General features: G+C 45.7%; 8 protein-coding genes across 9 annotated transcripts; 2 read left to right on the top strand and 6 right to left on the bottom strand.

The window, feature by feature from the left end:
- Positions 1-3,915: 3,915 nt before the first annotated feature.
- KLHL40 (kelch like family member 40) lies at positions 3,916-14,813 on the bottom strand. The gene is made up of 6 exons (XM_038128308.1): positions 13,422-14,813; positions 9,393-9,553; positions 7,891-7,998; positions 6,608-6,793; positions 5,893-6,039; positions 3,916-5,151 (listed from the first exon to the last, which is right to left on the bottom strand). Exons 1-6 carry the CDS (start codon positions 14,565-14,567, stop codon positions 5,040-5,042), a joined length of 1,860 nt encoding a protein of 619 aa, XP_037984236.1. The 5' UTR covers positions 14,568-14,813; the 3' UTR covers positions 3,916-5,039.
- A 3,931-nt stretch (positions 14,814-18,744) lies between these two features.
- Positions 18,745-35,730, bottom strand: HHATL (hedgehog acyltransferase like). Of its 2 annotated transcripts, XM_038129535.1 has the most exons (12): positions 35,501-35,730; positions 33,558-33,708; positions 32,802-32,869; positions 31,906-32,019; positions 31,584-31,778; positions 30,315-30,524; positions 26,877-27,048; positions 25,431-25,575; positions 25,062-25,097; positions 24,185-24,386; positions 21,192-21,333; positions 18,745-19,903 (listed from the first exon to the last, which is right to left on the bottom strand). In XM_038129535.1, the coding sequence occupies exons 2-12, from the start codon at positions 33,661-33,663 to the stop codon at positions 19,779-19,781; spliced, it is 1,515 nt and encodes a 504-aa protein (XP_037985463.1). In that variant the 5' UTR covers positions 33,664-33,708; positions 35,501-35,730; the 3' UTR covers positions 18,745-19,778. The 2 variants fall into 2 exon arrangements, with proteins under 2 accessions (XP_037985463.1, XP_037985464.1); XM_038129536.1 differs by lacking the exon at positions 35,501-35,730 and having other exon boundaries at positions 32,802-32,865; positions 33,558-33,686.
- An 8,299-nt stretch (positions 35,731-44,029) lies between these two features.
- Positions 44,030-70,910, bottom strand: CCDC13 (coiled-coil domain containing 13). Its single transcript, XM_038129132.1, is given in 16 exon segments — positions 44,030-44,302; positions 44,304-44,330; positions 44,519-44,618; positions 48,144-48,298; positions 51,458-51,532; positions 53,924-54,000; positions 54,816-55,022; positions 56,431-56,607; positions 57,137-57,301; positions 58,441-58,545; positions 59,352-59,468; positions 59,701-59,790; positions 62,075-62,217; positions 64,126-64,274; positions 68,290-68,510; positions 70,650-70,910. Coding segments are annotated over 15 exon segments (1,932 nt in total). The 5' UTR covers positions 68,505-68,510; positions 70,650-70,910; the 3' UTR covers positions 44,030-44,172.
- Positions 70,911-71,040: 130 nt separating this feature from the next.
- On the bottom strand, positions 71,041-77,217 carry HIGD1A (HIG1 hypoxia inducible domain family member 1A). The gene is made up of 4 exons (XM_038129133.1): positions 77,167-77,217; positions 75,230-75,337; positions 72,723-72,857; positions 71,041-71,939 (listed from the first exon to the last, which is right to left on the bottom strand). Exons 2-4 carry the CDS (start codon positions 75,330-75,332, stop codon positions 71,890-71,892), a joined length of 288 nt encoding a protein of 95 aa, XP_037985061.1. The 5' UTR covers positions 75,333-75,337; positions 77,167-77,217; the 3' UTR covers positions 71,041-71,889.
- A 3,584-nt stretch (positions 77,218-80,801) lies between these two features.
- On the top strand, positions 80,802-85,513 carry ACKR2 (atypical chemokine receptor 2). Its single transcript, XM_038129839.1, has 3 exons — positions 80,802-80,984; positions 81,562-81,619; positions 83,392-85,513. The coding sequence occupies exons 1-3, from the start codon at positions 80,961-80,963 to the stop codon at positions 84,507-84,509; spliced, it is 1,200 nt and encodes a 399-aa protein (XP_037985767.1). The 5' UTR covers positions 80,802-80,960; the 3' UTR covers positions 84,510-85,513.
- On the top strand, positions 84,559-89,844 carry LOC119698192 (7-alpha-hydroxycholest-4-en-3-one 12-alpha-hydroxylase). The gene has a single exon (XM_038129836.1). The coding sequence runs from the start codon at positions 86,702-86,704 to the stop codon at positions 88,229-88,231; it is 1,530 nt and encodes a 509-aa protein (XP_037985764.1). The 5' UTR covers positions 84,559-86,701; the 3' UTR covers positions 88,232-89,844.
- Positions 89,845-89,953: 109 nt separating this feature from the next.
- OBSCN (obscurin, cytoskeletal calmodulin and titin-interacting RhoGEF) lies at positions 89,954-275,628 on the bottom strand. The gene is made up of 117 exons (XM_038129840.1): positions 275,347-275,628; positions 266,048-267,177; positions 259,850-260,119; positions 256,044-256,304; positions 252,906-253,208; positions 251,591-251,857; positions 249,995-250,270; positions 246,489-246,761; positions 243,236-243,511; positions 242,083-242,358; positions 241,168-241,443; positions 236,441-236,716; positions 235,094-235,369; positions 233,726-234,001; positions 232,585-232,860; positions 231,384-231,659; positions 230,600-230,866; positions 229,808-230,077; positions 229,234-229,497; positions 227,628-227,894; positions 227,222-227,334; positions 226,132-226,285; positions 224,647-224,808; positions 223,821-223,925; positions 222,874-223,140; positions 222,016-222,285; positions 220,963-221,229; positions 218,611-218,877; positions 217,276-217,542; positions 216,052-216,321; positions 215,110-215,376; positions 214,124-214,390; positions 212,302-212,574; positions 207,300-207,566; positions 206,135-206,401; positions 205,200-205,463; positions 203,967-204,233; positions 202,776-203,039; positions 201,565-201,831; positions 200,251-200,517; positions 198,733-198,996; positions 197,584-197,850; positions 196,459-196,722; positions 193,225-193,488; positions 192,201-192,464; positions 191,641-191,904; positions 190,484-190,747; positions 189,225-189,488; positions 187,582-187,848; positions 186,965-187,228; positions 186,043-186,309; positions 184,726-184,992; positions 183,767-184,033; positions 182,262-182,528; positions 180,011-180,283; positions 176,992-177,258; positions 175,866-176,135; positions 175,017-175,283; positions 173,340-173,606; positions 170,897-171,163; positions 169,962-170,234; positions 166,326-166,592; positions 163,842-164,114; positions 162,411-162,683; positions 159,936-160,223; positions 158,214-158,486; positions 155,854-157,209; positions 155,014-155,292; positions 154,122-154,200; positions 153,643-153,761; positions 152,553-152,750; positions 152,123-152,155; positions 151,936-152,034; positions 151,244-151,462; positions 150,423-150,489; positions 150,299-150,318; positions 149,864-149,992; positions 148,983-149,122; positions 148,406-148,606; positions 147,979-148,061; positions 146,966-147,139; positions 145,219-145,378; positions 144,633-144,749; positions 142,587-142,751; positions 140,687-140,845; positions 139,498-139,675; positions 137,536-137,649; positions 136,524-136,691; positions 135,605-135,707; positions 134,913-135,042; positions 133,775-133,880; positions 117,236-117,490; positions 114,484-114,598; positions 114,031-114,164; positions 113,542-113,654; positions 111,704-111,872; positions 110,779-110,860; positions 110,100-110,300; positions 109,515-109,575; positions 108,842-108,919; positions 108,527-108,699; positions 107,941-107,967; positions 107,500-107,652; positions 106,729-106,774; positions 106,230-106,307; positions 101,776-105,358; positions 101,080-101,202; positions 100,025-100,135; positions 99,740-99,907; positions 99,208-99,330; positions 96,678-96,848; positions 95,149-95,269; positions 94,063-94,302; positions 92,725-92,948; positions 92,190-92,265; positions 91,536-91,685; positions 89,954-91,404 (listed from the first exon to the last, which is right to left on the bottom strand). Exons 2-117 carry the CDS (start codon positions 267,162-267,164, stop codon positions 91,227-91,229), a joined length of 29,376 nt encoding a protein of 9,791 aa, XP_037985768.1. The 5' UTR covers positions 267,165-267,177; positions 275,347-275,628; the 3' UTR covers positions 89,954-91,226.
- Positions 119,659-133,722, bottom strand: LOC119698193. The gene is made up of 2 exons (XM_038129838.1): positions 127,409-133,722; positions 119,659-123,923 (listed from the first exon to the last, which is right to left on the bottom strand). The coding sequence occupies exon 2, from the start codon at positions 123,698-123,700 to the stop codon at positions 122,468-122,470; it is 1,233 nt and encodes a 410-aa protein (XP_037985766.1). The 5' UTR covers positions 123,701-123,923; positions 127,409-133,722; the 3' UTR covers positions 119,659-122,467.
- Positions 275,629-281,597: the final 5,969 nt, after the last annotated feature.

The raw sequence follows: 281,597 nt of genomic DNA, 5'->3' as shown, positions 1-281,597 counted from the left end.
TTTTTTAATTCTTTTTTTTTTTTTTAACTCTTGCACCTTAATCTCTCACATCCCTTCTTTGACAGACCGCGAGGGTGGAGAGGGGCTCGATTCCCATGACGCAGTTCCTGAATGCGCCGTAGCGCAACGTTCAGCTGACAGCTCTTCCCACACACCTAAACCCCCAACCCGTCTGGGTCAGAATTCTTTTTTCCCCCCCACTCCACCCTTCATTTGAACTTTGGGGAGGGAGGGAATCATGTGGGGAAGGTCACTTTTGGTTTATATATCCCAGGAGCCTGGTAGCACAGACCAGTTCGCCTCACGTATCCATGAGGCACAGCTGGCCCTTCGGACCACAGCCATAACCCTGGCGCGGTGGGAAGGTGATGGATGGATGGACGGATGGGTGGGAATGGCTGTGACAGTGCAATAGAGACGAGCATCCGCTGCTAGACAACTCCTCTGAGGTGACTCTTGGTTTGCCCGAAGTCAGGAGGGAAGGACAGACGGACAGACGCCCTTTGTTCACATGGACGGCGAGAGCTTCCCCACACACAGCCCTGCCTAGAGACACGGAACCACGACGGGAGTTGGGTTGAACTTACAAAGGAAGAAAATAATAATTTTAAGAAAAGGAGAAAAAAAAAAATAGGAATAAGAACAACCTCTGTAGCATGGAACTTGAAGGAAATGAATGAAACCCCCAAGCACTTGCCTCAAAACTAGTTTCTCATGCCTGGTGTTTGGCTCTGAATTATTTTACGGCATACAGTATCGGTTGCCCAAACATGCCAAGCTAAGAGTGTATTGGTGGCTCTACAAGTGTGAACAAACTAAACGAAGCACTTTATTCTGTATAGATTAAGGGAAGGCGGGGAGGGGAGGGGATGCTTTTCGGAAGCGTCTTAAGTAATGTTCTAGGAAATGTATTATTATTATTATTATTACCTTTTTTTTTATGACCATGTGTAATCAATATATGTTTATCTTTAACTCCAAGTACAGCAGTTACTCTCTTTGGGATGGTGTGAGGAGGGGGAGGCTAAGATGGTTGGATTAGTCCATCCCCGTGGGGCCAACTGAGGCGAGTCGTTGTCTACCGCAGGAACGGGCGAGTCTTGCTTCGTCGATGGTCCCGTTGGCCAATGTCCAGGAGGTCCCAAGAGGTTCATCAAAGCCACCTCCCAGGGCACAACTCCCAGTCAGACATCCCCATCCCGAGCCATCTTCTGCCTGGGGGTGCTGGGGCTGCTCTCTGTGCTGCCCACAAGCACAGCAAGTCACGGTAGGGAGGCTGGTTTGGGTTGTCCCTCGAGGCCAGGTCCTTGGCCATGCTTTGAAATCTGCTTTTGGCCTCTCACCAAGGCACGTTGGGGCTCGCTGAGCTCTGAAATTGGTGAGAGGTCAGAACCGGGCCTTTCCACTGCGTTCTCCCAGTCTGGAAGTGTTATGACTGTTACCAAAGAGGTTGCAAGTGGAAGGACTGAATCAATAAACGATTTGTCTTTTATAAAAGAAAAATGAAAGCTCCACCACTTTCTTTTGTTACCTTAATTTTGCTTTATCTTTTTCTTCCCCCCATTTTTTTTTTTTTTTTTTACTTTTCTTTTAAAAGGGCTTTTTTCAGGCAACTGTGTGAGCAGTCAGAGGTGGGGAGGATGAGGAATCCTGTGGAATGTTGACTGCTGCCACTGCTTCGCATGTACAGGCTCTGTTGGGTTTGGTGGGAGGTGTGTGTGTGTGTGTGTGTGTGTGTGTGTGTGAAACAACTTGACTGCTGTGGGGCCAACAAAAAACACCTTTCAGCTTTTCAGGGAAGGGTGATGAGTGAATAGAAGCAGGAATTCCGTGCTTACAGCCCTGGGGTAAGGACTGAGCACCTGGTCCTACTGGCTCCATCAGTGTGAACTCTTGAGTAGGGGCTCTCTGATCTCTACTGGCAGAGGAGAAACCAAGGAGCACATCCAAAAACACCCAGTGCCTTTATTAATTTATAATGGAGCAGGGGGAACCTCATCAGCAATATCAGCGTGGATATTGGGAAGGTAATGGAAGAAGAGATGGTTTTTCCTCACCTTTTGGATGTAGTCTTTGCCACTGTCATCTGTAGGGGAACCTGTGCCACTGAAGCTGTTGCATCTGAGCCAGGAAAACACCAGGCAGCAGGGAAGAGCCATGTCTCTCTGAGCATTCCTGGTCGCATTTCTTATCTGTGATGGCCTTTAAACTGACACAGCCTCTTGGAGATGTGGAGGAACATCCCCAGGCCACACCTTCACTTGGTGATGTCCAGCTCTGCCTGCTTCCTCGGACCAGCATGTGCTGAGGTTTGCCTCTTGTTGCTCAAGCAGTGGGATATTTCAAGTTCTTCTGGGTCTTTCTATACAACAGCTATTTTTCCTTTTGTAGTTTCCTGATCTGTGCCAGTGGCAGCTTCTCCACAGCTTTATGATGGATGTGAACCACACGTGAGTAGTGAACTCCAGTTTATTTGAAACATCTTGAGCCTTTATCAGGAGCCACATCACAACAACTCGTGGAAATTCAGCAACATTCTCCTGCTGGCTTCAAAATGCCCAGAATTCCTCCAGGAGAGCCAAAAAATGTGGCAGGAGGCGAATGGGGATTAAACCTCTATTAGGATCATCAACAATTTCCTAGCCTGCATTCAGCAAGAAGAGCTGAAGCAAAGGTCACAGAATCAAAAAATAATTAAGGCTGAAAAATACCTTCAAGAACACTGAGTCAGCCTTTGACCAATCACCACCTTGTCAGACAGACCAGAGCACTGAGTGCAACTTCCACTCATTCCTTGAACAATTCCAGGGTTGGTGCTGCTGGAGGCAGGAGGTGGGATCCTGACACTGTAATAAATGACTTTTTAAAATGGTTGTTCTATGCAGGAGATTTTAAAATTTTTTTTCAATTTTTTTTTTCTGCCAGAAGCTATTTGGAAGAGTCATCTGTAATTAGCTTGGGAATTGTCTGCATGAATTTCTGCAGAACTAGGCAGAAGGTGTTTATTTCTTTTCCGTGCATTTTTCACACATTTGATTGTTTCAAAGATTTTTGTTCCTTTTTTTTTTTTTTAAAGCTACTTTGTGACAGCCAGTCACCTTGGATTTCTTTTTCTTTTGAAATATTTTATTACTGTTCTGATGTGATTGTCCTCTAAGGAGCTTATCCCGTAACTTTCTAAATCCTTCAAATGAAACCAGGACAAGATTGGTTCCTTTACTTCCCTTGAATTCTTTTTCCTTCCAAACATATTTCAGTTTCTCCGCAACTGCATTTTGACCTAGATTTTTGATACCAGAATTTTCATACCACTTTGAGGCAATTGTTTTGCAAGGTTTGTTTTTGTTCTTTCTTTGAATTATTATTGATTATCGACCCTGTTACTGGTACTATGACATCACAGAATCATAGAATTGTTAAGGTTGGAAAAGACCTTTAATCTCTTTGAGTCCAGCCACCAACCCAGCACCACCACCTTGTTCACCACTAAACCATGTCCCTAAGTGCCACATCCACGTGGTTTTTGAACACTTCCAGGGATGGTGACTCCATCACTGGAACTCCACTGCCTTTTCCAATGCTTTACGATCCTTTCCATGAAAAAACTCATCCTGATATCCAATGTAAACCTCCCCTGGCACAGCTTGAGGCTGTTTCCTCTCACCCTGTCAGTGTAGGCATCCAGCTTCCTTCTAGGTCTGGGTAAACTCCTAGGTGTGATATCCATAGGGAAGGGCTGCAAGGATACAGATCCTAAAATTTCAGCTCTCAAATGGGGGAAAATAACAAGAAAAAAATGGGGCTCTCCATGGGGCTTGTTTTGCTGCATGTGTCCAGCACAGCTTGTGCTCAGTCCTTGTTTTCGGTTGCTGTGAAGGATCAGTTTCAGCTCCATCAATATGCAGACACAGGGGATTTTTTTTGGAATAGTCACATTTATTTTTAAATAAACCACTGGTCAGATGGTGTGGGCATCAGGAGATTTTTGCTGCTTTTTTCCTGCTGCCAGTACAGTCATGTCTCTATCAAAACTTCATTATTGACAACTTCAAAATAAATATGCATTTTTTCCTCAGTCAGAAGCTCTCCTTGAGCCAAAAACATCCGAGATCTTAGCAAAGTAAAATACTCTTAAAAAAAAAAATCTGAACATGAAAAATAAGAAAAACAGCAAAAAATATAAAACCTTTCCCTAAAAACCAGCATTTGTCAGTCCATAGGTGAGGACATTGCGATCTGTGATTGAAGATGAGGAGCCCAAAAGGCTGGAGGTGACCCCACGTGGTATCCTCTGTCCATCCCTCCTCCCTTCCCACCCTACAGCTTCCATGACTCCTCCCTTCCTGAGACTCAGCTCCCGGCCTCTCATCACTCCGAAGTCCAGCTGGAGGCAAAGAACTAAGATTATTTGCTTTCCTTCACAACTTCCAAAGTGCTTCTGCTGCTCACATGATCTTCTCTTTTAACTGTCTCATCCTAACATCCCTCTTCACTCAGGAGTTCATCAAATTCAGGTACTCCTGCACCACTCCACTCAGGTCTCTCCTGAACCACTTGACTTTAACCCTTCCTTCTCCTCTCCAAGGAACACTGTGCTCACAGACACCTTAGTCTGGGAAATACTTTGTGGACACCTTTCCCCGGAGAATGTCATCTTAGTCCCCACTTTCTGCGTCTGCTGTTTGTTGGAGGGCTCCAACAGCAGTTGAAAAGATTGGGAAAAACATGGAGAAAGAAGTTAAAAAAATGTATAATCTATTTGTCCCATCCCCTGAGACTGGAATAGCTAATTATTTCTGTGCTTCTCAGTCTTCCCCAGCTCCTTGCAGGCTCCAGATCCCCTCTCTAGTTACCTTGTGAGCACCTTCGATTTCCTGGGAGGTTTTCCAGATGCCCTCCCCTCTTTCCCACTTCTCCAAAAAAAGTACCAATCACAGATGCAATGTCCTGGGCAGTGTCCAGATGCCACATCTCTGAGAAGCATCTCCCCATCCCTCCTTGCCCCAGCACCCCGTGGAAAGAGGACCAATCCCTCCTGGCTACATCTTGGTTAGGCGCAGGACGTTGAGGCGCACGGGCAGGAAGGTGGCACCGGAGGCGTACTGGATCTCCCGGAGAACCCCTTCCCACTTCTTCTGCTCCTCGTCATACCTGGGGGGAGGCAGACAGACAATGGTGAGGAATGGTCTCCTCTCCCTCCCTCCAGCTGCTCTCCACAGGGGTGGGAGCCCACAGGAGTTATTTGGCCACAAGAATCTACGTGGGGACTTTCAGCCGTGGCGTGCTCTGCTTTGGGGGACATGGATGTCAGCACGTGGTCCTGCAGGGGAGGGGATATTTTGCTTCTGGGAATTGGGTTGATGGCACCAAGGTGGAACATCCATGGTGAAGGACAGCGGGATCCTGCTGAGGGTGCCAGAGCACTGAATTGAGGGACAGGAGCAGCCAGTGCTGCACTAGCAGCTGTCACTAAGTGCTTTCTGCCCACTCCCCTTGCATGTAAGACTATCTGCTTCCCAGCCCAGACTCTCTGCTTCCCAGCCTGAGCACTGGCTGTTCCCAGGGAGAGGAAGCATCGCACAGATGCTGCTCCACACCAAAGGAGAGGCTTGAACCTGCTCCAGGCAAAATGTCAGCACGCAACAAAGCCAAAGGAGCAAGTTTTCCCTGGTCTGTTGCTGTGTGAGGCTGGGAGAGATCACTGAAGCACCAATGTGCCCTCCAGCACAGCACAGGGCACACTTCCCAGACACCGAGTGCTGAGCCTGCAGCCTGGTGCTGGGGTGACAACCTCCATCTCACACTGACGGCATAAAAACAGACAGAAATTATCAATTTCATGACTAACATCCCTCCCGTGTTCCCTTGGACAGCCCTGGGGAAGGTTGTCACCTCCAAACGTCGTTCAGCTCCGTTGGCACCAGCTCCCCCGACTCGGTCTCCACGGTGGCGAAGCCCCCGAGCAGGTAGAGCACCCCGGACAGGCTGACCAGGCTGACAGAGCTGCGCTCCTGGGGGAACTCAGGGAAGGTGTCCCACCTGCCACATGAGAGGGGGGACAAGTTACAGCATCCTGGCCATGCTGAGGGTGGCCTCAAATCAGGATTCAACAACTGAGCTCACTGGGGACAGATCCAGTTGTGCAGGTCCAGGTGGGATGGGACCATATCCTGGCTGGTTTTAGGGAAATTGCTCCCATCATCATTGTTCAACTTTGTTTTGCTTTGAGTGCATGGACCAGTTTATCCCAGTCCTGGGCCTGCAGCTGTAAGAGCCGCCCAAACTCAGAGGATTTATTGTGTTGGGTGAAGCTCCAGGGAACCCAAGGACGGCACAGTGGGTGAAACCACTTTGAGGGCGAGCCTGAGATGATGCCCAGCCCAACCACAGTGTCTTTGGCCATCCCCAGCTCTGTGAGGAACCACAGAACCCTAGAATGGCTTGGGTTGGAAGGGACCTTAAAGATTATCCAGCTCCAACTCCCCTACCATGGGCGTATAAACTGGAGGAGCTGACATCAGGAGCCACAAACAAGTTCCAGGATGGTTGGAAGTTGCTGAGCCTACACCTGCACCTACTCCTTGTGTCACCACAACTCAGGACATACTTGTTGGTGGCGATGTCGTAGACCTCCACTGAGTTGGTCAAACCAGAGTCAGTGACACCAGCTGCCACGTAGATTTTGTCCTTGTGCACGGTGGCTCCGAACAGGGAGCGGGCGGTTTTCATGGGAGCCATTTCCTTCCACTCAAACTTGGCTGGGTTGTAGACACACATCTTCTTCAGGCACTTCCTGGAGAAAAATGAGAGGGGAAAGGAACCTCGATCACCTGCCAAGGGGTGGTTGGCAGGGGAGGTTTTGGGGTGTCTGCTGGGAAGAAGGTGGGATCTCTAGGGTGGATTTTGCTCCTTCACATCAGCATGAGTTTGTTGGGTGTGCACCCAAGGATGTCCATGCCTGGAGTCACCACTTGTGTGTGTAACACATTCCCTCCTGCTGTGCCCGCTTTGGATAGGAGTCCTGAGAGCTCAGCTTGGTGCTCACACAGCTGGATACAGGTCCAGGCAGCCTGGATACAGGTCCAGGCAGCCTCTTAGGACCTCTCACAGCCATCAAGGCATTGTTTTATTGCTCCTGATCCACCGTGATGCTGCAAAATATCCTCAGTGGTGTTCCTGTCGCCAGGTGGGCAGTGTGAGGATGCTCACACCTTTCAGACCATAACCTTTCCTGAGCAGGGCCAATCCTTGCTGGACTGTGGAATGTTTGCTCTGCAAACAGACACATCTGTGCCCTGCAAGGCAGCCACTGTGATGCTCCTGAGAGAGGCTTTTCCTGCTGAGCTCATCTCCTGCAGGAGGGTGGGATGGGGTCAGGGTGGATGAGGTTTTTCCCTCCTGTTGCAAATACACATCTGGATTTGACTATAGTGGCCACTCTGCTCCACAAGCCCAAGACAGGACACCCTAAAGGTGAAGGGGCTTCTTTCTCTTCAATGCCTCTCCCAATCTGAGTGACATTTATCTTTTTGTGAGCAAAGGGGATCAGAGAATGGTTTGTTTTGGAAGGATCTTTGAAGAGCATCTCATTCCAACCCCCATGGACAGGGCCACCTTCCACTGGACCAGTTTCCCTCAAAGCTCTCTCCAGCCTGCTTCCAGGGATGGGGCAACACATTCTCCTGTAAGGACACTGCCATCTTCGTGATGTCCCCGTTGGCCTCCTAAGGTTTTGGAAAGGGCTGCAGGCACAAAGGTGAGCAGAGAGGGAAGGATCCACATCTCCCATCCCATCCAGCCCTCCTTAAACCAGGCTGAGGAGCTACCAACTCTGCACTCCCACTGGTTTGGGGGATTGCCTCCTTTATTTTCTCTTGCTTTTTGACTTACTTGTCACTTCCTTTGCCCCCGATGACATAGACAAGATCCTTGTGTGATACCACTGCGTGGCCGTAGACTGCGTAGGGAAGGGGGTCGGCCTCACCCCACTTGAAGGACCTGGAAAAGATGGGAAAGAAAAAGATGGGAAAGAAAGAGATGGGTCAGAAAAAGATGGGAAGCAAAAGCATTTGTAGCTTGCTGGATGGCACCTAGAGGACATGGCATTTCCCAAACCCAGAGGTGAGCACGGGTTTGGACACAATCTCAGAATCACGAGGTCTGCAATGGGGCAGGCTCAGACAATAAATGTGATCCTAAAAAAAGATGACAGTAAAATAAGCAGAGTATTTATGCTAATACTCATTATTTTCTTGAGGTCTTCAGGTAGGGATAGGGAGCAGTAATGACTCCTTGAACCTCTTTTACTCCAAGCTGAGCCCCCCCAGTTCTTTCAGTTGCTCCTGGCGCTCCAGACCCTTCCCCAGCTCTGTTCCCTTCTCAGGGTTCACTCCAGCCCCTCAATGTCCTTCTTGTCATGAGAGGCCCAAAACTGGATGCAGGATTTGAGGCACAGACTGACAGTGCCCAGCACAAAGGAAGAAACATTTCCCTGGTCCTGCTGATACATCCAGGGTGCCACTGGCCCTCTTGGCCACCCGGGCACACAGCTGGCTTATGTTCAATCAGAATAATATCAAACAAATAAAACCAGAGATAAAGTGGTGCTGATCACACCTCTACCAGCTTCAAACTGATACTCAAACCACCCCTGAGCACTTAGTGGGGGCAGACGAATTCTTTCCCAGAGTCTGCAGGGGCAGATAAATGCCCTGCTCTGTGGGAAGGGAGCTGGTTTCAAATCTCTGCCTGTAAAACAGACTTGGAAGCACACACATCTAAATATAGACTAAGCAAAGGCTTGTTGATGCCTGCTGCTCTGTCTCTTTGGGGCAGAGAGCAGCAGGCTTTGGACGTTTCTGTCTCCTGAGAGAAGAACAGGATGGTGCCTTTTAATAAAGCTCATGAGCTAGCATGGGTCAGAGCCCATTGTCCAAAAATAATTGGATATTAAGCCTGATATCAATCAGGACGAGCCATTCTGTGACACATCTGAAAAATTTAAAAACATGCTTTTCTGTTCAAACCTCTTTTGGTGAGACCACAGTGAATGTCACTGATCCTTTAATCAATGGGCAAGAGCAGAAGATTTAGCAGAAGAAAAAAACACCCCTGTACATGTCTCATGTGACCATTACTAACACCAGTGCCAGATAACAAAATATCCCCATAAAGGCTTCCCTCTCCAGGAGGCTCAATAAAGGGAGCAGCTGGAGTGAGACAGCTCAGAGCCCCAGGGCACAGCTCGAGGACAGTCCCAGCATCCTCATACAGAGCTCAAGCTCTTCTCCCAAACCTTTTGACCCCTGGAGAGCTGGAGTCACTTTGCATGGTAGCTGCTCCACCTTCTCCTCCAAGCCCCCTCCCTCCCCACACTCACAGGGGACACTCACAGCCGGTCGTAGCACAGGACTGAATCCAAGGTCTTCTCTCCCTCCTTCAGTTCCTTCCCTCCAACCACAAAAATCGAGTTTTCTGCCTCCCCCAGGCCGAAGAGGCAGCGAGGGGAGGGCAGGGGGGGCATCCCCAGCCAGTCTGCGTCCAGATGGTCGTACTGGAAGGGAACATATGGCCATTAGTGTGTGCCCATTTGCTTAGCAAAAGTCAGGGTCCAGAGGTGGAGGACAAAGCCTGTTGCCATGTGCAGCTTGGTCACCCCAGCAGCACTCTCTGCAATGCTCCTGTGGCTGTGCCTTTGTCAGCTGGAGCAGGATGGGGGATCTGAGAGCAAACCCAAGTCACAACTTGTATGACAGACCTTCTATGACAAGGCATAAGAGCAGAGATGGGTCTGCAGCAACACATTCTGCTCTGTTCATCAAAGCCTGGACCTTACAGAATCACATCAAAGTTGGGAAATGCCTCTGAGATCATTGGGTCCAACCTTTGACCCGTCACCTCCTTGTCAATTCCATGGCACTGGGTGCCACATCAAGTCCTTTCTTGAGCACCTCCATGCATGGTGACTCCACCACTTCCCTGGACAGCCCATCTCAATGCCTGACCACCCTTTTCAGTAACAAAATTCTCCATGGTGTCCAACCTGAGCCTCCCTTGGTGAAGCCTGAGGCCTTGACCTCTCATCCTGTCACTGGTTGGGTGGGAGAAGAGGCCAACCCCACCAACCCCACCTGGCTCCAGCCTCCTTTCAAGGAGTTGTGGAGTGATAAGATCTCTCCTGACTAACCTGGAACAAGCTTGGTCATCTTGGGGTGAAAGACTTCTTGCTGTACTTAAAATGGACTGCTCCTGGCACTGGAGGAATGGAAGCATTTCAATCCTAGAAATTTTCCTGAACCTTTTCATGCATAGAACACCTCACAGTATTTCATCCTGGCATTTTCCATCTCTGCCAGGCAACAGGGTGCTGCCAGCAATGTTGGCTACACAGATAAAGTGAGCCAGTCCCATCTGACAGATGAGCAGGCTGCTGGATCAGGTCACCAAATCCTTGGGCATCTGTAGATCAAGGCATTGCCTCATCTCCCACCCGGAAAAAAAAAAATTTCAAAAAAGAAGAAAAATTCTAAGACTGAAGACTCTGAGCACTGTGGCTTAATGGGAACTGGGAAAAAGAATAATATAGCTTGATAGAGGAGGGAGGGATGTCTTGCAGCCAATTTTGTGGGACTGCAGGATGGAGCTGTGACGCAGCACTGCCTGGAGCATTGTTTGCCATGGGCTCAGGCCAAGGAGCTTCAGCCTGATGGGTTGGCTCCAAAGACTCACCCTCAGCTGGGTGCCTGTGGTTTTTGTCCCTTTGTAAGCTGTGGTCCACACATGTGTTATTTATAGTGCAACCCTGAGCAGTTCAGTCGTCGGGATAGTTCCTGCTTCTTGATGGACTCGGCATTGTTTTCGAGTCTTGCACTTGCAAATAAATCTTGCAAGTGACAAAGAAAGGATACCCTTTTCCATCTGAAATGTCAATGGAATCATTTTGCTCCTGCCAAAATCTGCAAGGCCCCTGGGATTTATCAGCATTTTTATATTTTAGTGCCTGTCCTTAAATCTAAATTATCCCTGACCTAATGCACCGGCTTCAGCAGGGGGAACGTGAAATTTGGGGGGATAGAAAGAGTCAGAAGGTATAGGGAGCTGTGGCACAGTGGCTTGTCATACAGCTAAATGTGTAGTCTGAGTTTAAAAAAAGGGCTCAAAACGTCTCTTGCTCATACAGCAACTGTGAGCTACATGACACTGACGTATTAAATTAAACATTTGCAAACTGATGGCACTCTCCAGTCCCAGGCCTGTCTGATTCTCCCAAGCACAAGTGATATGGTGATGTGTGAGGAGATCCTTTTGGGAAAGAGCTGAAACTTGTTTCCACCATGCTCAAGGCATTTGCCACTGAGTCAATGGCAAACAGGGAGCTGGATAGAGAAATCTTGCTGTTTGCAGCTTAGAACCACAGAGTACTTTGGGGGGAAGTGTAGTTATGATATTTTACGAAAATCCTTTTGTCAGGATTTTCTTCTCCTGAGACACTGAGAGGGTCTCAGGAACAAATGTAAACAAATTACTATCTGCTAGTGTAAAGTGCAACAGGGGCTTCCTTGATTGGTCAATGTGAGGTGTTTCTACTGAATGACCAATCAAGGAGGCAGCTAGTTCAGACTCTTTGAGAGTCACAAGCCTTTGTTATTCATTCCTTTCTATTCCTGTCTCATCTTCTGATGCATCTTTCTCTCTGTTCTTTTACTACAGTTTTAGTGTGTTTTTTTTAATATAATATATATCATAATATAATAAACCAGCCTTCTGAAACATGGAGTCAATATTTCTCCATCTCTCACCCCTTGTCCTAGCTACCCTGAAAACCACAGGGAAGGACCACTAAAGGTTTTTCATCCAGCCCACGTGTTCAAAGGGACACAGATTTGGAGTCAGAGCAGTTTCCCAGGGCTTTGTGCAGCCAAATATTAAATGCTTCCAAGGATGCTGCCCCACCCCTGGAAGTATTCAAGGCCAAGTTGGATGGAGCTCTGAGCAGCCTGGTCTAGTGGAAGGTGTCCCTGCTCATGGCAGGGGCTTGGAAGTAGGAGATCTTCAAGGTCCCTCTCAAGATTCCACAGGATAGCCTCCCAGGCCGTTCTGTAATTCTGTGGAGGTTCTGTGACCTCTCTGGACCCTGCTCCACCTCTGCTGGGAAGATTGATCTTTAGGCACAGGTTTGGCTGAATGCATCAACCTGCTCTTCACAGGTAACTGATGGGGTTGCCCCCACCTCTGTCATCATGGACTGCCCAGTGTGAAAGGCTGTATCTCAAACAGGACACCCCCAGCACTTCCTCAGCTTTCCCACTCCCTCCTGCTACATAGGGCTGGGGTTTCTTCCTCCTGGCTTCTCATTCCCTCGACTTCACCTGGCCTGCACAACCCCCTGCCCCTTTCCAGGTGAGGACAAGCATGGTCCCTGCATGGTGTGCAGCCCTGCTGATGAGGGCAATGAGTCAAGGCAGGGATCAGGGCTCTCAGCTTGGCAACCACCCTCATTTTATCCTTTCTGCCTGGAGATGTTATTGTTTTTTCCCAGAAGAAGCGAGCCTGAGACACGTTATTGTTTCGTCCCAGAAGATTTGAGGCATAGAGAGGAACAAAAAAAGGATTTCTGGGTATGGGAGGAAGAATAGAGGATTTACTGGATTCCTTGGGGTCAGCAGGAAGGGCAGGCGCCTTGTGTTAGCTGTCTACAGGGAAAGAAATCTGGGCTGCAGCCCAGGCTGGGGCTCAGATTGCCTGCACAGCTCAATCCAGCCACAGTTGGGTCACTGCTGAGTTAGAACAGCCACTTTCCCTGAGGGGTATCCCCAAAGACAGCTCATGGTGGTCTCCCCCTCTCAGGATGGAAATGGCTGAGGCAGAGGCTCTGAGCTGGACCAAGCCCATCTCCAGGGGCAGGAGCAGCACTGGGAATGGGGCACGTGTTGGGAGGCAGGGACATGCCCTGTGTCCTTGGGGTGTTTGTTCTGTGGCTGCAGCTGCTGCTGCTCCTTTTTCATCACCTGGCAGCATCACCCTTGGGTTTTCCTGGGGTTCATAACCAGGGAAGGCAGGGATGCAAAGCAGAACCTGGGTCCAATGCCACAAACCTCCCAGTTTGTGAACTTTGGCTGCCAGGGCTGGGCCAAATTCACTGCTCTAAACAATCCTCTCCTCAGGATTTGGATCAGGAAGGCTCACTCCTATTTCCTACTCCTTCAAACCTTCCTCACTACCACAACTGCCCCTCAGTGGCATCTGCCTTAAAAATAAAGGGAGAGGAATCTCCATTAAAGCAACCCCCAGATCATTCTCCTTCGTTTACAACTTTCAATTTAACATCACATGACACCAAATACTGTGGGCTTTGCATGGAAGCTAAAGCTTAGTGGCACTCCCAAGCGGTCAAAGAAACAAAAGAAAGACAAAGGTAGTACCTGTAGGAAGTAGGAGCTCATGGGGTCCTCTTTGTTGTCCTCGTTGTAGTACAGTCCTCCAGCAATGAAGATCTGATTCTCTTTGGTCACCAGACTGACGTGGTTCTTTGGGATTTGAGTAGACAGGGAGGCAAAATAGCACTCGTTGGCATTGGGATCATAGGCCACTGCTCCACTGTCGCTCACCATGAAAATAAGGTCCTGGAGGAACATCCCAAAGCGCATCGTGTCATTCAAGATCCCAGGCAGAGCATCCTCCTCTGTGTCTTCCCCTTCATCTACTGCTCCATTGACAGCGTTCTCCTTTGCTTGATTCTCGCTGTTCTTCTTCACTTTCTTCTTCTTCACCACGGTGAACTTGCCTTTCTGGGCGTCCTTCACCATCTGCAGCTTCTTGAGCAGCTCCGGGCTGGACTTGACCATGGCGTGCTTCTCCACGTGGTCCCTGATGTAGTCGTTGGGCATGAGGCGGAAGCGGATGCTCTCGAAGATGACAGGCAAGGCCTTCTGCCGGCTCTCACGCTCCTTGGTCCCCACCCACTTCATCACCACCTCAAAGACGCTCTCCTCCTTCTCGACGTTGAGCGAGTCGCTGGAGATGATGGCAATCAGCTCGTCGGGGGACAGCTGGTAGAACTCCTCGTCGCGGGAGACCAGCGCGAAGCGGTCACAGATGAAATCCCGGGCGGCCACGGCCAGCCGGGCGCAGTCCAGCATCAACCCCAGCCGGAAGATGGCCAGGCAGTTGCTGAGGCACAGCCTCTTCTGCAGGAAGGACACGCAAACGGTGAAGATGGAGGGGATCTGGAACATGTTGGCCACGGAGAAGATGTCCTGCACGTTCTGCTCGGTGATCTCCAGCTCGGAGGTGTAGATGTAATGGAGGATCTTGCCCATGACATCGGGGTCGACGTCTTCCAAGCTGACCTCCCTCTTCTTGCTCTCTTCCATGTCTGAGAGGAACATGGCCCGGAAATACGGGCTGCAGGCTGCCAGCACCAGCCGATGGCAGGGAAACTCCTTCCCTTTCACTTTTAAAACGCAGTCCAGAAACTTATTGTGGTCCAACATGTCTTTGAGTCCGTCCTGGAGAAGAGTTTGCTGGTAGAGACGCAATTCCTCCACTTGATCAAGAGGCAAACCCATGGTGACGATTAACCGCTCGTTCTTTGCCCCAATCCTTCTTTTGTGGGTAAATATTGGTGGCTGTACCTAAACCTGAGTAAAGAAACTTGCTCAAAGCAGAGCTCACAGCCTCACGGGCTTCCAGACCGCTGGCACACCGGGAATGTGAAACGCTCGCTACGCTCCCAGCTGTCTGTGCACTTCAGCTTCCAGCTCGGGGCTTTATATATAGACACAGCCCTGCAGAGCTTAAGGAATCCATACTGCAGCATGTGTAAGCCGATCACCCTTTAATATGACACACTGGACAAGGAGGAAGGGAGGGGGGCCGGGGGAACAGCTGTAATTCCAGCCTCAGTAATTCAGGAAGGGTCTGTCAGCTCGTGAGTCACCGCAGGGAGAGCAGGAGGTTTGGCTGCTGTGACACCACGGGGGACACGTGCGACCCATGGGTTTGGGAAGAGGACTCCGGGTGAAGCCAACAGCCCAATTTGCTGTTTGGGTCATGGGTGGCGAGGCTGGGACTTCCTCCTGAGGATGCTAAATGGGCTGCTCTGAAAGTGCTGGACCTTTAGCTGTGCTAAAAATAGGCCATGAAGTCAAAGCTGGAAGGATGTGCTAAGAGAGGGTCTTGTGTGGGCTTTGTGGCATCCCCAGCTCCCGCCAGCTCCCACCCAGGCCTGCTTTGCTGCCCAGGTTTGTCCTTTATTCTCCTCTGGAGTCACTTTTCAGGAGTCTGGAAAGGGGTGGGAAATGGAGATAGATCTGTTTATTAACAGCCCTGTATGGGACACAAGACCTGTGCTGGAAGTTCCTTTAAAATCCTCCCTAAAGCAGGAGATTTGAGGACTGTGGGAGAGGAATGGCTCTTTTTCCCTGCAGTAGGTGATGGAGTCACCATCCCTGGAGATGTTAAGGAAAGACTGGACTCAGCACTCAGGGCCGTGGTCTGGTTCAACCACAGGTTGGAGTCAACCCCAGAGCTCTTCTCCAGCCTCACTGATTCTGTGACTCTGTCATGCATGCAAACGGGCCCCAGTGGCACAGTCTCTGGGCACATTGGCACCAATAAATCCATCCTTTCCAGATCCTGGTGACAGAGAGAGCGTCTGAGGCAGAATAGAAATAAAGGAAATGCAGTGGTGGGCTTCAACTCACAGATTAAGACATCTAAACGCAAATACCTTCCAAAGGCCAACTGAGGGTCTCCTGATCAGGCCTTCTGGTTCATCACTCCCCTCTGGATGAAGACTAGAGGCACAGCAGGACAACTTGCCTGGCCTGGAGCTGATGCTCCAGAGTGGCTGAGCTCTCCAGCAGCTCTTGTGTCCTGCTTGCTTACCCATGGATGTCCAGGAAGTCCCCTGGGCCCTGAAATGGCCACTCCAGGTCCAGCTATTCCCACAGAGCTCACAAAGAAGCAAATTAGTTTTGACAGACATGGGCGAGCAGAGTAGCTATAATTATTTATACCCATAGTAAAACTTGCACATGAATCTGTTTTATCTCTTGCTGCGGACCCTCTGGGCTGTCTGACACTCAGTGATGGCACAGATTTAATTAACGATTTAATTAAGTCTATGAAAAAATATTAGCCATTATTCCTGGTGTATTTAAAGCCACACAACCCCTTACCCTGGCAGGGATGTGTTTATCAAAAATTGCCATGGTGGCTGTCTCTAGAAGAGGCAAGAGGGAGGGAGCTATACCAGTATGAAGCTCTTCTGGACTGGTGTGGTTCCAGCAGCATCTGGGAGGTACCAATCTAGCAGGGAAATAATCACAAGCTGTTTTCAGAGCTCACATCATCATCAGCTCTTCTGTGCTGCTCCTCTGTGCTGGGATCAAGCTGCGAGTGCTGATCTTTGAACTGGGTCGAACTTCAGGAATCTTTGCTCCCTGACATCTGGGGCTGGACACCCCCACCCTCCCCTCTCTGCCCCCTCTGCATCAGCCCTGTGCCATGCCAAGTTTAATCCTGTGCTGTTGTGCCACCAGCTGGGATTCCCCCCCTCCCTCTGCCTTTAATCTCCCTTGAGCCCTGCCTTGTTTTCCTTTTCGTTGTGCTGCCATCTGAGTTTTGCTTCCTTATCCCCCACCCCACGAGGTGCCGCTGCTAAAATTCAGCTAGAGCCCTTCCCAGAGGAGCTCTGGGACCTGGTGGGTCTCTGGCATCTCCCAGGTTGGTGGCTCACCCAGGGAAAGGGCACTGTGCTGGTCCCAAACCTGCCCTGGGGACTCCCAGGGCTTCAGTGGCTCTGCCCAGCAGCTGGAGGAGCTCCAAAGCTTGGGAAAGCAGCCCTGGTTTTCCAGGAGCCTGGGTGCACTGTCCCCCAGATCTGACAGGGCCACAGCCAGGGATTTCCAATAGCCAGAGGACTCCCACAAGTCATTAAATGTGTCCACAAGTGGACAACAGTCCCCCAGGACATGGGAGTGGGTGGAGGTCCTGGTTTCATCTGGGAGAGGTAATTTTCCTCCTACAGCACTGTGGTTTTCCTGATTTAGGATGAGGATAATGCTGATAACTCACCGGTATTTTGGCTCCTGCTGTCATTCTCACCCCAAGTCAAGGATTTTCCACGTCTCACACTCTGCCAGTGAGGAGCTGCACCAAAAGCTGGGAAGCAGCGTGGCCAGGAGAGCTGACCCGAGCTGGCCAGAGGGATATTCCATACCACAGAACATCATTTCCAGGCTATAAACTGTGGAAATTACCCAGAAAGGAGCCAGTTTGCTGTTTGGGGACAGGCTGGGGCATCATCCAGTGGGTGATGAGTAATTGTGTTGTGCAGCACTTGATCCTCTTGGGTTCTGTTCTTTCTTCTCTCTTTGTCATTATTATTATCATCACTACATTTTGTTTTGAATGTTAAACTGTTCTTATCTCCACAGATTTACCTGTTTACCTTTTCTTTCTGATTCTCCTCCTTATGGGATGAGGGGGAGTGAGTGAGTGAGAAACTGTGTGGGATTAAACCACAGCAGTGAGGATACACAGATACATCCTAAAGGGATGCAGGATCACTCCCACCCCTACAAAATGTTACAATTAAAAGGATGGATGAAGGAATTTCAGCCATGTCAGGCTGAACAAGAAAGCGCCCAGTGTAAGGCTATTAAGTGGGATTTGTAATTACAATAAAAAATTGCTTTTCTTGCTAGAGTTTTATGAAGGGGCAGGCAATAATCAGAGCAGATGAGATGAGAGATGAGCAGAGGATAAATCCCATCCTACAGAGGCATTTCAGTGAGGCTGAGGGTGTCCTGTGCAAGGCTGAGCTGGTTGAGACAGCACCAGGGGGCTCAGACCTCCTGGGCTTGCCCGAGCAGCAAAAGCTGAAGGGATAGCTGCTGGAAAAGGAGGGCAAAGCCCAAATTCTCCCGTGAACTGTCTCTAACAGATCAGTGGCTGGGTTGGTGTCTAAGATTAGCTCCTTCTGGCAGCTTCAGCAGATGCAGCTGCTGGGTAAATATAGACTCTTAGTGAATGGGCTATTTTCTGTCCTGAAGTATCCAAGTCAGGAGGGCAGTGCAGAGTCACTGGGCTTTGCCATGTGAGTCACCCACTTGGACACTGGGAGGTGACTCTGCCCTCCCAGGCAGCCACAGACCCGAGCTGAGCCACCACAGTGACAGAGCCCTTGGTGCCAGCACCTCAGGGAGGTGCCACCTGTGCAAGGACACCCCTACGGAGGGCAAGAGATGAATCCAACCCTGCACAAAGCACACGGTGGCAGAGCTGGTTTGATGGGAAAAGTAAATCTGAAATAATGGAGACGCCAGGAAACACCTATGAAAAGTCCAGCAGTGACAGATGTGCCAAAAAGGGATGTGACAAGATGCCACCAAGGCACAATACCTGCCCCTTACTCCCAGCACTGTTGGCCAGGCTCCCAAAAGTAAAACCAACCTGGCTTCTGACCCAAAACCCACATGGGTGACAGTTTGCTGGCCATAGGCTCAAGATGTGTACAAAAGCAGAGTCAAATCAAAGGTGAGTATGAATCCAGCTGCAGCCCAGCCTTCAGTCTGGTGATGACAAATGGGTTTGTGCTGAACTCACAAATGTCTTGTGTCGCTTTTTGGGGGACAGGCGAGGACCTGCAAACAGACCCTTGTCCTCTCAGCTCTGGTGGCCAGGTGTTTCCAGGGGTGTCACCTGCAGCCAGCAGCATTGACAGGGATGAGCAGCAGGTGCCAGAGTTATCCAACATTTATTGGCTACATAAATAAGAGACATTTACCAGGGACTTCACAAATTACTTTGGCAGAGCTGAAAGCTGGCGAGGAACCCATCCTGCTTCCCCCACAGGGATGCACCAAGGTCTCAACCCCACTGCAGAGGGGTGTGGATCCTGCCCCAAACAGACAGAACTCAGACATAAGGCCACTGAGAGTTACTCTAAAGTGCAAGAGAGCCAGAGCTATTTCTGTGTCACAAACCCACCTTTTCCCCAAGGCACTGTGTTTCACACACTCCCAAAGTCTAATTCTCCAAGGAGTCTCCCATGGGCTTTCCCTCCACCACCCAGCCCCAATCCCTGCCCTTCACCTGGGGTTTTTCTCCTTTGATTGTGTTCAGCTGTGTGCTCTCCCAGCCCTCCAGCTGGGCTGTGCACACCAAAGGCAGCTGAGGAAAGGGATGGAGATGAGCAAGGGGTGGCTGCAGCACCTTCTGTCCCTCAGCCATGGGCAGGAATGTGAGCTTAGACCTTTGTCCATGGCATGTAAAAAAACGGAGGTGGGGGTTTGGCTTGAGTCCCAGGACACGTGTCACAGCAGGGTGGTCGTGGTGGCCACAGCAGTCTCAGATCCAGCAGTGCAGGGCCCTAAAACCTCCAGCCGTGGGGCCTGGAGAGTCTCCTCTGGGAGACATGGGCTGAGGGGGAGCCCAGTGCTGGTGCACCAAGCCTTGTGGGTGAAATCTCTGGGCCTGCACACTGTCAGAGGGTCAGGAAAACAAGGGCGATGGCTCTGGCACGGAAGGAACATCCTGGGAGCTGCCTCGGCATCCTGCCACGCCTGGGGAGACTGTGAAACACCTGCTGTGCCTGATGGAAAATCTTCCCTGCAGCAAGGGGGTGACCTGTGCCTTCCAGGTGACTTCTACGTGGATGAGCTACAGCAGTCCGATTGTCAGGAGGGCTTGGAGAGCCCGGGCCAGTGCCTGGCCTGGCAGCAGTGGCTGGAAGGGACACGAGGCTTCAGGACAAGCCCGTGGTACCTCCTCTACTCCACCTTTGCCTTGTCCCCCTTCTCCTCCTCCTGGATGGCCAGGATGCGCTCGCGCTCCTTGATCAGCTGCACGCCGCAGTAGGTGATGAACCAGATGGACAGGGTGCTCACGGGGAAACCTAGGGCAGGGAGGGAGAGTGGTCATCCAGCTGTGCCTGCCTAACAAGGCCAAATCTTCACGAGGACATCTGCCTCTCAGGTGGGTTTGGGAGGTCCCACAAGATCATGGTGGCCGGTGACATTTCTCGTCACCAATCCAGCCCTGCAGCTTCACCAAGAAGCTTCAGGTCCCACAAGATCATGGTGGCCAGTGACATTTTTCATCATTAATCCAGCCCTGCAGCTTCACCAAGAGGGAAATCCTCAGGATTGGATTGGGGTGAAGCTGTGCCTGAGCTCACCAAGGCACAGTGGACAGCAGCTAAGTGGGGACATGCTGGAGGGGTTTTGAGCCCCTCTTACCCCCAAAAATCCCTCTGCTCCCCAAGTTCAGAAATCGTGGTTGACTTTCTGCCCATTGAACCTGCCCATGTCCATCGTTGCTCAACACTGTGACCTTCTGGAAGCTTGGGGCCCCACTGATGCTGAGATCAACCCCAGCTTTGTCCTGCACTTCGTGGGGACACAGTGTCCACCCAGGAAAAGACGTATTTTTGTCACCTACGTCAGCACCAGAGCCCAGAGCTCTCCCTCCTCTTTGGAAGGGTCTGACGGTGTTTGCAATCACAAATCTGGTCTCCACAGCAGAGGGGCGGACCCAGGGTTTGCTCCTGCTAAAACAGGAGCTGTGCAATGAATAATGCAACCAGCAAAAGCCAGCGAGCTCAGCGGGCAGGCACTCCTGGCACACCCCATGTGACATTATCCATCCCCATCCCAGAGAGGGCTGCTGGCTCCTGATGGCTATTTATACCCTGGGCAGCTCGAGGGGGCGTCAAAACAGTGCCACAGTGCACTGATCAGAAATGCACAGACTGCAGGATGAGGATTTGTACCTGACACCTTTCGGATGGTGCAGGATGTCCGCTGGAGCACAGGGAATGAGGCAGGAGGGGTCAATCCCTTTCTCCAGCAAGGGGACCACTTCACAGGCAGGGACTCAGCCCTGCTTGGGGAGGTGAACGTGACCTCTGCAGTGCTCCAGGGAGGCTAAACCAGGCTCAGGCTGTGCCAGGAGCTGTACGAGCACACCTGGCAGGCAGCTGGTACCCCAGAACACTCAGCGAGGAGCTGGGGAGGCTAAGAAACCCCTGCCTGCACTTTTTTGCATGAGAATTAAGGATATTTGGAGCAGCCAGTTCACAAGCCAGGGCACTTTGGACCCAAAAGGATCCAAAATCCCAGTCCTCAGCTGCCATACCAGTTCGGACAGGGGCGTCTCAGTGGGGAAGGCTGGCAGCACCTTACCCATCACGAGGAGTCTCTTGGTCACCAGCAGGGCAAACTCCAGGCTGTTGAGGGCCAGGATGTTGTAGAGGACGATGGCCCAGAAGTTCACAGCCCCAAAAGCTGCCCTGATCCGCCGAGACATGGCTCCTGACAGCTTGGCCTGTGGAGGAGAGTGGAGCAGAGGGAAAAGGGTCTGTAAGGGAAAGGGGATCCCTGGGGCAACCCCAGCTGGGATCCCAGAGAGGAGGCAAAAATCAGAGCAGTTTCAGTGCCTCTGTAATGAAGAAATAAAAGGACAAGGAAAAGATGAAAATGCTCTGCTGCTTTAGGGACAAGATGTTAGACACAGCTTCATGGGAATTGTAGGATCACAGACACATGGAAGGGTTTGGGTTGGAAGGGATCTTAAGGATCATCCATTCCACCCCCTGCCTTGTGCAGGGACACCTCCCACTGTCCCAGAGTGATCCAAGCCCCATCCAGCCTGGCCTTGGGCACTTCCAGGGATCCAGGGGCAGCCACAGCTTTGCTGTGCCAGGGCCTGCCCACCCTCACAGGGAAGAATTCTTTCCCATGATCCCATCTAACCCTGCCCTCTGTCAGTTTAAACCCATTTCTCCTTGTCCTGTCCCTCCACATCCTTGTCACAAGTCCTTCTCCAGCTCTCTCAGAGCCTCTTTGAAATGAAATGGTTGAGCCCTGCTTTCCCCACCTCTTGCCCCTCCTCAAGGCAGAAGAATCTGTTGTATCTCAGGATTATTATTAGCGCTACATGCAAATCACTCCTGGCTCCTGGTAAAAATAGTTTTTTAGGAATTAAAAGAAAAAAAAAAAAAAAACGCTGAAAACCAATGACAGCAGCAGAGTGGAATTGTCAGTGGCACATAATCTCCAGGATCAGCTGCTGGGAGAGGAGCAGGGAAGGAGTCACAGCAGCCTTCAAAGAGCACGGTGAGCCCCCAGGCTACTTAGGGCTGGGAATTGTGGGGCTGCAGGGAAGGGATTTCACCGCCTTGAGAGCCCTAATCTGATTAGGAGTTCAACCAGCAGAGCAAACGGGAGGATTGCTCTCCACGGTTTTTATTCAAAAGAGATCTTTAACTAATTTAGGATTCCAGGATTTGAATTGTGGAAAAAGAAATAAGGAACATGTGATGATTTATTTGCGAGGGGTTGTGGAAGGAATTTGAGATGGGATTTTTGAATTGGTTTTGATGATGTGCTTTATTTTTTTTAATATAAGCTGTATAATTTATATATTTATTTATATTTTTATAGATTTCTATTTATTTTTATTTTATTTTGATGATATGTTTTTTAAAATATATTTTTTATTTTTATATTGATGTGGTTTATATATTTTATATCAATATTTAATTTTTTATAGGTAGGAAGAGTAACTTTGGTTTACATTGTTATAATATGGTTTGAAAGGTTATAAGATTTTTAATTATAAAATTTAGGGAGTTATTGATTGACAAAATATTGTTAATAAGGATATTTATGGTCTTGATTTAATTTTTAAATATTTTGTTGTGTGGCTTTGTGTTATAGTGGTTTTTTAGTTAATTGATACATATAATGATATATAAATTATAAATAATTATAAATTATACATTATGCATTTATATAATATAAAAAATTATATAATGATATATAAATTATAATTTTATATAATTATATAAATATATATTGAATATATATGATTTTATATAAATTTGTAGCATTGAATTTAATTTTTGTAGCTATTTTACTTTTTTATATTTTAAATTTTAAAGCTTTGATTTTTTTAAATTTAGTTTAACACAGTTTTATTTTAAATTTTAAATTTATATTTTTGGTTTTAGTATTTAAGGTTTCAGATTAAATCTTGGGTTTAATTCTAACCTTGGGTTTACAGGTTTAAAGTTCTGAGAGTTTCTTGTACTTTGGGTTCCAACAGGAAGATAACTGTTTCCAGGGTGGAAGTTTTAAAGATTTTTTTTCCAGTATGTCCCTGAGACACCTTGGTCCCAAACAAAGACAGGGCTCAAAGCTTTGGACTGTTTTAAAAATAATTTGTTCTAGCATCCAAACACTTGATTTTAAAAGAAATGAGATCAAAACCACTGAGAACGCCAAGATGCTCTGTGGAACAAGAAGAACAAATTAATCCCATATGGAAATATATGAACATTTCCCCATAGAATCCGGATATTCCCCACAGAATATCCCCCATATGCACAGACGTATTCCCAAGGACAGATATTGACAGATATCTCATATTTTGTGTCCATCTTTGGCACTTTGATGCCTCATTGGAGATGCATTCCTGCTTCTCTTGCACCTCTGTTTTCCCTCTGGAATTTCCACCCCAATCTGAATTCCCTGTGAAGCAGCACAGGGGCAGGAGTTTGTTTGCTCTGGGTGGGTGACAAAGTGCATGGAATGAAGGGACACAGAGCACCAGGACTGTGCCTCCCTTGCACAGCTCAGTAGCTGATCCCAAGGATTATCCAGGGACGTCACCATCCCTGGAAATGTTCCAAAAATCCCCACGGATACAGCACTTAAGGATGTGGTTTAGTGGTGGACATGGTGGTGATGGTGCTGGGGCCCTGGGTGGGTCCCCTGGGTAGGGACAAGATGTTAGACACAGCTTCATGGGAATTGTAGGATCACAGACACATGGAAGGGTTTGGGTTGGAAGGGATCTTAAGGATCATCCATTCCACCCCCTGCCATGGGCAGGGACACCTTCCACTGTCCCAGAGTGATCCCAGAGAGGAGGCAAAAGGGCAAAAGACAGCTGGACGTGCTGGTCTTTTCCAGCCTTAATGATTCCATGATTTTGAAGGCCGCAGGAAAGACCTCCAGGTGTCCAGGCAGGAGGCCAGGCCATGGAGCCCCATGGCATCCTCGGGGATTCTGCTCTTCCTCCTCAGCCAAAAACCTGACCCCTACAACCCACTGTCAGCTCCCTCCAGGCACAGATATTTCCCAGCCCCCTGGAGCTCTCCCCATCACCTCACCTCCAGCTTGGCAAAGGGCCCCAGCTGGAAGAACTTCTGCACCCAGAGCTCGAAGTTGAGGCCGAAGCAGTTGACGAGGGACCAGATGTAAACGACCTCGCAGGGCCCCAGCCACAGCGTGGTGATGGCAAAGGTGGTGATGCTGGCCACCAGCTCCTTCAGGATGTTGTCGTGGTTCTCTCCAATGTGGTCATACACGTACCTAAAAGCCAGGGAAGGTACGTGTATGATCTCCTGTAGTCCAGGAGATCCCTCTGGGGTTTTATTTTCCCAAGCTCCTCACAGACAGGTCAGTCCAGAACATCCCAGTAAAACAGGAGGGATGTTCTGGCAATAAACTGATTTTTGTTGGGCCTCAGCTGCTTGGGACTTGTGTTCCTACAAACCTGTAAATACTCAAGGACAAAATATCCACCTTCCCCGCTCTGGCAGGTAAAACTTGGGGTCTCTCAGACTTGCTGGTGCTCAGGATTTTACCACAAAGCAGCCACCACTCCCCTCAGTAGATGTTTGCTGGTGTGAACTCATGGATGAAGGGAGCTGAAGGGCTGAGGAAGATGCAGATGGAGCTACGGTACTCAGTTTCCCTTTCCTCCTGGAGAAATGTGGAGCTGGCTCTTCCTCCTCTGAGGGAGCCCTAAACCCACCAGACTTAAAGGGATTTTGGGACAGCGCTCCTTTATTCCCAACTTTGGAGGAGGGGGCTGTTCTTTGTGCAATTAATTCAGTGGGTTTGGGGCTAAACAGAGCAAATAGTGGGATTTATCCAGAAGAGAGGACACCCCAGCTTTGGGATGCACAGCGTGTGATACTTCATTGCTCTGGGATGGAAGGGAAGACCCTGAACCAGACTAGAGGTGGTTGGTTGGACACTTACTTGCACAGCCAGTCATTAATCCCTCTGTCAAAATGCCTAAAAATAAGATTATAAGAACATGTTACAACACACAGTGACAATAAAAACCTGTTGAAACACAGAAAACACCCAATCCCCTGGCAAGGCACATCTTGGACCTTGCTCACAGAAATCCTCCAGGCTCCTTTCTTGGACAGATGCCACTAGAGACGTGGTTTAACTTTTCTCCTTATCTCCCCACCTAAGAATATTTCCCTGGGTTCTGGCCAGGTCTAGGCTATGGTTTCAGGTGGTCTCCAGCTCTCAGACCAGCTGCCCAGAACAGCCCCGGTGTCCTCCCCTCCACACAGGTCCTGTCCTGCTCAAACACTCTTCATTCAGGGCACTCACGTTTCAGCAAAGATGTAGAGCATGGTGATGCATTTTGGAGGCTGGGGTGGGTCCAGGTGGTCCAGTCTGGCGATGGTGTTGATGACCCCAAACATGACAGCAGCTTTCACCCAGTCATACACCAAATTGGAGTAGGCCAGGCCAGCTGGAGTAAAAAATGGGAGTCAAACGGGGAAAAGCAACGCGGAATGTATCAGGATTTCTGCAGAGCAAATATTTTAAAACTAAGCTTTTTAAGAGGCTTGAACCAAAGGACAATTTCTTCTTGGGGTATGAGGGAGCAAACTGCTTATTGTTCTTAGTAGTCCAAGAAATTCTGTTTATACAGTCATTTATTCCATCATTGTGCCTTCCCTCTGAGGCTTGCTAAGCAGTTCTTAGGTCTGCCCTCTGAGCTTTTATTGGCATCTCCATCAAAATTCCCCCCAACCCCTGCTCCCTCTGATCATGGACGTCCATGCTACAGCAGAGCCAGGGTCAGAACCTCTGACTTAGAGAGGTGTCTGGCACTGGGAAGCAAGCCCTGCAGGGACAGCTACTAAAGATTTCAAATGCCTCTGCAAAGAGCTGCTAAAATGCCCCTGTGTTGGTGGGATCCCACTCCCAGATTAAGGGATGCTCCCACCATGGTCAGTACAGCCAGATGAGCTCTTCTCCTTCTGGAATAACATGGGATCCATCTAGCCAGGGCTCTTGGGACACCCTAAATCCACGTTAGTGCCACTCCAGCTGCATTAGGATTTTATCCTGGCCTCGAGCTGCCACTCTGGAGAGACAGGAGTCTCCTCCAGCACCTGCTTGGCCTCTGCTGTGTGGTAGTGCCTGAAACGCTGCCATCAGACATGGATTTGATAATCTGGAGCCCTCCATGCAGCTGCCAGCTGAAGGCCAGTGCTGCCCCCATCACTTATCCTGGGCATTTGTCTTCTGGAGGTCTCTAGCCCAGCCATGCTTGGAGAACTCCCATCTTTAGGTAGAGATTACCTTGCCCTGGAGTTGTCCATGTAAGTGTTGAATACTCTTTTGGGACAATCCATAACCTCTCTGGGCACCTCTCCCAGTGTTTGACCACTCTATGGACAACTTTCCTTACATGCAAGCAGGCTTTGCATTGCTGCACGTGGTTTGCTGTGTCCTGCTGATTATTTTAGAGGTGCTGAGCTCCCTCACAGTCCAAAGGTAACAAAAATACCTTGGTGCTCAGCTTCCTAAACCCCAAACTAAACAATTTACACTGTGAAAAGGCCAGACCAGCACCATGTGCCTTCCAGGTCCGCCCAACCCAGCTCTGTGTGTGGCCAGCATGAGGATGAGGGGTTTTTTATGCAAACCTGTCCAACACAGGCATTCCCAAAGCCTCTCAAGGGGGTGGATGGAGATCTGGATCCCTCCCCACTGCCTTGGAGCTGAGAACAGGGGTGGAGGTGCCCAAGCACAGCCACTCACCCAAGGACCAGTCCGAGAGGCGGTTCACGAACTTCAGGTCAGAAGGGAGGGTGAGGATGTAGAAGAAGTGGAAGAAGATGTCCACAGCCACGATGGCCCCCACGTGGAGCAGGGCATTGACACGGATGCTCTTCATCTCGTCGTCCTTGCGCCTCAGCTCCCGGGTGCTCACCTGCAGGGAGGGACAAACGGGGACAGGGCTGAGCCCAGGGACAGGATGGGCATTGTTCCTTCATCCAGAAGGATGGTCAAGGTCCAAACAGGGATTGATTCATCATTCTCCTTTAGAGGTCACACCGTGGACCATCCTTTAGAGTCTCCTTTAGAGGTCACACTGTGGACCATCCTTTAGAGTCTCCTTTAGAGGTCACACCATGGACTACGTGGCCCAAATTTCCACTGACTGAGGAACACCCAAGGGCTGGCTCAGGTGAGCACATCCACAAGGAACAGGACATGTCCCACCCACAGCAGGGCTCAGGACAGCAGGGATGTCCCTACTGCATCACCCTGCTCTTCCCAGGGCTTTCCCAGCAGAGCAGGCATGTGGTCACACGAAGGCCTGGCTGTCCTCAGGGACGCCAGGTGGGGTGAAATCCACTCTGACCAGGGAGCTCCCAGGGTTTCGTGCTCTTTCTGCAGCGATGTGCTCAGGAAATCAACTTTGCTTAAGGACAACCCCTTCCAAAAGACACTAAGAGGGAGCAAATGCTTGCACCCATCACATCTCCTGGATGGATTCCAGGGTTGGAATCCCAACCTGACAGCTCTGCCAGGGCCTGCTGTATTTTTGTCCAGGGTCATTTGGGAGGAGGAGAACTGATGATGGCTGAGGCTTCTGCTGCAGACTCCTGCTGTAAATGAGAGGGAGATTTGCCCGAGGGGCTGTCCTGAATTGGTGGGACCTGATTGATGGGGATTTCATCTCTGCTGTGTCTTGCACAAACAGGGTCCGGGGTTTGCCTCCAGGAGCTGTCACATCTCTGCTAGTTGTCACATAAACATCACCAGAGAGCTCTCAGGATTACACGGGGCAGAGCCCTGTCCTTGCTTCCCCGCATCGCCGTAAAATCGCTGCTGTATCCAAAATCCTCTTATGTTTATTACTTCCCCTTTATTCCCTGCAAGAGGTGGGAGCTCTCCCTGCATAATCCACAGGCTGCTGCACCAGCCCAGTTGTCAAATCCAGATGATTCCTGAGAATTAAAGCCTTTGCCAGCTTTTTCTTTGTGCCTGTTAAGTACCAGGTGCTTTGAGGATACAAAGAGGTCGCTGGACCCTGAGCTGAGGGAGGACAGGGTCTGGCATGGGGATGTGGGGGAGGACACAGAACCCTCCTTCCAAGGAATCACAGAATGGCTTAGGCTGGAAAAATCCATCAAGATCATTGAGTCCAACCATTAACCCAGCACTAAACCCTGTCCCCAAGTGCCACATCTACACATCTTTGAAATACCTCCAGGGATGGTGGCTCTAGCACTGCTCTGGAGAGCCTGTTCCAATGCTTAACAATCTTTTCCTTGAAGAAATTATTCCTGTTATCCTGTCTAAACCTGCCCTGGTGCAACTTGAGGTGGTTTCCTCTCATCCTCACATGTGTGTGTGGTGCCAGCACTTGGTCACCACCCCCTTGGGATCAGGGCTGTGTCACTGACACTGCCACCCCTAGAAAGGGAGATTTGCTCCCTTGATCTCAGTAAGGAAGATGCTTCTCCACCCAAGTTTGGCTGGCCAAGCCCTGGTACAGATGAGTTCCCATCTCACACAGGGATGCAAGAGCTCCACCAGGATGTAGGACCAGTAGGATCCAAAGGGAAAGATCCAATCTCTAGCGGGGCCATACGCCCCACCCTGGGGAAGGGTTCCATCTGCCTCCTGCCCTAATTGCTCCTGGGCAAGCAAGAATTCACCTCTGCAGCCAGCCACAGCTCCAGCAGTGCAGGGGGGATGTAGCCAGGAGATGGCAGTGGTGGCCAGGCCAAGCCAGGACCCCTGGCCGGGGCAGGGGAAAGGGCTTGGGGACTTAATCCTTGTGCCTTTGGGGTTTGAGGCAGCAGAGAGGAGAGCTGCTCATTAAGTGGCTTTAGATAGCCTGGTTTGGGGTTGTGCAAAGGAGCAGGAAATAAAACTGCCCCTGGATGCAGCTCTGCAGGAGCAGTGGGAGTTCAGGTGTTGGAGACACGAGGAGCTTCATGTCCCCATTTGTAGGTACCTGGCTGCACCCCTGATGGGGACACCAGAGCTGACCTTTTGATCTTCAGGGTCCAATGCTCTAAAAATCATTTTTAACATGTCCAGTAAGACTGAGGGCTCTTGTTCCTTTTAAGAGGCACCATGAAGTTGTTAATTCCACAGGTGAAGAGCAGGCAAGGAGCAGGACTGGGATCATAGCTCATCCTGGAGGAAACATCCCAGTGCAAAGCCTTTCTTAGGCAACCAAAGCCAGCTCCACGTGTGAGAGAAGGTGCTGTGCTGGTGGGTCTTCAGCCTTCTCCTCACCGTGAGGCTCTGGCTGCTCTCCCTTGCTCTGGGCTGGTTTTTCTTCTGAATCCACAAATGTTTTTCCAAAACATTCTTGTACCCAGGCATCAGTTTGGGTCCATAAACTCAGTGTAGCTGTTCTTCTGCAGAAGGAACCAGAGGTGGTGGTGGGAATCCTCCACAGCATCACTGCTGACCGAACACCTCCCTTTGCCAGCATCTCCCCACTGCTTTGGTGGCCAAGGCTGATCCTTGGTGCAGAAGGAGGTTGAGGTGGGAAGAGTAAGGGGGGACACAGCACTGCTGGTTTCCTTGATCTTGGACTGTAGAACAGCTCCAGAGGTCCCAGCCCAGGCTTCTGCTGGTGTTTTCCTGTTCTGATTGGAGTCTGCTTATCCAAAATCTCCCTTGGTTGTGTGGAACAGGCAAAGATTTGGGGCATCGGGGAACTTCATCATTTTGCTGGAGCTCAGCCTTCCACCCAGTCTTATTTATTTCCTGAGAAATAACTTGCTCTAAAGACACACAAGCCATCCCTGGAAGCTCCTGCTCCCTGGGTGAAGCAGCAGGATAGAAATGGGAGACAGAAATGTCCTTGTTGTCACAGCATGCAGAGGCCCCATGTGTGGCCCTCACCATGAAGGCACTGGGGTTACAGCACAAGGAAACTGAGGCATAGAGCAGTGCAGATGCCCAGGGAGCAAGGACATCACAGCAAGATCTTCCATTGTGAACTGGTCAGTGAAAAAGGCCAAAAAAACCCCAAAAAAGAAGCTTAAAAATCCATCAGTTTATGCTCTTCCCCACAAAAATGCACAGCCACAGAGGTGACCACAAGAAGTTCTACAGCCACTTGCATCTTCACTGTGGACAAGTTAGGGTTTTGGAAAACATTGATCCCAAGCAAATAAATTCTGGAGAGAAATCCTGCTCCAGCCTGGCCTCAGGATCACTCACCTGGGCGTGGAACTGGTCAAACGTCATGACAGGCCCGAAGAAGAAGAAGGGGAGGTAGAAGTTGTACTTGAGGAGGTCGAAGATGGAGTAGATGCCCTCTTCCTTCTCGGAGCTCTCCAGGGCGAAGCTCATGCAGCGCATGATGGTGAAGGTGCACCCTCCGTAGAAAAGGACATCTTGGAGATCAAAAGCTCCCGTCACAAACCCACTCTGGGCAAGAAACAGAGAGTTACCCCCAGGAACCTGGTGTCCCTTCTGTGCTGCCTCGCTTTGGGGGGGACACCACTCCTGGGGCAGCAGGCAATTGTGTGGCTGGGGGGGACACTCAAGCCCATCCAGTGCCACCCCTGCCATGGCAGGGACACCTCCCGCTGTCCCAGGCTGCTCCAAACCCCATCCAGCCTGGCCTTGGGCACTTCCAGGGATCCAGGGATCAGCCACAGCTTCTCTGGGCACCCTGTGCCAGGGCCCCTTTTCCACCCTCACAGTGAGGAGTTTTTTCCTAACATCTCCTCTAACCCTGACCTCTGCCAGTTGAGTTTTCAGTTCAAGGAAAACCTCTAATTATGCTGTGACACCAATTGTCTCTGAAGTTAATGAGCTGGAAAGAGAAAACTGGGGCTCGATTTCCCAGCTGGCTCCTGCAGCTCAGAGCAGTCAGGAAGTGGTAGATCCTCTTGGCCGTGTCACCAAGCAGCTGTTGGTCACACAGCTTTGGTCTGGGTGGCAATGTCACCCTGTCACAGGTGTCCCCACAGAGTAGAGCAGAGCCAGCACGGGGTTGATGGAGAGGGAGGGAACCCATCTTTGGAGGCAGGGAGAGAGAGCAATGTCCTGAAGAGGGACTGAATATTTTTATAAAGTCCTTCCTGGGCTTCTCTCCATCCACCAGTGAGATAAAATCTTAGCTAGGCTGTGACCTAAGAGTTGGGCATCACTGAATCCATCTCAGCTCTGTGTTACAGCTGGGGAAACTGAGGCACGGGGCAGCCACAGGCAACAGGCTGACAAATTGCTGCCTGGACAGCAAGAAGGACTCAGATGTCCTTTGTTCTGGAACAGCATGAAGCCACCAAAACATGACATGGACACTGTGGGATTGCTCCCAAGCTCACACCTCAACAGTCCCTTCCCTCTAAAAGGCTGTGAGAGCTCTGCTGCAGGCCAGGGCCTGGGGCTGCCCCAGGAGCCCTCCCGGGGGATGACCCCGAGGAGATGGACACCAGAGGGCTGGAAAGGAGGCAGACACACGGCCGGGACAGCACCCACCTGCCACGAGCCAAAGGGCTCCACCTTGAAGGAGGCGAGGCAGCAGAGCCCGGCCACGTAGCAGAGCCACTTCTGCTTGGCCAGGGCCACCGAGTAGAGGAGCAGGCAGTGGGACAGGATGATCATCAGGTAGAGCAGCCCCATGCTGCCCAGCACAGCCAGGACCCCGTAGATCATGTACATCACGGCCCGGTGCTGGGGAGAGAGCGGCTGTGGTCAGCATGGTGAAAGCCCTGAGCCCAGAACATCCCCCAAAACACCTTCCACAGATCCCAGGCCACCCCTGGTGCTCTCAGATCCACGCCACCGCAGCCCTGCTCACCTGTGGCACGGTCATGGAGCAGATCTTGCCGAAGAGGACGTGTCCCGAGAGGGCGAAGATGATGATGTTCCTGAACGAGGTGAACCACATCACCCACTCAAAATCAGCCACGTCCTGCAGGAGCAGCACCAGGCACTTTACTGCCCCCAGCTCCACAACTTTTAGAGATTTTTCTTCCCATTTTCCACCCAAGGGCTCCCGAGCACTTTAGCTCAGACATAAAGCCCCAGGAGGGACGTGCAGAGGTCGCTTGTCCCGGCACACACAAAGTGGAGCATCCACAGCCCTGCAGTGATGCCTCAGGTTTTAGCTTTTATATTTTTCAGTTTCTGTGCTGCTTTAGTGTGTGGGGCTGGGTTCACATCAGGGGATGCTGAGCTCTCTGCACAGAGCAGGAAGACAAAACAATTCCTGCTCCAGCTGGGCACCAAGGACAAATGATCCAAAGCTCAGCCCAGGAGCACAAACAGCGTGGGCTGCAGAGAGAAAAACAAGCAGGGTGGGAGTGCCTGGGCTAAAGCTGGAACGGGACAATGAACTACAAGGTGCAAATGGAGCAGAGCTGAGCCAAGGGAGAGACCCCGGGAGCGCTCGTGCATTTTGGGGCCATTTGGGTTCATCTTGGGTGCAGCCCTGGCTGGGCTCTTGTGCTGCCCAAGGTGCATCCATGGAGGCCTTGGAATAAATCCCTGCTTTATTCTTTAGCTCTGTCCAGCCTCGGCTCTAGGTCAGCCTTCACAAAGCTTCAGCAGGGCTGGTATTTTCCCCACTGCTTTAGGGAGAAAAATACAGGTCAGGGGGACTTCACAGAAGAGTGCCTGTAGCAGAAAAACCAGCTGTTTCTCCACTGACCAGGCTGTCTCTAGCTAGGAAAGCCCAAGCCCTTCCTCACTCACCATCTTCCTGCCAAAGTAGTGCCAGCCTGGCTTTATGCCATCCCGAAAGGCTTTTCTGTTCATGCTGTCTACAAAAGAACCAGAGTTAAAGGGAGAGAAACAGCTCTGGGAAACAGGATCCGGGTTCAAGGCAGGCCCAGGACCTCCATCGTTGTGATAATGAGCCGTCAGGGCTCCAACACCCCACCCCAAAAGTGCCTGATTGCCACAGACAACCGAAAGAGTGAACGACAGCAGCTTTCTGCAGGAATTTTCAGCAAAGCCTTTTTCTCATTACACATTGCCTGGCTGATCCCATAAAGTTTTCAGGTTTGTGGGCTTCCAAACAAAAAAAAAAAAAAAAAAAAAAATCAAACAAACACAAAAAAGCCAAAACCAAAGAAAAAACCCAACAAACCAACTAAAAAAAAAAAAAAAAACAAAAACAAAAACAAAAACCCAAAACAAAACAAAATAAAGCAAACAAAAACAAAACAAAAAAACCAAAACAAAACAAAAAACCAAAAATATTAGCCTTGTGTAGGCAGGGTGGTGGTGGTTGCCTGGTGTGGCACTACCTGGAGACCTGTGACACCCCACAGCCTCTTACCCTGAGCAGTGGAAACAGGGACAAAGAGACAAAAATCCCTTTAAAAAGGATTTCCAAGCTGTTTTCTGTAACAGCAAAGCCAGGGATCTGCCGGTGGAATCAGCAGCTGTAAAAGCAGGCGCCTGACACCCAATGCCCCCTCTCCCGGGATGCGGGGGCAGCGTTACCTCGGGACGCCTCGAAGATGCCGCTGCCGCTGTAGAGCACGGCACAGGTCACCACGAGGGCGTAAAAGCCCAGCTCGTAGCTGGGCAGCATCGCCTTAACCCCCATGGGGGCAGGTCACAGCCCCGGCCGGCACCAGGGAGGGATCCACACCTGGGGAAGGGAGAGAGGAGAGGGATGAAAAATGGGGATGAGAGCTCACCTGCCCTCCTGTCCCTCCAACGCCCTAAATTCCTGCTGCTCACCCCCAACTCTGCCTTGTGGGCTCCCCTGAAGGCTGAAGGGGAGGAGGAGAGGCTCACACCTGGGGCACAACTCAGGTGCAAAGAGGTTCCTGCAAACCCCACCCGGGAGCCGGGATTTGGGGCCAGGTGTTCCTGATGAGGGGTTCTTCCCATTATCCTGATGTTCAGAGCCGCTCCAGGATGGGTTTCCTCCGGCGTGTCTCGGATGTCCCCAGCTCTAATTCCTGCTTGGATCCGTGGAGGGGATCCAGGACGGAGCACAGAGACACCCCCGATGGAGGGGACGCGATGGGTTCCCCCCCTCCCCGCTCACCTTGCCCAACCTCCGGCTCTCGGGGGGCTCCCAAAGCCCCGTGATCCCAAATTTCCCCTGCCTGGAGCCTTTAGGACCCCGCAGACACGGCTGAGCCCCCCGGCGGCATCAGCAGCAATTAGCCCTAGGGCTAATTACTCCTCCGAGGTTAATTAACCTCGGCGCGACGTGCCTTGCAGCTCCGCAGCCTCCCCGGCTGAGTGGCCGGCAGCTGCCGAACGGGAGCAGGCGGGATGCGGGGGACGGGGACAGGGGACAGGGACACCCCCGGTGCTGGCACCCCCTCCCCGCCACCACCGCTGAGAGCGCTGAAGGGATTAAGGCGCAAAAGGCGCCCGGTCACCCTCTGCTCCGGCATCTGCTCCGCAAAAGCTTCTGCGGTTATTAAATGTATAAAAATTAAAATATTATTAAAATTATCCCTTTCATTTTAAGCGTTTATTTTTTTCTTTGGTCGCCGAGGTTTTTAAGCGGGGGGTGGGGGAGGTACTTGGCAGCGATGCGGGGTGACCCCGTCTCGCCCCGGCGTGGACCAAACGCGTTTCCCGGGGGGAATTTCGGGTTCACCCCTGGCAGGATTTCGGGTACATCCCGGGTGGAATTTCAGGTTCCTCCGGGTGGAATTTCGGGTTCATCCCGGCAGGATTTCGGGTTCATCCCGGGTGGAATTTTGGGTTCCTCCGGGAGGAATTTCGGGTTCATCCCTGGCAGGATTTCGGGTTCATCCCGGGTGGAATTTTGGGTTCATCCCGGCAGGATTTCGGGTTCATCCCGGGTGGAATTTCGGGTTCCTCCCGGGCGGAATTTCGAGCTCATCCCGGGCGGAATTTCGGGTTCCTCCGGGCGGAATTTCGGGTTTATCCGGGTGGAATTTCGGGTTCCTCCGGGTGGAATGTCGGGGCTGGCCCCGCGGCCAGTGCCGGTGCGGGGCCGCTGCGGGCAGGCGCTGCCCCCGCGCTGCGGTGCCCTTGCGGCGGGAGGGCGCGCACGGAGGTGCCTGCGAAAAGCTTTTCCCCCCTCCTCTCCAAAGCTTCCAAAGCTTCTTTTTATTTTATTTTATTTTTTTTTTCCTTCTTTGGCGAGGAGCGGTGACCAACCTCGGGGGCTGGCGGGGGACCCCTGAGATGATTTTAACTCCTGATCTCTCCCGGGGTGCCCGGGAAGGTTTGGGGGGTGCCAGCAGAGCCCCCCGCAGCTCCGAGCGGCCGCAGGGCAGCATCATCCTCATCATCCTCACCATCACCATCCTCACCACCCCGCTCCCTCCCCGGCCCCCGGCCGGGAGCTGGGGACACGCAGCGGGGACAGCCAGCCCCGAGGTGCGGGAGCAGAGTGTCACCAGCCGCAGCGTGGCCCCCCCAGCCCCGCATCGCTCCCCGCTACTGACCTTGAGCCCCGGGGGGAGCGGGCGAGGGTCGGGGATCCAGCGTCCGGCAGCGCGATGGGGACAGGAGGGGGACAAGGGAGAGGGGACAACTTCCGAGGGTTTGGGGGCGGCTGATCTGCCCTACAGCATCTCTCAGCCCGCCTCGGGGAGGGGGGCAGGGGTGTTTTTGGGCTGCCGTCCCCCACCTTGCCCCTGGAGGAAGTTTGGCTGGGAGTGGAGCGGAGCAGGCGGGAGGTATTTTTATTTTAGAGCAGCACTGCAGAGGGGGGTGGCTCGGGAGCTGTCTGTCACGGCAGCTGCTGAGAGGACCCGTGCTGGCTGCCAAAGCTCACCCCGAGCCAGGGGAGCCGGCCCTGCGAGCCCCGGGGCACGGCAGCACCAGGCAGGGACCGGCTCCCTTCAGGGGGGGGTTGGATCCCCACTTCTAGCCCTGCAAGGGAGGGGTTGCCCCCATCACCTTGTTCCAAAAAAGATATCACTGCGTGGGGATGGGGAAACTGAGGCACGGAGCCAAAAGGAAGTGTCATTCCTACTCGGCTTGGGCAGTGTTTAAATCTAAGCGAGGCTCGGAGGCTGCAGCATCTCCTGCTGCCAGGTGAGAAGCATCAGGACAAGAGGAAACGGCCTCGAGATGTGCCAGAGGAGATTTAAGTTGGATATTACTGAAAATCTCCGCACTGAAAGTGTTGTCGGGCACTGGAACAGGCTGTGCAGGGAAGTGGTGGAATCACCATCCCTGAAGTGTTCCAAAAGTCCCCTAGATGTGGCACTCTGGGGACACGGTTTAGTGCTGGGTTAGCACTGGGATTCGATGATCTCAGAGCTCTTTTCCAACCTCAGCCATCCTGGGGTCTCTACAAAACACCTTTGGGGTCTTCCAGCAGGGGATAGGAAGGGGCAGGGGTGTGTTGTGGCCTCTGTTCTCTCAGGGTGGGCAAACACAGCTCAGCCAAGACGAGAAGCCAGCACAGCCTCAGGGCCAGGCCTGTGCCCTGTGCACACAGCTGTCACCAAGCCCCTGTGACATCTGGGCACAGCTCACCCTGGGGCTGGCTCCCTGAGCATCCCTGGGATGCCGGAGGGGTCAGCGCAGAGAAACAAGGAAGAGATTTTATAAAAATGTTATATTTTAGCAATTTTATATTGTATAAATTTGGATTTTATAAATCCCTCGGTGGTTTGTTAGTTTTGGGGTGAGGTGCAGTGCTCTGGGAGGGAGGATCTGCAGCCCTGGGATCAGCCCAGCTCTGCTGTTGCACTGCCTGGGAACAAAAAGGCTTTTTAGCATGGTTTTGTTTTTCACCTGGCGCACACAGAGAGGCTCTCCCCAGCCAGGGCAGTGTGCTGACTCTTCCAGCACCTAACGAGGTGCTTTAATCTTGTGAAAAACAAGGTTCACTCTCCTGTAAAAAATCTAAAAGTTTAATAAAGGACAAGAGGAGAAAAAGACAATGAAGCAAAGATTTATGGCTGGGTGCTTGGCATTCAGCCAAGAGCACACCTGCTATTTTGGAAACACCCTTTAGGTACCACCTCTGTTGCATCAGCCTCTTACATATTCACAATTATGCACATTAAACTTTCCCCCAAACTAGTTTTCATGTTCTGAGAACTGTTTAGCAGGGCTCCTCCTCAGCTCTGCCTTTTCAGAGCCTGTGGATTCCTTGGCTGTGGGTTTAGTCCGTTCTTGTTATCACCTTTAGTCTGGGCTTTGGTCTATGCTTTCTGCTGATGGTAAGTTTGATAGCTGGCATATCAGTAGTAAGGGTCCTTCTTCATCTGTTCACTGAATGTTATCTCAACCAAGCAGGAATTTTAACACAAATATACTTCTATCAGTTCTTTCACTGCTATGTCTGACAAAATAAAAACTTTATAGCAAAGTTTCTTTAAAATTATCCATGTGGCAGCCATTTTAATATTTGTGAAAGGCCGCTGTTATAATATTTATTTATAACAGTCTGGATGCAGCCTCTCGGATGCCCCAGCCCTGATCCTGCTGCTGCAGCTCCATCCCTGCCCGGGGACTCCCAGACCTGCCCTAATTGACTGGCTAATTGAGAGATCGGTGCAGATAAGCACGGGACACGATTCCTCAGAATTCCTCACGATTCCTCCATTTCCCGGTGCCTGTGGCAGGCAGCAAGGAGCCAGCAAGGAGCCTCAGCAGGAGGGAAAAGAAGTCTGGACACAGATGGACATGGGTGTGGTGGTGGGGAGGTGCAGGGGGGCAACGAGGAAAGGCAGATCAATGTCACCCCCTTGGCTCCCAAATCCAGTCCTCTCTCCCCATCCCAATCCATGCAGAAAGCAAAGGCAGCCCTCAAATCCATTATTTTTCCTATTATTTTTATGTTTTTGTTTTGTTTTTTGTTTGTTTGTCTTTTGGGGTTTTGGGTTTTTTTGTTTGGTTTTTTTTTTTTTTTTTTTTTTGTTTTTTTGTTTTTTTTGGTTTTTTTTTGTCAGAGTCCCATCGTGCTGCTCCCCCTGGGCACTGGCATCCAGAGAGTTTCAGGCAGATGGCAGATTTTCACCTTCTTTATAATTTTTTTCTCAATCCTGAGAAATCTGTGATCCTGCTGAATTCAAAGTGCAACACAGGTGAAGGGCCAAGCAGTGGGTTTTCATGAGGCTCTGGGGACTGTGGTGATAAAAATAATTGAGCTTTCATTTATAGATATTTTAAAAAATTAAACCCCCCCTCGCTCATGATTTCTACTCTAATAAGATTTATTTTTAATGTGACCAGGGTGTCTTCCTCAGCACTGGGGACATTTCTGTGTTTTATGGCCCCAGGGTTTATGGCTTTATGGAGCTTCTTCAAGTGATATTTTTTCAAATATTTGGGGGCTTGCTGGAAGTTGTGGCACAGGATTTGAGGCCAGGCCCCTCTGTAGAGCCTGAGAAAGGTGGTGGGGTTCCAGGAAAGGTGCTTGGCTCTGTCTCAGGGAGGCTTGGGACAAAATGGGGACATTAATGGGGACACCAAACAAAGTCCCTGGCTGCTGGGCTCCTGCTGCTGGAGCAGAAATTTGAATGGGAAGCAGAGACAGTTTTAATCATAGAATCCTAGCATGGTTTGGGATGGGAGGGACAGTAAAGTTCCTCTAATCCCACCCCTGCCACGGGCAGGGACACATTACACTGCCCCAGGGTGCTCCAAGCCCTGTCCAGCCTGGTCTTGGACACTTTCAGGGATCCAGGGGCAGCCACAGCTGCTCTGGGCACCCTGTGCCAGGCCTCACCACTCTCACAGCCAGGAATTTTTTCCCAATATCCCTTCTAAACCTACTCCCTTCTGTCAGTTTAAAGCCATTCCCCCTTTTCCTACGCTCCATGTCCTTGTCCAGAGTCCCTCTGCTGTTCTCACAGGCCTCACATGGATTATTTTTACTGCCTGGGGTTGTCCCATTGGGTTCCTCATGCAAACATCACTGGGAACATGCCAATCCCACCAGGATGGCTCAGGAGAGAGGGATGTGTCATCCATCCATCCATCCATCCATCCATCCCTCCATCTTTCCATCCATCCCTCCATCCATTCGTCCATCACCCATCCATCTCTCCCTCCATCCGTCCGTTCATCCCTCCATCATCCATCTCTCCATCCATTCTTGTATCCATCCGTCCATCCATCCATCCATCCATCCATCCACCCATCCCTCCACCATCCATCTCTCCATCCATCTTTGTATCCATTCATCCATCCATCCATCAACCATCCATCCATCCATCTCTCCATCCATCCTTGTATCCATCCATCCATCCATCATCCATCCATCCATCCTTGTATCCATCCATCCTTGTATCCATCCATCCATCCATCCATCCATCCATCCATCCATCCATCCATCATCCATCCTCCATCTATCTGTCCATCCATCCATCCATCCATCCATCCATCCATCCATCCATCATCCATCCATCCATCATCCATCCTCCATCTATCTGTCCATCCATCCATCCATCCATCCATCCATCCATCCATCCATCATCCATCCTCCATCTATCTGTCCATCCATCCATCCATCCATCCATCCATCCGTCCATCCATCCATCCCCACCTCCAGCACCCCTCTCAGCACCCCCAGAATGCTCTGCCCATCCCCCATGGCACCCACTGACCCCATCAAAGCTCCCAATCCTCCAGGGAAAGGCTCTGAAGGAGGCTCCCATCACCTCCTCTCACCCAGATCAGGTCAGACCCCCCCCTGCCTCCAGCTCCTCCCCTCACAATCCCCTCCCATTCCCCAAAAATTCCCCAAACAGGTCAGTGACAGGCTGGAATAACCCCTCTGCTCCTTGCTGCCTTCCCAGATCCCTCTTCTCCCTGACCAACAAGCTGCTCCGAGCCCAGGGTCTCTGCCTGGGATGGTTTTGGAGCTGTAAGTGGAGATCCCAGGGATTTAGGTGGCATTTGTGGAGTGAGGCCAGCCTGTCCCATGGGAGCAGCCAGCTCAGGAGCTGGGCCCGGAGGGGAGAGGATGAAGGGAGAAACGAGAAACCCAATACCCCTCTTGGCTCTGTCGTGGCTTAATTTAGAGCACAGGGGCTCTGCCAGAGTGTTTTTCCATTTAAAGCTGAACCTCTTCCCTTTTGTCCTGCGCTGTGCCTTGCAGGGCAGTGGCAGCTGACGGCTGGGGCTGCTGGGGAGGGTCAGCAAAGCAGTTTCCAACTCAGTTCCCCTGTGCCACCAGCTTCTTCCCCATTTCTCCCACATCAAGGACTGAAATCCATCTCCTCCGGCCATCCCTGTCTTGCTTTGGAGTCTCAGGGAGGGCAGGAGCCACCCACAGCCCCAATCCACAGCTCTGAGTTCCCTGGGATGGGCTTTGACCCCCCCAGCTTATCCTGTGCCCCTTGTCCAAGCAGATCCCAGGGCAGGGAGAGCTCTCCTGTGTCAATACTGTCAATGTTTAACCACCCTAATGCAACTCAATTCATGTTTCAGCCACTTTGGAAAGCTCTTTGCAGGTAAACTCCTGGCAAACGGCCCAAAGGAAAGGAGGACAATTCATCAAAGATCATTTCTTCCCAGCAGTTCAGGTGTACTTTGAAATGGGATGCATCCATCAGGCACTTGATGGCTGCTCCATGGAAGAGCTCTGCCCAGCTCCAGGGCAGGAGACAGATTTTGGCTCAGCCCAAGTGTTTGGAGAACTCATATTTGGAGTTAAGAACTGCCCAAATCCTAACAAGGAGTGCCCATGACTAAATACTGGCAGTAAAATTAACCTTAACTGTACCCACCAGCCTGTGCCAGAGATGTCACCTTTAGCCTGTCACCACCATCAGCTGCAGTGAGAGGCTGAAAAAACTCAGAGCTTATCAGAAAGCTGCCTGGGACATGACTTCTCACTGGATGAGGGCTGTCCCAGTGAGGAAATGCTGGGGACTCACAGTGCTTTTATCTGAGACAGGCAAAAGGATGGCTGGCTCCAAGCTGGAGCCAGAGAAATTCAAATTTGAACTGAAACACAGGATTTTAACAGGCTGGTGTTTATCCATGAGGGAAAAATAAACCTCACCTAAAGTTCCAAGGGAGCAGGTGGTTGCAGTGATTTCATATCAGCTGTGTCCCTGGAAGAAAAGTGTGCTGGAGAGATCCTGGGGCTGAGGATCTCCAGGCAGAGAGAAAAATATTGCCATTGATTTTGTTCTCTGAGTGATGAGCAGGGGGCTGCTGCTCCCAAGGTCTGCCAGGGTTTCTTATATTTAGCAAAAGGCTGCAGGAAATTTGCTCTCATCCTTTGAAAACTGGAAACTAGCAAGAGCCAGAGAGGCAAAACGATAGCTGGCTGCAAACTGGAGCCGGAGAAATTCAAATTTGAACTGAAACACAGGATTTTAACAGGCTGATGTTTATCCATGAGGGAAAAAAAAACCCCACTGAAAGTTCCAAGCGAAGCAGGGGGTTGTGGTGATTTCATATCAGCTGTATCCCTGGAAGAAATGCACAAGTGTGCTGGAGAGATCCTGGGGCTGAGGATCTCCAGGCAGAGAGAAAAATATTGCCATTGATTTTGTTCTCTGAGTGATGAGCAGGGGGCTGCTGCTCCCAAGGTCTGCCAGGGTTTCTTATATTTAGCAAAAGGCTGCAGGAAATTCGGTCTCATCCTTTGAAAACTGGAAACCAGCAAGAGCCAGAGAGGCAAAACGATAGCTGGCTGCAAACTGGAGCTGGAGAAATTCAAATTTGAACTGAAACACAGGATTTTAACAGGCTGGTGTTTATCCATGAGGGAAAAAAAACCCCACTGAAAGTTCCAAGCGAAGCAGGGGGTTGTGGTGATTTCATATCAGCTGTATCCCTGGAAGAAATGCACAAGTGTGCTGGAGAGATCCTGGGGCTGAGGATCTCCTGTGAGGGGATTTTTCAGGCAGAGAGAAAAATATTGCCATTGATTTTGTTCTCTGAATGATGAGCAGGGGGCTGCTGCTCCCAAGGTCTGCCAGGGTTTCTTATATTTAGCAAAATGCTGCAGGAAAGTTGGTCTCATCCTTTGAAAAGTGGGAACCAGCAAGAGCCAGCACAGGGAGAATTCAAGCCAGGTCACTCTGGGGAAGTGTATTTCAAAATCCTGAGAAGCCCTGGACATTCTGCACTCCCCACTCTGACAGAAGACAGATTGCATATTTCCATGAGCAGCAGCTGCTTACAGGTACAGGCTGCCTAAATAAACTGCTTTATAGTGGTTGGATTCTTTCTTTGGTAAGCATCTGGTGGTGCAAAAACAAAAGGAAAAAATGCTTCTGTGCAAGCACCAAACAAGCACAAGGTTAAAGAAATGAGTGTTGCAGCACTTGAGAAGAGGTTTGCAGGAGAGCCATGTGTGTTCTGTGAGATCCCAGTTTCCTCCCTGTGCCTCAGGGGTTGACTCAGAGCCCTTTTCCTGGAGAGAGGTTTCACAGCTTCCTTGGGACAGGCCACAGGGAAGGGCAGCAGATGCCTCTGCTCTGCTCCTGGGAAAATATTATTGATCCACACTCCTGTGTAAGTGAAATCAGAACCTGCAGCTCCCAGTTACAGCCTGAATTTAGCAGGCACTGCACAGCACAGCTCCCACAGCCCTGCTCCTGCTCAGGCAGCTTTTCCAAGGGATCTGCTCACTCCTGCAGGTCCTTAAAATCCCTACCAGAGGATCCCTCCCCTCTACAGAGGCATCAGCATGGAGCTGAAACCAAAGCTGTGGCTCCTCTCAACCCAGGATTTACTCCTCAAGTTGTCCAGAGATGATTGAGGGTTGCAAGGTGCTTTTTCCTCTGATGCTACTGGCAGGGAAAATATTGCAATGGATGGTCCTGCTTTTTGTGAGAGAGGCCCTTGAGAGCTGAGCTGAACTCCAGGGGAGTGGAGCAGCCTCATGAGCACAGGGAGGGTTAATTTAACTCCCTGCTAACTCCCATGTGCTGAGCTTATCCCCAGCTCCCTGGTTTCCTCCATCAGGGACTCCAGGAACTGTTTGAAAAGAGACAATTCTTGAAGAGAGACATTTGTGAACCTAAGCAGGAAAAAAAGACAGGGCCAACACATCTGGAGTGACTCCTGCTCTGCTTTTTTCCACTCTGCACAGGGGAATCAGGATGAAATCCCTGTGCTGGGGAAGCGAGCAGTGGTGTTCATGCCCAAAAATCCACTTTGCATTGGTGGTGCTGGCTGGGGTTAAAGCCTGACAAACTTCAGACTTGTAAAAAGAGACTGACAAAGCAAAGGAAAAAAAAAAAAAAAGCTTTCAAGACTCTCAAGTGAGAAACAAAGCAGCACTGTACAAAAATGCCTGGCTTTCCATTTGCCTGGAATCCCCAAGGCTGCTCTGCACTGGCAGGCTGCATGGCAATGCCTGATTAGCTTGCACTCTGTGTCCTCACTGTGCTGCAGGAGAGAAGGACAGGGCTGGCAGGGTTTGCAGCAGCTCCAAAAGTCCCAGCACTGCTGCAGTGAAGACCTGCCTGTATTTTGTAACATTTCTTCCCAGGGAGAACAAGCCCTGCCTGATGGATGAATGCAGAGACCCAGAAACAAGGAATTCATAACCTGGATGGCAAGTTTTTTATGGAATGAGCTGAATTCAAGGTAAGTTGACTCATTGCAGGGGTAATCTGCACAGCTTTTCAGTGGAAACTCACTGGAGCTTCAGAAAACTGCTGCCAGTATGTTCAAGCAAAGAAAGAGGTTGGAATGATGAGAGGAGCCCACCCAAAGCTGATTTGCAGATAGTCCCAGGTCAGGCTAATCCTGTGCCTCAGCACTGAAGTGCTACAGAAAGCCTGAGACAGGCAGGTAGCAGTGTGGGATAAAAACAGAGCTTGTTTTGTTCTAAGGAAGGGGGCTGGCCTTACTTTTGTACAGCAAATTCCTTCCTGAGCTGATAAAGGCAGCAGCAGATTGAATATCGAGCCTTCCCAGGGAGCACTGTGCTGAAACCTGGAAGGTTTTGTCCAAAATCCCCCTGCAGAATTGCAGCTTCCCAAACTACACCCACCAGCCCTGCCTGCCAAGCCTCAGAGACAGAAACTGCTGACACTTAAAACCCTCACTTTTTGTATTTCATCTCTGTTTCTCATCCTCTCCTGCAAATGCTGTAGAAATGACACGATCTGAGGCTGCAAAATGACACTGGTGCCTGGGCTCTGTCCCTGCTCTGCAGCCCAAAGGACTGGCAATATCTGGATTAACTCTTCTCTGGTGTATGGTGCTGAACAGCCTCTGCAAACCCATCCCTCACTTCCTCCATTATGACTTGATGCAGTTTAAAATCATCCTCTTTGGCTCTCACAGTCTCCTTCAGAGCAGCCTTCAGACTTGTTCTCATCCATCTGGAAGTCAAGCCTGCAAGGAAACAAAAGGAAAAAAAAACCTCCCTGTGAGCTGGGGAGCTTCAAAGCAAATTGAGAACAGTCACCTCTGTTCTGGGGAAGAAACACTGAAAGCCAGAGCCCTGAGAAAGAGCAGCACTTGCTCCTCCTCTCCTTGAGGCAGGACAGAGTAATCTCAGCATGGAGAAAGGGAGAACATACCTCCTGCTCAGCTCCTCCACCTGAGATTCCAGGGGCAGCTCAGACAGGGATGCAGAGAGCTCCTCTCTGTCACTCACACGCAAGGGGAGGCTGGGCTGGGCTGTAGATTCAATCACAGAATGGAGTTTTAGTGAAACAGCAAATCAGTTTTGGCAGCATGCTGAGTCAGTGTCAAAAAGCACTGAATTTATTCTCTCAAATAATGTACTTAATCTCTTAAATAAATATTTAATCTCCTAAATTCTATGTTACATCCATAATATATCATAAATACATGACAGAATTATTTTAATTTTCTTCCAGCAAAATGAAAGCATGATGAATTTGCATTTCAGGGCTAAATATGTGCCTACATATGTAAGGAGGAAAACAATTAATTCAAAATATTGAAGTGACCAAAACAAGAGGTTACAAACAGCTGAAAAGGATTAATTTGATGTTAATCTTGCAGTTGTGTTTCAGATTATGACAGCTGTGGCTTCCTGAATGTCCGGGACAAAGTTTGCACGTGGCACCCATTGAAACAACTTTTGTAAAGCACTTTGATCCTCAGCATAAACAAAATATAGGTTAAATGTACTTCAAGGTGTACTTCAAACCAAGGTTCTCACTCAGGAATGCTTCCCTAAATAAAGGTCTTCCCAAAACATGCAGCTCTACTCATCCCCCCCAAAAAAATCAGGAAGTTTTTTCAGGGTGATAGAGAACATATAATTCAAATTTATAGGTGGTACTGGAGAAGCAAAACCTGTGAGCAGCGAATCCCTCCAGTGGAAGGAGGAGCAGAGGAGTGCTCAGGGAGCTCAGAAAGGAGTGCAGGAAGGGAGCACAGCTATTGCAGAGGATGCTGAACTCATCCCGGCCCTGAGGGACTGCAGGGTGAGCTCTGCTGTAGACAGAAGGCTGAATAATTTTAGTAAATGTAAATAAATGGCTTTCTCTAAAATCATCAATAGCCAGCACTACCTACCCGGAGCCAGGTAACACAAGGGAAGGATTTGTGTGGTTCAGCTCCAAATAAATTATAAAAATCAAGAAAGCAGCTAAATGAAGAGAACAACAGGCTGGAGCTGGCTGCAGTCCTTATAATGGGAATAGAGCACCAGGACAGGGAACAGCCAGGCTGGAATCTGTGCTGTGCTCCTACTGAACTCTGCAATTGCTGGTTTGTGCTTGTGTTGTCATGTTGGCACATTTCTGTATCTCTTTTCCCAATTCATATCCCTCATAACATCAAATATCTTCAAATTTGGTATTAAAACACGAAATCCTCCTCGTGTGGAATCATCTGAAAGAACCTGGTTGGAGAGTACTGAACTCTGACAAAAACAAATGAGAAGAAAAGGCTGCATTGTACAGCTAAAAATGCTTTTGATCTTGAGGCTGTGCTTTACAGGGCTGAGGAAAACCTGCTGTTACTTACCTATCCCTCCTCTGGGATTATTCTTTGATAATTTGGAATTTGGAAAAAACACAGAAAATGAAAAGCCTGAATGATTTTAAAACACAACTGGGTTGTTTTCAGTTCCTTAGCTTCATTATCTACTTCCCTTGAATTGAAGAGACCAGAAACATTAGACTAGCAATTAGATCAGCTCTCTACAATTTTGTACCTTCAGGAAGAAAGGAAAATATTATGTTAATTAGCAGGTTCTCTAGTCTCTATTTTGCATTCAAGCTTTTCATTTTTTCTTATTTACCCAACCACTGGCATGAAAGCATTGAGATAACCTCCATGCTCTGCTGAAGAGGTGTACCACAGACTTGGAGGCTTGGTTCTTGTACAAACTCCAATTTGGGCACATTACAAAGCTCTCATCAAAGCAGGGGAGTGAAATAGATTGTTACCTACTCATCTCGTGGATTTAAAGAGGATTTCTCCTTATTAGCCTTACTGCCAATCCTTTTCTACTTTTACTTTTAGTCCTTAAGCAGAGGAGATTAATGAACTAAATATTTAGTGAGAAGGGATCTGTCACTGGTGAAAACAGCTTCTTCCTCTGGCTCTGAAATGCCAGCTACCAGAGGGGAGTTACTAAAACTTTACTACAGCACAACAGAACTTGACCAAAAAGCCTCAGGACCTGGAGAGTTTGTCTCTCTTGGAGCTTGCAAGGGGAAGATTTGATAACAGAACACATCAACACTTCACCAGGTTGTGTAAAAGTCTGAGCACTCAGAAACTCAGTTAAATTCTGTCCAAAACAGCACCAAAAAGCTCCCACACTTCTGGGATCTAATTTTTTTCTGCTCTCAGCTAACACAGGTGAGACAACTCTAAGAATCATTGCTCACAAAAACCCACATGAGAATGAGCCAGTGTGGGCTGGAGCCCCTTCCAAGGACACAGCATTCCTGCTCTAAGGAACAAATCCATGTTTTACAGAGAGAAGCAGGTTTGAAGCACCCATTCAGTCCCCATTCAGTATAAAGGCTCCTCTGAAGGGCTCATCCAAGGTTTCTGATGAGCCCTGTGCTCACCCTAACTCAGCCTGACACCACCCCAACATTTGCCAAATTGAAATTCCCCTCCCTGCTGTTCATCTTCTGGCATTTGAAGTCTTTTTACTTCATGAAAATGCACATAAAAAGGGAAACCACTGGAAAATTTTCCTTAAGAATATGTGCCATTTTATTGGTTTAGACACTTTACAGAATCAGAGTCCTTAAGCAATAAAAGGATCTGATCAGGGAAATAAAAATTTAACATCCACCATGAATTCCTCTTCTTTAACTATGCCAGGGAGGCTTTCATATTTATAGCAGGAGATTATCACGTTCATGGGATAATAAATTACAACAGATCTAATTACTTCATCACCAGCAATAGTTTTTCATAGGCACTGACAGGCCTTAAATTGGGATATGTCCTTTAATTCTGCTCTTAACCTTCAGCTGAATCCCTCAGGCACGAGTGCAAAGGGAGCTCTGGGCCTGGGGGCAGCACAGAGCAGGGAAAGCTTTTTTTCCCTGGAATTATCCCATGGAAACACGCTGCAAAAATCCTGGTCCCACTCAGATATGTGGGAAAACCCTCTTCAGTGAAGAAGGGCCAGGATTTTGCCTCCTGCCTTGCTGCTGGCTCTGAGCAGGTCCCACCACCACGTGCAAGGTCGAGCACTGGGCTGGGTTTGGCAGGTGGAGCCCAAATGTTGTTGCTGTCTATAAAGCCCAGAGGTGAAATAGGGGACGTGGCTGTGGCTGAGTGTGGCAGTCATGTTTTCCAGAAAAAAATTCCTCTGCCCAGGATTGTTCTCCTGGGAGGCTGAGAAGCCTCAGAGAAAAGGGAAAACAACAATTATCTGATTTGCTTCTCCTGTGTTTTGCTGCTTTGGAATGTGTTTGGAGATTGTTTCATTGGTTTCATGTGAATTGTTTTGACTCTGACCAATCAGGGCCAAGCTGTGTCAGGCTCTGGAAAGAGTCAGGAGTTTTCATTATTATCTTTTTAGCCTTCTGTAAGTATTCTTTCTGTATTCTCTAGTATAGTTTAATTCAGTATTCTTTAATATAATATCATATCATAAAATAATAAATTAGCCTTCTGAGAACATGGAGTCAGATTCATCATTCCTCCCTGCCACAGAGCACCCCATAAATACAATAGCTGAGGGCTCCCCTTCACCTTTTCTGCTCCTCAGGGCAGGCTCCTGGGCAGTGGTGCTGCTCCATGAATCCACCTGCAGCTTTTCAAGCTGCTGTTCCAAGCTGCCACTCCGCCACTGCTCCTCCTGGAGCTTCTTCTCAGCTTCCAAGACTTCGTCGCTGCTTCCCTCCACCCTGACAGGCAAAAAAAAAAAAAAAAAGAATTAAAAAAAAAAAAAGTGTATGCAAAATCTGTCTTGGTATTGGATCCTGCTTCTTCTTGCAGAGCTCCCAACAGAAGAGAAAGAACTTTCCATGTATCCAAAGGCAGAAATCCCAGTGAAATTGTATCAGGTGACATCTTCTGAATATGCAAAAGAGAATTAACTAATGAGTACAGTTGGAAACAATGGGTTTGTTTGCTCAGATCCCTTAATTCAAGCTCCCTGTGTGAATTCACCCCTCAGCTGAGCAGGAAAGCTGCAGATTGCTGAGGAGAGATTTTTTATTACAGGAATAATAAACCGAATTTTTTAGCCACCCTGGGAAAGCTTGGAAGGCAAATAGTTTATAAAAACACGGTCTAACATTTGCGTCAGTTATCTGAGAGGAAGAAAAGAATCTTCTGCTTTTAATAAACTTGGCAATTAGACACGACCATGGATGGGAGAGGGTGGAAAAGAAACTGGTGGTTACATCACAAAAAAGCAAATTGCCTCTCTCCATCCTGAATAAAATTAAATGCAAAAAATCTGATGTGCACCCACAGATGCTGCCAGTGGGGCAGCGACTGACACCAAGTGATTCCAAGGAGTTTAAAGCTGAAAAGAAACACAGATTGACTCACTGGATTGGACTGAATAAGAGCATTTCCCTCCTGACCCCATGGGTGGGAGCTGGTTACTCTGTGAATCAAGAGACTTGATTAGTTTATTTCCCTCCTAGCTGGTATAACTGAAAAAATTATTACAACTCTAATAAAATTAAATCACTGGTTTAAAAATGTAGCTACAGGCAAGACTCGACCTCCTGTGGCAGTGAATTCCCAGGCTGGTGATGGGCTCTGAGACATTTTATTCCTCCCAGTGGTTCTGCATTCACTAAATTTTCATTTGACCCTGGTGTTCCTCTGGCATCCGCTTTACACAAAAACTGGAGGAAAAATGGCAAGATCTGTGGGAGTTTTTAATGGAAGCATCTGCCAATAGGAATAATTTAAACTAAAATGCTGCAGAAAAATCCCACTTATAACAATTCCCAGGGCTCTTCTCTTGATTTAAGCATTATCTGTGTTACCTGGACTTTGCTACACCTCAGCACTGGAGGGAAGAGGAGGAAAACCTGATTTTTAAAAATATATTCACATTGAAATCTGACTGGTGCTATATTACCCTGAGGTCTTCCAAGAGTTATTGCACACAGTCTCAGAAAATTTATGTTACCTGCTTGATAAATGTGTGATAACTGTGGAGCTGCTGAATCATCAGTTCATGGCACATTTTACAAGCAACTGTGCATTTCATTGACTCTGTTTTTCATTATCCCTTACTGGTGGTGGCCACACTTCAGTTACCACTCACAGCCCCATCCTCATCTGCCTGCACAGCTCTATTAAAGTCACTGGGCTTACAAACATGAAAAAGATTTTCCCCAGCATGTATTTCCAGAATTTAGCTTTAAAAGCACCTTTTCCACAGTTCTGAAAGAAAAAAAAAAATCTATTTTTTTTTCTGACTGTGATTAATCATGCAGGAGAAAAGTTATACAAGTGAGAATGATAACTGTGGTAAATTAAAGCAAGTAAGGAAACAGTGCTTATTGTATTGACAAGCACACAGACAGGAATACATTTCCAATCCCAGATTTGGGAATCAAATAACACATACTGGGAAAAAAAAAACCAGTAGCTGAAAGGTGTCCAAAAAAATTACTTTGCTTTCCCTTCTCTTCTAAAACATGGCTGGCTTTTAACATCATGTTACATTGAATTGAACCAGAGAAAATAAAATTAAAAAAAAATCACTGCTGTGCCTCTCTTAAACCAGAATAAATTCATTTAGAAAAGGATACAATGGAACTTAAAAAAGAATGTGAAAGGCTTTGGAAGAGAATATTATAACAATAATTACAGTATTTACTACTGATGAATAATATTGCTGCCTCAATAAGGCCATGCATATATAAATACAGCAATTCTGGCTTTATCTAGGTGCAGCAAGCTGGAAGATGGCTCCATTTTTTTCTGCCCTTTGTTCTAAAAGAATAATAAAAAGAATGAATCATCAGCCAGGCAGGGAAATTGAGCAGAAAAAATTGAAACTCCCCAATTTAAGGCAAGGATGGCAGCGTGTGATGTGCTGTAGTGCCATGTCCCAGACTCTGCAGTGCTCCCTGATCCCACAAAGGATGCTGCTGGCATGAGGCTGTACTTTTCCTGCAGCACAGCCACCAGCTCCAGGAGCTTCTCCCTCTCCACTCCAGCAGCCTGGCACGGAGCCCTCTGTGTTGTGATCTCTCCCGGCAGTGCTTCCCAGCTCAAGCTGTCCGTGCCAGCAGACCTGAGCAAAGCACAAGCACAGAGAGTCTGCTTCCCACTTCTGGAATGAAAGGAATGAAACAAAGGCAGGATTTGAGCACTGTCTCCAATACACTTGTCTGAAGGTGAAGGCAGAAGGCAGAGCCAGGCTCACTACCTCCCCCCAGCACCCAGCTCTAGACTGCAATAAATAGAACAGAAATATTTGGCTATAAAGTCACAGGGAGTGTCATTAGAAAGCTGCTTCCAGGATGCTTCCCCTCCCCGTCACCCCTGAAAACAAACTTCCACCTCTGATCAATTCATTATCCCTGACTCTCCTCCCACTGCTACTGCCAAAGTAAAGGAGATTCTATCTCCCAAGTGCTACACTAAACTATTAAATGCCCTGCTATTGATTTTCTCCCTCTGAAAGGCTTCAGGCAGCACTTGCACAATGGCTGTTCTTGTGTCCAAAATGTGCTGAAAGGAAGGGGCAGTTTTCCCATGCATCCTATTATTATGTAGTTCATTACTCCTCTGACCTTTCTGCTTTCAGGAAGACCTTTTCAGAACAAAAAAAAAATTAAAAAAAATAAATAAAGCAAGAGAAATCTTGGTGGTTGGGAGTAAAAATGGAAAAGATTGATGTCAAACAAGCAGTCAATTACAGAATTAAGAGAGAAATCAGATGTTAGAGCTCTCGGACAGCTTCAGGTAGGAGATATGGGGCAAAAAGCTTACATTACAGAAACAAGGCAGGCAAGACAAGGACTTCCAGCAGCTTGCCGAGCATGGCAGAGCACTTTCCTTACTGATAATGAAGTTTATATACCCACCTTTCAGGTGGGAAGAGGAAGAAATTCTCTGTGGGTGCTGACTCGACGAGCATGTGGCCCATCACGGACACTGCGCTGAGGGGAGGAAAGCTGTGTTAGGGCTTCACACAGGGCAGTCTTCCCAGAATTCCAGCCCTTCCCCAATGTCTGTGTTTTGCAGGGAAGAGCTCCCTCACCTCACACCTTCACCCAGCACTGGGAGAGGCAATCCCAGCTCGGTGCAGTTTGATGGTGTTTGCCTGTCACAGATTTTCCTAACAAAGTGACCCCTGCTCTGCAAGGCAGGGCACAACCTGGATTTCCCAATGCCCTTAAAAACGTATTTCACACAGCTTGATGAGATCTGCTTTGTGAAAACCCTCAGGAAGATCTGTCAGGTTCACTGTTGTAAGAGGAGCAGCCAGCTGATAACACCAGAGTGTCACTGCCAGCCTGGATGAGTTTTGTGTATCATGACGTGTGCTTGTTTGGGATATCCCATTTCAGTGAGTGCTTGTTTGGGACACCAGATTTTGGTGTGCGTGTGTTTGGGACATCCCATTTCAGTGAGTGCTTGTTTGGGACACCAGATTTTGGTGTGCGTGTGTTTGGGACATCCCATTTCAGAGAGTGCTTGTTTGGGACACCAGATTTTGGTGGGTTTGTGTGTGTGTTTGGGACATCCCATTTCAATGTGTGCTTGTTTGGGACACCCCTTTTCGGTGTGTCCTTGTTTGGGACATCCCATTGAGGTGTGTGTTCATTTGGGACATCCCACTGAGGTGTGTGCTTGTTTGGGACATCCCATTGTGTTTGTTTGGGACATCCCATTGAGGTGTGTGCTTGTTTGGGACATCCCATTGAGGTGTGTGCTTGTTTGGGACATCAGATTTTGGTGTGTATGTGTTTGGGACACCCCATTTCAATGGGTATTTGTTTCAGACATCCCATTTCAGGGGGTGTTCATTTCCTCAACACAAATTCAGCTGCCCAAAGCCAATTCCCTGCAGACTTACCCCACGTTTCCTTTACTTTGGCTGTAGCTAACAAGAGGATAAAGCCTTAGAATTGTGGAAGTGACAGATGTGCCTTCTGGGCTAGGAGAGGTTAATCCTAATATCAAGTTAAGGCTCATACTGACAGCCTTGGCCCATCCAAAAATGCAGATTTTCACTCTGCCATCTCCAAAAGGTTTGGCATCTATAAATAGAGTTTTTCACTTCACCTTTTCTGATAGGAAAAGATGATTCACTACAGCCAAACAGAACTGAGAGTTCATCAGCATATTAAAGTTAATGGAAGGAATGAGCCTTGCTGACCAAGTTATTAACAGCTCTCAGAGTTTTTCAGGATCATTCATTGCCCACCTGACACATCAGCTCTTTCCACGACAGAGCCCTTGGCCCTGTACACTAGCAATAATTTATGCATTGCACTTAGTGCTTTCCACAAAGCCATTACCCAGCCTTGGTTCCTGCTTACCATCAGCAGACATGTGAGGTAAAAAAAAGGGGATAAAATATAGATTTGCTCCAGGAGAGCACAACAACTTCTGCAGAGTTAGAAGGGGGAGAATGAAAACAGTCAGAAGGGTGCAGAAACTTTCAAATTAAGGATGTTTTAACTCCATCTCAAAACTACAGAATTCTTCCTAAATTTTATAGTAATGCTCTACTTAGGGATACTCAGCTGATTTTAAAGCCAAATTGGGTGTCTAAAGTAATGAGGTAGGAAATGACACAGAAGAGATCAGTTGTAACTTTATCTTGATGAAAAATTTCCCCCATCCCCATCAGACCAGTCTCAAATCCTCACTATCAATTAGACCATTAACTCCTTAGCAACAAACTCAGCAGCAATTTAACAGGAAAGGATTTAACTTGCTGTGGTACCATGGTCCCTTTACACAACCAGAGTGACCCAGAGCCACATCAGTGTAAACAGAAATCAGATTTATTGCTGCACTAAGATTAGTGTAATTTACACAGTCCTCAGCGAGCCTTTAAAGAGGGTGTTTGGTAAGAACAAATGATGTGGTATGTTTTCAACATTTCTGCATGTAAATCCTACTCAAAGAGCATTTATTGATTTAAATAATGCACCAGTGATTTAGTGCTTACCTAAAATGGCACTTTGCATTCATTCCCCACCCTGCTCACAGAAATCTGCTCGTTAGAAGCCCCATGTCTCATAAGGGAAAAGATTCCCAGGCACTTAAGCTGACCACATAAACATTATCTGAGCTGCAGGAGGAGAAATAGCTGCACCACCACCATGCCAAATCTAGTCATGTCTGCAAGTCTGTACATCCTTCTCAGTTCCAGGACAAAAGTCCAAGAGATAATGTGATTAGAGATTCCCATATATTGCAAACAGGCTGCCACAGCTGTTGGCACAAAGCACTTGTGGTTTGATGAAACTCCCTGGGAAAACCAAGCTCCTGGATTACTCAAACAACTTAAAATATTGGCTTTCTGATCTTCTTACCAGGCAGATTCTGTCCTTCCAGCCTCAGGTGATCCTGAGTGCTCAAAGCGTGGTGGATGAGCAGCTCCTGACTTGTCCTATGGATGGGCAGATTTCTTCTGTTAATGGTGCAGCATGTTATAAAAGCAATTACATAGCTCAGAGGAAAACAGCTGCACCAATGCCAAGCAGCAGCTTTTGATTATTGCTACAAGCAAGCCAGCACTTTTGATTTACAGGACCTCCTCAGAAGCTTTGCTTTAATTCCCATCTATTGCAGGATGAAAACAAAGCAGAAGTCAGTAAAAAGGGCAGTTTCATATGAACACAGAGTGCACTAATAAACCAACTGTGCTGGCAGTGATGCCGCTGCACTGTGGGTTGTGTCCCTAACCCAGGTTTGATCCTGGGTTCAATGCTCCAGCCCCCATTCCTGAGGTATTTGGGAGATCCACAACCTCACCATAACCCCTGGAGGGTTTTGGATCAATGAGAATGGGATGCCTAAATACTCTTCACAAATCCTGACTGTGAGACAGCAGCAGCTGCTGATGTGACACATTTGTTTGCTTCCTGCTTCCAGCAGCCATGGGTGCTGAGCACTGAGGAGTCCCCAGTGCAGCCCCAAGTCCTGCTGCCAGTCAGTGGCAGTCCTGACGTGGCCCATGCGTGGATGTGATTGGTATTTCTGTGTTTGCTGCTGCTGCTGAAACAGCCCCAAGTTATGCACAAAGGAACTGAGGAGTTACAAAAGAGAATTCCTGCTTTATCATTCCATCAGGAAAGACTGTCAGCAGGACAGGAATCACTGTCTAGAGGCAGCAACCATCTCAGATAACAAGGGACAAGGAAGTGGAAGAGCAGATCTGAAGCGATTACCAAGTGTGCTCCTCTCATTAATTTGTTTGCCTACCCGATGTGTGAGCTGCCCAGTCTCCTTCTCCAGAGTTTTAACCTTTGCTTCTCTGTCAGTCGCCAACCCCCTGAGCTCATTTATCAGGGTGCTTTGTTGCTGAATCTCAGTGTTGAAGTGATGCCCCATCATCTGCTGAGGCTCCTTGTTCTTATCCTCCTTCTGGCTCAGACCCTTTAGGATCTCCTGCATTTGCTGCTGCTGGCTCTGGTAAAATAGAAACAGGTGAGATCTTTATTTTGTACACAATGATTATTTTAAACCCCCCCAAAACAAATATCCATTTAGGAATGGCAGGGCAAACCCCTGCCCCGCCAAGCCCATTCCTTGGTGGGAGCACACTGGTGTCACTGGTGCCACTTTGACAATTTGATTTATGTTGACCTGAGCAATGGTCAGATTCAATTTGCTGCCAGCTCTGCTGCTCAGTGTAGCAGAAAACAGAGCAAGAAAGGCTGCCCTTTGATAAAGAAGTGACTTTTTCCATAAACTGAATGAAACTCAAGATTTCAATGTGCTTTTTGTGGAATTAGAACATGATCAGATCATGTGATGGTGGTATTAAAAGCTGAGGGAACTGTGGGGTGACAGATATGAGGCCAGGCTGCTTCACCAGTAGTTTTGGAGGTTTTTTCCCACACTGACAAATCTAATATCTGTCAGGCATTTTGTTCTGTCAGGCCAACAACCTGCAAGTAAAGTGCTTTTGTGATAGAAGGGATAAAAGAGATTAACCACCCCTTCCCAAATAAACTTGCATCCTTCTGTACCAATTTTAGTGGGAACACTCCGAAAAAGTGACAAGTGTTCTTCGGCACCCCTGATCTGCTGGTCAGCACCCACAGGGCCTGGTGGGAGAAGGGTGAATGCCACCTGAGCTAAAACCTACCCACAGCAGCAGGGAAATCTGAGTGGTTTGAAACTAGTGAGGAGTTGGATCAGGAAACATAGAATTAACCCTGCTAGGAGGTGGCATATTCTCGACTCTATTTGCTATTTTAATTGAGGAAGGCTGTGTAAAACCATGGCAGGACCACGACAGCAGCCATTTGTTTCTTTCTCAGCATCTTTGAGCCTTTGTTAAAACTCTTGGTTTTTGAAGAGGCCAAATCCTCTCAGCTCCTGCATGTGAGTGTGCATGTGGTTTAGTGCTCATGGTTCAGCTTGTGTGTTGTGGGCTGTGTAACAAAATAAATGGAAGTCTTGTTACAAACAAAAAAATTCCTGCAGGACTGCAGGCATTCTAAGGAAAAAAAAAAAAACCAAAAAAAAATCAACTCAAAAATCTACCAGTGGAGCTGAAAGCAAAACAAAGAACACAGGCCTTGGGTCAGGATTGAAGCCCTTCCTCTACCTACTTCAATCCTGCTGCAGAATGTTTCTGCCAGTCCCTGCAGCTCAGGGCCACTTGGCTGTAACTGTCCCACCTGGTGCTGTCTCACAGCCCTTACATGACCTGATCCAAAATGCAGGAGGACTTCAGCTGCCAGGGAAACCTCTGGCTGTCACAGTTGCATCCATCAGGCTCTTGTACACCCTAAGGCTGCGTGTGCCATGAAAGGACATCATGTTTTATCACCTATAGGAACAGGGCTGGGACCAACACAGACTGTACCAGCAAGGCATTTACGAGCTCATCATCGTGTTTCCCTTTCTCCAGCAAGGTTCCAATCTGTCCCTTCAGCATCTTCACTTCTCCACACAGCATTTGGTTCCTGGCTCTTGAGGCATCAAGTTTTTTTTTCAATTCCTCATGGTTTTTTTGGAGAGTGTTGTGTTGCTCAGAGAGTTTCTGCAGTGATGCAAAAGGAAATGAAAGTTATAACTTATCATCAAGCCCCAGGTGCTGTGGTGAGCAAAAAGAATCACAGATTACCTGGTAGAATCTGAAAAATGGGACTGGAATACTGAATTATTCCTAAGGAAGTAGAAATTATAAATGCTACTGGCTGCCTGCTTGCCAGCATCCAAGAAGGGTCTGTCTGCTCAGGAATCCAGGTGGTCTGGGTAGATTCTCCATTATTCTGGATTCTGATTCTCCATTATTCTATTCAAATGGAGAAGCCCAGAGCCCTACAGATGCAGGAGGTGTGAGGGGATGAATGTATTTGGGATGAAGAATGCACACCTGGCCAAGGGGCAAGAGGGTGCTAAGGAGTTTGGGTGCAGCTGTAGCAGGGCTTGGCTGTGAAGTGGGGCAGAGCTTCCTCCAGCAGATAGGTGGGTTTGTGAAATGGTTTTAGGCAGGGTGTGACACACCCTGAAGGCAGGACAAGTTATTACACACCCAAACAGGACTCTGTCAGCTCACAGGATTCTACCTCCAAAGATTCCTTCTTTTCTTTTTCCAAGCTGCGAATCTTCAGCAAGTTCTTCTCTTGGACTGACAATTTCCTTGGATCAGGATATGCCAGCAGTCCCTCATCCATCTCAAGCAGTGAAGTTCTGATCTTTTGATGATTCAGTTTATGCTCCAGCTCGTGAACCTATGGCACAATAATGACAATTCACCCAGAGCCTTCCCGGGGCACGGGGCAAAGAGGACACAGCCAAAGGCAGCTCAGATTATTTCTTGATATTTTCATGGTTAACTAACTCTAGCAGTGGTCTTTCAAATTGAAATTTAGCTGCTAATAAACACGCAGATTTTAGGGCATCTGTGCAGGATGGAGATCTGGGGCACATGGGACATCTGTGGCTCTGTGGAGCCACCTTTGGAGGCCAGACAGGCACTCCAGAGGTGCTGTGTGAATCCAAGGGAACTCAGCTTCTCAACTTTCAGAGTCAGTGGAAGGAACTGGGCACTTCCACAGCTCAGTTCCTTTGCCCTGCTTTGGAGGAACCTGCCTCACTTTTGATCCAGTGACTGGATTTACAAGATCCCCACTGACTACAGAAGGGACCTGAGGAGTCTGGATCAGAAAGAAATCTGCACATTAGAGCAGAGAACAGAAGGAACAGTAGTCAGGTGAACCCCGGGCAAGGATATAACAGGGGGAAATGCAGTTTGCTCAAGGGAAAGCAGAGGTTAAAAATCTCAGAATGCAAAAAAAAATCACAGTTTGATGGCATATAATTGAATAGCAGGAAAATAGGAAAATTATATATCAAATTGCCTGAGAGAAGTTTTATTTAGATGCAGACAAAACTGCCTCCCTGCCTCCTGCTGACATTTCAGCTAAACTCTGCCCTTCAGAAGACTCAAGAGTTAAAGATTTTACTGAAGCTCCTGAGGGAACAACTTGAAAACCTGATCTGGCCTCAATTCTTCCCATCTGACTCCAAGCACTGAACAAAGGTGTCTAAGTCAGAGCACAGACGCTGACAGGGCTCCTTCTGTTCTCAGTGGAGAGAGGCACCTTCAAAACACCCTGGGACTTGAACTGGGCTGCCACAGCTCTCCAAGGCCACTGAACTCCTTCCTTTGACACAGATGTGAAGGATTCCCAGCTGGAATACCAAAGCTTGCAGGGCTGCAGAGTCATTAACATGGTGTGCACACATCAACACAGAGATGTTAAGAATTAATGAAGAGCTAACAGCACTTTTACCTTAATTTGAGGTGATATCTCTACTTAGAAAGAGAATTCCAGCTGAAATGGCACCGTGCAGGGCTGTAACTCACCTTGCTTTGGAGAAGGAGAATTTGCTGAGCTCGTCCACGCCAGCTGCCAGAATTGGTCAAGAGACTCTGGATATTCACATCTTCCCCAACTTCTTTGGCTAAAATCTGGGAAAAGGGATTGACATCAACAATAAAGCTTAAAAGGATGTGCTGGGGAGAGGGAAGGAAAAGCAGCTCTCTCTAACAGGGAACACAAGCAGTTTTCAATATACACAATTATTTTTGATAGGATGAATATTTACCCATAATTAACCAGGAGCAGAGCAGAGGTATTGTCTTCATACACACCAGGAATTGAACCAATCTCCCTTGCAAAATTCTGACACAGCTAAACTTAGTATGAAGAGCATTTAAATTATTTATAAAAAGGTCAGCAGAGTTCTATTTTTAGGACCATATTCTCTACTCTGATCTGCATTGCAGGTCTCCTACACAAAGTAGGGAAACCAAAGAGAATCAGAGCACATAATAACACTTAAATCCATCATGAGTCAGAGGAAAAGGTTATTCTGGATGTCATTCCAACAAACTCTTAAACACATGCTTTAGTTCAAGCAAGACCTTTAATCCCATCGATTCCCATGGCACTGAAGCCTACATTAAAAGTAAATACATAATTATATGTATGTGAAGGGAGGAATGAACCTGGATGTATGTCACAAACAGTTCTGCTGATCTGGGACTTTAAAACTCGGAAGGATTTGTGTCCAGTGTACAGTGGGAGGCAAAACATGAGATCCCTTTGTCCAGGAGCACAATTTCAATTCCAACCCCTACCCTTGTGTCTTCCTCACCTCCCTGCTCCACTGGAACAGCTCACGGGAGCCCACCAAAGGCCAAAAACCTCCCAGTTTCCCAAGACTGAACCTCCCGCAGGGGTCCCAGCCCCAGACTGCTCCCTGCAGTGGTACCTTTTGGGTCAGCTTCAGTTCCTGTTTCAGATTCTGGAGCTGGTTCCGATATTCTGTCACTTTTACGTTGGCTGTGCTCAATTTTTCTTGCAGTGCTTTCACCTCTGGGTTTTCGGCCTTTGAGGAAAGGAATGTACTTGGTGAGAACAGAACCCTCAGGGGAAATGTGAAGTGATTGACATCCATGGAGCCATCAGGATCACTGAATTATTTTTCCAGACCTAATTTCTGGGGCATAGAGGGGGTACAGGGGAATTTGGTCCCAAAATGGGTGACAGGGATACATCTTTGTTCTACAAAGGAGCTGAGTATCAGCTGCTGATTTCCTCATGTCAACTACAATTCCTACCAAGTTTCCTTCCAGCTTTTTCAGAGCTGATTCCTTGATTCCTGCAGCATCACCACCAAGGGAATGGATTTTTTCTGCAGCTGCCTGTAGCTGGAAAAGAACCCCATTGTTAGTGTAGAATGGATGAAGAGAAGAGCATCACTCCATGGAGTAATAATTAGCAAAAACGTATAACTTGGATGTTTATGTACTCTAAAAAAACCTTAATTTTCCCTTTTTTTTTTTTTTATAACACAATCAGTAGAAAAGCTTTTTTTTTTTTTTATTTTCCTGAAATGGTTCCCAAAGAATCATGTTATATTTTACTGAGGAATAACTTCAGAAGATGTCTCTGACTTGCTGAGATAGGATCAAATTTCAAGTATGGACACTTCTGAGGTATTTTATCACCAAAAGCACCTCAAATTAATGTTTATATACATAAATCCAAATCCTGTCCAGCCCAGAATATTTCATAAAAAGCAAATAGTTCTACTCAATAGAGGAATATAAAAGGAGAAATCTACCTGACACCCTATAACTGAGATTTAATGGCATTAAGACTCTTTTTTTTTTTTTCAGATGGGAGCTCTAAAGCAGAATTTTTAAACTGCTTTAAATAACTTAATTTATTATTTAAGAATAAAGACTCTGTCTCCTCTTGCTTGCCACAGCAAAGGAAAACAGACACACAACCCTCCTGCCCCAAATCATGCCCCGTGTTGCTGTTGCAAAGATTTCTCAATGGATGAGAGTGCAGGAATTTGGAGCTGGAAAGGCCAGGAAGTGTTGCTTTAAAAGTTTGGGACTTCATTCTTTGAGGTGGGTGGAAAATGTTAATTATTTGTCTGAAGTAAAGAAGGCTATAAGGAAGAACTCCTTCATTAAAGGGACAGCTGGGGAAAAAACTCAGAGGCAGCTCTAATTTCACCCTTTTTCATGGGTTAGGGTCACTCTTTCTATCCAGTTCATGAAGTTTTGTATGAACTGATAATGAGGAATTTCAGCTGGAGCTGGCAGCTGCTGGCTCCAGTTCTGAGGGAATGTTCTGCAAACATCCCTTTGCTTACATGGCCCACTCCTTGCCAAGTGATTGTTCAGTGGCCACACCTTCCATTCTGTCTGGGGGAACATAACCATGGTAAAATACTTATGATTTACAGATTTCTCAGTTTTCAAGCAGGGAAAGAGCTAAAAATAGGTAAAGTAACAGTGTTTTCCACATTTTGATAAAGATACCTCCTAGTGCCAAACCTTGATTTTGTTTTACATATCATTTACATCCTCATCTTCCTGAAATGTTTGTGCTCCTTTCTTTTTGGGCCAAAATTTGAGAATATTTATGGTTTTGTTCGAATAATGGTCATTCCACTTCTGCAGTAGGGGAGAGGAACCAAGTTGTTTTTTCCTTAAATTATTCATGAATTGCTCCACTACTTGTGTGATTTTGTAGGTCCCAAACTCCACCTGATACTTGTTTGCCAACCTGCCAACTGTTTGACAAGACCCCTGTGACCAGAACACTCTGGATTTATGCAGGAGTTCTCCAAAATTTAATTTAATCTACGACTTCTTGATCTTTCAGGTAGCTGGGGTGCAATTCAGGTAGATGCATGACTCATGACAATAAGTGATGGTGAAAGACTGAGCCAAAATGCATCTGTCAGCATTATTGATTCATTTAACTGATGTCTTCTAAGAAAGCAAAGTTCAGAAAAAAAATAAAAATAATAAAAAAAATCACCAATACTGTATAAGGAAGAGGAGCAGTAGCCAAAGGACAAAGCAAATATTGACATCAGGACATCTCATTTTCAATTCAGCAGCCACCTGAGTAAAATTACTTCTGTGAAAGGTTGGCAAAAAGTCACAGTAAAGTAGAAAATTTAATCTGCCTGAGTGAAGATTTGCTGTCTTGTATGATATAGTTTGGTGTTGTCTCAGCTCTGTAAGTACTTATTCCAGAAAACAGCTTTCATTACAGGGATAACAAAAGCTTAGAAGAATAAAGAACTAATTAGTGACTGGTCTTAACGAGGTGGGAATGTAAGACATAAAGGTGTGAAATTTGCTTCTCCTCACAAAAAATAAACAATAACAGAAATAGCATTGCCCAAATGGTAGAAAAGTCTCTGTGCTTCTACAAGTGAACATTCCTGACTGCTGTTTAATAAATCCTTGGCTCATTGTAACTTGGGGATATCCCTTCCTAGTTCCTCCATCTGCAGAGGTGAAACAGCTGAGGGAACACATCATGGACAGAAATGACCACAACCCAAAGCAAACACAGATTTAAGAGCAAATTCAACATGGCAACATGAACCAAACCCATTTTCTATCCAGAGGCTGGATTTCCATGTTTAATTATGCAAACAGAACAAGAAAAACGCCTCACTTCTCTCTCCAGCTCCTTGACTCTGTGATTCAGCTGCTTCACTCTGGCTCTCTCACTCTCAAACTCAGCAGTCACCTCCCGGTTCCTTTTGGCCAGCTCAACTATTTTAGTGGCAGCCACATCTCCAGCAAAACCAGACACCCCTGAAAGAACACATCAAAGCAGAGGGGCAGCATTCAGAACAGACCATGCCTTTGTCCTCGGTCACAATGAACTTCTATTGTCCCATCCCTTCTTCTCTGAGCTGTGCCAGGCACTCAAATGAACAAGTGAGGGAAGAGATGGCAGAGGTGCCAGCTGGATGGGTTGGTCCTTTGATTCAGCAGCACACCACGGCCACATTTCACACTGTGGCAACAGCCACATGTCACAAGGCCACAGCAGTGGTCGTAGCAACATTTTTACCTAGAGAGGGCAGTGGTGTTTCCTGCTCGCTGCTGGGAAGGACAGCTGGGAGCAGGAGATTTTGGCATTATCACGGAAAAAGGCACCACGCTGCTTTGCCTGGTTGTTTACTACTGGAGGAGTAGCTGGAACAGAGGTGTGAACGTTTCTAGACACCAGTCCTCAAAGGTCAGGCACAATATTACAGCTGGGTCCTGGACAAGGTCCAGGAAATTTCATTGTGCCTATTTATAACTCCCTCGGGTTTACACAGGGAGCTTTACTGGATGACTCTTTTTAATTGCTCTTTTAATTAGCCATGTCACTGGCTCCCTCATCAGGGAGGGTTTGATTAGTGCCACAATCAAAGCAAACCCCAGGCCTGGCTCTGGTTAACCCCACACAGGTGAAGCAAAGCTCTTGTACAAGTACGAAATCAATGTCATGGCAAATAACGTCCACAGAAACTTCCAGCTCAGCAAGGAACATGAGCCTGCAACAACAAACCCTGGGTGGGGGGAGTGAAGACTGAACTTGGCTGCTGTCATTGCTCTTAACACTTTCATCCTCCTTCAGAGCTCTGCAGTAATCACTTTCCTCTGATATTCATGAACTGGGGTGGGATGAGAGGGGAGAGATCACTCCCAAGCGAATGCTGAGGCCCGTACAGCCCCAGAGACATTAATGGGGTCACACAGAATACAGCTGGGAACTGAATTTGTTCCTATACCACTATTTAAAAAACAAACTTGTAAAGAACATAATTTATTGTTTTAAAGGAATTTCTTTTAAAAGCATTTAAAATGCTTTTTAAAAAGCACTTAAAATCAATTCATTATTTTTAAAAGCACTGTTTTCACTCCTTTGTGTGATGTGTGTTACCCCTCCCACCTAGGAGCTACTTTTACCTCACTTTTCAGGCTAAATAATGGCTGCTGAGAGTCAGAGTAAATACTAAATTAACCAAAGCCAGGTTGCTGCTTCCATGTGAAATTGCTGGTCTTCAAATGCATTGCACACACTCACCCAAGGCTTTTCATTCCCAAGCAATGTGGGGATTGCCACAGTGCAGACAGGAAAACAGAGGCAAGGGCTTGGCATCAGCCAGAGAAGCTGCAACAGCACATCTGCCTCCTGGTCCTGACCAGGAAGAGATTATCACCTCTCCTAAACACAAACTACAGCTGCTTTTCAAGGATTAAGGTGGAATTTAATGTTATTTAGTTCTCTTCGTTGCTGGTTTCCCCCTTCTCTTCAAGCCTGGTCATCACTGCTGTCCTGACCAACAGTGGCACCCAGTGGAGGAGGTGCAGCCTGCACAGTTTAGTTGTCAAAAAACACCAAAATCACTTTAGAGGTTGAATTTTGCATTCATCCAGCATCCTGCCTGTGCCCCGTTCAGGCAGAAAAAAAAAAGGAGCCTGAATAAGAAATTTAACCCTACAGAGCAGAGAAACCTGAAGTACAGCTCTTTGACACTAACAGGAAGTTTTCCAAAATAATATTTATTTGGAACATCATTATATTTGTGCCAATAATAGCAAGTTTACAGTTTTATAAGGAAATCACTGTGTACCCTAACAGAGCACTATTCTTTTCAGGGACATTTTTCTGTCACCAGCATCAAGCAAACCAACATGGGGAGAACACAAAGTTGCTGTGTTTACCTGACAGAGCCAACCTCTCCTCCCTTACTCTTTTCTGGAGCTCCTTTATTTCAAAATCTTTCTCTGCCATCAGTCTGAAGAGCCTGCAGTTCTCATCCCGGAGCTCTCGGAGCTGATCCTGCAGCTGCTCATTCTCAGCCTCAAGCAAACTGGGAAAAAAAGAAACCATAATGGCAAATAATGCACAAATAGGTGCTCCTAGAGATAAAATAATGAAACAACTGCATAATAGATGGGCTGAGCTTATCAGGAGTGAGTTTATTGAATTAGGCAGAATGTCCTAAACCTCAGATAAGAACACAAGCTGATTATCTGATCTATTCAGATAACATCTTCTTAAAAAAAATAAATTGCACTTTCTTGAGCTGTCTGGGACAAAACATCACAGAACAGGTGTATTGAGGTTACCAAATGGTGTCATCTCAGTGTTACTTACCTGCTTCTTCAGAGGAAATCAGGCAGCATTCAGCATGTGGGACATTCAGGCTTTCTTTTCTATACTTGACAAAGCCAAGAGAAGCCAACAGAGCATTGACTACAAAGCTGCCCCTGGGATCCTTTAAAAATCAATATTTTAGAGCAATTCATAAAAGACCAATTTCCCATGTCCTCAGCTGAGTCTCTTGGAACCCTGTGAGCATCAGTTTGTATTGTTAATGGTGCCTTTTGGAATTCATTTAGGAACACAGAATACCAAAAAAAAGCCCTCTGAATGGAAAGAAACAGCCCTGCTTCTCCTATTCTTCAGGACATTTAGCAACATTTAAAGGTTTCTTCTCTCTAAGACATCCAGAGAATTAATAACTTTAATCTCTTTACTGCCCTGATGTGATGGGTCCTTCAAATATAAAATCCAGGAGCTGTGGCCTCAGGGGCTCTATTCAATTGTGGGAGTTCAGAACTATCTGAGCTCCCTGACACGGGGTCCTTGAGAAAAGCTGGGATTTAATACAATTACCCACTCGCAGGTGACATTTGGGCTGCCAACCTGACCCCAGCTGCTGCTGGTGGAAGATGCATGTCACCCTGATTTTTTAAGACTTTGCTAAGCCTTCTGATGTTTGCATTCTTGTAACAAACTTTCTCACACACAGTTCTGTAAACAACTTATGTTTTGCATTCTTTCATGGAGGAGGAGAGAATTGATGGACTCTTGGTCTGTCCAGTGTCATTGGAGAGGTGGCACTGTCACCCTCCAATCAACTGTCACTTGGAAAACTATAAATGCTGGAGTCAGAAAATAAAGGCCTCTCTTTTTTGTTCACCTGGAGAGCAGCAGTGTCCGTGTCGTCTTTTCGTATCGTATTACAACAGATGCAGGTCTCCAGTGCCCTGTGATTCCCATGTGGAAGTTCCTGATCATCTACAGCATCTCAGTTATCCAGACACCTAAATCAGCTGGATGAATTGATTCCTAGATTCTCATTTAACCCTAAATGTTTTCACTTTGGACATGTGGTTTGGACAAAGCCCAGTAGTTACAGTACATACCTGTAGACACAGCCAAGACAGATGTCTCAATAATCATCTCAATTTTTTATTCCAAAGTTTTAGCACCCATTGGACCTGAGAGCTCTTAAATGCACCCTCCATCTGCCCATGGCAGAAAAAATGACCCCTTAAGGCACTGCCATAAACAGCACAGCCAGTTTAGGAAAGGATTGACGATGCATAATTAAAAAATGCACTTGTGTTTCAAAGCTGCAAATCAAAGGGAGATCAAAGGCAGCTGTTCACAAAGGAGAAGAAAGCAAGGAGCAATGTGAGCAGAGAAGAGCCACAACTGAGTTATTCCCACATGAACCACTCAGAGGAGTGAGCAATGAAACTCAGATCCAATTAGAGACACCTGAACCAAAATATTTTGAACTGTTGGGGGATTAACATGGAAAAAAGGTTCTAAGCTCTTAACGCACCTGAGCAGTGAAGTCTTCTCAGAGCTGGAGTCCAAATCTTGAGGAAAAGCACTTAGAGGAGGATGGACAGAAATCCCAACTGCCCAGAGCTGGAGTCTTCTCTGAGGAACTTCCCACCCCATCCCAGAGTGACTCTCCCTGTTACAGAGGCTATAAATGAGCCAAGAGAAATGGGTTGCCAAAGGTGCCCCTTTTTCACTCTCCTACAAGGAATCAAAGCCAGGTGGGATTGAGCAGGGCTCCGCCTGGAATTCAGGTGGTTTCCCAAATTGTATGCCCTGTTCAGGCCAAAAAAAGCAAGGAATTCAACTTCTGTCAAATTGTGTCTTTCCCAACTCTTGTTAGAGATTTTCCACGTGATGGGGAGAGTCACTTAGATACATTCAAGTACACCAAACAGAGAAGGGAGGGTAAAGTTACAGAGAGAACATACCAGAGAGGCAGAAATATCAGCTAAACACTTGTCTAAACAAGATTGGGGGAGTAGGATGGGAGGAAGGAAAAAAGAATTCCCAAGGCTCAGAGGAAGGGAGACTTCTGAGAGGAGAATGTTTTCTGATTGCTGCTATAAACAACAGTGACAAGCTCAAATCACTGCCACTGCAGGCCATGTGGAGTCCTGGGATCCTGGAACAGCCCTCTGATGTGTTGTCATGGGAATACTGCAGAGAACATCCTGGTGAATCCCTTCCAAAAACAAATCCTGCCTGGATTTGATCGCTCACAACCACTCCTCTGCTGAATGTACACGAGCAAAGGACAACCCAGATCTATCTGCCACACCTGCCATGTCAAATGGGGACTTTTGACAGTGACACAGCAACAGAGGTAAATAAAAAATCTGGGATTACTCAGGCCTAAAGTACTGAACTCTAAATAGCAGAGAACTACTGGGCTTTCCTGTACTCTGCACACTGCCCAGGCTGTGCCATGGGAGCACCTAAATCCCTTTCCTCTGCCAAACATCTGAACTATTGGAATCAGCCTCACAGGAAGTTTTTAAAAATCAAATTTCCATCATAATCTTCTACAGATTATCAGAAAACAATGTTGAAGGGAAGAGGACAGCTGGTAGAGGTCAGGTTGGGGGCTTAACTTGGCAAATCACACCAGTGCATGAAGGAATTTCTTCATCTGGCTTCACCACTGCCACAGAGCAAAGCCCTCAACAGCTGATGTTGCAGTAAGGTAGAAAAATTATAAAGAAAGGCTTCATAAAATCAAGCCTGCTCTGTCAAAATCAATGGCTGGCCTTGTCAAAGCTAATACTTGCAAGTTTCCATGTGAAAGCAATCCTGGTGTGAGCAGTTCATTAACACAACAATCTATTCCTGGCTGAAAAACAACTGGCACCTGTAGAAAGTGTTTTTATACAGTTAGAAAAATGAAAGCCATCTCTCACAAACAACTTTTCCTGCACATACACAGTGAGGGTTTGAGTGACCAATCAATACAGAATAACAACCTATTGCTAACCAATAAATAATTGGCAAGAAAGCTACTGACCAACTGGAGTCCCATATGAGGTCCTAAAAATTGGATAAAAAGTAGTTATGTGAATAAAGAAGGAGCTTTTTCCACCATGAAGAAATGAAGTCTGTGTGATTTATGACCATAGCAGCAGTGCAGACACTTTTGGGTGTGTCCAGCCCCAGACCTGTTCTAGTCAGGAGAAGAAGTATTCATTGGGTCAGAGGGGAAGGCTGACTATATCCTGGAAGGAAATGATCTGAGCTGGGGCTTTAAATCTCTACTTCAGTACTCAGCTCAAAAGAAAACACAAGATTGAAGAGATCCATACCAAAATGCCCAATGTGCTGGTAATCTTATGATCCACCAAATCAGGATATGCTGCTAAGAAATCCCAGGGAACACTCTTCTGCACTGCAGGCCTGTGCATTAGCTCCTTTGCCTCTGTCCATCTTTGGAAATTATTCTGTAGAGAACCTATTGGTTTAAAGCTAGGCAGGAACTAACCGGCAGTTCAGAGGGTGCCAGTGACCCCAAAAGCCTGGATTTTCTCAGGTAGTACCTGGCTGCCCCTTCATTTGTAAAATAGTGACATTAAAGAGCACAGCACAATGCCCTGAGGATAATTATGGACGAGGAGAATCTCCTCAGGATAATGAAAGCCCAGTGTGTGAAGACAAAAAGTGTCCTGTCAGCTCAATAATACTGAGTTTCATGAGATCAAAAGCAAAATATACTCCAGTGACTTCCTGAAGGAATGGTGCTGCCAGACCTTTACCTTTTGCTGGCATCTTCCTTTACAGGAGGTCCTTTTTTAAACAGGTTTAGATCACTCAGGGCTCTTACAGTCTCCTTTGTGCTGCCAGTGTTCTTCTGCCTGTCCTGCTTCTCCTTCTTGGCCTCCATCAAGTTTTGCAGCCGCCTTTGCTGTTGCTCCTGATAAGCCTTGAACTGGCTTTTGAAATCTTCATTCACTTTTACCTCTGGCTCCATTGTTTACTAAAAGCATAAGGAGAGGAAAATAGAAAGTGACAGAGAGCAGAGATCAGCACTGCTCTGAAAAACATCTCCCTCTGGCAGCTGCTCTGCAGCTTTTCCTCCCCAGCCTCTGCCCAGTCTCCCACCTCCTCCTCCTCCTCTCCAGCCCTGCTTCAAGTGCCTTTTTCCATAAATGGCTTTTAAACAACCCTTTAAAACAAAAAGTTGTCGGGTCTTTTTCACTCCAGAATTCAAAAAGCAACGTTTCCAAACGTTCCTAAACAGATCTGTTTAAATAAACATTTTAACAGAGGAGCAGGTTGGAGGCAAATCCAAGCCAATGTGGCAGCCAGGTCACACTGGATGTTTGGGACCATCCAGCCACCCTGCCCACACCCAGGAAAGGTCTAAATCCCCCCAGTTTTGGGTTCATGAGCGAGAAAGAAAAGTATTTTTTTCCTTATGCTCCCTTTGGACAAGATGAAAGTGTGGCTTACACCTTTCCTGCAAATTTCTAATCACTGAAAATAACTAAACATGACTAAAATAACATTAAATACCTAAATAATAATATATTAATTATTAAGTATATTTAATTATAACAATATATTATGAATATATATTTTAAATAATTATATTGCTACTCAAACATTTTCTTAGGATGACTAAAGACAGTTTTCTGATAAACTGCAGCCCTTTTCTCCTCCTGTGTGACATTTATTGTGGGCAAAAAAAAACCTTATTGCACCTTTGGTCTAGGAAAACCAACACATAAATACCTCCAAAGGCACGCCCTGCATTAATTAACACAGGGCCTTTCCCACACTGAGGGAAATCCAATTATCCTGATTAATGCACCAAAAGGCAGAGTGTCCCTTTGTGTATTTTATGGGCAGAGAGTCACCTGGACAAGGTGCAAAGAGCAGAGTCTGGTGCCTGTGTGCAGCCCACAGGGCTCTGGGCATCAGGGATCAAAGAATCACTGAGCCAGTGAGGTTGGAAAATTAATTTTAATTGATTAAAGCCAACTCTGAGATCTGGAAAAAGCCTACAGAGATAAGGGGTCCATTCCATTTACTAAAGCAAACTGGATATAAAATTTAGACAGCGTTTCTGGTTTCAGTAACCTTTGGGTTGATAATTAAATTTATAATTAGATTGGCCCTCTTGATAGGTTTAGCTACTGACCTTAAAGATAGCAAAGATAAGCAAGAACATCTTCAAACAGTAGTTGTCTCTGTTCTGAAAATATCCCAGAATTCCTAGTAGAGTAACTATTTTAGGCTTCATGATTTTTCTCAGAATTTTCTTTACTTAGATCACATTGCTGATTAATTTATTATTTTATAACTTCTTGAGTTATTTACTTATCTATAGGCCAGAAATGTGCACGGCACTCGAGGAGCAGCTCCAATCCCACAATGTTTCAATGGAAAAGGCCTCTCAGACCCTCGAGTCCAACCATGAACCCAGTGCCACCACCAAACCTTGTCCCCAAGTGCCACCTCCACGCGGGATTTGAACACTTCCAGCGATGAAGCGTTCCACACTGAGGGGTTCAACACTTCCAGTGAAATATTCCAGAATATCTCCTCTAAACCATCCCTGGCTCCGGCCAGGAGGGCTCCAAGGCGGGGTCACCTGGAGCGGGTGGCACAGGTGGCTTTGGGATGTCCCCAGAGAAGGAGACTCCACACCCTCCCTGCCCAGCCCTTTCCAGCGCTCTGCCTCCCTCAGCAGAAAGAATTTCTCACCCATTTTGAGGCGGGACTTCTCGTGTTTACTTTCTATATTTTAATTACAAACCTGTAGCTGGAATTATCACCCTCCCGCTCGCCCCGTGACCTGCCAGGACCTGCTAGGTCCCGGCAGCGCCGCGCTGTTCCCCCACCGCGGGAACTCCTGCCCGCGCTTGCCGCACCTCCCCCGGCCTACCCCAGCCGCGTTCCCGAGGGCACCGGGAGGGTGTCCCCGGCTGTCCCCGTTCCCTGCCGGGCAGCGGCGGGAGCGGAGATACGGCCCCGGCTCCCTGTCGGCGCTGAGGGCCCGATGCGGTGCCCATGGCAACGGGAGCGCGCGCGCGCCCTTCCCCTCAGCGCCGCCGCCATGATGGCCGCCCCTCACACCCCGCTCCCTGTCGCCATTCCCGAATTCCCGCACCGATCCCGGCCCCTCGGCGCCACCGGAGCGGCTCCTTCTCCACCCGTAGCGGTGGTAGGAAGAGGAAAAGGCGTCGGCGCCCGTCTCATCTGTGTGGGAGCAGCCCATGGCAGCTGGGAGTCAAGGAGAGCACCGGCTGGGAATTCCCTTTCCAGGAGCGCTGCACCCTCCTCAGGGGATTTTTATTCTGCTGACGCCATCCCTCTGCTGCGGGATGGGAGCCTCCCGCCAACAAATCCATAGGCGAACAATTATTACCTCCACTGCTCTTTTATTCGTGTTTAATCTCGCCCTGCTCTGTACAACAGGTCACAGAGAGGTAGGTGCAGTTTGTACCTTGTAACATCTGAGACTGTCACCGTGGAATGTCAGCTGACAGGAAAATATGTGCTTTTTTAGAAATTGGCTTTTATTTTCGCGACTGCTGTTGGAAGTACAAGGAGTTTGAGTGTAAAATAATTTACAGACAAGGATTTTAATACCTCAAAGGTGATGGAGAGCTTTTCAGATCTAAATGTTTTAGAATTTTCTGTGGGGAACAGGACTGCAGAAATCAGCTAGATTGTACACTTTAAAAGCATCAAACCACCAAATTAGTTTTCACAATCTGTATTTTAAATGTTACATTTAGATGTTACTCAGAAGAACACCCTAAATAAAGTTACAAAATATCATAATCCAAGGGTCTGATATAGCAAAAATAGGGAGCATGTGTCTTCGTTAACAATGAATAAATATAACATTTAAATAGCTGTGACATACTTATCTCTATACCTTAAATAAAAAATATATATGTTTATATAGCTCTCAATATTTTAGATGTCATTTAGTGCTACAGGAAGCTTCTAAATTACAAAGTTGGGAGGCAGAGGATAGAAAATGACAGCAAGGCTTTCCTGCCATTCCCTGACAGAAACCAGTTCAGACATCATTGTTTTGGGCAACAACAGCAAAAGAAATCACCAGTTTTAGGACTGAGCTGAAGGGGAAGATAGAGGGATTGCACTCCACGATATCCCTTAAAAACTGGGATGTGGTGGTGTCAATCAGAGAGACCCAGACCCCAATAGCCACAGGTCACATTCTGAGGCTGCCAGGTTCAGCACAGTGTACCATACACAAAATAGAACAATTCTCTAATGCCATGTATTATTTGTTTTCCTCAAGAACCCCTCAGTAGGAGGTTTGGAGCTGCAGTACACAGGCCACCACCAGGACAGGGATTGCAGACAGCTTCCCACTATTCCTTGGGCTTCACCACGTACTCCCGGAACATGGAATACAGCACTCCTGCAAGACAGAAAGAAAAAAAAAAAACACAATGAAAAACTGTGTTAAATGAGAAATGATGGGTTTCAAAATGTGAACAGTTCTCAGCAAGACAGAATTTCCCTTCCTCCTCAGCTGCATGTTTTTAATAAACACTACAAAATCCTTCACATACAGAGAAACTGGGTATGAAAATATACAATTTATGAAAATGCAGATCCCGAGCTAATTCCGGTTGATTTTGTGGCCGAAGTCAAGCTTTTCTGATGTTCCTGCTGGGAATGCAGTACAAACAGCATTTCATGGATGTACATTCACACACAGATCAGACCTGGGATGTACAAACCAGGGGCACAGTGTCTCTGTACATTCAGAGCCACAAGTCCAGTCCTGGAAAAATATATATACATATAAATATATATATATAAATATGTAATACCATGGTCTACACACGCTGTAGATCTTCCAATGCATTAAATTCAGAAACAGCAACATATTTACAAGGGAAAATAATAATGTCAGATGGATGTTTTCTTTTTTTGGCCTGTAAGAGGCAGAGATGCAGAACCTCACAATCCACATCTAGACACAATCAAAACTGCTACTCTGAAATGAAATACTTAAAAACATAAAATCAGATTACTCCAGAAAGGCTGATTGAGCACCAGTAAAGAGCACAAACATCCTGAAATAAACGTTCTGGATGCTTCCACCCAGCCATGCCAGCTGTGTGATCCACGGCAGAGATCCAGGAGGGTCTCCATGGTTTGCCACTGCCAAGGACAGCTCCCATTCCATACGTACCACACGTCAGGGCTCCCACGGCGAAGCCCTGGGCTGCCACACGCATGTGGATCAGGTGAAGGGACAGTTTCATGTCACCTCTGTGCTTCAGCTTGTACAGCCCGTAGGCAACCACGGCAGTGAAACCAGCCATCCCTGCAAGGCAACGAGAGCATCCTTCTGAGTGGAGATCCGGGGCACGAGGAGGAGTGAAGGGACCCACCTAAACAAAACAGCCTGTGAACCACTGAGCTGTTCGGGTTGGAAAAGACCCTAAAGATCACTGAGTCCAACCATTGCTGTCGCCGGCCGGGGGCTGTGCACAAATCACCAACGGGATGGGACTGCTGAGGAACAGGCCTTGAGCTGTTTGATTTTCCAGCATCAGTCTCATTACATGGCTATGACAATGGGAAGATGCCAGCAGCTCACATCCCCGGCAGCAGACCAAGAACTTCATGTTGTAACTTACTTTAAAAGTTTTTGACCAATCCCACAAAGCAAAAGCCCACTGACAGTAGTTCCATCCAACCACTATAAGCACAGGTACCTTTGGTTAAAGCAGTGCTTGCTTATTTTGAATGCAATACCTGCTTGTGAGCCTTCAAACACAATGCACAGAGCTCCATTATAAAGAGTAGAACTTCCCAATATCTCTCCAGAAACACTTTTCTGCAGCTTAGGGAGTTATTCTAGACAAGCGTTAATACACAGACCATTGTTCTGTTTGTCCTCACTTTTCTATTTCTTACATAATTTTTCTGCTGACCAATCTCATGGCTCCTGCTTAGCTCCAATCACAGTTCTGCTGTCTCTGAGGCCTGCCTTGTGCAGCTTTCCCAAAACCCTCTGGTTTTATGGATTCCCACAATTGCCAAGGCTACTGCTAAACCATGTCCCCAAGTGTCACATCTACACAGTTTTTCAATCCCTGCATAGATGGTGATTCTACCACTGCCCTGGGCAGCCCTTTCCTTGAAATTTTTCCTGATATCCAGTCTAACCCTCCCCTGGCACAACTTGAGGCCATTCTGTCTCATCCTAAAATAAGCCTGTTTTGGTCCAATCATGCTGGTTTTGTGGAGTGGTAAATCCTAGCCCTGCTTTCACTCCAGTGCCACCTCATTCAATGCATACATCAGTGCAGGGAAAAGATTTCCACCACCATTAAAATGCCAAAGGATTCTGGCATTATAGCTCAGGGTGTGAGAATTCCCTGGATATTGTTTCAGACAGAACCAGGGCTCCTCACACCTCCTTTCCTGCAGGGACACTCACAGCCACCCAGCTGATGCTCAGACTCTCAGTGTGTGGACGCTCCCTGATGTATCCACTGGCCTGCTGCAGTTGCTATTTTGGGTGTTGTCACGTTTGGCTAGGTGCCACCAGGACAGGACAAGTCACATGTTATTGTCCCCAAGCTGTGAGGGGGGAGGCTCCACCAGGTCTCTTTCCCAGGGCCAGGATTCAGTGGTAGTCCTTCAGCAGAGCAAACAGCCCCTGCTTTGCCAGCTCCAACACGGATGCTTTCACAGAATACACAGAGAAATGCACAACCTTTTCCAATTCCTTCTATTTCATTCCATTTTCAGGATTATTTGCACAGTTCATAGGTGCATGCCAAGTTTTAAGTGCTATGTATATTTTACTGAGCAGAGCACGGGCAGTTTGTCTTCCCTGAGCCGGAGCATTACCAGTACCATCAGAAAGCTGTAAACACTTAATTCACTCATTAAATACCAATTAACAGTTCTAGAGCCTTCAGCCCAGCTCTGACACAAGTCAAAGGTGAGTTCTGGCAATCTGCTTCGGGGAACTGGAGCTCCTGGAGTTCACGGTACAGCCCAGCAAGGTGGAGACAAAGTGCAGTGAGCACGGAAGCAGTGACGGAAATGTGCTGGCAAAGGCTTGGAACAGTTCACCCCGAGTGACCCCGCTGCTCTCCATTTAAGGTGGCTGGACATCAAAACGTGTCTTGTGTCACACAAAAGCTGATCCCCGCTCTCCTCAGAAGCTTTTTGGGAGCCTCAACAGAGAGGCTGAGAACTGAACAACATCCTCAAGCCAGGTGTAAAATAAAAATTACTCAAAAAATGCATTTTGAACTAAGTGATGGCAGCAGAGGGCTGAAACATTTACCACACAGGCTGTAATTTAAATCCTTCCAGTTTGTATTTTTAGAGCTTTTAAGTCACTTTGTAGTGGTCACATAATTCCCAGGAACTGTGCTCCAGAACAGCTGCACAACACACTCCTTAACCACTTGACAGCATCACCTTCACATGTTTTCTAGCCTCACCTAAAAAACCTTTCAGGGTTTGTTAGTTTGGGGTTTTTTCTTACACCTGTAGGTTCTGAGTTTTTTTTTTAAGGTAATAGACCTCATTAATTTCCCTCTTTCTTTTAGGACAACTATTATGGGGTGGTAATTTCTAAGTAATTTCCTGTTTACACAAAAAAGGTGAACAGTGATGGTGTTTCCCGCATCAATTGTGCAAACACATTTATTTCTCCATTTTTGAACTCACCAATGGGCACAAATGGTGTCTCCTTAAATTTTTTTATCAGCTTCGAGGTTTGGCTGGTCTCTGTCTCATAGTCAGGGTAAACGGATTCCTGGCTGGGTGACATTGTGGCTGTGAAGACAAAGAACCTCCCTTCAGGTTTTGGAAACCCCAAATAAAGAGAATCTTTAAGGAAAGAAAGTCAGAAAATCCCTTGTGTATTCCATCAGTCACGAATATCCAGGCAGTGAGATATAAGAACAGGCACCATGGACAGATGGTTTAATTCCAGTGAAGCCTTGGGAAGCAGGACTGTGCTCACCAGGAGAGGTAAGAACGAAACAAAACCAAAGAAAAAGCAGGAGAGCAACAAACTTCTGCTATCCAGAGATGGCAGTGACCCCTCCATAGTCACAGGCAGCCACAGAAAGCTTTGGTCACTGCCTGCCTTTCCTTTTAGGAATTCCATGCCTCACCACTCTGCTTGGCTTTCGCAGGCTGGTCCTTTACGGCAGCTCTGACCTCAGCAAAGTTCACTTCTGCCCCTCATTCCCTGCCAAGAGCAGCAGCCACAGCAGCCGGGCTGGGAAGCACGAGCTGCTGCACAAGGTCAGCCCTGCCTCAGTCACCACAGCCTATCCCACATCAACATAACTCCAAATTCCTGACGGAGAACACAGGGATGGGAAACGGCCACCACCGAGGAGTTGAGCAAGTGCTGAAACCCTCAATGGGTGCAGACTCCTGTGAGGTCGCAGCAGGAGAATCCACAGGTGATTTCTCACCTTCCCCCAAGGAAAATAAAAAACAGCAACAGCTTGAGAAGGGCTCCACTCACAGAACCATCATCACCAAAGTGAGACCATCCTCCAGAAGTTCCCAGCTTTTTCTGTTGGGAATCACAAGGATTACACCAAGACCTGTTCCCTCCTCAGTGCTCTGCAAAAGCATCACTCACTTAATGACAATTTCTGCCAGTGACACCACAGAGGGCTCTGCTAGAAAAATCCCTACTGCTATTGTTCAGCTCTGCCACCAACGGCAAAACACAGCTCAGGGGCACTTAGAAAGGCTCCAAGCTCTCGGAATAAACCAAGAGGAATTTCATTAAGCAGGCGCCAGTAACCTTAGGCAGAAGAGACATTTCCAAGGTGGCCATGCTCCCTGGTTACACAGCATTTCGAGCACACCCATGTGAGCAGACTGACTGGTCCTCAAACCATTTCCTCTGCAAGGCCAAAGGATTTGGCCTCTCTATCTCTCTAGGATTTGGCCCGTGCTATAACCACTCTTATTTGCTGAGTGTAAACTGTAATTTTAGCCTGACTCATTCAGAGAAGGTAACAGGAGTTCTCCGTCACTCAGCAGAGGAGGAGACAGCCAGATGTGAGATTTACACAAGAAAATTATATTAAAACTGAAACAATTCATCCACCACGAGAAGTTTCTGTGACCTTCAGCTCAGACCAAGATGGGCACGGGGCAGAAGAACCTGGTTGAAACACACGGCCCGGCTGCCCTGACCTTGCCGACACCGAACAGGGAGGTCAGGGCACCTGTGTGACCGGTGTCACCCGCGGGGGAGGGACACTGAGGGAGGCCCATGGGTGGGAAGGTGACAGGTCCCAGCATCCCTCCCGGCAAGGGGGAGGCCCTGGGTACCCCCAGGCTGCCTTCCGCCTGGCCAGCTCCACGTGGGGATCCTTCCCCACTCCAGCCCCAGGCCGCCGCACCCCACATGGGGACCCTTCCCCACTGCGGCCCCAGGCAGCCTCAGCGCACTCCGGCCTTCTGCCCCACATCCCCACACGGGGCCTCTGCTCCACTCCCGCCCCAGCCACTTTCACCCCACATGGGAGCCCTTCCTCGCTCCAGCCCCAGGCACCTGCGCCGCCCTGCAGGACTCGAGCTGTGTCCCCGGCGGTGCCGCGGCTCCCACCCGCCCCAGACCCGGCTCTCACCGCGCTCATCCGACACCGGCCGGCGTCTGCCGCGCCGGGCCCCGCCCCTCCCTCTTATTGGCGGCTTCCGCCCCGCCCCTCCGCCGGGACCACAACTCCCAGCGTGCCCCGCGCCCGCGCGCCCGCCGACAGCCAATCCGAAGCGTGGCCGCGACCACCGCTTCCTTATTCGGGCGCGGGGGCGGGCGGGCGGTGACGTCATCACGCGGCGCTCCGCATTGCGGCGGGGAGGCGGTGGCGCGGGGCGGCCGGCAGGGGGCGCTGCGGGGCCCGGCCTCAGCCCTGGCCTCAGCCCTGGCCTGAATCCTGTCCTCAGTCCCGGCCACAGTCCCTGCCTCAGCCCCGGCCTCAGTCCTTGTCTCAGCCCTTGCCTCAGGTCCGGCCTCAGCCCTGGCCTGAATCCTGTCCTCAGTCCCGGCCACAGTCCCTGCCTCAGCCCCGGCCTCAATCCTTGCCTCAGCCCTTGCCTCAGGTCCGACCTCAGCCCTGGCCTGAATCCTGTCCTCAGTCCCGGCCTTAGTCTCTGCCTCAGCCCCGGCCTCAATCCTTGCCTCAGCCCTTGCCTCAGGTCCGGCCTCAGTCCCGGCCTCATTCCCGGCCTTAGTCTCTGCCTCAGCCCCGGCCTCAGCCCCAGCCTGCGCGTTCGTGGTGCCGGGAGCCAGGCGGGGGCTCCGAGTCTGGGTTAGCTCCAAAAAACAGCAAAACAGCGGGTCCGGCATCACCTGCAGGGCGGAAAAACGCCTACTGGTGGTTCTGCAGCTTGTCTGCTTTTTGCTCCTAAAATGTCCCGTATTGTCACATTGTGACGTGGAGAGATGGAGAGAGACTGTTGGCAACACCACGGAGTGACAGGACAAGGGCGAGCAGTTTTAAATTAAAAGGGAACAGCTTTAGATTAGATATTGGAGAGAAATTGTTCCCTGGAAGTTGATGAGGCCCTGGCACAGGGTGCCCAGAGAAGCTGTGGCTGCCCCTGGATCCCTGGCAGTGCCCAAGGCCAGACTGGACAGGGTTTGGAGCGCCCTGGGACATTGGAAGGTGTCCCTGCCTGTGTTGGGGATGGGATTGTATGGGAAATCCCACTGGGAAAAGGCAGTGTCCATTCAGGAGCCAGAGGATCCTGCAGCTGCACTGGGGTAAAGGCACAGAGGCCCCTGGGGCTCATCCCCGCGTGGTTTTCTCTCTCGAGGTTCCGGAGGGCGCAGCCTCCTTTCATCCCAAACTCCGGCCGCTCCTCTTCCTTCCCCCGCTGCCCAAGGTACCAGGAAGGTGCAGCCTTCCTGAATATTCCTGCCACATATCCCCCCCTTGAAGCTGTCATTCTACCCCAAAGTTTAGAAACGCAGGGCTGTGCAGCCCCATTTGGCTGTTTCAGGAGTCAAACTGCCCGGGCTCTGTAACAAACCCGCGGTTGAAGTTGGTAGAGACATTAAGCCCCATCTCAAAGCCATTGACAGCCGTCCCCTCACCTGTGGAATTGTTTGTAAAGACATCAGCACACACATCTTCCCTATTAGATGAGAGGATCTTTAGGTCCCTTCCCACCTAAACACTGTGGGAATCCATAAAACCAGAGGGTTTTGGGAAAGCTGCAAAAGGCAGGCCTTAGAGACAGCAAAGCTGCGATTAGAGCTGAACAGTAGCCATGAGATTGGTCAGCAGAAAAAAATATATAAGAAGTAGAAAATAAAGACAAATAGAACTGTGTATTAACACTCATCTGAAATAACTCCCTAAGCTACAAAAAAGTATATCTAGTGATATTATAGTATATCTAGAGATATAAAGTATCTACTATAATAGTATATCTAGAGATATTAAGAAGTTCTAAGCTTAATGATAGAGCTCTGTGCTTTGTGTCTCAAAGCTTACAAGCAGGTATTGTATTCGAAATAAGCAAGCCTTGTTTTAACCAAAGGTACATGTCCTTATAGTAGTTAGAACTACTATCAATATGCTTTTACTTTGTGTAATTTGTCAAAAAACTTTTAAAGTAAGTTACAACATTAAGTTTTTTGTCTGCTGCCGGGGATGTGAGCTGCTGGCATCTTCCCATTGTCGTAGCCATGTAATGAGACTGGTGCTGGAAAATCAAACAGCTCAAGGCACGTTCCTCAGCAGTCCCGTCCCGTTTGTGATTTGTACAGAAACCCCCAAGCAGCAACAAACACTCCTGAGATTCTGTGAAATTTGGGCTCTTACTTAGTCCTTTGCTGAAGAGCTTCCACCTGATGTCAGAACCAGGGAATGATTTGGGTTGGAAGGGACCTTAAAGTTCATCCCGTTCCACCCCTCCCACAGGCAGGGACACCTTCCACCAGATCAGGTTGCTCCAAGCCCCGTCCAACTTGGAACACTTCCAGGAATGGGACAGCCACAGCTTCTCCGGCTTTCCCTCAGTCTGATTTTCTTGCTGCTGAATTATGTCGCTGACTGTGTTTTCCCATATTTCAGCTTTCAAGCAGACCTCGTTTTATGCCCACTCTATGCCAGGATTTTGATGGCCAAAGACAGCCTAGAAATTGCTCCTGACTTAAACTGTGTTCTGGAAGAGGAAGAAGAATCCACTGGGATCCCAAAGACACCTAAAACCTTCTCCTAAATCTGACAACAGCTTGTCAGAGAGAACCAGCAAAAATAAATCCTTTTGTCCCCAAGCCCAGTGCTCCTTTGTGCTGTTTGTACCTCCCCATCTCCGAGCTGGGGGAAGGCAGAGCTGCTGCTCCTGCAGGGTCACTCTGCCACCGACAAGTGGCATTTTGGGCATCACAAAATAAAGTGGCTCAGACAAGCCTGCATCTCTCTAAATGTGCTGCCCATTACCCCTAATCTGGTTACCTTAATTGCCAAAGCCATTAGGGCCCTGCAGTCTGAAAGGAAACAAAAAATCGATGCAATTACCAGCCCTGAAATTGAGTTAATATCTTATAATAAATTACAGTGAAGGCCACTTTCTCCATGACTCTCAGAGGCACGTTTAATTCTCTGCTTCAGGGCAGAAACTCAATTAAAAACAAAAACTTATTTCATTTTAATTGCTGGCCTAATGAAACCTCTGTCACCTGCAGCTTCCTTGTGTGTGTGCCCAGTGTCTCAGCTCTGCGAGTGGCTTCTTGCTTTTTTCTAACGTGTGTGCTGCACACATATGATAGTAATATATATTTATTAGAGGGTATATTTTAAGTGCAGCAGCAGCTGCTGGTGGCAAACATGGAAATGGGTAAAAATAACAAATTTCTCTTTGTGAATGCTCTGTGAATCTCTGTGGATGTGGAGCTGTGGCCATCAGTGCTGCTCTGCTCTCCTGTTTTTACCAGGCTGGTTTGGGGTGAATAAAATGCGCTGGGATTTGGCACAGGGGAAGCCTTGGCACAGCCGGGGTGTTCCCATGGCCCTGTTTGTTGGTGAGATGAGGAAACGAGCAGGACTGTGACCACTCACCCATGCTGATGCCCAGAAACTCCTCCAGTAAACCACCTGGCTTGGGCAGAGGCCATTTCTGGTCTGACAGGGGATGAGGATCCTTCAGATCCTCAGATTTATTGGAAAAATAAATCCATCCAGATTTATTGGAAAACATGAGGATTTTTACAGCTGGGGCTTAGCTCTGGGAGCTGTTGCAGATGTTGTGCTCAAATACAGGGTGGAGATCATACTTTCAGGGCTGCCAGGGAATGATAAAAAACAGGAAAACATAACAAAACCAGGGAGGTTATGCTGAGCTCACATTTCCTGACTGTCCTCTTATACCAACGAAAGAAGTTCCTAAAAGCCTGGTTCAAGCCTCTGGCAGGATGAAAAGAGGAGAAGAAGCTCCTGTAAGTGCCTTTTCTGCTTCTTGCTTGTAGACACAGCCACACAAGAAACTGGGCAAGGCTCTCTTGTGGTTTTGAAGGGTAGCCAGCTTGGGGCTGGGAATAATTCCTGAGCTCAGCCCTCTGTTCCACTCTGAGGTACGGGGTAGGGATGTAGATGCCATTGCTGGGCTGATGTGGAGGGAGGAGGATGTGGCAGAGGGAGGAAAGGCATCTCGGTGGGCTGGAAGAAACCCCAGATGCAAATTTTGGGAATGATTTGTCCTGGTGTGGGCAGAGGGGGTGGGAGGGGGAAGGTGTTTATGAGTCTCGGGTGTTGTTGCTGTGATCAGCAGGGTGTGCAGTTTGGTTTCCTCTCAAAGGCCTGAAGTCACAGCTGAGGGTGAGTTTCCTCCAAAATATGATACAGAAAAGAAATTTTAAAAAGCTTATTCCCAGACAAATCTTTTTGTGGCACTTTCCCATGGCAGATCCCTGCTCTCCCACTGCTCTGAAGCGCTCTGCAGCACTTGCCAAAGAACTGTGAGACGGCACAAAAACATTTCAATCCAGCTCAAACCCATTTTTCTTTTCTTTTCAGCTGCCCAGAAGTGCCTGGAATGGGTATTTAAGCAATTTCAGTCATGGGACCACAGCAGGTACGTCCAGAGCTTTACCCCTTACAGCTGTACACCCACTCTGAGCCTGTGGGGTGGAGAGGCACCCCTTTCCCTGGGTGTTTGTGGGGAGGAAACCATCCCTAAACCCTGCAGATCTCTGCAGGGACAAACTGATCCTCGAGGAGAGACTGCAGCTACACAGCCAGGCCTGTTTGGGAATACTGGAAAATGAGCCCCAGGGAAAAGATGGATAGCTTTGGCCATGGCTGAAAAAATGTCTGTTTTAGGGGTAGAGGGGTGTTTACACATTTTTTTTCAAAATTGTTTTTTGTTTTGCTGCCAAAAGATTAACCTTGATTTATAAACTCCTCATTAACCTTCAAAGTGCCAACAGCACCAGGCAAATCTCATCTCCTACTGTGTGAAATGGGCTCCTCAGTGACAGCTTTTTTTCTTGAAAATCAGATCACAAAAGTAGGAGGCTCCCAATCACTCACCATTTCCTGAAATCTGGGCTGCAACCATCTAAACAAACTGTGTCTGACGCCCACAGTTTCAGGGAGTGACCACGGCAGGGGTTGTCTCATGCCTTGTCTCATGCAGAAGTGATTCCAGCAATGTTCTTCCAGCTGAATCTCTCCCTCTCACCATAATTCAGGACTGGATTCTGGTGCCTACATGTCCTTCCCTTGGATGAGTCTTTGAGCAGCCTGGGATAATGGAAGGTGTCCCTGCCCAGGGCAGGAGGGCTGGAACAAGATGTTCTTCAAGGTCTCTTCCAACCCAAACCATTCTGGGATCCTATGAATGCTATATTTTCCACTTACTAATGCCTTTTACATGACATTTACATTATATTACACCAGAATCCATGTCTTGTTGTCCTAGAGTTGGCATGGAGAGGGGTCTGTGTCCTCCAAGGAGCAGGGAGATGTTCAGCTTTTCCCCTCTGGGAACAGCCCCACTGACATAAAGGTGCTGGTGGCAGGTTCTTCTTTACCAGGAATTGAGATGTTGCTTTCTCAGTAGTGACTCTGGTGAATATAAGCAGCTCACAGGGAGCTGTGGTGATGGATTTCCTGTAATTTGGAGCAGATACTTCACTAACAGCTTGTGGTGGTGCCAGGAGGAAGTAGTGACTTATGTCAGAGGAAACTAAGCTCATTCATTTTTAAGTTTTATGTGTCTGAGAAAGGAAAGCAGAATTCATTTTGGGTTTTGGTTTTGTTTGTTTGTTTTTTTTATATGTATATGTGGACAGCTATCCCCATGCTTAGGCAAAGGCCAAGTTGTTCAGGACACAAAATACTCACCAGACAGTGGCAGAAAATTTAAACCCATGAAATTCCAATACCTTAATGGAGCCTACAAGAAAGAGGAAGAGGGGCTTTAGGAGGGAATAAGGGAATAGGGGAAAGGGGAATAGGAGCATGGAGTGACAGGACAAGGGGAAATGGGTCTTTCAGTTGAAAGAGGATAGGTTTGGACCAAATATTAGGAGGAAGTTCTTTGCTGTAAGACCCTGGCACAGGTTGGCCAGAGAAGCTGTGGCTGTCCCTGGATCCCTGGAAGTGTCCAAGGCCAGGTGGGATGGGGCTTGGAGCAACCTGGGATAGTGGAAGGTGTCCCTGCCCATGGCAGGGGGTGGAACGAGATGATCTTGAAGGTATCTTCCAACCCAAACCATTCTGTGATTCTATGAACTAAACATCTCTGTGTTTCAGAGATGTCTTTCACTTTCACTCCATGATGTGCTGTTTGCTTCCTGTGTGTATTGGAACAACACTTTGATTCCTTTTTCTTGCTCCTAGGCAGCCACTGGTCAAACACATCCTCAGGAGAGACAACAACAACTACAGACACATGGCTGGCTGCTGCCAATTCGAGTGAGTACCCGTACGACTACCTGGATGAGGAGGATTATGGGCTCTATGGCCTCTGCACCAAAGAGGAGGTGCTCTCCTTCAGCAGGGTGTTCTTGCCATCATTTTACACCGTGATCTTCCTGGTTGGAGTGGCTGGGAATGCTCTCCTGTTTACTGTCCTCCTCATGTACATCAAGAACAAAAAGAAGATGACTGAGCTGTATCTGCTGAACCTGGTGGTTTCAGACTTCTTCCTGTTACTGACCCTTCCTTTCTGGGCTCTGTACATTTCTCAGTGGGTCACCTGGGACATCTTGTGCCCATTCTTAAATGCCATGTACACTCTGAACTTCTACAGTGGCATCTTCTTTGTGAGCTGCATGAGCCTGGACATGTATTTGCAGATAGTTCATGCTTGGTCTCCTCACAACTCCACGGTGTGGAGGAATTCCATCCTCGTCTTGTTGGTGATGTGGGTCCTTTCCATAGCTCTCTCCATTCCTGATGGCCTTTTCACCAGCACAAGGCAACTTCACAACAAAACCATCATGTGCACCCAGGATTATGGCCAGGAACATTTATTTTGGAAAGTTGTCTTTCGGGTGATTCAAAACATCCTGGGATTCCTTTTCCCCTTCCTCTTCATGACCTTCTGCTACTCCCGCATCGCCTGTGTGCTCAACACCTCCCAGATACCTGGCTCCAGGAGAGCTCTCTGCTTAGTCTTTACTCTGGTGGGGGTCTTCTTTGTGCTGTGGTGTCCTTACAACGTTGTGCTCATCCTTCACTCCCTGCAAGATGTCGGTGTGATCAGGAGCTGTGAAAGCAGTAGGAAACTGGACTATGCCCTGCAGATCACGGAGAGCTTGTCCTTTGTCCACTGCTGTCTCAACCCCTTGCTCTATGCTTTTGTGAAGAAACGGTTCAGGGCATATTTGTGGAAGATCCCTCAGGCCATTTTCAGGAGAGGCGCTTTCTTTTCCATCCAGGACTCCCAGACGAGCCTGTCTTGCAGCAGATACGCAGCTGAGATAGAAATGCTGAGCATCACAAATGCCTCATAAATATTTACATTATGTGTGAGCCCTCTGTCCTGCCCATGATGGAGTTGGTGTGAGCCCACAGCCCCGTGTAACCAGATAGTTCATCCTAGCAACAGCCTTGAGATGAGGACTTTCCATACTGGGATTGGAAAAGTACATGTGGGAGCTTTTTCTGTTGCAAGAGGAATTATTACGAAAGAATCGTCCTGGATTTACACAAGTGGAAGAAATCCAATTCCCATCTGGAGTATGTGAGGCAGGAGCAAATAAAGGATCAGATTTCTCAATGTTGTGCCTTAAAAAATGCAAACTAAAACTTGAAAACTTGAGGATAGAGTCTCCTCCTCCCTGGTGCGGGCTGAGGAATGGATTTCCACGCTCATTCCTCAGGCCAGAAAGACTGCCAAGGGATGGCTTTGCTTCTCCTGGCTCTTACCATCTGCCAGATGATTTAACCAGGATAATCTTGTTTTCTACCAGGTGATACAACAGGAAGGACTGGACACCTTTAAGCTGAGTTGTTCTCTGTCATGATGAGCTGTGCCACACAGACCTGCTGAGCAGGGAACTGTGGCTCTCCAAGGGGCAGAGCCTTGGTTAGACATCAGTTTGATCATCAGCTGATTTGAGACAGTTTGAGCAGAACAAAGTCCAGACCAGTAACAACCAGTGAGAAAGAGATAAAAAGGGCGCTCAGCAGATCAGTGGTGGAGATATTTGCCTTCCAAGCTCTTGTTTGACAAGATTAAAAAGATCCATGGGTACCACCTATAACATAAATACTGGCTTTGAAACACAACAGAGTGAGAGCATGGCCTGAACAGAAGAGCACAGAGAGTGATGGTCAATCCTTATTATCCAGTGCAGCTTTGAAGTTCAAGGTTCTGAGTTTGCTGACTTTTATTTGAAGGCATTATTCACCCCAAATGCTCCTGAACCTTAAATGGTCCCTTCCTATCCTGAAAATCTATTAAGTCTGGAAATTGCCTAGAATTCTACAAATAAAATTATTAATTTAAGAGAAAGCACTCATCACATTTATTTTATTACTACGTAAGGTTACAGGAGTGAGAAGGGCTTTGAGTTGATCACTGCTGTTATTTTTCTTCTCAACATTGCTACAGTGTTTTTCCAAAATGGTAAGGTTGGGAGCTTTCCTTAAAAAAACAAAGCCAGAATAAATATTTAGCTGATGCTATGATGTGGCCTTCACTCCTCGGGTCAGGTCACTGGAGGGAACATGGAAAGGGACAGCAGCTGGGAAGCTAAAAAGATGAAGATTGTGATCCCAGACAGGGAAAGGCTCTTGGGACTGTGGAAAACTTATGATGGAATGCTGTAGGGGAGAGCAAAGGTGAGGAATAGAGGGGAGTTAATGTCACTCTCCATTCTGCATGAGAAGAGGTCCAAGCACCAGCCAAACCCCATTTGGAGAGAGGTAACAGGGGAGTTTGAGAAGCAGAAGGGAGAGTGGGTAAAGCAGAAGTGCTGTGGTCCCTATGGGCACTGCTCCCCAGCCAGGGGCTGGATGGAGCATCTGGATACTCTGGACTCCTCTGGTGCCAAGCAAATGCAGTGGCTCCAGCTCTCCTCACTCATGGGGTAGCTCAGCTGCTTTGCTTTGCACTCAGACAGAGCAGTAGCACTTGCACTGTTCATTGGCAAAGCGGTCCTGGGGCACCATGTGCTGTGGAGATCACCAAAATGTCAGAGATTTTTCCTTCTCTTGGCTTTTGAGACCAAATCAGCTCAGCTGAGACCCCCTTCCCTCGGTCCTGTGCTCATTTCCAGTAGCATATCCAACATCCACTCTTGGCTTCATTTTTTCAGTGAGTGTCCATAGCCTGGTCTTAAAGGCAGAAATCACAGAGTGGGATTCTCTGGACATTTTCTTTACAAAATCTGGGCTCCATGCAGCCTAGAGAAGGGAATTTGCCTCATGCCAAAACCCATCTCCCTAACAAAGCATGGATACTCCAACAGGATTCCAACATACCTTATAAACACAACACACCTTAAAAAATCTCTGTTCATCCAGGGACGAGTTCACCTCAAAGCAGAGCACTCCTCAGGGGCAAGGCAAACACTCACAGCCAATGAGGACCGAGGCTGTCAGCTCTGCATCTGCATATCAGCTGCTGGGTGGGGATAAAATGCACATTCCCAACCCAACCTGCCTCTAGTCTCAGCTCCCAGACGGGCACAGAGCTCTCATGGTGCTCTGGGTGGCTCTCCTCTGTACCTTGGTGTCATCGCTGCTCGGTGGGCTCTATGTCCTGGGTGTGTTTCGGAGACAGAGACCCAATGAGCCTCCCCTGGACAAAGGTACCATTCCCTGGCTGGGCTATCTGCTGGAATTCAGAAAGGACTGCTCAGAGTTTCTCAAAAGGATGCAGAGCAAACACGGGGATGTTTTCACGGTGCTGATTGGTGGCTATTACTTCACCTTTGTGATGGATCCCTTCTCCTTTGGCACCATTGTGAAGGAATCGCGATCTAAACTGGACTTCAGGACTAATGCAGCTCAGCTGGTTGTGAAGGTTTTTGGCTACAAGCCCACCGAAGCCACTCCTAACATAGTTCATACATCGAGCACCAAGCACCTGATGGGAGATGGCCTCACTGTCCTCATACAAGCCACCATGGAGAGCTTTCGGAAGCTGCTGCTTTTCAACCTGAGCTCAGGAGAGAAGAGAGTGTGGCAGGAGGAAAACCTCTTCCACTACTGCTACAACATTGTCTTCAGAGCTGGGTATCTGGCTCTGTATGGCACCGAGCCACCCCGAGGGGCGGGGAACAAGGAAAAAGCTGAAGAGCAGGATCGCCTCCACTCCAACCAGCTCTTCCAGGAGTTTCGTAAGTACGACCGCCTCTTCCCTCGCCTGGCCTTTGCTCTGCTGCCTCCCAAGGATAAAAGAGAGGCTGAGCGGCTGAAGAGACACTTCTGGAACGTGCTGTCTGTGAAGAAGGTCTGGCAGAAGGACAATATCAGTGGCTGGATAAGTGATCAAGAGAAACTTCTGGCAGAAAACGGTGTCCCCGAGTACATGCGGGAGCGTTTCATGTTTATGCTCCTCTGGGCATCCCAAGGCAACACGGGCCCAACTGCCTTCTGGCTCCTCTTGTATCTGCTGAAGCATCCAGAGGCTCTGAAGGCTGTGAGAGATGAGGTGGATAAAGTCTCGAGGGAGAGTGGGCAGGAAGTAAAGGCAGGGAGCCCCCCAGTTACTGTCACTAGGGACATGCTGAACCAGACTCCTCTGCTGGACAGTGCTCTGGAGGAGACCCTGAGGCTAATGGCAGCCCCAATGCTGGTCAGAGCTGTCCTCGAGGACACCTCCCTGAGGACAAGCAGTGGGACAGAGTTCACCCTCCGCAGAGGGGACAGGGTGGCTCTGTTCCCACACATTTCTGTGCAGATGAACCCAGAAATCCACGAGGAGCCTCACAAATTTAAGTACGACCGTTTTGTAAACCCAGATGGCACCAGGAAAGATTTCTACAGAAATGGGAAGAAGCTGAAATTTGTCAGCATGCCTTGGGGGGCAGGAGTTTCCACCTGTCCAGGGCGCTTCTTTGCTACTGCTGAAATGAAATTGTTTGTGTTCTTGATGCTGAGTCACTTTGACCTGGAGCTGGTGAATGAGGAGGAGGAGATCCCAGCCATAGACATCAGCCGCTGGGGATTCGGGACGATGCAGCCTGTCCGTGATGTTCGGTTCAGATACCGGCCACGCTTCTAACCTGGGGAGTCCTGTGCTGTTGTTTGTCCTGGTGTCACCTCTGGGACAAATTGTCTGATCCCGTGGTTATCAGATCTGTGCAGTGTCAGCACCGATATGATCTTGTTTGCTTAATGTTTATCATGGCTTTTGTTGTTACCTCCTCCTCGTGTGCTGCTGCTGCTGCGTGTTGTGCTGGTTATGGGATAGAGGGTAATCTGCACAGAGAGACAAAATGTGTCCTGCCAGGCTACTCCCAGCCCCCTCCCAGGGGCCATCAGCCCACTGAAAGCCAGGAGGAGCACAGGGTCGGATTGGCAGGTGGGAACTCAAATTCAGGGCTTCCAAGGAACGAGGGTTTTGTCCAGGTTCCTCCCAGGGCTGCCCCAGCAGAGCATCTGGGACCCATGGTGCCAGAATGACTCCCATGGAGATGTGTCATCAGGAACAGCTCTCTGGATCACCACCTGGGATTAGTGGGATTGTGTCGAGGCAGGGGAGACATCCTATGCTGTGTAGGGGAAGAGCATTTTGGGGCTGCACAGGACTTTATATAATAGAGTGTTTGGGGGAGGAACCAAAGGGGGGTAAAAGAGAGATTTAGGTGATTTAGGGAGCAAAATTGAGATGTAAAGGGATGAAAAGGGTTGGTTGGGTGCAAATAGGTGACTGACTGAGTCCCTAGACTTGTCTGGTCACACCCTGCACCTGATAATTTCTTTTCCACATGAAGTATCATTGGCAGGATGGCATCAGCTTGTGGTGAACCCCTGAAAGGTCAGAGAGCAGCAAATACCCTCTCCAGAGATATAAAAATTTCCTTGGGGAAATTTTGTCGTGTTTATGGCTCCCTTCTTATATCTGATGAGGCCTCCAAAGAGAGCAACCTCAGTCTCTTATGGGCTACAGCCACTGTGATCTTACAGCCCTCAAATATTTTTTTTTTACCTGCTGAATCAGTGCAGGATAAAACTTTGCTCTACAAGCTCTGCTTTGCTTTATCACCCTTCAACAATTAGGACTCTCACCACTTCCTTACAGAAGTTAAACCCAAGCCTCTCCTGCATGGAGAACAGTGGATTGATTTTAATGCTGACACTAACCTTGAACTTTGGAGATTATTTGTGGTTGAGGAATGAAACTCAAACATTTTCACACACGTCCAAACGTCAGATCCAGATTCTGCTTTGTCCTGTGAAGGGCAGGGTGATGTTGTAACTGCATGTTAAGGGCAAACTATCCCAGCCTGCCAGACTGGTCATTAGCCCTGACCTCATGGTGGTGGTGGGAATTCAGGCAGAAGCTACCAAGCAGTTGTGGCAGGACCAAAGAAAACCAAAACTACCTGTAAGGCTTGACTGCAACAGCTGATATTTCCATTAACATTTCCAGCACCTTTTCACTCCTTCCATGCTCCATCTACAGCTCTCACCTATTTTTTTTGTCATCCATCTGAAGCCCTTCTCACATTCTGGTCAATGCAAGGTCCAAACCATGCCCAAGACTGCTGCCTTGGGGTAGCCAGGCAGCTCAGAGCCATCATCACATCCTGACCAGGTGATGTCCTCCTTCCAAAGCTCTAGGAAAAGGATTTTTCCTGTGGATGTCCTGCATGGAAGTGGTTCCCAGCTAGTAGACAGTGTATACAGGTTATCACAAAAAGCCCAGGTCAGAGTTGAGGGGTGAAGGACTTGTGCTGCACAAATGTGGATTGGGACTGGGATGTAAAAGTAATAACAATGATTCAGCAGAAAAATCTGGCTTTATTTGCTCATCAGAATGGTATTTTTAACCAAACAGTGTTGAGTCTATAAAAGAGCTCAGACATGCTCAAATGCATGCAATTGTGAGAAGCAAAAGAGAAAAGTCATATATGGAAGAGCATGAAAGCTCCAAATGAGTTAATTTATAATTGTGCTTTTTATGTTTAGGTAGGTTTTTCCCTGGCACTAACCTTTCCATCCCAAAGTGCACCAGCAAGAGCAAAGAACCAGCCTGTGCCAACAAAAACCTGACTGGATTTTTGAAAGAAGTTGGATTGGATGGGATCCAGAACCTTGAAAGGTTTCTGGGGGGGCAGCCCTCATTGCAGTGTCTGTCTTGTATAGCTCTCCTCTCCTCCCAGAGAACTGAGCATGGAGTCTGGCCCTAAGCCCTTGGGTTTCTCTCCTCTAGCACACTTCAGCATTCCAAATTTTACAATCTATTGAGTTCTTTCCTCTAGCACACTTCAGCATTCCAAATTTTACAATCTATTGAGTTGGTGCCTGCTCTCCACAGCACAGGGAAAGCTCCTGTGCTCTCAGTCACAATTCCTGCTCTGCATGCTCAGCAAGAGAAGGAGTCATGATGTTCCATCTTTCAGGTTTGGAACAATATGGGTTAAACTTGTTGGGAAAGAGCATCCCTGGATAAACAGCCTCACTTTTATTATTGAACTGTAATGTGTTAGGAACTGTTTTCTTGTTCACCTTCATCTAAACACAGCCAGACACAGCTCTGAGAAAGCTCCCTCTTACTGCTGCTGATATGAGAAATTGAGGGATACTTCAATCACTGCAGAGAAACTCCAAGGAACACTGAAGTTATGAGTACAAAGCAATGACACAGCCAACACCATCCTTTGCAGAGGAAAGCAGGGTGTGAAGGTCAAAGAGGAACGTGACATTTCAGGATTATGAAAAAAGAATTAAAACATTCAGCCTTTGCCTGGGACACTGCTGCCACATGTCCAGGTAGATGTGTCCCTGCTCCCCAGGGAAGAGCAGCTTGGCTTCAAAGTCTCTTAGTGGTACAAAATCTGCACATTACAAGGTCACTGTTGGGTTTGCTGCCTTCACTGTCCAGTGTCCCCATTCCCCCCACGAGTCATACACAGAAACAGCCCGTGGCAGGCAGGACACACGGACAGAACACAGTGGGGTCTCCAGAGAGCAGCTTGGCAGGAGGGTTTGGTACCAAACACCCGATGCAGGAGGGCACAGGGAGGAGATTCCCATCTGTCACCACATCCACATCACTGTGCAATCATGAGGCCGTACTTGGAGCACAGCAGGCCTCTCTTCTTTTCCCGTTCCATGAGGAAATTCCTCAGTTTGGTGGTGGGGAAGGTGACCAGTGCCTGCTGCCTGTTGTCCAGACCTGTCTCCTGGAGCCACGGGCTCTGGAGGCACTCGGAGGCTGAGGGCCTTCCCCTAGGACAGACAAAGGTGAGGGGTCAGTCAGGGATCCATGCTGCATGAGGAGGCTCCTTGCAAATGGAGGGAAGGGGCAACACGCAGGATGTGCCCCAGCTGTGCTGCTGGGAGGACAGGCAGCCTCTTACCAAGGGTTTGCACACAGAGTGCTCTGGAGGAAGGACACTGCTCCCCCAGAGAGACCCGCGTAGCACCGCGTCAGCTTCAGCTTCCCCTTCCTGGCTGTCCTCAGGAACTCACAGGGCACGTCTGAGCTGATGGGGTAGTTGGCACTCAACCTGCCCCAGGAGGAGAGAATTGAAAACATGAAACTGCCTCCAGCTCTGGGGCTCCAAGCATGAGGAGGATGTGGAGGTGTTGGAGTGAGTCCAGGGGAAGCCACTGGGGTTAGGAGAGGGATGGAGCACCTCTCCTTTGGGGAAAAACTGAGAGAATTGGGATTGTTCATCCTGGAGAAGGCTTCAGGGAGACCCTAGAGCCCATTCCAGTGCCCAAAGGGGCTCCAAGAGAGCTGGAGGGGGACTTTGGATAAGGGCTTGTAGTGGCAACCCCTCCACTAAGGACTGAACAGTTTTAAATTAAAAGAGAAGAACTTTAGATTAGATATTGGGAAGAAATTCTTCCCTATGAGGGCATTGAAGTCCTGGCACAGGTTGCCCATGCATCCCTTCCATCCCCCAGCTTTCCATGGCATTGCCAAAGGAGGGGCACAGCTGAGATTAACTCTCTGAAACTGTGATTTTAAAGCCAGTAACAGCACAGGGAGCAATCAACTGACTCACATGATGAAGGCTGTGATTCCAATGGACCAAATATCAGTCTGGGGAAGGGCTCCTTGCTCTGTCAGCAGTTCTGGAGCTGGAAAAGTAAACTTGTGTGAGGCAAGCTCCTCTCCAACACACCGAGAGCAGCACAAAGGCAATGAATACTTTTATGCTTTGCTGCCTTCCCAAGAGGGAAGAAGAGGCAGCTCCCAGGACAGGGAGCTAGTGAAGGAGCTTCCCCATGGATGCTGATTGCAGTGAAACCATAAGAACCTCTGGGCAGATGGCAGCAATGCTTCATCCCTGGTTAAATGGACACATGGGTGCCAGCCAGAGTGGCATTGCTGTGAGCTCTGTCCCCTGTGGTCTGCAGTGGGACAGCTGTCACCACCCACTGCTCCCACAAACTCACTCCGGCACTGGAGAGCAGCACCTGGAAGGCTGGGAGGCTTTTCTTGCTGGGACCACCTGCTGCCCTGACCAATGTTTGTGTCCTTCTGTTTATCACAGATTGCAGATAAGCCCCAAGTCACTGTGACTGAGCTCTACTCACCCATGGTCTCCACATAGTCCGAGCATTTGTCCATGGTAATAAATCTGTCTGGTGTGTAGAACTGTGCGTTCCCAAAATCCAGGAGTTTCAGCAGGTTGGGCTCGGTGATGATCATGTTCTCAGACCTGAGGTCCAGGTGCAGGATGTTGTGTGCATGGAGGTACTCAGTGGCACTGAGGATCTGCCACAGGTAGTCTCGGACCTCCACCTCTGAGTATGATGTCCTGGTGAGAGAAAGGGGATAGAAAACACAAGTGTCCTCTCTACATGCCCAGAAATGTCTTTCTACACCCACTATCATCCTCCCCTGGGTGTCTGATCCCACCAGACCCTTGAGAGTCAAGAAGAAACAACTCTAGTTTATCAAATCAGCTCTGTGTGGAGAGGCTGGTCCATCCTGTGAGTCAGGTTTACAGATGCAACAACAGGATGTTGTAGAGCTGAAAGAGAGAAAGCAGATTTGATGCCCACAATTCTCTCTTTTTTTTCTCACAGGATTTCAGATCGATTTTGTGCCACTGTGAGAAACAATGAATCTTCCTGACCCTCAGTAACCTCCATGTCATGGTGTTGGGATTAACAGGTATTGGTGTAAGGAAACCCTTCATGTATCACATTATGAGAGACAGTGATGCCTCAGGTTTTAGCTTTTATATTTTCAGGTTCTGTGCTGCTTTAGTGTGTGGGGCTGGGTTCACATCAGGGGATGCTGAGCTCTCTGCACAGAGCAGGGAGACAAAACAATTCCTGCTCCAGCTGGGCACCAAGGACAAATGATCCAAAGCTCAGCCCAGGAGCACAAACAGCGTGGGCTGCAGAGAGAAAAACAAGCAGGGTGGGAGTGCCTGGGCTAAAGCTGGAACGGGACAATGAACTGCAAGGTGCAAATGGAGCAGAACTGATCCAAGGGAGAGACCCCGGGAGCGCTCGTGCATTTTGGGACCATTTGGGTTGATCTTGGGTGCAGCCCTGGCTGGGCTCTTGTGCTGCCCAAGGTGCATCCATGGAGGAGATCTTTTTAATAAATCCCTGCTTTATTCTGTGACTCTGTCCAGCCTCTGCTCTAGGTCAGCCTGCACAAGGTATCAACAGAGTTTCATATCAACCACTGTAAACTGCTTTCATCATCTGAGCTGGGTGGCCCTGAGTTGTCCTGCTGTACTCAAGTAATTTTTTATCTCACAAGAAGATGCAAAACAAACACTTTACAGATCCTGTGTGCAATGGCAGCACAGTGAAAGAGATGGAGAGGGATGATCCAGTTTGTCAGGAGAAACCAACAGGTATCTTCCTCCCAACAGCAGCCCTGACTGGAAAACTCTTCCCTCGTGTTCTTACCGTAACGCCAAGGAGTGGAGCAGCTCTGGCCCCACACACATCTCCTGGATCAGCACCAGGTGCCGGGGGCTGACATAGGCACCCTTCAGCTGGGCTATGTTGGTGTGGTGGAGCTTCCTCAGCACCTGGTACTCCAGCAGCACGGCCTGCTTGTCCTCTTGCCAGTAAGGGATGATTTTAGCAGCCAAAGTCTTGCCGCTCACCTTCTCGCGGCACTGCCGGACAATGCTGAATCGGCCCCTGGTGCAAAGGAACACAAAGGCACGTTAAGCTTCTCTCCTGTTCTTTAAAACCTCCAGGATCCCATGCTGCGTTTTTCATCTGTGCCTGGTGGGGAGTTATTGCATCTACTGTCGCAGTTTGCACATCCCCCTGTGTCTTTTAACTGTACAGTCACTTTAAATTACAGGAGTGAGAGCTTAAACTCCTCTGGAGAGAGAGGAGAGAGCAAGAGAACTACCCCTGTTGGCAACAGAAATCACTGTCTTTCTTCTAGGCAGAGAAAGTTGAATCCCAGCACCCTGACTGCAGGGGTGTCTGCAGAGGTTGATGCAGCAAGGACGAGAAACTTTGTTAGCCCTGGGCTCCTTTAATGATAAATCAAGTGGCTGCCCCCCTGCCCAGCACATTTGTTGTGACAGGACAAGGGGGGATGGTATTAAACTAAAAGAGGGTTGATTTAGACCAGATATGAGGAAGAAGTTTTTTTTACAGTAAGGGTGGTAAAACAACCTGGCCTTCAGCACTTCCAGGGATGAGGCAGCCACAGCTTCTCTGGAGAGCCTGTGCCAGGGCCTCCCCACCCTCACAGGGAATAAATTTTTCCTAATATCTAATCTAAACCTACTCTCTTTCACTTTGAAGCCATTGCCTTGTTCTGTCCCTAAATCCCCTTATAGAAAGTCCCTCTCCATCTTTCTTGTAGGCTCCCTTCAGGTTCTGGAAGGTGCAGTTAGGTCACCCTGAAGTTTCTCTTCTCCAGGCTGAACAACCTTGATTTTTTTTCAGCCTTTCTTTGTAGGAGAGCTGCTCCATCACATGTGGGATTTCCCTCTGGGTCATTAAGAACTCAGCTGGGTTCTCTACCTTTTGATCTCAGTTTGGAAGGCGTAGGTCTGGTAGGTTGGGAAGGGCTCAGGAGGGGAGATCATTTCACTCTCTTCTTCAGGGGCAGCTGATGGGAACTCCTGCGTGGCAGCACGGAGCTCTGCAGGGAGAAAGGGACAGGCTTTACATGGGAAAACAGCTCTGGGTGGAAACTGGAGCCTCTTTGAGTCACCCCTGCTATCTGTGAACAACAGATAGGCTTCTCCAGGTGACTCTGTGTTCCAGCTGTGGCACCCACTGCTACTGGAATGCAGCAGATTCTGCTCTGTCCACCCCAAAATTCCCTGATATGGCACTGCAGACAGAATGAGATGGATTCTATGTTGTGTGCTGTGGCATCAAACCTCTTAGCCACTGTTTCTTATTTTCTCTCACAGCAAGTCCTCAGGATATGATAATAACTGTCAAGAAATTAGAGACTCTAATTAGAAATTAGAAACAATTAGAAAAATTGTGGTTGGACATTTCAGAGCAGCAGCTGGAACTTGTTGCTCTGGTTCTGGTGTGTGGTTGTGTCCAACTCCCTGCAATACTAAAGCATCCCTTTAAAGTATCTGGTTGGGAAAGCTGAGATATGATAAGAAATCCTGAGAAAAAGGAAAGCAGAGGACTTGGGGTGAGTTAAAAATATCTCTGTGAACCGATTTTTACAGACCAGTCCTCTCCATTGGGAGGAAATTCTAGCTAGAGCATCCTTCTGTTTCTTTACAGAAAGGACATTTCCTTTGCTGTGAGGATACGTTTGCTGTGGGGCCGTGGATCTCTTGATTTTAAAAACATGTGGGCAGCACAAAGTAGTCAAACAGGTGGCAAAAATAATAAATCAAGATTTCTATACTTCAGAGACAAAATACAGCTGGAAAATTCACCACAGGAGGACAATAATTCCCAATGGAAAACTCCAGAATAGACAAGTTAACTACTGAATTTCAGATTTAGTCTGTAATGTAAGCAAGAACAGTTTTCACCAGTGCAAGATCTATAGCAGTAGATAAATGCCTCCAGTAAAACAGTTGTTTTATTTATTTTAAAACAAGACTTATTTCCTCATAATCTCCAATCAAAACTGTGTCTTCAACAGGTAATCTACAGCTCCCAGGTTGTTATTTTGTTATTAAATTTAATAGATGTTATTTTAATAAATAATATATTTATTATTTTTATATTAAATTTTATATTTTGTCATATTAAATTTTATATTTTGTCATATTAAATTTTATAGTTACACGTTATTTATAGTTACACATTTTATAGTTACACATTGTTTATATTTACATAATGTTGTTATCTTATTGGGGTTTTTAATGTGTTTATACCTATTCCCCTGTGTCCAGAACCAGAAAATAATTAGAAAATAATTTAATTTTAGATGCAAAAGCCCTGAACAACCCTGAGCCAAGTGGAATTGGCCTTGATTCACTTGCTCTTGACTTCTGGGTCCACAACCAAAAAGATGCAGAGGGTTTGATGCAGGAAAATCCCAAAGTTTTCTTGGTGTTTGGTCTTACCCGTCTGATCCTTGCCAGTGATTGTCACTTTGGCAGAGGGGTCGCTGTAGGGGCCCATCCCTGCCTTGCTGGTGCAGGCTGTCCTGAAGTGGTAGGTGAAGCCCTGGGGGAGATTTCTGGCATAGTAGCAGCAGTCAGTGATGTCAGAAGCAAGAGTTGTCCACTCCCCATCTGAACCAAGGGCAGAGAGAAAAAAAATCAGGACTCATTTTAAGGTGGTCACAATGGCTTGGAAGTTTTTTGAGATTTGGTGTTTTATTTTGGTGTTTTTTTGTTTTGTTTTTTTTTGTTTTGTTTTGGTTTGGTTTGGTTTTTTGTTTTTTTTTTTTGTTTTTTTTGTTTGTTTGTTTTTGCTTGGTTGTTTTTTTTTTCTTTTTCTTTTTTTCCCCACCAATTTTATTTACGTGCTGGGAATGTGGAGAAACCAACTCACCATGGCCAACTCTGGGGCTCTACCTGTGTCATTCTTCTCTAAAATCAGCTGGTTCATATATGATAATTCCAAATTGTGCCAATATTGTTCCAGAGGAGTGGTGAAATTTTCCTGTATTTTTTTCTCTTTATTTAATTCATGCCACCAAACTCTACTGGAAATATACATCGAGAACTCCAAATAAAAGATAAATAATTTTTTTTTACTGTTGGCCCTGTCTTGAATCCAGTTGAGACCATGAGGTGCAGGATTCCTGGACAGAGCCATCCACTAACACCATCCCAGCAAACCTAGTGTTTGAAACATGAGGGTTTTACTCAGCTTTTATGAAACTCAGATGATTTCTCATGGAACTGGAATTGTAGGTACATTCTGGGCTCATTATTCACGGGACTAAGTTAGGAAGCAGAAAATGCTCAGCAAACATTTAATCAGCATTCCTCCCACACGATGCTGTGCCCCCTGTTTTGCTGTGCTCAAGGCTGAACCCAACTCCCTGCAACTGCCTGAGATTAATCCCATCCTTCCATTCAAATAAAATCTGGCAAAGAGCCTCAAACCATTGGATAAGCAGCAATTCCCCACCCAAACCCAAGGTATCAATGATTTTACAGGGTGATGGTTGAATTGGGGGCTGTTTGTGCAAGAAGGAGCAGATACAGCTTAGAAATAGAGAAAAATATGTGCAGAAGCAGCACAGAAAAGTCAGTTTTCAAATAATGGATAAAACAAGGCATTTATTCCTGATTATCTTAATCTTCCTGTGTTCAGGAGAGCAGGATTTTGGAAGTTCCTGCCAAATACACAGAACACAGTGGAAAATTGTAGATGCTGTTCCCCATTTATCTTCCTAATTGGAAGAACTTGTGTTTGTATCCTCCCCAAAATCTCTCCTACAGTTGTGTCAAAATGAGTAATGACAAAGAAAAGTGGTGTTGGAGGGAATGTGACTCACACCAGCTCCAGAGGGAAAGGGCAGAAATCTGCTGCCCAAGCTCATCCAGAAGGGAGGGTTTGTGTTTTTGTTTGTTTGGAGAATTAAATGAAGGAACACGGAGCTGCTGAATCCAGGCTGTGTTTGTGCGGCTGCAGCAGGAATTGCTATCAGACATCCCACTCATAATAACAACAGCAAATCCATCCCGAGAGAGGCAGAACAGCCTTGGGGATTTGATACAAAGCTTTTGTAACTAAACAGGAAAAAATCCACTTTTGACAAGGGCAGATAGTGACAGGATGAGTGGGAAGGGCTTTAAACAGTGGGAGATTTAGATGAGATGTCAGGGAGAATTTATTATTCAGAAAGTGTTGAAGTCCTGGCACAGGGTGCCCAGAGAAGCTGTGGCTGCCCCTGGATCCCTGGCAGTGCCCAAAGCCAGGTTGGACAGGGCTTGGAGCACCCTGGGACAGTGGAAGGTGTCCCTGCCATGGCAGGAGGGCTAGAATTAGATCCTTTTTAAGGTGCCTTCCAACCCAAACCATTCCATGATTAAATGTCCACTAACTTTCATCAGCCTCTGGACCAAGCCTCAAAAGAAAGTATCAAAGGGGTGATGCAGTTTTGTCAAACTTTGGTTATCTTGTCCTGGCTCTTTGCCCTAAGCTTCCTCCACAGTCAATAGGAAAAGAAAACACAGCTGTTCAGCTGAGGATAAATTGCCTGTTTGATAAATCATCTTTTTTCTAAGACTGTACAGAAAGCCTGAGCCTGGGATGATGTTGTTTCATTACTGTCTAATTTTGTCAGATTGCTCAGAGTTTATATCAGATTACTCAGAGTTTATATCAGATTACATCAGATTATATCAGACCAGGCATTTTCTCCTGTAGCTGCTCCCTCTTTGGTTGTAGCTTCCATGCAGCCTTGTTTGATTCACACTTTAGCAAACCCTTGGTATGAATATGCAAATTCCAGGTTGATTTAACCAGCCCAACTCCCAACTTTTAGAGTGTTAAATGATAGCTGTATGAATCCCATTCCTAACTCTAAACTGGGGAGTTAAATCAGGCTGTTTCTGAATAACAGTGAAATATCTAGCTGGTGAAGACATCATACAAACCAAGATCTCCTTGCAAAGCACGAGGACAGCACTTTACCTTCAGTCCTGCACTGGACAGTGTAGTGGACAGGGGTGTTGGTTTCCACAGGTTTCCAAACCACCTGCACTCCATCCTTGTAGACCTCCACGATGTCAGGGGGTGCAGGGCTGGGGGGAACCTCTGTGGAGAGGAGGCACAAACCCCATGAGTGTTAACAGCAGCACTGCTGTGATACACAACTCTACACCCAGCATGTCTCAGCTGCAGATATTATTTTTATATATATATAAAACATGTATATGATTTTTATGTATATCTATATATAAACACAGGTGGTGGAACAGCAATTTTGCCATCCCTAATTTAAACTCAATACGAAGATTTTGTCTTGGAGTGGCTTTTTATCCAGGAGAGAAAATAAAGAGTGAAGAAGAGGGAATGAATCCTGCAGAGGCTGTGGACCACAGCAAGGGAGAGATCTTCTGCACCCATGTGCAGGAATCTCACCTCAAAGGTATTGAAAGGTTACATTTTTGGGGACAAAATTACTTAAATACCTATTTCTGTAACTACTCCTTCCTTCTCTCACCTGCTTTTCTTATGACACAAGAGGTGGATGCTGAGCCCAGAGAGTTTGTGGCCACACAGGTGTAAATACCAAAATCCTCAGCACTAACAGAGAGAATTGTTAACAGCTGGAAGTGTTTGAGCGTGGATGAGATGAGGATCCGGCCGCTGCTCTGGACAGGTATCCCATCTGGAAAGCAGGAGATGGGAGAGATAAGTACCCTAAAAATGATACCAAGGGGTTTAAATCTCTCCCTGCAGGCCTGTCCCGAGGGTCAGGCACTCTCTGGAGGGATGGCAGTGTCACCTCTGAACCAGCTGATGTGCAGGGAGGAGTGAGCTGCGGTCCGGCACGAGAGCGTCACGCACTGTCCGGCGGCCGCAGCCTGGTCCGTGAGCTCCTCAACGAACGATGGGGCTGCAGAGGGGAGGGAAAGTGGGGATTCAGCATGGCCTGGAGAGCTTTGTGGGAAACAAATCCCTGCAGGACATCAGAAAGCATTTTTAAGGGGGTCAAGAAGCTTTCTGGTTCTTTGACTCCCATTTGGAGAGTCCCCCGGGCACAGAGCACACGGGTGAAGGAACCCTGTTCAGCCATGGGTGTAGTGTGACAGATCCAGATGGATCTTGGAAAATCCATGGGGAATATCTGCATTGCCCAGCCCTGGTACAGCTAAAGCAGCAGAACAGCTCAGAGCAGAGAGAGACCCTGTCACAGCCAAGGTTTTCCTCTGGTCAAACCTAATTGTGGGAGCAAAACTGAATTATGGAACTTCAAGGACGAGGGGATCAAATAGGACAAGAGGAAATGGTCTCCAGTTCCCCCAAGGGAGGTTTAACTTGGATATTAGGGAAAATATCTTCATGGAAAGTGTTGTCAAGGACTGGAGGAGGATGCCCAGGGAGTCACCATCCCTGGAGGGATTTAACAGATGTGTGACACTTGGGGACATGGTTTAGTGCTGGGTTAATGGTCGGACTCAGTAAACTTAGAGGTCTTTGCCAACTAAATGGTTCTATGATTGAAACAACACAAGAGAAAAGGAGACATGAAAGATGGATATTGAAGAAGAAAAAACCCCGTAGAGCATTAAATCTGCTCCTATCTCCATGGGAAAGGGGGAACTCAGGTTTTCTTCTGTGTTTCTCCAGGGGTTTTCTCCACAGTGGCCAGGGCCTGCCAGCCTCCCACAGCGGCCCTTCCCAGTGTTTGTCTGGGCTCTGCTGAATGCTGGGACAGTAACATGACCTCAGAAAATGTTCCTGATGGAGCCAAGGGGAAACTTGCCAGGGATAGAGCAATTCTTTCCTGAATCACCCTCTGAGGGTAAAACAAACCAAAGACTCCTGCCACAGCAATACCTTTCTCCTTTGGGATGAGGCTTGGTAGCTTGAATGAAGGGAGTGCTGATTTCCTCTTCAGAGATCCTTCAGCCCCTATTAACAGCTCCTTTTCTGCTGCCTCACTTCCCAGCTCACCAAACTCTGCTGTGAGAAAGGATGAGAAGTCATTCAAGGCCATCCTTCTCCCCGTGGCATCCATTTGCAGTGACAGTTCTGCCTTCACACATAAATAGTCACAGGTTCCCTTATTAACCAGCCTTTGATTAACAGGGAAGTCTGTGACAGCTGCTGCAAACACAACAGTGTCCTGGAAGAACAGGGACTGTCCAAGGATGGCAGAGAATAAAGGACAGATCCCCATGTCCAGTCACCAGGGTGACTTCAGCTTCTCCCAGTCACTTTAACCTGAGAGATTTGCCACGGTCAGATGACAACTGCAGCAAGGAAAGCATCACCCAGCCCTGATCTGCTTCTGTGCAACCTCAAACAGGGAATTTGAGCCCCTTCCATCAGTGGATTCACCCAGCTGACTCTGCACTAAAGCCAGCCAGTAACAGAGACCTGATGGTGGAGACTACTGAGTTCAGAACCTGCCACAGCCAGATTTACAACTCCAGTCTGACCACAGCTTCAGACAGGCTGGGGAAAAAGGGTGGCTGTAGCAGAGACCAGTTATGGCAGCAAATTTGTAAAGGAACAGAGGGAACTAATTACCTTCCTCTGGTTCAGGAGATGTCTTTCCTTTTAGGATTCTTGAAATATGGGCAACAGAGGCTTTTACTTTCTTCTTCAGACTCTGCTCCACTGACTGCTCCACTGAATGAGACCTTGCATATGGCTTAAAGAGTCCAGGCTTGGTGTGGAAGGAGCTTTTCTGCTTCCCACTGGAGTCCTTTTGGGAGCTGTACATTTCTTTATGGCTCTCTGCCCCTTTCCCCATGGCTAATAAGTTAGCTGCCTTTGAATCCTCGGATGTTTCCAAACGGTTCTTCCTGTTCTTGTCTTCCTGCTCCCTGATGCACAGTCTTTTATCTTTATGGAGATGTCCTGCAGGAGGGGACCTTGCCCTTTCACCAAGAAACATAAACCGTCTAGGAACGGGTTTGGGTGAAGGCTTCTTATAGCTCAGAAACTCAAATGGGAAATAGACAATGTCGTACAAATCCGAGAAATTCAAATAGGCAGGCTCCACTTCCGAGATGTCAAATTTTTGGGGGCCGCTGCCATGACTGGGTGTTTCATCTGACAGGTCTTTGATTTTCACCAAAGAAACTTCTGGGTGTTTGCCAGTGTCCTTGATCACTGGCACGTGGATGGGTCTTCTTGCAGTGTCCAAGCTCTCTGTGGAGGAAACGCTCTCTGGGCTGGAAGGGGAGGTCTCAAATGCCAAGTCCTCCAGGTGCTCACATTCATGAGGAACTGTCTGTGCTCCCTGCTCTTCCAGGACTCCTGGCTCCTCACTCACAGCAAGGTAGGGCTCTGCAAGGTCATCCTGCTCAGCGACTTCTCCTCTTCCACCCTGTTGGACAGTAGGGAAGGAGGTGCCCATGTGTGCTTGGCTGCCTTTGTAGGACATCTCTCTGTGAGGAGAAACGTGCCTCCTGCTTCCCTTTTCTCCAGAAACTGACTCTGCCCAAACATTCATCTCCTCAGAGAGGGAAACCATCTCATCCACCAAGCCCTCCAGCACAGCAGACTCCTCGTCACTGTAAAAAGAAGATCTGTGGTGCGACAGCTCCTGACCACGATGATCCCTGCGGAGCAGTGGTGGGGCAGCTTTTCCACCATCACATCTTCCACTTTCTAAGGCAATGCCTCCATCCTCACCATAAACCTCTGGATATTCCTCATATTCCAGTTCATAGGCTGAAGCTGGAGCAACTTCTGGTTGTGAAGCAGTTAATGCACCTGGGCTGCCACTCTCCAGACCATCCGAAATCCCAGCCCTGTGCTGCTCAAGCACCCCATGTCCAGCCTTGGGGAAAGGAGCAGCCACAGCTTGTCCAGCTGCTCGGCTTCCACTCGCTGTCACAACAGATCTCGTCTCCCTGTGAACTGACACCTCTGGATATTCTTGATTTTCACCCTCCCAGACCTGAGGGAGGACAGTGCTTTGGGAGGATGCAGCTCTGGCTGGGTGTCTGCTCTCCAGAGCAGCAGGCTCTGAGCCATGGCCTTCAGGAGCCTTCTGGGGTTCAGCTCCTTCATGGGCCAAACTGGAAACAACCCCTGTGGCAGCTGAGCTTTTACTCCTCAGAGCAGCAAGTTTCTCCTTGCTGAGAGCCTGCTGTGCTCCATCGGAGACCAGAGCTGGCACTGATCCTGGCGGTGGGATTTTGGGAGCAGCGAGCTGCTCTCCCTTCAGGACAGCTGTTGCTGTGTCCAAGTGAACAGGAGCCTTCTTGTGTGCTTGGCTTTCATCACCGTGGGCTGATGGTGGAGTGATTCCTGTAACAGCTGCTTCTGCATCTTCCAGGACAGCAGATCTCACATCTTTGTGGGTCTTCAGCTTCTGAGGAACACCTTTATCAGCTGTGAGGGTACCTGGCTCTTTGCCCAGCATGACAGTAGCTGCTGGAACACTTTTCCCGGGAATTTCCTCACTTTTGTCTTTACATACTGGCAGTGAAGCAGTTTCTGTTTGTGCTGTTGGAGCAGCAGAGCTTTCATGCTCCATGACTTCAGATTCAGCAGTGCCATGAGCAGAAGTCTTTTCATCTGAATGTTTCTGCCTTTTGTCTTTCCAAGGTGGGGCTGGGGCTGTCCTTTTGACAAGCAAGCTTCCACCTGTTAGATCTGGGTGGGTGTCGGAGGGAGCAGACTCCTGGGGCAGACACACGCTTCTCTTACTCGGAGGAGATGACTTTGAGGCAGTCTCTGACTGTGTGAGGGTTGAAATGGACTCTTTGCCCTCCTGAAAAGCAGAGTCAGAGGCACGGCCAGAGGCAGATTTACCCTCTGTGCTCTCATGTTTTGGAGCTGATGGTGCCGTTACATCTGAGCACTGGGCAGTTGGAATGGGGCTTTTGCCTTCCAAACATTCAACGTCCTCCTCAATCTCAGTGGCTTTTGACTTCTTCAGTAAGCGCTTCCTATTCTCACTCCTGTGAGGTGACACTGGAAGTCCCTCTACCTGCTGTAGTAGAGCAGGTGGGCACCCATTCCCCTCACAGTGTGTGGAGGGAGAGGGTTTCTCTCCTGAGCAATCCTTGCTGGCTCTCCTGACGTCCCCTTGCTCTGCTGTGCCCGCAGAACATCCTTTGCCAGGCCCTGCAGAAACCTCGCAGTGATCACTGCCCTCAGGGCAGCTTTCCTGGGACAACACATCACAGTCCTCCTCCAAAATATCTTGTTCCCTCAGGGATCTGGAGGCTCTCAGCCTGTAGTCATCCAGGGAGCGGCTGCGGCTGGCGCCAGCGATGGCAGGGTGTGGGGGCTTCCTGGCAGTGTCAAACGACGCGGATTTGGTCAAGGAGCCCAGCAGACCTTCTTTGCGATCATCTCCTTCTTCTTCTTCTTCTTCTTCCAGTTCAAACTGCTCAAGGAGGGGTTCACGGAGGCCACTGAGGGGCACCTTTGAATACCCAGCCTTCCGGAAAGTCCTCCTGGCTCTGTCCAGGTGCCTTCTGAACTCCCTGCCTGGTGACGAGGGCGGCCTCGCAGGCAGCTCTGTTGCTTGGCTGTAGAAGGTGCTTTTAATGACACTCTGCCTAGGAACAAAAGCAGATGGCTTCTCTGTCCCGTCCCCTGCCTCTTCACCTCTGTCCTTTTCAGGTAAAGGTGTGTCTGGTTTTTCTTTCTGGTGCACAAGTGATGTGCTTTCTCTGGAAGCCCTCAGGGATGAAGGCTCAGCAGCATCGCTTTTTTGGGACGGCTCTCCCCGAAGGCTGGGAGGAAGCCCCTCCTCTTTCTCCTGTAAGATACTTGCCATGAGCTCTTTGCTTTCTGTGGGTGATATTTCCCCCACCTCAGCCTTCATCGAAGCATATTTCCTCCTCATGGGTTTTACGGGAGGGATGGAGCTTTTGGAGTGCTCCCGTTCACTCGCACGTTTCAGAGGCTCGGGGTGGCTCGGGGCATCAAACACGGGCAAGTGCAGTTCTGGGGTGGAGCCAAAGTGCTTCTTTTGGGGGAAATTGGAGTTCTCGTTGTCTGAAGAGGAGCCGCTGGTGCTGGATGAAGTGCTTTCCTCAATGAGGTGTCGGGAGATGGCCAGGGAGCTGTTGTCATGGGTCCTTTCCAGGATTTCTGGGATGGACCTCATCACCAGGATGGATTTGTAGCACATCAGGGAGCGCTGAGAAGGAAACACGACACAGCACAAGGAGATGGGAACATGGTGGGAGTACGGAGAGCAAACACACCAAAATGAGCTCCTGCACCCCTAAATACCACACCCATGAGTCTGATTAGACACTGCCACCCTCTGCACGTGTCACCAATTCAAGCCTCATTTTCTCTCCAAATCTTCCTCTTCACTTGACATGGCATTAAATTACCTTTAGGGAACACACTTGCTTTGGTGACTGGGAGGAAACAGGACTCTGTTTGAGATTTCCAAAGTCAATCTGGCCACTCGAAACAGAGTGTTTGATGGAAAACATCAGATGAGAGACTCATTGGAGTAAATGGCTTTAAATCCTTTGACTTCAATACAACCTACAGTGACTTAGGCCAGCAGAAGACCTACCAAGTGTAGGAGATGGGATTCCTCTGCTCTAAATTCTGCCATGTGGGGCATCTCAGTTGAAGCTGGGCCTCTCCTTGCAGCCAGCAGAGAGAAACTGGCATGTCCAGAAGGCAATCGATCCAATTATTTGAGACAACTTCAGGAAAAGAGGCATTTTCTTGGCACCTGTCTGTAATTCAGCTCCAACTGCAAAGGCAGCTGAGGGCACCTAACTTAGGCACAACCTTGTGTCTCACAGGCACCTGCATGGGTTTCCAGGCAGTAAAAAGCCTAGATAACTAATTCCTGACACATCCATCTCTCCTGGGCTTTTTCCCAACTCCCAGCCATGCTCAGATCTCTGCTGAGCTCGTTGTCCCAGCCCAGAAAGTTTTCAAAGATTCAGACATTAAATCATCAGTTATAATAATAATAAATTATTCAGCAATTTAAAATAGATATAACTAAACAGAATCAACACAGATTAGGGGCAACTCACCTGCCACTTGCTCCGAGCCACAATGAATTTGAGCTGTTTGGTGTTAATGAAATGAGCTGCTTCAAGAGGGACATTGTGCTGCCAGGTGGAATGAGAGAAAAACCATTGGTTAAAAAAAATCCTGATTTCATTTCTTGAGGTGTTTTTGTGGTTTTTTTTTTTTAAAGAATTCTCTCTTTACACAATTGTTTAATTTAGGAAAGTTACAGTAGATCAAATGCTGCAGTACTTTCATAGTTAAATTGCAGACAAAATCAGCTTTTCAATGATTAAATCAAAACCTGTTCAGTACCTGTCATTAAATCCTTTTTGCTCTTGGCAATTTTTGACTCTTTTCCTTAGTGATTTAAGGCTTTGGAATATAAACTTTGGTCTGCAAGGCCAGTTCCCTTTCTGTACTGATGTGACAGAGCAAGAGGGAATGGCCTCAGGTTGCACCAGGGAGGTTTAGATTGGATATTAGGGAAAATTGACTAATAAAGGACCAGGACAAACTTACCATGAACCATTTGTGGGAAAGACAGTCCAAAGCACTCGGCCTGGACCTGGTAAGAGAACAGATTGACATTTGAGCAGGAAATCCCCTCCAACAGCAATCGCTGGTCTTCCTGAAGGTGCTGCTGCATGCAGACACCCATGTACACTCAGGGCTGTGTCCTTGGGATGCTGATTTGGAGCACAGGAGCCAAAAAGACACACAGCAGCTTCCAACTCAAGGCTTCCTTCCCCTGAGGGGAAAACATCCTCCTTTCTCAGTCTGACACTCCCCACAGATGCTCAGGAAGAGCTCATGGCTCTTTGCAGGGACCCAAGGGTGTCCGGAGCAGCTCTGAGAGGGACTTTGCCTCTTTAGGTGGCCAGAGTGAAAATAGTTTTGGCAAAAGGCAGAAAGAGTAGGAATGAAATTAAAATCACATGCCTGTAAATATGCCTTCAAGCCAACTTTTGTACTTGAAGTTGCTTAATGAATGTGGCCAATGTTATCTAATTCCCTCCGTACCAGTCCGTGCTCTTCCCACTCGTCTGTGTCATTCCAGAAACTCCTCAGCCTGGAGGAGGCAGGGAGCAAAGACATCACCACACCAGGGAGAGGCCGATTTGGCAAATATCCGAGTTGTGGCTTGGGTAATGGGGAATAATGAGGAAGAATTAGGGGAAAATGCAGCACATCTCACTCAGCTTTCTACTTTTCAAACCAGAGGATGAGCTGGGGTGTGCCTGCTGAGACACCAACAGCTCTGCACAGAGGGAGGCACAGGAGGGCACTCACTTGGGCTGCTGCTGCAGGATCCCTTTCATGAAGTCCTTTGCATCTTCACTCAAGTGAACAACATCAGGAATGGTCCATGAAATTTCCCCGTTCTGGATATTTAGGAGAGTTTTCCTGTCGTTCTCCCCAGCAAATGGAGACTTGCACGTGAGGCTTGTTTATTGAGCACCATAAAATGAAAGGAGACAGGTTTTAGGTTTCTGTTTTTCTGTTCAAATGACAGAAGCACAAATGCTTACGTGGGGTTTTTAAATACTTGAGGGGCTTCGTGCCTTTGACCCGCAATGTTCATGAGGAGCAACCAGGAAAGGAGGAAACCACAAAATAAATTGTCCTTATTATGGAAGGACTGAATGCTCCACTCAGATCCCTCACTTGAAAGAACTGGAGGGCTCTGATGGACAAAGGGTCATTGAGGGAGTGTTTCCAAGATTTATTTACCTTAAATACGTGATGACTCCAACAGCCCTGAGGAGAGAGGGAACACAAATGTCATTTTTGTCACTATTTTTCCATCCTTCTCAAGCCCCTCTTCCTGCCTCTAGACACCCTGGAACAGCAAGATCACCTTCTCCTCACCTTTCAATAATAATAAATCCCAAAAGCTATTTATTGATTTTTTCCATTTCCACTCATTTTTCCCCTTCAATATTTTTTTAATTGCTCTCAAGCAATTCCTTTATTTTTAAACCACAGATGGAGGAAAGGACTCAAAATAATTATTTTTTTAAACTTTTTTTGCCTTTTCTAGAAAGCCCTTTAGGATCATTCCCTCTGGTTGCTGCCTGGAATAGAGATCATCTCCTCCAAGATGCTCCTTTGCATTAATTAGCAGTCAGAGTTCAATTATGGCTGAAAAAAAATTAGACAGGAGGAGCTTTAAAGAGCCTTGATGGCTTTTGGCTTGTCTGAGTTCACTTTCAGTTTCCTGTGTTATTATCACTGCTCCATTTACTAATTAACAGCTAATGGAAATTCAGCCCTCATTGAGGGCCTGGAAAAGCTTTTTGGGAAAATGAGAGATTACCAGATATCAGTTGCTTTTGACACTGGTGACAGGGAAACAATTTCTGGGGCGACAAACTCTGGAGAGCCGTATTTGCTGTACTGAGGCTGCACGGGTGTGATCCTCTGGGCAAATCCAAAGTCACAGATCTTCAGGTCTTCCCTCTCAGGATAAACCATGAGGATATTCAGTGGCTGTTGAATGAAAAATAAATAAAGGGGGATTTTTTTTTTCTTGAGAGTAGGGAGTATTTTCAGTTGTAGGAATAATTCAGAGAACACCCAATCCCTGGCCAGCACGAGGCTGGGAAAAGCCAGACTGGTCATTGCTCATTACCTTGATGTCCAAATGAAGGATGTTGTTGTCATGAAGATATTTGATTCCTTCCAAAATTTGCTTGATGTACAGTTTGACCTGAGAATTGAGTCCATTATCAAACAATTAATAAATTAACAGTTATTAAATAGGAGAGTTCCTGATTTCACCAAGATTTGCTCTTTAAAGGTCCCTCCCAATCCAAACCACTCTATGATGTTTCCCTCTGAGAATTCCTAATAAAAATAATTCATTTTACCAATAAATGCTGGACACCTAGCTACTAGATGGGATATATGAAACATTTTGAACTTTTAGCACCAAGGATGTAAAAAAAACCCCTTAGAAACCATAATTTCAGCTTTCCTTTTAAAGACAGAAAGGGAGTAGACAGAATGCAGTTACAGGGGGATAAAGTGGTACTAAGTAAGTGGAGATAGGAGCTCCAGATGACAGATAGCAAAGAAGTTATGACAAGAAAGCAAATATAATCTTTTTTTTTAGGTTGAATGCAATCCTGGTGGTCAACCCCCCCCGGCTGTTTGTAGTTATTCCCCAAAAAAACTCAACCAGCAATGCAAGTTGTAAAGGCTGATTCTGCTTTGATAGATGATCACTGGTTCAAAGACATTTCTCATATTCCAAAAGGAAAATGCAGAAAGAATCAATTCTGTGCTTTCACATGAGAAATTACCTCAGCTTCAGTGACCACGCTCTTCTTGAATAAACGGTCCAGGAGCTCTTCATTGGAGCATCTGACAGTGGCATTAAGGGACAACAGAACCACACAGAAAAGCTTATTTTGACTCTGGAACCTCCTCCATCCAGCCAACAGCAGAATTCACGAGGTGATCCCAGGCTATGGGATCATCATGAAAATCATTGCTGCAGCAAAGACTGGGCTGGTCTAAACCTGGAGTCACTTCTGCTAAAATCTGCCTGTTGATTTTGGGGTTTCTGTTCTGCATTTACCTTATGCTCACATGGATTGGATCTCTTGGAAACAGAGCTCATAACTTCCAGATGTCTCAGGAAATAATTTTGATGTTTAATGAGTCATTCACACTTGTATATACAAGTCTGATTTTCCTCACCCAGCAGAAGCTGAGGATTGCAGTGGAGCTCTCACAGAGCTGTGCTGTCCTGCAGTGCAGAGAAGAATTGTGTGTGCCCTTTTCTCTCAGGAAAAAACAAAAACAAAAACAAATAATTAATTACTTAGATATCTCATAGAGGAGCTCTACCCAGCCTCTTCAGACAACTGCACAGAAAAGGATACAACTCCAGAATCAAAATCAGTGTTTTTCGTGTTTCAAACTCATCCAGGAGCCTGGTAATTCTGTCGTGGGACAGAGAGGCAAGAATATCCCTCTCCTGATGAGCTCTAGACTTGGTTTTGCTCCGCAGAGGGATGAATTTGGCAGCACAGGACACTCTGTTCCCTTTGTGCACCACCCGTTTCACGAAGCTGAAGCAGCCCCTGTGCAGGAACCAAAGGACAAGCCCTGATCAGACCTGGGCAGAGATTTTCCCCCACCCTGGCCTTTGACAGCTCCCTGCTGCTCCGTGCTTCAGTTCTCCAGCACGAGAAGCTCGTTTTGCTGTGTGTGAGGTGCTGTTGCCCTCTCCTGGCTGTCTCCAAAGGGAAGCAATGTGTTCCCATCAAGGGAAAAGCTGCTGCAGTTGATGCAGGCTCGTGCTGGTGCTCCTGCATCCCTTGGACAGACCAGATGTGATGGGCTTGGGATGCTCCTGTTGCCAAGAAGCCACATCCAGGCACTAATCCGTGAGCTTTTGGATGTTTTTTTCTGGTTGGAGCTGCCCCAGCACACCTTGGAGTGACATCCCACTTCTGCCTTTATTTCCAGCTTCTCAGGACCCACCTCTGCCTCAGCAGCTCAGATGGGCAATGAGATATTCCCTGGCAGTGATGCTGTAGAGCTGGAAAATTCATTTACCTTCCAATCTCCTGCTTGACCTCATAATGGGAGTGGAGCTTTCTCCTGGTGGCCACTTTCTTTCCTTCTTGGTCTTTCTTAGCTTTGGAAATGAAGGAAAACAAAAGGGTAAATATTCAGACAACAATGCCTTGCTAATAGTGTGCAAAGTTATTACAGGACAATTTAAGGCAGGAAAAATTAGAGGGGTGTCACCATAGGACACGAAATGACAATATTCACACTGTTGTTTTTAAGGTGAAGAAAAAAAGGGAAGTTTATTTTTCTGACTTTAACATTTATAGTTTTCTAAAAGTGACAGTGGATTGGAGGGTGACAGTGCCACCTCTCCAATGGACAAATTAACAGTTTATCAAATTTCTCTTCTTTTACGTAAGAATGTAAAACAGTAAGATATTTATAGAATTGCGTGAGAAAGTGTGTTACAAAAATGCAAACATCAAAAAACTTAACAAAATCTTAAAAAATCAGAACAACAGAGGGGTCTTCTAAACTTCTAAGGGGAATTAAGTGAGGAATTAAGTGGAGGGGAATTAAATGTTCTGTTTGATAACAGAACATGTCAAAAGGAACTTTGGGGTTACCCAGAGAAGTGGCTGCCCCATCCCTGGAAGTGTTCAGGGCCAGGTTGGATGGGGTTTGGAGCAACCTGGGATAGTAGAAGGTGTCCCTGCCCATGGCAGGGGGTGGAAAGAGATGATCTTGAAGGTCTCTTCCGACCCAAACCATTTTGGGATTTTATGATTGGATTTTATCCTGGATCCTGCCATACTGGCCATATATAAATGTTACACAGGAATACAGAACAGATTCCATACAGGTACCAGAACATGACTGCAACAAATTACACACTGCCATGGCTGGGGAGGCAACTCCTGCAGCTGAGAGGGTGGCATTGCCCTCACAGGTGAGAGGGTGGCATTACCTTCACGTACGACGAGCTCTGCTTTGCACAAAACCTCTCCTCCTGCATTTCTGGCAACACAGGTATAAACACCACCATCTTCCAAGACAGCATTGTCCACAACTAAGAAGTACGTTGTTCCTTCCTTCCCCTGATGGATCCTGTTGCTGTCTGCCAGCAGTGAAGTGCCCTGGGGGAAGGAAATGACATTTTGGCACTGGAAAAGCCAAGATGGAAGCAGATGTTCCTGCTTTTCTGATGCCTCAGGTTTTAACTTTTATATTTTTCAGGTTCTGTGCTGCTTTAGTGTGTGGGGCTGGGTTCACATCAGGGGATGCTGAGCTCTCTGCACAGAGCAGGGAGACAAAACAATTCCTGCTCCAGCTGGGCACCAAGGACAAATGATCCAAAGCTCAGCCCAGGAGCACAAACAGCGTGGGCTGCAGAGAGAAAAACAAGCAGGGTGGGAGTGCCTGGGCTAAAGCTGGAACAGGACAATGAACTGCAAGGTGCAAATGGAGCAGAACTGATCCAAGGGAGAGACCCTGGGAGCGCTCGTGCATTTTGGGACCATTTGGGTTGATCTTGGGTGCAGCCCTGGCTGGGCTCTTGTGCTGCCCAAGGTGCATCCATGGAGGCCTTGGAATAAATCCCTGCTTTATTCTTTAGCTCTGTCCAGCCTCTGTTCTAGGTCAGCCTTCTCAAGGCATCACTTCAAAAGCAAGATATGGGAGCAGAGCTACAGGACAGACTACTTATGTGAGCAAACCTCACAGAGAAAATGCTGCCCAGGGGAGTGGTGGAGTCACCATCCCTGGAAGTGTTTAAGAAACAACTGGATGTGGGTCTGGTTGACAAGGGGGTGTTCTGTCAGAGGTTGGACTCAGTGATCTTGGAGTTCTTTCCAGCCTTAATGATTCTGTGATTCTGTTTTTTCATAAATGCCATGAAGAAAGAGGCAGGATGGAGTGTGAGTGACACAGAGCTGATTGTGAGCATTTGCAAAAGGTCCCTATGACAGTAAAATGCAAGATAAAAATATAAAATACAATAGGTACATATATAATAGCACAAATATGAAGTGATGCAATCCTGTTTTCCCACATAAAATCTCTGTTTCTGAGCTTTTCCTTATTAAACTGTAACAAAAATTTAAGTTAGAGTAAATCACTCCACAGCAGCGCCAGCTCAGTGTTTGGTGGGAGCTAAAAGGTACCAGATACTAGAAATTATTAGGGAAGAAATGAAGGATAAGACACAAAACATCATTTGATAAATGCTTGGTTTGCCCATGGTGTGGCACTATTTGGTGCATCATCATCAGTGTCCTCTGTAAGAGCTTCCAGATGAGAGCTGACAGCAGACTGGGGCTCTTCAGGATGGAAGGGAGGGTCTAGCAAGATATGACAGCAATATTCCAAGGAATAATAAATAATTTCTCTCCTTTCTATGGAATATTCATTGTCCTTAGTCACATTGATTTTACTAAGTAGTCGCAGGAAAGATACAGAGCCTGGAAGTCACACTGACAGCTAGGATAAAACACTCAATCCCATTCTGTCCCCAGACTGCAGCACACGTCTCACTGGCACTCAGGTAGAAACAATTTCTATTCCTGCTCTTTTTGGTCCCCAAAACCATCCTGGTTGCCCTCTCTGCAGGGTGACACGGTGACAACACAGGGTGGGATGCACAGGTGGTGGCTCAGGGGGAAGAGCTGGTTCCACAAACTCTGCAGACACAATCCAGAGTCCGTGTGAGAGGTGTGGGAGGAAAGAGCAGATGAAATTCCCCATGGAATTGTGCACTAAGTCCCTCCCATAGTCCTCACTCTCAGCCAGAGAAGAGTCTGCACTCACCTTGAACCACAAAACTGTGGGCTGGGGGGTTCCTTCAATGACTGCCTGGAATTTGGCACGTTCCCCAGAGTTCACCTGCACGTCCTCTATTGTCACTTGCATGTAGGGAGGACCTGGTGAGAAAAGAGCATTTGCTGCATGCAAATGGAAGTGAAACTTCTTTCCCAGCGTGCTGACAGGTTGGAGTCACTCAATGGGATTTATAGGACAGGCCATTTAGGATGTAACAGTAGTTTAAAGTAAAATCAAGAGATACAGCAATATATTTGGGGTTCTTCATGCTGACATTACTTTTAGGCTTCTTATCTCAACACTTACCTATTACTTTTTGTTTAATAAACAGTTACCACTCAAAAATTATTAAAAAAAATAAATTAAAGTTAATTTAAAAATTAAATTAAAAAACCCGAAAACAGTCAGGAGTTGTTACCAAAAGAGAGGACAGTGAGAATCATGGGACTGGGAAAGGGAAACAGGGTTTGGTCTTACTTGTTGGAGTCTTCTCCTCAGTCTTATACACACGAGTTCGTTCTGTGGTCTCGATGTAAACTTCACTGTGCACGTCCCAGACCACGTCACCTTCTCTCCTGTACCAGCCTCCTGCCCCTGCTCCTGGGGATGTTCTTTCAAGAAACCCAAGAGAAAAGATCATGGCATAGCCACACACAAGAGGTGCAGCATCACACCCTGCCATTGATCTGTTCAACCAGCAGACAATGAGTTATTTGCTTGAAATTTATACAGGAAGAATTTTGGTTGGGGGGAATTAATTTCTCTCCAACTGTTTTTTGCCCTTCTTTGACAAAGCATTGTCACCAGCATTCTGAAAATAATGACAAACCTACAAGAAGCTGTTTGAGTCCACCACAGAGGACTTCCTTTTCTTGCACCCAAGTCAGAAATCCACCTGGATATCCTGAATACATGGAGGTGGGTATTTACCTGTCAATGGGAACAGTGCGTTCCTGAGCTCTTTCCCCTCCAGCAGCCTCCTCTTCCCTGGAAGGAGCAGGGCTGGGCTTTGCTTCTTCAGCTGGAACCTCTCTCTGTGCTTTGGCTGGCAGCAGAAATTGGGCAAGTTAGACATGCCACCCCATGAGACCACACCCAAAACCCAGAGCCGACCTCTGGAGCCATCTCTGGTGTGCCTCGTGCCAGAACTGAGCCCACCTGAGCTCAGCTGGGTGCAGCCACTGAAGGTTAGAGGAGAATTTGGCACTTTTGCAAAGAGCGCACGAAGCAAAGGGGTTGGACAGCACCAGAGTGGTGGCACTTGGCTGACTGGGCTAAACTGGCTGTTCTGTAAGGAAATACACACAGACAAAGGTGGGAGAGGCAGCTGGTAGGGAAATAGAGGTCAGGGGGAAGGATAGTGTGGGTTCACACAGCCGTTGTAGGAGATAATTTAACCATGTTTGAGTTCTGGCTCATGGCTGTGAGGAAGTCGTGGAATCACAGAAGCATCCAGGTTGAAAAAGACCTTTAAAAACAAGTCCAGCCATCAACCCAGCACTGCCCAGTCCGCCCCTGAAATGCATTCCAGGGAATAACCCAGTGTTAGCTTTGTCCACATGAATTCTTCCATTCAGCTTTGTGTTAGAACAGTTCCTGACTCACTGCTGTGATCACAGACAGCACCAGGGACACGAGTGAGCTCACATCCATGTGAGCTGGTGGTCAAAGCAGGTCCTGGCTGAGGATATTCACAGAATTCCCAGAATGACCAGGTTGGAAGAGACCTTCAAGGTCATCGAGTCCAGCCCAGCCCCAACAGCTCAACTCAACCCTGGCACCCAGTGCCACATCCAGGCTGTGTTAAACACACCCAGGGATGGTGACTCCACCACCTCCCCGGGCAGCCATTCCAGAACTTTATCACTCTTTCTGGGAAAAGCTTTTTCCTGCTCTCCAGCCTGTATTTGCCTTGGTGCAGCTCGAGGCTGTGTGCTCTGGTTGTGTCAGTGCTGCCTGGAGAAAGAGCCCAATATCAATATGATTGATATGGAGGTAATATGGGCTCTTACAGAGGACCTGGTGATGTTTTAGCACCAGCATTGCTGCACCTCCACTGGAAAATGTCCTGGTACAGCTCTGAGTTACACCAGAACAAGGTCTGGCACGTGGGGCTTGATGAAACCAAAAAATGGTGCAGCTTGATGGTTGTTTCAGTTTTTTTTCTTCTTTTATTATTAATTATTTTATCAGATATAGATTCAGAACCTGGTTTGATCTCACATTCCAGAAGTACCTGATTGTCTTTTGATATTGACCATTGGAATTACACCATAGGATAAAGTGCATCATCTCCTTTTTCATTTAAGGAGAAAAGGTTAAATCCAGAGGAGTCTTCTACCCAGCAGGTAGGAATATTTTAGGGAGCACTCTAGGGATGTTTGGTGCTGGCTGGTTTTAGAAAAGAGCAGCCGTTTCTAGAAATCACATAAAATAGCTCCATTGGGGTGGAAAACATTGTTATTCAAGGAATTACTGGATCAGAGATCCCAGGTTGTGGGATTGTGCTTTCCTTGCGTTCCTATCACCAGCACTATTGAAATATTTGCCTCCTTTTTATTTAAGAAATGTGATCATAGAGAGGTGTCAAGTCTCCATCTGATTAAAATAATTCCCATAACATGTTTAGTTTTGCACAGCTGAAAGACCTGACAAACCATCTCATTCATTATTGTATTTTCTCTCTAGCTGTGACTGAGGAAATAATCTCCTAGGTGACATTTTACTTAGGATTTTTGAATCATCTCACTCCACCAGAGGATTATTTCCAAAGATCATTTGTGACTAGAAAGGAAATAAGGTTTTAAAGCCCTGACATTTTTATGCTATTTTGAGTCTGATTCCTTGAACAGCTTTTATTCTTACTAAGTTTTGAGTGAGAATATTTATTTTTAAGGAATTATCTGGAGTTTGAGGGCTGAAGGTCACTTGGCATTGCCCTTTGAGTTAACAGTGGTGGAGAACAGTTATTCTGACTTGACACAGAGACAGCTTAGACAAGTTGTTATGGCAGAAGCAGAGGAAGAGTGGAAGGGTTGTCGCTCATCCATGATTTTTTAAAAACAACAGAAAGGCAAAGGAATTGTTCTCCTGGCAAGACACAGCCACATACACAGCTGGGTTTAGTCACACAGAAGCTGCAAGGAGTCTGTCCAGGCTCCAGGGTCAGTGAAATGCAGGTGAACTTGAGGCACCCAACCCTCTGGAAGTCTCTGACAGTTGGTTTAGGATATTAAAGACATTTCCAGCTTGTTTACAGCAAACAATAAAAGAAAGAAACCTCCCTTACCCACCCCACCAAATCAAAACCCAAATGATTCTCTGAATGTAAAGGAGGGATCTCACCCTGCCTTCTCCCCCAAGAAGTACTTGAAGCAAGACCAGGGAAAAAGCCCAAAGGTGGGAAAAAAAACCCCTATTCCTTAATTTTTGGCAGGTGATGAACCAAACTCTATTTCAGACATGGTTTTCAAACACCTCCTGATTCCAGAAAGATCTGCCCCAAGCTCAGATCCAACCTAACCCCAGCCCACCCTCCATGGTCTGAATGCCCTCTCTCAATCTTCATCTGCTCAAAACACGACACAGAAAAATGAGGTTAAAAACATCATTACTGCCATGCTCAATATTTTTCTTTTTCTCAACTCCCAAGGGACATCTCCCACCTTCACACCAAACCTACCATGGCCTCCAGCAGTCTGGGTTTGGGTGCTGGCTTCATGAAGCACCACAGAGGGCCTGGCTGCTGCCCCTGAGGGCTCTGAAGGAGCAGAGCCAGCAGGGACAAGGCCACCATCTGCTCTCATGCCCGGGGGAAGAGTCACCAGCATTGATGCTGAGTCCAGGAGCTTTTTCAGGGCTGTCTTGATCTCCTTATCAGCGCGCTGCAGCGAGGCCTGCACAGAAGTCTCCGTCTCTGGCTGGGGGGAAGTCATTCCTACAGACAACAACAACAACCTTTCTCTCTTCAGGGCAAAAAAAAATATCCAGCAACCAAGCCATGGAAATTCCTACAGACAACAACAACAACCTTTCTCTCTCCAGGGCAAAAAAACCCACCCAGCATCCAAGCCATGTGAATTCCTACAGACAAGAACAACAACTTTTCTCTCTTCAGGGCAAAAAAGAAAACAGCAGCACCATCCAACCCATGGAAATATCTGCCACCGTATCATTTTCCTCTCTTAGAGAAGGGAGTTGGTGGAGAAATGCTTGTTCCAGCAACAGGGAGTGTAGCTGAGAGTTAAAATAAGAAGGCTGGCACAAAATGCTTTGGAAAGTTGTATCTCAGCAGGCTGGGGACAATGTGCCACCTATGTGAACACCTGGCCTGTTCCCAGACAGTGGAACAAAGGATCCATCTCCCAGCTCAACCTGACGTTGGCTGGTCTGTCAAAAATACCTTTAATAATCATAGAATCACAGAATGTCCTCAATGGGAAGGGATCCACAAGGATAATCCAGTCCATCTCCTGGCCCTGCACAGTCACCCCAACAATCCCACCCTGCCTCTGGGAGTGCTATCCAAACCCTCCTGGAGCTCTGGCAGCTTTGGGGCTGTGCCCATTCCCTGGGGAGCCTCGGCAGTGCCCAGCACCCTCTGGGGAAGAGCCAAGCACTGGCTAAGACCAATGAAATGAATCCATTGCACTGATACAGACCCTACATGAAGGAAGATGTTATCTCACAGAGAAGGAAAAAGAGTGAACAGGAGTCAGCCCTCAGTGACTCTGGAGAAGGGCAGGGGAATGAAGGGAAGGCTGTTCTTTTTCATCAAAGTCTGGCAGAAAAGCCACTCCTTGCTCCAGGGTGATGTGTTTGTCCTGCTTCACAATATCTGAATATTTCTGATGGGTTGGGGTGTAGAGGGCTGGGATGGGATCACAGACTGCAGGAGCTCATCTCACCCAACCTCCTGCCTGATAAACCTCCCACAAATCCTGAAAAGGCACAACAAAGAGATGGATATACCTAGGGAAGCCCCCACGTAATCATGAAGACAGAGAAAATGCAGGTCAGGTTAAGACAATGATCACATTCCTGATGCAGATGCTCACCAATCAAGAGAGAAGACTCAAATCATCACATGGTTTGAGAGAAAAAAAAAAAAAAATGAGCATTTGGAATAAACAGCTCTGACTTGTTTAATGTCATTGACATTAACAAGCATGCCCCATAGGGGTTTTGATTCTGTTCTTTTCCTTGCTTCAAGAAAGTCAATTCCTATTATAGACTTGAGAAAATACAGTCGAAGGCTATGTGTGGATGAAGACCTGTCACTTGATTTTTGTTTTCAACGATCATGATGGTGACAAAATATTTATTTCCTGAATCTGTTGATGGAAAAAAGCAAGATTTGCTCCCATGATGTCCCATACTGCCCATCAGTGTTCATCAGCACTGGGCTGGTTGGAAGACATTAAATATTTTCCCTGAGAAATTCCTGGATTCTCTGGTGTTTCTGCTGTGATTTCTGCTAACTGGTGCTGTCCTGTGAACTGGGCAGCTGCCATCTGTGCCATCTGTGAGTGAAATGATTGGAAAGGCATGAAACATTCAATTAGGAAATATATTCATGGGTGTATAGATATAAATCTAGAGGTTATCTGTAATCACTGGTCTCTCCCATGCTATAACACCACCACTTTCCTCCCTGCCCAAGGGACATTACACCACTTCCTTCTTTTGGACACTGATTCAGGCTGAGGAACTTTAATATCCCTCAAGATACACAGACCTAACAAACACCACAGTGATGACACCCTGTGATGGACAACCTCTTTCCCAGCCCTAAAATCTCAGCCTTGAGCCTTTCCACCCCACGGCTTCAGCCCATCCCCAAGAACTCAAGCTTGACACATCTTTTGGAGCTCCAGTTCAGTCTCCAAGAGGATGTGAATCGTTCAAGATTCCTGAGTTGTAAATATCCCTAAAACTGTTTTTTTTTCACTTCAACACTTCTGAAACTGTCCATAAAAAGGAACCAGAGCCCCACTGCATTAATATTCTTGGACTGCAACCCAGGTCCTGCTGAAGGCAGTGGGAGAGGAGGATGAGCTGATGGAATATCAAGTGCTGTAACAAAGAACACAGAAACCCAACAAGTCCAGTGGCAGCTGATGCAAGACATTTATTGATTTAAACCCAGCATCTAACAGCATATCTTGCACTTGACTTTTTTTTTGTGTGTGGTTTTTTTTTTTCTTTTTTTTATCTTAAGCAAACTGAAGTTTCCACTTTATTAGTACCCATTTACCTCCAGGAATTTCAGTAAAACATTCACTGTATTAAAATCTTTCATACAGCTGTATCTTTTCATCTACAGGAAATAAATCCCCACACATCTCATTAGTTATCTACACAGTTTAATCACTTACAAGCATAATTTTTAACCTCTAGGAAAATATTTTGAAAGTATATGTAATGAACTTCTCATAAACCTTTCACTTTTTGAACAGAGCCCTGCATAGGATTTTAAAAATTCCCTTCAATTTATTCTCTTTTGCTTAAATATCAAAAGAAAATGTAAACAGATGTTAATTGCTTTGAGCTAATGAATCAAAGTATAATTATTTCTTCTATGACCATCTGAAGAGCAGCCTTAGAGATTCTTTACAAAAACCTGAGTGTTGACCACACCAGGAGGAAACCTCCACGTTCCTTTACACATCCTCATTACCTTTTGTTTGAATATTACATTTTTGGAAGACAATCACAGGGCAAAATCTTTTCTCAGCAGTATCTTCATAAATCTGAATAAAATCCACTTCCTTCTGTGGAATTATTCAAGATTGATACTGGAATAACTGTGATCAGAATCAGGCTCAAAATAAAAGAAATATTTTTAGCTTTGAAAGCATTTCCCTGTTGTGTGCCTGTTACTTTCCAATGTACAGTGCAATATATGAAAAAAGCACTAATATATATATCCATCGTATTGCTTCATTATAAAACAAACAGTATAAACCAAGGAGATGTTATAAAAAATGGGATAGTACCATAAAGGAAGCTTGATTTCCTTCACCACTGGAAAAGCATCCTATATCATGAAGGTAGTGCACACGACATCCTGAGTGGATGTTGAAAGTGAAAGGCTGTGAAATCAATATGTTCATTTTAGTCAGCACAAGGTGCAGCTGCAGAAGGAAGAAAAATAACTTTTCTACAAGCACCTTCTGTGAATTCATTCCCTGTTGGCAGGAATCTTGCCTCCAGAACAAGCTTTTCAAAATCACCTGGCTGGGAAACCCTGAGCCAACAACAACCATTCCTTCCCAAGGCAGAAACTCACTCCTCCCTCTCTCCTCATGGTGCTTAGAAATTCAGCTGTGCCTGAGCATTTGTGGTTTCCCTAAACCACAAATGAAACCACAAATGAACACTTCGACAGAGCTGGGACAGGGTGAGGGGACTTTTCACCCCACATCTCTGTCACCAGAGAGGGCCAGTACAGAGTCCTGCTGAGACAATGAGCTCCATCTGACTCCAACTGGCACCACTATTTGGGCCTGGGAGCTCATCTCTTTTCAGAGCAGCTTGTTGGAGGTCTGGGCTACGCCCATTTTTGGTGAAGCCAACAGGGATGGGCTGTGCTCAGCGCACCTCAGCCTCCCCCTCATGCAGCATTCGTGCTGGAAAGCTCCAGAGGAACCCCACAGTCAGTCCCTCTCCAAGGCATCTCGACCTTCCTGGTTACAGTAATCTGATGCAATTGCAACTGGCAGCCCAATAGGTTTGGAACAGATCTATGTTTCAACTGAATATTTATGGTACAGCTCTTTTTTCTCTTTGGCTCCTGCTACTTTGCCACAGCTCAGTGGTGAATTCCTCTTATCACATATAAGGGACATCATGGATTAATCTGTTAGCAGGAATGTTTCACCACTGGCGCATTCAGGAGAACAAATACTCATCCAGTCATATTTATTGACAAAAGACTACATTTGTGGTCCTTTGAAGACCACACTTGTGGCTCTTTGTACTTGTTAATGTTTGACTGCAGATGCAGAAATTATTTTGTGCAGCTCATTAATCTTTCAGTGCATGTTAACTGACTTATCTTTCAAAAGGTATGGTTTATAAATCCACCACACTAGAATGCAGAATAATGAAACCTACATTATCCATCAACTAGGAAGTGGATTTGAAAATATCAGTCATTTAGAAAAGATAGTATTTTTCACCTAAAGCAGAAGAGAACAACAGAATTCTTGCTTCCTCATGACAGTGGGACTCTCTCCACTGGCTAGAGTCAAACTGGGATTTCAACCAAGAAAATGCCTGAGCAGCCCTTTGAATCCCTGGTATATGTAATATCTACAATATATCTCATTATTTGGCAGAAGGTTAAAAAAATGCAATTAGACTGTGCATTTTGAAAGGTTTATGAAGAAATTTTGGTAGAGCTAATTGGTGTCACAAGAGTTGAGCAGAGTCAAAGCCCAGTGAAGCTTCATGACCTTGGGGCCCACACGGTGACAGGAGACACTCCCTGTCCTGGGCTACTGAATGAAGAATGCTGAAAAGCTTGGATACTTTCACCTCCTTGTCACACCAAAAACTGGCACATGAAAAAATTATTAAGTTCCTGGACAAAAAAAACCACACTTCTTCATCTATATTTCTGTCATAGGTAGAAGAATCAGGCTTTTCCTAAACCTCCCATCACTGCTCCACTATGGAATGATACATGTTCACCTAGATCAAAGCTTTTAAAGTTACAAACTGTTCTGACAGACTGTTCCCTTTAAGACTGGAAAAGCTTGACACATCATATTTAAATACACTTCCCTCTAAGGTATTCCCTTGTAATCTTTGCCACCAATTCCCCTCGCCTACAACAATTCTGATATTTTTTTTTTTTTTTTTACATAAAGCTGCTTTCTTTGCTGTTAAAAATCACGCTTGCGTCTGCTCAGCTCTGGGAGAGGTCTTCTGTGCTGATGTGCAAGGTGACAGGCTCGCCAACAGTCCCGTAGCTGAGGGTTCTGGTGGAAACCTCAGTTTTAAAGCTGGACTGCCCGTTGTCCGCTGAGCGCTGTACCTCGGTGCAGAACGAGGGCTTCACGGAGAAGGAGGGGCCGGGAGGAGCCGCGCGGGCGTCGCTCACGCGGAAGGAGATGTTGGAGGAGCCCGTGGACTGCACGCCAGCCACCCGAGAGGCTGACAGGAACACGGCCCCGGGGACATGCTCCTCGTACTGGCTGAAGAACCTCTGCCTGGGCTCGTGCACCACGGGCCTGAGCAGGTTCAGCAGCACCGGCTTGCCGATGGTCAGCTCGTTGATCTCCGTCTGCAGCACGGAGATCTCGCAGGGCTTCTCCGCCGTGGGCTTCTGATCCTCACACCTGTAGGTCTCGCCTTCTTGAGGGACGTAATCCTCCAGGTCCTCCAGAGTTAAGAGTTTGCCGTTGTGGGTTAAAATCTTGCGATCCCGGGTGCTGATGTCGTCGGTGTGTGGCTCCTCTGGCTCGTCCACTATGACGGTGTCCTCTTCAGGAAGGATGTCCTGTATTACTTCAGGTCCCTCCTCTCCAACAGGCCAAGACACATCCACTTCATCGAGCCCTTCCTTATCCTCTGGACTCACCGGGGAGAACAGAACTTCGTGTTGGTCTCCAGCAGCTGTCCCAAAACTGAAGACCAAAGGCTCGCCGCCGCAGGCAAGCAGAGGGGAGGCGGCACCTGACCTGCAATCAGCACACGGTTCCTGAGGGCAGCTCTTTCCTTCAGTCCCATAATCCATAAATGAATCACTTCCTAACTGTTCGGACCCACATGGGGAGTTTCTCTCTTCACTGCTGACTTGAGGTCCTTCCTGCTCGGTCGTATACACCAGAGGCTGGATGTCACCTTCAGAGAGACCCTCATTTGGCAGAGATTTTGACTGTTCCACCAATTTATTGTTGGAGTTGTTTGTGTTTGGATCATCTTCTGGGGAGCGCTTCGGCCTTGAGCTGGGAAAAGTGAACGTTAACACCCCTGAGTCATCTTTTTCTTGTTTTGCTGGGGAAGAGCCTCTTTTCCTTGTGGGCTTTGGTGACTTTTTCACCTTGAATTCAATGATTTCTTCCACTTCGACCCACTTGGGCTTTTTCTCTTCCACTGTGCTCTCCGCAACGATGTCTCTCGCCACTGCCCCTCGCATGTCCTTGTGTTCTGTGACATACAGCCTGGGAACAGCAGCAGACTTGGGTGCTACCTCCTGGTCATGTCTGTGGACAGGCTGCCTGATCTTGGACACATAAACCGGCTCTGGAGCCGGCTCCGCCCGCGGGGAGCGGGAAGGAGAATGACCTGAAGGAGAACGTGCAGGAGAAACCCTTCCCCTTTGTCTTGGGCTCTTCACCACCGTGGTAATGGTCTCCTCTCTGGTGGCAGAAAGGGGTGGAGTTGGCGGGAAGACGAGACTTTTTGGGGAGCCCCACTCCACCAGCACATGCCGCGGTCGGCCGAGGCGCCGCGTGGGGTTAGTTGGGGTGAGCATTCCAGCTTTTGGGGAAGCGGTCATTTTGGGAGGGACACACACGCAGAGCACACACCCGCATGCCTGTCTCCGCTTCTTGATCCAGGGTAAACCCCTGATCCAGTGCCCTTCTCCCCAGGGAAAACCCCAGCTCCGTGAACCTCCTTGGTGTGAGCACACAGCGAGCACGTCCAGCTGAGAGATGCTCTGCAGGGTGCTGCTGTATTTCATGTGCTTGGGTTGATCACCTACTCTGCTACTTTGGACCCCCCCAAAAATTTTAAACACTCAAAGACTTTAACCTTTTCCTGAGTATCTTTGGTTAAAATCCTAATTCTGTCCACTTCAATGACTAAATGCCCTTTAATTAAATGTTATAAAGAAGACACTGACCCTACTGCAATAATGTAACATATCTCTCTTATTTTATTTAAATTACAGCCTCTTTTGAGCCCAGAGATCTGCATTTCCACATGCAGAACAGTTACATTGAAAGGGATTAACCCTTTAAATGTGGAGATGACCAGGAAAAGAAAGTTAGAGCAGCTCCTGCACAAGTCATCTATGCCAAAATGAATTTGTTTTTACTCTTCACAATACCATTAGTGCAGACACAGCCTGATCCTACTGCCTACAACAGACACAGGAATACCAAGCCAATTTTGGATGCACAATTATGATTTCTCAGCATATTTCTGCTGGCTTTACTTTAGACTTTTTGACTGAAGTTGGGCTGGTGGTAGATGCCTCATGCCTGGAAACATTCAACGTTAGGCTGGACGGGGCTCTGAGTAGCCTGATCAAGGTGGAATTGTCCCTGCTCACAGCAAGAGGTTGGACTAGATTATCTTTAAAAGTCCCTTCTAACCTAAGGCCTAAACCCACGCTCCAGTGCTCCTAATTTATCTACTTAGCATGTAGTTTTTCCTGCTGGTTTTTCCTGTGGTGTTTCTTATCTTTATTTTAGGTAAATACATTTCTGCCAGTGTTTTTCTGGCAAACACAAGGAAGCCAATGCTTCACATCTGCTCCAGTGGAAATCACACCAAATCTCATTTCATTTCTGTGTTGAGATTCTGTCCCTACCTCCAAGGAAGGGGATTAAAAACAAAGAATTAACTGAAGGGTCAAACAGTGGCCTGAACTGAAATGAAGAATAGAGACAGCAGCTTTTTAATTCCTCTCTTCCTCCTCACCATTCTCCAGTCACAGCCACGTGGAGCTGAAGGTCACCCCCTCGGCTCCTCAGACATCTCTGCTCTGACTTTTGCCCTTGAGAATGGAGAACCTGCTTATAGCCATCATGGAAGACTCATCCTCTTGGGTTTATTGCAGCCTTTCTCATCTTCTGGTCTTATTTTTGAAAACTTGTGCTTCCTTCTCCTTTGGAGATCAGGTTTGTTTCCTCCATCAGTCTCTCCCTTTGAGGACATGGTGGAGTCCAGGACTGGATCAGCTACAGGGAGATTCATTTCCTGGCAGAGCACCCTCTTTTCTGCTCATTTCCACTGCTTTACTCTTTTCCCTAAGTTTTCTGCAGTTTTTCCAGAGACCTTTAGGGTCTGTGCAGAGCCTTCCTACCGGCCACGGTGCCTTTCTGAATTACACAGAATTAAATCATTTCAGATGAGAGTGAATCCTTGGGTGCTTGCAGCAGACCATGACCTATGTTGCAAAGTTAAAATGGGGTTTTTTGGGGTCTGGGATTTGCATATATAGACATGGTTCAATCCCATCTCTCAATTATCTATTATTTTCTGACAGTAGTTTTAAAGCTCTTTCAGTTCATCAACTTGCTACAGATTGAGAGTTGGAATTATCCCTTTCAGAATTATTCCCAAACTTTCCCCCATCACTATCCCAATTTCAGTTGAGGTCCACTCTAATTTAAAGTTCAGGACCACAAAAGGAGGGGAATTTCTGCCTGAGATTCCACTCCTCACTTTACCAAACTCCTTTGAGGCTGCAGCCTTTGATTTGGGAAGCCCTCCTGGAGCTGTCCTGAAGAACAGCCTATGGAACTGAGATCTCAGAAATTTAGAAATCAGCCTAACTGATGGTATTTTGTATTCATGAATATTATTTGATCCAGCAGTATTAATGCTGCTGCTACAGATACAGGCACAGAGATGTGGTTAAATGAGATTTACCAAGTTTTAGGTGTGGACTGGCTCTGAGATTCCCTCCTGCTCATGACTTTCTCACAATATTTCTAAATGTGATATAAAAAAAATAACTCCCTGTTCAGTTGCCCTAGACTGAATCCTGGTCCTTGAGGTAATACAGGTAAAACCACTTTATTTTCTGGTTTTTGCAGGGTGAAAAAGATCTAATGGCTGGAAATTTAACTGAGCTTATCTGCAACTTCTGGGAGGGGAGATAGCTTATAAACCACTGCCTCCAAAAGGGCCAAGTGCATGGGTCTAAAGGAATAATCCTCACAGAAAACAATAAAAGGGATAGAAGGTAAGCAACTCTTAACTGTCTTTCAGTTGCAATTTTATGTCTAACAAAAATAAAATACATCCACTTAAGCCTCATGTCCAAGTCAAGGGCTGATTTTAGAATAGTGCAGCTATTGAGGGAAGGCATTCCCCCAAAATGTCCATTGCATAACTCCTTCCTGCCCTCAGGACATGGTTGGAGTGGCTTGGAGCTGCTCTGAAATCCTGTCCCAGGTCAGGGTCCCCCTTCCAGCACATGAAACAATTTTATTATGTATTTCTCTATGGTACTTAAGAAGATAAATTAAGATTTTAATGGCTGCTTGGCTTCTAGGCTGTGTATGACTGAGAAAATCTGCTTTTTATAGTAATTAATCCTTGTATTTTACAGGCAAATAGTATAAACCAGGCTCAAAGTATCTAAAAAGACCATGTAATCAGGACAATTATTTATATTAGAAATATAGAGATAGAAGGGGATATAAATATTCATCTTCCTTCTGCTCCATCATACAAGCCTTTCCTGAAAAGTTTAAAATAAAGCCAGAAGAAATCACTCTAAGCTCTGAGATATTTCTTAAGTTGGTAGGTATTTTCAGGTACACCTTTTTTAGTTTGTTTTTTTTTTTTTTCATTCAACACTGAAAGTCAGACTCTACCTTCCCAAGCTCTTGTTAAACTCTACCAGCATTAGGAGGAAGATTTTTCCTGTGTAATATCAAAAAATAACTGTCCCAGGCTGTGTCTAACACCAGTTAAAGAACAAAAGGATTTTTTTTTTGAGGTGGTCACTTGACATGGCACAGAATTCCGTGGGATCTGGTGGGCTGGGAATGAACACACTTGCATGGCCAATGAACGCAAGCTTGTTATTGGATCATGCAGAGGCAGCAAGGCAAAAAAACCCCCACAAATGTTACAAAAAAAAAAAAAAATCAGCACTTACATGATGATGGTTTTCTTGGGCACTTTAGTCTCCTGTTCGGTGACTACAAAGAGAACAGTATGAACAGCATGGGGTTAAAGAAAGGCAAAAGCTGAAATGATTAAATTATCTTTGCTCAGTTCATCAACATAAACTGGAGTGAAAAATAACCAACTGTACCATCCCATCCATGCTTTCTGTGGTTATTTCCAGCATCGTCTTTAGTGTTGCTGACCAGGAATGAGAATCCAGAATGCTTTCTGAACATTTGGCTTTGAAATTAAATATTTTGTGGAGAACGATTTGGCAAAAACTGTTTATTCTACCATTTTTGTTTGGTAGGCCAAAGCTAGAAAACAAGGTCCTTATTTAATTTTTCTTTCTCCTATGATAAGGTAGTGATGGTGTCAGAAACCTGAAAATGCCTCAATCTGGAAAATCCTGGAGAGCTGAAATTCTTTAAGCTGTGATTTCACTTCCTAGAAAAAGGAGTTCCCCAAACACTGGATTGTGGCCAAGCTTTTGTGGACTGGATGCAAAAATCCAACTGATAAATATAAAAACTAATATCATTATCATCAGTAGAGAAAATCAGCATAAAAAAACCGCAAACCCCATATCCTAGGAAACCCAGGAGAGCCCTGTGTCTGCTCCATCTCTTTTTTTTCTGCTCTAATTTGCAATTTTTCCTGACCCTTCTCCCATAACCAACTGGCAGCTGTTGATGCGTATCAAGATCAAAAGGTAAGATTTCATGGTGTTGCAAATACTCCTTAAAACTGACATTTCTAAAAAGTAGAAGGGTCCTGTTTGAAGAACTAACTGAGCTTTTCAGTAGGTTTCCCATCCTCTCCACTGGAATAAAATTAAGATACTCTTTGAATAACACTGCTTTGAGCACACTCTGAACTGCTGAACCTACTGGAGATCTAGGAAAAAAACCCCATCAGCAAGCCCCACTTTTTATTTAATAAACTAGCAAAATAGCTAAAAAAAACCCATAATTTAATCTCCAGCAATTGGTTTTCAGTTTTCCAGCCAGCCTATAATAAATAAGCTCTGGTAATTTTCAGTCAGTGCAATTTAAGTGAACTGCTACTTAAAAATATGTATAAAATCACAAACAGCTCTTGCCCAGGGAATTTGGTGTCTGTATTATTTGTTTAATAACTGGTGATTAGTGCTGATGGTTTCAATGGTGCCCCCAAACCTGCATTGACTGAAAATTAAAAATACATTTACAATATTAAATGGAATACTTTAACCTAATTTTCCTTCCACTTCACTTCCAAGGGCTCTTCCCTGCCTCAGGTAAAACTACAAATTTGACCATAATGAAAAAGAATTTTGTGCAAATATTGATGGTAATTTTTGACCTAGAGCTCATGGGTTTTTTGCAGAGCCTTGTCTTGTGTATGCCTGTAAAAATCTGGAATCATTTCCCAGAGATTCAAAGGAGTTACTGCAGAACTGGGCGAGTTTAAACAAAATCTGTTTGGAGATTTGAATTTACACTAACTGGGCAAGTAAAGAGCAGAACTATTTTCAAATATTTATCCCTGTTCACAATTACAATGGACCCATTTACCTATCCTTAAATAATATTTTTTTTAAATAACTCAAACCTTATTTTAAATGGTGGAATTATAATAATACAGTGATGGCAGATGAACTGAGTGCTCTAACAATTTACCACACTCAGGTTAGAGATTTTCACTGAATTTTTAAATCACTATTCTGCAATTTTCAAAAAAGTTTGAGAAATCTCATTAAATAATATTATGAGATTAATCCAAATGCACTGAGTATATGAGTAAAAATACTGAAGTTCTGATGGAAATGTTTTAATTAATTGGATTATACACCTGATAATAGGTGTTTTCTACAATTATTTATGCATATTTAGACAATTGATTTAATGTATTTAGATGAGAATCAAGTAATATAAACTAAATAGTTGAATAAATTTAGTGAAATCTCACAATATCTGTAAGAAATTCTCTTTATTGGTTGCTCTATGAATGTCTGCTCTTGAAGTCCTCCCAAATGACACCAACTGTGATATTTCTGTTTGTAGTGGATGCCAAAGAGATTCAATATTCAAAAATTCAGCAGGCCTGGGATGAGAAAGCTGAAAATGGCATTTAATAAATTGTATATGTGCTGTCCGAGGTGTGAGGGAGGATTGGAGCAATCCTATATTGAAGGATAGAACCACATGAAAGTAGGATGAGAGAATTTGGCTTTCTTTTCTTTCTTTTTGGTTTTCTTTTCTTTTTTCTTTTTTTTTTTTTTGTTTTGGTTTGGTTTTGGGTTTTTTGTTGTTTTTTTCTCCTGTTGTTTTCCCCCGAGAGGAAAATATTCTGCATCCATTTTTAGCACCGGATTTATCATTTCAACTTTTCAAGAGCATTTTAGGCAAACAGCTTTGCAAAGCAGGAGCCCCTGATCAGCAGGTTAAAAGCTGCAAGCATTAGGGACAGCCCGTGCTTTTATAGGACCAGACATCTCTTTGGTTAATAGATTAAAACATTGGTTTACAAGTGATGGAACACTGAGGATAAGTGAGTTCTCCTTGCTCTGGATGGATGGAAGGTTATTTGTGGCCTTTATTACAATTTTTAAGTTTCTTTTCTCCACTCACAGAGGGTTAAACCTATTTTTGCTGCTCAGTTCATGCTGCTGACATGAACCAGTGCTCTGTTTTCACCTCCTTCTGCTACACTTGGAGGTTAAACTTCAAAACCTGACTAATCCTAAAATGAGCAATTCTTGCAATCACTGAGGTTGGAAAAGACCCCTGAGATCACTGAACCCAACTGCTAAGCCAGCACTGCCACCTCAAACCCTGTCCCAAGTGCCACATCCACGGGTCTCTGAAATCCCTCCAGGGCTGGTGGCTCAACTCCTGAATGTAAGAGTTTTTAAAATTACATAAATGGGATCTCTCTCAAAAATACCCCACCAAAACCTGTACAAACAAACAAAAAAAAAACCCAAACCCAAACAACCAAAAGGCTCCACTCCTGCAGTGACTGCCATGGCAGATGGGGCTCTCCTGAATTTGCACTGGAAACCCTGTGGGCCTGGCCAAAAATGAGACTGAACGATGGTGATACGAGAATAAAAATAACGAGGTAAATACCCTAATCATCACCCTAATCAGGGAACATCCAGATGGTCAGGGGGCAAACTCCTGTGCCCTGTTTCTTCAATAACACTGAGAGAGCTGACGCTCCTCTGTGTTTTAAATCTTCCTTGTAAGAATTTGATTTTTGGATTGCTTGTTTTTAACAAGGCGGCTGCCACGAGACAACTGAAGAACCTGCCCAAGGCTCTGCATGAAGTCTAAGGCAAATCTGTGAAGGAATTATTGTTGCTGCTGTAGCTGCTTTGGAAATGTTTATTTATGGCTTTGTCTTCACTCCTCTACCTGACTCCTCCCCTTGTATTGTCTCGTTCTAGGTCCTGACCTGCCCATCCATATGGAAATGCAACACCTTTCCAAGGAAACACCTTTCCAAGGCACTGGGCTTTGCTTTTCTTGACAAATAATCAAGTTAGTGAGCCTGGATGGATAAATCACACCAGAACATGCCAGAGCACATCAGCCCAGGTGTGCCGTGTGCAGGTTAAGCAGCAAGGTGCAAAGCAGACACAGTCAACTGGAAGTCAAAGAGAAGGATCTTCTTTCAGCTACACTTTTTTTAAAGTGTCTCAAATTCTTCCAATATCCACAGAAAGAGGATTTTTTTTAAGCAACCCTCCATTGACTTCAGTGCAGCGACCAGGTGTGGCTGAAGGCAGATCTCAGCTCACACAGGATCCCTTAGTCCAGTGGTTTCCATCCTTTTTGGATTTGGTCCATCCAAGGGACCTGCAAACTCCCATAATGTGAATTTAAACCAAAGAAGTTTGGTTTTGATACCCATGGTCTTGGACTGTGGACCATCACCAGCTGCAGGTCAGGGGCTCATAAACCACTGGACTAACGGTATCCCAAACCACGGCTTTGTTCAGCAGAATAAACAGTACAGAAAGGCAGGAGGATAAAAACTAAAATAGTTGCCCCTTGGGTGCCTCATGAGACCCAGACAGTGGTCACTTCACAGGAACAGACATAAATCAGGTAAAACTCAGACCCAGGGTGCAGTGAGCCAGGAAGCAGACACGGTATCTATTTCCTGTTGTGAGAGCAGTAATGTTGTCCTCTTGGTGAAGTTACAAGCAATCCCATTTTCACAACTAGGAAGGATTGTGAGGATGGAAAGAGCCTTCATGAGATCCACCTGTCCTCCAGGTCTTTGCCAGATGAACCTGATTTTTCCCCAGGCAGATCAAGGCCGGTTACTTATTCTCAAGAAAGCAACGAGTTCCCTCCTCGGTCAAGTGCATTATGCCAAATTCATCCCTGGTGCCATTCTGCTCACAACAATCCTCTTGCTCCATGGATGAGCCTATTTTCTCCACTGGCCTGAAGCAGCTCTCCCTCTGTTTCTCCCTGGAGATGACTCAAGGATCTATTTTCTTCCCTATTACAGAGTTCAAGCAATTGCGCATCACAGAACAAATTTAGTTCATGACATTTCTGAAGCTTCCAGGCAAACTCCAATTATATTTCTGTAACCAAGCTCACAATTTTGTTGTTGTTGTTGTTTATGATTACAGGAATAACAGCAGATGAGAAATTTGGGGCTGAACATAGACATTTGCAACTCCCAGAGCTGAAAACACTCCTAAAATTTTATACAATCCTTGTTTGCTTTTGCTGCCTGAAAGGAACTTAATCAAGAAACACCACCCTAACAGAGATTTATTTGTGTTCCTCTACATCCTGCACACAACTTACTTTCCTCTCTTTGGGGCATGAAAAAGACAAAGAATTCAAGTACTTGAAGGTTTATTTGGCTGAAAAAATTCTAGTGTTTCTACTCTTACACCATCCTCCCTGTAATGCTTTTTGATGGGACTCTGGGCAAGAACTAAAAGGAAAACATGTTTAAAATGAAGCCAAGAAAGTTCATAGATCAGGATGCTAATCTCAATAATTGATTGTGGATGAATCCTCTTAATGTAATAGCACAACATTTGTGTCTACAGAGGGCTGGCCCAAAGGTCCAGCTAGACCAGGGTCCTGTCTCAAACAGGGCCAACAGCAGAGGACTGTGGAAAATGATGAAAAAATATGAGTAGAGGATCATTTATCCCTGAATACTTTTCCAGACTCCAGCATTTTCTGCCCAGCAGCTTCGTGAGTCATAATGTTGCCTCTTAATGGATGTTGATAATGGCAATTATGCCCTTTCAAGCACACACTGGAACTCCTGTTATTATCCCAAGACAGTGTGGGAACACCAAAGTTGAGGAAAGAAGGACCTAGAGCTGTTGGCAAAACTGATTTTTGTTGACCATGCCTCTACCAACCACATCTGGGAGAAGCCTGTGAAACCAAGGTTTGCTGGCATGGAAAGGCCAGTGCTTATCCCAGTCCTCTCTCTTGCCCTCCAAATCTGTCCCTTACCTATCAAAGGTAGTGCCTTGGCTGTATCAACTCCTGAGCTGCCACTGGGAGCTGTTCAAGAGAGGCAGGACTGCCTGGTTCATACTCAGCCACACAAGGACATTTATAAGATGTACAAAGAACCAATTCCCTGTGCCAGGAAATGCTCCCGAGGGAAATACAGCCATGGATTTAAACTGGGCTGTGATGGGTTCGCAGCGAGCACTAACACACTCCCTGTGGAAATCCCTGGGATAGGCAGTAATCCCTGGAACTTTAGGCAGCAATGACTAAAAGTTGTGAAGAAAGATGCATCCTTGGATGGGTGTAAAATCAGTTGTCATCGCCCTACCAATCCAGGTGAAATTGGCAGAAAAAAAAAAAGGAACTGGCTCTATGGCTATCCCTGGACAGTCCAAAATAATGGATGAACTAATCATTGCTCAGGACACACTGCTGTCAGCTCTGCTTTCCCAGTCATCCCCCATGTCCTTCAGTGGTACTTCAGGAACAATCCCAATACACCTCCACCTTTACTCAGTGGCCCCTGTAACATTCCTGCCAGGCTGACACACACATTTCCAAATATTCCAACAATATACAGCATTTCTTTTTGCACTAGTGGTGGCGTGACAAACCCTTCATTTGCTCCTCCTTTTCCATATAATGCATTCACATTATATGAAGTTGATTTGCCAGGCTTGGAAATCAACAGATGATGATGGGCACAGAGCCGAGCTGCCCTCTGCCCATGCACATCTCCAGAAGACGTACAGATACATGGACACCAACAACCAACATGGGTGAGATGGCAAAAAAATACTGGAATCTCGTTGTTTTTAGGGCCAACTGGCTGGGGTACGTACGGAGCTGGGCAAGGGTCATACCTTCAATGGTGATGGCTTGGTCTCCTCTCCTCTCCTGGGTCAGGGCTGCGGCGCTGTGGTGGTAAAGCTCTGCTCCACTTTTGGCAGACCCTAATCTGTTCATCAGCTGGAGAGAACGGTGCAGTGCCAAATGAAACACAGGATGGTTTTCTTTGGTCATGATAAAACCCTGCCTGTGCTAGCCTTGGAAATTCAGTGCTGGCAGAAATGGGTGAAGGTGTGAGCCCAGTGCCAAGCTGGAGTTTGAAGGGATACTTTGCTGCCCGATGGAGTTCGTGGTGTTTCAACAGAAATTATTCACACAGACAGGTTACAGCACATCTGCAAACTTATTTACCTAATTATTGGGTGTTTGCTCTCTGTTCTACCTGCAGGCCCAGGTTCCTGCTGTGCACACACTTAAGTGGCCATAAAGAGGATTTCTTTTTTTTATCATCCAATAGTTGCTGAGTTTTACTCAACCAAGGGAATACTGGACCATAGGATCTTGGTCAATGGCAAATGTGAGGTAGTTTAGTTTTGCTAAAATTCCAGTAGAATTCTTTAAAGTATATCAGACTTCCTAAATATTTCTGTGAGCTGAACCATTTACCCTGGAGCAGCTAATCCACACTAATTTCCTAAACCAACACCAATTTTTTTATTGGCAAGCCCTCAGAACTTATTACTGTTTTATTACAGTGAACACATAGATTATGACTAATTTTCATTAAGTATCTTATATTTTATCAGCTACTTCCGTGTCTACTTGCTAAACAAAACAGGAATTTCAGTGCTTTATCCTTCTATTGAGACTTGATTTCTTTCTTTTGGCTCTGGAGGGTTTCTTGGTCATAATTTAAAGACAATCCAGAAACAGAATATCACATCAGAATGGTAACAACTTTTGTAAGATTTCCTCTAGAGATCTGGATCTGAGTTTAAGCTCCAGAACAAGCTCCATCAATTCTTACTTGTACCAACAAACTGTCAGATCAGAACATTCTGGAGCTTTTGGACATTGACAATCCAGATCTAGCTCAAGACTATCTATAATATTCTTATGAGCAATTACTCAGCCATGGGTCTCTGCCAGTAAAATGAATTCTCCTGCCTGTATCATTTCAGATGACAGATATTTAAATCTCTCCAAACTTACCTCACATTCATAGTGCCCCATGTCTTCATTGGAAGGGTTCTTGACCACCAGGACTGCGATGCCACTCCGTGGCTCACTGAAAGTCTGGTATTTACTGGTGTCCTTCAGCAGCACCCCATCCTTGTACCACCTGAGTGAGAAAACATGGAATATAAGCCAGGAAAAATTATGCAGCATCAAGAGGTCCCCCAAGATCACTGATCCATCCATCAAACAACTCTGGAGTTGATCCTCAGACAAACATTTGGATCCCGGAAGGGTGGGCTGCAGGTGGGTAGATTACACCTGGGTATAAAACTGCACAGGTTTATGAGGTTTTTCCCAAGAGATCTCCTCAGTCAGTGCTGGAAAAGGGCTTTAAATGATGACAAGATTTGCTGAGCTTTTTGTCTGAATACCTGACAAAATCAAGTCAAGTGTAAGGCATGGAGGATAAACAATGATAAAATGTTTTCCAGGGCTTTAGATTGGACAGGGTTCTCCTCAGGGTCTATCTGTAGGTATTTATTTTCAAATTCTAGCTGGAATTAATTGCTGAGAATCTCAGGAATGTCTGGATCATGAGGAGCCAGCATTGGGATGGGGTTAAGATGGAAGACACAGTAAGGAAAGGGTCATAAACTCAAAATTACTTTTCTGACTATGCAAAATGGGAAACCAGGATTTGTTCCCATGTGAGCTGTCAGACTGACCTGATCTGAGGCCTGGGTGCTCCTTCCACAGTGCAGGTGAACTGGACATCTTCACCCTCAACAAGATAAGCATTTCTGACCTTGTTCACAAACCGCGGGGGCACTGCAAAAAGCAAAGGTAAATGTGGCTGGGAGCTGGAAATATGGACAGATAGGAAGGGCAAGTCCCTGACCAAATAATTTTCACAGGGTCTAAAAGATACTAAAGACCAATTTTTTTGACCTAAAAACAGTTGCCTGCACCTGTATATATATTTTTTAAAGATATTATCCAGTATATGTTGTAGAGAACCTCTGGAATGTCTTACTATGTGTAACATCATAGAAACATAGAAACATTTAGGTTGAAAAAGGCTTCTGGGGTCATGGAGTCCAACCATTAACACTGCTAAGGCCAACAGTCAACCACGTCCCCAGGTGCCACATCTAAACATTTTCTGAGCTTTTCCAGGGATGGTGACTCCACCAGTTCATGGAGAAGTTTGTTCTGGTGGTTGACAACACTTTTGGTGAGGAAATTTTCCCTAATCTCCAATCCAAACCTCCCCTGGCCCAGCCTGAGGCCGTTCCCTCTGCTCCTGTCCCTGTTCCCTGGGAGCAGAGCCCAACCCTCCCCCGGCTGTCCCCTCCTGTCAGGAGCTGTGCAGAGCCACAAGGTCCCCCCTGAGCCTTTTTTTCTCCAGGCTGAGCCCTCCAGAGCTCCCTTCTTTGTCCTCCAGCCCCTTCCCCAGCTCTGTTCCCTCCACTGGATGCGCTCCAGCCCCTCAATGTCCTTCTGGTCATGGCAATCTGAAAACTGACCCCAAGCCAGCCCAGGGGACAGTCACTGCCCTGCTCCTGCTGGTCACCCCATGGCTGGTACAAGTTTAAGGTATGTCACAGCAGACCCCATTAAAATTGCATCTGGGCAGGACTTTACCTTGAACAAGGATCTTTCCCAAGGTGCTGGCATTCCCAGCAGGACTGGAAGCAAAGCACATGTACTGTCCTGTGTCAGCCCCTGTCAGGTTGTCCAAGATCAGTGTGCAGGAACCATCAGGATCTTCAATTATAATGTGGTGGGGATCCACCTCCACGGGCTTTCCATCTGAAAGGGAAACAATTTCTTTTAAAATAGCTTACTAAGAGTTCCCTCCTTAGAAATTTCATCCAGCTTTTTGTCCTGAGAGGGCTGAAAGCTGTATTATTGCAGCTGGTAGTTGAGGAATCAGCTCTTCATCTTCATCCAGCTCTCTATAAAACATCATCCAGGGCAAAGTAGTGTTGGAGGACCTCATATATCCCCACTCCTCATTTAAAAGTGAAATTATCCCAGGGTACATTCTGTGCAGTCATCATTCTGCTTTTCCATTTAAAGAAGCACACCAAAAATGCCCAAAACCACAATCTCTAGACTTGAATATCTCTAGGGGACCAGCTCTTGGCTCACCTGATACCCTGGGTTTTAAGTTTTTCTGTTCTGTGTTGGTGTGCAGCTTTTAGCTTTATATTAAATGTTACTAGGATCATTTCACAGGGTGGTGAAGACAAAACAATCCTATTCTAGCTGAAGACTCAAGGACAATCTCTTCAAACTTCAGGCCAAAGCATGAACAACGTGAAAAGAGGAGGGTGGGGAAGCAAGCAAGGAGGATGAAACTTCATAATTTGAAGCCATTAATTGGACAGTTAACTCCAATATGCAAATGAACCAGAATTTATAAAAATGTAAGATCTCATGACCAAGCCCTCTTTGGCTTCCATCTTGGAGCCATCTGCGTGCTGCCAGGGTGTGGCCTTTGAAGGCTCCTCAATAAATATCCACTTTATTCCCCTTAACTCTGTCTAGCCTCTGTTCCAGCTCCTTAAGGCATCAACCCACTGCCCAATTAGCACAGCAATATGGACAGGGAGCACATTTGAATGGTGATTTCATGCCCTGCTGCTCATACCTTTGTACCAGCTGATGGATGGCTTGGGAGCTCCCGTCACCTTGCAGGCCAGCTTGACTGTCTCTCCCAGCTCAGCTGTGCAGTCCGCCAGTTCTTCCTCAAAGTCTGGAGGGACTGAAATATCAGAGGAAGTGTGTTAGTCAGAGGAAGGGGCTCTGTCCATGGCATGGCTGCTGCTAAGTGAGATAAGAATAATTTTTGCAAATCTGTGAGGTTCAGAATGGAAAAACTGAACAGGAAATTTTAGCAGCTCAAGACTTAATAGGTGACATGCTCTCCTTGCTTGTTTGAGACTGAATTCAGTCTGTAACATGTCTGGTTTTGGCTATAAAGTTAGACCATATGAAAAAAAAAGGAATTTGTTGCTGATCTGGAATTATTTCAGACCACGATTTTAATAAGCATATCCATTATTCAGATACAACACATCTGTCACCATTGAGGCAATTTCTCAAATAAAATGTGACCTGGGTATCCAAACCAGCATTCTGCTGGTGTCCTTACAATAAAATCTATTTTTTTATTGAATCAAAGAATTATAGAGAGGTTTGGGTTGGAAGGGAACCTAAAGGAAGAGACCTTAAAGACCTTAAATTGCATTCCCCACCCCTGCCATGGGCAGGGACACCTTCCACTCTCCCAGGCTGCTCCGGGTCCCATCCAGCCTGGCCTTGGACACTTCCAGGGATGAGGCAGCCACAACTTTGGGCAACCTGTTCCTTTATTAAGAGACATTTCTTTTAATCCATTGCTAACATATGAAACCATGCAAAATTATTCTGATAGTCTTCCTCACTAAAACACTAAAGGACCAAAATGAAGTGCCCAGACTTATTTTCAGTGTATATGGACTAAATCCAATGCTGTTCTGGCATTTTAAGATCCCAAATATCCTTACACTATAGTGGACACGATTTGTAACTGATGCCTGGAAAATAAACATCTAAAATCCCTCCTGATAGATTGTGTGGATTGAAAATTGGTGGGATCTCAAATGATGAAGACTTAATGACCAGAAAAAAATTCCAAAGCAAACCCAGATGCAAAGATAGAGAGCAGTGTAAGCCAGGAATTGAGTAAAGGGTCTGGAACCCAGCAAAGTCACAGGGTCTTTTGTACTGGGTATGTGGGACTCTGGATCGGGGTACAACACCAAGTCTCCCTGCCTTTCCTCCAGGAGAGGTGTTTCAACCCTCAGATTATCTTCTAGGCCCCTTCTGGACTCACTGCAGCAGCTCCATGTCCATTTTATTTTGGAGACCCCACAGCTGGACAGAGCACTGCAGGTGGGATCCCACAAGAGCAGAGCAGAGGGGCAGAATCCCCTCCCTGGCCCTGCTCCCACATTTAATAACCATAAACAGCTTCTCTCCCTCTTTTATAATTTCCTGAACCTGGAGCCTCAGGTTTAGCTTTTATATTTTCAAGTTCTGTGCTGCTTTAGTGTGTGGGGCTGGGTTCACATCAGGGGATGCTGAGCTCTCTGCACAGAGCAGGGAGACAAAACAATTCCTGCTCCAGCTGGGCACCAAGGACAAATGATCCAAATCTCAGCCCAGGAGCACAAACAGCGTGGGCTGGAGAGAGGAAAACAAGCAGGGTGGGAGTGCCTGGGCTAAAGCTGGAACGGGACAATGAACTGCAAGGTGCAAATGGAGCAGAGCTGAGCCAAGGCAGAGACCCCGGGAGCGCTCGTGCATTTTGGGACCATTTGGGTTGATCTTGGCTGCAGCCCTGGCTGGGCTCTTGTGCTGCCCAAGGTGGATCCATGGAGGATTTGAATAAATCCCTGCTTTATTCTTTAGCTCTGTCCAGTCTCTGTTCTAGGGCAGCCTGCACAGGGCATCACACCAAGGAAACCATCCAAGAAGAAAACCAGTAAGGTTTGGGTTGTCTGCTGAACCAAGAAGACCATCCAAGAAGAAAATCCGTGAGGTTTGGATTGTCTGGTGCCACACTTACTCCAGATGGGCTCGCTGATCCTCTGCTGGATGCCCAAGATCTCCTTCACCCAGGAGTTCTTGATGTTCACGGTCCGCGCCTGCAGCAGGTACTTGCGCACCAAGTCCTCCCGCTCGTGCCAGATCTCAAAGGCTCGGTCATCCCCTTCCACCAGATCGTTCACATCTATGTTGTTCAGCTGAGTGACAGAAGGGGCGAGAAAGTCACCACAAATCCTGTGTTTTTAAGGAATTCCCAACAGCTAAAAGGGGTAATTTGCACTTTCTTCAAATATTTTTCAGATCGCGTGAGCAAGGCAACCTGGCTTTGGATGAAGAGCAACCAGAGCTACTTTGAGGGTTATTTTCCCTGCTAAATTTGACTTTCTGGTTACCAAACCAACATTTTCCTGGGGTTAGTTTTTGAGGAAAGCAGTGTCCAGCATTAAAAGTTATCCCAAGGGTGGAACACACTGGCCCTGAAGGGTTGGGTCCAGGCAACATGGAAACAGAGAACAGGCAGTCTCTGGACAAAGCATGGAAATGTTCCCATTTTATTTTTCTTGGGAAATAAAATCAGCCTATGAATATTGATGAGGACTTTCAGAAAGTCCTGGCTGGGCTTGGCCAAGAGCTCCATGGGTTTTTGGGTTGGTTGGTGGGTTTTTATTGGAGTTGAGCATCTCCTGCCTTGTGAAAACTCTTTCCTCAATTTCTGGCAGTTTTAACCCTGAATGTCTGAAGATGAGTGGGTCAAATGCCCTGAATTTTTCCATTTCTGAACAGGAATTGAGGTCAGGAAAGGACATAACCAGCAAAAAGAGCCTGATGGAATTCAGTAAATAAGATTCCTTCTAATTTACTCCCAATATTACAGACTGCCAAAACCAGAGATTTACAAATGCAAGAAAACATTATAGGCAGCAAAATCCACATCATTATAATGTATTTATGCTGTTAATTAAATGAGGTAACAGAAACAAATAAATGCTTGTACTCATAATCTCCTTGCTGCATGGTAAAAGTCCACCATGATGGTTTCTTATGTTTAAAATAGATATTTTGGGATAAATGTAGATTTTACTTGTGCTTCAAAGAGTTTTTGAAACAAAGGAATAGCTCAGAAGGACTATAAGAATATTCAAGCTGGACATAAAAGTGAAGCTCTAACTGACAGAGAAATGGTTTATATGAGGTTAAAGTGATCAGACCTTCATGATGTTCTTGAAGATGTAGCTGTAGGTGTCAGTCTTTGTGTCTCGCTTTGGTTTGCAGATCACAATATAATTTTTGAAGAGGAAAACATGTCTTTTGTGTCCTTTCCATGCCATTCGAGCTCCTGGAGCTCCTTCCCACACAATGAAGTGGCCCTGATAGGAAAAAGAAGGGAGAGCACACGGTGATACATCTGGAATAATTTCCACAGTTATGTCTCACCATCATTTTTCAGTTCCAAGATAATAAATATTTCCTATTGCATCATCCCCTGATGTATCTCTGGTTCATTAAAGCACGGCAGATGGTTTCTAATGCTAAAGGTGACTCATCAGGCCCAGCAGTGGTTGTCATTACATTGGCATTTAAATGGGATTATTTGGTGCCAGAAAAATAGACAGCCCTTGTCAGGTAGAAACAGTCTTGAAAATATTAAAGGAAAATTGTGTTTTTTGTGTTATGCAGACACTTTACATGATGATTTGGTCACCTTCACCAGAGCAGGACATTCATTTCACATGGCTTCAGGCACAGACAGCTCAGTTAGGGACATGGGCTTCCCCTGGCATCTCTAGGGAGAAGTAAACACTCAAGGGTGTGGCTGGACACTTTTTGGATGCCTGAATGTGGAGAGGTGGATGCCCACCACAGTGTCACTGTAACTGAGCCTTACAGCTCCACTCAGCAATACACCGTGATTCCCATGGAAAACACTGGATGCAGACAAAATAAATTACTTGCCTGGTAGAACACCGTAAATCTATAAAGAAACTATGAAGGAATCTATTAAGGAATTTGAGTGAGGGTGTGGGAAGTCCTAGACTAAAGTGTCCTAATAACTGGGTCACCTAAAAAGCCACAGACCTGGTTCATGGGATGAACCTGGGGAGCACATGGATCTGTTGATGCCAGTAACTCCAGGAGCTGCTCCGTGTTGCTCCCCAATAATGAGTTAAAACCCTTCTATATCATGTAGGGGCCCAGAACAATTTTAATTCTGGTTGATGAGCAGGTTAAAAAAGGCAAATAACTGCATTATGTGTGAATTATTCCATAAGCATCCATGCTATGGTGTGTCAAACCTTAGTGGAGCCAGAACACCCATTTCTGGACAGCAGTGAGTGAAATAAGCAAATCAGCTCTTTCAGATACAATTCAATAATATAATGTAATGTAATGTAATGTAATGTATTTTTTATATTTTTATATATAAATATATAATATATAGTATATAATAATGTATTAATATATAATAATTAGTTTTATAAAAATTATAATAACCAATATATAATTATACATTAATATCATTACAATATTAATATAGTAATAATATACTAATATAGTAATGAGATGTAATAATTGATGTAATAATTGATATGACATGATGTGATATGATTAATATAATATAATTGATATAACACAATATAATATAATTTTATATATAAATACATAATATACATAATATATCATAATTAATTATATAAAATTATAATAACCAATATATTCTTATACATTAGTATTATTAGAATAATAATATAGTAATAATATAGTAATATATTAATATAGCAATGAGATATAGTCAATAATTATATGTAATAATTTAATTTAATAATGTAATTTAATGTAATGAAAATATAACATAATATAATACTATATAACATAATATAATATTATATAACATAATATAATATTATATAACATAATTTAATATTATATAACATAATTTTATATTATAAAACATAATTTAATATTATATAACATAATTTTATATATAATATAATATAATATAATATAATATAATATAATTTCTAAAGCATTTTTTCCTAAGAATTAAGGCTCCTTAGAAGCTGGGGAAGGCACACATGGAGCCAGCAGTGACTGGGAAATTCCAGTTACCTGGCGGATGGGCTCCCCAAGGCTCTCCAAGGTCCCTGGATAATTCTCAATGAGTGAGACGTGGAGGTTGTTCTCTGCTCTTCTGGTGAGGGCAGACACAATGGCATAGGCCTGCTCCAGCAAAGTGCAGTTCTGGCTGTTTCTGGCCTTGTTTCGGATTAATTCCTGTAGGTGAATGAAGAAAATATTAGTGGATAATCAGAGACAAAATAAGCAGTTCCTTCAGAGCCAAAGATTTTCTCAATACCTGCTCTGTCTCTTTCATCTCAGCAACTTTTATCCCATTTTTTTTCACCACAAACTGCTTAGATAACAAAGTCTTTTCTTTCCTACCTATTCAGCAGTGTTAAAGACTGACCAGTCTGGCTTTTCCTGACATCAGCTGATATTAAGCAAAGATAAAGTTGAAACAAACACCAGGTACGCTTTGGTGGTTGAAAACCAAAAATTCCAAAGTGATCTTAAATGTACCCATTGCATTTCTCTTCTGCTTACCCTCACAGCAGCAGAGGACAAGGAATCAATGTGCTGAGTCAACATTAGATTAATAAAAAGAGAGGTTGGAAAAATGTGAAACGGCATTTTCCCTGTTCTTCCCACATCTGTTCCTGTTCCTCTCTTTCAGCAATGAAGGCATGGAAAATGCCTTTGCTCCTCCAAGACACCCTTAAAAACGTTGGTGTTGTGTGCAAGACTGTGTTCAAAAGCAGAAAGTTCTTCAAAATATCCAAGCTGTTCATGATTTATTAAAATATGGATATTGATCTAGTGCCGATATCCAACTGTGACAGACAAAAACTCTCTAACAGTTAAAAGTTAGAAAGTGTGTGTTTATTGCGACGCCGGCAGCACGCGGGATAGCTCCCAAGCACACACCGTGATTTACAGGTGATTACAGAGATCTTTTATCTATGCAAGCATTGAATACCCAAAATACAAATACAAATTCATGATTTTGGTACACCCCATTCCCCGCTTCGTATGGTAATTAGTTCAAAAGCCATTAAGCATGCGCAGTGTGTTCCTTGAAATGGGTCGGTGGTTGCTTATATGGGGAGGGGTCCCAAAATGAGGAAGTAAATGTAGTCTTCCTCGTTCTGACCTTTCTACCTTTTCAATGCAAATGTGACAAATGAACCCTTGGTGGAACTCCCATTCCTTGTCTTCAATTGGTTTCAGAACAGAGGAGGCCTACGATTGTCTTATGTTCCTAAAAGCTATTTATCAATTTCTATATTCTTCATTATAAACCCAGCTAACCAAACATTATGTTGACAAGCAACCAATTATTAGTTAACGACTAACTCTTAACTTCATCAAGGCCTACCTATTTGTTTTAATTAGCTTCAACAAAGCTTATCTCTAACCAAAATCTTAGCTTCTCTAAAATCTCTAAATTTTTTAAAGTTTATGTTTCATTCATTTATACAGCACTAGAATATGTAAAGATTTCGCCATGGTTATTTTCTTCCTGAGTATCGTAGGGCTATTTCCCATGAAAATACTGTTTAAAATGCTGCTCTGTAATATTTGCTTATGGTCTAAAACAGTGGGACAGATGCAATCCTGAAAGACAAAACATTTCAGGGTGGTAGAATGAGGCAGAGCTTTTCAAAAAACAAGAATTTAATCTTACTATAATATCAGTACAAAACATAAGGAAAAGAAATGGTAAGTCGTTATCTTAGACCTGAAAACTGCTTATTTTTGTAACATAAATGTTGCTGAGTTTTAAGCAAATTCATGCCTGTCATCCATGCAGTATTATATGACATGATATTATACATATAATACATTTTTATATATATTTAAAGATAAAGCTCACTGAACTATATAGGGTTGGATTCTGTGAAGCTCCACCTGGATTTACATTTACAAAACTATTTAGAGAACACCCCCACTGGTGATGATTAATCTCTTATTTACTCAAGCAGGTTTCAATTGTAGTTTTATCAGAAAGAAGCCAAGAAAGAGGAAATAAAAATAATTTTTTTTCTGCACAAGCTGAACAGAGCAGAACATAAAGCTGTAAAAACATCTTTTTACCTTAATTATTGTCTGGTACTGCTGGATCCTGTTTATGGGTTTTTCCAGGTAGTGCTGCAGTGGTGGGATCAGCGGCTGTGAGGGATCTTCATTAGTTAAAAATTCATCTGAGTATCTCTGCAAAAATGTATGGAATAACAAGGAAAGGTTGTTATAAAGAGCAGTACAAAAAATCCTGAGTAGCTGGAGCAGAGAAACAAGATTTGCTTATCTATATTTATGATTTATGTGGTTCTCTTGGTCTTATAATGTGGTGACCTTTAAAATGTCCCTTAATTACAATTACATAAACACAGCCATGTTCATGTCTGCATAATCTTCATAATATTAATAAATGCACAAGAATATGTAAATATGTCCCCATACTGGCCACACTTACCAGAAAAAGCTAGAAAGTGAAATAAAAATTATTAGTTTTAATAATTTTTAAAGTTCAATTAATTTTAAGTTAATAAGTTTTTGTTACTATATTTAGCAAGGGATACTACAAATACTTTTGATGTTCACATTTATGATTAATAATGATTATGATTAGTAAGTGGGTTACAGGATGAATTTCCCACAGGTGCTTTGGCTCCCGCCTTACCTTGTAGAAATCCTGGACAGCTTTGCTGACAACAATGGACTCTGCCTGGACCCTTCCCACCAGGTACTGGATGTACTTGTTGAACTCTGCTTCGTGCTTGATGAAGCACATGGCCACGTCATCGTCAGTGTCACAGCCCTGCAAGCTCCGCAGGAACACGCTGTGGGGACAGGAGCACAGGGCACCTCAGGAGAAGGGGCTGGAATGAGGCTGAAAACACAGCCCCAGCTGCCAGGCTGGGAATCAGGAGATGAACACAGGTGAAGGGAAATTGTCCTGGGGTGTAAGACACGGTTTGGGGGTATCCTATTTCCATCTGTCAGAGCTGGGGCAGTTCTCTGCTGTTCATGGGGCAGGTTTCTTTATCTCTCCCACAGCCAATCCTCCCTCCAGGAGATCTCTGCTGTCCATGGCCACTGAGTGTCCCTGCATGGCTGATCAAATTCCATCATCCCATGGGAGATGCTGCGCCCAGGGCAGGAGCCAAGCATTCCTACCTGGATCCAATCTGAGCCTGGCAGCAGCACAGCAGCCTTTGCCCCCTGCATTCCCAGAGGAGCAGCTTTCTCCTGCCCTGCATTCCCAGAGGGAGAGAAGGCCCATCTCCAGCAGCCCTGGAGCTGCAGAGGAAAACTCCAGCCTTGTCCAGGATCCCTGCTCCAGCAGAACCAGAGCTGGCACTGCAGGAGGGCTGAGCCACCATGGAATGGCACTGCTGCCACCACCCTGACCCACAGGGGGTCAGGGCCTGTTCTGACTCTGGCAGTGGTTTATTTTCTTTGTTATACTATTGCATTTGTAGTTTTAATTTTCCTAGTAAAGAACTGTTATTCCTATTTCCATATCTTTGCCTGAGAGCCTCTTAATCTCAAAAATTATAACAATTCAGAGGGAGGGTTTTACATTTTCCATTTCAAGGGAGGCTCCTGCCTTCCTTAGCAGACACCTGTCTCTTCAAGCCAAAGCAGAAATGATGGGGGGAAATAAGGGATGTTGCCACATTTAGGATTAAAGTGCTCAGAGCCTCTTCACCCAGCACAGTGCCATTCCTCTCAGCTGGCATAGCTGTGCAGGGACTTTGGACAAGGGCCTGGAGGACAGGACAAGGGGGAATAGCTTTAAACTGACAGAGGGCTGGGTTAGATGGGATATTAGGAAGAAATTCTTCCTTGTGACAGTGGTGAGCCCCTGGCACAGATTTCTCAGAGAAGCTGTTGCTGCCCCTGGCTCCCTGGAAGTGTCCAAGGCCAGGCTGGATGGATCTTGGAGCACCCTGGGATGACGGAATATGTTCTGAAATTCATGGATGCTGACATCAGTTTTACCTGGATTAATATCTCTGTGAAGACACCACTGAAGTGCCTGTAAGATCTTGCTGCTTTTTTAACATAATCCACTGTTTCTCAGTTAAATTCACTTAAAAGAGTAAGAAATGAGCTGAACACAGGAAACCTTGAAGCTCTGAAGGGGATTACGAAAGTCTTAACCCTGTGCTATAATTTAAGCCATGCCATCATTTACCCTCCTGAAAGGAGCATCAATTCCCTTGCACCTCAGCACTGCCACAGTGCTCCACATCAGGAATAATAGTAAGAAAAGTAGTAATAATAATAGAATTGATAATAACAGTAGTAATAGTAGTAGTAATAATAATAATGATGATGATGATGATGATGATAATAATAATAATGATGATGATGATGATGCCACTCTTTGGTCTGCAATGAAGGCACTTGGGAATGCCCACCTGGAATGGAAGCGACCAATGTCATCAATATTCCTGAAGATGGTGGATTTCTGACTGGCAACAGCTCCTGGCACACTGGGACAGGTCTCGGTGTACCTAAGGTGATGAGTCTGGAGGAACTGTAAATCCTGAATGTAATCTTCCTCTGAGATCAACAGCTCCTGAATGAGAACACTGAAGGGGAGATGCAGAAAGAAATCACAGAAAAATCATCACAATGGTCCTTGAGAGGCTTTTAGGCTGTAAAGTAGGGATTTATGATCAGAGGGAGCTACTTCTGGGGCGTGTTGAAAGATCCCCTGAGGGGATGGATAGATGCATGTGATGCCTTAAGTTTTAACATTCATATTTTCCAGATTCTGTACTGCATTGGTGTATAACTCTGAACTTCACATAAAGTGTTAGCAAGTTCTCCTCACAGTTCAGTCAGACAAAACAATCCTTTTCCAGCCCCAGAACCAAGGACACCATTGCAGCTTCTGGCCTAAAAAATGCAAACAGCAAATTGAGGAGAGCAGACTGGGAAGATGCATAACCTGGAGCTGGAACTGGACAGTTAACCCCAATATGGAAATGGACCAAAACTTATAAAAGTGTGAAAACTTGTGACTCACCATCTATCTTAGAGCCACAGCCAGGCTCTTGTACTGCCCAAGGTGAATCTTTGAAGGCCTTTTAATAAATACTTATTTTAGTCCTTTAACTCTGTCTAACCTCTTTTCTAGGTAGCCTCTTAAGGCATCACATGGATGGATGGATGGATGGATGGATGGATGGATGGATGGATGGATGGATGGATGGATGAGTGGGTGAAGTGGCCAGTGGAAGGTGTCCCTTCCCATGGGACTCATTGACACTAGATGGTATTTAAGGTCCCCTCCAACCCAAACCATTCTAGGATTCTGGGATCTCGATTGCCTGGAATTTTCCTAAGCTGAAATCAATCACAGAATACAAGTGGTTCAAAAGGCAGGAAAATTTAAAGGTGCAAATGCCAAGTGACGTGAGCTCACCTTAGCTTTCTTTTGTATTCATCTTCAGAAACAAATTCTCCAGGAAACTCCGGAATTTCTGTTGTTCCCCACTCTGGTGACAACTACAACATTAGGAAAAAAAATTAAAATAATTCTTGGAAGTGGACAGTGCTTTTATCTATACATACTGAGGAATATCTTTCATGTGGTCACAGTCCTGTTTAGTCCAACAATTACTAAACCAGTGTGAAATTTCTTTTGTACTGGAGGTGTTTTTAGGTCTTTCCAACCCAGAAACCCCTGCACAGACCAGAAATATTGTCTAATAAAAACATGAGAAAGTACAATCTTGTTTCAGACCCCTTCAATAACCTCCTCCACCATCACTCCTTGCAAAAGGGATGGCTCTAAACTGCAACAGGAACAAGAAATTTTAAATGAGAAATAACCAAACATGAACAGTCACCTTTAATTTCTTGTCCAGATAAGCTGGAGACACCCATCCCTGTCGAGAGGGACTAGATTTTGTGGGTTTAGTCCTGACCAGCCATTTCAGAGGATGAGCTGAATCCAGGACTTCCACATATTGTCCTTCCTTCAGGGTGATGGTCTCCTTGTCCGGCGCCGCAGGCACATAGTCAGCAGTGACCATGTAGACATCAAAGATCTGCAGACACAAAACTACAGTCACTTTGTGCTCTTATTTCCCTCACAAAGAACTTCCCACCAAGATTCCTCTGGCCAACTCTATGCAAGGCCACAGAAAATCAAGTTCTGACTTCCTGAAGTTCAGCCATGAAAGCAAGAGGTGCCAAGTCATGTTTTGGCCATGTTGACTAGAACAACTTGTTCAGGATCACAGGGTGAGCATCAGAATTTGATTCCCTGAGCTCTGTATTACAGACACAACATTTAACTACTAAACACACCTACAAAACTGAATTACATCATGAAAGAGGATGGAGATCCCTACCCCATGGTAGGTCAGTCATTCTAAGTTTAGTTTTCTCCTTGGGTCCAGCTTGTCCACAGAGATGTCTTACCTCCCCTCTGGAATCCCCATCTTCAGATTCAGAGGAGGATTCCTGGGCAATGGATGAAGGTCTGGACCGTCCATGGCGAGGAGATGCAGAGGGAGTTCTTGACTCATCATCACTTTCTGCACCCGGTACTCGAAGTTTAGCTGAAGAGCAGAGCAACAGCAAACTGTTTAATAAGTATCCCCAATTTGAACAAGAACCAAATCTATAACAATTTTTCTTCTTCCTAGGAAGAGTATTCACAGCAATATTTAGTGTGATTTCCTATTGAAATTTAGGATTAAATTTATAATTTGGATGTTTGAACACATGGTGTTGCAGGCCTACTGCATGTATTGCTGCTGCACTGCAAGAATGTTTGTTGGAGAGTTAATGCCTCTACTTTTGCTCCAAGTTAAACTTTTTCTACAAGATAACCAGGGCAGACACAAACCAGAAGTTTTCATTCAACTCAACAAATCATTGGATTACTGCACAGCTGTGCACAGAGTTTTCAGCCTTAATTTGATTTTAAAATTCCACTGTGAGCTAAAACTTGAAGATTTGGGAAGTACAGGAAACAGGATTGCTTTCTGATTTAGGAATGATGAATATCTGAGGAACTCAAAATACCTAAGTTATGCAAAGTACACTTACATTTTTACAATTTACTGTAATGGCTTTTTTCCTAGTTCAAAATTCTAGACTGAGATGCAAAGGTTGGATGGACTCCTACTAAAATTTCTTACCCCGAAGCATTGACAAATGTTCATTTGCTTATATGGAATGACTGCCTCAAAACCTGTTGCATAACTCTCATTTATAATTAAACATCACCTAAACCAAGAGATGGTTTTGGTTTTTTTTTTCTTCCATAATTAAACTGTGTTTTCCAGATTCCTTACCCTGAGTAATTTTGGCAGATACCATTTCTGAGATACGTGAGGTGAGTTTCTGGAAGAACTCTTCTGAGCCAACATCAGCTAATGAAATAGGGCTTTTGGGCACACCTTCTCTGCCAGCTTCAAGGTCTCCTGCAAAAAAAAGATAATTTGTTATTAAGCTGGCAGCATCATTGAAAATTCATCTCTTTTTGAGTAATAAAAGCTTCTGTGGAAGGAAGGTTTAATTTTCTTCCCTTCTCTTGTTTTTAGAACTGTGCTTGCTCTTAGCTCATCCAAATAATTCACCCTTGAAGAGCGAGGAGTCCTGAAATGTTCCAACATTTCCGACAATTTCAAGAAAAGTGGACAAAAATGAGTGGATACATGAAATACATTGACAGTCTCAGCTGTAGGTATGGAGGACAGGAAGAAGGGAGAGAAAAGAGCTTCTCTTACCTTCAGAGGACTGAATAGTTCTGGAAAAGAAAATAAAGCAGAGTTAAAAGTTGCAATAAAATGGGCAGTAAGGTGAGCTAAATGAGGAACACATCCCCCTTCTCCCACACATCCAACCACTTACCCCAGTGTGGTCATGATGGCTTCTGACACCATCACACGCTCCTGGGTCAGGACTTCAGCCTCTTTCACTGCAAGATTGGGGTTTTTCATTAGAGGACAGAAGGCACAGAATGTCCTTTTTTAGGTTTTTAGTGCAGGCACATTTTCTAGAGGTGGAGCACTACAGCAGCTCCTGACACGGGATATATATTCCCAGTCCTGTGATGGTAATGGTTTCCCCCTCCTCTCCCTGTTCATGGAAAATATGTAATTGCCCTGTTTCTCCACACTGCTCAGGTTATGCTCCTGCAGCTCTTGGTACAATAAAAGTGTGGGATGCAAGGCAGGATAACAGAAAATTTGAATCCTTCACAGCTCTGCCCCTATTCCCAGTATATGTCTGTTTTTCCCCCATCTTACTGTGTTAAAAGAGGCCTTGGAAAGCCCTACAAAAATCAAGTAAGTCTAATACAAAATACCTCAGCAGAGTGAAACACTCAAAATAATTTTTCAAAAGGTGACTTTTCCCAGTTACTTTGCATTGCCTTTCATTTTTTTAAATTTGTACTTAATTTCGTTGTTCCTTTGAGTTGCCTTCTGTTTATACAGAAAAGGTGCTCCTGTTAATACAAGACAGTGTCAGAAAGCTAAAAATTTATAGAAGTAAAGACTGTAACCATTTGCAAGACAAGCAAAATTATGGCTGCTCTCGAGAAAATGCCTTTTTTGGGGTGTGATTGGATAATTTCCTTAACAGTCACACTTGTTTTGTTTTTTTCTCCCTTAAGGCACTGCATAAAAGGGAAATACAGAGAAATTGTTTGTGTTGCAGCAAAGATTTACCATCTGCAACTTCCAGGTTGGCAGTGCAGATGGACTGGCCAGCCTTGTTGGTGGCAATGCAGGTGTAAGCTCCACTGTACTTCTTCTTGACATCCAGCAGGATCAGGCTGTGGTGCATGTTGGAACTGGCCAGTTTGTACCCAGGAGTGTCTGGTTTGATCCACAGGATGTCTTCCCGAGACTCTTCTTTCATCCAAGTGATGGTTGGTGGTGGATGTCCTAAAGGAAAATTGGTGCAATAAGCTTTAATCTTCCCTGCTTGTGTTCCTCCCTTAAAATTATGAGCCTTGCTGTGAAAAAAATGCTGGTTTGATCCATTTTCTGGTAGTTTCCCAACAATAACAGGCATAATATTCAATAAAGGAGGATAAACCATTTTACAGAAAGCTCATAAAGGCATCAAATCTTTTTGAAAAACCGAAATTGTCAATCACTATACAATACATGGTCAACATCCATCATACAGCAAAGTGTCATTATCCCTATTTTTACATACAAAAAAATGGAGGTGAAGAAAAATAAGATGCTTTACTGTGAAGTGTCTCTGTGGGAAATGTAAGTTGGGAGTAGAAGCCCAGACTTCAGGTACAGGAAATGAGGTTTCAATGACTTGGGGGCAGAGAGAAAAGAATGTGTTGTGAAATTACACATTTCAAGTGTTATTCAGAGAGATGAGGAATCTGCTCATTTACCTTCAACTTTCACAGATAATGTGATGCTTGCACCCTTTTTCACCTTCTTATTTGTAAATCTTTCAAGGAATCTTGGCGGTATCAGCTGCTCATGGGAATCTGGAAATAATATTATTGAAGAAGCACAGTAAGCTCAGATTGGAAAATTCCTGGGGCTTCTGTTCTCACCTGCTGTGGCTTCTCTCACCTGTTTTGGATGGCTCTTCTTTCTCATAAGGATCTGGAACACAAGAAATAAAAAAAGAACATGACAAATATAAATAAGTGTTAATCCAGGAGTTGCAGAAAAAAGCTCCCAAAGTGACTCTGGTGCAGATAATACACAGAAATATTGGTATGATTAAAGTTTTAATGAAATGAACTTTTCAAGTTAATGAGGATGGGCAAGAATAAAATACCTGTTTATGAGATAGTCAGACCACAGAGAAGTGGCATCATCATCTTCTTGCACAGTAAATTTATAGGTGAATAAATAAAGAACCAAGAGTAAAGCACATCATCTTTTACCTACAGACTTCCCCACCTCACCTGAGTTACCTTGGGAGGTTTCCTCAGTAAAAAATAAATATACAACATGTAAGAACCTCTGGAAGAGCCCAGAACAGAGCAACACCCACCTTTGACTACCAGCCTGGCTGAGGAATACGCAGAGCCAGCAGAGTTGATGACAAATATCAAGTACTGGCCGGCGTCTGCTTTGGTGACGTCGCGGATTTCCAGGGAGTGGAATTCCTGCCTGTCAGTCTTGAGGATACGGTCCGAGGCCTTTAGGGGCTGCCCATTTTTGAACCAATAGAGACGAGGCTGAGGGTACCCTGTGAGGACCAGTTACAGAGAACAAAATTCATTGGCAGCACTGATTTGGGAGCATCTCCAAACTGCCAGATCCTCTGCTGTTTGAAGGGTTTAACAGGGCTCCTGTTTCAAGGGTTTAACCAATTAGGAATGCTTAAAAATGCATTACATTCAATTTATCAGTCAAAATTATTTCCTGCCTCCTCAGTTTCTGGCACTCCCCATATTGTCTGCATGTACAAACGCCTTGGAGGTTGAAAAATCAACACTTAGGTCTGATTTGAAAGGTTCACAAGGAGAAATGTTGAAGCCAAATGCATTCTCGTAATTTTTATAGACAGCAACAGGAGAGAACAGGAAAATCTCTACCTCTCCCTATCACAGTCAACACCAGAGGGATGTATTTGCAGTTTTTACATTGTAGGAGCAACCCCTTAATGGAGGAAGGCAAGTCCATGACTGCTTAATTTATCGAAGAGAATGAAGGAGACTGGCTTTATTAGTATTATTATATCATTATGTTTAATATTAATGCATTATACTAGATATGGTTATTTATGTGATATAAAAATATGTGATATATATAATGATAGTTATTAATAGTGGTGACTGTAATAATGTCAAGATTATTTCTCCTTATTGCTCAGAGAAATACAGAAGTCAGTTTTCAGAAGCATGTGCCTGTCATTATGCCTGGATATATGGACACAAGATGAGGTTCAATCTGCCTGAGTCTGCTCCAACAGTCCCTGTCCAGCAGCACGAACACATTCCCCAGCTGGTTTGTGCAGAAATGGTGCAAGGTGCTCAGCCCGGGGTCACAGCTGCAGAAGAACACCTTGGAAAACCTTGTCCAGCACTTCAGCCTGATACCAGACCTGGAAAAATGACAATACCGTGGGATCTGCTCACCTTTCACCTTCAGGTGAAATTTAGCCAGTGATGCTCCAGGTGCCACATGAATATCATGAAGCTCATCAAAGATCTGGGGCAACTGCTCCTCCTCAGTGGTGGATTCCTCCTGCTCTCGGCTAAGCAGCAATTGGAATTAGAAAGAAGAAAATCAGAACTCCAAGCAAGAGTTTGGAATCAGAATGACCTATTTTAGGTAAATTCAGTCTGTGGGTTTTGGCGTCCTGAGAAGACACTCAGCACCACCTGACATTAATAGTAACAGAGTGATTCCTTGAGGAAATGCCCTGGCTTGCCTGAAGGCTCCAGAGCAATTCTGCCCATGATAAATGTGCAGCTGTTGCAGTTATTGCATCTCAGCTGGACTGGATGCTCCTTTATGGCATTAAATTTGCTCAACACAGCAAACCCAGCCCTGACATAAATACACAGATTGATCTCATCGAGTCAGAGGCTAGAGCCACAGTTCCATATTTTACCTTGAAATATATTCCTTGGCACTGTAGTAAGATGATGTCTCTGTTGCATCTGCTGCTGTCTCATAGTCTGTGCTGGTCACTGTTAAATGGAAGAAGATAAGTCTTGAATCATCTGAGCTTTGAAATTATTTTCTTGCTTAAATAGTTCTTACTGATTTTAGTTCCCTAACTAATTTGAGTGACTGGCAGATAGCTTTTATATTGTACTGCAGCAGGATCCCACACGTTCCTGGATTATGGAAAACATCTCTGTTCACCTCAAAAGCTTTGCTCTGAACTGTGGCATTCACATTCTCTGAAAAAATCCCTTCACCCAGGGTTTTTCTCCTGGGAAGCTGAGAAGCCTCAAAGAAATGGAAAACAATTCTTATCTCATTTTCTTCTCCTGTGTTGTGCTCATCTGGAATGTGTTTGGAGATTGTTTACCCACAGGTGATTGTTTCATTGGATTCTGGTGTGAGTTGTTTTGACTCTTCGGCAAATCAGGGCCAAGCTGTGTCAGGCTCTGGAGAGAGTCAGGAGTTTTCATTATTATCCTTTTAGCATTCTGTAAGTATCCTTTCTGTATTCTTTAGTATAGTTTAGTATAGTATTCTTTAATAAAATATAGTATCATAAAGTAATAAATTAGCCTTCTGAGAACATGGAGTCAGATTCATCATTCTCTCCCCTTGTCGAGGGTCCCTGCAAATACAATACTGAACCTCGCCTTGGAGTTAGCAAAACCCAGCCAAACCCAAGAAGTTTGCGAGTGAAAATTTGAAAATTTTGTGGCCAAAACATCTTCCTTTAAAATGTAAATGGTGCTTTCCTTGGGGGAAAAAAAAATAATTATTCAGGTCTCTGCAGAACTCCTTTAATTGTTTTTTTCTACAGTGACTTTGAGACTTACAGTCCACACGGAGCTCAGCCTTGGTTGAAGCCACGCCCATGTTGTTCTCAGCGAGGCAGCGGTAGACGCCCATGTCCGTGGGCACCACGGCGGTGATGATCAGCTGGTGACACCCTTCCTGGTCCTCGTTGATCATGTAGTGATCGTTTTCCTCAATAGCTTTGCCGTCCTTGAACCAGCGAACCGTGGGCAGGGGTTTGCCAATGACGATGCAGTCAAAGCTCACTGGGTACCCGTCCTGGACCTCTTGGTTTTGGAGCTCGGTCATGAACATGGGGGCTAAAGTTGGGGTGGTTGGAGAGAAGAAAGGAATCTAGTTTTATCTAAAGGTATATTATAGGCCCCTGCTCCCCAGACTTCTGGTTTCTATTTTTTTAATTGCAGAGTAATATCTTTTCTCTAGAAAAGAGTCAAGAAACTCCTTAGCACTATGAAGATATTCCATCAGCACAGCAATATCACAGTTGCCAACTATATATTATCCCTGCTCCTATCCTTGCCAAAATATCCTGTCTCCCTCAGAAACATTCTAAACTCTACATAATTAAGTACAATAATCAAAGTATTTATGGTCATGTTGTAGTAGGTGACATTTCTAGCATGAAAAGGGGCTTCACAGATAAGTCAATACATTGCAACCCCCCCCACCAGTGTGCCTCCTCTCCCTCAAAATGAAAAATAATTAAAAAGTCATTATTTTTTCTAAAAGTGCAAAGATTTCATAAAAACAGTTGCACCAAATTAAAAAAAAAAAACAAACTTGCTTGAGAGTGAAAAAATTACATTGTGACCTGTTCCTACTGTCTTTTCCAAGGAATAGGCAAGATTTGCTTCCCCTACCTGTGTCAGAAGTCAGCAAAGGTGGTGGAGGTCTTGCTACTGGAGGTGGAAACTTCCCAAGGGTGGGAGGTGATGCCTTCCCAATGCGCAATTCAATTTTTTTCGGGCCTTGTTCCAAGATGTCAATCTCCACTGGAATTCCCAGAGCACCAAACATCTCTCTGAACCGTGTGGCGGCTGTTTTGGCCTCAGACATGATTTCAAACTTGATGTAGATGTACTGGTCATCCTCACGGTACGTCTGGTGGTCAACCACATCTATGTCCCCTTCATCTGCGCTGACAAAGAGCTCTTCCTCCACGTCAGAGATCTCCGTGGAGATCTTGGCCCTGAAGAGTCTGTGGAGTCTCCTTCCTGCTTTTCGGAAAGCGTCGTCCAGCTCGCTGCCGGACGAGCTCTCCGTCTCACTGTCGGTGCTCTGCTTACTCCTCGTCTCCTTAGCAAGAACTTGAGCTTCCTGACTGCCAACCACCACCTTAGCACTGTGTGAGACCTTGCCAAACTTATTGGATGCCTCACAGGTGTATTTACCTGCATCCTTCCTGTCCAGGCCGGCGATAATCAAGGAGCAGGTGCCATCGCTGTAGCTGTCTATGTGGTAGTAGCGACCATCCGAGAGCTCCTTCCCGTCTTTCAGCCAGCGGACGTTCATGTCACTTTTGCTGTGGGCCACACACTCCAGGTGCAGGGTGCTTCCAGGCTCTCCAGAGAAGTCTTTGAAGGTCTCAGTGAACACTGGGCACTCTTGTTGCTTGATCTCTTTTCTGACTTTGTAGCCTTTGAAAGCGGCTTGGATCTTCACAGCCGCCTTGTTCATGGAGGGATCGTCTAAATCTGGCAGCTCTGGCTCAGCTGGCTGAGCAGCTGTGGTGGCCACAGTGGTCTCCACAGTGGATGTCTCCCACTGTTTCCATAGTTTTCCTGTGGAGGTGGACTGAACCTTGCTGGTAATGCTGGTGCTCTTCTTCCCAGCTTTCTTGAGGTAGTTCACTAGGGAAGGAGTCCCAGCTCTAGACTCGTCATCAGAGCTTGTGAAAGAGAAATCCGCCTCTCCTGTCCTGGCCAGCTCATCACACGTGGAGTACTCCTCCGAGTAGTAGTGAGACATCTCTGCTTCCTCCTTCCTCAGCTTCTGAAGCTTCTCATCCTCCTCGGGCACCTCGCTGATGGAATCCAAGGTGGGCTCCCTGCTCATACGGCGCTTCTTGGCCAGGGCTTCCCACAGGAGGTGAAGATCTCCCTCCTGGGCAGCTTCAGGAGGCAGGCTGGGCTGGATGTGTCCATCCACCTGCTCTTCAGCCCGGCTGGCAGCGGGAGCTTCCCTGGCAATCTCCTTCAGCATCGACACTGTGGGAACTGCAGGGAATGAAACAGATGAGAAGTTAAATATCTGTGAGTTTTGAGAAAGCACACGGAGATGTTCCACAGAGGAGTCTCAGAGGCATTTAACTAAGCATCATACTGAGCGAAACATGGGAATTTACAGAATCACAGGATGGGGAAGGTTGGAAGGGACTGCTGGATATCATCTAGTTCAACCTCCCTGCTACACACAGTCCCCTAGATCACATTATTCAGTGTCCAGATGGATTTTGAATATCTCCAGAGAAGGAGACTTCACACCCTCTCTGGGTGACTGAATCTGGTCCTGGTGAACTTGTCCTAGCTGACCACGATTTGAGGAGGAGGATGGACCACACCATCTTTGGGAGGTCTGTCCAACCTTAACAGTCTGGTTGCATGCACTTTAAACATTACCAAACAACTTTTTAAAAAATTATTTATTCCTTGCACATTTGAACCCAATACATAGATTTCTGCCCTTTTTAATGTTGCAGTTGTTAAGACTGCCAGTGGAGCCTGGAAAGCTACCCAGGCTCATCCAGTCTCCCAGATATAGAGGGCTTCCCTGTCTGTCCTGAATAGATCTCCAGTGGCTGTGCTGGGAGCTGAGACTCCCATCTCACATGGATACACCTGCTTGGTTGGATGTGCCTAAGTCTGAAGGTGTCTGGGACACATTCACATCCTCTGCATGTTACCCAGTCCCTTTTGAGATGCTCCAGGTTGTCTGGGACATTCACAGAATACCCTAAAGCATCTCAAAAGGCACCAAAAACTCGTGTAGAGACAATAATGTCACGCCTTAAATATCTGTCTCCAGAAACTCTCATCTGAGCAACTCAAAACTATTTGGGATGCAGGAACATACTGGGCAATGCCAAGCAGGAAAATAACAATTCCTTGTGGATTATTATCATAGCTTGTAAAAGAAAATTAATTCCAGTCCAAGCTGTGGAGATGGTCCTGGATGTCCATACCAGACCTGTTTTAACACCCCAGCAGTGCACTCTCCGTACCTTCAAGGCACAGGCTGGCAACAGATTTGACTTCTGGAGAAGCCATGCAGGTGTAGCTGTCCTGATCCTCATGTTTGAATCCACGGATAATGAGTATCTGCTTCGTTCCATCAGAGAGGATCTCGTATCTCCCTCCAGCTTTTATTTGCTCTTTTCCCTTGAGCCAAGTCACTTTCTCCTCAGTTTTAGTTGATAATGTGCACTCCAGGCGAGCCACCCCCCCTTCTGAGACAGATCCTCCCACCAGAGGTTGGGTGATGGTAACTGGAGGCTCTGCAATGACAAAAATGAAATTAATTAACACAAAGAACAATCATCGGGCTTTGAGGCACTCTACTCCATAAAACAGCCAAGCAACCCATCCATCATTTACAGATTTTTCAGCTGTCGTAGACAACTGAAGGGAAAAAAAAACAAAGCTGGCAGCATCCAAAATATGCACTTCAAAAGATAATATCAAAACAACTTTCTAAGCTCTCCCAGTGCTAAAACCAGCTCCATCTAAAACATATACATGCAGAAGTGGTTGCATTTTCCACATTCCTGTGTTTGTTTGCTGGTCTTCATTTACCCATCATCAGTATAAGAGAAGTTCAACAGATTTCTAGATCTTAAGTGTTTCTAAGTGAAGAAGTTGTGATGTGAGACAAAAAAGAAACAATAAATACAATGAAAAGAGATTATTCAAAGAGGCATTCATCTCCGCCTTGAAATAAAAAAATATAAATCTATATTTATGCTGTCTTAGGAAGAGTAAAAATTATCAAAAAGCATCAATAATTTAAAACCAAGAATTCTCTGTATCTTCTTTACTTTGGAAGGCAGTCTACCAATGGAATGCTGTTTGAGAACCATGATACCTCAAAGAAAAACACATTAAACTCAGAGATGTTGACTAGGATGTAAAAGACGGCGCTGGGTTCCCAAAAGCAGCACATCCCTCAAGGTTACCTTCCTCTCTGCATGTTTCGCCAGGGTGAGGGGATTGCTGCCCAAAATGCCTTGGGTTTGTTGTTGACAAAGTCAGCATGTGCAGAGTCATCAGGGTCCAGCACTGGCAGCAGTTATTGTTGCAAAAAAAAAAGTCATTGTGTACTTGAACCTTAAGCAAAAGAGTATTTTTTTATCATTATACTCATTTTGAGGAATTTAGATGAGTGATACCGGAGCAAGAGTTGCAAGAAAAGAAAGACTGAGAGAGAGAGAGAGACTCCCCATCCCACTGAAGCTTCCAAAGTTTCACCATCAGACAGCAAAGGAGCTGTGTCTCCCAGCATTTCTTTGGGGGAACTCTTGAAAAAGACACATAAAAAAATATAAAGAAGGAAAAAGATGGGTGAAGAAGACAACACTGCCCACTCACAGTCTTGGTTACCCCAAACACATTCCGGCATGCCCTTTTTCACTCATTCCATCCTAACTCCACCAGAAAAGACACTCATGGTGACGGGCCAGCACGTGGATGATGCAGTGCAGGCTGCAAGACAGCTGGATGCAGTTTGGAGGAAAACAAAGAACAGTGCTAAAAACACAGCAGCTTTTGTTCACAGCAGCTCAGAAGGACTTTTCTATCCCAAGCTCTTCCTCCTCTATTGAGTTGTCAGCCAAGCACTGAAAGATATTGCACGGGGAGATGCCTGGGATGGGTGAAGCAGGCATGCCATGCAAAACGTAGGGTCTGCAGGAGCTTGCAGTCCTCCCTGAGCCTGTGCCCATCCTCACCTAACCGCACCATCTGGGGGAAGTGCACCGCCTCGCTGGCCCCCGCTTTATTTACGGCTGACACGCGGAATCTGTAGGGCTCCCCCGGGGCAAGGCCATCCACCGTGAGCTCCGTGTTTTGGATGAGGCCCTCGCTGCAGGACTGCCAGCCAACTCCCGGGATTTTCCTCTCCACCTTGTAGCCCAGGATGTGCTGGCCGCCGTCACCCAGCGGCTTGTGCCAGGACAGAGTGACAGAGTGGCTGCTCTGACTCAGAACTTCTGGCTCTTCGGGTGGCTCGGGGAGGGCTGGGGGCACAACAAAGGTCTTGTGATGCATGATGTGAGCAGGAACACTTCATCCTAAAACACCCAAGAGTGTAGGAATGTGCCCCTTGTTGACGGAGTGACAAAACTATCCTTCGTCCCCTTAAAAAGGAAAGAAGCCCAGAAGTTTCTCTCCTCAATTAGGTGGAAAAGGCATCTCATAGGCTTGGGGGACTTCACCTCAAACTTAAGGAAACCTAATTGGACAGGAGCCAAAAAGTCTCACCTGGGTAATTTATTAGAAAAAGAAGAGAACAAAGAAACTAACTGTTTTTGTGAGGTGTTTTACTAGGAGCAAGAACCTCTTGTACCTGGCTCAGCTTTTCTCTGTAAAGAGCTGGTTATTTTGCCTTTTATTAAACCTTTTTGTTTCCAACACTGCAACAGAAGCCATCCTGCTGGTTTTATGCCTTCTAAGCTAGCTGAGCTATCTTGGGTGTGAAATACATCTCCAAGAGCTTATGAGACCTGGCTCAAGGAGGCCCCTATTTCACAAGAACCTTCTGCAAGCTGTGAGGATGGAAGTGCAATGGACTGAGTATTCTCCTTGTTGTAAAGTTGAGTGTAAAGTCGCCATAAAGTCATGACCATGAGTACCCGAGCACTACTGATTTATCCTTGTCAGCCCTGATCTATGCTGCCAATGATAAACATTCATTATCCAGCTCTCATCTCAAATAATTAACCTCATGTATATATAATTAACTTCTTCATCCCACCAAGCTTAGAATAAAAATAATCCTACACAGTCCATATTATCAAGGAATTTAACAGAAAATTTCAAGCACAGTTGAGCCTTGATTTTATTTATTTTTGGTCTGGCCTTGATTGAAATCAAGTTATTATGGGACTAAAGAATAACTCATATATTTTAATAATGAGGCACTCCACTTCTGTATTTTTTGCAGTATCACAGCATCAGCCAAAACCAGATAAATATGTGATGGAAATTATTTGATGTCCTACTGTCCATGATCATAGAAGAGTTTGGGACCTTGAAGATCATCTAATCCCAATCCCTACACTCAGTACACTGGAAAATGTTCCTTGCTTACATTACACTTTGGCCTAAAAGACAGAAATAATTCTTTCAGTCTTGGGTTCAAGATATTTAGAGTGTAAATGACCTGCCATGAAATACCAATCCAAAGAAATAAAGGCAAATATGGTCAACAGACAGTTCTTTAACTCTGGGCACCACAAGAACAACATAAAGTCTTTTCTCTGTTGTCAGCCAAATTTCATACAGAAAAATGTGTCAACAGGAAGAGTATTGTACTTTTATTTTGAAGTTCACTAAATGTAAGTACCCAAAATTAGAAAAAGCTGATTTAAATCCATCTTTTTTTTTTTTTTATTGTGGTGGAAATGACTGGAATGTGTAACAGAGATCCCTTAAGTCCCAGAAATCATTAGACAGAGATTGCCTGTAGTCATTTAAAGTATGGATGGCCCATCAGTGACACTTTAACATCTCAGCTACAGCTAAAATACATTTAATTATCTGGTAACCATCAGTGGGATGGTGCTGTGTGACCACTGCTGGGTGACCCACCAGTCCCACTGTGGGAAGGAGCCAGATCCTGGGTGCTGAAATGGACACTGGTGGCATCATCCAACCTGCTCCACAAGGGAATTAGGGAATTATCATCTTCCCTACCTGACTCTTGTGTCTCTGAAGCAGGAGGTCTGTGCTTCGTGGGTGTCCCCCACTTGAGGTTTTAATATGCTACTCATTAATCTGGAAAACTGGTTGCCCTGCACCTGAGCTGATTAGCAGATTTCAAAGATTCCTCTGCCGTTCTGGATAATTTTTCCACATGGACTCTAGCTCAGCTCCCTCCTGTGTCCACGTTTGCCAAGAGTGAAGTTGAACCCTGAGAATACTGATTTCTGTTAGAGTTTTTGTAACATTTTACAAAAGACTGCAGCTAAAGAAATTTGGGGAGCACCTCTACCATCACTAGCCTGATACATTTTTCTTCTGATGAAGTGGGTCTGGTTGAAGAACAAGTTGTCAGTAGTATCTTCTCAGACTAGGAACACTATTTTGGTACATGTTAGGCAAAATGGAAAGAATCAACACAAAGATTGGGAAATTCAATGTTGTAGCTCAATACCAAAGTTTGAGATTTTGAGTGCCCCCGGGCTGGAACAACACACACTTACCAATCACAGAAAGCTTGGCTGATGAAATGGCCTCCCTGGAAGCAAAGGTCACCTCTCCAGAATGATGCAGTTGGGCTTTTTTCAGAATAAGTTTGTATTTGTTTCCATCTGCTTGAACCTCCCAGTCCTCACCCGACTGGATCTCTGTGTCATTGCTGTACCAGGCCACTTCATTAACTGGCACAGCTTCACTCAGGACACAGCTGAATGTTGCTTTTTCCCCCAGAGACACTTCCACATCCTTGAGGGGCTGCAAGAACTGCAGGCGCCACCCTGTAGATTGAAATCAGTGATCAAGGCCTCAGTCACAGAAACAATCAGGAGATTTTGTGAATATTTGTGCCGAAGCTCTGAACATCCAGGCCTTGGAGAGCAAGGAGATCATTAAAAGGTTTATGTGTATTGCCAGAAGAGAAGGTTCAGAATCACAGAATGGTTTGAACTTTAAAGCCCATCTTGTTGCATCCCCCGCCTTGGGCAGGGACCAACCTTCCACCCGACCAGGTTGCTCCAAACCCCATCTAATCCATAAGTGGGGACTGATCTCTGCTTTTGTACTCTAATTTTCTTGTACAGAAAGGGTTTCTGGTCCCCATTGGGGTCTCCTGTAATAGCATAAAGTAAAAGGAAACTGAGGTAATGTTGTTGCTGATAAAACTCTCCTCTCTGAAGCCCTGAAGTGACTATAAACACAACCAAACTCATCAGAATCATCACAGCTCTGAGACAGTCATTTGCTCCTAATTCAGTGCCAGCTGGTCCTGCTTATAAACCATCTCACATCCTACAGAGCAAGAAAACAAGGAAATTGAAAAGCATCAGCCATTTAGGGGTGAGAGAATTGGATTTTTTCCAGATTTTCGTTTTTCAGGGAAAACAAAAGGATTTGGGATGTTCTAGTTTGTACCTTCCAGCACGTGAAGGGAGCTGACAAGGAAGAGGGAGAGGGACATTTTGCAAGAGCATGGAGTGACAGGACAAGGGGGAATGGATTCAGGTGGACAAGAAATAGGTTTACATGAGATATTAAGAAGAAATTCTTTGCTGTGAGGGTGGGGAGGCCCTGGCACAGGTTGGCCAGAGAAGCTGTGGTTACCCGTGGGTCCCTGGAAGTGTCCAAGGCCAAGTTGGTCAGGGCTTGGAGCAATCTGGGGCAGTGGAAGGTGTCCCTGCCCATGGGACTGGATGATCTTTAAGGTCCTTCCAACCCCATCCATCCTGTGATTCCGGGGGTCAGTAGTGGGTTTGATGATCTCAGAGATCTTTCCCACCTGGAATGATTCTATGATTTGTTGTGTGGGAAGAACATTTAGGTAAGAGACAAACAACAAATGCATAATTTCCTTGCTGCTACTCATCATATTTCCCTGTTTTCTTTCCCCCTTTCCAAGCAGAAATTGAAGATTTCCCCTGCCCAAGCACCTGAGTTACCTTTCACTGTGAGGAAGGCTGAGGTCACTGCATCACTGCACATGAAAGTCACCCTGCAGCTGTCCTGGGGAGTTAAATTCTTCAGCAGCAGGATATGCCTGAGCCCATTCTCAAAGTAAACCATCTCAGTGTTTTCTGTGGTTTTGGCAGGTTCATCATCAATCAGCCAGTTGTAATTGTAGGTCTCAGGCTTGGAGAGGTAACACTCGAACAGGGCTTCCCCTCCTTCCACAGCCTCCACGTTCTCCAAGCCCTGGACAATGCTGTTCTTGGCTAGAAAAGGAGGATAATTAACAGTATTAATTATTTGTCCCTGTATCTGAATTTTAGCAAGCCTCAGAGCACTGGATGACTCCCACTGCTGCAAAGCTGATGGAAAAATGTGGAGGTTATAAACCGTGCTTGTAGGTTTATTTGCTGATTGCAATCCATCCTCTAAAAAAGTATCACAATAAAATGATTTAAAGACAGCTTAAAAGCAATGATAAACCTCTAGAACCTCCAGCATTTCACCCAGATTTCTTCCAAAAACCATGTTTTTTTTATAAATAAAGAAAAAATTGACACATTTGTATGAATCAGGCCAATAGTCAACAGGAAGGCTTAGCTCAGGAAGATAAAGTGCAGTCAAACTCCTTTTGTCCTATGACCGTTTCCCAAGGATCTCCCAGACAGCACAACTATCATCATGATGGGGGAGATGTGAATCCACTGACAGCTCATGATAAAATCTCATTACTTTTCTTGCAAAGCAAATGTAAGAGAATATTATGGCTGGCAAAGCTATAGTGACAATTATCCAAGAGAATCCTGCCTCTAGGAAACACACAAAGTCAAAATCTCTATCAAGATTACTTTGAATGGTAAATTTCTGAATTATGAAGGCTCTGTGACATTTAGGCTTATTTTCCCACGCTGTGTGGTGAGTTTTGGGGTCAGAAGCATGCACAAACCTCCACACTCCAGCCATGCATCAGTTGGCACCTGGACAGGAACAATCAGCTCAATGCCAAATTAAATGTGGGCTGGTGCCTGTGGGTAAAATTCGTGTTGCTATGGGGACAAATGACATGCAGAAGGGTGGGGACACACAGCTGAGTAAATACAGTTTACACAAATGCCATAAAATAGTCAGCATGATTTGTGTTATAAACCAAGACCCCGAGACATCCCTGTTTAGATCCCTACAGATCATTTAGAACCATGCCCAGCAAAAAATAAAAAATAGTAAGAATAAATTAAATGTTAAAAAAATCTCCAAACTGAGGCAATTATTTAATGGTAAAAACAAACAAATATACCCAAAAAGCATAAGCTACCAGATATTTATTAATTTCAGAGATATTGTGTGTGGAGTCCCCATCCCTGGAAGTGTCCAAGGCCAGGTTGGATGGGTCTTGGAGCAACTTGGGACAGTGGAAGATGTCCCTGCCCATGGCAGGGGGTTTGGAACTACATGACCTTTAAGGTCTTTTCCAACCCAAACTATTCTGGGCTTCTATAATAGTAAAAATATTCTGAATTTTATATGATTCATACTTATGGTGAACAATGAGAGGGTTGCAGACTCTTCTTGGAGAATGCATAAACATCTGTGTACTTTGGAAGTGCTGGTTTCCCTAATTATGGAAAGCAGCCAATTGCTAACCCTACCTCCCATGGGATGCTTTTAGATTATGTTCATTAAAATCTTTTTAAATCCCTACAATGGAAAGTGCTTATCAATGTAGAAAACATTATAATAAATAACACCCTGTTCTTCTGCACTAGCAACCAACTGCAGTTAAGCAAGAAGGCAAAACAGCCACAAATATTCAGAAATCAGAACCTGCTGTTGCTGATCACACCAATTCTCTTGGTAACCAAAGCCAGGAATTCCGTATGCAGCAGAAAAAAATAAGAAATTTCCATGTAAAACCCTAACTTTTTTTTTTTTTTTTTAATTTTTGTATATATTGTTCCTCAGGGTCTCCACAAATGTTGAGTGCTGAGTGAGGAGGTAATTCCTGAGGGATCACTGTTTGAAATAGGTAAATTACCAATCTCCTTTACTCATCAAAATAAAATCGAATTCCATGCTATCCAGTAGTTACTGGTTTTATGCAAAAAGTGCTGTAAAAATTGCTCTTTAACAGCAAAACAATATTTGTATTATTCTTTTGGACCAAGAATACACCTGTGATTTTACAATTCAGCAGAACACATCCCATCACACTCACACCCCACTCCGGCTCACTGCAGAAGAGGTGGACTGGCTAAGTGGTGCAATGAGTGAGTGTTAATTAGAAATAAGACAACCCTGCAGTTTCATATCCAATTCCCATTATCCCCCAACTATTTTTATCCTCATTTTCAGTACTGGAGTGAGCACCAAGAGCAGGTATCTGACGTGTCCCTTATCGCAAAAGCCTTGCCATGATTTTTTTTTCTACCTCATTTATTTGGAACCCATGGTAGTCTTCCTCTCTGGCTGGAAGACCTCACCTTGAACATCAAGTGTAGCCATCACTTTAATGCCTTCAGCTTCACAAGAATAGATGCCAGTGTCTTCTGGGACCGTGGGGTTAATTTTTAGCATGCTCACATTCCAGTCCTGATCGATAATCACTCGCTGCCCATCTGCATGTATTTCCTGATCATTTTTCTTCCAGATGGCGTGCACTGGCCTAGAATATTGGCATATGAACTCTGCTGGGCCATCTTCATCAACAGTTATGTCCTGCATGGGACTGACCACTTCAATGGTGGGATCTGTTAACCAACACGTCAGGAAGGACATGCATTAGTGGATCCCCATGGAACTCTCCCCTTGGAGGGTTTTTGCCAAGCACAGAGCCCGTGGGGAGCAAGCAGAGTGACAGTGCAAGCAGGGGGATTAGCAGTTTAGTCTGTGCCCGTGTCAGCATCAAGCAGGATGGAAGCCAGACTGGTGCATTAGAACATGACCATGACATTGGGAAATGGGCCACCAGGAATTGAGGCTTGTGCTGGAACAGTCCTGAATTTGGACTGCTTCCCCAGTTTAGTGTTTCTCCCAGTGTTCCTGAGATCTTCCAGGCTGGGAAGCACTAGATCTGAAACACTTCTACTTCCCAAATGTGGAGCAGAAGTGTGATGCAGAGGACTGCAGGGAGTGGTTCCCTGCAACTCTCAGCCTCACAGAGCAATAGGAAAACACCACAAACCCTGCTGGAAGCTCCTTGTGTGACTAAAATATAACTACTCATCAGAAAGAAACACAGTTCTCAAATGCAGACACTCATTCCTGTCCTGGGGTGGTCTTGGCTGTCAGAAATCATGCGGGGAGCAAATATCCAGGACAACTGTGACAGAAAAGGGCGCTCCACAGGAGCAGATGAATATTGTTTTGATTATTTGTGTGTTTCTCTGCAGCAGATACATTATTTGGAGAAAAACAATAGGATTTCCTTTACAGCATTTAATCTAGAGATCACTGAGAGATCATAAACCACTGACATCTCAGACTGAGAGCCCAAGAAATGCTGACAGCAGCTGGATATGCAGCTCCTCAGAAGGTGTTGAGATCCATAAAGTTGCTTTTAAGCACTTTTAAAACCCAAGTTCTGCTTCTTGTGAGGCAGCTGCAAGGCACAGTAGATATATCTGACCTAAAATACTGTGAGTTCCCAAAGCAGCTAAGGGTCCCTCCTGAGATGTCAGACTGGACCATCCATCTCCAATGCAATGTGCAGGTCAAAAGGAAAAATCTCAATGCAGTCTGAAAATGGAAGTCTCTCTGAAACATCACTCTTAGCAGAATTATGTCAACTTAAAAAAAAAAAATACATAGGGCTGCAAAGGGACATAAAAAGATGACAGAGAAAGCTGGGATATCAGGAGCTTGACATGATGATCCTTGAGGAATTCTTCCAGCTCAGGACATTCTGTGATTCTATGATGTCCTTATTCTTCAAATAATTGCCCTGCTCACCAGCCAGCTGGGATAACCCAACGGGATCTCTGTCTGGAATGCTCCTCTTGAAACTGCTGCAGCAGGCTGAGGCTTTGGGATGCTCCTGGCAGACCTTGGGGAGCAAAGAGAGCTCTGCAAACACCATTTGTAAACTTGCTGCAAGGCTTGATCCCGCTCACTAAGGCTCCCTCTGCCACTCCAAGTGTCTGCCGCGTGTGTTTATGGAGAGGAGGCCTCTGTGGAAGATCTTGGAGATGTTTTGCTGACTGAAGAATCAAGCGAGTGTCTGGGGAGAACAACCTCATCCCCTTCCATAAGATGTAGAAATGTGTTTCTCACAGCAAATATCACCTGTGGCACTGGAGAAGGTCCTGGTTCCACTGTCCCCTCACTGCTGGCCAGGACAAGGACTTTGGTGGCCCCGTTCACCTGTGCAGCTCTTTGGGACTGAGGAGCCACCATGTGCCCTGGGACCTGCAATTCTCACCTGCCCAGAGGAGCTAGAAAACAGCAGCAGCTCCTTCTCCCTCCTCCATGCTCCCCCCATCACCTGTGAACCATCACTCCAGATCATGGGATGAATGCACTTGTGGGGCAGTGATGTTGTGGAGGCCCAGCATGGAAAGCTGAGATCTCACTCGTTACAGAATAAATCAAATTACCAACGTGCCTTACACCAGGAGAACGAGGCACAAGGAACAAAGTCAGCTTGCTCCTTGATGAAGAGTGAGCCATGGATGGCTTGATAGGCTGAAATATATTTCAAAGATTTATACTTAAATTTGTGGACAAAATGAAGTTTACAAAATTGTCAATACAAGAATGGTCAGAATTTTAAAAGTGTTTCACTTTTCTATGAAATTAAGTGTTACTGAGCACAGTGTAACTGGGGTTATCCCAATCCAGCTATAAAATACTGCTAGTGTGATTCAGGTTTGCAATTCAGGAATCTTGGCTTCATGGAAGCACAAAATATCCACATACGTGTGTGTGCCTGCACGAGCTGTGGGGTTGGACTGGATGATCTCCAAACATTTCTTCCAAAAATCAATGATGCTGTGATTCCATGAAATGGAAATATCTCAGGAGCCCATTAATTCCCTGAGCAGAATACCTAAGAATGCATTTATTTTTAATTTATGTTTTAGGCCCACTGGATTTTTTCCTGGAGAGCTAAGAACCAGGTTCTGTCTCTGAAAATGGATGCAAACTGACACAGGACTTGTGGGGTCTGCCCACTGTGTTGTCACTGCATCATTCTATACCATGAAGGAGTGGTTTCACATTTTATCTTTGCAGAGAACCAAATTTCCTGAATGTACAAGGGACACATGATGCAGAGGAGGAGATATCAGTCACTGACAACAATTCCATATTGTGGATCATTCCTGTTATGGCCCAGTTATAGCACAGGAGTAGATTTACATAAGTATATGTATATTTTAACCCTTTATATCTCTGTATATATCCATTTTCCAAGCAGGGAATAAGCCTTAGCTTTGCCTAAAAAACAACAGATCTTCCTCACAGCTATAAAAGGACTGGGTGGGAAGGAGCTTGCTTTATCAAGTCTGGAGCTCAGTGTTATTTGCAGCTTTTGGCTACCCTTACCAAATGGGAAAAATATTTTTTCAACAGACCAGAAAGCTTTGCCAGTGCAGGGATGAACTTTCAAAAAACAAGGCACATTTTGTCTCTGTGTTACTGGAATGTCACACACCCATTGGTTTCCAGGAACAGCCCAAAATCCTGTCCTGGGAACATGCTGAGCTCAGCACCAGTAGCCCAGCTGTGGAGCGGCACAGTGGGAAATTTGGGAATTACCACCCCCACAAGATTTTGTGGTATTATGGAAAAAAAAGCTGAAGTGGGAATATAAAGTCAGGTGCTACCACAGATGTTCATGTTCATCTCTTCTTTGGTGTCAGGTGAAAGCAGCAGCCCTGACCCTGCAACCCTCCCTCACCTATAAAATCCAAAAACACCTGAGGGTGAGGGGGAAAAAAATAAAAAAATCAGTGTGGCTGTACCCAGAAGAATTCTGGGGTGAGAGTGGGTGACTTGCAGAGTGAGAGGGTTGCAGGGCACAGTGAAGGGATTTAGTAAGGGTAGCCTGGAAGGCAGAAGCACCAGCACATGGAGCAAGTCCAGAGGTGGCCACGTGTTTCTTGCTCACAGGGAAATACCTTTGACTAATAATTTAGCTGAGGATATAAGGGACCCAGCTCTGAAGGTGACAGTGCCCGAGTCGTGGCACGCCACGTCATTTAGGGTTAAAGTGTGGATCCTGCCGTCCTGCTCAGAGATTTCAGTCACCAGGTTGTTGTGGAGGGGGGTCCCATCGAGCCACCACTGCACGTTCTTCACGCCCGGGTGCGAGAGCTCGCAGGTGAACGTGGCTGACTCGCCCACAAAGACGTCTGTGCTCCTTAAACCAGACACTATCACTGCTGCTTCCTCTGCGTGACAGAGCAAGAGAAGGTGCCACAGGAGAACAAAAACAAACGCGCGCGACTCGCTCCCTGCAGAGCTAACCCAAGCCCAAGCTCAGCTGCAGGAGAGTTAAACTTGTAGGGCTTTTCCCAGGGGAAAAAAAGAACTAAATTTTTCTTGGAGAGGGTTAGAAACCACCTTCCATCCCTCCAGCTGCTTGTAGGAGCAGTGTGTGTGTCTGCAAACATCATTTCACTGGGAGGAAACTCCACTCCTTGCCCCGGTCATGCCTGGCTCTCCTGTGTGTTGCAACCATCTGCAGAAATTGTATGAGGCAGAGAGGTACTTAAAGACTTAAATGTTCACTTGGGTGCTTTAAAGGAGTAATAAGATTATCAACAATGATAGAAGCTGTAATCAGTTGTAACAAGTATTTTTACAACCACTGCTCCAAGTTTTTCAGCAGTACCACCACCTGTTCTGAGACACAGTATGGTCAGTACTTTAAACTAGCTTAACCAAAAAAGATGGGTCAAACCTCAGCCTGGAGGTGAGTGTTTATATCTTTGCTGGAATCAGGAAAGAAATGAATGGAATTTCTGCTGTTCGGCCAGTTACTGTCAAAGATTTTGGAGCAAGAAATCCAGGCAGAAAACCAGAGCACTTCCACCGTGTTCCACCACCTTACCTTGCACATACACACACCCTGTGGTGATCTCGTATCCAGTGCTGCAGGTATAATCCCCACAGTCATCAGGTTCTACACCACGGATGATCAGCTCAGCCACGCTGCCCTTCAGCTTCACCTCGTACTTGTCACTGGGCTGAATGACCACCCCTCCTTTCCTCCACTCAACGGGAGCGTCCGGCTTGGAGATCTCGCAGTGCAAAACTGCCGTTCCCCCTTCTTCAGCCTCTACATTTTTCAGCTCTTTGTTAAACAGCACTGGCAGTACTGCGGTGGAGAAGCAACTGCATCAGTGACAGAGGTGAGAAACCTGCTTGTGGCTTCTGCAGCTGGGCTGCTCCCCTCTTTCTGCAACACAGTTTTGCCTGCTGGCCACTCGTGGAATCAGCTGCTGATGCTGCAAAGGTGTCCAGTGCTGCTCTGGGCCTCTAAAGGTCTTCACATGGCCATACTCACCATTCTCAGTGCAAGCACATAGAGCACAACACCCCCAATCACAACACAGAGTCAGAACCCTTTAGGCTGGAAAAGACCTTTAAGATCAAGTCCAGCCATTAACCCAGCTCAGCCAAATCCACCACTAAACCACATCCCCAAGTGTCACATCTACACATCTTTTAAGTATCTCCAGGGATGGTGGCTCTGCTTCTCTGGGCAGTCTGTGACGATGCCAAGAATTATTTCCTAATACCAAATCTAGACCCACCCTGGTGTAACTTGAGGCCATTTCCTTACTTCTCATTCGTGAAATAGACCAACCTTTACCTCACCACAACCTCCTGTTGGTAGCTGCAGAGAGTGATAACATCTCCCCCAAGCCTCCTTTTCTCTAGGTTAAAAAACCCTAGTTCCCTCAGCTGGCACATGAGATTTTGGGTGCTTAACCTCTGAAACCACGTGCACTGAGCAGGAGTTTGTTATGGTGACTAAACCCACAATCTACAAGTGTGATCTAATCCAAAGGACATAGAATTCTTAGCACAGAATGAATAAAAGTGTAAAATCCCAAACCATAGAGCTCTTAGTACAAAATGAATAAAAGTGTAAAATCCCAAACCCATACAGTTCTCTAGTACAAAATGAGTAAAAGTGTAAAATCCCAAACCCATAGAGTTCTTAGTATGAGGAGATGAATAAAACTGTAAAATGCAAAACCATAGAATTCTTAATACAAAATGAATAAAACTATAAAATCCAAAGCCACAGACATTACACAATTCATGGGCTGCTCAGGCACTAAAACATACAATGAATCAATTTAAAAAGGGCTTGTCCTAGGTATGGTGAAATATTTCAGTTTGATTTCACAGAGTGTCAGTGATAACTCAGCAATAAAATTTCCAAGTGGATGTGGCACCTGGGGACATGGTTTAGTGGTGGACTTGGCAGAGTTGTGTTAATGGTGGGACTCAGTGATCTCAGAGATCTTTTTCAAACTAAATCAGAGAATGGTTTGGGTTGGAAGATATCAAATTCACAGGGCAACCCCGACGAGGGGAGAGAGTATGATGATCCATCTGACTCCATGGATATCAGAAGGCTAATTAATTACTTTGTTCTATACTATATTACATTGCATCTAAACTGAATCTGCCAAGCACTCAACTCTGCACACAACTGCACAGCTGCACAGAAATCTCGTGACTGTCCACTGACAGTCCCGACACACCCTTGGTCCCGACACACACAGTCCTTGGTCCCGACAGGGCAAGGAAACAAAACACCATCACTTTGGGTAAACCATCTCCATACTGCATTCTACTTTGGCACAAACACAGGCACAGCAAATAATAAGAATTGTTTTTACATTCTCGGAGGTTCAGAGGACATGAATCTCAGAAATCCTTGGGAAGAATTGTGCCTTGCTTTTCTCCGTGAAGAGAAATGTGGCTGCCTCAAGGAGTCTTAAAGATCCAGTTCCTGCCATGAGCATGGAACCTTCCACTAGACCAGGTCTCTCAGAGCCCCCATCCAGCCTGGCCTGGATGATTCCATGATCCCCCCTCTCACAGACATATTTTATGAAAATCCTTTTGCCAGGATTTTTTTCTCCTGAGAAGCTGATGAGCCTCAGGAAAGAAATGTAAACAATAATTATCTGCTGCTGTGGAATGCAACAGGTGCTTCTTTGATTGGTCCATGTTAGGTGTTTCTAATTAATAACCAATCAAAGATCCAGCTGCATTGGACTCTGTGTGCAGTCACAAGGTTTTATTATCATTCCATTCTATTTCCTTTCCAGCCTTATGAAGAATCCTTTCTCGCTATTCTTTTAGTATAGTTTTAATAGAGCATTTTTAATATAAGATATATATATATCATACTATAATAAATCAGCCTTCTGAAACATGGAGTCAAGATTCTCGTCTCTTCCCTCATCCTGGGACCCCTGCAAACCTCACAACACCCCCCTGTGAAGGATGCTAAACAATCCTTGTCCTACCTTTGACCTGCAGCGAAGCCGTGGTCTGCTGATCCCCCGAGTCACAGGTGTATTCTCCAGCATCCTGAGCCTCAGCCTCGTAGATGAGGAGCTCAGCTCGTGTCCCCTCCTGGCGCATCTCGTACTTGTCCCCGGGCTGCAGCACCGTGTCCCCTTTGCGCCACTCCAGGCGCGCGTGGGGCCGCGTCAGCTCGCAGCGCAGCACGGCCGTGCGCCCTTCCTCCACCTCCTCGTTCCTCAGCCACTGCTTGAACAGCACGGGCAGGCCTGGCAAGGGCGGCGGGGCAAGGAGGAAACGAAAAATGGGTGAGGCAAAAATAGAAAATAGAGGGGCGTTTTATTGTTGAGGTGTGGGTAGAGCTGTTAGTGAAGTTCGTGGATAATTCTGGCTGGGTTTCCCTAAGGAGAGCATCCAGGGATGGCAAAGTCAAACCTAGACAGAGGAGGAGGAGGAGGAGGAGGAGGAGGAGGAGGAAGGGGAGTTAATCAGCCAGAAAAGTTTGATTTCTATGTGAGCTAAATTTCTCTCCCCATATCCCAGACTTCTTTTCACAAAGAATTCAAAGTTCAGTAATTATTACTGAAGACCAGATAGCTCTCCATCCTTGAAATAAAATCATAGAAAGGGATAAAATCACTACAAAAACATAGAAATATATATAAAAATATAATATATATATGTATATATAAAAAAACCTATCTATATTATTATTTTATATTAGAATATATAGAACATATCAGAAAATTAGAATCTATAGAATATATCAGAATATAGACTATTTAGAGCACTATAATAGGATAATATAAAAAATGGAGTTATATATATAATATATTATATAAATATTATTAATATAGAGAATAATATATGTAGATTATATTAGAATATATACAGAATATATAAATCTGGGGTTACAATACAAAGCTTCAGATTTTGCAGCCAGAGATCAATTACAGAATAATTAAGGTTTGAAAGGACTTTGGGAGGACCCCATGGATGGAGATTCCTCCACTCCTCTAGATCTCAGTTCTAAAGTCTGACCACTCCTTCATGTTAAAAGTCTGGCTTTTTCTAATCTGAACTTCTCTCACTGCAACTTGCATTTGTTGCCTGTCACATCTTTACTGAGTTCTCCAAGAAAGTTCTGTGTCTCTCTGCTCTGTAGATCTCCACTAGGAAGCTGCAGAGAACAACAAGGTCTCCCAATTTCTCTTTCTCAGTTATCAAATTCAGCTGCCCTCGTCCTCTGCTTATCCTTAGATCCCAGAATGGTTTAAATAAGAAGATACTGTCATCTTTTTCAGAACCCTGCCACTCTCAGGGACACATTCCACTGTCCCACCTTGCTTCAAACCCAGACCAGCCTGGCCTTGGACACTTCCTGGGATCCAGGGGCAGACACAGCTGCTCTGGGAAGCCTGTGCCAGGGCCTCACCATCCTCATTGCAAAAAAAAATCTTTCTTATACCTAATCTAAATCATCCCCCTTTTGGTTTAAAACCATCACCCCTTGTCCTATCGCACAGGGTTTGTCCATGTCCTTCACGTGCTCCAGCCCTCTGACAAACTTGGCAGATTCTGCTGCACTTGCTCCACTGATCAGTGCTTCTCTTGAAACAGAGAGCTCTAAAAATCGATGTTCCCTCCTCTCACCACCGCTGGGCACAGAGGAGCCCTACCTTTGACCTCCAGTCTGGCCGTGGTCTTGCCAGCAGCCGTGTGGCAGCTGTACTCCCCGGAGTCAGCGCGGTTCAGGTCGCGGATGAGCAGCGTGTGCACCCTCCCCTCCTGCTGGATGCTGCACTTGTGGCTGGCCTGGATCACGGACGTGCCCTTCTTCCACTCCACGGGGACATCAGGCTTGGACACCTCGCAGGACAGGTGGGCAGTGCCACCCTCCTGCAGCTCCAGGTTGTGCAGCTCCTTCACAAAGGTGACGGGGGCAGCTGTGGGGAGAGGGGACCAGCACTGCTGCAGCATCCTCACCCAGCATCACCCCCAGGGCAGAGCTGGGGGTCTGTAGTTACATTGGGAACCAGGTTGAAGAGGAACAAACAACACGAGGCATTGGCGTGGGCCATCGTTCAAAAATCGTTCTATAGATCTTAAAAGAAAGGTTTTTCAGAGCTTTCAGACTTTTTTTTTGTAAATATGATCTAAAAGCATCATAAGTAGGTGATTAGTCCAGAGCATATTCTTGACACTCTTCAGCATTGATTCTGACATGTGATCAGCTGTGTACTTGGATGGTCTTCAAAGGATTAATGTTAATTATTATATTAAATAACATCAAAGGATGTTAATAATAATTATTATATCAAATAACATCAAAGGATGTTAATCTTCATTCCATGTACAATAAAAACAACTGGAACGACTGGCTCAGATGTACCTCTCTAAATTGCTAAATTAGATTAGCAGAATCTCCCAAGTTTTCCAAGGCTCCCTAATCCCAAATACACCTCTCCAGAAGTCAAAGCAGTGCCTGCCAGTGCCTGCTCAACCCCTCTTCCAGGCAGGCTGCTCACCTTCCACCTTCAGCTGCGCTGCTGACGAATGCTGCCCCACTTTGAAACTGATGGACCCACAGTCTTCCAGGGTCACCTTCCTCAAGATCAAGCTGTGACGTGTCCCTTGCACTCTGATCTCATTCATTTCGTTGGATTGCAGGGGGACATCCCCCAGGAACCACTGGGCATCCTGAGCTGTTTCCCGGGACAGCCTGCACTCGAACACCGCGTCTTCTCCTTCGTACGTGGCCACGTCCCTCAGCCTCTCCACGATGGTGGCTGCTGCTTCTTCATGGAAAGGGCAACAGAGTTTGAGACCTACTTTCAAGTGATGCTTCCTGGGTCAAACATGTCGTTAGGCTCTTTCTTGACAGCACTATGCTGTTATTTGAGGCCCTAAATAATAGATCTGGGGGTGTTCAGCTCGGAAGAGAGGGCTTATGGGGACTTATAAAAAAAGAGGAAGGAGGAGTTTTTATAGGGGTAGATGGTGACAGATAAAAGGGGAATGGTTTCAAAGTGAAAGAGGGTGGGGTTAGCTTAGATGTTAGAAAGAAATTGTTCTCTATGAGGATGGTGAGGCCCTGGCACAGGATGCCCAGAGAAGCTGTGGCTGCCCCTGGATCCCTGGAAGTGCCCAAGGCCAGGTTGGACAGAGCTTGGGGCAACCTGGGATAGTGGAAGATGTCCCTGCCCATGGCAGGGGGTTAGAACTAAATTACCTTGAAGGTCCCTTCCAACCCAAACCATTCTGTGATTCTGTGATTCTAAACTCATGAGAATATAGGTACACAGGCACGTAGCATATTACAATGCTAGAGATGCATGACTCATGTCTGCATGTGTATTAAAAGCGTGCAAGTTATACTGTGTTGTGTGCACAATAAATATTTAATGTGTTATAATCATAACCTGTGTGCTGTGAAAAAATTGTCACAAGATTCCCACGGGTGCAAATTAATTATAATTAAACCACAGAAGCAGTGACCAAAGAGAGGTAACTGACACAGTTCTTAGCCCAGTTAAACCTCTCTCATCTCTGAGATCCTCATTTCAGGTTGAGGTTTAGCTGCCAGATTAGTCAATCCTGTGCCCCTGCTATGGTACCAAGCTGTGCCCAGCCCTTTCCCATGCAAAGCCTCACCTTTCAGCTGCACTGCTGCCGTGGTTTGCTGGTCCCCTGTGTCACAGGTGTACTCCCCAGCATCAGCTTGGCTCAGGTTGTGAATGGTCAGCTCAGCCAGGGCCCCCTCCTGACGCATCCTGTATTTGTCACTGGGTCTCAGAACTGTCCCCGCCTTCTTCCACTGCACAGTGGTGCTGGGTTTGGAGACCTCACAGCTCAGAGTGACAGTGCCACCTTCCTCAGCTTGCTGGTTCTGGAGTGGTTGTGTGAAGGTGACTGGAGAAGCTAAATCAAGAAAAATCAGAGGGGAAAAAAAAATCACGTGTCACTGCTGACTGCGTAACTAAGCCTTGTGTTTGGTGAAACTCTGGTGCCACCCTGAATTTGGTTCAAACTCAATTCCAAAGTTAGTTTGAAAGCAAAACAAGGAATGACAGGAGGTGCCGTGTGGGAAATGGATTTGTAGAAAGTTCTCGGGGCCTGACTGAAGGCTCACACAGTGTGTGCATCCGTATGCAAACTTTGAGACAAGAAATGCTGACTTAGAAATGCCCTGGAATAGGACAGATATTGATGAGAGAGAAATGGAGCTGGAAAAAAAGCTTCAAAAGATGGCCTTGCAAATAAGACTGGATACTTTGGAGAAATAGAACTGGGAAAGGGGCATTGTAGTGAGACCCACAAGGGGCAATTTTAGATGATTGGCTTTGAGGCGTTTTCAGCATGGTGTGGCTAAAGCTGATAGGCCAAAAATACTTTATAATGTATTGTAATTAGGAAATAATTGACTTCTGATTGTGATGGCATGAATTATAACATCTGTATTGTCTCACCCTTCGCATGAGACTGAAAATAGAACAAAAGTTTTTAAAACACCTCTCAGTTGCCCATCTCTGGGTCAGAAAAGGGTATTGTCTGACAGTGCTGGATTTCCAGGAGCTCTGCACTCCTGAAGAATCACTGGACACTGCACACAGTGCTCATACACTGAGCACCTCAAGGATTGTGCTCCTTCCTGCTCAGGAATAGTCATGGATACAGAGTTTTGAGCATCTCAATGCATGTATCTCCAAATTGGTACCAAAACCAGACCTCAACAGCCTACTCCTGGTATCCAAGTTCTTGTGTATTTAGGAGAGGGCATGGAGAAACATGTTCCTATAATATTGCTTATTTGAAAACTGGACCAGCAGAGAAAGGAACCCTGGCAGTCTCTGTGCTGATGGCATCACTGGTGGGTCAAGGTGGAGTTTTGATGGGTGGATTTTATGAAGTGCCACAAAAGTTTAGCTCCTCAAGTCCAGTTCCCTGGAAGAAGCACAGTGGCTCCACACATATTGGTGTATATATATATATATATATATATATATATATATATATATACACACACACATATATATATTCAGCTAATTGGCTGAATTAGTATTTACAGTGTGACTGCACAGACTTCCTCAGCTTCCTGGGTTTGGAGTTTTTTTCAAGCAGTGCTGGAGTGGCTGAGACCATACACAGAGACACAAATTGGCCATCAGAGGACCTGCTCACAGCACCAATATTCTGGTATCCTTGAGTTGTGGAGTCAGTGTGACTGCAGGCAGGTGCATTGCCTTCATGGGAGAGTCCTCGGGGATATTTCAAAAGGTGGGATTTAACAATATCCTGGCTCATCTTTGTTTTTCCTGATCGTGTGTCTCAGAAAGAGTCACCTTGATATTGTATTTGTGTCAGATCAGAGTTGAACAAAACAGACATATTGTCACATTACATCTATTTTAAAGATCTTTGGCACTAGAAGCATTTAGATGCCTTGCTCATTAGCTGGAGTTGTGTCCAAGATTGAACAAATTCACCTGGATCACCATTTACCAGGCAGAACTGCAGCTCAAAGGATGATTAAACATAAAAAAATAGTCCTATCTTAATTTGAGCTGCAGCCCTGGAGTGAGTGACCAGAGAGTCCACAGAGTCTCAAAGTGTGGAAGTAATTCCCACAGTTGGGTCCCTGCATTTTCTTTGCTTAAGACGCAAAAGGACTTCCAAAAGCAAAAGCACTCAGCTGCTTTTGACAGCACAGCACATCTGAAATCAAGAACTGTAGAAAAAATCCTCTTGGCAGAGCCTAAATAAGGGAGTGGGGCAAGTTTCTTATCTTAAAAAAAAAAAAAAACCCAACACAGCCCACTTTTAACAGTCAAAGTGGCTGTTGTTTGTTCATTCCTGTTATCACAGGTGTATTTGCCAGAGCCTTCTGGTTTTTAGTGATAAATCTTTAAAGTATGGACTGATTTATCAGTCGTCCTGCCTGGTTTCATACTTGGAGCTTGGGGAGATCACCTGAGGACCCTTTTCCCATTTCACCTCAGCACTGGGCTGGGAGAGCTGGCAGCAGAGGACAGCTGTGTCCTCCTCCTGCACTTCCCTGCTCTGCAGTTTCTCCTTAAAGACTGGAGGTGGCACTGAAATTACAAACAAAGCAAAGGATTTGTTTGCTTTGCTTTGTTTGCTTTGTTTTCCAGGCACCTTTGTCTGAGTGTTAAAGCTACAACTGAATGGTTGAGTGTTAAAAAAATCCTCTGACTTCCATGTTATTTACTAAGGGTTTAAAAGAAGCTTCTAAGAGGGAATGAGAAGGATTTTGGATGGAGACTTTAACCAAAATAATGTTTAGAGAAAGAAAGAAATAAAAAACAGATGTGAGCAACCTGATCTGGTTGAAGATATAGAGAGAATGGACCAAATGGTCCCTCCAAACCAAAATTATTCTAGAATTCAAAAAAGGGTTGTGGAAGCAATGAAAATTCCAGGTCTATCCACCCAAGAAGTGAAGCCAAGCTAGTAATTTCTCCAGGAATCAGTGAGCTTTGGGAAGATGGTGAAATGTCCCCTGTTCATCCCTGGTGATTTCAGCCACAGATGCTTTGAAGCACAAGCACCCCCAAAACACAGGGGGTGAATTTTGGCCTTGAATTTGCTGCCAGCATCAGAAAAGCACCCCCTGTTCCCACTGGCCCTGTTCCATGGCACAGGGAGCCCTCACCTTTCACCCTGAGCTCTGCTGTCGACGTGTGGGGTCCCACCCGGAAGGTGACAGTGCCAATGTCCTGCTCTGTCACCTTCCTCAGGGTCAGGGTGTGGATCTTGCCCCTTTCCACCGAGATCTCGTTCATCTCGTTGTTCTGCAGAGCCACATCCTGCAGCTTCCATTCGACATCCCTGGCGTTCTCGTGGGAAACCTGGCACTGAAAGGTGACATCGTCCCCTTCGGCCACCACCGTGTCCTTGAGGCCACTCACGATGGTCACATCAGGCTCTGCAAGGAGGCAGAAACGGGAAATTAAAGGGAAAACATGGATCAAATCATGGAACCATGGTTTGGGAGTTGCAGTTTTTGCAGGGTGGTTAGGATGAGGGAAGAGATGAGAATTTTGACTCCCTTTTTCAGAAGGTTGATTTATTATATTATTATATATATTATATTAAAAATGCTATATTAAAACTATACTAAAAGAATAGAGAAAAAGGATTCATCAAAAAGTTGAACAAGAATAGAATAAAATGAATGACAAAGTCTTGTAACTAACTAGTTTGACTCACCTGCATCCTTGATTGGTTATTAAGTAGAAACACCTGACATGGACCAATCAAAGAAGCACCTGTTGCATTCCACAGCAACAAATAATTATTATTTACATTTCTTTCCTGAGGCTCCCCAGCTTCTCAGGAGAAGAAAATCCTGGCAAAAGGATTTTCATAAAATATGTCTGTAACAGGGAGTCACCTGCTCCAACCACTGCTCAAAGCGGGCCCAGGGTGCTCAGCACCTTGTCCTTCAAAGGTGGAGACAGCACAGCCTCTCAAACCCCATTTCCAACTCTGCTTTCAGTGTACTTGGCAGCAGGACAAATGACTTTTGTCATTTGTAGTGGCTTTACCACTTGTCCTTGCTAAGAGACATATTGCATATTGTTTTTTTTTTAATTACGCTTGATTGGGTGAACAAGGCGTGAATGCCGGTGCCAAAGTCAGGATTTTGACATTTGTTCCATTTACACTTAGACATCTTCACAGGATAACGTTAAAGCCTGACCCTCTCTATTGTATTTCTGTGAACAGATTTGCATTTACTCCATGCTGATGCTCCAAGCTGGCTGAGGCCCTGGCTGGCTTTGTCCTCCCAGCAGGACTCACTGGGTTAGCGTGAGCACAGGGCTTCTGCACTGCAGTTTGCTTGAGTCCTGCTTCTAGGACACCTGGGCAAGGATCATACAGACAACCCCCAGCAGGCAGAAGCTGTAAATACCCCAAACCCACTGGGGAATACCAAAGGAATCATAAAATCACTAAGGTTGGAAAAAACCTCTAAAATAATGGAGGTAAACCATTCAAAAATCAGCCCAGTCTCCCTCTGAGCAAGCACAGTGGATATTCCTACAACTGAGGTCACCATCTGCACGAGAAATGGTACAGCTGGGTGTGATGTGCAGGGGATCTACAACGTGGAGTAGCCCGTGGAGATGCTGGGGGTGTTTGTTCCACACCAGTGGCCCAACCTAAGCTCTGCAATGATTTTATGGCCAGATGCAGCTGCCACGTGACTGGAAGCTGGGGCTGGACCATCTGTTCAGTCCCATGCACATGATGCCAAGCAAATATTCCAAGCCATGAGTCACAGATTACAGCTGACTTATCCTCTCCTGTCCACCAAGTCAATCTTTGCTTTGGTGCATCCACTGACCATAAGATTTTTTTGGATTATACCTTTCCTATGCTCCGTGTTGATCACAATTGTGGCATTCACATTCTCTGAAAAAAAATTCCTTCACCCAGGATTTTTCTCCTGGGAAGCTGAGAAGCCTCAGGGAAAAGGAAAACAATTCTTATCTCATTTGCTTCTCCTCTGTTTTGCTCATGTGGAATGTGTTTGGAGATTGTTTACCCACAGGTGATTGTTTCATTGGATTCTGGTGTGAGTTGTTTTAACTCTTTGGCCAATCAGGGCCAAGCTGTGTCAGGACTCTGGAGAGAGTCATGAGTTTTCATTATCTTTTTAGCATTCTCTAAGTATCCTTTCTGTATTCTTTAGTATAGTATAGTATTCTTTAATATAATATACTATTATAAAGTAATAAATTAGCCTTCTGAGAACATGGAGTCAGATGCATCATTCCTGCCTTTGTCGGGGCTTCCCTGCAAATACAATACACAATAACTCATTTCATGTGTGTTTATCTAACTCAATCATTTTGGGAAATCTTAGAAATCTCCTTGTTCCAAGAAACAGGTCTTGCCTTTCACGGTGAGTTTGGCAGAGCTCGTCTGGTCTCCAGCCTTGCAGGAATATTCCCCAGCATCCCCAGGCTGCAGGTGGTGAACACGGAGCTCCCGGAGGGTCCCATCCTGCCACATTTCATACTTGGAGCTGGACTGCAGCAGGACTCCATCCTTCCTCCACTCCACTTCTGCTTTGCTGACGGAAATCTCGCAGCGCAGCCTGGCTGTTCCTCCTACTTCCACTTCCTCGTTCCTCAGCTGCTGCTTCAGCTGGGGTTTGATGGCTGCAAAATGAGAAATTAATAATACATCAGCTCTCTGCTTGAATGCCAGGTCTGCACAAGTCAGCACAAGGCACCTGGGCTCTGGTGCTGCAGTACAATTTTGCATTAAGTGGTGATATGATAATAAATCCATTTTTTTCCTATAAATAGACCTATATTGTGTATGTCCAGAGGATCAGAAAGTTCCCCAAATGTCTTTATATCCTATAAAGTCCAGGGTATCCACATCACACCTTTTGTGCATCTACTCAGCATATTGGAAACTGCAACACACAAAGGTTTTGACTAAGCAAAACCTGGCACTTTCTGTTTAAACCAGTATAAATCTTCTGACTTTTACAGAAATACTCCTGTTTTTCAACAACTAAATAATGTAAAGCTTTAAAGTAATTTCTGATTTCTCAGCTGTCTTTTTAAGACTCAGATCATCATCAGTGAGCTCTTCCAGAGGATGCACAAATGGACATTTATTCAAGTAGAGCACAGAACAGCTCAGACTACAGCCTGATGGAAGCAAGAAGGGGATATCCATGGGGTGTGTGTGAGCAGTTGGAAAAACAGGAATCTCAGTGCCTGTGGTTCCAGTAAAAACGGTACTGTGAGACAGGTAAAGCAATCACTGGGTTCTTTCACCCATAGTTGACCCTGCGGCTGCTTTTTGAGTAAGAGTCAGCAAAAAAAAATGTTGTTTGAAAGGTTACGGCTTAGATCAAAGGCACAAATTCCACCCAACTTTGAGACAAACACAAACATTTCCTAGATGGTGCTGGCATGGCCCTGTTTGAGCAGGGAGGTTGGACCTGTGACCCGTTCTGTGATTCTGTGATCAATCACAGACATTACTCCCAGTTAGGTTAAACACAGCATTCTCAGGATCTTCACAGGGAGATTAAAAATAGCAACCTCAAAATGCTTTTTTAAATGATGTGCGATTTTGCTGTTGATTCAAGTGAACCAGCAAAATTGCAAAGTGCTAAAAGAAGTTTTGTTAGTATTTCAAAATCCCCATGACGCAGAATTCCTTGCTTTTATCTTATCAGAAAAGAGGTCAGTGCGCTGCACTCTGTGCTTTACAGGCTCAAACAGGAACCCTGTCCCACCAGATCCACTTCTCTGTACTCTGCTTCATGACTGGGCAGCTCTTTTCCTCCTTATCAGAACTTTTGGATAGAAGAACACCATTCACACAGCTCCACCAATGCCTCTTCTCCTCCAGCCCGGGGGGGTGCAATGCTAACCATTCACTCTGAGGACTGCAGTGCTCTGCTGGTCTCCTGTGTCACAAGTGTAATCAGAGGCATCCTCTGGCTCTACATTATGGATCACAAGCTCAGCCGTGCGCCCACTTAATTTAATTTGATATTTGGCACACGGGAAGAGCTCCATGGTGCCTTTCCTCCACTCCACGGCCGCGTTATCCTTTGTCAGCTCACACTGGAATTTCACCACAGCTCCTTCTTCTGCCTCCTCGTCTTTGAGCTGCTTCTGGAAAAGAACTGGCAGAGCTAAAAAAGAAAAGGAAAGGATCAACAGGATCTTTTAGTGAAGCCTGGTAAACACAGACTGACTCTTGGAGAACAAGATACCCTGCTTTTCACTGTGATATTCCTAGGTAGGATCCGTGTTTTTCTAATTTTCTAGGCACAACTAGGAGATCTTGCTGCATCAGAAGAAGCCATCTGCACCCATAACATTTATTTCCTTTGTTGCTTCACTCAAATCCTTCCCAGTGGTGAATTCATTGAAGGATTTTATCCCCCAGTTGATCTAAAAATGATCTTAAGAGCAAAGAACTTCAAAACTCCATGGACAGCCTTGAGAGGTCAGGGATGTCATTGTCTGTCTTCTCCCAGTATTTGAAAGAAAATATTATTTTTTAATATTGAAACAACATATCCTGCAAAATGTCCATGTTATGTTATGTTAAATCATTGCTTTTTCTTTAATTTCTCCTCAGGCACAAAGCTTGAAAGTATTTTCTATTAGAGCCCAAAACTCAAACACAGCACTACAAGAACAAAGCATCATCCTCTTCCATTCCTATTAAAAATAGTAAAAAAAAAATCCTAATACATCAGATGAAAAGGAAAGTATTCATAGAGAATAAGAATAATGCACTTAAAAATATTCCTATTGAAATGGTTGTTTTGCCTGTTGGAGGAACCTATTCCTTGAGGAGTCAGCTCGCACCACGTACCTTTCACATTCAGAGCTGCCCTGGTTTCCTGATCCCCCGTGTCACAGCTGTATTCTCCTGTGTCTTCTAATCTGAGGTTGTGTATCAAGAGCTCTACCAGGCATCCCCTCTGCCTCATTTCATATTTCTGGCTGGGCTGCAGCCCCACGCCTCCTTTCCTCCATTCCACTGCAGCACTGGCTTTCGACAGCTCACAGCAGAACGTGGCTGTGCTTCCTTCCTCAAACTCCTCGTTTTGTAAAGGTTGTTTAAACGTGATGGGCAGTGCTGGAAAATTTGAGAGGAAAACATTTCAAGAGTGTTTTAGTGCAAGAAGGATCCAGTCCTACCATCATCCTTCAGCTATGGCTTATTCTAATGATTCCATAATCCTGGGGATTATGCAACTCTCTGTCTTGGCAGAATCTTTCTTGAATCACTAAAGGAACCAAGAGGTGAGGACAGACAAAGTTAGGAAAGATCTGGTCTTAGTGGTCAACAGAATGGCCTGATTTGGGGTCTGAAGGAGTCAGACTTTCCTGTGGAAGAGTTTCCATGCCAGCTATGGATGCTTTAGGCAAAGGTCACTGGGAGAGGCCTCTCTTACACAGATCCTTGTCCCTTATAGAGGTCTGTGAGTTTGCAATATTAAACAGAGAATTTCTGCCCCAAATAAGGCTTCTGTCAATGCACAAAAGATCAAGCTGGTATTGATGTCTTGGTAAGAGATCACAGTGAAGAGATAAATGGGAGGGGAAATCCAGATTTCAGTTAAGGATGGTACAAGGAGTAAAGGAACACAGGTGTGCATTCAAGATGTCTGCAGTCAGCATTTGCACCTGAAGTTCAAAGCCCCCAGTAACAATATAGCACATTCATATATCCCAGAAATCTCTTATCCCCTATTTGGTGCATCTTTTACCATCCCAGGCAGGATTACTTCCAGTTAGGCATCCCTTATCCCATTCCCATATCCAGCCACCCCCTGCACTCAGGGCAGGAGGGTTCAGCACATTTTTACATCATGACAGCCTTCAAAGCCAGGTTGGTTTGGGCTCTGAAAACCTGGTCCAGTGAAAGGTGTCCCTGCCCATGGCAGAGGGATGGAAATGGATGATCTTTAAGGTCCCTTCCAACCCAAACTATTCAATTTCTTTAATTGTCACTAATCACTCCAGATACCGCAAGAAGAACCTTTCTGCTTTCCTGTGTGCCATGCCCACGAAGAACATTTATTCTGGCATGGGCCAGCAACAAAACAAATCAATGGCTGCAGAGAACACCAGGAAAAGCTCCTTTCACTCCACTCCTCCTGAGCCAAGGGTCACCACTGCCTACCATGCACGGCCAGCACAGCATTTGTCCTCTGGTGTCCGGAGTCACAGGTGTAAATTCCTGAATCATCCACTTCCAGGTCATAAATGACCAATTCAGCAGCACAGCCCTGCTGCCTCATCTCATATTTCAGACCAGGGTAGAGAGTGACATCCCCTTTCCTCCACTCCACTGGAGCCTTGGGTTTGGTGAGCTCACACCTCAGGGTCACTGTGCCACTTTCTTCTGCCTCGGTGTCTTGAAGCTCTTGTTTAAAAAGGGCTGGTAGGGCTATAAAATAGAAATATGACTTGGACCTGCTGCAACTGAGGCTTAGGAAAAAGGAAGTAGAGGGAAAATGAAAGCACCAAAAGAGAGTATTTTTCCCAGACGTCTCTAAACCTCAATGCTCTAATTCAAACTATGAAGCTATTTCCCCAGAGAAGTAATAGGAATATCTGCAGAGCAAGAAGAAACTGACTTCAAGAAGTTACATTTGCCATGAAATATATAGAACCCAATCTACGATCTAAAAATGGAATAAGAGTTTTCCTGCTGTAAAAGCAGCCAGTGTGCTGCCCTGATCACTGAAGAAGTGTTCTGAAGACCAGCAGGGAATTTTCAGAGTTCAAACTCCCTCCTAACACAGAGACTTGCAAGAGTTCATACTCCCTCTTAAGACAGGGAGTTTTAAGGGTTCAGATGCCCTCTTAAGGCAGGCCACTCGCAGGAGAGATTTTGGTTATCCTGACAGCAAAATACAGAAAAAAATGCACTTAGTTCTGCATTGCAATTCCCATTTTCTGCCTGAGCACTCCATGAACTGCATAGACCAGGCTATTCTGCACACCTCATGATTTACAATCTTTTCCTTAAGCAACATTAAACCACAGTCGCTATTTTAATTTTCAGAAAACATTACAGTCTTTTCCCTTCAGCTTTTTACCATTGACTGTCAGCATGGCAGTTGTCTGCTGATCTCCACACACACAGGTGTAAACTCCAGCATCTTCCTCCTCCAGCTCATGGATAATCAGCTTTGCAACAGCACCATCCTGACTCATTTCATGTTTTCTGCTCTCTCTGAGCACCTCCTGCCCTTTCTTCCACTCCACCTCAGCAGGTTTTGTCAGCTCACACTGCAGAGCAGCTGTGCCATTCTCCACAGCTTCCAGGTCCTTCAGCTCTCTCTTGAATTCTGGAGGCAGCACTGGGGAGTAAAAGAGTTACCACAGAGAGGGTGAATGTTCCTAAAAATGCAGCTTGGTGTGTCCTGGGGGAGAGGTTTCATGGGGCAACACCAAGCCCTGATCCAGGTCAGTGGAACACGATGGAAAAACTTCCCCAGCTTCCCTGGACACTGGATCAGGGCAAGGAAAGTGAGATGAACCAGCAGAACTGAGGGGGACAAACACCAGCACGGAATGTTTTTCCCAATTCTACAAAAGGAGGAAGCACAGAGAGTCCAAAGGAACCAAAAGCCCAAGCAAACAGAAAGGGACAGGCACAGACCATAGAGATTTGGGCGGGTTTGGAGGACGTTCACCCCAAGGATTACATTACCATGAACTGTTAACGCAGCTGTGCTGGTCTGGTCTCCACACACACAGGAATAGTCCCCACTGTCACTCAGGTCCAAGCCATGGACCAGCAGCTCCACAGCATGTCCCTCCTGCCTCATGCTGTACTTGGTGCCCGAGGTGAGGATGTGCTGGCCCTTCCTCCACTGCACACAGGCAGGGGCTTTGCTCAGCTCACAGTGCAAAGTGGCTGTTCCACCTTCTACCCCTTCCTGGTTGGTCATTTCTTCTTGGAAAAAGGGAGGCACAGCTGGAGGATGCAGGTAAAATGTGTTACAAACTGAGGGTGTCTCCAGGGAGGGGTGAGGAAGCGACAGGGGAAAGGTGTGAAGGTTGTGACAGAGAGAAGTTGTCAAGGATGGGTGAGCATCAGCCACAGAGAGAGGAAAGAGAAATGAAAATACCCTGCTGGGAACAGACATCCTAATCATTTTGGATTTACCCTGGCTTCCTGCAGCAAAGCTGCACAGTCCTCAACAGATTTACACCTTCTTTCTACCAGGTTCCTCCTTAGAAAAAAAGCAGAATACCACCTCTGAGCTCCTCAATTCACATGTGTTGGTGTCTTCCACAAACTTCGTGGCTTTGCATTCTCTTTTCCTACTCAGAGCTGCCCTGCTGTGCTCTGACTTGACACAGCTCCTTACTCATCCTCACTCCTTCTTCCTTGAGATATCCTTGAAGAGGACCATCCAAGACTCACAGATTCTTCTTGACCCCAAAGCAAATCTCCAGCTGCTGAATTCCAGCCTGGGTTCTTGTCTCAGAACTCATTTTTTCCCATTTGACATAGTTCTTGTACCCATTGCAACTTGCATCCTTGAAATAAATGTGGTGACCTTCACATATACTAGGTGGGATAATGTGGTATTTCATCTGTTTAACAAGGTTGGATCTCTCAGATCTCAAAATTAGTGTGCAGTTTTAGAGACTTAGTTAAAATATCCAGGCTAGAAAACAGGCTTAGCCCTGATTTGGCACATTTCCCATTCTGGCAGTGTTAAGCTGAAACACCAGCCTTATTTGTCCAGTAATTGATTTTTCCAACAAAGGAAGACCAGAAGGAGGTCACAGAAAGAATTTATTCTTTCCTTAGAAAAATCAGTCTCCTAATGGAAATCTATCTTTGGGCATCAGGACAGAGATCATGGGCACAAAACCCAAAATGCACATAACTTAGTGCAGAGGAAATTACAACTAACAGAGCCTTATTCTGGATACTCCTTATTCCCTCCATTAAAATTCCCTCAATACCCTCACTGGTATTGAGAATTCCAGAAAGGAATGGTAAAGAATAAACAGATTTGTGGTTCAGAGAATAAATGCAGGAAAGGAAAGACCAAAGAACAGTGGGGTTACATGGTAGGAAAGGAATGGCAGAAGGCAAAGAAGGAAGGGGAGCAGGCTTGTGTTTAAGGAAAGGAAAAGGCAAAAGGATGGCACGGAGAAATGCAGACAGGTATTTTCCAATTTCCACAGCCTGCAGGTGAGGAGGGGCAGGGAACATTTCCAACTGGATGGAAGTTCAGTTAATAAGGGTGCAGAGACAGATGTGGAAAACTGAACAGCTTAGAGTAGAGGACAGAGGTTTCCAGCCAGGAGAGAGGAGGTCAGGGATGGCTTTACCCTGTACTGTCAAGACAGCTGTAGTCTGGTGCTCTCCACACACACAGGTGTAGTCTCCTGCATCCTCCTCAGCTATTTCATGGATCACCAGCTCTGCCTTGAGCCCTTCCTGCCTCATTTTGTATTTCCCACTTGGTCTGAGGATCCTCTGGTCCTTCCGCCACTCCACCGGAGCAGCCTTGGAGAGCTCACAGAGCAGGGACACTTCTCCACCTTCTTCTGCCTCCTGGTCCTTCAGCTCCTCCTTAAAGAGTGGTGGCAGAGCTGGGCAAACATGGGCAAAGGGACAGCAGAAAACCAGAATTAAAACCCTTGTTTCCATTTCGAGATAATTTCCCCTTTTGCCTTTTTTCAGCCTGTCATAGATACTCAAAACCATAACGAAGTTCAGAAACTCTGCAAGTGTCTTTCTTGGAGTGTAATGTGGTTTCAGTCACCCTGAGGGATCATTTCCCTGAGTTTTTGTTGTTATTTTTAGTGAAAGAACAAAACAGAAAAACCCAGACCTCAGATTAACAGCACTCACAAATAACACTGCTGGATACAGAACTGTTTCACCCACACAATGTCATTTCTTTGGAGGCTGCTGTTGTTAGTTTCTGGTTTGTTTTTATTAAACTGTCACAGCCCCGTCTACACAAAAGCAGACAGATATCCAAATAAAACTACTCCTAGTTTTAAACTGAAGTTTGAAAAGCCATCTAATAGGAATTTTAGATTCTTATTACTCCTCATTTTGGAAATCATAACTCAAAGACAAAACAACCTACAGGAATTAAGCTCTGGAATGATAACACTTATCTCACTCTGCATGTCTGACTTCTTTAAAGAACCTGGAACCTTCAAAAAAACAAAAACCAAAAAACAACCTAACCAAAACAAACAAAAAAAAAACCAACCCATGGCCAGAGAATTTCCTCCTCTTTCTACTGCCCCAATCCTCACTTCTCCTTTTCCAGTTCCTGGGCAAGAGGCACCTCACAGCCCATGGGGTCAGAGCTGGAAAATGCAAATATCCAAGAAGAAGGGGAGAGTTGCACAGAAGGAAATGTCTCATTTTCTCCTCGTAAAGGACAGATTAATAAGGACCAAAAAATGCACCATGAGCGACTCTTTCTCAGGAAGAAATGAGTTATAAATAGAATGAAGGAAGAGGAAGGGATAAAAACAAACTACTGACCTGGGGAAGAAACTACCACATTTCAGAATTATGTCTATCTCAAGAGATATTTATCAATTTTTAATAAGTTCTTTTTTACCATGAACTGTTAAGGTTGCTGTTGTCTTCTGGTCACCACACACACAGGTGTAATCTCCAGCATCTTTTACATCTAGGTCACAAATGAGCAGCTCTGCAGTGGTGCCAGACTGTCTCATTTGATATTTGTCACTTGCTTTGAGCACTTTGGGCCCTATTTTCCACTGCACAGGAGCTCCTTTAGTTAATTCACATCTCAGAGTCACTGATGCTCCTTCTTTGGCTTCTTCATCCTTCAGCTCCTCCTTGAAAAGCACTGGCAGGGCTAGGAATGGAAAGCCAATAGAAAGTGTATTTAAACTAAGTATTCAGCATTGTGAATGCTCAGCTGAAGTTCACATTTGGCCAAATCAGGGGGTTGAGGTTGAGGTTGTCACTACAAATGATTCCTCAGGTTTCAGCTTTTATATTTTCAGATTCTGTGCTGCTTTAGTGTGTGGGGCTGGGTTCACATCAGGGGATGCTGAGCTCTCTGCACAGAGCAGGGAGACAAAACAATTCCTGCTCCAGCTGGGCACCAAGGACAAATGATCCAAAGCTCAGCCCAGGAGCACAAACAGCGTGGGCTGCAGAGAGAAAAACAAGCAGGGTGGGAGTGCCTGGGCTAAAGCTGGAACGGGACAATGAACTGCAAGGTGCAAATGGAGCAGAGCTGATCCAAGGGAGAGACCCCGGGAGCGCTCGTGCATTTTGGGACCATTTGGGTTGATCTTGGGTGCAGCCCTGGCTGGGCTCTTGTGCTGCCCAAGGTGCATCCATGGAGGCCTTTGAATAAATCCCTGCTTTATTCTTTAGCTCTGTCTAGTCTGCTCTAGGTCAGCCTGCACAAGGCATCACAAAGACCTGGAAAACCAAATCCAGCAGTGAGACAAGAAGTGCTGAGATGACAGGCCAAAGTCCAAGATTTAAGGTAGAATTCAGAGGATTTATCTCAGGACAGAACATCTCAGCTGGCCTAACATTTCCTGGGTGCAATTCCCTTAAACCTACAACACAGCAGTGTGTCTGTAGGGAGAGACATTCTTGAGCTCAGCTCCCTTTTCAGCAACGCCAGACAAAAATCAAACACCTGAACAAGACCTGGACACAAGTTCACAACAGGTGGACACTCCATGGGGGTTTCAGAGGAACAGAAAATGGACAATGATCTGCATTTACCCTTCACTGTCAGAGAGGCCGTGCTGTGCTGCTCCCCACACACACAGGTGTAATCTCCTGCATCCTGCAGCTCTAGGTCACGGATTTCCAGCTCTGCCAGGGCACCCTCCTGCCTCATGATGTATTTTTCACTTGCTATGAGTATTTTGTTCCCTTTCTTCCATGCCACAGCTGCAGCCTTGCTCAGCTCACAGCTCAGAGTGGCCATTTGGCTTTCTGTGGCTTGCACGTCCTTCAGGTCTTCTTTGAAAAGGACTGGCAGGGCTGAAGGTCACAAGATGCACAGAGGACATTAAAAATGACATGTGGCACACAGGTGACAGGAGGGGTGGGGTGGTTACAGAAGCAGAGAACACTTTAGGGTGGAAACAGGGTGTTTTCCTCATTGTTCTGGGACATCGGACAAACCAAAGGACAGAAAGAGAGAAGCAGCCTGGATATAACCAGACCTTACAGAGAGTTTACAGATTTAGAGAAACGATTCAGCCACAGGTGAACACACAACCAATATCAACGAGCTGGCAGAGAAATCCACAATAATACAGATACATTATTTTTACCATGCACTATCAAGGCCGCTGTTGTCTCCTGCTCTCCACACACACACGTGTACTCTCCAGCGTCTTTCAATTCCACATCCTGGATAAGCAGCTTCCTGACCGTGCCCTCCTGCCTCATTTTGTACTTGTCACTGGCTGCGAGCAAAGTGCTGCCCTTTCTCCACTCCACAGGAGCAGCTTTGGTCAGCTCACACCTCAGAGTGGCCACTTGACCCTCGGTCACCTCCTCGTCCTTCAGGCTCTCCTGGATGCCTGCAGGCAGCACTGAGGATGCAATGGGAACAGGGTTAAAGGGAGCAGCAAACACAGCCTGCAGGTGAGGGCATGGGTGTGATGCCTCAGGTTTCAGCTTTTATATTTTCAGATTCTGTGCTGCCTTAGTGTGTGCGGCTGGGTTCACATCAGGGGATGCTGAGCTCTCTGCACAGAGCAGGGAGACAAAACAATTCCTGCTCCAGCTGGGCACCAAGGACAAATGATCCAAAGCTCAGCCCAGGAGCACAAACAGCGTGGGCTGCAGAGAGAAAAACAAGCAGGGTGGGAGTGCCTGGGCTAAAGCTGGAACGGGACAATGAACTGCAAGGTGCAAATGGAGCAGAACTGAGCCAAGGGAGAGACCCCGGGAGCGCTCGTGCATTTTGGGACCATTTGGGTTCATCTTGGGTGCAGCCCTGGCTGGGCTCTTGTGCTGCCCAAGGTGCATCCATGGAGGCCTTGGAATAAATCCCTGCTTTATTCTTTAGCTCTGTCCAGCCTCTGTTCTGAGTCAGATTACACAAGGCACCAGGTGGGGAGCGTCTTCAGGCCTGACCTCACATCTGGTTCAGGAATTATGTCCTAAAACCACTTTGTACACGGAACTGGGGAAAGGTTTTACTCCTAAATCACAAAATTCATCTTCCTGGTCATGCCAAACAAGGTCAGACTCAGAGGAACTGTGCACAGATAACAATGATGATGTTGATAAAAACAATTCAAACCATAATCTCAACAATAATGGCATCCAGATGGAGCTGGTCATTACCATGCACTGCCAAGGAAGCTGTGGACTGCTCCTCCCCACACACACAGGTGTAATCCCCAGCATCACTCTGGGTCAGGCTGTGGATCACCAGCTCTGCAGTGACATCCTTCTGCCTCATTTTGTATTTCTCACTAGGTTTGAGGGCTGTGTGTCCCTTTTTCCACTCCACTGGGGCAGGTTTGGTCAGCTCACAGCGCAGAGTCACTGCTTCACCCTCCTGGGCCTCCTCATCTCTTAACTCTTCTTTGAACAGAGCAGGAAGGGCTGAGAAACAGAGCAGCAAAGGTTCTCATGACAAGCAGCTCTTGACCACCAAAATAAACAATGTTCACCAACATCTATCCCTGCCTTTTACTGACGTGAGGATCGTCTCACAGAAGGAAAATGCTGATTTGTATCACAGACAAAAAGGGTCTCGTCATTTCTTTCAGCAAATATTAACCATCTGATTGGTTTAGAGATGTATGGAAAACCAACAGCAGAAATAGGGAAACTTCCTGTATGGTCAAAACTGCAACTTCCTCAGTAAAATCCAGCCTAGAAGGTTAATACAACAGGTTACACCATGATCAGGAAAAAAACTAAAGGAAAAAAATATAGCCTTTTAATTCACATTTTAAGGATGCCTTCAGACCTAGCCCAGAGTTAGGATAAGACTGAAGACAAGAATCAGAGAGAGATCCTGAAAATGCTTGGGTAGGAATAAGAAGGAAAGAGAAGGATGATGTAGCCACTGCAGAAATCTGCCATAATTCCCTCACCCCAGGAAGTTCAGGTGCTTCCTGACACCTCATCCCTTTAGGAACAACAAACAGAATGATTCAGAGTGTAAGACTGGATAGAAATGTGGCAATGTGTGGAAGGAATGGGATGGGATGACATCCACTAAGTCTTAGGAATGGAGTGGGAACTACATTTGGATTTAAAATAGCTAAGAAAGAGCTTGAGAGGATGGTCTACAACTCCTGACCCGGACCAGCAAGAAAGAAATAATTGAGAATAAGGATGTGGAGGATAACTGTGCAGACAGTAATGTAAATAGATTAGAAGGAAGGAAAACAACAAGGGAGGTGTTGGTCTGCCTCTCTTTCAGGAATGTAAATTGATGATGAGTGGACATGGGGAAAGTGTTTAATTCCTTTTTCTTCATTATTATTAAATGTTAGTTTAATTAAGGAAGTAATAGAAATTCTGGCTTGGAAAAGAAAAAAGAAAGCATTAGAGATTATTTAAATAAATATCTTCTCAAAGCAGCTTGGTGTGATGAAATTTGTCCTGGAATTCTTAAGGTGCAGGCACAACCAATTTCAGACACTGACAGTGAGACTGGAGAAATCAGAGAGTGGCTGATATTCCTCAAGTATGGAAAAAGCAGAAACTAAGAGGTGAAAAATATATTTCAGATACAAATGCACACATTTAGTTCTTGCTGTGTAAACTGAGATCCTGAAATCCCAGAGAGTAAAGAAAGAAAAATCACTTGTGTAAAGTCAGTGGAGCCAATGGAGCTCCAAATGTAAATGCCTGCTTCAAAATGAGCTGGAGGCCTCTCTGATTCCCATGGTCTGGAGATTGATCTCCATTGACAAAAATGGGAATTTGGGAATACTCTTCAGTCTGGAAGGTGAATCCCATTCATAATGCTTGTCATAGAAAAAGAGAGAGAGAGCAGAGAGAGGATCCAAGGAATTATGGCCATCTCAGCTTAATTCCTTGAAAAAACTCAGATTTGCCAAGAGCTTTTCTCTTCAGGAAGAGTGGAGTGGACCAGGGTAATTTTTTCTTGGTAGAGATTAAGCTTCCTTGACAGAAGGACAAATTATATGTTCTATGTTATTATTATTATTTTAGTAAAGTTTTAACTTGATATAGGTGGAATTACAGAGGGGAAGTGCTGCTAATCTGAAAATCACAGTTACAGGATATTGGACTGGGGTTTACACCCACAATGAAAGAATTCATCGAGCAGAGCTTCTCACTAGCCTGAGTTCAGGATTATTCAGCATTTTCTGCAGTGACTTGGACAATGAAATGCAGTTTCATTAATTTTGAAGATGATCTCAAGGTGGGAAGGGAGAAAGGGTAAAAACATTTCTTTAAACTGGATTGAGATATAGAATATTTGTATGAAGTAGTGGTGATAAAACAGGCTTCAATTCAGCAAGGGCAGGTGGAAAATATTTAGGAACTGTCAACAACACAAATACAAGAAGAAGCAGATCTGCAGTGAGGGATTTTGGGCTACAACAGTTTGTGGAGAAAATTTAAGTCAAAAAGTTCAAACCTGATGCAAATAAATCCTCATCATTGAGATGTGTAACCTGGAGTGTCACATTACTTCTTAATTTAAATTTCATACAAATATTTCTCTGTTTCTATAAGAAGTAATTACTTAAGCCAGTTCAAGAAAGACTTTTGTTGATATAAAGAACTTTCTGGCAGTAATGATGGCGACTTGGGGCTCAAGGATGGATTGACCTGTCCATCACCTGTACAAGTCCATTTCAATTCTACTTTTCATGGTTAAATTGGAAGTGCAAGACTGAAACAATCCATGTTTTATTGTAAAATACAAAGATGGGCAGAAAAGCAAAGAAATCAGCTCCCTGAATTCAGACTTACTGGATTTCCATGCAAGAAAGAGGCTGAAATTACTTCTGACTGTCCTGTGTCAATAGTGAAAATAAAGTTTCCCCTTCTTCCAATGGAAGTTTGCAGATTAATTTGACTGAGGACTGTGAAATATTCTCCTACTCTAATGCTGAGTATTCTGGAGTACCTGAATAAAAATCAACATTATTCTTGGTCATAGTTACAAAGAAAATTACACTGAACCAAGTTTTCTTTTCATTATTTAAAATTACTTGTCAAATCCTGATGCAACTGGGAATAAAATTCTTCTTTTAAAGAGCCAGCAATGTTCCTGCTGCTCCATCTGCCCAGGTTCAAGTCAAAAGTGAGTAAAACAGAATTTAATGAAAGCAAATCTGTGATATCCTTCAGCCTTTACAAAGAAATGCAGCCCTGCACCAACAAGAGCAAGGAGAGTAAACAGGGAAAAATTTAGTAAAATCAATGGAACTACAACCATGGTTAGAATTAGACAAAAACCACAATAAAAAGAAGGAAGTCTGTTACAATCAGAATTAATGATGGCAAGATTAGAGGAAGAACTCGTGGTGTGTGAGTACTGAGGCTTACAGAGGAGGAGGGACAACCACCACCCAAAATTACCGTGCACTGTCAGTGCTGCTGTGGTCTTCTCCTCTCCACACACACAGGTGTACTCCCCAGCATCCCTGACCTCCAGGGCATGGATCAGCAGCTGGGCCCTGCTGCCCTCCTGCCTCATTGTGTATTTTTCACTGGGTTTGAGCACTTTGTGTTTCTTTCTCCACTCCACGGAGGCCGCCCTGGACAGCTCGCACTGCAGGGTGGCTGTCGCACCTTCTGTGACTTCTGCATCCCTCATTTCCTTCTGGAAGTGCACAGGCAGGGCTGGGGGGGTTCAAAAGGAGCAGAATGTGGGACCGTGGCAGCAGCTCAGGTAACCATTTCATGTGGTCTGAAAAGCACAAGTGATAAGCAAAGCCTTTCCTAATCAAATCCATCAGGATTGATGGCCACACTGGGAACCATGAGACTGGCTTTGGAAAGCTGGAAAACACCTCGTTCATAAATCAGAGAGGGTTTTTTATGGTGAAGTCCATGGTGTGAAGTGAAGAACCACATCAGTCTCAACTTCAGACCCGCATGACTGAGACCTACCTTGGATATTGCCTGCTAGAATGGAAAGTAAAGCCTAACCAAAGCATCTAAATTCTATGGAAACGCAAATTGTTACTAAAAAAGTTCATAAATGAAGCTATATTTGAGGCATTGGTTTCACTTTTCCATGAGGGACCTTTAAAAGGTTCTTTCCAACCCAACCTATTCTTTATTTTCACTTCCTACAGTGGTCTAGCAGTGCTTGACCATCAAATTATACTGAAACACTGATAACTGTCTCAAAAACATCTCATAAAAAATCTTCTCAGCTTTATGATTGCAACATCTTTACGACCAACATCACAATAATGTGATTTTCCATTTCTCAGCACCTACTGCTGAACATAGAGATCAAAAAATGAGTTAGCACCAGGATGAATATCTGCAATTTTTACCATGAACCTCCAACCTGTGCCTGACACTGACCAAAGCATCCAGGGATTTATTCCCATGTCCAACCAGATATTGCTAAACCCATCAGAAACAGAGCTGAACTTCCAAAGCTGACACTCCTACGCTCTTAAAAAAACAAAAAACTGTTTGAAAACCACCCCTAATTTCTGATGTATTTCCTTTTTTTTCAATTTTTACCATTCACTTTGAGCGCAGCCGTGGTTTCCTGCTCTCCACAAGAGCACGTGTAATCTCCAGCATCTGCCAGGGCTAAATCATGGATCACCAGCTCGGCCACCGTGCCCTGGCATCTCATGGTGAACTTGTCACTTGTCCCCAGGGTTTTGCCTCCTTTCCTCCACGCCACGGCAGCTCCAGCTTTGCTCAGCTCACAGCAGAAAGTGGCCGTGCCATTTTCTGTGCCTTCCACATTCTTCAGCTCCTTCTTAAAGTGAGGAGGGAGGGCTGAAGATCACAGGTGAAAGAGAGCGCTTTAAAATTGAGCAAATACCCTGTCTTCAGTGCTTCACTGGATTAAAATGCTTCAATCTCTAAATGTTTTAGGATGTACAGAACCTGAGAGCAAAGGATGATTTCAGGGGGCATCCCTGACTTGTGCTTTGCAAGACACCACATTCACAGAATTCACAGAATTCAGCATCTCACAGTGACTTGGAAATCACTGTTGATTTATAACAACTCAGAACCATAAAAGAGTGAGTTTGGACAGCTGGAAAACACCTTGTTCATAAATCAGAGGGTGTTTTCAATGGTATGAGACATGGCATGACATGGAGAACCACACCAGTCTCAATCCCTGAGCTCTCACTGATTTGGAAATATATAAAACTAAAATATCAGTTCTGGGAGGTATGTTTTAAAAGCATTTTAAGATATAACAACAGAAAGCTGATCCCAAGATTTTGAGGAACTATGCACAGTATTTTTTTTTCTCAAAACCAGATTAAGAATTAAAATGAACACCACGTTGTTTAAAATTAAAATTTCATCACTTTTCAATTTCATCCAAGAAAACCAAGTGAAATCTCAGTGATATGCCATAAAGAAATTAAGGAATGAAAATATTCCAAAGTGCTATTTCTGACTTCATCAAGCTTTTCATTATCCACCTCCAGCTTCCATCAACAGGAAGGGGCAGGGATTGAAAAGAATCTGTGATGCTGTTTATCAGTCCCAAAGGAAGGGCTTTCAGTGAAGATATTCCCAGTGGTTGGAACAGCTGCCACAACATCTTGAAATAACAGAAGGGACCAAGAGCAGATTGTGACCCCACAGGAGGATCACAGATGACAATGCAGAAAATTCCTCTTAACCCAGATATTTTACCATGCACTGTCAGGGAAGCTGTGGTTGTCTTGTCTCCACACACGCAGGTGTAATCTCCTGCATCTCCTTCCTCCAGGCTGTGGATTGTCAGCTCAGCAGTGGTGTCCTTCAGCCTCATTTTGTACTTTTCACTAGGTCTGAGCACCTCCTGCCCCCTCCTCCACTCCACCGGGGCGGGTTTGCTCAGCTCACACTGCAGAACAGCCGTCCTGTTCTCTGTGCCTTCCACATTGACAAGATCTCTTTTGAACAGTGCAGGCAGAGCTACGGGGTGTAACACAAACAGAGAGGACATCAAAACCATTAACCAGACCTTGGGGAACTCAGCGCTGGGGCCTGTGGCCGGTCCTTCACCGTTACAGGAAAACAAATCAGTCTGGAAAGCTGCCCCTAACAGAAAACTACTGCAGGATCCCACCGGGATAATTCCCACCATGACCTGCTTCTAACATTAACTTGTTCATATTCACCACCTCACAGCTGATTCCAATACTCCTCTCTACCTATTTCACTCTGAAATAATCTACCTTGAACATTAATGACCTGAATTCTGATTAAAAGTCATCAGCCAGGGTGACAGCACTGCTGGAGATCCCTGCCTTTCTTAACATCACAATTTATATTTCTGGTTCAGGAAAAAAAGCGCATTAATAGAGCTTCAGGTGCACCTTTAACCCAAGATTTCAAAAGATATATGACACTAATATAAGGATTATGGGTTTTTTTAGCAGCATTCAACAAGTTGTCTTATGATGTACCACTAAAATAAAATGGAAGCGACTTGCACAGGGATGAAAATGATAGGTCAAAAGAGGGGAGGAACAGAAATGCCTCCAGCTGGGAGAAAGATTAAGAAAAAGTGTGCAGAAAATCTGGCAGAATAGTTCTGCCTCCTCAATTTCCCCTTGTCCTTGGCAGCTTTTTATCCATAAGAGATATCTTAAATAAAAGCTGTTCTTCCACCTATGGGAGCTGCACATGAAATGTTCCTTCTGCAGGGGCAAGCAGAGCTCATCACCATTCACCAAGGCAGAGCCAGGAACAAATTTTCCCCCATTATTCCCTAAGTCAGGACCTGCAGAATAATGCTGAGGGGTGGGGATTTATATAAGTACCATTTTCTCAGCAGAATATACCAAAATCCTGCAGAAGAGGAGGGTGGTCACTCATTCCTGAATGGAAAAAGCCTCTCACTGACTGAGCTCAGCAGATTTAAAGGACTTTCCTTCAGGTTAAGCATGAAAATCCACTGATGTCAGGGAGACACAAGGAGAAGCCCCCTGAGAACAATCTTCTTCTGGAGGTCTTGCTCCCTGAGGTGAGAAATTCTCACAGCTTTTCTTTACACTGATATAAAGCCATCAATTTCAAACTGACAGACCATGGGAGATGGGATGAAACAGCAGCAGCAAACCAGGAAAATGCTGCAGAATCAAAACACCAAAGCAAGTGGGAGGGAGAGGGAGAAAAGGGATGTCCTTGAGGTACTGCTATCCCAGCGGAGAATGGCTCTTTTACCGTGGACTGTCAAGACAGCCGAGGTCTTCTGGTCTCCACACACACAGGTGTATTCTCCTGTGTCTTCCACCTCCAGATCTCGGATCAGCAGCTCTGCAGCTGTATCTTCCTGTCTCATCCTGTACTTTTCACTTGGTTTGAGTGCCTTGTCCCCTTTTTTCCACTCCACCGGCACGCCCACCTTGCTCAGCTCGCAGCGCAGAGTGGCTGTAGCACCGTCTGTGGCTTCCCTGTTCTTCAACCCTTCCTTGAAAAACGCAGGCAAAGCTGAAGGACAGCAACATCAGCAGTGAGATGTAGCACTCCAAAGAGTTAAAACCATGTTTAAGTTTCCTTTTCCCTCTTATCTTGAACTTGATTTATCAACACAAGAATAGAGATTCTCATGGGTCTCCATGAATCAGCGTTGGGAAAGAAATGCCATCACCAGGAGAGGATTTAATTCTTGCAGTAATCCATAGGGGTATTTTACACAAATCAATACAAATAGAGAACAAAACACCATTTTTTTTCCCCTGTGAAATTTCAATCAAAAAGCACAAACACCAATTTGAAATTTCTGGAAAGAAAATGGTTTTCTTTTATGACATTTTAAACCACAATGGGAGGATGTTTGCTGTTTCCACATACTTAAGCAAACAAAAAGACATTTTACATTTTTTTTTAAATGAAACACTGGAGTTTCATTTTAAATGTCAGTTTGAAATGAAATTGTTCATTTCAATACATGGTGGGAAAACAAGCATTTTCACCTGAACTGACATACCCTTTCAAAGATGTCAGGTTCAGTAAAAATCAAAGTTCTGCCTGAGAATGATTGTCCTTTAGAAGTTCTGGGCTTATTTTACACAGGACACCAAATGAATTCCATGACAACTGGGCTGTAAGCTTAAAAGCACTTTGTTGCCTCAGGAATGGAGTACGGGCATAAGATTCCACGGAATAACCTCACCTTTTGGAATTTTACAAAACCCTAAAATCCCTAAGACATAATCCCTTTGAAGCTACCCATTTTTGTCTTGAGCATAATGGGGAGTCTAATAAAGGACCTTTCAAGGGAAAAGCAAAATGGAGGCCCTGAATTAAAAGAGTGGCAGCAACCCTGGTTGCCTTACTCGGAGCTTGGACACCCATACCCCTCTCGTGCCCCAAATTCCAGCTGCACGGATGCCAATGGATGCACTTCACTGGCATTGGTGAGCTGTGGCTAAAGGTCTGGCTGAAGAAGGAGATGGGAGGGTAAAGGGTCTGCCCAAAGGAACAGAGAAATCAGGGTAGTTACTTTCAGGATGTGCTTTGTTTTGTTTGTTTTACCATGAACTGTTAAAACTGCCATGGTCTGCTGGTCTCCACACACACAGGAGTAATTCCCAGCATCCGCCGTGTCTAGATTTTGGATTATAAGCTCAGCCATGACGCCTTCCCGCCTCATTTTGTACTTGTCGCTTGGCTTGAGAGTCTTGAAGCCCTTCTTCCACTCCACGTTAGCAGCAGCCTTGTTCAGCTCACAGCTCAGGGAGACACTCTTACCCTCAGTGGCTTCTTTGTCCGTGAGTCCCTTGGTGAAAAGAGCAGGCAGGACTGCAGAGCAAACATGGACATGGCATCAACCCTGGGAAAGCCTGAATCCATGACTTAATCCCTCTCTTATCTCCCTGGAGCCACCAGACCTTCTTGGGCTCCTCCAGGATTTAGTTCCTCCACAATTTTTCTCCAGCCTATAACCCTTCAAAAGGGTTAACCCTTCAAAAGATAATTCAGTGTAATTTTTTTTTCCTGTCCTCACGCTTTAAAACTTTCTTAAAAATTCAAGTCTACCTGCAAATCAGTTGACAAGCCAACTACTCTTTTCTTTATACACCATAAAAACAAAGACATAAAATTAGAAGCTGTATTTCAATATGAGACCCAGAGCATTTTGCTTCGAGAAAAGCAGGAGTTCTACAGAAGGGCCTGATTCATGGCACTGTCTGAATTTTTATAAACAAGAGTCCCTTAAAGCAGAGCAGTTGCAAACATGCTGTCAGGTTTTTGCAGAAACAAAATATTTGCTTGGGAAGTATTAAGCCAAATTTGGTAAGAAAAAGAGCTGGGAATAGCAGGAGCATTAAAAGCCTATTTTTCATTAAGACTGTCCTTGTGTAGCATCATACATTGATGAAAATTTGTTCCTTTTAGGAGCAACAAGTGCCACGGTCTAAGTCATGAAAAATCCATATTGTTCCCACTTTTAGGTCAGTTCCTATAGGAAAGCTTCTAAACAAGAAACTGTTCTGAACAAGGGAGGTTGTGTTGAGTTGGGAACTTCCTCTCCACTTGTCTTTTGACTAAAGCACCTTGGAAGCACATCACGAAGGTGTCAGGTGAAAGGTGAAAAAGAGAGAAGGAAGAAAGGATAGGAAAATTAATCAGCAAAAAGGAGGATTGGAAGTACACAGGGATCAGAGGAAGCAGAAGTAAGAGAGGAAGAGATCTTGGGATTACACAGGTTGGCTTGGAACATGCGCTGAGAATTTCTTTTTTACCATTTACTGCCAGAGCAGCTGTAGTCTGTCGGTCTCCACACACACAGCTGTAATCCCCAGCGTCTGCCAAATCCAAATCCTGAATTGTCAGCTCCACAAAGGGACCTTCCTGCTCTATTTTGTACTTTTCACTCGGCTTGAGCACCGTATTGCCCTTTTTCCACTCAACTGGGGCTGATTTGCTCAGTTTGCAGTGCAAAGTGACTGCCTCCCCCTCTGTAGCTTCCTTGTTCATCAGTTCTTCTTGGAAGAGGATAGGCAAGGCTGAAGGATGCAACACCAACAGAGAAGGAATCAGCACCAGAATGAAATGGAGTTACTGGGCTGCAGTGCATACAGTCAGTCAAAAATGCACTGTTTCTAGGTGGGTAAAATTGAAAAAGGGGGTAAAACCTCCTAGAGGAGAGAGAAATAAATTAAACAATATACAACATACAGGTGCTGTTGCAAGGCAAAAAAAAAAGCACAAGGAAATAGTCCCTAGTAGGGCAACTCTCTGGCACTACAGAGCCAAGAACACAAAAACCCCAAGAAATCACACTCTGGCTGACCAGGAAATGCTGCCAGAATGGCTACATTTGTGTGGGAATCCTTAAAACCAGAGGGTTTTGGGAAAGCTGCACAAGGCAGGCCTCAGAGACAGCAGAACTGTGATTGGAGCTCAGCAGTAGCCATGAGATTGGTCAGCAGAAAACTTAGGTTAGAAGTAGAAAAGTGAGGACAAACAGAACAATGGTCTGTGTATTAACACTTGTCTAGAATAACTCCCTAAGCTGCAGAAAAGTGTTTCTAGAGAGATATTAGGAAGTTCTACTCTTTATAATGGAGCTCTGTGCATTGTGTTTGAAGACTCACAAGCAGGTATTGCATTCGAAATAAGCAATCACTGCTTTAACCAAAGGTACCTGTGCTTATAGTGGTTGGATGGAACTACTGTCAGTGGGCTTTTGCTTTGTGTAATTACTCAAAAAACTTTTAAAGTAAGTTACAACATTAAGTTCTTGGTCTGCTGTGGGGGATGTGAGCTGCTGGCATCTTCCCATTGTCATAGCCATGTAATGAGACTGATGCTGGAAAATCAAACAGCTCAAGGCACGTTCCTCAGCAGTCCCGTCCTGTTGGTGATTTGTACACAGCCCCCAGCCGGTGATACGTTTGGGGTTTAAAGAGAAACGTGGGTAGTAGGGTTACCATTCACTCTCAAAGCAGCTGTGCTCTCCTGCTCTCCACACACGCAGGTGTAGCTCCCAGCATCCGTCAAGTCTAGGTCTTGGATCACCAGCTCGACAAAGCGCCCTTCCCGCCGTGTTTGGTACTTCCCGCTTGGGACCAGCTCCTTCCCGTCCTTCCTCCAGCGCACGGAGCCGCCCGGCCGGCTCAGCTCGCACTGCAGCGTCGCCGTCCCGCTCTCCGTGGCCTCCTCATTCCTCAGCTCTTGCTTGAAACGGACTGGCAGGGCTGAGAGATGCAGAATGGAAGGGGGTTGCCACCCTCGACCCTGCTCAGAGGCTGAGGTGTGATTTGTCGCGTGTCTACCTAAGCCTCACTCCAACACCCTTCTCCCTTAAGTGTGGCAGTCATATTTTCTGGAAAAATCCCTTTGCCAGGATTTTTCTCCTGGGAAGCTGAGAAGCCTCAGGGAAAAAGGAAAACAAATTCTTATCTCATTTGCTTCTCCTGTGTTGTGCTTACGTGTGGGATGCGTTTGGAGATTGTTTAACACAGGTGATTGTTTCATTGGTTTCATGCGAATTTTTTTGACTTAATGACCAACTACAGTCAAGCTGTGTCAGGACTCTGGAAGGAGTCACGAATTTTCATTTTTATCTTTTTTAGCATTCTGTAAGTATCCTTTCTGTATTCTTTAGTATAGTACAGTATAGTATTCTTTAATATAATATAGTATCATAAAATAATAAATGAGCCTTCTGAGAACAGAGAATCAGATTCATCCTTCCTTCCTGCCACGGGACACAAATGCTATATTTAAGCACATCCTGTCTTTTTTCATGGGTGGTAAAAGAAATTCTCTATTGAATTGTTCTGTGGGAATCAACAAAACCATGATCTTGGCTGAGATCATGCTAAAGAGAGACAAACTCATTCTCATCATTACACGTGATGAACTCTCTGAAACAGAAAATCCTATGGAATTTTATGTTTCCATGCTAATCCAGGAAAGCACACGTGCAAGACAACATCCTTCACTCGAGGGAAGGTGAGAAGACAACACAACACACACACATCCAGCATGGTGTACAATGAAATGGAGACTGGGGACAGGAGTGACACGAGCAAGAGGATGGAAGAAAGCAGTGGAAGCAGGACATGAAGGAAGAGGTTGTGAGGGAATGTACAGAGAGGAGGAGGAAAGAGGTGGACGAAAACACTCCAGAGTTTCACAGGTTATTTCTTCCTTTTTACCATTCACTGACAAAGCTGCTGTGGTTTTTTGGTTCCCCACTAGACACGAATAGTCTCCAGCATCCTTTGGCTCCAGGTCGTGGATCAGCAGCTCAGCCACGGTGCCCTCCTGCCTCATCTTGTACTTGTTACTGGCCCGGAGAAGAGTTTGCCCCTTCCTCCACTCCACGGGGGCCTCTGTGCCCAGCTGGCACCTCAGAGTGGCTGTCCCACCTTCCACAGCTTCCACAGGCTTCAGCTCTTCCTTGAAGAGCACGGACACAGCTGAGGAGTGAAGCATTCTCAGTTTACTTCAGGTGCATCGTCACCACCTGGTGACCTCACACTTCAAGGACTTAAAGCCAAAACAAATTCATATTCTCTTGGCACACACAGCAAAGAAGCTCTGACCTACCTGCACCTCCAGGAGTCTGCTGATATTTACAGTAGAAACAAGAGTTTTGTACCAAATAAAAAAAAAAACAATTATTTCGCAATTATTTAGAACACCAAAATAATTATTTAGAACACCAAAATTATTTAGAACACCACAATTATTTAGAACACCAAAATAATTATCCTTCTGCTGCCCAAAGTTGGTCACAGACAAGTAAATACTTGATGAGAAAGTGGAGAATGGAATGTTCTTTAATAAAAGGTGTAGCTGAGACCCTTCTTACCTCTTGTCTTAGAGCTTGGACAGTCACCTCTTATCCAAAGCATAAGAGACATTTCATAGGGAAGAAAAGATATTATTTTAACAAGCACCTTTGATTGACACGTTTTAGCATGAATTTATCATCCCAAAAAAACAAAGAACATAACGGACCCAGCCAGAGCTGCCTTTTGTTTGTGCTGATCCTTGTTCTCCTGAGCACTCTCTGGAAGTGTCCAGGGTTAGCAGGACCATGGCAAGAACAACAACAAATGGTCACAAGCAGGTGTCTCATTCCTACCATGGATTTGGACTTGGGCTGTGGTCTGCTGGTCTCCAGTGTCACAGGTGTATCTTCCCGCATCTTCTGGCTCTGCATTATGAATCACCAGCTCTGCCACTGTCCCCTTCTGCTTCATTTCATATTTGGCACTTGCCTGGAGCGTGGCTCCTCCCTTCTTCCACACCACGGTGGCATCAGCTTTTGTGAGTTCACAGCGCAAGGAGACGGATTTCCCTTCTTCCACATCTGTGTTCTCCAGGGCTTGTTTGAAAAGCACAGGCACAGCTGGAACGCAGAGTCAGAGGTTAGGACAGGCCCTCCTGATCTGCTCTGCATCAAGTCCCCCCATGAGAGCTGTCACCTCTTAAATGCAGGCCTTTTCCAAGGGAGCAGAGCAGCCCTAGGCCCTCCACTGGCTGTGTGGCACAAGGAGATTCTGCCTGGCAGCAGGAATAAATGTCTCCCTCTGATGTTACCATCTCACTGTGGATTCCTAGAAATGTGGGGCAAGTTTCTTTTGTTTTTAAAAAGGACCTTTTCAGATTCCTCTGGGCACCATCAGCTAATGAATTCCCTGCTCCTGCAGGGCTCTGAAATACCATTCATATCCTATATTTCTCCTGCTTTCTGCTCCAGCACACATTACTAAAGGCAATGTTTTTGTTCAAGGGCAGTGGAGAGTGGAGATGGCACCTAAGCGTCTTTGAAAGGATGTTTTGGGGAGTCTGGAGTCTATTAATTACTTGATCACCTTCAATTTTCCAGGGACTGGATTCCTGTTTTCACATCCTTATGCTCCTGTACTAGTGGTCTCCACCTCCAACTCCAGCTTTAATCACAGCCATGTAAAGCAGCTGACAGGGCAGGAACAACAGCACAGAGAAAATTAATCCTCTGCACCTAATTTTCTTTTTTTTTTCTCCTCCAGTTGGGGGGGGGGGGGGGAAACAAATTGAAAATCCCAGACACAGAATATGAGATCACATGAATTAAATACATCCAGGTGCCTACAAGGGTGCAATGTCACCTTTAAATTTTACTTATTAAAGATGGCACTGCCACAAAAAACATGAAGCATTATGTGATTTTTGTTTAATACATCTAATGAAGTGTTATGTGATTTTTGTTCAATGGATCTATTAAGCACCTGATTAAGTGTAGCAATATCTTAAATTGTACCCACCGTTCACTTTGACCCGAGCAGTGGTTTTCAGTTCCCCAGCACTGCAGGTGTAGTCCCCAGCATCTACAGATTTCACATCTCGAATGATGAGCTCTGCCACAGTCCCATGCTGCTTAAATTCATACTTCTCACTGGCGTAGAGAACAGTGTCTCCCTTCATCCACTTCACTGGGGTACCAGGTTTGCTGAGCTCACAGGTCAGCCTGACCTGCTTTCCTTCTTTGGCTTCTTCGTTCTGGAGCTCTTGCTTGAAGAGAACTGGTGTTTCTGAAAAAAGGAGTGACACAAATGTTGAAAGAAACACGTGAGGTTGGAAATTACTTTTCTCTTTTAGTGTCAGACTTTGTTTTTGAGACAGAAAACCACCGGAATGAAAAAGCATTAGCAAAGAGTAAACAGATGCTGACAGCTCACATCTGTCTGCCAGCACTTTACCGCAGAAAAAAAACCAAAACCTGAGGCCAGATGCTTATTTTCTTTTTAACCACTATCTGCACTGCTGAAGATGCTGCTGCTCTTACTGCTTTCGTGATTAACATCAGTGGCAGATGCTGCACTGCAGTTAATGACACAAACTGTGCTGCCGATGGCTGCTCAGAGCTGGACCACCAGCACAAAAAACATAAAACTTCATTGAGGTCAACTCGCACACAACACAGAGCACACAGAGGAATGGCAAAGCACTTTCTGTTGTGACCAGCAGTGTTGATTTCTCATCATAAAAAAAACCCCTACAGTGTATTTCCTTTTGTCCAGCATGAACACAGATTTAAAACCAGCACAGAGCAAACACAGAGAGGGAAGCACAGCTGAACGTGGCAGGGTCCCTTGGAGATTCCCCTGAAGGCTCTGTCGCAGCCTGGGGTTCAAGGCTTTAAGGTGAGCTAGTGCAGGGAAGGCACTTTTGGGGGGAAAATAAACTCAACTGAAATGTTCAGCTAAGGAAAAAATAAATTCTTCTTGAATTATCCTGTCTTAAGAATATACAAGTCAGCTACTGACCTGTGATGCACCAAACCTGTGGCTGTTGGAAATCTACACCCTATTATCCTGTTCCCCTTTTACCTCCAGTTTGGGACACTCAGTGTCACATGACTACTGAATTTCTATTTTCTATTTCTGCATTCTGCTGTTCTGATGTGACTCTGACAGATAAAGGAAAGTTTTCCAACAGTGGAATTCCTTGTAGACATCCTTATGACTTGACTCCTTTAACCTGAATCCGTGTGTTTAAATCCTACATCCATCCACACTCTTCTCTGTGAGGGGGGAAAAATGGGCCTGTTGTGGAAAAATTACAAATGTGGTTCTTTTCTAACAGAGAATTGCTCATCCAGGTCCTACTGGAGTCAACACAGATCTTTGTTTTGTAATGGATATTGGGAAAATATCCTTGTGCTACAGAAAGACAGAAAATCAGGATCATTAACAACCAGCTCTTCTTCATTGCATCATCAAGGTCTTCTCTTTCTTGCACAGCCTCAAGTTGGTTCTTTGTGCTCTAAAAAAAAATCCTGTGAGCAGCCTGACCTCCCACTTGTTGCTCTGGGGTTCAGGTTGACCATTCCAGCAAGCCAAACCCTTTTTTTGTTCATGCTGACTTCCCTAATCCAGACACAGCTTCTGATCAGTCCATCCCAGATGTGCAACAGCAGCTGCACACAGGACATCCTCTGGTCTGGATAAACACAGCCTGTGCCTGTAAAATCCTCCCTGTGCCTGCTCAAACCTGCCCAGGGCAGTGATTTAACTCACAGCAATTATAAGGTGATATTTGGTGAGCCTGCTTCTGACCTGGATGAGACCCAACCCATAGCCAACTCAGGGTTAAAAGACTCACCTAAGAAGAGAACTTTTGCCTCAGCTCAGACAACAGCCCTTTAGATCACAGAATCATAGAACACTTTGGGTTGGAAGGGCCCTTTAAAGCTTATCTAGCCCAACCCCCCCTGCCATGTTAACCAGACCAGGCAGCTCAGAACCTCATCCAAACTGATCTTAAATGTTTTCAGGGATGGAGAATCCACCACCTCTCTGGCAAACTCCTATAGTGTTTTACCACCCTCATTGCAAAAAACTTCTTCCTACATCTGTGGCATTCACATTCTCTGAAAAATCTCTTCGCCCGGGGTAAGCTGAGAAGCCTCAGAGAAAAGGAAAACAACATTTATCTTATTTACTTCTCCTGTGTTTTGCTGCTCTGGAATGTGTTTGGAGATTGTTTACCCACAGGTGATTGTTTCATTGGTTTCTGCTGTGAATTATGTAGACTTATTGGCCAATCAGGGTCAAGCTCTGTCAGGGCTCTGGAAAGAGTCACGAGTTTTCATTATTATCTTTTTAGCCTTCTGTAAGTATCCTTTCTGTATTTTTTAGTATAGTTTAGTATTCTTTAATATATTATAGTATCATAAAATAATAAATTAGCCTTCTGAGAACGTGGAGTCAGACTCATCATTCCTCTCTGCCACAGGGCACCTCACAAATACAATATTACATCTTCTTAAATTAACTCTTTTTAACTTTAAACCATCTCCCCACGTCCCATCAAGGAGGAGACCACCTCCTGCCTGGTGATGCTTTTTGGGTGCATTGCTCTGAATAAATCTGGCTGCCCAAAGCAATTGCACAGACAAATGTGGGGCTGTGAGCTCCCTCCTTGGGGAGAGCCACCACTGGAGACAGCTCCAGGAGGTGATCCATCCTTTGTGGGGATTACCTCTCAGCCTAGGGTGCTCTCCTGCTGCTCTCTTTTTGGGGTTTGGAATGAGATGATCTATAATGTACCTTCCAAGCCAAACTGTTCTAGAATTCCATGATTCTCAGAGGCACTAAAGCTCCTCAGAGCTGGAGCCAGGTCAGATGAAGGATTCTCCTGTTTCACATTCTGTCACCTCTCCGGCAGCTCTTCCAGATGACTTGATGAGAACACCTCAGTGCACACCACAAGGTTCCTTTTCAACGTAGTTTCATGTTTTTCATTCCAATTAATTACTCTGGGCTCAATGTTGTGGGGTTTCACCCCCGGATTGGGATGACCCCGAAAGATGGAAAAGTCTCTCCTCCAACCCGTGCCTTCGAAGAAAGACTCAGTAGTCTTCTGTTGTCTGTTCTCAAGGTTGTTTATTGTTGGTTATCTACAAGATTCTTCTCCCTGAACTGCTGTGGCCCGTTCAGCAGCTCAGACAAAGGCACACTGCCCTCTCAGGGGGCTGGTGCTATCTTTTATATCATATATTACGTACTACATGTTTATACTTTTTCTCCAATGCCTACTATCTATATTGAATGGTGACTTTCTACTCTAAACCAATCTGTGAGTGCCAACATCACCAAAGACATGGAGGCTGGGAAGGAGAAAGAAAGAGGACAGGGCACACCCAAGTCCCTCCATCTTAGATCTCCTGACCCCCATGGACAAAACTTGGACCCCTGCGTACAAGGCTTAAAACCCCCCTGTACAGCACTCAGAAATCCTACCCTTTACTTCGTGACTACTTCTACTACAATATCTAAACTTTTGTGACTTCTTGTTCTTCCTGCAAAGTTGGTAAACTGTTCCATGGGTCAGATTCAAAGCCACAGGGGTCTCTGGCTGCATGCCAGGGTCTCAGATGCTTTTGACCTGGGTCTGGAACGTCCGAGAATGTCTGTGGGACATTCTGAGTTCCGACAAATGTGAGGACCCAAATCACCCCAAAAGTTTTTACCCTTGACATCAATAACTCCACCACTTCTGGCTGCTCCAGCCTCACACTCATATCTGTCACTGTCCCTTTCTTCAGCCCTGTGAATGACAAGCTTGGCTTCAAACCCTGACTGCCTGATGCTACATTTGGAAGAATTCCCAAGGCTCTTCCCATCTTTGCACCACTTCTTAGGGCTGTCTGATCTGGAGGTTTCACACTGAAGGCTCACATCCTCTCCCTCAGTGACTTCAGCATCACCCAGCTCCTTTGTGGAGACACAGGGCTTCTCCAGATTCATATGAAAAACCATCTGACATGATTCAGAAGAGGTGTGGATTCTCAGATCACAAGCACTCTGTGAGATTTAGATCCAGGATTGCTTGTGTGAAAGCTATAGGTCAGGGTTAGTAACAAATAATTTGGTGTTTGTGACTATAAAGCCCTCAGGAAGGCATCAGTGATGTTCTAAAGTGTTAAAAATGTTAAATGATGATCTAAACTGTTAAATTACAGCTGGGAGAAACTGAGAAGAAAATATTCCTGCTGAAGAACAAAAATAATTAGCCTTTTGCAAATAAAACCTTTCATTTTCCCTCAAGAAAAAGAAATCCATTTGCATTTCTACAGCTTAGCAAAATTTGGGCAAATTATCAACTTTTGTAAAAAAAATTCTTTGAAATAAATGTGGTTATTCTGAAAAAAAATGAGATTATGATATGACACAGTGGAGACTGTGTGTTTAACATCTGGGCCATGAGAAGTATTTATATTTCCAGTGAGGAAACAGCTCTCCAATCCCACATTCTTGGGCTCTCTGCCATTCATTTCATTCATTTATCTTTGCTACCAAACACTGCAGTTTTACCTCAGTTTAACTCCTCCAGAGAAAACAATCCATTGTCAACAATGGATAGCAGAGAACACATGTAATGTTGCCTTTCAAACAATGAAAACTGAATTTAAAACTTACTGGTTGCTCTTTTCTTTTTTCATTTAATTAATTGATTTCTCCTCATGAGTCATCTCCTTATCAGCTTGAGGAAAACTGAACAAGGCATCCACTGTACCCTCACAGCATTATAACATTCCCATCTAAATCCAATAAACACTCCAAGAGTTGTCCAGGATTACAAAGAGCTCATTCTCCAGCCATAATTTCACTATACAATTAATGTTATTAAAAATGCACAGATACACAATGATGGTGCTAAATTTGTAGCATTTTTGCTCCTTTTTTTTTCCACCTACCCACATTAAACCCCGCTTATTTCCACTCATCATTTCCTCTCCTGCAGGTGTGATGATGGATTTACCTTTAACAACCAAACTGGCAGATGTTTTCTTATCACCAGCTTCAAATGTAATGACCCCCGAGTCCTTCAGTGAGAGCTTTTTCAGCGTTAGCAGGTGATATCCACCAGGCTGGGACTGGATCTCATTAAGTTCATTGGTATGGAGTGGGGTTTTATCCAAAAACCACTGCACTCTGCTATAGTCTACGGGAGAGATTCTGCACTTGAACATGGCAGATTCTCCTTCTAACACAGTGACATCCTCCAGGTCTTCCGTTATTAGCACTTTCTGGCCTGAAAGGAACATAAATACATCAATTACTGCAATCTTCAGGTTCTGGCGTGAAAATCGGCGTGGGAAAGCTCCCAAGATTTCATGACAGAGAAGATTGAAACAGAATTCCCCCAATACTGACCACAAAACCCACTCACAGGAAGATAATATATACAGGACACACAACAAAATAGGGCGAAGACAACTTTAAAGCACCAGAAAACATAAAGCACAACAGGTAGCCAGTACAATGCAAATCCAGGGCTGTAAATTTTCTCCTAATGAAATCCCTGGAAAGGTTGGAAGGATGAGTCTCTGACAGCATTACTGGGCTCTAAACATCACCAAGAAGTGATGTCTCCCTTGACAATCTGGCTGATTTTCTACAGCAAAAATAACCCTTTCCAAAAATATCCCTTTCTATGGGATAGGACCACTGATCCCACACCTTCTTTGAGTTCAGCCCAACCACAAACACAGTGGGAAATGGAGAAAATATCTGACTGTGGATTGGTAAAAAAAACCCCAAAACATCTGCTCTGAAAACCTCCCTGTATAGATAGATACATCCCTAACTAAAAATAAATATGTAAATATAAACACACATACAAAGATAAACCTCACTATAAATATATATAAAATAAGGTTATCACTGTATACAAAAATATCTCAGATGTTCCTCCTACTCAAAAAAGCAGCACAGGGATGTTTTACTTTGATGTTCATCACAGAGAAGTATTTTTTACATTCAGAAAAGCTGGTGTCAAAAACCTCAGAGTGAATTCAGACAGCTCAGAGCCCGAGATTATGATGGGGATTGAACACATTTCTTTGCTTCTGGAGGATGCTGCAGCAGATGATCAGAGGAGGAGTCTGACTGTACCCCATTGTCTTTAAAAACTGCAATAATTAGCAAGTGGACACTGCTGCTGCACCTCCATCTGATTATTCTTGAATCATTTCTCCAGAGGGCAGGGTTAGGTGGGATACTGGGGAGGAATTCTTCCCTGTAAGGGTGCGGAGGCCCTGGGAAGCTGTGGCTGTTCCTGGATCCCTGGCAGTGCCCAAGGCCAGGTTGAACAGGGCTTGGAGCAGCCTGGGTTAGTGGAAGGTGTCCCTGCCATGGCAGGGGTCAAAATGGATGATCTTGAAGGTCCCTTCCAACCCAACCCATTCCATTATTCCATGGACCATTCTATTTTCCCACCACCTTTTAGGAACCACTCCTGGGAAGAAGAATCAAGGGGTATGGAGAAAAGCATGAAGGCAGGATAATTTTCCCTCATCCAGAAGCAGGCACTGTGCATCACATCCATTTTATATTCACAGGAACACCAATCTCTCCCCTCACATGAGCCTTTAAATCACACCCAAAATACTCCAGGTGTAATTTCTTCCAACTGCTCTGCATGTCCAGCTCTACACTCCCATATTTTTGGTCATGTGTTCCTGCCATCCCGAGACAGAACCAGAAATCAGCAGCTCTGCTGCCCTGCTGAGATACAGCTCTGCCTGTGCATGTTTGCCATGGCAGAAAAGGGATGCAAATCACATTCCTAGCATCCATACCTTGCACAGTTAGCTTGGCTCTGGACTGGGCGTCCCCAATGTCACAGCTGTAAGTGTCACTGTCACTTTTCTCCAGGTTCTTTATGGTCAGCTGGAGGACTTGTCCTTTCTGTGTCATCTCGTATTTCCTGCCAGCCCTGAGCTCAGCAATGCCTTTCCTCCAGACCACAGAGGATGCAGCTCTCTCACTCTGGCACACAAAAACTGCAGTTCCACTCTCATCAACTTTCAGGTCTGAGAGTTCTTTGATGAAATAATTAGGTTTTTCTGGAAGAAAAAAGAAATACTTTTTAAAAATGACCGAGAGAGATTTGTCACCCAAACTAATCCTGAGCATCCAGAATCATCTTGGATCCTCTCTGCTCCAACTCATAGAATCATCAAAAAATAATCGCAGAGTCATTTAGGCTGGAAAGACCTTACAATCACCAAGTCCAACTATTAACTTAATGAAACCATATTCCAAATAACCACATCCACACATCTTTTAAATCACCCCACTGGTGGTGACTCCACCACTTCCCTGGGCATCCTCTTCTAATACCTGACCACCCTTTCCGTGAAGGAATTTCTTCTTACATCCAATCTAAAACTTGAGACCATTTCCTGTCATCCCATCAGATGGAATGGTTCTAAGATCACCAGGTCCCCCTCCTGTCACAGGACATAGCAGGTGAAAGATCTCCAGGGAAGCTTAGTGCCATGGTCCATGGACTGGTGAGGTCTCCTCTTGCACACAGCTTTCATCACTCATATTCAAAACAGAATAATTCAAATTGCCAGTTTTGATTGGCTTGTTACAGAACCCATAAGATTGTTCAGCATCCAAAGGGTGCTTTTTCATATCTAATTTTTTTTTAAAACTTTTAATCGATTATGTTTTTTTTGAAACTAAAAATTGATCCTGCCCAGGGAGATGGAGGAGAAGAAATCTAAGGTTGTAGATATTTACACCCAACCCCTGAACCTGCCACCCTCCAGCTGACCTTGCACTGTGATCCTGGCTGTGGTTTTGGAGGTCTCAGTCTCACAGGTGTATTCCCCACTGTCCTTGACCGTGGAGTCTCGGATGATGAGAGTGGCCCGTGTCCCCTCTTGCTGCAGGTCGTACTTCTGGCTTTTCCTGATTGCTTTGCCATCCTTGTACCACCTGATGTTCACATCAGCTTTGGACAATTCACAGCTCAGGCTGATGTCCTGCCCTGCTGGTGATGTCTTATTCTCCAGCTGTTTTGTAACCTCAGTAGGTTTTTCTGCAGAGATTAAAAAAAGAGGGATCTTTGAATGAAAACCATCTCTATATGGTTGGGGTTTTTTGCAATTCAAATCACAGAATCCCAGAATGGTTTGGATTGGAAGGGACCTCAAAGATCATCCAGTGACACCCCCTGCCATGGCAGGGACACTTTACACTATCCCAGGCTGCTCCAAGTCCTGTCCAACCTGGCCTTGGACACTTCCAGGGATCCAGGGGCAGCCACAGCTGCTCTGGGAATCTGTGCAAGGCTGGAAAAAAGATGATGGAAGGTTCCTTCCAACCCAAACCATTCTGGGATTTCCTGATTCTATGGAAAATGACTAACTGCAGATTATGAACAATATCTGAAAATTACTAATTTCTTCACTCCACTGACCACCTGGGAGCCTTGGGTGATTATCTCTGATGCACAGTCTGGGCTGTAATTATCTGTACGCCCTACCTAGTGTAGTCAGTTCTCAAACATCTATTAAAAGCTTCAGCATTTCACTTGGTTTTAAGGGAAAATCTCAGTTCTTCAAGGCTCACAGGGAAGGGAAAGGAGATTTTTTTAAGGGAAAATCTCAGTTCTTCAAGGCTCACGGGGAAGGTTGCTGTTGGCTCAGACCATAACAAGTGTTTGCTGACAAACCTTATGAAAATACACCCAGGACTTTTCTGAACCCATTACCTTTCACGACCAGGGAAGCCTTGGAGGTGAGACCACGGGCAGTGAAGATGACTTCCCCAGAGTCACCAGGAATCACATTTTTGATGCTCAGTGTGTATTTCCGACCTGCATTGGAGGCTTTAAATCTCCCCCCACTTTCCACTTTTCTCCCATTCAGCGTCCAGTTGAAGTCATCAATGCTTTCGTGGGACAAAATGCACTCAAAAGTGCAATCTTCTCCCTCCTGGATTTCAGTGTTCTTGAGCCTTTTGGTGATGCCAATGTTCAGTTCTGGAGAACAAAAATTGCACTAATACAAGTTAAAAATGCTTTTATGACAGACATGAGTAGAGTGATGGTGTTTTTAACTCATAAGAGGGGCTTATCTGCTAGATTGGAAGGACACCACTGTATTCCTTACAGGTGGCTGTGACATGGGAAGGATTTTTCAGGCTCAGAATCATCTCAAAGCCGTACAAAAAGAGAAATGTGAAACTCCTGGCTGTGTTCAGGAAGGACTGAATGAAGAACAGCCCAGTGGGGAAGATTCAAGATTTAATGAGAAGAGAAGAGAAGAGAAGAGAAGAGAAGAGAAGAGAAGAGAAGAGAAGAGAAGAGAAGAGAAGAGAAGAGAAGAGAAGAGAAGAGAAGAGAAGAGAAGAGAAGAGAAGAGAAGAGAAGAGAAGAGAAGAGCTGTCAGAAAAGAAGCCTCTGGGACAATGCTGATCACGCTGATAGAAGAAATGTTTGAGTTTTTGGACCTGTGACTCCTGGTGTTCAAACCAGGCAAATTCATTTTTTTTTCTCATTAACATCATGAGTTTGGAAGCCATGAACAATTCTTTGTCCTTCAGGCTGACACAAGGATTAGAGGACAGGTTGAACATCTGGGTTCCTCAACAGACATTCTCCTGCTTTTGTGTTCCTATAATGGACTCTGAGTCAATAGTTCAAAATATGAAACAGGCTGCTTGGGGGATTTTTTGTTGTTAGTTGGGATTTTTTTTTCAAAAAACTTTTGCTTTTCTGGCAGGATTTCTGCACTTTAGAGATGTTCAGAAGAAGATATTTTCGCTGCATTACTGACACTTGATTTTCACTTAGAAACCCCAGATAAACTTACATCAAAATTAACAGGAATTGTACAGACATCACAGTATTATGTGAGATTTGTTCAGGAACAGGTGAGGGGACAAAGGGACAAAGCCCACCCATCTTTTCAACACCCCTGTCTACAACACTTACCCTGAACGCTGACCTTTGATTTGGCAACATCAGTGCCGATGTCACAGGTGTATAACCCTGCATCTGTCTTTTCAAGATCATGGATAAGGAGGCACAGGGTCTTCCCAGACTGTATCTCCTCATACTTCTTGCTAGAAGCAATCTTCACACCATCCTTTTTCCAGACAGGTTTGACCTTCTCTTTGGAGACTTCACATTCCAGTTTGATCACTCCTCGCTCCTCACCAAAAACATCATCCAAGGATTTCATGAAGACAGCAGGTTTCTCTGAAGGTCAAGAGGCAAAAAAAGAACAACCAGGATGTTTGGGACACTTTCAGTTACTATCAAATATTTAGAGACATTATTAAACCCTTGGCAATATTGCTGATATCAATGCAGAACCTAAACCAGTATCACCCTCCAGCATCCCCAATTCCCTCATCCTGCTCTCAATCCTTCATCCTGCTCCAAATCCCTGCATCCCAAGATTGTGTTGACACGAGGGCCTGCCATGACCCAGGTGCAGCACCTCACACTGGCCTTGTTGAACCTCAAGGGGTTCACATGGTCTCAGTTCTCGAGCGTGTCCGCGTCCCTCCGGATGGCACGTCAACCCTCAGGCATGTCACCTGTCCCACTCAGCTGGCAGTCCCCTGCACACCCTCTGAGGGTGCCCAAGAATGTGTTAAACCACAGAAACTCAGTTGTGTGACTGAGCTCTCGGACATATGAAGGACAGCAGGAAACTGTCTTCTCATGGCTGATTGAATCCAGCTCCAGAACTGATGTATTAAAAACCACAGAATTACGGAATATCCTGAGTTGGAAGGGACCCACAAGGATCATCCAGTCCAACACCTGTCCCTGCACAGACATCCCAACAATCCCACACTGTCCCTGAGAGCACTGTCCAAAAACTCCTGGAGCTTTGGCAGCCTTGGGACCATGATCAAGCCCTGAGGAACCTGTTCAGTGCCTACCACCCTCTGGGGGAAGAACTTTTTCCTGATATCCAACATAAACCTCCCATGACTCAGGCCCAGGTGTTTCCTGAAGTCCCATCACTGGCCACCAGAGTGAAGAGATCAGTACCTGCCCTTCCACTTCTCCTCACAGGAAGATGTTGAAGCCCACAGCAAGGTCTCTCCAGCTGAGCAAACCAAGTGACCTCAGCTGCTCCTCTCAAGGCTTTCCCTCCAGACCCTTCACCAACCTCATGGCCCAGATTTAATATCACAACGATTTTTATCTATTAAGCAGGATTGGATCCTGCTTACCAAATCCCCATGGATTTGGTAAATGATGGCTCATTTGCATCTCCCATTTTCATTCAGGAGTGCGATCTGGACCCACCTATCACCTTCAGCTGCACGGTCTCTGACACCTTGTCTGACTTCATGGTCACCATGCCAGCATCCTCAGGCTTCACCTGCTTCATGGTCAGCGTGTAGCACTTGCCAACGCTCTTGATGTCATTGAAGTTGTTGGTGTAGAGGAGGGTGCCGTTGAGGAACCACTCCACGTCCTCGTCGTCGTGGGACAGCTCGCAGGAGAACACAGCAGAGCTGTCCTCCTCAATCTCCACGTCCTGCAGGTGCTTCAGGACCTCTACGTTGCGGGCTGAGGGAAACCAAGAGGAATCAGTTGTTGGTTTCTCTGGGTCTGGATTGAAGGCACTTGAGACAGTAGTTCATGTTAGGACTCAAGTGTTGATTATTTCTTATCAGTAAAACAGTCTCACTGCTGTGAGTTCAGCAGCAAGGCACAAAATGCCCAACAATCTCTTGCTCCAAGGCCTTTTCAGACTAAACTGTCCAATTAAGAGCTGACACCTGGATTCTTTTCCCTTTTAACCCAACAACTGATCCCACAGAGCAATGTGGACTTTTCTGCCCCATTACAAAATGCCACTCAAACCCATGGAGAGGAAGGAAGAAGAAGCATGAAGAGGAAACCCAGGAGGACACCCTGTGCCCTCCAGCTTGCTCCCATCCACAACACACTAAAAATCCCAAAACCTCAATTTCTCACCCAGTGATTCACCTACACTGCTCTCTATAATCTATTTCACACTTTTGTGGGTTCCAGTCTATCTTGAAGTCTGGGAAACTTTCTCCATGGATGAGGGTCAGAGTCAGTGCTGCCCTGGGGGTCAGGGCACCCCAGAGCAGACAGAGAAATATTCCCAGTGCCCTGGGTTTCCACACACCACCATCATCATAAATCAGTTGTTATCTGATTTCATAATAGTTTTCACAAACTATTTCATGGAGTTTATTAAATTATTTGTTCTGGTCTCCTGCACGCCTTTGGTCACCATGTTTCATTTACTTGGTTCTGCATTTGCTCTATCAGAAAAAAAAAAAATCTATTAAAAAGGCTAATTAAAATTGCCTAGAACCCTCAGTTCTCTTTTTATATATAAATCAGTTTGGAGGCTTTGTTCGTGTTTTATTTAAAAATAAGTAATTTTTTTCTGAAATGATGTTACAGTGACCCTAAGCATCCCACAGAGCTCCAATCCCTGTGTGTTTGTCACTGCACACTCAAACACATTTTAAATTGTCCTTCATTTCCAGGGAAACTGAGACACAGAGGATGAGATTAAGACAATGATTTTGGCCACAAAGGCAAAGTACAAAGAGCTCAAGCAACTTGCTCAGGTTTAGGGAGCAAGAAGATTTTGATTCTTTTCTTTCCCAGTCCTTAGGTAGAGAATTCTCCTTGCAGCTTCTCTGCTCATGGAGTGCTGTTCTCAAGGATGAGATAACTCAGAAGAGGGTTTGGGACTATTACTTGTTGGTTTTTTAAAATATATATATTTGTTTGGATAGAATGGAGTCACAGAATCAGTTAGGTTGGAAAAGACCTCTAAGATTGAGTCCAACCATTCCCCCAGCACTGCCAGGGTCACCATGAAACCACACTCCCAAAACTTTTGAATCCCTCCAGAGATGCTGACATCACCACTGCTCTGAGTATTTAATTTCAATTTCTGACAACACATTCAGTGAAGAGACTCTGCAAAGCCAAACTGCTACCAAGACCTGCTCCCTGGACTTTTGGAAATGATTCTGTAGCTCAGCTCCAAGTCTTTCTAGAAGTGACACAGTGAACATCTTTTCTTGCAGTGTCACCTGAGGGGAAGAACTGGCTAAAAACAGTTCTGTGCCCACATGGGGTGGAACATCACTAGGAATAATAATCCCTAATAATTCCTAATAATTCCTTCTATGTAATAGAAGCTATAAAATACATTTATAGCAGGTAGACAAATGTATACAGATGTATAACAATACAAATGTATAACAATAGCAGATAGAGAAGCTGACTCAGACATCAGAAAATGAAAACAAAACCCAAGATCACCAGAACTGGAAGACTGTGGCAGTTTAACATAAAGGATATTTTTAGGTGAAAGCCCTAGAGGTCTCATTCCTTGTATGAAATGGACAATGATGTGCCTTGACAAATGTCTATTTGTGTCTTACCCAGATGGTGCCCTCCCACACGCATTACCAACTTCACAGCAAGAGAGGGATTTCAGGATTGTGGAATCAGCAGTTTGCTTGTGACGCTGCATTTATTTAAAATCAGAAGAAAACTGTGGGAATCTACCTCTCCTCAGGAGGAGGAGCCTTGAGTGAAACAGAGAATCATAAAGACCAGCACCAGGCCAGCCCTGCTGCTGCAAACCTCTCATACCTTCTACACTCAGCGTGGCTTCGGTCTCGGCGATGCCAGCCTGGCACTTGTACACGCCGGCATCCTCGGGCTTTACCTTCATGATCTTCAGCTCTGCTGAGTACTGGTCCCTCTTGATTTTGTACTTCTCTGAGGGCTCAATGAGCACTTGGCCCTTGAACCACTTGACGTGCTTTGGGGAAGGCCTGAAGTCACAGGACAGGATGACTGAGTGTCGCTCCAGGATGGTCTTGTCCTCCAGCTTCCTGGTGATCTGGATGTGGTAATCTGCCAAGCAGGGGTGGGGAAGAAGAATGGATCAATCTAAAGAAGAGGAAGGTTTTAATCTGTATTTCATGCCCATTAATTTAATATATGAGTTTCTGGCTTGTGAACTGCTCAGGTCCTGCTATGAGTGTCTCTAACAGAGCTCATGCGCTTTGAAGCTACAACAGCACAATGATCTATAAGGAAAGTTGATTTCTGTAAGATAATACTATCAAATTCATGTTCCACTTCTGGCTTGGTGCTTGCTGAATTGCTCTCTAATTGAGGTTTTCATTCAAGTAGGAGTAAATGAAAGACAAAACAAGGACTTCAGGACTTGATTGAAGAGATTTACCATGGTGACAGCAGAAGATAAAAAGCCTTAAGGCTTTGTCCTACATGAAGTCAGTGACAAAATGAATTAAGTAAATGAGCTATCAAACTTGTCTAGTTCAGAAATGGGACAAAATAAACTCTCCTGGCAAATTTCATCTGTTTTGTCCTCGTTGGTAAAGTCAAGAAAATAAAAATAAAACAGAAACCAGTTTTAGCTTGATAGATTTGAATAGCAGGGACACCAAAGTCATTTAATCAGATCCCTTCCTAAGACATTTCTGGCTCAGTTGGTGCATCCAGCCTTGCTCCCAAGAACTTGCAGCTGGGAACCAAAAGATCTTTCAGGTACACATGCATTTCCAAGAACCCAGCTCAGAACAGAGAATATTTATGACAAATTACTTTCCAGATACTGTGAGAGGGGAGATCTTGGTTCTGATTCATGTGATATAAATTAAAAAATCACATTACCTCTGACAAGCAGGTTCGCTGTGGATTTAGATTTCCCAATGGAGAACTGGATGGTGCCTGTCATATCAACACTTGTTTTGATTATCGTCAGCCTGTGGATGGTGCCTTCCTGCTGCATGATGATGTTTCTGCCAGCCTGCAAGGCTGCTCCCTTCAGGAACCACTTGGCAGGTTTCACAGATGGAATGGACGTCTCACACTCAAAATTGGCTTCTTCAGGCTCAGTCACGTCCTCATCACACAATTCTTTTACAATATTAATGGCTTGCTCTGCATGGAGCAAGAGAGCAGGGATTTAGTTGCCATGACAGCTTTTCCATTATCAGCCTGAACACTCAAGACATCTTTTCTGCACTTATGAACTCAAAAGGCCTTAAAACATCTTTTATTCTGTATGAAAGCAAACAGATACTGCTGGTCACAGGCCAGAACGTGAATCTGTATCTCCTGATTCCTAGTCCTAATTCTAAAGTCACCTTCCTATACTGATATCAAATATGTAATACAATAAAATGGAAAAGAAGGTTCATCAGAATGCAGATGTTGATAAAAGGAGCTGCAACATTCATCTGAAAACCAGACTTTATCCAATACATTTGATAAATGTCTCTGGAACGGGAATTCCCTTATTTTCCTTAGGAGAATATACCATACATTAATTTTTCAGCATGTTCCTGTGTACAAAAGGATGCAACACCAATGGACTTCAGAATAAATAATATGAATTAAAATTCATTTTTAAGCAGCATTGTGTTTGCAAACAAGTGAGTCAGCCCATCCTTTCCCATGCAAACAACAAGTGAGCCAGCCCATCCTCCTCCCACTGCATTCTGGGGGTGAAAAAAAGAGGTTTTCTACCTTCAACAAAGAAATTAGCACTGGTTTTGTCATCGAAGGCATCACAGGTGTACGTGTCCTCATCCTCGTAGTCGGCGTCGTTGATGACGAGTTTCCGATAAACGCCCTCGCTCACGATTTCGTATTTCTGACCAGGGCGAATTTCCACATCCTTTTTGAACCACCTGACCTTGGCATTGGCTCGGGACACCTGGCACTCCAGGACCCCCCGGTGCTTCCACAGGGCGATCTTATCCCGCAAGGGCTTCACGATTTTTACGGGCAGCTCTAGGAGAGCAAAGAAAATGGAGCAATCATCAAACTCATCAATCAAAAACGGCCATAAAAACTCATTAGCAATATTTCCTTTATGTTCAGTAATTTGGATGGTGACAGGAATCCCCGCTATGCTGAGCACTCAATTAACAAGTTTAATTAGTAAAAGTTAATTAAAGGGAAACTTTTCCTCTGTATTTTACAGCTGGAGTGGCTGAACTGCAGAATTAACAGGTGGTTTTTCCTCAACACCTCACAGCAGTGCTACAGCAACACCAGGGACTGATCTGCAATTTCTTGAGCTCCTCAGCAGTGCATTAATTCAAACATCTTCCTTTTCTCTCCTTCTATCACAACGTTTTAGTCAAACACACCCAGAAATGCTGGTTTTTGTCACAACATACACCAGAAAGTGAAAATGCAAGAAAAAGTCAAGCTACAGCTTTTTGTGCCTCAAATTTCACACACAACTTTAAATGTCTAAAGGTGCAAATCCATTCTCCTGAGAAAATTTAACTGGAATTAAGCCAAAATAAACTCCCAGCTGATATTTACCAGGCAGGAAAGTAGGGAGGTTTTTGTTCTCTGAACACTGTAGGAGTTTTTTTAACCTTCACATGCAAAGTGAGGGAAGTGAATAGGGTTGTAATGTGAGAGAGCAGAAGCAGTGCTGGCATGAACAGCAGAATTACCTTTTACAGTCAGCTGAGCATGAGATTCCGCCTTTTCTGCTACGAATTTGATCTCAGCTGCATCCTCGACCTGGACACGTGCGTACGTCAGGGAATAGGTCTTTCCTGAGAACAGACAAACAGTACAGCTCAGATATCCCAGAGCAAAACCCCAGTTTCTAGTCTCCCATGCCAGCCCCTCCTCCAACCCACCCTCATTCTGTGGTGGTTCCAGTTGTGGGTTTCTCTGGGTCTGGATTGAAGGCACTTGAGACAGCAGTTCATTTTGGGACTCAGGTGTTGATTATTTCTTATCAGTAAAACAGTCTCACTGCTGTGAGTTCAGCAGCTTTTCATGAGAAGGCACAAAATGGCCAACAATCTCTTGTTCTAAGGGCTTTTCAGACTAAACTGTCCAATTAAGAACTGACACCTGATTATTTTCCCTTTTAACCCAAGAACTGATCCCACAGAGCAATGTGGACTTTTCTGCCCCATTACAAAATGCCACCCAAACCCATGGAGAAGAAGGAAGAAGAAGCATGAAGAAGAAACCCAGGAGGACACCCTGTGCCCTCCATCTTGCTTTCATCCACAACATACTAAAAATCCCAAAAAGTTAAATTTCTCACCCAGTGATTCACCTACACTGCTCTCTATAATCTATTTCACACTTTTGTGGGTTCCAGTCTATCTTGAAGTCTGGGAAACTTTCTCCATGGATGAGGGTCAGAGTCAGTGCTGCCCTGGGGGTCAGGGCACCCCAGAGCAGACAGAGAAATATTCCCAGTGCCCTGGGTTTCCACACCATTCCAGAACAAAATCCCCATTTTTGTTTTCCTCCTACCATCCTGCCGCATTTTGATGTTGTCGGAAGTCTTCAGCTTGTTGTCATTTTTGTACCACTGGGTTTCGACCTCGTCGTGTGAGATCTCACAGATGAAAGATGCACTCTCGTATTCGTTCACTTCCACATCTTCCAGTGGTTTTACAATCTTGATATCTCGGGCTGTGAAGTCATAAAGACAAATATTTATTTGGGGGTTTCTCCATAAGTGAGTATGGTGTGTTTACTTTCTGCACAGTTACATGGAAAAAAGGGGGATTTTGTTTTATTCTGGACCAGCCTTTCTTCCTGAGTAGTTTTTCTCTTCAACACAGTGAATACTTTTTATGGCTGAAGCTTATTGTAAGAGGATTTTATGGATGCTGGAACTTCATGCAGGTATTAATGAAAGAAATACACATACTAATGAAAGGAAATTCACCAAGAAAAACTAAACACAAGTCTACAATCCTAGGTCATTATTAACTGCCTCATTCATGCTTCTCTGCCTGCTCTCCTCTGTTTTAGATAAGAGATATCTTTTTTCAGAGTCTCCTCAACTGAGTATTATCCTCTTTAATTCTGCACCTTGGCACTCCTTTTGTCAGATCTGATCCATTTATCTGAGCTACTGCAGCCCTTCCTTTTTGACAGAGAAAGCCTTGATACACCTTGGAACAGCCTCAGGAGCAGAGCTGAAATGTGAACAACCAATCCCAACCCCAAAACCAGGGAGAAAAGGGGAGTCCACCAGAGCCATGGGGCAGATGTTCATGAAGACACTGCAGAACCCAAGCGGCCACATGAGGACAGCATCCAGTAAGCAATGAGAAAGATGCTCTGTCTTTCACTAAGACAGAACTGATCTGTTTTTCAGATGCCCCTCTTAGAAAAATAACATCTGCCAGGGCACAGCAGAGTTGTCTGTTGAGTAACTTGCCTTTATCTCAGAACTTATCTCAGGTGCTTCAGAGCCTAGTGACAAAACACACCTGGTGCTTCATCAGTTGCTCAGTGCAACACTCAGGTGGAAAAACTGCCTCAAGCAGAAAGGAGAGGTGCAGGCAGAAATAGCCACCCTTTCCTTTGCATTTACAACCTAAAATTCATGGCACTTCTTCAGCTCATACCCAAGGCTTGTCCAGTCCCTGTTCAGGCAAAGTCCCCCCGTGACAACGGTGCCACCAAACCACACCAGCACCAGCCACTGAATCCCTGCTTTGGGCCAGGCTGTCCAGTATTTCCTGATGTGCCATTCCAAAAACACCATTCAGATTCCAGAGAATAGAAATCACTTATGAGAAATGGAAAACTGAGTTAGGACCTCTTCCAAAAATACTGCAAGGACAGCGCAAGCACAGGACAGCTTTGCCAGCATTTTCTCACCAGGAAGAGAAACTTAACCAAAATGAGCAATTGTGAAAAATAAACACTCCACAAAGAATTTCTTGCTGTATAGCCAAAAATCCTACAGTAAATGTATTTTCCTACTTCAGCCAGACATACCATGAACCTTTAGAGTAGCTGATGTCTTGTCTTCATCTGCTTGACATGTATAGGTTCCCTGGTCTTCATATTCACACTTGTGAATAATGAGGCTTCTCTTATTTCCTTGGGAGATAATCCCAATGTTTGTACTTTGCCGGATCTCCTTCCCATCCTAGAAGGGGAAAAGGTCAAAGCAGATCACCCTCAACTCCTGTACATCTGCAGTGAGCAAAACAGACACTCAGATCTGTGCTTATTTCATCCTTTTCGTTGGGCTGAATGGGAATCTGTGTTTAAGGGAACATGTATTGAATATTCATCACAGGACAAAGATTTCAGGAAGTTGGAACATCTGGAGAACACACAGAAATCCTGGATGATCTCCAACACCTTTTTTGAAGGCTTGAAGCACCATGCAGGGTTGGCAGTGAGTCCCTTCAGACCTAAATGGTTTTAAATTAAAAGAGGGTCAAATTTAGACTGGAAATAAGGAAGAAGCTTTTCACAATGTGGGTGGCCAAACACCGGCACAGGTAGCCCAGAGAGGTGCTGGATGCCCCATCCCTGGAAACATTCAAGAGTAGGTTGAAGAGGGCTCTGAGCAACCTGATCTGGTTGAAGGTGTCCCTGCTCATGGCAGGAAATGAGATGACCCAGCCCAAATTTCACCTTGAAGAACTGCTGCTACCCCAAATCAAGGCAAGTATCAGCCGAGCCCCAAGGGAAGTACATGAAATGCCAGTGCTGATTGTCACTGACAAAGGAAATTGAGGCTTCCCTTTATATCCCATTTCCCAAAAAGGCTGTAAATCCTGGGTGAATACTGCTTGGTGTGGAGTGAAGCACAAGACTGCAAATCTGTAACAGCAGTGCTCACATTCTGTGCGAGAATAGAAAAGTTTAACTTTCAATCCAATTTATAAAAACAGTAAATAAAAACCTGAGAGTGGTAAATTGAGAGAGTAAATGAACATAAGGACAACAGAGCAATGCTAAGAGCTTTACTGCAAAGGCTCAGGCTCATGTTCCCTGGAAGTAGAATTAGAGGCTCCCATTCCCTTCCAGAGAAGTCAGAAATTAAAATATCACAATCCATTAGGTGCTGTACCTTGAACCACTTCACATTGGCATTGGGTTTGGACAGCTCACACTCGAATGTGGCCTTGAGCTTCTGAGTTACACTGACATCTGCCAAAGGTTTGCTGATCCTCACAGGGAGTTCTGGGAAAGAAAGACAAATGGGGAATGGGACACACAAGCACTGATGGGTAGGTTTTCATGATAAATAAAATTCTTATTGGTTTGGGCACTTTATCATTCCCTCCCACGTTGTCATTGTTCTGTGGACAGTGATGCCACAATGACCCTGTTGGCATCAGAAGGAAACGTTACTCTGCTTTACATCCCTAGCAGTGGCCAGGAATTTTTTTTGCTGTCTTAAGTTTGCTCTCCAGGCCAGGAGAAGACAATTACATCCACCCCAAGCAGGGCTGGAGCATTCTGTGCCCATGTACCTTTCACAGTGAGCCTCCCTGATGAGTTAATGCCCTCTGCTTTGAAGGAGATGAGCCCTGCATCTTCCAGAGCCACCGAGGAGAGAGTCAGCGAGTGTTTCTTGCCCAGGACACCGAAGCTGACGTTGGGAGCAGGTTTCAGACGAACACCATCCTTCTGCCAGGTCCCCTCCACGTCCTCGTGGGACACCTCCACCTCAAAGGTGACAGTCCCTTTCTCAGCCACCTCCAGGGGCTGAAGGCCTTTCACCAGCTTGATCTGCCTCACTGGAAAACAACGTGGAGAAGTTGGAGATCTCACACCTGTGAAACAGCCTGAGGACTTCCAAAACGGATTATTTCCCCACTGCTCATGTACCTACCAATTAGCTGGTGCCAATTAAACAACCACTTTTACAGGAAATAAACCTGTCCATGACCACACTGCTAACATAGCTGCTATTTTTTAAATGGATGCTTTCATGAGGCAAACAGGTCAACCAAATATCACAGAAAACACCACTGGCCCCTTTTCTATTGAGGTCAATCAGATTTTAGTAAAAGAAAGACAGATAAGTTTATGGCAATACTGTGCAGCTCTTCAATTGGGATAAAACAAGGATGGGAGGAAAAAGCCATACTAAAAGGAAAAAAAAAATCCATGACTGGTGCAAAAGGTGCTGAGACCTTACAGGTTGATGGCCAAAGCATCCATGGTTTGGGTGGATATTACCCCTTCCTGTGACAAGACATCCATGCCCTATCATCCAGTAAAATAGATTTAGTGTTGTATCACCACTAAAAGTAATTAAGTTGCCAATTAAAAAAACCCCAAAAACACAATGAAGCCTCCAAGACCTCTCCAGACAACTCATTCAGTCATCTGACCATTAAAAGGCATTGCCAGAATATAACCTAGATCTTTCTCACTGCACCTGAAGTCCATTATTTCCTGGCATCATGGAGATTGCTCCCTTCCACTTTGTAAGACATCAAACACCCAAAAGATTGTTTTCAAGTCCTTCCTCACCTATTATTTAGAACCAGCCCAGCACCAGTTGGTGGCAAGGACTTTATGCACAAAATTAGACAGCCCTTGAGCATTTAAATCCTGATTTCAAATATCCTATGACAATTATTATGAAAAAAAAAGTAGGAAAGGGACAGAAGTACAGGGCTATGGATGAGGCACCATTCTTTTACAAGGGTGAAGCACTCTCAGAGAGAAGATTTGCTTTTGTAGTTTTTTAGACCTTGACTGAATATAAAGAGACATTCTGAATGAGGTGGTTTGCAGAGAAAAATCAGGGCAATGGATGGCTGAAGAGGGATTTTTGGTAAAAAAATCATACCAAGGAAAAACACAGAGCGTATCAGAGAGTGAAAAAGAGAGGAAAGAGAAGAACCTTTCAAGCAGTTTAAAGGTCAAAGCTGGTGGGATGAGATGAAGGCAACAGGAACCAGTCAGACATTTCTGTTCATGGCTTAGCTTTCACCTCCTCTGGGTCATTTGACTGGTGGCCAAGCCCATGGCTTTGTCCCTGTGTCCCCATGATAATGCAGGCACCAGAATCCACCTCCAAACCCTGCCTGGGGTATTTATAGAACTGAGGGTCACTGAACTCACTTTCCACATTGATCTTGGCTTGGGTCTTGTCGTCGGGGCTCTCGCAGCAGTAGAAGCCTCTGTCTGCAAAGGAGATGTCCTTGACCACCAAGGTGTGCTTGGTTCCCTCAGCTTTGATCTCTATTTTGTCACTGGGCTTCAGTACAATGCTGTTCCTCATCCACTTCACCTCTGCAGGCTTGGTCAGCTCTACCTCCAGGGTCACAGTCTCCCTCTCTTCAACTGTTTTGGGCTCCAGCTTCTTCTTGAAGGAGATTGAGGCCTCTGCAAGAGAGGAAATATTAGTAGGAATGTAGAAGATCCAGAAAACAGGCTTTGAAAGAAATGTAAACCAGTGGTTCATGGACCTCCAAACCCAAAGCATTCTGGGCACTCCTATTTGATGAGGCTAAAGCAGAAATTCCCTGCTGCTAACATAATTAATGAGAGGGAAAGCCACATGAAACATCATCATAGAATCGCCATCATAGAATGGCTTGGGTTGGAAAGGACCTTAAAGACCATCTAATTCCAAGCCCGTGTCATGGGCAGGGTGACATTTCCAGCCAGTCAAAGGGGCACTGACACCTCTTACCTCTGACTCTGAGGTTGGCTGAGCTTTCCACGCCCTCAGCGTTGGCAGTGATTTCAGCTGCATCTTCCAGTGTCAGGTCAGTGATGGTGAGGCTGTGGTTGGTGTCCTTCTGAGAGATCACGTATTTCTTGCTGGCTTCAATCTTGGCACCATTCCTGAGCCAGGTGACCACGGCATCACTGGGGGAGACGGTGCACTTGAACACAGCCTCTTTTCCTTCCTCAGACACCACACTGTTGAGGCTTGTGACGAATTTCACCACTCTGGGAGCTGATGGATAGAGGTAAAACATTCAGGAGCACGTCCTTCAGGCGTGGCATGAGTACCTCCAAACAGCCAAAAGCTTCCAATCACTTTCTTGGAAGCAGGAATTTGAGTACAACATAAGACTGTACTCCAATAAATACAGGAAACTCAGTAAATACAATAATAAATACTCAGTAAATATACTAAGTGATCACAAAAGTGGATCATCATATTTCCCATGGCCGAGTAAATTTTGTGTACAAAGAGAAGCAGAAAAAGAGGGGGGAAAAATCCCATCTTTTATTTGGGAAAATGAACTCCAGCCTCAAATGCAATATGAAGGTCAATATGAAGAGACCTCAGCCAGGTCTCACCACCATGTCTTTCACAAATAGAGGTTCCACTGACACTGAGAGGTGAGTTCTGTATTTTGTTCTCAACACAGGAGTCCCCCCCAGACACATGAAAAAATTCAGCTTTGCAGGGTTCTGACAGCTGAGGACAAAACCCAGGGACCCCTCCACACTGTCACCATTAGAGACATACGTTTGGGGACGATGGTGATGCTGCTCTTGTCATCCCTGGACTCGCAGGAATATTCTCCCTCGTCCTCAGCCCGGATCCCCGTTATCGTCAGGGTTCGTTTGATTCCCTCCTCACGGATCTGGAAACGCTTGCTGGCCTTGATCTCCACACCATTCCTGCTCCATGTCACCTTCCCCTTGGCGTGGCTCAGCTCACAGGTCAGGGACACGCTGCCACCAATCTCAGCTTTCACAGCCTCCAGCTTCTTGGCAAACTTCACCGGGATTTCTGAGATCCAGGAGAAGGGAGAAGTGTGAGGGAGGAAAAGAGAAGAAACCTGTTCTGAGAAACTGGTTCTGCCCAACTGTGGGAATAAATACATACACAAATATAGTAGCCTTAAGTATTGGGGAGACAAAATCTAACCAGAAACGTGGAAATTTAGGCAGATTCCTTTGACATAGTATTTTCAGATCCTTGTCATTCTACAGGAAGATACAGGAACAGGAGAGGAGCAAACATCAGAAGTACCCATCATAGGCTTCCAAATTGGCCAGCAAAAGACTAAACCTGGAAATTTATTTGAAATTTATTTGAATTTTATTTGAATTTTATTTGAATTTTTGGACATTTTGGGACATGTTTTTGGAAGCTGGAGAACTTTGTTAGCCCATGGTGGGGCATGCAGAGAAGATGCAACAAGCCTGGAGGTTGGAACAGTTTCCAGAAGAGTTTGGATTTCACCTCCATCCCACCATGAGGGAAGTGCAGTGCTGGGCTGGGCCGTGACCTGGGCACTGCTCACCTTTCACTTGGACTCTGAATTCCTGCTTGTCGTCCTTTGTCTGGCAGGTGTAGAGGGCAGAGTCTGTGCTCTCAGCTGCGTTCACTGTCAGCGTCCTGGATGCCCCCTCACTTTTGATCACACATTTCTTGCTCGCCTTGATTTCTGTGCCATCCTTGAACCACCTCACTGCAGCGGTTTCGGGTGTGACTGAGGTTGTCAGTGTGATGCTTTCATGTTCTTGGACAATGAGAGGCTCTTTCTGGACAACTTTCTTTTCAAATTTAGCCTCTGGTTCTAGAAAAGATAATAAACCAGGAAAATCAACAACTTCATGCTCAAATCCTTGAGCAGTTTTTTGTTTTTTTTTTTTTTTAAAAGCCGTTTAAAAAAAAAGCATAAAACAAAGCAGTTTTATATTGCTCTCTCTTCAGGACTCACACCACCAGCGCATCCATAACCTGTAATAATTCAGAGAATATGGCTCAATATTTGTGGCTGGTATTATCTTCTCCTGAGCAGGAACAAAGAAAATGGTCTCTCAGACACCCCAGAGCTTTTGTTTAGAAAACGAGCAGAGGAAAGAAAATGCAAATATTTTTATTTTATCTGCTGCCCATAAAAGGCTTGTTTCTTAGAAGTAAAATTACCTATATAATTCTTTCCCTTCCCCTTTTTTGTATCTAGGATAAAATTAAGAAGAGACAATAATGGGCTGGATTTATGGCCTGTTTTCTATTTGCTCCACTGGCAGGAGGGCTGGAACTCAGCCTTTAAGGCTCCTTCCAACCCAAACTATTCTGTGATCCCAGTCCCTTCTTCTCAGCCTCCTTTCCATCTTGTACAACCTTTTGCCACAAAACAGGCATTTTTGGGGCACACACGAGCAGCAGACCAGGTTTTCTGAGTCACTTTTCCCCATAGCTCCACTGCTGCTCTGCAAACTTCCCACGTCTACTTCCAACTCCCCAGCACTGAAAGAAGTTGGGTCATATGGTGCGTGAAGGAGATAAGCAAAAAGCCATGTAGCATTTCCAGACCCCCCCAAAAAAGTTCAAGTTTCCCACTTCTACGCAGCTGGATTAAGAATTAATGTGTCATGTAGCTCACTGGTGTTTCTCCAGGGGAGACAGTGGCTGCGCCAAGGCTGCTGTGTCGGGAATATCCCGTTTTCCTCTAAGCCGCAGGGACTGGTTCTTCCCACCACAAAGTGAGCACTCACCAGTTGGTTCCAGTTTGAAGGTCAGCTTCTGGCCTGCAGCCTCACAGATGTATTCCCCAGCATCCTTCTTCTCCAGCTGCTCCACCACCAGGCGCCGGGATTTGCCCAAGGTCTCTATTTTGAATTTCCGAGAGGAAACGAGCAGTTTTCCATCCTTGTACCACTTCACTTCAGTTGCATCCTGTGCTACCTCGCACATGAGGGTGGCACTTTCTGTCAGGACAGCCTTCACCTCCCTCTGGACCTTTTCCTGGTTTATAAATGCAGGTTTGGGCTCTGAGCACAGAAAAGGAAAGAAATAATTGTTGACGGGTTTAAATTAGATTAATTTTACAGATTTCTGTAAAACATTTAGGTTGCCACTTGCCAAAACCAATTGCTATCACTGAGCAGTGCCTACCCTTCTGTGGGATGGAGTTGCCACTTGAAAAATTGGGAAATAAGTGCCTAGGATCAGAAAGGACCAAGAGGAGCCTTGACATCAACCCCACAGTTGCAAGTCACCAGGTAAAAATATACTTCATTCAAACTTTCCCAAAGAACATCTGTCCTGCATACCACTATAAACTCCCAAATTCCTTTTACTTAAGATCTCAGACACAATAAAGCAATTTCTTGGAATATTTCACAGCAAAGGGCATTCATTTAGCACCTGGCAGGAATAGTAAGACATCTCAAAAAACTGAGATCTTAATAACACAACAGCAAAAAAAAAGAAAAAAAAGTGCTGTTTGCAATCTGCTGCTGATACTGCAAATGACAAAACATATTCCAGACTCTAAGTCTTCCAAAATGGAATTGCAAGAATAACAAGGAAGGGATTCTGTAATGGTTCTTTGTTTTCAAGAAGTTCAATGTACAAGAATCACACTTTGGGATTGCAGGAAGGGATCTGAACATTAATTACTTCTGTTGTATTTCTAACTGCTATTAAACCTGTTGAGAATGAGACAGAGCTTCTACCATGCTAAACCCAAATATTCCCATTTCCACAAATCCAGGCAACCAAGCAAAGAAAATCAGGTGAACCCTGCAGGCTGCAACAAAACCCAGAGTATTGCAACTGAGTCATGGCGGAGCAGTTACTTCAATTATTGATGTATTGGCCTCTTCTGAATTCTCACAAAGAATCTTCTCCTACCTGTGACATCAATCCTGAAGGTGAGTTTTTGGCCAGCAGCCTCGCAGGTGTACTCCCCTGCATCTTTCTTCTCCACCTGACCCACCACCAGACGACGCGATTTGCCCTCCGACTCCACCTTCAGCTTCTTGCTGGAGGTGATGAGTTTCCCATCCTTGTACCACTTCACCTCCGTCTTCTCCTGGGCCACCTCGCAGCTCAGCGTGGCATTTTCTGACAGTGCAGCCTTCACCTCTTTCTGCACCTTCTCCTTGTTTGTAAACACAACCTCTGGCTCTGCAAAGAGAGAGAAATCCAGACTTTCTCTGAAATGTGATTTTGCTCAATCCCCTTATTGTGGCTTACAGATAACACTGGGAAAAACCCCTCTGACATGACAGTCCATATCTAAGTCTATCAGAAGAACATGCAAAGGACCTTGAAGTGGTTTTTTGCCTGTTTTGGGTTTTTTGAAAGCAGTAATCTCTATGTGGTTCATGAGAACATTGTCTGGCAGGACCCAGTCAAGGCAGGACATGTTTTGGTTGAAGTTAATTGCAAACAATAAAATTTTCAGAGGAAGGAGCTGTTCTGTGCTGCATTATAGTCCCATAAAATCGATTTCTTTGATTCTCAGCAGCTGCTTCTGCTTCTTCTTAGATCATTGTGTGAGGTGAGAAAGGTGCTAGACCAGCAATGACACATCCAGGACCCTGTTATTTGCTCTCAGTGCAACCTTTGGAAAAGCTCAGCTCATCCAAATGGTGAAATCCCCTTGTCCTCCGGAGACACATCAGCCACACCACTTGGAATTGGATTGGGAAGTTGTAAGGGAGCTGGGAAGCTGAATCTATTCTACCTCTCTACAGCACCAGTAGGGAAATATAACTGGAACGAGTCTCCATGACACCTTCTTTGCTTACTTGCCATTTTCTTGACGCCTGAAAGACCTTAATATATATCAAACCCTACTTCCATGGTTCCCCTCAGGATGAAATGAGCACTTCCCAGGGAAAGAAAAGGAGTGTGGACATTGGGCAGGCTCTCCACCATGACCCTGCACTGAGAACGAGCTGTGGTGCAGATTTGTTCTCATTGTACCAAGACAGAAGGAAGGAGATGCACAATCAGCACTTTCTTTTTGACAGCCCTTTCCCTCCAGTGGTGTGTAGCTTCCAGAATTTTCTAGGGATTCAGCTGCCTGTTTTAAGGATTTTAAATTATTTACAAAGAATATATGAAGAAAACTTGTATTTGTACCCATCCTAGGCCATGCCAACGATGTACTCCAAAAATCTGAAGCGTAACATGAAGAAGACTTATAAAATAATGTTAATTTTTCTACAGACTCTAGAAATAAGACTGATGGGCCAAAGAATCTTCTCCCACCTGTGACATTGATCCTGAAGGTGAGTTTTTGGCCAGCAGCCTCGCAGGTGTACTCCCCTGCATCTTTCTTCTCCACCTGACCCACCACCAGACGACGCGATTTGCCCTCCGACTCCACCTTGAACTTCTTGCTGGAGGTGATGAGTTTCCCATCCTTGTACCACTTCACCTCCGTCTTCTCCTGGGCCACCTCGCAGCTCAGCGTGGCATTTTCTGACAGTGCAGCCTTCACCTCTTTCTGCACCTTCTCCTTGTGGACAAAGGCATCTTCTGCCTCTGCAATTGAGCATACAAGGGCAGATTTTGAAAATTCACAGATCCCTTCCCAAATGCACACATCACCTTTTCACTTGTGGTGCTGAAATTAATTTCCCATTCACATTCCCTGCTGCCAGCACCTACTGAATTTTTAACATTTTAATTACATCAAGTGCCAGTGAAAGAGTCATTCTCTGATAGTCCAAGACACAGCCTCAAAATTAATTTCCACCACTACCTTTCTTCAAAATCTGAAGAAAGTAACATATCTCAAAATCCAGCAGCACTAAGGTGGATGAGGTCTCTCAGAATTAGGTTTGCTGTAAGAGGACAAGCACTAAATTTCCCAACCAACCCAAGAGTTTGCCAGCAAAACAAAGATAGTGTTGGGAAAACAAACTTTGTGAACCTATTCTGTGTCTGTATCTTTATTTCCCAACTGTTCTCAAGATGTGTCATCCCCAAATTATTTTTCTGTAATAAATCAATACTAGCTAGCCTCCATTGTATTTGCACCGTGCCCTGGTCAAAAAATAAATCTAATGTGTGAACTCTTCAATTTGCTTTAACGTCATCAGGCTCCAGCTGAAGGATGTCAAGATGAAAAGCTGTCTTGAGTATCAAGGTGAAAAGAGCTGGTTTCCTCATTTCCTGCTTCTGAGAACAGTTCAGGCATTTCCATCCAGTTGACAGAGGCCATAACATAACCGTTTCCTCTATAATAAACTATATTTCAGAAAGGAGCTTTCACAAGAGAATGCCTGTGCTCAGATTTGCTGTGCCCTTTGATTACTTCACTAATTACTGCATTCTCAGTTTGCCATCAGTGCATCTCCCCAAGATTCCCAGGGAAATTCCCCAGTGATCTTCACCGTGACCTGATTCTGGAGCTACAGAAATCTGCTGCATGCTCAGTTTCTAAGAAACCATGACAGATCTAACAGCATGAACACAATTTCACGAGTAAACCAACACCAGTTAAGTGCTGGCTCGGTCACTGCCTGTTGAGATGGAGTTTGACAAGCCGTATAACCTTCCCCTCCTTCAATTTTTCAGAGGGTACAAAAGGGATGCAGCACATTCTCTCACCTTTGACATCAATCCTGAAGGTGAGTTTTTGGCCAGCAGCCTCGCAGGTGTACTCCCCTGCATCTTTCTTCTCCACCTGACCCACCACCAGACGACGCGATTTGCCCTCCGACTCCACCTTGAACTTCTTGCTGGAGGTGATGAGTTTCCCATCCTTGTACCACTTCACCTCCGTCTTCTCCTGGGCCACCTCACAGCTCAGCGTGGCATTTTCTGACAGTGCAGCCTTCACCTCTTTCTGCACCTTCTCCTTGTGGACAAAGGCATCCTCTGCCTCTGAAATAGGGAAACACAACAGGGAAAATATATAAGGTGTAAATATCTTTTCTTACTTGTACAAGGTGTAGATGCTCTGCAGGATCTTGGACTTGGCAGTGCTGGTTTCACCATTGGGCATGATGATCTTAAAGGTCTTTTCCAACATAAATAATTCAGTATTAAATTCTTGTAAGCAACCCAGCTTTGCAGTTCTATTTATCATATAAATAAAGCAATGTACCCTCAAAATACAGCCCATCTAATTATCATCCCCCTCTCACTTGTCCTCATGAACAGCTCAACCACCCCATTTGTAAATTTCTTACAATTAATATAAAAATGAATGAATATAAAGATAAAATTCTCTCTTGTGTCTTGATGATATTTCTACTCCCCACATTTGGAACGAGCCAAATACAGCACAATGGTGAGTTGCCACCTCCACTACCACATTATCTAGAGGATTTTACCAGATATTTTAGATCAAAATTGGGTGTTGCTCAAAATACCTTGTAACCCAATCCCAAAGACAGGACAAAGACATAGTCCTCAATATGAAAAAGCACTCAATGAACATTACACATAAAACTAGCAGAAAAAATTTGAAGTGTATTTTTATTTCCTAAAAATTCTGTGATTTTCCAGCAAACTGGCCTCCTGACAGGAGGGTGCAGCCATGGTAAGTCAGAGAACAAGAGAAAGGATGCGAAGAAATGGCCTCAAGCCTTGGGAGGCTCAGGTTGAGCATCAGGAGGAATTTCTCCATGGAAAGGTGGTCAGGCACAGGAAGGAGCTGCCCAGGGAGGTTTGGAGTATTCATCCCTGGAAGTGTCCAAGGAACACCAGGGCATGGCACTAAGTGCTCTGGGCTGGGGACAAGGTAGGGCACAGCTGGTGCGGGATGGTCTGGGAGGGCTTTCCCAACCTCAGTGATTGTGTCACCTGGGAGGCTCTTGGTGATGCTGAGCCACTTCCATCCCCTGTGCTGCTGCCTTCCTCTCCCCAGTCACCCCCTGCAGCCTCCTGGGGCCATCCTTGGCTCCTCCTGGATGACTTTCTCATGTCTCCATCACATCTGTGCTCTGAGCAGCAGCAGCTGCCTGGGAGGGTGAGGAGAGGGGGTAAGCTCAGGTCAAGTTCCTCCACTGCTGACAGTGGCACCACGTGTGATGTCACCATGATATTTTATGAAAATCTCCCTTTGGCAGGATTTTTTCTCCTGAAAAGCTGAGAAGCCTCAGAGGAAAAGAAAAACAACAATTATCCGTGCATCTTTGATTGGTCCATGTGAGTTGTTTCTACTTGATGACCAATCCTCAGTCCAGCTGTGTCGAGGCTCTGAGCAGTCACGAGCTTTTGTTATCATTCCATTCTCTCCCTTTCCAGCCTTCTGATGAATCCTTTCTCTCTATTCTTTTTGTATAGTTTTAGTACAGCATTTTTAATATAACACATATCATAAAATCATAAATCAGCCTTCTGAAATAAGGAGTCAAGATTCTCATATCTTCCCTTGTCGGGATTGCCTGCAAAAATCCCACACGTGTGGTCCTGGGCCACATCACAGCCTTGCTATGGATACTGCACAGTCCACAGAAAGAGAGAAGTCCTGCAGGCAGCAACATGGAGCAGGAATCCAGCTTAGGGGCTCTGAATTTGAGCTCCTCTGTTTATATTGGCTGCAGAAGGGGTGTGAGGAGATGCTGTTGTCATTTAGAAGGCACATGGTCTGTGCTGGCTGATGCAAAGCTCCCCAAAGGGACACGTCAGCAGCATTTTGACATCTGAAAGGGCTCAAGCACACACCAAGCTTTGCATTCAAAACTGATTGCAAAAATATTAATATTTAAACTCCCATCCACAACTCTGAGTGGGAATATGCAGAGTGCATTCAATAGGTTATAAAACAAGTCTGTGTCAATGAGGGCTGTATTTGAAATGCCAGGTTAGCAGAGCAGGAATATTCCAGACTCATCTCACTTGTCCTTTACATTCTTGACCTTTCACATAAACCATTTTTATACTGATAGGAAGTGTGATTAAAACTTTTAATCAGCTTCCAAAGTGATTTACACCAGCTAATAATTTCTTTTAGAAACTTATTTTAACAACTATTCCATGAAGATATTTCCAACCTTAAAAGAAACTGGTCAGTGGAAATGAGGAAAAATATTTTCAGGATACGAAACTTTCACTGATTTAAAATATGATTTCCCCTGCATACCCTGAATCCTGAAATACTGATATTTCAGAATCAGTTCTTTTTCTATGTGTCCAACTCAGTCCCAAGGTGTGCAGCAGCTGATTTATTTTTTTTTTTATATTAACCCAAAAATTACAGTGCCATCCCAAAACCCAACACTGAGCACCTAACCTTCAACCTGTCCTTAAACAGGGAAGGCTTTGTGCCTCCAGTGGAGCCCTGGAGTACAGGAACCCTGAAAAGCTTTCCAAGTGCAATGGCACCAGGATAAATTAAGACCCAGAAATCCGCTGCACTTTGGGACAAACCAGTAAGAGAAGGATTTCTGCTGCAGAAGAGCCAACCACTCCGAGTACGCATAATCCCTCCTGACTTTCACACTGGATCATTTTCCAGCCAGAGCTGGGCTTGCACGTCGTGTTACAGCTGTTCCCATGAGCAATACAGCAACGGTAGCTAAGGCAGGCTGGTGGCACAGGGCAAGGGGTCACGTTACCCTGTGCCACCGTGAGGTCACCTCGCTGGAAAGAGAGCTGGAAACCTTTCTGAGGCAGACAGCTCCCTCAGAGAGAGAAGTTCATGCGTAAAACATTACATTTCTGTTTTCTGACTACACCTCTGCAGTAATGCATCAAGCACTGTCAGCAGCAAACAATGAAATTGGTTTGTAACCAAATTTGGAATTTTGCCTGGAGAAGCTGGGGCTGCCCCATCCCTGGAAGTGTTCCAGGCCAGGTTGGATGGGGCTTGAAGCAACCTGGGACGGTGGGAGGTGTCCCTGCCCATGGCAGGGAGGTGATCTTTAAGGTCCCTCCCACCTCAAATTACTCTGTGCTTTTATAATGGTCTATCAACGTCCATATTGAATTTTCTCTGGAAGACACCTCTCAAATCTATACTTAATTATCCTTCCTTCCTTACCTATCCTCCACTAGGACCCTGCAAGTCCTCAGAGCCCCAAAGGCCACCTTTACTCTGATACACAAACCCTGGGGAAATGACTTCTGTTTCCCATGGAAAATGGCCTCTGTTTGTGGCCACTCATCCTGGCAGACAGTGTGGTGCCAAGCTTGAAATTTGCAAACTTGGCTGGATTTCTCCAAAACTAAAGCTGCCAGCAACGAGGGGCCTGCCAGTCCTTAGAGCCCCGAACATCACCTTTAATCTGATACACAAACCCTGGGGAAATGGCTTCTTTTTCCCTGGAAAATGGTATCCCTTTGGGATACCATCACCCTGGCAGCTCCTTCAGCTAAAGAATGAGCTACACAAAGAATGAAAAAGATGCCCCAGCTCACAGCCTGGGTACCTCACACAGAGTGGAGTTAATAGATTCCCAACACAGTTGTTCCTCTACACTGCTGATAAAATGCCAAACCTCTGTTTGGTGCTATAAGAAAACAGAGGTTAAAATTGCTTCCCTGTTCTGATCACCTCTGCATACGAGACAAGAATTTTAATACTAAAAAAGAGGGATTTGGCTGTAAAGATGGTGGAGTGCTATAAATATTAAAATATACAAAACCTTTCTTAACATCAAATTAAGAAATGATCACTCAGAATGTACCTGGTGTCCAGAGCTGCCTGGAGCCTGAGATAAAATTCACCAGATATCTTCTAAAATATAGTGAGACCAAAGAAATCACAGAATCATTTAAGCTGGAAAAAAACTTGGAAGATCATTGAGTCCAGCTGCTCCCTCAGCACTGCCAGGTCCCCAAGCGCCACATCCACACAGCTTTTAAACCCTTCCAGGGATAGGGACTCCACCATTTTCCTGGGGAGCCTGTTCCAGCGGCTGACAACTTTTTTGGTTAAGAACATTTTTCTAATATCAAACCTAAACCTCTGGTGGAACTTGAGACCATTCACTCTTATCCTACCACTTGCAAAAAAAGAGGAAGGAAAACAGTGATTGTCACGGAAGAATGCTGTAACAGGAGGAGGAAAAACAGTACTGGTCACAAAACTGGGAGAGATTTTGGGACACAGTGCCTGCTATTGAGAAATATATTTGAATATACTGAGAAATCTTGTTCACTTCCTCAGCTGAAGGAGATATAGAGGGAGGGGAGGAGGTGACATCAGGATATGAACAGGTCAACTCCAGATCTGCTCAGTCCTTCAAAACCTCACTGAAACAGCAGCTCAGACCAGCATCAGAAAGTCCTTTAACAGCTTTTCTAATCAGCATCAGAGAAAATGGGGGAAAACACCCAGATACAAAGAAAAGCCAAGGCAATGCAACCCAAAATCTGTTTGTCACCTGTGACATTGATCCTGAAGGTGAGTTTTTGGCCAGCAGCCTCGCAGGTGTACTCCCCTGCATCTTTCTTCTCCACCTGACCCACCACCAGACGACGCGATTTGCCCTCCGACTCCACCTTGAGCTTCTTGCTGGAGGTGATGAGTTTCCCATCCTTGTACCACTTCACCTCCGTCTTCTCCTGGGCCACCTCACAGCTCAGCGTGGCATTTTCTGACAGTGCAGCCTTCACCTCTTTCTTTACTTTGTCCTTGTTGATAAATGCATCCTCTGCTTCTGTGGAGTGGGAGAAGTAACTTTAAAATCACACACAAGTTGATGCAGTCCAAAGTGATCAAACCCAAATAAAAAACATGACAGCTTCCACATCTCTGGTATTTTTTAATGCTCAGATAGGATGTGGGCCTTTGTCATGCCTGAGGACAACACATCAGCCATTCCTGAGAAAAAAGATCCCGTCCCTCAGGATTTCAGCTTCTTCCCATCTCCACAAGAAACCCATTGCTTTGCTCCATAATGTGATGGATAAATAAAGACCAAATCTCATTTGCCACTGTGGAAGCCTTGTTCATTCTCGGAACCCTGTTTTCCTACTTCTTCCAGACTTATTTTTCCTACCTATCTGGGAGAGAACCTTATCTTTATCCTTAGAAAGGCATGGAATGGAATGGAACGGAATGGAAACTTGTCTGTCATTCTATTAGTGGGAAATCAGAAAACACCAAGGGGCACTGAGGGGGATTCACCCCACGGATGAAAATGTCCAGCTGTCAGCATCCATGTGGCAGTGGATGAGTGATTGATCTCCATCCCTACTCAAAGCAGTTTCAGGCTGCACAGAAACTGGCGCCCAAAGCATGGTACATTTTTTGGTAATAAGAGACCTTTCTGTGATGACAATAAACAATCTCCCACCTGTGACATTGATCCTGAAGGTGAGTTTTTGGCCAGCAGCCTCGCAGGTGTACTCCCCTGCATCTTTCTTCTCCACCTGACCCACCACCAGACGACGCGATTTGCCCTCCGACTCCACCTTGAACTTCTTGCTGGAGGTGATGAGTTTCCCATCCTTGTACCACTTCACCTCCGTCTTCTCCTGGGCCACCTCGCAGCTCAGCGTGGCATTTTCTGACAGTGCAGCCTTCACCTCTTTCTGCACCTTCTCCTTGTTTGTAAACACAACCTCTGGCTCTGTAAGGAAACCCCAGCAGTCACACGCAGCTTCTTGCAGCCATCGTCTCTGGTGTTTAATCAAGCTCCTCCTATTTCACTGTACTTGCCCCAACAGCTAACATCATGATGGGCCCTTAGTGCAAGAAAGCACCTTCATCTCTGTCTTGCTAAGAGGTGAATAGGAATGGGAATTTGATGGGAATTCTGGGGTAATGTTAAAAACTCACAGTTTTAGGACAGATTTAAATGTAGGACTTGGAGCACCAACTTGCATTGCCTAAACCCTCCTCCCTCTTCTTTCTTTTCCTCTCCCTATGTCTCTCCAAGATTCCAGTGAATCAGAAGGGAACAGCACCTGTAACCTCATGTCCATGAACCATTGCTCTTTTTTTTGCCTATTTGGGATAATTCTACTGTTTTCCATCTAATCATGGAAATGGAATGGTTTGTTGGGAGGGATCTTAAAGATGATCACAATCCAACCCCCTCGCCATGGGCAGGTTCCACTGGACCACGTTGCTCCAAGCTCCATCCAATGTTTAAGGGATGGGAGCTAATCAGAGCTCCTCAAAACACCTTCCCCTTCCCCTTTATCCATCCCTCACACTATTTTCCCATGGAGTTTTTCAGCAGATACCCCAGCTAATTGTGAGAGGAGAAGGAATTTTCATCCTTTCCTACAATTTTTTTTTTGTGGTCACAACCAGTCATGGATGCAGCACCATGTGTATAAAATATTGTTATGAAAGCTGCCAAAAAAAAAAATTGAGTACAATGGTGAAGATCTGGGTTGAGATCTTTCACCCCAGGGAGATTGTGAGATGATCCTCTGGACCCAAGGCACCACTCGAAATGGAATTCTCCTTTACCTTTGGAATTCCTGGCATTTTCTCACCTCTGACTTTGACTTGGAATGTTGTTCTGTCGTCCTTTGTCTCACAGGTGTAGCTGCCTTGGTCTTGCTGTGTCACCTTCTTGATGATGAGCTTGCGTTGTGTCCCCTGGCAGACGATTGTTGTCCTCTGGTCCTGCTTCAGCTCAGTCTGATCCTTCCTCCACACCACGGCCCCGCCCGCAGCTGACACCTCACACACCAGCTCCAGGCTCTCAGAAGGACTGACTGACACTTCTGGAGTCGTTTTGGGCTTGTTGACAAAAGTAACAGCTTCATCTGGAGTGGAAAAGAGAAAATTATTTGTGACTCGGTGCAGGTTTATCTGCACAAAGTTAGGATACAGTGGCTATTGATCTTTATTCCATTATCACACACAGTTGATGCCTCTCTGACAGATGGTGCAAACCCCTCTGATCTTCAGATAATTGCTCTCAATTACTCTGAAATCCCCTTCATCTACCCTACATCCTCCTGGATCTTTCAAATCAAACTGAGACGCCCTCAAGTTGCTCACACTTCATTTACCACTCCTTGATTCCGAAGTCAAGCTAGCTCTGGGGGATATGTGTTGATGTCTGAGGGCAGAAACAGCTTTGAAAAGACCTGGGAAGTCTCAGAAAAACTAGTTAGAAGTGATGAGGAGCCCTTTTTAAATGCTTCTGAGCCCATTCCTGCAGCTCCTTGTCCATAATACTAATCCTACTGGACTAATTCTTCTCCAGGCCAGGGCTCATATGGGATAATCTCATAGATAAAATATTCTCCAAATTAGGAAAAAACTCTGAGCAACCTGGTCTAGTGGAAGATATCCCTGCCCATGGCAGGGGGTTGGAAGGAGATGGTTTTGAAGGCCCTTTCTAACCCAAACCATTCCACACTTTTGTGAACACAGGAGTCAATAATCTCCTATCTTTTGGCTGAAACTGATCTTCGCAGCAGAGAACTCAGAACTGCTCACACAGCTCAGTGGAGGTTCCTGCATGGATAGCTCAGCCCAAACCCTGCTGGCAGCACAGATATGGGCTGTGCAAACACAGGGTATTTGTCATGTGGGCAGCAACAACACATTTTTATCAATTAAGACTCTTTGTAAAGGTAAAAATCAAAGATTGCCTGTCTTTGAAGGCAATCAAGGGAGGACAGAGACCTTGGTGTAAAATGTGAGCAAACCGCCTCAACACACCCTGTCCCTAAGCTGAGGGGCAATATCTGATGGGCATGTCAGGTATTTCAGAGCCTTTGTTCCACCAGGGCAGCCCTGGCCTGAAGAGCAGGCTGAGGGGTGTCACTTGGAGCCAGCCCCAGCTCAGGATTGCATTTCCTTTAGCAGCAACTGTTGCTTTCCATCACTGAGTACCCCAAGGACAATTGCCGTGCCAGGCAAGAATTTAATTAAAACTTGCATTCATTGGGACTGACGTATCCTTCAACAAGTAGCTGACCTAAGGAGGATGGTCCCTCCAGAATCCGGCTGTTCAGGGTTATTGGGGTATCTCATTATGCTCAAGGGAGACTGATTCCCTGCCCTGAGACCACCCAGACTGATTCCCTGCCCTGAGACCACCCCCTGAGCGTGCAGTGCAGCTTCTCAGCACACTGGAAAATGTTTATGGTGACACATGAAACAAGGAGGAGGCTGCCCTGGCTAAGGTGTTGTCGCCAGGTCGCAACTCAATCCTTGCTCACCAAAAAGTTTGTGGAGATAAAACATATCATAACAACTTCAAACTGCCAGAGGGCAGGGCTAGATGGAATATTAAGAATAAATTCTTCCCTGGGAGAGTGGAGAGACCCTGGCACAGGGTGCCCAGAGAAGCTGTGGCTGCCCCTGGATCCCTGGCAGTGCCCAAGGCCAGGCTGGATGGGGCTTGGAGCAACCTGGAACAGTGGAAGGTGTCCCTGCCCATGGCAGGGGGTGGAACTGGATGAGCTTCAAGCTCCCAACCCAAACCTTTCTGTGATCCTAGGATTTAGCAGACACCAGTTTTCTTTGCCTCAGCCATGTGATAGGAGTTACAGGTGAGATTCACCTAACCTGCCCATGGCCAGCAAAAAGTTTACACCAAGCTCAGGCAATCCTCTGTACCTGATGCTCAGACAAAAGCTCAACCAGAACACTTCTAAAACACAGCTTTGACAGCTCTAATCAGACAGTATAAATCAGATTGCTCAAAGTGCCTTTTGAGGGTTCAGTTTGGGCAGAGCCTGGTTTCAGACCAGTTTTTCAATGGGTAAAGTCAGGGGCAGGGAATTACGCTCCAAGAGAAATCGCATGATGTTGGATTCACAGAATAGAACTGGAGGTGAGATGCAGAATGAGCATCACCAGCTGGAAACTGGAAGCCCTCCCTCCAGCTCACTAAATCCTGCAGCAATCCCTCCAGACAAGTGCTATCCCAAATTAATCAGCTTTGCTGAGTCTTTAGTTAGCTCGTGGACAGCATCACAGTAACCTGGATATTCTGTTACAGGTCACAAGCACTCAGTTGTGATTTCTCTTGAATTGAATTATACTGCAGACATGCCAGGAGAAGCTTTCAGAAGACTCAATCTTAAGTTTAGGACCAGGTTAAAAATTAGGCTCCAGGCACGAGCCACAAAACCCCATTTAGGAGAAAAGTTCCCACAAGCATGCAACTCGAATCAGTTGAATTTTACAGATATTGAATTTCACTGGTGAGTTCTTGTGTCATTTTATACTCTGGCTCCATCCTGGGCTGGAATGCAGTGGTGACAAGCATTTCTCTTCTGGGTTTGGCCTGACAACCACGTGCTTTGTGTGATGGGCACGTGACACGGGCTGATGGAGTCACAGCACCATAGGGAGGGATCCCTGAGAGACCACAGCGTCCTTTGGGAACAGCAGGAGATGTTTAACTCTCAAAATCAGGAATTAAACTTGTCAAAGGAGGGCACACGGCTCCCAGAGCAAGGCTTTGAACCCCTGACTGAGGTGGTCCTAGGAGGATGCACAGGCTGAGCTGAAAGAATAGAGGCCAGATGTGGCTGCCAGCATCATTTTTGGGTTGTGCTCCAGCCCTAGAAAAAGCTTGAGCTGACTCAAATAAATCATAGCATCGTTATCTTATTTGCCCATACTCTGGGTTTGTACCAGGATCACAACAAGGGTCAGAATCTCAGAGCAAGGGTCCAGAACCTCTCCAAGCATTGTGCAACCTTGGCCCAAAAATCTGTCAATTTTTAAGGTAGGACAACAAAATCCTGCGATCCCACACTTGCAGTACAAACTTACCTGAGACTTTTAAATCAAAAGTCAGGGTGTCATCCCCGATTTTGCAGGTGTAAGTTCCTTCATCTTCTTTTGTCACAGCTGAAGCCACAAGCTTGTGCAGTTTTCCTTTGTCTTCCACGGTGAATTTCTTGCTGGCTGTGATCTCCTTCCCATCTTTGTACCACTTCACCATGATGTTGGCCTCAGAGGTCTCAGACACCAGCTCAGCCTGTTTCCCAGCAATGGCCTTGACAACCCCTCCAGTTTTCTCTTTGTTTACAAAGTTTGCAAGTGCTGAAGCAAAACAGGGACACAGCTCTGGTAAAGAATTCTGTGCACAGCAGTAAAAATGTACATTGACATCTACATTAGGTATTCATGTATCATAAGACAAAATCTATTTATTTAATTATGGAGCTAATCACTAGATTCCAAAGCAGAAGCAGACGGATTTCCAACTATAATCCTGATTATCCCATGTCCAAAAATCAGAGCACATAGATGGCACAAGAGGCTGAGTCAGGGAGAAGAAGCCCCAGGAAACAGAGCTTTAAAACAATATTTTTAAGAGAGGTGAGGAAAGAAATAAACTGGAGGTAAAGCCAGGAAGGTTATTCAATCATTAAATTGTAACCACCCGGCAAGTAAATTGATTCTAGAAGAGGTTAAAATATAACCTAGATAAATTAAATTACATAAAATTAATAACCCATATGGATACCTCATAGGACCAAAATGAAAAGAAATTTATTCCTGAAAATTAACTGGAGCATAGAAAAGAAACAATAAATCTGGCATCATATTAATGTGGAATGAAATAATTGAGTCACCAATTGCCTCAAAGCAAAAGATTCAAACCCACACCAATATCCAAACTGAAACCACAGAGGGAAGGGAAGGGAAGGGAAGGGAAGGGAAGGGAAGGGAAGGGAAGGGAAGGGAAGGGAAGGGAAGGGAAGGGAAGGGAAGGGAAGGGAAGGGAAGGGAAGGGAAGGGAAGGGAAGGGAAGGGAAGGGAAGGGAAGGGAAGGGAAGGGAAGGGAAGGGCACTGCTAAGACATTCTTTCCCCAGCACTACTGAAATTCAGTCCACAGGTTCAAGGTTGTGGGAGGAAAAAGAGGGAGATGAATTCATTCATTCACCTTTCCCTCCCTCAGAAAACCAGAGTGAAAAATACAACCAGAGCAGCCTGAAGGAGATGTCTCAGATGTCCCTTGTCACCACGGGAGGTCATGTGTCAGAGGGTGCCTGGCAGTGGAGCTCAGGGCAGTGCAGGGACTGCAGTGACAAATGGCAAGAGCATTTCTGGCTGGTTTGGGCAGGAGGCCCAGGCAGTGACACAGTGGCCATGGCTTGGCACAGTGGCCCCTCAGCAGCCACGTGATGCCCACGTGCCATTTACAGCTGACCTGCTCCTCAAATGATTCCCTGTGGCTGATAAAAGGTGGTGATGATGGAAGGTAAAATGTTGATACAGCATTTGTGAGGCTCATCCCCAAAAGGATGAGAGGTAGCAAAGGTGATTCACCAGGAATCAAGCTGTAAACAGCAGAATTTAAATCACAGCTTGTCAGCGCAGATTTGAAAATAATAACATTGATCACTCATTTGATAGGCACACCACAGTGAAAACCACATGGAAACATTTATCAAGTAATCCAAGTAAATGTGGGCAGAACTGTCAACATGAAAAATGATGCTAAAGAGGCAGAGCAAGAGAGGAAAAAAAATCAAAATCAAGAGCAGGTGTCAGTTGTAGACAGAAATTCCTCTCTATATAGATTTGGTCTTTTTTTTTTTTCCCAGCTCTCTCAAATTTGCTCTTTGAAATGACCAAAAAAGTTGTCAAATGATAAAAACCCCACTACATCTCAGGCTTTGTTGTTTCTACAGAGACCAAGGAGGGTGAAGTGCCAGCAGAACATGATGATGAAACACCTCAGACTTACTCCGTGCAGGAACTGTGATCATGCCTGGGAGGAAGGTAAGGGTGAGCTGTGGGACAAAGCATGGAACTCAAACGGCTTTACAGGGTGAACTTGCCAGTTCAAAGAAAAACGGGTTCTGAAATCCCTCCAAAATTGTTGGGAACAATACCAAGTTTAAAAATTTTATATAACTTCAGTTAGGGATTTTGTCCATCTTTGCCCAGGGGAAAGGAACTGAAGTTTCTTTTCAAAGAGCTGTATCACCACTTGAGGCCTGATGAGTTTAACACCTCAACAGACTGGGGGTAGCACAGGAGATATAAAAAAGATAACAGCCATTAATGAACATCAGCTCCGGACAGCACCCCTGGCATGGTCAGAGACACCTGGTCTCAGAAAAAATCAATAACAGAACAAATAATGAGATTCTAATTAGCACTGAGGGCAAAGGGATCAACAACCAATAGGAAACCAAATACTAAGAACTGCAGAATTTGGGACCAATGAACATTGAACCAATTGATTTCTCTGGGTTTTGACTGTATAAGAAAGTGAAAAATCTAGTAAACATCATGTGTGATGGCATGATTTCCTCTGCACAACCCAGGCAATGTGTGGATGAAATTATTTCTGTTGCACATCCTGGCCAGAAATAAAGTGATGCCTTGATTCTCTAAGACTAAAAAATGTTGTTGGAGAGTTTTTGCTTTCCCCTCACTTTCGGTGACAGTCTGACAACAGGCTGGACTGGCCTGGAGTAAGATTTTGTGCTCTGAACCTCAGTAAACATCTGATGATCCGTGTGAGGAACAGTCTGAGGATAGACTGGGGGTTTTAGCAAAACCTGGTCCCCTTCAAGGCAGAGACAGCTTTGCTGTAGTTCATAAAATCTTGCACAGATGGGAAGGTTTGCGAGAAGGAGGTTAATGCTGTTGGTTTCAGGGTAAAGGTAGAGACTGCCGTGAAAGAAAGAACAGCCAAAAAAATAGGGCAGCTGTAAAACAGTGCTGGTTCCAGAAATATCAAAGTAAAGTGCCACCTTGCTGTTTTTTCTACACATCTGAACACCTTGTAAACAGGAAGGGGTTAAGCCATCCAGCGTGCCCTGGAAAGGTCTTTTCTCTTATCCACCACAGTATTGACAGAAAAGAACCAAAAAAATCCTCAAACAAATAATTTTAAAAATACAAACCCAAATCCCACAACGCCAAGATGATCTTGTACACTCAGAACTGAAGTCTCTCTTCAGTGATTTGTCTGACATCACACAGCAAGTGTGGGACAGACACGGGATCCTGTGTCATGTCCTGCCCCTGGGGCTGGATTTCTTCATCTCAAGAGCACTTTTCCCTACCCACCACTCACCCTCACCAAATTACACCAAACTCCCTGGAATATCAAGATGCCAGCTGGAGTGAAAGCACAGCTCTTAGCACCTGGCCAGTTGCTGTATTTGCTCCCAGTTCTGCTGTGGGACACATTATCAAGGCTGGATGTTGGTGGGCACTCCCTCTGGAGTCTCCCTTTTTGTGCCTTGATGGCTCCACTGGTTTAGGGCAGGAACATCATGAGTGCAGAGCAGCCCAGGCAGTCACTCACCTTTCACTGAGAGCTGATAAACCATTTTATCCCCTTCACAGACACACTCATAGACTCCAGCATCCTCCTCAGCAGCACTGCGGATTTTCAGGATGCGCCTCTTCCCCACAGTTTGGAACTCGTATTTTTCACTGGCCTTGAGCTCCTTCCCATCTTTCATCCACTTCACAGTGGCCTCTGTGTCTGAAAGCTCAGCCTGGAGTTTGGCTTCCTCCCGCAGCCGAGCGGAGACTTTTTCTACATCTTTGGTCTTGTTGGTGAATCTCACTGCAGCTCCTGCCAGGACAAGAGGCTTTGTTATTTGGAGTTATATCATGATAACTTATCCCTGATACAGGCCTGCTGTAGACTGTGAGGCCTCTGAAGGTGTTAGATCCTGTTCCTGCCCTCACCCCCTGTCGGAACCCTGGCTGCTGGGAATTTCAGACTGTCTGTGCTGCCAGGCACTGACCCCCAGGAGAACACTGCATTGACCTGAGGCCGTGGAGAAGCTTCCAAAATGGAATGACAGAACTGGGATTGTGGGGGTGGAGTTTGCATAGAAGTGTGTGATATCACAGGGTGGGAAACTCAGAGTTTAAGGGTTTAGAATATAGTAATAGATATGGAGAAAGATGGAGATTTTAGGGTGGAGGTTGGTCCTTCTTCTTCTCCTTCTTCTCCTCCTTCTTCTCCATGGGTTTGGGTGGTTTTGTGTAATTGGATAAAAAAGTCCCCATTGCAGGGCACAGGAGGTTGGTTCTTGGGTTAAAAGTAAAAATAATTCAGGTGTCGTTTCTTGATTGGGCAGTTAATCCTTAAGAGGCCTTGTAAAGAGAGAGATACAGCTCCAGTTTTAGTTTGTTAGAGTGAAGTGCTGTACAACTCAGGGTTTGTGACACTGTGACAACACTCATGTCAATACTGTGCATTCTTTCTCAGTTCAGAAGGCTTGATCTGTTTTTATTGCCAGACACTAAGAAAAAAAAAATCAACACTTTTTTTTTCTACTGATAAATAATACTCTAAACATGATTCTGTAGAGATCTTCTCCCAAGCCAAACACATCCTTCCAGAATAAATGATTCATTATGAATTCATTATGTTTTGCCTTGCAATGTGGTGGGTACAGATGTTACTGTCATTTCGCAGAGGAAACCTTGATCTTAAATCAAGTTCCGGCATATTAACTTGTATATCCCACACATGGTGGACTAAAAATCCTACAAGAAAAGCTTTGTAAGCAATGAATGCTCTTTTACTTTTGAAAGATTATTATAGTCAAAGAGACTGGTCAAAGCTAGAGCTGAAATTACAACTTTAAGGTGAATTAATTGCAGATTTGATGACAGAATCCACTGACAGATGGTTGTGAATGACATAAATTTGACAGAAATTTGTGAGCTGATGTGAAGCAATCGAGTTCAGATACCACCAGCTGGCCAGATCCACTCCCTCTGAGCTGTGAGGTCATTACCAGGACACACATTAATCACATGACACAATTTCAGGTGCTTCCCACAGACCAAGGAAAGCCTCCAGCCCCAGTTTTAATCCTCAAGTCCCAGCAACCACCCCCTGACTGGGAGAAAGATGGGCAGCAATGACAATAAATACCTCTCACTCTCATCTTGGTGCTGGTCTCAATGTCATTGGCAACAAATTTCACTTCTGCCCCGTCATCTTTCCTGGTGACATTTTTTATGACCAGGGTGTGAGTGTTTTGGGTTCTGTTGATGATGTAGGTCTCACTTTCCTGTAGGACTTTGCCATTCAGGTACCAAGTGCCAGAACATGTCTTGGTCAGGTCAACAGTGAACAGGGCATCCCCTCCAGGTGCAACTTCAGCTGTTGTCAGGGGGTTCTTCACAGCCAGGATAGGTTCTAGGGAAGAACAACACACACCTCTGAGAAAAAGGCTGCCATGCTGGAGGATAACTCCTCTTAGGAATCAAACTGTCAGGGTAAATAAGACATGAGAATTAATTAATGCAGCTTTATAAAATTCTCAGGCACTGAAGGAAATGCATGGTTGGTCTAAATGATTTGTTTCCTTCAGCTGCAGGTAACTGACCTCTGGAGTCCTGTTTTTACAGGTCTAGAAAAACAGGTGCATTTTACTGATTTTTTTTGTATCCCTAAAATCTATAAAGGCATAGGCCAGAAACACCTAAGTCCCCTTTATTGAAGAGCCAACATTATTCTTAGATTTCAGAAGGAGGGACTTCTAGATATCCCTATGAGTCAGTTCTAGATATTCTAGGACAATACAGGCATGTTCAGACAGCGAGGGACAAGGATGACACAATCACAAGACACGCTATGATCAAAGCCTGTGTGGGTCTTCAATACCTGTGCAGATATTTTCTAGTGCAGTGATTCAAAGGAAGAAGAAATCCCATTGCACCCAATGATTCTATGGGCACATTGGCACCCTAGAAATAAAGCCAAACCCTTGGATTTCTCCCAGAAGCTCTTAGATTAACGAGAGACAGGCTAGAACTTGGTTTTCATGATGGTATGATCACCCATAATATTCTCCAGGTGCAAGATCGATATTGCATGTCTATATGTTGAAAATTGTACCATAAGGCCATCTCAATTTTTCTTTTCATTGCGGGTGCAGAAGAAGCATTCACAGGTTTAAGGGCCAGAGCAGGGAGCTCTGCCTCCCCCACAGCCTGATGTGGGATACTGGAACACGAACACACCCACAGCTCCCCTACAGAAACCCAACCACCCTCACTGGGGTGGGTTTGGACGTTTTCCCTCCTTCCTTTGGTGAAGGTCAGTGGTTGGCACGAAGCAGGAGAACCAGCAGCAAAGGCAAACAGGATTTGCTGGGTTATTTCTCCATCCTCAAAGTCAGGGGAAGCGTTTTCAAAGCACCCACGTGTCCGACCACCCCCTTTCGTGCCGGTTTCGTGCTCACCGAGGTGCAGGCTCCCAGGGAATTCCAGGAAAGGGCTCTGTCCGTAGGCATTGACAGCAGACACTCTGAACTGGTAGTCAGCCTCTTCTGCCAGGTTGCTCACCGTGAGCTCGGGGCTGGGGACGTGGGACTCGTGGCACCTGACCCAGGTGAAGCCGGTGAGTTTCTTGCGCTCCACGATGTATCCGTCAACTGGAATGGGCCGCTCCATCCTCGGAGGGGACCATGCCAGAGTCACTGAGGTTTCTGTTTTATTTTTCACCACAGGGTCAGCTGGGGGTTGGGTGGGAGGTTTTTTGGGAGCTGCGCAAGGGAGGGAAACAAAACAAAACAGAGCAGTAAGTTACATCAGAAGGGAAAAGCCAAAATCGCTTATGCTGGACTAAAAGTTCTGTCACCATGACATTTTTATGAAAATCCTTTGCTAGGATGTTTTTCTCCTGAGAAGCTGAGGACCCTCAGGAAAGAATCGTAAACAATAACTGCTGCTGCTGTGGAATGCCACAGGTGCATCTGTGATTGGTCCATGTGAGGTGTTTCTACTTAATAACCAATCAAAGATACAGCTGGGTCAGACTCTCTGAGAGTCACGAGCTTTTGTTATTCATTCCATTCTATTTACAGCCTTCTGATGAACCTTTTCTCTCTATTCTTTTAGTATAGTTTTAATATAGCACTTTAAATTTAATATATATCATATTATAATAAATCAGCCTTCTGAAAAGTGGAGTCAGGATTCTCATTTCTTCCCTTGTCAGAGTTGCCTGCAAAATCCCACAGTTCATCTTGCTTAATAAACCTCCACAAAACCTTGATGTGAGATGAAAAAGAATGGATTGAAGATGCTTTGAAGCTGTCTTAAACAAAGATCACAGAATCATTATCATTCCAGATCAAGTCCACATTTTGATGTCCAATACTTGTATTGCACAGCTAAATGTTTGTGATTTCTACACACAATATTAAACTGTCATCAAAATCAGAGAGTATTCAACAAACATTTTGTAGGCTAAAATCTTCAGTGCCAGATACAGACCCACATTTTGCCCTTCACAGCTCCTGGGCAAAGCAGACTAACACTCAGCTTCTTATTTTCACTCAGAAGATGGGTAAAACCATCAGCAAAGGTTGTTCAAATCTTTAAAGAGTTTCGGAGAGCCTGGCTTGTTACACAGGCTTGGATGTTCCCTGCAGCCTCTTTCATCTGGGTATCTGTCCTGCTCCTGAATTTTATGCTACCCCCACTCAGAAGCTGTAACTTTGTGTCCCAAGAGTGACATCGTTTGGGATCTTCATTTTGGTAATTTATGCAGAACCAGCTTTTGGGACTGTGGAATTAACTTCAAGAGGAAACAACAAAGATGTGTCCCCATCACGAGAACCTACTTTTGAGGACATGTGCCTATTTTATAGTACCTGAGGCTACAAACCTGTTCCTGCAGGTATTTGCATAACAAATATTTATTTTCACCATTTCATTCCTCTCGAACCCTTTAGAGAAGGCTCAAATCCCATCAGGATTATTCACTATGTGCTGCCACTTATATGGTCAAGAGGAATTACCTGATGTGCTCTAGTTACGCCTCGACTGACATGGCCCAGGATTAATTTCATTTAATTCTGGCTATCTGAAAGGTGTCTGGGTTAAGTCAGTCAACCAGACTCCAGCTGTGATCCCAAGAACAGCACACTCAGGAGCAATTAATCCAGCTTAAAGAAGGTGTGGGAGGTGGGTGAAACAATCACACAGTGGACATACTCAAGAATTCCTGACTGGAGATGGAGTCTGTTCATGAGTCTAAACTAAAAACTGAGCTCTGGGACAACTGATTTCCTTCCTGCCTCAGTTTCCCCATCTTTAAAATGGGTGTGGTAACTATGTAAGATGACAAATAATACACAAACATTGCCTGTACATTATAAAAGATACCAGAAGCACCACCAATCTCACCCAGCTAATTGAAAAAGATGTGGACATAGCACACAGGATTCTCCAGGCAGTAAATCCGATATGCACAAAGTGTAAAAATAGGAAATCTTAAGGCGATACGCTTTTCCTTCCTTACAGAAATAGACACAGAAGTGGTTTGGGGTGCACAGTTACCAGCCTGTCAGTGACTGCTGGTCACAGATAGATGTCAAAGGTCTCATTAGGGTAACATTAAGCTGAATGCTAAGCCCTGGAATGGGATCTCTTGACCTTGCCATCAGAAATGGTAATGCAATGTTTTCTTCAGCAATACCTGTGGGAAGGCAGTTTCTATTCCATTAATCAACCCTTTCTTCATCATTTAAACAGCAGTGTCTGAAATCAAGCTGAACCGTATTGCTCCCATTGCACAGGTGTTTGTTTGGATGGTACAGCTTTACAAGTACCTTAGAAACTGTCACAAAGCCAAATGTGACACTTTCCTCATTTTTTCCTAAGTTCAATGGCTTCAGAATGCCCAAACCAAGTTTAGATAACACAGCAGTTACACATCTATTAAATAAAAGATTTCTTTTTGCCACTGACCGATCGCAGATGTGGAAGAAAATAATTACTCTTCCCAAATTGTGACTGGAGTGGGTGATTTGTTCATATATGAACCAGAACTGCAACAGAGCCAGAAATCGTATGTATTTATGTTTTAAATAAAGCAGCTTTTGTCTGGGAAATGCAGTGTCATCAAAATAATGCCTAATAAAATTTGGCAAGTTCACCAAAATTTCATTTCAGGTCCAGTCTCGATGATGTTGCACCTGCTGCTCCTGCTCTGCCAAGTAAGATATGTTTGTGCCATGGTCTTTCCCCAACACTGCTTTTACCCAGAGAAACTATGGATGCTCCACCCCTGGAAGTGTTCAAGGCCAGGCTGGACAAGGCCCTGACAATCTTGGTCTGTTGGAAGGTGCCATGGCATGGGGTGGAATGAGGTGATCCCATCCAACCCAATCCATGCCATGACTCTACAGATATTCTCTCTGTTTGGATCCCTCCAAACACCTCACAACACTCACAGACAGGCTGTTGGCTTTTTGTGGCAGACATCAAACCTTCAGCTGGTTTTGGACACCAAAATTATCACGGTGGCACTCGAAACAACAACGGTGCCTTGGGATGACGCAACACCAAGGCCAAACAAAAGAGAAGCTTACTGGTCACAGTGAACTGGGTGGAAGTCCTGCTTTCATCAGCCAGGAAGGCAATCTCTCCTGCATCTTCCACCTTGCACTCCCGGATGGTCATGGTGTGCTGTTTGCCAGAGCGTGTGATGGAGATTCGGTCGCTGGGTTTCACTTCCTCTCTGTTCTTCAGCCACCTGATGTTCTGGCAGTCGTTGTCCAGCTCCACACAGAAGGTGGCCGTGTCATTGATGAAGACAGCAGTTTTCCGTGGGAGTTTTTTAATGATGTTCCCTTTGGATAACAAAATAATCATAGTCAGCAAATGGCAGATATTAAACGCTTTGGGCCATCCAGACTGAAACAGGACTAGCCCACACCCAGTCAAAATATTACAGACATCATGCAGACACCTGAAAATAAATTCCAAGGCTCTGAGTCACACAGAACAGATGACCCCAAGGACTCATTTTGGCCTTCAAAGAGAGAAAAGCATATCTTTTTTGAACTGCAGTCACTCAGGTTTCTTGTCTACCAAGCAAAGCCAGATGCTGGGTAAACACAAAATACACATGGCCTTGCAAGAGAACAGATTTAACAGCTTTCATTGCCCACATGTGCTGGGAATTAAAATCAAAATTATGCTGCAGTAGGAAAGTATAAAGCCAGACAGGTCTCTCCTCTGCCTTTAGGATTTCACCTCCATCAAAATCACATAACCAACATGGCAGACACAGAAGTTACCTGAATTAATGAGAAAGACACTGAAAATCTCAGGTTTCTTCCTAGTGTCAGCACAGAAATTCACATTGAATCAATCAATGTCCTTTCCAAGTGACTGTGATTATCATCACTTACTAGGACAACCTCAAAGCTATAAGATGTGATTATTCACAGAAAAGATTGAACAAACCATAAGGAGACCACCCCAAATGACCAACAGTGAGTGGCTCCAGCTCCAGAGCAGTCCCTGAGAGGTGAAAGAGGCTTTGCCCAGGCAGATCACCCAGAGCTGTTTAATGAACAGCATTGCTGAACTCCCTCATAAAATAACACAAGAGGCACAGGTTCAAGACTTGATTCTCTGCTTATCCTCCTCCTTGACCTCTCTGCCCTCAGCACTGTCCTCATCCCACAGCTCTTTACCTCTGGCCAAGCTCTCACATTGTCCCAACCCCACCTTGCTCTCTCCAATCCCCTCCCAGAACAGGCACAAGGCTCCCCCAGGAGGGCTCTGCCTCCTTTCCCTCCAGGAAGCTCCACCTGGCTCAGTCACTCTCTTTTGGATGGAACATATCATTATAGCACAAACAAGTGAAAAAAAATACCAGGTGTGCTACTGGGAGCAAACACACAGGGGTGGGCTGGTCCAGACCTAATGGAAGGTGCAACAAAAAGATGTCAGTCTGAACTCTCCCAAGTCTCTGGACTAAATTTTCCCTTCTGCATCCACCTCTGTGCACTCCCAGCTCTTGACTGGTGGTACAAAAAGGAAGTTGCACGAGGATGCACATCACCCAGCTGTCTTGTAGTAATTTACATATGAAGAACCCCTTCTGGTTTCACTGGGAATATACTCAGGCTTCAAATTAGTCAGGACAAGATTAATCCTGTAGTTGTGGCAGCCTCCAGTGCCTGCAGCTCTGGGGTTAGTGTCTGCTCACTGAGAGACACCCACACCATACCCAACTACACCTACTCCCACTCCAGTCTGAACCACCAGGACACCTGGACACGGCCACCCACGCTTTGTCCTTTCCTTGTCCCCTTCCCAAACTCCAGAGAGCAGCTTCAGCTCCCAGGGATCTGGAGCTGTGGTTTCCAATCTAAACCATGCTGGTGTTGACTGTAGCCTGCACCACACGTCTGGCCACAGCTGCTGAACCTCCTTTTCATGGTGGTCAGCACCACTCCTGGACAAGAGTCACCACTCTGTTCGCTGGACAAGATGGGTGTGACACTGCCAGGGGACACTTTTGATGCTTGGGATCATGTTAAGGTGATGCCTTAGGGTGCAGCTTTTATATTTTTCAGATCCTGTACTGCTTTAATGTATAGCTCTAAAACTCCATAGCCTGTCAGCTGCTGTTCTCCCATTTTATTCAGACAAAACAATTCCTCTCTGGGCCTGAAATTCAGAGACACCTGACTGTCTCTGGCCCTGAGAGATGCAAACAGCAGTGAATTCCCCTCAAGCTGCACCAAGGGAAGATTGGGTTGGATATCAGGAAAAAGTTTTTCACAGAAAGAGTGATAAAGTTCTGGAATGGCTGCCCGGGGAGGTGATGGAGCCACCATCCCTGGGTGTGTTTAACACAGCCTGGATGTGGCACTGGGTGCCAGGGTTGAGTTGAGCTGTTGGGGCTGGGTTGGACTCAATGATCTTGAAGGTCTCTTCCAACCTGGTCATTCTGGGAATTCTGTGAACTGGGAGGAGAAAAGTTGGAGTAAATTACTTCATTATCTGAAGTTGTAGTTGGAGGTTTAACCCCTGGTATGTAAATAGACCAAACTTATAACTGGATGAAAAACTCATGACCATCATCCATCCTGGGTGTAGCCCCTCTCGGAGGTTTCTGACTGCCCAAGGTGAATCTATTGAAGGCCTTCAATAAATACCCACTTTTATTCTCTTAATCTTGTCTAGCCTCTGTTTCAGGTAGCCTCTCCAAGGCATCAAAGAGAAGTCTACAGGGCCAGGCCACAGCTGGAGTGTCACATTCACATTTTCTGGGAAAATCCCTTTGCCCAGGATTTTTCTCCTGGGAAGCTGAGAAGCCTCAGAGAAAAATGAAAACAATTCTTATCTCATTTGCTTCTCCTGTGTTTTGCTCATGTGGAATGTGTTTGGAGATTGTTTACCCACAGGTGATTGTTCCATTGGATTCTGGTGTGAGTTGTTTTCACTCTTTGGCCAGTCAGGGCCAAGCTGTGTCTGGAGAGAGTCAGGAGTTTTCATTATTATCTTTTTAGCCTTCTGTAAGTATCTTTGCTGTATTCTTTAGTATAGTTTAGTATAGTATTTTTAATATAATATAATATCATATCATAAAATAATAAATTAGCCTTCTGAGAACATGGAGTCAGACTCATCATTCCTTCCTGCCATGAGGCACCCTGCAAATACAATACTGGAGGAAGCTTCTTTCAGCAGGGGCTCCCACTGTGTGACATCTTGTACAACACAGCCTGTCCCTGCTGTGTGGCCCTCTGTCCAGAGACACCCTGCCAGCAGCCCCAGGGACCCACTGACCGCATTTTCACACCACAAGGGACTCTGCTCCTCTTCAGAACCCATATGGATGTGGCAAATCCTGCTCACAAGGTCAAACCCAGAGTCTCACGTGTGAATCCCACACTTTTGGCCAATCTGAAATGCCAAGAGCTGTTCTTACCTATAGCAACGTGACCCCTGTTGACAGACTGACAAAACTATCCTTTGTGCCCGTAAAAAGGAAAGAAGCCTAGAAGTTTCTCTCCTCAATTAAATGAAAAGACATCTCATAGGGCCTGTGGGACTTCACCTCAAACTTAAGGATAGCTAATTGGACAGAAGCCAAAAGGTCCCACCTGAGGAATTTACTAGAAAAAGAAGAGAACAAAGAAACTAATGGCTTTTTGTGAGGTGTTTTACCAGGGGCAAGGAACTCTTGCCCTGGCTCGGTTTTTCTCCGTAAAGAGTTTTGTTATTTTGCCTTTTATTAAATGTTTTTGTTTCCAACACTGCCACAGAAGCCATCCTGCTGGTTTTATGCCTTCTAAGGTAGCTGAGTTATCTTGGGTGTGACATCTCCAAGAGCTTATGAGACCTGGCTCGAGGAGACTCGTACTTCTCTTACCTTGGACAGAGAGCTCTGCAATGGTCCTGCTCCCTTCCTTCATCTCACAGATGTAAACAGCATCATCATCCGTGGTGACGTTCTGCACGGTCAGCCGGCGGTAGGTGCCCTCCTCCTCGATGTTGTACTTCTTGCTCTGCTGCAGCTTGGTCTCCTCCTTGAACCAAGCTGTCTCTGTCCCAGGAACAGGCACTTCGCACTGGAAGGTGGCAGATTCCTTCTCCCTCACTTCAAGATCCTTCAGTTTTGCCTTGAAGGGTATGGTGGGTTCTTAAGAGGGTAAAACAGGAAAGAGAAACAAGGGTTTATGATGAGAGTAGGTTTAGATGGGAATTTAGGAAGAAATTGTTCTTTGTGAGGGTGGTGAGGCCCTAACACACATTTCCCACATGAGCTGTGGCTGCCCCATCCCTGGAAGTGGTCAAGGCCAGGCTGGAGTAAAAGGCCTTAAAAGGAATCCTTCTGGAACTGGATTAAAGACAAACAAACTGGTCATGGGACAGAACACAAGGCAGAAACTCCAGGTGAGAGTGAGCAGCTGAGCTAGTGCAAGAACCAATGTTTTAAGGGTCTTGGAGCAGAAATCTGCTCAGCAGAGCAATCTGCAAGGGCACAGAGCTGTGAGGTGGCTGGGCACAGTCAGGTGTGGGGGAAAGCACAAAAGGAGGAGTTTGCTGTTCTCCCCAGCAGCACCAAAGGCTCTGTATCAGCTTTTATCAACAACAATAAAAGAAATAGGGAACGAGCCCCAGTCTCCCAGGTGCCTCAGCCCTCCTCCAGCAGTGGGGCTGCAGTGCTCTGGCTGAGGGCCAAACCCAAGCATAGATCAAACCCACAAAGCAGCTGCATGACAGTGAGGGAAATCATTTTATGAGCTGAACAATGTGGAATTCCAGCAACAGCTGCGCTCTGACATCACCCTGATACCCCAGCCCTAAAGTGGGGAAAGGGGAGCTGGACTGGAGAGCACAGCCGGCGGTCAGGGCCATGGGACTGGTGCCACAGTCATGTCACACACTTGGATTAGCCAGGGCTGAAACATTGCTCATGCTTTGTGAGAGATCATGCCTTGATATGTACCTTCACCTCCCACTAAAGGCTGTGCCATCTCCCAGCTGGTTTTTGTGACTCCATCCCACCTCACCACCCTGACAGCGAAGAATTTCTTCCTAATGTGTGATATAAACCTCCCCTCTTTCAGTTTAAATGAGGCACCAGACTCTAAAGCTTGACAGGACACCTGGAGGGAGCAATGCTATGGACTACCTTTGTTATCCTGAGGGTAAAACCTGACTGGGAGCCCATACAATATGTCCAGAAACAGGAAGGTGACACTAACCATGCCAACTTGTAATTTTTTTTTAAATGTTATGCCTAAATACACCTCAGTTTAAGGCTAGTCAAAGTCCTGCCTTGAAAAGCCTTCAGCTATGATTACACAGATCTGCTCTGCCCAGACTCCAGATGGTGATTAGCCTTTTTTCTTTTTTTTCCTGATTTTTTTTCAGGGTTAAATGAGATATTATGATGAAATTCTTTATTCTGAGGGTGTGGATGCCCTGGCACAGGGTGCCCAGAGCAGCTGTGGCTGCCCCTGGAGCCCTGGAAGTCTCCAAGGCCAGGCTGGACACTGGGGCTTGGAGCACCTTGGGATAGTGGAAGGTGTCCATGGCAGGGGGCTTGGAAGGAGATGAGCTTTAAGGTCTCTTCCAAGCCAAACCATTCTGGGGTTCTGTGAGGCCAAGCAAGCCTTGACCAGAAGGATGCAGCCCTCTGGCAGGAGGGAGGCTGGAGCTGCCGCTGGGAACACGCAGACCCGCACAAGGGCCAAAAAGAAACACAAGCTGCACCTGAGAGGCACACAAGTGTATTGCCATACTTGGAGCAGCTGGCCATATCATTAACCCCTCTCCCTTTACAGTCACTAAGCAGTACCTAAAGTGAGAAAAAAAAAAAAAAAGCTATTCCAGGAAAAAGCAATGTTCAAGCACAGCAGGGTTGGTTGACTCTTATGAGCGTCTTGCAGTAACAGCCAGGGAAAGGCAGTGCAAGGCTATCTTTGGCAGCTTGGGGTCACAGATATCCTCTGAAAACAACTCTGCTTTCGTCCTGCTGACATGTGCACACACGTCTTATCTCCCTCTGAATGGAGCTTGGGAGCAACAGCAGCTGATAAACTGAACTGAAGCCTGGGATGAACCCAGCCCAGGGCTTTTGGAGATGTCAGAGTGGTTCCAAAACCCACCAGCCTCCTCCTCCTCCTCCTGAGCATACCTCCATGTTCTTTACAAGGTCTAGAATGTGCCTGGTCAGACAGAGGGGGTTGATTTGGGTCAGGGGACTACAGAAGGAGCAGAGGTCTCTTGAGAGCAGGCATCCCAAATCATCTGGCCCATAACCAGAGCCACACCCAGGTCAGAGAGGTGCAAATAAGACAGAAAAGAAGAAAGCTGCCAAAACCTGCCCACTGGGAAAAATGTGGGAGCCACAGCAGAGCAAAACACTGAGGGAGCACAGAGCAGGAGCAGCTCATGGAATTAGCAGGAAACTGCAGGAACTTAGATCAGAGATTCCTTTTGCTGCCTGTCCCGAGGAGATGTTTCTCCAGTCTGTCATAGGCTTTTTTGTTTGGTCCACAGCAAGCAAACTGGCAATGAGAGGATGTTATTTTTAAAAAGCAAGTCCTGCTAACACATATTTTACTAAGAATAGGTGCAGCCTGCAAAGAAGCCCAATGTTTTCTTAACCTTATCAAGGCACATCTGCCCTCTGGACCTGACTTTTTAACTTGCCTACACTTCCTCATTCTTATTGCTGGAATTCTCACATTTATTATTCCAGAGGCAAATTTTCCCTCTCCCTACTGAAAATGATCCAGGAAAGGTAAGAATATAGAAAATTCTCCCAGTAAGAGCTGTCTAAATGTGGATTGACAAGCCTCCACCATCTGCAGCCTTCGATCTTCCTAGTTACTGTGCTTTCCCATTTTCCTTTCTACCTCCTCATTTCTCAACTTGCAATTCTCTTTCAGATCTCCAATGTGACTGCCATGACAGTGACCATCCAAAATCCCATCTGATCAGAGGGAGAATAAGGTGGCCTCAGCACCAGGGTGTTTCTCCCATCTCCATCCTGTTTGGCTTGCAACCTCTAACCTTCTCATCCAGTATCTGGTTGCTTTATTCAGGGACTCCAGTGAACATGGCTTGGCCCAGGGTGGAGATCTGAATTCTGTTCTCACCAACTTTACACATGGCCTAGGGAAATCTCCAAAGCCTTCAGCAAACCCAAGCTGGTTATTTATGTTCCTCCCATCCTCCCCACTCCTTGATTTGTTAAAGGTTTATTCCTGGGCACAATTTCCCCAACTGCTTTTACAGCTCACATCTCAGTGTACAGATTGTGATTTTTGTCTCCGTTCCAGACACATTTCTGAATCTAATCAAGCTTCAGTTTCCCTTATTTAGGAGAGTGATTCTTTGCCCTGTAGCCTTTCTTTGTCTAAGACTGATTCACTAAATCTCATTTAGGAACAGCTCAAAAAATCCCCCCCCCCTTTTTTTTTTTTTTTTTTTCCCTAGCTCAGTGATCTTTAAGGTGCAGGTTCAGCAAAGAGTTCACAAATGTTGGGTTCCTGTGTCTTTAGGTCCCTAGGATGTAGATTGACAGAACAGGAGGCTTTCTATGGATGTCCCATCCCTGGAAATGTTCAAGGCCAGTTTGAAAAGGGCCCTGAGCAACCTGGTCTAGTGAGTGGCATCCCTGCCCATCGCAGGGGTTGGAACCAGATGTCCTTTGAGGTTCCTCCCAGCCCAAACCATTCTCATTCTATGATTCTAGGGGTGGCTGCTTGGAGAACTCAACCTCTCCTACATGGCTGAGCAAAGAGAAGTTTGCATGGCAAGATGATCTCCCTCCCTAAGCCTGACAGCAGATGAACCAATGGCATCACCAGTGACACAAACAACAGAATTAAAAGCTTTTTTCATCTGCTGCATCACTCTGACCTGTCTTGGGAGGGCTGAGAAGAACTTCTGGTGACACAAAGGAGAGTCATTTATCAGGGCCTAATTATAACCAACACACGTAGTTTTTCCATGGCAGCCTTGGCCTGGACAGGGAGCCAAACATGGTGCAGCATAAAAAATAAACAATCCATAAACATTTCCACTTGAGCCTCCTGACTCACAGGCAGCTCTAGACAAGAGACATGGATCAATAACCCTTTCCCATGGTGCTTGCTCCCAGCCTGGCTGCTTCCCTTGCTTTCCCCACCTCCTTTGGAACAGGTTGAAGCCATGAGAGCAGTGAGATAAGCACAGGCAGAGCAGGGGGGTTGTTTTTGCAAGGTGTTGGGCAGGGAACTGAGCTTGATCCATCCTCAAAGTGATCCCCCACCTAAGGGCCAGGATTGATCTTCAGCTCTGAGTCCCAGCTCATGAGGTAATCACAGCTTTATGGAACAGGACAAATGCCCTTCCCCACGCCACTCAGCACCTCCAAGGGACAGCAACGGGGTGGGACAAGTGCCAGTGAGTTCCACGGATCAGGTGTCACTGATGGGCACAGGGACTGAGCCACTTTCCAAAAAAGGGAAAACAGAAAATCAAATAACACCTGAGAGTCTTAAAGATGAGTATGAAACACAGATAATCCCTACTTAATTGTATTTCTAGTTTTTTTTGCTGCCAGTGAAACACCATCAGTTTTACCGCTCGAGTGGCAAAATCTTTTGTCTCTGACAGCTCATTTGCAGGTGCTGCCTGGATTTCAAACTGCCTGCTGCTCCCATGCCAAATGGGAGAATAGCTGGAAAATTTAGAGCTTCCTGGATTGTTCAAGGCCAGGTTGGATGGGGCTTGGAGCAACCTGGTTTGGTGGAAGGTGTCCCTCCCCATGGCAGGAGTTGGGATGAGATGATTTTTAAGATCTCTTCCAATCCAAACCATTCTGGGATTCTATAAAAACTGTGCGTCACACTTTTGTTGCCATTCTGAAGAACCTGGACTGACCTTCACAAGTGTGGAGTGCCTCTCTGAAGGCAAGTTCTTCACTGTTTATGGCAAACAAAGGCATCCCGGACGTGGGAGGTTTTCTAGGAGCATTCAAGGAACACAAACTATCCAGCAACCCAAGCTGGGAAAAGGCTGAAGAGCCTGGCAGGAACCAGGCTGCTGGTGGGTCACTGTAGGAAAACTGAGCTGGACTGTAATTAGAGTTGGAGTAGGTCCCCCAGGGGATCTGAGGCAGCCTGACACACTCATCTGGTAGGGAGGGGTTTCCACCACTACTACAAATGGCACGTCTGAGTAAACCCCATGGTGAACACAAACCCAGATGTGATAAAGCCTGGAGGGTGAGACAGGGCATTGGCAGTCACTGACCCAGAGCATGGGAATGGATCTCTTACATCACTGCGAAACCAGGACTGACGGGAGCCTGAGGGAGCTGATGCACCCCAGCTGCCCCACAACCAGCTGATGCCTTGTGCAGGCTGACCTGCAACAGAGACTGGACAGAGCTAAGGAATAAAGTAGGGATTATTAGGAGGCTTCAATATATCTGCCTTGGGCAGCACAAGAGCCCAGCCAGGGCTACACCCCAGGTGAACTTAAAATGGTTACTAAATGGACAACCGGTCACAGGGTCTAACCCTTGGATCAGTTCTGCTCCATTTGCATATTTGAGTTAATTGTCCAGTAACAGCTTTAGCTCATGAAGTCTCATCTTTCTTGTTTTTCTCTCTTTGGTCCACCTTTGTTTATGCTCTTGGGCCTGAGATTTGGATCATTTGTCCTTGGTGCCCAGCTGGAGCAGGAATTGTTTTGTCTCCCTGCTCTGTGCAGAGAGCTCAGCATCCCCTGATGTGAACCCAGCCCCACACACTAAAGCAGCACAGAATGTGAAAAATATAAAAGCCAAACCTGAGGCATCACAGCCAGTTCTGCCTCATCCATCCCTGCCTGGCACCTCTTCACTGCCCTTGCTAAGAACCACCAGCAATGGGACTCTGTCCCCAGGTCATTTATTCAAGTGCACCACCCCTTTCCGCCAGGAGAGCTTTATTCACATCTAAACACCTCCCCTACAGCAGTTTGGAGGCAGACGTTTTGTTCAAACCAAACCACCCACCCCACCCCAATTCAAGGGCGTGTCCTTGCAGGCACATGCGCCCTGGTGAGAACCACAGCCACCCACCTTTGACAGTGACCAGCACGGAGCTGTAGGTCTGCCCCGCCAGGTTGGACGCCGTGCAGGTGTACAGCCCGTTGTCTGTCTGCTTGCAGAAGAGGATCTTCAGCACAAAATTCTCCTGGTCATCCTCATAGATGACATGCCTCCGGCCTTCCAAAATGACCTCGTTGTCCTTCTTCCACACAATCACGGGCTTGGGCTCGCCCGTCACGTAGCAGCTCAGCTTGGCGTGCTTGCCCTCCGTCACGCTGCAGGTGCGCGTCAGCGCCCCAAACGTGGCGTTGCGGGCCCCTTTGGTCAGCCCTGCAGCCCTCTCGTAGTCCCGGGACAGGCTGTAGCCGATGCTGGACAGCCCCTCCACGGCCGAGTAGGACTGGGAAGAGGCCGAGTCGAGAGTCCCGTGGGAGATGTCCATCTTCCTGATCTCCTCCCGCCTCTTCTGCAGGTGGGACAGCAAGGAGGCCGTCTTGCCGCAGGTTGTGTCGCTGCCCGGGTTGGAGGAGCCGTGCGTTTCCACCACCAGCGCGGCCGAGGCGCTGGCGGAGCCGATGAGGTTCTCTGCCCGGCAGGTGTAGGTGCCACTGTCCCCCAGCTGGGCACACTGGATGGTGAGAGCGTTGGATTCCCCGGCAGACTCGATCTGGAAGCGTCCAGCGTCTGCTTTGTTCCGCAGGTATCTCCCATCCTTCTCCCAGTTCACCGAGAGGGGAGGGCTGCCCTGGACTTTGCATTTGAACATGGCATCTTCTCCCAAGGTTACTTTGATGTTGGAGGGTTTCTGGATGAAGTAAGGAGCTGACTCTGTGACTGTGGTCTCCTCTCCCACTTTGATGCTGACAGCAGCAAAAGCCTCCCCAATGGTGTTCTTGGCCCGGCAGATGTACTGGCCACTGTCCTCCAAGCTCAGGTCGTAGATGGTTAGCCGGTACAAATCCCCATCCTGTGTGGTTTTAAACCTTCCCCCAGACTGGACTGGAAGTTTATCCTTCTCCCAGATCACCACTGGGATGGGGTTTCCAACGATCTGGCAGCTCAGGGTGGCATCCTTCCCTACAGACACCATGAACGCCTTGGGCCGGGTCAGGAAGCGTGGGACCCCGCTGAGCGAGCTGTAATCCATCCTGGCCTTCTTCCTGCAGGGGGACAGAGAAAAGTGTCAGCAGAGAGCAGGGCAGAGGCTGCAGCCAAAAAAATCGCTGCAGTCCTGTGGTATCAGGGTGTTTGTAACCTGGAACCTGCATGTTTTCAAAGCCCTTCTCATTATGGGTGAGACTGTCACCTGGAGCCCTCATGTTTTCAATGTCCTTCTCATTATGGGTGAAAATGTCACCTGGAACCTGCATGTTTTCAATGTCCTTCTCATTATGATGAGAATGTCGCCTGGAACCCTCATGTTTTCAATGTCCTTCTCCTTATGGTGAGAATGTCACCTGGAGCCCTCATGTTTTCAATGTCCTTCTCATTATGGGTGAAAATGTCACCTGGAGCCCTCATGTTTTCAATGTCCTTCTCATTATGGGTGAGAATGTCACCTGGAGCCCTCATGTTTTTAATGCGCTTCTCATTATGGTGAGAATGTCACCTGGAGCCCTCATGTTTTCAATGCCCCTCTCATTATGGTGAGAATGTCACCTGGAACCTGCATGTTTTCAATGTCCTTCTCATTATGGGTGAGAATGTCACCTGGAGCCCTCATGTTTTCAATGTCCTTCTCATTATGGTGAGAATGTCACCTGGAACCCTCATGTTTTCAATGCTCTTCTCATTAAGAGTGAGAAGGCCTTGGAATATTATTGGTCTTGAGGTTTTCTTACATTTGAGGTTAACAAACTGCTGCATAAGGCAGCTTACTTCCCCTCAGAGCCTCTGGGCAAAACAGAGCTCTTTGGGCTGTTCATACAGAAGATGATGCCTTCCATCTGTGGCACTCAGAAAGTGACCTGCACTAAAGCTGCGTGACAGATGGGCTGGTTCTGCAACCACGAGGAACAAACTGGACACCACATTCTGAGAAACGTGTCTGCCCATCAAGATACTGCCTCCATCTCAGAATTTGGGTTGGAAGGGACCTTGAAGATCACCTCATTCCAACCCCCTGCCATGGGTAGGGATGTTACTTCCTAGACCAGGTTTTCCAAGAAGATTTGAGTGCACCATTTCTCTTCAAGCTGTTTAAGATTTTTGGCCTCATGATGCCAGACCCCTCTGTCCTGGCAGCTCCTGAATGACCAATGCAATGGTCCTACTCCAGGTGAGCACATCCCTGCTTTTTCACCTTCCAAGTTCTGCACACAGCAGAAGGACCAGGGCTCTGGGTGCTGTAACTCAGAAAGGAAATAAAACCCAGCCAGTGAGACAGAAATATCCTTCTTAATCCTGCAGCAGTTTGGCTTCCCTGCTGGCCACACATCCACCCACTCTCTCACCCAATGGCAGGTGCCCTCACCATCTCCCCCCAGCTCCAGCAGAAATCAATAGGAGCAGGCCAAAACCCTGCTTTAATTTCTTAAATCACCGTTTCTCCATCCTCCTCCAGCTCCTGTTAGTGCATTTTTGTCAATGCACAAATCACTGATGGCATCAGGGACTGAGGATTGGATCAACTTGCTGCATGACCTTGGGAAAAATCACTTCTTTTCCCAGTTTCTTGTTTCCCCTCCCACTTCTTCAGATCAAGACGGGGATGGGCTGGCAAATAATTATGTGCACAGTGTATATATGACAATGCACTTGCTGAGGTAAATGACAAAAAGTGCATGAAAATTAATAACAGATTACAAATTTAATTCCATTTATGCTGCTGGGGATTGAAAAACACAAGTTCACCATTAAATCCAAACAATGGAAAAAGGGTGTCTCAAAAATACAAAATGGTATTTGTTATGAGAACTCAAGAAACTTTTGGAAAACTGCCTCAGGCACAGGGTGGGATTCTTGGGGTTGTCCTGAGCAAGAACAGGAGCTGGACTGAATAGTCTTTGTGGGTTCCTTTCAGCTCAGGATATTCTATGATTTTGGGATCATTATTATCTCTCCAGATGGTATTGCTGAGTCAAACTTCAAACTTCCTCTGGGTCACAGATCCAAGGCAAAACCAAATGTAATCTTTCTACATTTAACAGAAAATATACCCCATGTCTTGTCCTACCCTGTGTCTCCCACTCCAAAGAACACACAAAATGACAAGGAGCAATCAAAGACTTTTCCTTTTAGATGAGATTGATCCTTTCTAAACTAATTCAATTTTGGCTGCTTTTGTTTCCCGGTATTGAGCAAATTTCATTATTCTGACACAAATCTTTAGAAAATAAAGAAACCAGTTTAAAACATTAAATCTGGGAGGGGAAAAAAAAAGATAACAGGGAAAATTTACTTTCAGTAAATGCTAAGAGGATAAAGAATGATTGACTTGCAGTCATCAGTGCTAAGACCAACTGACTTTCTGTCAAGTGGCCACCTTCAATACACACATCTCTTTTTCTCTTGGTCTCAAACTGGTCTAGAAATCTGTGAATTAGTTTCAACTTCTCTGGACCCTCTTACTACCTCCAGCCTCTGCCCCGAGCTGAGCTTTGAAATGTGTTTTCCATAAAGGCTTGTGCAGCTGCAAGCAGAGAAGCTGCATGAATGGTTAGAAGGGGCAGATAGGAGCCTGGGGCTTGAGCCAAAGCACACTGAAGTCAGTGGAAATTTCCACTGAAGGCAATTGATTGACAATCAGAGTCTCCTGCTCATTTGGGGAAGGACCATTTCAATGCTCAGAAAGAGATGCCGAGGTTCAGCTCAACTCTGGAGAGCCCAGCAGAACCATTCACTGCATTAACCAAGAGTCAACAATCAAAACAGATTTAGAGCTCATGTCCCAATGTTTCCCAGCCATTATCTTGAATTTCAGGCTGCACTGTTCCATCAAAGCACTTGGATTCACCTTCAGAAGACACTGCCACATCTCACCCCTCCTAGGTTCCTGTTGCGTCCAAGAAATGCATCACTCTGACTGATTTCCAGCTTTGCAGTGTGCCAAAAAAAAAAGCAGAAAAATAGAGTTGCTTCACTTCTCCATCAGACTGGGCTCTGCATAACATGGACAAATGCCTGGAGCACTGAGGTGGCTTCAGAGACATGAGAGGAGCTGCTTGGCAACCAGCCAGGGGCTTCTCTCAACCCACCTGTGTGCCCTTTCCATCCCCTGGGCCCCAGGACACCTTTCTGGGCCTGGAGGAGCAGGGTGAGGGCTCCCAAAGCCTGGCTCTTATGCTGCTCCCTTCCTAAAGTGCATCCTTCTCTGCCTGCTAGGCTGTGCCCAAACAAACACGCCCCAGGTGCTCCCTGGTACCTCTGAGAGTCAGAAACAGCCAAAAACCAGTCAAAAACCAGTCAAAAACCAGTCAAAAACCAGTCAAAAAACCAGTCAAAAAACCAGTCAAAAAACCAGTCAAAAAACCAGTCAAAAAACAGTCAAAAAACAGTCAAAAAACACCACAAGCCTGTTGGTTTTGCTCCTGAACCAAACTGGTGCAGCAAATCCATCCAAGATGCTTCTTCCCAGCGGCCTCAAGGTCCAGCCTCCCTCTCCCATGGCTCCCAAAAACTCATCTGGTCTCTGCAACTCCTCCCCATCCAATAAAAGATTCTGTGTCTACAGACCTTCTAGTGTGGGGTGAAAACCCACATCCTGCTCTTACCTACACCTCCAGCAGCTTTCACCATGTGCCCTCAGACACCATTAGGTTTTTACACCATTTTGAATGGCCAGGATGCCAGAAGAAAATCCAAGGATCAGTGAAAACCATGCGTGCTCATCATTATTTTAGATATTTTTCTAACATGGAAAGAAAAACAGGGTTTATTCCTTGCTCTGCTGCTGGCTTGCTTTTATAATTATGAGATAGACACTCCAGTTCTCATATCTTTAGTCCCCATCTGAAAAAAGAGGGGAGGAAAACTTGTTTTGTGGGTGTGCAGAGCATGAAATGCAGTAAGAGGCATGAAATGCTAACCTGCAGCAAGGATGAGGCTGTGTATGTATCTAACACATCTAGCAAGTTAGACAGGCTGCGCAAGATAAATCACATTTTATAATTTCAAATGGGAATTTGACAAATCAAATTTTATAATTTCAAAACACATCACACTGGATTCTGATGATAAATAGATTTAGGAGTCAGGAGAGGACAGACTTGTGACTATACCGAAAGGACAAGATTTAATATTTCTACTGCGTAACTTGTCAGTCAACTTACTCAATAATTACTCTGTTTTCAATTATTTACGTGTTCATTCAAACTTCAAAAAAGCCCAGTAACCCTGAAACTCTAAAAAGAAAAAAATAGTAACTCTCTGCAAGTGCCAGGACAGCTCCCTTGGAAGCAACAGGACCAGCAACAAAGCATGAATAAACCTAGTCAATGCAAATGCCCTTTCCAATAAATCTCAGACATTTGCCAGTGTCACATTTCCCCATGTAATCCCTCTGTGATTAATCATTTGCAGCAGAGATCCCATTCCCATCTGGGGCATTTCTGAGCACGCCAAAGGCAAACTGGCAGCGTTTATAATTTTGCTTATGTCTTTATTCATTCGGATTTTCCCTGGTTTGTGTTTGGGGAAAGAGGCAGAGCCGCACAGAGCTATCAGATAAATAAATAAATCACTGCCCTGGAGCCAACAGGCAGCTGGTCCAGGCCTCCTGCCCACTCCTGTGCCACCACTGCCAGTGTCTGCTTCCCATGGTCAGGGGAGTGAGTGCCTTGCAGGGGGAACGACCAGAGAGCTGTCCAGTGCCTGCTAGAGTACTCAGAAGTGGAACTCATCAGGAGGTGGAGAGCCCTGATGGTGGTGCCACCAAATCCTGAATGGTTTGGGTTGGAAGGAACCTTAGAGAACCATGGTCCACCCACGGTAGACCATCCTGTTCCACCCCTGCCATGGGCAGGGACCCTTCCCACCATCCCAACCCCATCCAACCTTGCCTGGGACACTTCCAGGGATCCAGGGGCAGGCACAGCTGCTCTGGGCACCCTGTGCCAGGGCCTCCCTACCCTCAGAATAGAGAATTTCTTCCTAATATTCAACCCAACCCTGCCCTCTGGCAGTGTGGAGCCATTCCCCGTTATCCTGTCACCCCACCCCTTGTCCCCAGTCCCTCTCCAGCTCACCTGGAGCCCTTTTAGGCCCTGGAGGAGGCTCTGAGCTCTCCCTGGAGCCTTCTCCAGGCTGGACACCCCCAGCTCTCCCAGCCTGGCTCCACCCCAGCCTCCTGGGATTCACTGTGCAGTGCTGGCTGATGGGTTGGGTTGCTTTCACGTTGCTTCATCACTGATTATCTGCCCCTGGGAAAGCTTCTACAGCCTCTGAGAAGGCAGAGGTTCCCCCCATGGTGAACTGTCCCCCGAGCTGTCAGCAGCCTGTGATGGAGCTCTTTGTGTGAGAGAGGACAGGGGGAACAGGTTCTGCTGTCCAAGCCTTTCCATTCCAGGATTAGAAAGAGAATCCTGTCCACCAGGGCTCAGGGCAAAGAGCAAAAAGCACCGTGCAATCCATCTCATAAAACATTCTCAAGACAAAGGTGGCCACGAGTAGAAAATTAGAGACTTTGGGGACATAATTAAACCTAGGGGATCACCAAGGTCCAAGCACAGATCAGAAGCACAGAATTTCAACAGCACGTTAAACCCCATGATGACCCTGTTTGCTCATTTCCTCAATCCTCTGTTACCCTTTCTTTGCCCAAGTCAAAAATATGTTGCTTTGAGGTATTTTTCTTGCCTTTGGAGTTTATGTTTCCTGAACTTCCTCTGCAATGCTGAATTCTAACCCCCTCACTCCTTTTCCTGACAGGAAAGGCAGGATTTACAGGGAACCTCCTGCCTCTGAATCCTGAGCTTTCAAAGAACATCACTGAAATGAAAGCTCCAGATAAAAATCAAGGCAGCGCCGGTATCGCTGCAGTTTACACTACTTATCTGCTCGTATTGTTCCATCTAAAAACATCAGGAAATGGAATCCGTGGGTGGGAGGGGAAGTCGATGAGTTGTCTAATGGGAAGTTTGGGTTTCCTTTGATGTTTAAAATCCTGCTGAGGGAAAACAGCAGCCACCCGGCTGCCCTCTGGCTTCCAGCAGCCTCCCAGGGAATGGACAGCTTTGGAATAGCACGAGTGTTGGGTGTCAGCTGCAGGCTGGGTGACATCAGCCAGGCTCTGGTGGGTGCCTGAGAGCTGTCCCAGCAGACAGGGAGCTCTGGGGGTGAAATGCACACCAGCACACCCAGTGCTGCCTGCCCCTTACACCCCTAAATCGGGGCTCAGCGCTCTAATCCAGGGAGGTGGGATTTATCCCGTGCCACCGGAGCAGGAACGGTATCTGTGCCTCAGGAGCTGGGCTCGGGGCTTAGCTTGGGCTACTCTGAATTCCTCTTCAGTGAGGGAGAAGCGATTTTGGCATGTCCAAAGGTCACTGGATGAGCAGATGGGAGAGGTTTCGGAGGGGGATCCGCCACTGGAGGCGTGGGACACAGAGAGCCCGCAGCGCACGAAGCCTTTTGCAAGGAGCTTCTAACTCAACTCAGAGTAAGGCTTGTCTGCATTCCCTCCCATCCACGGCCTCCATCCTAAGCCAAAATCCATGGGAGATGTTGAGGGAAAGCTCCTGGCAGGTCAGGTGGTGTTAAACACAGTGAGCAGCCCTCAGGGAGAAGCTCGAGACAATTCTGACTTTCAGGGTAGGGCCAAAATGCACCAAGTGCCTCAGAGGGACCTGCAGCCCCTCGTGCTCCCCCTGTTAACCCCTTATCAATAACCTGGGTGTTCCCAATGATTGGTAGCAAACAAGGGCTCAAGCATTTAGAGAATTCCAACGAGGAGCAAGAACAAATCACGTGGTTTGTGCACCTCACTTGGCGAGAGGGTGAGACACCTCCCAGCCACGATAGCAGCACACACTTCATAAAAACCACAAGAGATTCAAGTCACTTAGGTGATTTATATGGTTAAAACACTTTTTAACTTCCCTCTCTACAGAGACAGACCTATCTTAGAAAACTCATCCCCCTTTCAACCACCTGGCCAGAAACCATTTTCCATCAATACACCAACAGCTCCAAGAAACTCCATGCAGGGAAGGGATTTCATCCTCCTTGGGTTTTACTGCAGCATGGGCACTTCACATCCCACCCTTGATGGAGCTGTAAAACCACCCCTGAAACTTCCAGAGGCCTAAAACTGCACAGAGCAGCCCCTCAAGACTCAACAGCAGCCACTTTTCCTTTATTTTGCTGAGCCTCCCAAGGCTGCTCTGACAATGGCAAAAGCCAAAGCACCAGGGAGGTCTGGGCACATTGTGATGCTCACTGCTCCTGTTCTGTGGGGCTGAGAATAAAGGAGACAAATGGAGAGAAAAGACACAAATTCTGGGGTTTCCACCCAGGAGACAGAAAAGGAGCGACGAAAATATAGAAACTTCATCACCAGTTTCACCCAGCTGCACTTTGCTTTACACACAGGCCTGGAGACAAGAAGCTGTGGCAGAATCCCAGAAAAAAAAAAAAACCAGACCTGCAAAGCTAGAAATGCTCCTGATTTAGCCCACGTGATTTCCTACATGAGGGAGTTGCAGGATCACAGCTCCCATATGGACAAAGAATTCCCTTGGTGACAATCAGCCGCGGTTCTGACCTAAGCCCTTGTATTTTAACAAGTGGACGTCATTGTCATTACAGTCACTCCACCCCATTGAGCTGTAGGGCCCAAAATAGCCTCAGCTGTCGAGCTCCATCTCTCCCTATCTCCCCTCAGAACCATTTGGAGAAATGGGAGGAGGGTGGGGGGCTGCAGAGTGAATCTGTATTGACACCAGAGAGGAGCTCAGAGGGGAAGAGAGTCCTGGCTGAAGAGAAAAGCTGCACTGAGAGGATGCCCTGGAAATAAAGCTTTATGAAACATTCCTTTCTGCCACCTCTCCACGTGTTTTCCAGGCTCTCCATGCCTACTCGTGTCTCAGATTTGGGGACAAAGTGTATCAAGTTGAGTCTACAGCTCTAAGCCTGATTTTTTTTTCACTTTCCTCCTCTGGAGGCTGATCTTTGCTCAGAAGTAATTAAGCAGAACAAACCACATTGGGCTCAGAGCAAAGGAAGGATGGATTTACTACCTGCACCTTCAGCTCGATCCCCAAATACATTTCATAAAGCAAAACATCCTCCAGCATGGCACAGAAACAACCTCACCCCTCCCTCAGCTACCAGCGACCTTCTCCACTTCCTTCTGGACATCAGCATCCCCAAAATCCAGGTTTTGGTCTTACCTGGAGTCTTCTCTGAGTCTGAGGAGGACAAAGCTCTGGGCAGAGGAAGAAAAAGCCGATTCCTACTGAGATGAAAGGAGGGGGAAGAGGGAAGAGGGGAACAGAGGACATGGGGAGACCATGTTGGCTTGGGTTCCCCCCCCCTTTCCCCTCCAGGAAATAAAACAGAAACCCCAGCGATGGCAGGGACGTGCAGCAGAAGGTCCCCCCAAGTCCCCCTGCAGTGGCTCTGCTGCCCAGGGTTAGGCTGTGCCACCCCACCCCGACCCTCCTCTGGGTTGTCCTCCTCCAGTCAAATCGCTGACGTGCTTCTCCTTCCCTCCAGAGCCCAGCTCCAAAATAGCTCCGGGTGTCATTTACCGGGGAGATTAAATTTCCTGCAGCGCACAGGCAAAAGGGCAACGTTTGAGGGACTCACTGCCACAGCCCAGCAACTGCAGGGGGCAAAAACCCCACCAGAAGTGGGGGTTTGGGTGGTCTGGGGACAAGGTGAGTCAGAGCTGTTCCTCAAGGGCCCGTCACATTTATGGATGTAATAAAATGTGATGTGGGGACTCAGGAATGGGGGGCTGCTGAATTACCAGCGTGGCACACTGGACAGGAATTCTGTCCCAAAGGCATCAGATCAATAGGGGGTTTATTTATAACCCCCCAGGAAGGAGCTGTTACAATGGCAAATCAACAGCAAGTTAATAATCCTAAGTGTGTCTCTGCCCCTTCACCTTGTATAGATATAGGTGATATAAGGTTATATATCTAAATATATATATATATATTACATATATGTATGTTATATATGGGTTATATATTTCCCCACCTTTTTGCCTCATGGATACAAACTGTGCGCAAAAATCACCTCAGCGGCCAATCCGTCACATCTCAGAGGCTCAAGATGACAATTTCTATGTTTACAAGTCAAATTTCTAGTTTTTAGAAACAATTTCCTTGGAGTCCATGCCAATTCTTATTGGTAATCACAGTTTTAAGTATTTTTTTACCTAATCGCAATTTTTTAAAATCACAATTTTTTTGGTATTTTAAATTTAAAACTGATTTCTGCTAGTGGTCAAAGAGCTACAACAGAGCCCAGCAGGCTCCCCCACAACCACTTCAGCTCTGAGCAAATATCAGGAGTGAACTGCAAGATATGCTTATTTTTGGCAGTAAACAAAGCAGATAAGTTGCTGCACGGCCCAAGGCTCTGAAGACACAGTGATAGGTTGTGTTAAATCACTTTTCAGGGCACAAAACCACCGCCAGGGCAGCACAAGGGAGTTTTAGCTGGGATTTTTGAAAGCAGGGCTTGAAGAGAATCAAGGAATTCCAGAATGGTTTGGTGTGGAAGGGACCTTAAAGATCATCTTGTTTCATTCCCCAGGAATTGTCCAAGGCCAGGTTGGACAGGGCTTGGAGCAATCTGGGAAAGTTGGAGGTGTCCTGGGGGTGGAATGAGATGAGGTTTATAGTCCCTCACAGCCTGAACTATTCTATAATTCTATCAAAATTAATAATAAGATTACAGGGTTGAGGAGAAAAAAAGATTTAAGGTGCTACCTGAACATCCTGTGCATTGGCTGAGGGACTTTATGCAATGTTCAGCACTGTGAAAAACTCATCCCCTCCTAAAGACAGTGCCCACTGCGCTTGTTCTGCCCTCGCCTCTGGAGGTGGATTAAAGTTTTAGCCGTAGGATTTACAGAGGCTTCCCAAAGACACAGGAATGTGCCCAGGGTGTGTTAGCAGCAGCTCTCGGCAGGATTCTCTTTGAATCAGCAGGATTTGGTTTCTGAACAGGCACTGCTGCACAAACTGGACAGCAGCAGACTCCAAGGTCGGTCCCCAGCTGATGCCTCAGGTTTCAGCTTTTATATTTTCAGGTTCTGTGCTGCTTTAGTGTGTGGGGCTGGGTTCACATCAGGGGATGCTGAGCTCTCTGCACAGAGCAGGGAGACAAAACAATTCCTGCTCCAGCTGGGCACCAAGGACAAATGATCCAAAGCTCAGCCCAGGAGCACAAACAGCGTGGGCTGCAGAGAGAAAAACAAGCAGGGTGGGAGTGCCTGGGCTAAAGCTGGAACGGGACAATGAACTGCAAGGTGCAAATGGAGCAGAACTGAGCCAAGGGAGAGACCCCGGGAGCGCTCGTGCATTTTGGGACCATTTGGGTTGATCTTGGCTGCAGCCCTGGCTGGGCTCTTGTGCTGCCCAAGGTGCATCCATGGAGGCCTTTGAATAAATCCCTGCTTTATTCTTTAGCTCTGTCCAGCCTCTGTTCTAGGTCAGCCTGCACAAGGCATCACAACCGGTAATTTGGAATAATCCAGCATCCATTGGAGCAAACCAAAGGAAATTTGCTGTTCCCCAGCCCTCCACGTCACCACCTTCCATTCCCCTGCCCTATGCAATTGCCAGAGGCACCAGGCAGATTTTTATGGGATTAAACGAGCAGTGCCTTTCCTTTAACATCTTGGTGGCTTCGAGGAAGTTCTCACAGACTTTACAATCTCCACCTTGGGGTTTTTTTGGCAGAGGACCACCTGTGTGTACCAGAACTGCAAAGTGACTCCACCAGTGCCCTGGGCAGCCTGTGCCAGGGCTTAGCAACTCTTTCAGAGAAGAAATTTTCCCCACTATTCAAACTAAACCTCTCCTGGCACAACTGGAGGTAATTTCCTCTCCTCCTACCCCTGTTCCCTGGGAGCAGAGCCTGAACTGGCTGTCCCCTCCTGTCAGGGAGTTGTGCAGAGCCAGAAAATCACCCCTAAACCTCCTTTTCTCCTCTTTTTATTTTTTTTTCCCCCTCCTAATTCTCCTGACATTAGTTGGATTGTCTGAGCTACCCCTAAAACTCACTGAAAATTAAAAAGAGAGAACCATCTCCAGTCCCAATGAGTTACTGACTTATTCAGGAACTACAACTTGTCATGGGTTTAAAATAAAGGAGCACCTTAAAATGATGAGCTAATAAAAGTTCCAGCTTAGAGGGAGAAGGGTGAAAGGCTTGAAAAACGCCCTGAATTTGGATGAAGACAAATAAAATATCATCAGGAACAACACTAGTCCCTTCCTCTTTGAAATGAGCACTGAGAGCTTTTTCCATAAATGTGTTTTCTGCCCACAACAAACATCAGGAAGATGCGTCTGAAACAGAAACTTGTGCAGTTGTTTTAAAACACAGAAAAATCTTTCCTTGCCCTTGAAAATCTTATCTTGGAGCTCCAAACCTGCCCATCTGAACAGTTCAGTTGGAAATAAAAGATGCCAAATGGAATTAACCAGAGTTTACAGGCACCAAAACAAGCTGTGTTTGGGTTTTCTCCAAGAAATCAATTTAAATTATTTGAATTATAATAACTAGCAAGGCCTGAGGCGTTACATCTTATTTCAATATTCCTCTGAAGTTTGAAATTTTTTGCATAAAAAGGCAGGTTTTGGTAAAAAAAAATATTATTCCTGCTTCTCTCTGTGGGAAAATTTAATTTGATTTTTTTCCCCATGGGATACTGCATAAGAATTTAAAAGCTGACACCATTTATTTTTCCTCAGCATGTTTACTTAGATTTTACATCTAAAAAAGCCATGATGTGTTGTCTCCCTATTGTCAGAAAAATAAAATTAAATAAAAAATCAATGCTAATAAAAACTTCACACTGAAGTAAGTTACAGAAAATGAGACTTTTTTTTTCCACTACCACATTTCATTCTGATGGGAAGACTCCCTAATTCTGAATTAAACCTCACAAGCAGTTCCTTGAGGCACTTCTATCATGAGGGAACACATTCCCCTAAAAGGTTTACTCATACCTGGCAATGTTAATTGAGAAAGTCATGGAGGGCACAGAAAATTAATATACAAAGGCAAATTAAATTACATTGATTTAAAAAAGAACAGAGGAACTGGGTTAATTTTTCTTCAATTCCTAACTGGATTATTTTTTCTTAAAATACTTTTTTTTAAGAATTTCAGGACAAAAAAAAAATTAACAAACAAGGCTGAAGCGACTCATCTTGCCAAGGCTTCCAAAAATCTTATAAATGTTCCTTTTTATTTTACGCTTTCCTGAGCTTCTCTGCTCTTAACATTAAACCTTTTTCTATATTGCTAATAAAATACCTCAATTTTTTAATTCCTGCTGTGATTTAACCCTGTATATCCCAAACATTTTGTCAGGAAGCCTGGAGATGTTTGAACATTTGTGTATCCCATTATGGATTTTTGCCCATTTCAAAACAACTGAGGAGTTGCTGATCCCAAATCCACCTTTGCTTCCCAGTAATCCCCCATCATCCCAGAGCTGCACCTGAACAGCATTTTCCTGGCATTAAGAACTAGCCTAAAAAAGAAAAAAAACTTAAATGAAAGGTTAAAAAAACATTTCCTGAATTTTGGGTTGGCGGAAGTCTAAGCCTGGCTGAAGCCTCAAGGGACTCTGCCAAAATTATTTCTTTTCAATATTTCTTTCTTTTCAATATTTCTTTTCAATAAAAATATGGCTCTGATGGCAAAATCTGTGTGGTTCTGTTGGGCCAATCCTTCCCTTTTGACATGAAACCTTCAATAACTCCCCAGTGAATAAAGCTCTGCACCACAATCCAAAACTGTCTACAGGTCTCTCACAGGAGAGAGTGCCAAGTCTATTTCCTACTGGATGAAAAAAGAATTTCATGCTGGTAGAAATGCACATTTTACAACTTCTTTTGCCCTGAGGGCAGTGCAATTTCCACAGAAAAACACCACACTTGGCATAAAAATGGTTTTTTGCCCACAGAAGATGTGGACTCCCCATCCCTGGAAGGGAGGTGGTGGAGTCACCATCCCTGGGTGTGTTTAACACAGCCTGGATGTGGCACTGGGTGCCAGGGTTGAGTTGAGGTGCTGGGGCTGGGTTGGACTCGATGACCTTGAAGGTCTCTTCCAACCTGGCCATTCTGGGAATCAGCAGAGAAACCATTTCCCTTTTTGCCAGCACCCACCCCACGAGCAGTGGCAGTGACTGCTTCACCCAAAAATAAAGATTTCATGGCCACGTTCTTATTGGGTGAGTTCTGCTTTCCAGGGAATTCCAGACTGAGTGCACATCCTGTTGGTGACTCACCTTGGAGAAGCCAAGAGAGTTGCTTAAGCTCTAAATTCTTCCAGCACCCCTGAGGGATCAATCCCAGTACAATCCAATCAATCCCAGTACAATCCAATCAATCCCAGTGCAATCCCAGTACAATCCCAGTGCAATCCAACCACCAGCAGTGCCTCTGTGAAAAGCTCAGTCTGTCAGAGATGTGGCATTCCCAGCAAAGTGGCTACCAAGACTTGATACACAAAGGAAAACTTGGATAAAAGGGTGAAAACCAGGTTTTTTTAATTAATAAAACTATCTTAAATATTTTACTTGCATGAAAATGACCTTGAATTATTTTTTGCATTAATAAAACTATCTTCAATATTTTAATTGCATGAAAATTACCTTGAATTATTTTTATATAAATAAAACTGTCTTAAATATTTTAATTGCATGAAAATGACCTTGAGTTATTTTTTTACATTAATAAAACTATTTTACTTGAATTAAAATTACCTTGAATTATTTTTTGCATTAATAAAACTATCCCAAATATTTTACTTGCATGAAAACTATCTTGAATTATTTTTTATATAAATAAAACAATCTTAAATATTTTACTTGAATGAAAATGACCTTGAATCATTTTTTGCATTAATAAAACTATTTTACTTGAATTAAAACTACCTTGAATAATTTTTTACATTATTTGAACTTATATAAATATTTTGTCGTTTGGGTTGGTTGTTGGTTTTTTTTTTCATTACCCATTGGAAGGCAGACAAAGATCCCTCAGGGAAGAGAGAAGGAGCAAGCACCAAGGTTTTTATTCAAGTGTGCCCTCCTCAAAGGGCCCCATTCATCTAATTATGGATATTTATATCATTATTTATACAACTGTTGGCTGCAGCCAGTGTCACTCACAGATCTTTAGTGTGATTACCTCCCAACAGGATGCACATCCACACTTAAAAAATACAAAGTGCCTGCAACACAATGGATTTATAATCCCAGAAAGGCAATTTCTTTCCACACCACAACAGGATTCAGCCCTTAAATGTTCCTCAGCTGGAGCACAAATCAATCATTTACAAGATGATTAAGCACTCAGGAAAGCTTTCACTCGCACACATTTACACCCCAGATCAGCTTTGCTTCACAAGTGCTGCCAGAGGTTGTGTTTAAAATGTAACT

Source organism: Motacilla alba, chromosome 2 (assembly GCF_015832195.1).
Source record: "Motacilla alba alba isolate MOTALB_02 chromosome 2, Motacilla_alba_V1.0_pri, whole genome shotgun sequence".
Taxonomy (NCBI): Eukaryota; Metazoa; Chordata; class Aves; order Passeriformes; family Motacillidae; genus Motacilla; species Motacilla alba.
The sequence above is the reverse complement of the archived record's forward strand: the minus strand, read 5'-3'. Positions and strand labels throughout refer to the sequence as shown.

Bases quoted from the DNA above. Each gene is read 5' to 3' on its own strand.
- HHATL (XM_038129535.1), bottom strand. From the start codon at position 33,663: ATGGGGGTTAAGGCGATGCTGCCCAGCTACGAGCTGGGCTTTTACGCC. The intron at 27,049-30,314 runs GTGAGTGATCCT...CCCTCCCTGCAG, and splicing joins TTGACCAGTTCCACGCCCAG to GTGAGCACCCGGGAGCTGAG. The intron at 21,334-24,184 runs GTGAGGTGATGG...TCTCCTCCACAG, and splicing joins GGCCCTTTGCCAAGCTGGAG to GCCAAGCTGTCAGGAGCCAT.
- LOC119698193 (XM_038129838.1), bottom strand. From the start codon at position 123,700: ATGCGAGGGGCAGTGGCGAGAGACATCGTTGCGGAGAGCACAGTGGAA.
- HIGD1A (XM_038129133.1), bottom strand. From the start codon at position 75,332: ATGTCACCCAGCCAGGAATCCGTTTACCCTGACTATGAGACAGAGACC. The intron at 72,858-75,229 runs GTGAGTTCAAAA...GTTGCCTTGCAG, and splicing joins GACACCATTTGTGCCCATTG to GGATGGCTGGTTTCACTGCC. The intron at 71,940-72,722 runs GTACGTATGGAA...TCTGTCTTGCAG, and splicing joins CGTGGGAGCCCTGACGTGTG to GAGTGCTGTATTCCATGTTC.
- KLHL40 (XM_038128308.1), bottom strand. From the start codon at position 14,567: ATGGGTTTGCCTCTTGATCAAGTGGAGGAATTGCGTCTCTACCAGCAA. The intron at 9,554-13,421 runs GTACTACCTTTG...GTTCCCTTCCAG, and splicing joins TGAGCTCCTACTTCCTACAG to TACGACCATCTGGACGCAGA. The intron at 6,040-6,607 runs GTATGTCCTGAG...CTCATGTGGCAG, and splicing joins TACGACATCGCCACCAACAA to GTGGGACACCTTCCCTGAGT.
- OBSCN (XM_038129840.1), bottom strand. From the start codon at position 267,164: ATGGATTACAGCTCGCTCAGCGGGGTCCCACGCTTCCTGACCCGGCCC. The intron at 175,284-175,865 runs GTGAGCAGCCTG...CTCTCCCCACAG, and splicing joins AGCGCAGCTGAAGGTGGAAG to CTGCCCCCGTCACCTTTGTG. The intron at 153,762-154,121 runs GTAAAATATGGA...ATTGCTGCTTAG, and splicing joins GCCAAGGAATATATTTCAAG to CCGAGAGCAGGAGGAATCCA.
- LOC119698192 (XM_038129836.1), top strand. From the start codon at position 86,702: ATGGTGCTCTGGGTGGCTCTCCTCTGTACCTTGGTGTCATCGCTGCTC.
- ACKR2 (XM_038129839.1), top strand. From the start codon at position 80,961: ATGAAAAGAGGAGAAGAAGCTCCT. The intron at 80,985-81,561 runs GTAAGTGCCTTT...TTTTCTTTTCAG, and splicing joins AAAGAGGAGAAGAAGCTCCT to CTGCCCAGAAGTGCCTGGAA. The intron at 81,620-83,391 runs GTACGTCCAGAG...TCTTGCTCCTAG, and splicing joins CAGTCATGGGACCACAGCAG to GCAGCCACTGGTCAAACACA.